This window comes from Saccopteryx bilineata, chromosome 1, assembly GCF_036850765.1.
Source record: "Saccopteryx bilineata isolate mSacBil1 chromosome 1, mSacBil1_pri_phased_curated, whole genome shotgun sequence".
NCBI lineage: Eukaryota > Metazoa > Chordata > Mammalia > Chiroptera > Emballonuridae > Saccopteryx > Saccopteryx bilineata.
Window position 1 is genome coordinate 267,680,990 of NC_089490.1, and position 288,358 is coordinate 267,969,347.

The window sequence follows — 288,358 nt, forward strand, 5'->3', positions numbered from 1 at the left end:
ACATAGATCCTTTGGCCTGAACCATCTTCAGAAGAGGTCTTTACCCTTCTCTATACTCTCAAATAACATAAAATATGAGACAATGTCCACAGATATTTTTTAAAAAACATTCAAGTATCATTTCCTGGTCATCTCTAGAGAAAAACTAAATGAAGGAATTTGTGCTCCAGGAACTAGTTCTTGGGACATAAATTTAACAGATTTATTTCTGGATTTCCCACTCCATTATTTTGTTGTTGTTGTTGTTGTTTAGACAGAGAGAGAGAGAGAGAGAGAAACAAGGACAGATAAGGACAGACAGGCAGGAAGGGAGAGAGATGAGAAGCATCAATTCTTCATTTTCTGCACCTTAGTTGTTCATTTATTGCTTTCTCATATGTGCCTTGACTGGGGAGGGAGTGGCTACAGCAGAGCGAGTGACCCCTTGCTCAAGCCAGTGACCTTGGGTTCAAGCCAGGGACCATGGGGTCATGTTTATGATTCCACAATCAGCCATCAACCCTGTGCTCAAGCTGGTGACCCTGCGCTCCATGCTCAAGCCAGCGACCTCCGGATTTTGAACCTGGGTCCTCTGTGTCCCAGTCCAATGTTCTATCCACTGTGCCACCTCCTGGTCAGGCTCCATTAGTGTTTGAAGTTGGGTTCTTGTTACCTGTCCCTCCATTTCCTCAAAGAGTCACTGCAAACAGAATACAGTACACACACATGCTGCCTCACAAACCTGATGGCACCAACAGCACCTCTTCACACAGCCACCAGGGGGTAAAGCCTGTGTCCTTATTTGTCCCATGACATTCTGGCCATCTGGGTTCTTTTCTACATCACAGGGGCCGGAGGCCGGCAAACTATACTTCCCAGGTCAATTCCCATACCAGCTGACTTCCCATTAGGTTCTGCCAATGGTAGGAGAGTGAAGGAGAGAAGAAGGAAGAAGGTGTTTGCTCTTTTGCTACTGGTATCATCAGTGCAGTAACAGCAAGGGAGCACTCATCCCTGGGTTCCTGGGCAACACTGGCAGCAGCTTCGGCAGCTAAGTGCTCATGGGTTCAGGCCCTGCAACAACACGGGCAGGGTGATGGTATTTAGGTTCCTAGGCTCCTGAAGTGTCAATAAGAACACAGGCTAGGCCCCGGCCGGTTGGCTCAGCGGTAGAGCATCGGCCTGGCGTGCGGGGGACCCGGGTTCGATTCCTGGCCAGGGCACATAGGAGAAGCGCCCATTTGCTTCTCCACCACCCACCCTCCTTCCTCTCTGTCTCTCTCTTCCCCTCCCGCAGCCAAGGCTCCATTGGAGCAAAGATGGCCCAGGTGCTGGGGATGGCTCCTTGGCCCCTGCCCCAGGCACTAAAGTGGCTCTGGTTGCGGCAGAGCAACGCCCCCTGGTGGGCAGAGCGTCGCCCCTGGTGGGCGTGCCGGGTGGATCCCTGTCAGGCGCATGCGGGAGTCTGTCTGACTGTCTCTCCCCGTTTCCAGCTTCAGAAAAAAAAAAAAAAAAAAAAGAACACAGGCTTCAGGCTTCCTGCAAGGTGGCAGCAGCAGGTATACCCGTAGTCCAGAAGCCCACAACCCTGAGTGTGGAATAACATCATATTCTTCTTTGCAGCTATAGCTGAGGGTGGTAATTACTTCCTACTGTTCTTCTTGCCTGATTAACCTTATTTTCTCCTTTTTCTCACTTGGCCCTTCTGATCCTTCTTGTCCAACAACCAAATCCCTCCATTAAATTCTCTCTGTTTGACATACCTGGAGTGGTTTTTACTTTCCTTACTAGAGTCTGCTGCTATTCAGAAGTCTAAGCACCTACAGAAGACATTGGTCATTGTCTACTCGCTGTCCATTTCTCTGGTCTTTCCTCTAAATGGAACTCAGTTTTTATCAGATCAGCAAGGTTCCTAGATAAACACCCACTTTTCCAGTCTCTTTTGGAGCTAGGGGTGACCATGTGACCATTTGGCCAATGTAACATGAGTAGTTTTCTGAGGTTTTTGCTTTCCTGATAAGATGAAATAGACAGAGCCCTGGCTCGGTAGTTCAGATGGTTAGAGTGTCATCCCCATACACCAAGGTTATGGGTTTGAACCCTCGTCAGGGCACACATGAATCAACCAATGGACGCATAAATATGTGGCACAACAAATCAAGGTCTCTCCGTCTCTCTCATATCTATAAATAAACCATTTATTTATTTATTTATTTATTTATATTTAGAAATTAAATTTAATGAGGTGGCATTGACCAATAAGAGTACCTAGGTTTCAGGTAACAAATCTTTTTTTAAAAGTCGAAACAGACAGGACCATGTCACCTCTCCACCCTTCCTTCTGCTGCAAGTGTCGAGGTGATGGTCCAGCTGCCACAGCCCTCCTGCATGCAGGAGTCAGCACACGTGAGGATGAAGCCACGCTCTAGGGACGGTGCAGTGGGAAGACAGGGCGCCCGAGCCCCTGGTGGCTTTGTGAGCAACTGAACCAGCCTTCCCCTTAGGGCCCATGCTTTAGTCCCATCCTGAGTTCTGCTACTTTCCTTGTGACTTCCAGACCTTTTCTGTAACTTCTGCCTTCATTTGACAACATAGGAACATTAGAAAATAGTTTCAAGCTTCTGTTTAGTTTCTGTTTAGCTCAGTTTACATATATACTTTTATGGGCTTTTTCAAAGAGGGAATAAGGGGCAAATTCAGAAAATGGGGGGAAGGGGGGAGCATTCCTACAAATGGGCGCAGGCGAGAGGGTGTGTCTGGGCAGAAATCTGGCCAGAGCAGTCCACACACTGTTTGACCTCCCTGTTCTCATTTTCAATAGCCTTTTATGAAGCTCACCACACAATTCTCATTAGACCCTGTGAGATAAGCTGGAGTAGTTCAGAGGTAGATTATCTGGGTCATGGCCAAGAATACAATATCACAAATCCTTTCCTCTCACCCTACTTTCCTTTTCTTTTTTACCCAAATTGGCTTTGGAGCCCCGCCCTCCCGGAGAGGCAAGCTGGTGATCCCTGCTGACCACAGTTTCTCTTGGCGGCAGGTCTAGTTTGATCAGTACCCAGTATTGCTGAGTCTCTCTCCCTGGGAGACACCCGCTGCTTGGCCATGCTTTAATTAAGTGCACATCTCATTCCTGCAGAGGTTGTGCAGCTGCTCTGTTTTGCTGGTATTGTGAAGCCAAATTAGAAAATTTTTTTTAATCTTTAGCTCTTCTTTTCTTTCTCTGGCAATGGCATCCCTTGTCTTGTACCCCATTTCACCTTTCCACCAGCCATAGGGAGTTAGGAAGGGTGGCCAAGGGACAAAGGGGGGCCTCCCTTGAACTGGTCACTAGTCACATGCATGTGTCATGTTAATGAGTGAAGAAAGGGAGGGAATGAGGAGAAATCTTATTTCTCTCTTTCGATTTGTTTTTTAATCAAATCAAATTCTTAATTACATTTGGCTGGAATGAAATTATGCCTCTGAAGAGCTTCCAGATGGAACTAGGAAAGTGACTTCAGCTGAACTCTGCAGCCATTTTGGTCAGTGTAAATTATTCGCTACTGAGGGGGCTGCCAGCCCAGCGGATTTGCTCCGAGTGACAAAGGGCACTTCTGCCCCATCCCTCCCTCCAAGTGTTGCTTAGGGATCTTCCCTTGCTGGGCTAAGAGACTTCTAAGTTTGGGATTTTCCTAACAAGCCAGCAAGATGGGGACTCTGAAACACTATCCAGTGAAGAGTTTGCGGGATTTACCGTCAGACAGGTGGGGACCAAATACTAGCCTGCCCCTCCCTGGCTGTGTGATGCTGGACATGTGTCACTTCTCCCCCCCCCCCCCCCCCCAAAGCTGGAAACGGGGAGAGACAGACAGACTCCCGCATGCGCCCGACCGGGATCCACCCAGCACGCCCACCAGGGGGCGACGTTCTGCCCACCAGGGGGCGATGCTCCGCCCCTCTGGGGCATAGCTCTGCCGCGACCAGAGCCACTCCAGCGCCTGGGGCAGAGGCCAAGGATCCATCCCCAGGGCCGGGGCCATCTTTGCTCCAATGGAGCCTCGCTGTGGGAGGGGAAAAGAGAGACAGAGAGGAAGGAGAGGGGGAGGGGTGGAGAGGCAGATGGGCGCTTCTCCTGTGTGCCTTGGCCGGGAATCAAACCCTGGACTTCCACACGCCAGGCCCACGCTCTACCACTGAGCCAACCGGCCAGGGCCTGGACGTGTGTCACTTCTCCAAGCCTCAGTTTCCTGAATAAGTTTTTCTTACATCACAAGACTATTGTGAAGATTAGACTCTATGGTTTGTGCTTAGCATTTAATTCCTTCTCTTTCCTTATTCTTCATCTGTTTCCTCAGAGACCAGCTGCCCAACACAATTGAAACAGAATCCGAGATGCCGGCTTACATAAAGAACCTCTGGGTTACAAAGCATCGTTTTCAGGACTTCATGAAGTAGGCGGGCAGACAAGGGTGCAGTTATCCTGGATCCAGCTCTTCGTCTCCAGCCTGGCCCCGTGCCCCAACCCCTGAAGTTTTGTTCCCTCAGCCATGAGCTGGGGCGTGCACTGCCTGCGCGTTCTCTCCTCTCTCTGGTTGCCTATCGAACACCATCTCTTAGAATTTCGGTATTTTAATTTAGCAAACCCAATCCAGCTAAAGGAAGACAACCGATACTGTAGCCTTTCAGAGTACAGGAATGATATCCAGGAATTCCTCCTGGCTTCGTACTGAGCCCACGAGGCAGGTGGAAGGGAGAGAAGTCAGGAGGAGTGCCAACCTGATCATGTAGGGCACAGGAAACCCGTATTTTAGCCATTTGTTCCCTGGATGTGACGAATTAACCACTGAATCCCAAGTGGAGGCTGTCCTGTCTAATCACACAGTCAGGTACACCCTAGTACGTACTGGCAGGCGAGGAGGAAGGCTGGGCACCTGTTGCTAAAACCTTCAAAGCAGAGCAAATGCTTTAGCACTCAGATTAGTCATTCTGTTTCCATGGCACATGTCAGCGTGAGCACGGGTGGACCTCCCACAGCGGATCTGCATTGGAATAAACCTTTATGACAGACCGTTTTAGGTTATTTATAAGAGCTTGTGCCAGACCACCCTGAAGTGGCTCCCCCAATTCTCTCACAGTCTGGGGTCATCACCAGGAGGAGCTGAAGTCAAAAGTAGCTCCATTATCTCAGGGGAAAAAAAAAAAGACATTTTTCTCTTTTACTTTTCCCATCTTCGCTCTCTAGCTCTGAGTCAAACTGAGGCATTACAAAATATGCTTCTTAATCAAACATTATGGAAATTCCTGTTGAGATGCCATTGTATGCAGAGCACAGCTGCTCATGGGCCAGCTATTCACTTATGGGTTTAATTCACTGGCTTATTAAAAATGGTGTCTGTATCTGAGTTCTTTTCCTTCCCAAACTCTGAAATGGTTTGCAGAGCGTGGTACCAGCAGGGACTGTAGAACAGCTGACCTATTCCCAGGGAAACCACCCTTTCCTCACCTTTCTCTAACTTAGAGGCTGAAAGTGAACACTCCACTCTCCCAGCCACCTTCCAGCCAGGAGCAGCCCTGTTCCGGCTGGCCGAGGAGAAATACGTGGAAGCCCCAGGGAAGCACTTCCCTTTCCAAGTGAAAAGGCAAACCTCTCCAGGAGACAGCTTCTGGCATTCCCCCTACTTCCTGCCTGGAAACAGTCTCAAAAACAGGAAGCACAGAGCCACCTGCTAAGAATGAGGAGACCAAAAGATACAAAGGAACCAACAACACCCCAGGACAGCTGTCCCTGGCCTGGGCCTCCCAACTCCAGATCCCTCGTTATATAAGGAAAACCAGGTCCAGCTCAGTGGTTTAAGACTCTTCTAGTTGAGTTTTCCGTTATTGGTAATAAAACTGACTCCTCCATTATGCAAGTATGATCCCACAGAGATAACAGAAGATTCTGCATATTTCTCTCCTTCTGACCCTAAGTAATCACAAGTTAAAGCACTGACACTTGTTTGGATGAGATGGGAGAAGGAGCAGAGAGCAAATGTTCAAAATGACCCACATTCTCCAGAGCTGCACTCAGAGCTGCTGGTGCCATGGCGTTGGAATTACAGACATCCTGTTCCTTTGCATCGGGGGTTTTGAAAATCTGATATTTAAAAGGCTGCATGAGACTCACGTCTCATGACATCAAACATGAATGGTTTCATTTCTCAAACATTTCAGTTGAATGTTTGCCAAAGTTTTTATCTCAGGGAAACTATTTGCTGAGGTTCTAATATTATGTAAAATACTGAAGCAGCCCCCCCCCCCGGGGATTATACTGCTATTTAGTTTTATATTTCTTCTGATGCCTCCAATAAATCATGAACATCTTCAGAGATGTCAGAGGGCAGCCTGTCTCTCTGACCGCAAATGACAAGCCATGAATAATGCACATAAGTCTTGCAGAGAGGCTCCCCACCCACCGCCTTTGGGTTTTGGCCTGCCATCAGACAACCATGTCAGTAGGGCCCGATTTCTGCCCAGTGTCAGGTGATCTCTGTGCTGGCCAGTCACTAGGACTCCCCAGCCGTAGTCTCAGTTCAGAGAATGTGATTCCTGGTGTCAGGCACACTCCTGGGAATCTAGAGGACGAAGAGGAGGCTGCAACTCCTATAAAAATAAAACTAGAAAACTCCAGAGCAGACAGCCAGTGTGTTCCAATCCTCTCAACCAGGCTAACAATGAGGGCAGTCCTTGGTTCCCTACAATTCCTAAAGTAGCGTCTGGACCTTAATGGTGGCCCAGTAAGTATTTGTAGTTTGGAAGGATAGACATATGGATGTATGGAAGGACAGGTGGGTAGATGGATGATAGATAGATGGACTTCCATAGAAAAATTGGCAGAAACAAGACAAGCACATAAAATCATAAATATCAATAGTATAGGTAATGATGACTAAAAATGTGTTTTTTAAGTACCAGGTCTGGAGAAGCTTCATTCAGTAGAATCCCTGAGCCAGCAAGTCCTGGTTCCAGTACACCACCGGGCACCTCCAGCCTTCCTGCCTCTCAGTGGGTCCTAGAATTGAGAGCTTCAATTCACACAGATCAGAAGCCCCTGAAATGATAAGGCCCCCACACCAGCTAAACTGACCCTGGGGTCTTTCTGTCTGTTAAAAAAAACACCCTGTTTCAAGATCAAACACTCCTCTAATCTTGCCATAAATCAATTTGTAATCTCGTATACATGATAAGAAATGTACGAGACAGACTTGAAAAAGACTTGCCAAGAGTGGTGGAAAGGCAATCCCTACCGGCACGAAAGAGGGAATTTTATCTGAATTTGGTAGGCAGAGAGTACAAGAGGAAAAGATGCGATTCTAGGCAGCAGGACAGGATTGAGACCATGACGTTGGGAGGGGTGGTGTGTTTGGGAGCAGTACAGTCAAGTGTCAGGAGTGTAGGCAGGTGTGGGAGGGTAGAAGGGTGGGCTCAAAGAGACTCAGCAGGGCCTGCCTGGAGTGGGCCATCCATTCTTTTGAGGCCTTCTCTAGCTACAAAGGGACTTTATCAGAGCTGCACGTGATGGAAATGACTCTGGAAGCAGTGTAGTCTTTGGATGGGGTGGCAGGGCCGTGTGTGCAAGTGTGTGCATGCTCCATGTGTTGGGGTCAGTAAGGGTGAAACTGAGAACATTGGTGCCCTGGCCGGTTGGCTCAGTGGTAGAGAGTGGGCTCAGCATATGGATATATTGGTTCGATTCTGGTCAGGGCACACAGGAGAAGCGACCATCTGCTTCTCTAGCCCTCTGTCTCTCCCTTCTCTCTATCTCTCTCTTCCCCTCCCACAGCCATGGCTCAGTTAGAGCAAGCTGGCCCTGGGCACTGAGAATGGCTCAATGGCCTCTCCTCAGGTGCTAAAAGAAATAGCTCGATTGTTGAGCAACGGAGCAATGGCCCCAGATGGGCAGAGCATTGCCCAGTAGGGGACTTGCTGGGTGGATCCAGGGTGGGACACATGAAGAAATCTATCTCTCTGCCTTCCCACTTCTCACTTAAGAAGAAGGAAAAAAAAGAGAATGTTGGCAAAGATGCAATAAAGAAACACGAGACTTTGGATTTAGCCATGGCTCTATTAAGGTGAGTTGGCCCCAGGTGCTGAGGATGGCTCTGTGGCCTCCACCTCAGGCACTAGAATGGCTCTGGTTGCAATGGAGCAAATGCCCCAGATGGACAGAGCATCACTCCCTAGTGGGCTTGCTGGGTGGATCCTGGTTGGGGTGTATGAAGGAGTCTGTCTCTCTGCCTTCCCTCCTTTCACTAAAAAATAACAAAAATAAAATAATTTTTTTTTAAACAGAGATGTCAGTCAAATAAAGAGATAACTGATCAGGATTATAGTAGTGGTGGGGGTAGGGGTTGTCACTTGGTTCAGCGGTAGAGCGTTAGCCCAGTGTGTGGAAGTCCTGGGTTTGATTCCCAGTCGGGGCACACAGGATAAGCAACCATCTGCTTCTTCCCCCTTCCCCCTTCCCCCTTGTGGGAAAATGGCTTGGAATTAGGCTGTGGTTCTGAGACAAGTCTTTTGTGCAGACTCTGGAACGCCAAGTCCTGTGGGGGCAGAACGCTGCCCTTGCAAGCACTGGTAAGATTATTTAAAGGAAACAGCTGATCGCTATGGCCGTTTCCTTACATACATGAAAGATATTAGTTAATTGCCCTTCTCTGCACCTGAACCCAGGCTCTGCTAATTTGCTTAATAAGCAAAGAGACCAATAAATACAATGAGGCTGCAGTGATCTGAGCTCTCAGTCCTAGAGGCTGGGAGTCCCCTGTATGTTGTGTCTTGTGTATGTTTTTTCTTAAGTCCTGCAGCACCTTCCTTTTGTGCATGCCCATGACTGAGCTGGTATCGGCACCCCTCCTCCTTCTCTCTTTCTCTCTCTCTTCTCCTCCCACAGCCATGGCTCAAATGGTTCGAGCAAGTTGGCCCTGGGCACTGAGGATGGCTCCATGGCCTCGTGTCAGGAGCTGAGATGGTTCAGTTGCCAAGCAACAGAGCAGCACCCCTCCAAGCAAAAAAAAAGATTATAGCTGAGGGGGAGGGGATAAAAAAATCTCTGCAAACATTTATAGAACATGATTATCTGTGTGGGGTACAGGTAGAAACTCCAGGTAAGAGGTGGGAGTGAAATATTTATCACATCATTTTTCATGTTACTGGATTTTGAACAACAGAAATCTATGTCTAATTTTAAAAATTGAACTAGAAATTTTAAAATAAATGTATAGAGCATGAGCAAAAATATCTCATCAAGTTTCTGTGTTGGTACAAAAGAGCTCAAGATGTATCTGAAATATACCCAGAGGTAAAGTCTCCCCACACTGGAGTCATCAAGGCCCAGCTGGCCTCTATACACGGGTTGCAATGACTACAACACGTGTGTGCGGAGGTTAGGGAAGGGTCAGGGGAAGAGCACTGTGGGTGTGCATCTGTGAGTGACACGTCTCAATTCATCTATTGAAAATCAGAATTCAGTGTCCAAGGATACTTACTCCTTAGCCCTTCCCTCAAAGGTCTTGCCTCTGTAGAATTACATTTAGCTCTTTAGTGAAGCATAGTCTCTTGAGTCCAATGCTTCCTTCTAACTCTCCCTGACACCTCCCTCAAATCCTCAGTCTCACTGTGATTATTTTTTTTATCTGACTAAGTCCCTTTGTAGCTAGAGAAGGCTACAAAGCATGAGTGGCCTGCCCCGGACTGGCCTGGCTGATTCTCTTTGAGCTTACCCCTCTACCTGTCCACACTTAACTACACTCCTGCCACTTGACTCTACTGCTCCCAAACACTCCATCCCTCCTACCTCAGGGCCTCAATCGAGTCCTGCTGCCCGAAATTGCCTGTCCACCTGAAGTCCAACTGTTCCCTGCCGGTAGGGATTTCTTTTCCTCTGTTCTCTTTAGTCTTCATTTTAACGTCTGCTTTACACTTCTCATAAAGTATACCAGATTGTAAGGTCTTTAAATTAAACGTATCTACTGTGAGTGGCCCCTGTCCTGCTTCTCCTGATGCAGCATCTTGAACACGTAGCGTGTAAGACAAACTGCTGACTGTCCCCTACCATCCAATCTCTGCTTCTGTCTTCCAGTAATGGAAGGGCTGCTTTTTAATTGTGCACATGTCCACCTAGAATAAAGATTACATTTTCTAGCCTCCCCTGTGTTAGCTGTGACCCTGTATTCAAGTGCTGGCCAAAGAGAAGTGCGCCAAAGGCATTCAGTTTCCAGGGTTTGCCCTTAAAAGGAATGAGTGCCCTCCTCTTCCTCTGCCCTGCTTCTCCAGAGCTGGAACACAGAGTGCTAGCCAGCAATGTTGGCCTAAGCAGATGGGAGCAAAGCACCCAGTAACAGAAGCAAAGAAAGAAGGAGCTCAAATTGGATCATATGGGGCCACCTCCCTAGCTACCAGAGGGGTTTGTGCACAGACGTTTACACAAGAGAAAAACACTTTCGCCTGACCTGTGGTGGCGCAGTGGATAAAGTGTCGACCTGGGAACGCTGAGGTCTCCGGTTCAAAACCCTGGGCTTGCCTGGCCAAGGCACATATGAGAGTTGATGATTTCTGCTCTCCTCTCTCTCTCTCTCTCTCTCTCTCTCTCTCTCTCTCTCTCTCTCTCTAAAAAAAAAAAAGAGAGAGAGAGAAAAACACTTTCCACCGCATTTAAGCCACTGTTATTTTAGGTTTGCCTGAAAACAGCCTCATTCGTAATCTATGCAAGGTGCTTAATACCCGTCGACAGACTTAGATCATTGAATGATGGGTTCTAGGTTTGTACAGGAAATAAGAAAATTGAGGGGCTTTTGCTTCATGTGTCCAGACTGAAGTTTCAAGCAACCAGCCTTCTAAGACCCACCCCACAATGTCTCTGTCAACCAGAACCCTCATTAGAAACTGAACGAACCCTGTACTTGCTTTATGAATTACAGGCAGTTTCTCAAGATCGAACACATTCCGATCGTGCCAGGAATCATCTTGCTGTGAGTCCTGGCTGAGCATGGCCATTCTCTTTGCCTGGGAGGCTTTGCCACATTGAGAAAGTCAAAGTAAACAGCAGACGGTCACCAGAACAATGTGACCCAGTGCGGCTGGATCCCAGCAATAGTCTTGCCAAAACTGCTAAGACGCAGAGTGCCCTTTGACTGTCTTCTGTGTTCGATCTTCCAGTTTTCTCAAATGACAGTACCCCGAGGAGTCAGTGCATCACACTGACGAAGAGACATCTCCTCGTCTATTAATCCTGCCACTGTTCACCCACCCCGAGCTGGAGCCGAGCCTCCCAGATCCTCACAAATGAACTCCCACCCAAGGCTGCTCCTGGGCGTGGGGCGAGGCGCCACGGGATGCCATGTGTCCGGTCATGTAATGGAAGTCACCTAGGGCTCCCTGCACTGCCACCTCCCCTCACCACTAGGCTTGCATCATGCTACTTACAGGAATTGTGCACCACATGTCGAGTGAAATAGGAATACAGGAAATGAGCCGGATTCCTGGGCTTGAGGGAGGGCTCATTGTTAACCAGAAGGGGACAGAACAAGAGCAGCCACACATGGCATTCCAAGTCCTTGGCACACTGCACAAAGGAAGGCTGTATCCGCCCATTCTAAAGACAGTTCAGGGCTCGGAATCTGAAGAGCTAACTTTTTTTCTTTTTCCCTAGGCAAGAAACATCGAAAATTCAAAGTTGTTTCTGTGTGTGTGTGTGTGTGTGTGTGTGTGTGTGTATGCGCTCGTGCGTGCATTTTAAACACGGCTGTGGATCAAACAGATTGGAGTTTCTGTAGACATTTAAGAGACAAAGTGGGCTCCCAGCAGACAAAGCCAATTCTAGAAAGAAGTCCAAACGTGAGATCTGGGAAGTGCCCTTGACTCAGCAATTCAAACCACGTACCCAGCCCAGCCCTTTCAGAGCCTTATTTGTGGCTTTTAAAATGGGGGCAACAGGATCCCCAAGGAGTCTGAGCATCCAGGTTGGGGGTTTCCCACATAACCTCATCCTCTCCTTCCTCCTCCTCAGACCTGAATCACTGCCCCCCGGGGTCCAATTGGCTTAACATCTCTTATTTTCTCCAGTGGTTTCTTTATGGCTCTCCGTGATCTTTCATCCTCCTTTTCCCAAAACACGTGCGTGCAGAGTCTCAGCTCCTCCAACAGGCGGAAGTCGCCCGGAAACAGGGCCTTTGCCATCTCTCTTTCCCCCTCTGTGCTCTGTCACATGAGGCCTAACCTGGGCACTCAAATATTTGATCAGGTGGTTTTCTGTGAATATCCCTTTTCTCTGCACTTCACGAGGCAAGGTAATAATAGCATCCAGTCACCCCACTGTCAGACCCAGAAGGCACTGGCTGAGTCTTGGCTCCTTGTCCTCAGTCATGGGACCACAAGGCAGAATAGCAGCCACACTGAGGTCCCCTCCGTGTGGCCCAAAGCAAATTGCCTTCTCCTCCTTCTCTCCAAATCCCCTGCTGCTGCTGCTGGGAAAAAGCCAGGGAACAACCCAGTGAGTATTATAGAGTATTGTAACAATTAGAAGGGAAACGAAATGATAAAAATTGCTTCTTCCCTGTTACTGTTGGAGACTCAGAGACCAGAACACGGTCATGACCCATGTGCAACAGACAGAGACCGATTCCTGGAGTGGACTGAGCCAGGCCTGCTGGTTCGCCCCCACCCCCACCCCTAGGCTACCAGTGAGCCAGAGCCCCAGTCAGCTTCCCTGGGCAGGTTGGAGGGGGACCCCGTGGGGACAGGGAGGGAGTGGATTCCGATCAGAGCTGGAAGTCTAGGAGCCTTCTGCCTGGTGACACCCAAGTAACACTGACCTTTTTGTTTTCCCCAGCAGACAGAGAATCAATCATTAAGCCCCAAATATCTTCAGAAAGTCTAGCCACACATCCAGCATGTGAGAGGTGAGCAGCCTGCTCCCTCAGCACAGTTTTCAGCTGGCTATTGTGGGAAAGGGGAGACCAGGGCTCCTGTAGACGGGGAACACATATTCCCATCACCTCCCTCTACCTTCTCACTTGCTCACTCCACTGCACTCACTCCAGGCCTCATGGGTCCTCAAATATGCCAGGCTTGTCCCAGCCTCAGGACCTTTGCACTGCCTATCTGCCAGACAGCTCTTTGACTGGATGTTCCCACAATACTTCTTCTCCTCATTCAGTTTTGCTTAAATATCACCTCAGAGAGCTCCTTCCTGCAGATTACTCCACGGCCCCTCCAGCAATCCTTGCTACTCTTTCTAGTTTTATTTCTCCCTGCGACACTTGCCATTGCCCGATGTACTGTCACTCACACATGTTTGCTGCCTCCTTTCCACCTTGGGAGCATAGTTCCATGAGGGCTGTTTTGGTCTCTGTTTTATCCTCAGCACCTGGAACAGTGCCAGGTAAATAGTGGATGCTCAAAGTACTTTAAAAATATTTATTAAATAAATGAAGGAATTATCATCACTGTAATTGTTACTAGTTCGGGGTACAAGTCACTGACCTCTGCGCAGGAGCTCACTTTGTAGAGAGGAGTGCTGTGTAAGACCCCCCAAGGCTGAGCAGTGTGACACACTGGGTCACTTAGTTAGCACAGTAGGGCTGCCATGACATAGGACAACACACCAGGTGGCTCTGACAACAGACATTTCTTGTCCCACAGTTCTGAGAGCTTAGAACCTAAAATGGCCTGACCAGGTGGTGGTGCAGTGGATAGAGCATCGGACTGGGATGCGGAGGACCCAGGTTCTAGACCCTGAGGTCGCCAGCTTGAGCACAGGCTCATCTGGTTTGAGCAAAAGCTCGCCAGCTTGGATCCAAGGTCACTGGCTTGAGCAAGGGGTTACTCGGTCTGCTGAAGGCCTACGGTCAAGGCACATATGAGAAAGCAATCAATGAACAACTAAGGTGTTGCAACGAAAAACTGATGATTGATGCTTCTCATCTCTCTCCATTCCTGTCTGTCTGTCCCCATCTGTCCCTCTCTCTGACTCTGTATCTAAAAAAAAAAAAAAAAAAAAAAAAAAGAACCTAAAATGGACATGCAGCAGAGTGGGCTCCTCGTGAGGCTGTGAGGGAGCATGCTCTGTGCCCGCCCCGGCTTTGGTGGTCCAATGGCCACCTCAGGGCTCCTTGGCCTCTAGAAGAAGCACCTGGATCTCTGCCTTCATCTTGACATGGCCTCTCTCAGTCTGCATGTCTGCATCCAAAGTTCAGTTGCTTATAAGGACACCTGTTGTTTTGAACTAGAGCCCACCCTAATGACTCATCTTAACTAATGACATCTGCAATGACACTATTTCCAAAGAAGACCCCGTACTGGAGTCCTGGGAGTTAGGGTGTTAATATTTATATATGAATTTGGAGGGGGACACCACAATTCAATTCGTAACATTCTCCATCTTGTTGGAAGACAGAAAGTTTGCCTTCTGGGCAACATCCTGTCTTCATGCCCCTCTCATTGCTTTTCAAGGGAAGGACTATGGGTGTCGGACAGGGCCGGCTCAAGACCAGCCTGAAGCCTGTGTCCCCCTTCCTCAGGTTTTCCCTTAAGATGACCATTGTCCAGGCAGGGTAGGCCTCCTGGGCCTGCACTTCCTGCAGCCTAGAGAGAGGCCCTCCGGCATCCTGAAGGCCTAGTGACTGTTCAGCCCTCAGCTGGACCTGAACCGATTCACCAAGAAAAACAAATGGAGTCCTCTTTATGTCCAGCCCCAGCCCCGCCACGGTGGGGACATGGCGCGGCCCACTGTAGATTTAGCTTACACCAGGGGTAGTCAACCTTTTTATACCTACCGCCCACTTTCGTATCTCTGTTAGTAGAAAAAATTTTTAACCGTCCACCAGTTCCACAGCAATGGTGCTTTATAAAGTAGGGAAGTAACTTTATAAAATTTATAAAGCAGAGTTACAGCAAGTTAAAGCATATAATAATAATTACCAAGTACTTTATGTCGTATTTTCGCTAAGTTTGGCAGAATAAATCTTTAGAAAACAACTTACTATAGTTAAATCTATCTTTTTATTTATACTTTGGTTGCTCTGCTACCGCCCACCATGAAAGCTGGAACGCCCACTAGTGGGTGGTAGGCACCAGATTGACTACCACTGGCTTACACAGTGCTTCTTAGTGAAAGCATCCACCCTGAAAAGACAGATGTAGGAAATGAACTCAGATTAATCCCTCCAGTCAGCAGGGGCTTGCTAAGGTGGGTTCAAATAGCACAGTCCTACCCACAGCTGGGGATGGGTGAGGGGAGGTTCCCAGATCCCATGGTAAGTAAAGCTGCCAGGGCTTAACCAGGGCCCCGTGCACCCAGGGCCTGACACAAATGCTTTGAGAAACAAAAATGACAAGATTTAGCCCAAGCACCAACCAAACAGCAGACAGATCTTTGAAAGCTGTGGGTCAAATAAGTTTGCAAATATGATGTATATGTTTGCTCGCTTATAGTTTGCATTGGGTGCAGGGAACAGGCTGTAAGCAGACCGGGTCCTTATAGCCTAAGGCAGGGGTCCCCAAACTACCGCCTGTGGGCCGCATATGGCCCGCTAAGGCCATTTATCCAGCCCCCGCCGCACTTCCGGAAGGGGCACCTCTTTCATTGGTGATCAGTGAGAAAAGCACATTGGCCATCTCATTAACAAAAAGCAGGCCCATAGTTCCCATTGAAATACTGGTCAGTTTGTTAATTTAAATTTACTTTTTCTTTATTTTAAATATTGTATTTGTTCCCGTTTTGTTTTTTTACTTTCAAATATGTGCAGTGTGCATAGGGATTTGTTCATAGTTTTCTTTATAGTCCGGCCCTCCAATGGTGTGAGGGACAGTGAACTGGCCCCCTGTGTAAAAAGTTTGGGTACCCCTGGCCTAAGACTTAGTTTTAAGACTAAGCCTTTCCCACCCTTTAATCCTAAAATCTTCTCAACACTAAGCTTTTCCCCACACCCTTGACTGTTGCATGATGTGGGGTGGTGCACTCTTATGAAGAATCCCATTTATGTCTTAGATAAGTGGCTTTGTATCTGAGACTTTCTTATTTGTATATTAGATTAAAGGTTTGATTTCTATGCTATAAAATGGGGCAGACTAGCCCATGCTAGAGGAGAGCAGAGAAAGGCCACATGGAGGAGAGGAGAAGCAGCCAAGATGGCTCAGTGCTGAAGGGGAAGCCAGTTTATGCAGAGAGAAGGAGATGGGGAACAGAGGTTGTTGGGCAGATAAAATATATTATGCTCACTTTGTTAAAGATGGTAATGCCCATGTGGAAGCCTGTTGCCCAGGTGATGATATTAGTTGCCCTCTTTGCTTGGGATAAGCATGATTATATTAATGTGTGTTGGGGGCTGGCTGTGGGCAGGCAGGATCCCTGTAGCCTGGGGCTTGGTTTTAGGACTAAGCCTTTCCCACTCTTTTTGATGTTGGGTGGTGCAATCCCATCATGCCTCAGATAAGTGACTTTGTATCAGAGACTTCCTTGTTTGTATACTGGATTAAAGGTTTTGATTTTTACACTATAAAGTAAGACTGGGAGCTTGCTCTCTCTCAGTTCCTGAGATTAGCATTAGAAGAGAGAGCAGAGAGGAGAGCGGAGAGAGGCCACATGGAGGAGGCCAAGAGAAGCAGCGAAGATTGTGGAGTGCTAAAGAAGAAGCCAGTTTGTGCAGAGAGAAAGAGATGGGGAACAGAGGTGAATAAGGCTAGTGAGCTAGAAACCTTTGATTCTAGGAAACTCAGATAAGTCAGTAGCTTTGTGAGCACTGAATGAATGAGTTTTGGAGCCCAGTGTGTGTTTTTACTTGCCCGCCAGGTGCAAACTAGGACTAAAGATAATGGCCCACCAGTTCTTGGCTCCGTTGTTTCATTACTGTCTGCCCGAATCTAATGTGAACCTGCATTGGCCAGGCTGCTGTGATGGTGGCCGTGGATCCTGGCCTTACATTTAGTGTAGTCTGTGGCAGGATTCGGAGATAGGTATGGAGCTGCCACCCTTGATGTGCAAGGTAGAGGACTGGCTGCTGTTATGGTTCCCCATGGCGGTCCTTTTGGGGACCATAGGCTGGCTGACGTTTACAGCCACGCATGAGGAAACTGAGAGCTCTGTGAAAGAGGCTGCCCGGGACCGGCAAACAGAGCAGTGGAAGGAGCTGGAGCAAACGTTGGAGAAAGAGATGCTGACCCTGGAGCTGAAGCAAGCACTGGAGGAGGCTGACCAGGTTCACAAGATTCGTTTGGAAATGGAGCAGACACTGGAGAAGGAATCACAAGTTCGTGAGTTGCAGCCTGCCCTGGACATTGTGGAGAGCCAGCAGCAGCAGGACACCAGAGCTGAGGCTAAGGCAGAGGCTGAGGAGCTACAAGGTCTGCGTAGCAGAAGGCAGCGGCAGGCCGGGGCTCGGCAGCAGGAGCTGGTGTTTTCAGTTCCTCTTTGGAGGATGAGGAGAATCGGTCTGGAGTTGTGATCTGCAGTCTTCAGAGGTGAGAGCCCAGCAGCAAGGAGTTCTTACTATGTCCCTGGTAGGTCTGTAAGGGATTTTGGGACATAGGAGTGAATGCCATCATGCTCTCCAGAGCAGATATGGAAATGCTGACTGCCATTGCCACGTGCTCCTGCTTGGGACAGTGTAAGACCTGCCAGGATGGCAGGGATGAGGGGGGTGGCTGAGGCCCCATATGCATGGACTGATTTCCTGGACTACGACTGGAGTGGGAACTGGCTTCTTTGTTGGATGGACTTACGGATTTTGGACAATGTGAAATACCCTGATGGAGGTGAGGGGTGGCTTTACTGGAAGCACTCCCCTGCCCAGGAAGTTTTTCCCATGGCTAGAAAGAAGGCCGAGGACATTTTGCACTTTTGGCGAAGTGCTCAGAGACTGGTGAAATGTACCTTTGTAATTGTTGAAACTGTATGATTTGTCATGTTGTTGTGATTTGTACAATGTGCCTAATTTCCTTGCACAGAGATGCCGGTGGTGTAGATTGTGGGTAGTAAAGTGAGCATAGGGGTGAATTGCTGGGCAGATAAAATATATTATGCTCACTTTGTTATAGATGGTGCTGCCCACATAGAAGCCCGTCACCCAGGTGATGATATTAGTTGCCCTCCTTGCTTGGGATGGGCATGATTATATTAATGTATGTTGGGGGCTGGCTGTGGGCAGGCAAGATCCTTGTAGCCTGGGGCTTGGGTTTAAGACTAAGCCTTTCCCACCCTTTTTGATCTTGGGTGGTGCACTCTCATGAGGAATCCCATTATGCCTCAGATAAGTGACTTTGTATCAGAGACTTCCTTGTTTGGACATTGGATTAAAGGTTTTGATTTCTACACTATAAAGTGGGGGCAGAAGGGGAGCTTGCTCTCTCTCGGTTCCTGAGATTAGCATTAGAGGAGAGAGCAGAGAGGAGAGAAAAGAGAGGCCACATGGAGGAGGCCAAGAGAAGCAGCCAAGATTGTGGAGTGCTAAAGGAGAAGCCAGTTTGCGCAGAGAGAAGGAGATGGGGAACAGAGGTGAATAAGGCTAGTGAGCTAGAAACCTTTGATTCTAGGAAACTCAGATAAGTCAGTAGCTTTGTGAGCACTGAATGAGTGGGTTTTGGAGCCCAGTGTGTGTTTTTACTTGCCTGCCGGGTGCAAGCTAGGATTAAAGGTAATGGCCCACCAGTTCTTGGCTCTGTTGTTTCATTACCATCTGTCCGAATCTAATGTGAACCTGCATTGACCAGGCAGCTATGATGGTGCCTTGGCTACTGGATTTACAGAGGTGAATAAAGCTGGTGAGGTAGAAATCTTTGATTCTAGGAAACTCGGATAAGTCAGTGGCTTTGGGAGCCCTGAATGGAAAGGGAAGTGTTTTCCCACTGTGTGTATTTCTTGCCTACCAGGTGCAAGCTAGGATTAAAGCTAATGGCCCACCAGTTCTTGGCTCCATTGTTTCATTACTGTCTGTCTGAATCAAATGCAAAGCTGCATGGGCCAGGCAGCTGTGATGGTGGCCGTGGCTACTGGCTCTACAAAAGCCCTGGCGGGGTTCTTCCGGAGCTGCTCCTCAGCATTATCAGTACATGGAAGCTGGAGTCTGTGTCCCCTGCACAGCCAGGACTTTGGTGTTTTACGACCAGCAGTCTGCCAGTGGGACGGGCCCTCTGAGAGCCTCACCCAGGTTTTAATTCATGTGTGTTTGCCCCTAGAAAGGGTGCTAAAGAACACAAGGGAGCTTTAGTTTTTACAGCCCATAACATTCTGATTTACCAAAACAAGAATGTTATAATTACAACACAACGACCTGAGCCTGGATGTGTGTGACCTCAATAAAGCCCCAGACCCCGTTTCTAAATCATGCTTTCTTCACTGCTGTGGCCAGGATTAGGTGAGCTCACTTCTGTGCCATGAATGTAGTAGATACTAAAGGCAAAGAGAGTCTTTGCTGAAGAAGAAAAATCTTCCAGCTTGTGCAGAAGCAGCAAAAAGCTGGAGTGCTGGGGGCTGTTTCCCTCCCATCTGAGGATTCCTTCTGCAGCCAGAGGCAAGAGACCGGAAGAGTCAGGGAGCGTCAGGGGCTTGAGCATTCCCAGGTGACCTGGTGCTGCTGCGTACCTTTCTCCTGCCCATATTTAAATTAAAGTACAAAATTTGCATTCAGTCCCCCCCAGGGCCTGGCTCAGTGACCTAAGCCTCAGGTTTGCAACACTTTTGCTCCAGGGACCTGCAAGTTCAAATCCCAAGAGGGTTTCTGCTTGGCCTGGCATCCTTCTGGGACAGATCATTTGAATAAATGCAATTTAGTGAAGGTGCACCTTTCAGAGCCGGCCTCTGGGAAGTGGAGATGAGGGCCCTGTGGGAGGGTATGGAGGGTCAGAGTTTTATCGGGGTTTCCCCATGTCCTTGCCAGATGTCAGGCGTGTACTTAAGACTTGGGGAAACCAGAAAAAGTTCACAGAGTCCCTGTGCCAGAGCCTCACCCCTAATTGTCTTGACTGTGGGTCCTCTCCGTTCCGTTTCCCTCCCACTTCTCTCTACCCTGCATGTGGGTGTTATTTAGAAAAGGAGTGCTTCTGCCTACACTCTTCCCCCAGTCTGGAGATAGGGCTGTCTCCCTCCAAGCCACAGCCGGTAGGATGGACGGTTTTGAAAGCTCACTCATACCTCATGTTGGGCAAATAAGTTCATAAAATATGATTTTTATGTTTGCTCGCTTGTAGTTCGCATTGGGGGCTGGGCAGTGCCAGGTATATGTGGTCTGTGAAATTGCAAATTACCATCCTGCTTGGGAAGGGTCATTGTCTTGCTAATGTTTGCTGGAGGAGAGGTTTTCAAGCCAGAAAATTTTGCAGAGAAAAGAAGGAGAAGAGGGAAAAAGAAGCCAGTTGGCAGAGGGAGAGCAGAGAGAATGCAGGGTGCTGAAGAAGAAGCCAGTTTGGGCAGAGAAGGGAGAAGGTCTGCAGATGGGGAACCAGAGCTGAGGGGCTTTTGCGAGCTCTGCTGAGACTGGTGGGGCCTTTGATTCTAGAAGAAACCAGAGAAGATTCTCCTGGTTATGGAACTGGAGAATGTGTCAGTGACTTGAGAGCCCTGTGTGTCTGCTCGTAGGCCGGTGCGAGACTTTAATAAAGGAATGGCCCACCATTTTTTGGCTCCAATGTTTCTTTACTGTCTGCCCGGATCCAATGAGAACCTGCATGTGCATGGCCTCATCGACGCAGCGGCCTCTGGCCATACACCTCACAAGATAAATCCCTCATTCATAGATCATCCTTCAGCTATTTGAACACAAATGTTCTGTTTCTTTCCACAGGCACTGTTGGTCAAATAAGTTTGTAAATATATGTTTGCTCGCTTATAGTTTGCACTGGGTGTGGGGGACAGGCTGTAAGCAGGCAGGGTCCTTATAGTCTAAGGCTTAGTTTTTTTTTTTTTGTTTTGTTTTGTTTTTTTTGTTGTTTTTTTTTTGTTTTTTTTTTGAGTTTTTAGTTGTTTATTTTTTTATTGCCCTTTATTTTTCTCTATCAATTAATGTAGTCTTTAGGGTTTCTTCAGATATATATCCAGAAGTGGAATTGCTGAGTCATAAACCACTTTCATTTTTAATATTTTGAGGACTTTCTGTACAGTTTTCCACAGTAGCTGCACCAATCTGCATATCAGCCAAAAGTGTGTGAGGGTCTCTTTTTTAAACATGCTTGCCAACACTTCTTGTTTGTGGATTTATTGATGACAGTAAGGCTTAGTTTTAAGACTAAGCCTTTCCCCACCATTCTAATACTAAGATCTTCTCAATACTAAGCTTTTCCCCACACCCTTGACTGTTGCATGATGTGGGGTGGTGCACTCGTACAAGAAATTCCATTTATGCCTCAGATAAGAGGCTTTGTATCAGAGACTTCCTTATTTGTATATTGGTGTAAAGGTTTGTATTTCTACACTATAGAATGGGGCAGACCAGGGGCTTGCTCTTGATGGGTTCCTGAAATTAGCATTGCAAGGAGAGGCAACCAAAATGGCAGAGTACTAAAGAAAAGTCAATTTATGCAGAGAGAAGGACATGGGGAACAGAGGTAAATAAGGCTGGTAAGGTAGAAACCTTTGATTCTAAGAAACTCAGGGAAGTCAGTGGCTTTGGGACCTGTAAAGCCAGTATCCACAGCCATCATCACAGCCGACTGGCCCATGCAGGTTCGCATTGGATTTGAACAGATGGTAATGAAACAACAAAGCCATGAACTGGTGGGCCATCATCTTTAATCCTAGCTTGCACCCGGTGGGCAAGTAAAAGCACACACTGGGCTCCAAAACCCACTCATTCAGTGCTCACAAAGCCACTGACTTATCCGAGTTCCTAGAATCAAAGGTTTCTAGCTCACTAGACTTATTCACCTCTGTTCCCCATCTCCTTCCTTCTCCCTGCACAAACTCTGCACAAACTGGCTTCTCCTTTAGCACTCCACCATCTTGGCTGCTTCTCCTGGCCTTCTCCACATGGCCCTTCTCTGCTCTCCTCTCTGCTCTCTTCTCTAATGCTAATCTCAGGAACCGAGAGAGAGCAAGCTCCCCTTCTGCCCCCATTTTATAGTGTAGAAATCAAAACCTTTAATCCAATATACAAAATAGGGAAGTCTCTAATACAAAGTCACCTATCTGAAGCATGATGAGATTGCACCACCCCACATCAAAAAGGATGGGAAAGGCTTAGTCCCAAAACCAAGCCCCAGGCTACAAGGATCCTGCCTGCCCATAGCCTGCCCTCAACACATATTAATATAATCACGCCCATCCCAAGCAATCACCTGGGTGACGGGCTTCCATGTGGGCAGCACCATCTTTAACAAAGTGAGCATAATATATTTTATCTGCTCAACAGTAGCCCTGAATGAAAAGGGAAGTGTCTTCCCACCGTATATATTTCTTGCCCACCGAGTACGAGCTAGGATTAAATGTAATGGCCCACCAGATCTTGGCTCCGTTGTTTCATTACCATCTGCCTGAATTCAAATTTGAACCTGCACGGCCAGGCAGCTGTGATGGTGGCTACGGCTACTGACTTTACAGGCACCCACCACAAGCCAGCGGAGCATTTTTTCCTGGACTTGACACTCGTTGCTTTGGTGCTGTCTGCCAAGCCCTTTGCTGGACATTGAGTTATTTCATCTTTATATGAGTCTCACAAGAGTAACAGTGGTTGAGTCACTATCCTTGGGCCTTACCATGGGAAATTAGGGAAGGTTGCACAGGAAAAAGAGGCATGTGCTGGATCTGGAGACTTCTTATCCTGGGGGCATAGAATTCCAGGCTGGGGGAGTAGGACTTATGAAGACTTGGGTCATCAGAGAGCTTGGTGTATTTGGGGAAAGCTGGTCATATGGTTAGAGCACTGATTCTTCACTGAGGACAGCTGCCCCCCCCAGGGGACATTTGCTAATGTCTAAAGACATTTTGTCACAAATAGCAGTAGGTACTACCAGCATCTAGTGGTTTAAAGTCAGTAATGCTAGTAAACATTTCACAATGCACAAGACAGCTCCCACAACAAAAAATGATCTGGTCAAAATTTCAACAGTACTAAGGTTGAGACAACTCGGGGGAGGGTTTACGGTGGGGGTGGGGAGTGAGCAAACTGGAACTGGAGGCTGGGGGGCCAGGCTAACAGGCATCATGTCTACCTATTGCCTACAGGATTTCATAGCCTAGATTCGGTAAGAAAATTAAAGAATGATCTAGAGTGAGCAGAGTCTAAGATCTGGAAGCTGTTAGGGGTGCCCATTCACTCGTTCTTTTACTCATTGTTTATTAAAGATGTAATATATGTATTATATACTATGTATTATATACTAGGCTCTGTATTAGTCACTGGGATGTAATTATGAGTAAAACAAACCCAGCCCCTAACCTTGGGGTTTCACGGTCTAAGGGAAGGAAAGAGATGCTATTTGAATAATCCCAGAAATATGGAAGTACACACTAGCTGGTATGATGAAGCAACTGTAAAGGAGTTAGAGTATATGACAATGAGGACCAGTCAAGGACAGTTCCAGAAAGATGAAGAATACAGGCAAGAGATGACGTACGTCTTTTCTGGGCAAATCAAAAGAGAAGATGAGCAGATTCAAGATAAGTTTTGGAGGCAGTTCCCATTGATCTTTGTAGGACTTGATGTCCTGGGGGAGCTGGGAGGAGTCAGGGGTCCTGCAGGATTGTGGGGCCAGGCACTGCAGCGGTGATGAGGGCCACAGCCACTAGGAGGAATGCTGGAGGAAGAGCAAACGGGGCTCATTGGTGCCATCAGACTGGTGAGAGACAACCTTTGGGCCCTTGACATGCTGAAGTAATCCAGTGACAAGCTGTATTGCCCACCCGTCCTGTCGATCTTGTTTCTGGAGGGGCTCTTAGAGGTGAGGCCCAAATCCATTTTACAGCTGAAGCCCCTAAGGCCAGAGGCCCTCAGTGATTTTACCAAGGTGCCCCAGCTGGTTAGTGGTTCAGCCAAAGATAATCTCAAAGCTCCCAAATGCAAGAGAGTGAAAGCAGGGCTCTACCTCCACCCCCCACCCCACCCCCAAATTTCACATTCTGAAACTGAATGCCCTTGACCAGTCCTCAGCCAGCTGGGCAGGTGGGGCTGAATTGATTTGGAAGCCTTTCAGCCCCGCTTTACACCCCACCCCCAACGCTCACCCCGCAGCAAGGTCTCTCAGGGTGGCTGACATCTATCCAGGAAGCAAAGACCAGCTTACAATGAGGCCGGGAATTCTGCCTGCCCATCCGAGAGAGGCTCAGCTAGCCTGCCAGCCCTTTGCACGGGGCAGGAAGGCTGACAATGCAGGTGACACAGAGTCTCCCTGGGCGTTTGCTTGTTTAACCAGTTGTTAAACAGGACTCTTCCTGTCTCTGAGTATTGCCTGAGGCACCTCAACCATGCTCAGACCCCACCCTCTGCGTGAGGTGTTGGGTCATCTATAGCCTTCTCTTTTTTATAGCCTGGAGGTGGGGATGGGTAGAAAGCCGGGAGAACCGGTTTAGAAATCAGGAAGTTGAAGAGGTTGGTAGGAAAAATTTCTCTAGAGAAAGTGATCAGACTGTTTGACTGTCAGAGGCTTTCCATTGGTGAGTGGGAGGTGAGTAAGGAGGCAAGTGGGGGTCCTCAAAGAAACCACTCTTTAGGGGGGCTTGATTCATGTCTCCTGGAATTAAGGTGGATGTAGAGACTGACTCCTGACTCAAAGCTGGAAGGTAGCTGAGCCAGGGGCGACACTGTGACTGGGAAAGGAGATGTCTACACCCACACCGGCCCTAGGAACAGCACCAGTTTGAGGAGTAGGCGAGAAAGGAGGAGGGGGAAGAGCCCCCCAGGAAGGGAGAAAGGGAAGCCAACAGAGAGATGGTAAACCAGTGTTGGTTAAATAAGTCTGTAAATATGATATATATGTTTGCTCGCTTATAGTCCGTATTGGGTGTGGGGGACAGGCTGTAAGCAGGCCTGGTTGTTAGAGCCTAAGTCTTACTTTTAAGACTAAGCTTTTCCCCACACTCTTGACTGTTGCATGATGTGGTGCACTCTCATGAGGAATCCCATTTATGCCTCAGATAAATGACTTTGTCTCAGAGACTTCCTTATTTGTATACTGGATTAAAGGTTTTGATTTCTACACTATAAAATGGGGGCAGACCAGGAGCTTGCTCTCTCTCTGTTCCTAAGATTAGTATTAGAAGAGAGAGAGGAAAGAGAGGAGAGCAGAGAAAGGCCAAGTGGAGGAGAGGAGAGGCAGCCAAGATGATGGAGTGCTGAAGAAGAAGCCAGTTAGTGATAGATATGTGTATTCCAAACTGCCTTCTTGATGTTCCACTTATCTGTCAGACCTCACCCTTACTGGACTATCGCCCCTGAGGCAGAGGAATTCAAAAAAGCTGACAAGCCATCCTAAGGAGGGGCTCCGGAAATACCAGGACTTTTGATTCAACACCCACATGCTCTAAGCCCCCCAAGGAGGAGCATTCCAGACATACCAGGACTTTTGCCTCAGTATCCCCTCAGGCTCTCCCAAACACTATATAACTCGCCCATAGTCTGTAACCAGCGCTTTTCTCCCGGAGAAGTGCCCGGCAGGGTTCCTTTCTTCGTTTCAATAAAGCCCATTACTCTGGTCTTTTGGACTCCCATGGATTCCAACAGTTAGTGCAAAGTTTGTGCAGAGAGAAGGAGATGAGGAACAGAGGTGAATAAGGCTAGTGAGCTAGAAACCTTTGATTCTAGGAAACTCGGATAAATCAGTGGCTTTGGGAGCACTGAATGCATGGGTTTTGGAGTGTTTTTATTTGCCTGCTGGGTGCAAGCTAGGATTAAAGGTAATGGCCCACCAGTTCTTGGCTCCGTTGTTTCATTACCGTCTGTCTGAATCTAATGCGAACCTGCATGGGCCAGGCAGCTGTGATGGTGGCTGAGGCTACTGGCTTTACAACGAGGAGCTGGAAGGAAGCATACCAGAGGAGGCATCCCCTGTGGCCAGTTGCTACAAATGGGAGACCCCTAAGGATGGGGTGAGTCTCCAGGAATCTGTAAAGACAACCTCACATTTGAGGTGAGTCCAGAGTACCCAGACTCAGACTGTGAGCTCATCATCCCGATTCTGTGTACTTTTTCTTGGGTTCCCCTTTTCCCTAGGCTACAGCCCAAAAGGGCAGAGAATAGCACAGGGTGAGTAAGAGGCAGAAGAAGGAAGATAGACCTTCCCCACTGCAGACTTCTAAGACCAAACCAGGCCAAGAAGATGTGTGTGTGTGTGTGTGTGTGTGTGTGTGTGTGTGTGTGTGTGTGTGTTTATGGGGCCAGTCCGGGGCAAATACATGAAATGTCTGAGTGAGTTGTGCTTTAATTTAGATGGACTAGTGTAAAGCCAGTAGCCACAGCCACCATCATAGCCACCTGGCCCATGCAGGTTTGCATTTGATTCAGACAGCCGGTAATGAAACAACAGAGCCAAAAACTGGTGGGCCATCATCTTTATCCTAGCTTGTACCTGGCGGGCAAGAAATACACACAGTGGGAAAACACTTCCCTTTCCATTCAGGGTTCCCAAAGCCACTAACTCATCCAGTTTTCCTAGAATCAAAGGTATCTACCTCACCAGCCTTATTCACCTCTGTTCCCCATCTCCTTCTCTTTGCACAAACTGCACAAACTGGCTTCTCCTTCAGCACTCCACCATCTTGACTGCTTCTCTCCTCTACATGGTCTTTCTCTGCTCTTCTCCAGCATGGGTTCCTCTGCCCTATTTCAGAGTGTAGAAATCAAAACCTTTAATCCAATATACAAGGAAATCTCTGATACAAAGTCACTTATCTGAGGCATAATGGGATTTCTCATGAGAGTGCACCACCCCACATCATGCAACTGTCAAGGATGTGGGGAAAAGCTTAGTCTTAAAACTAAGCCTTAGGCTATAAAGACCCTGCCTGCTTACAGCCTGTCCCCCACACCCAATGCAAACTATAAGCGAGCAAACATATATCATATTAACAAACTTATTCGACCAACAGAGGTGAATAGGGCTGGTGAGGTAGGACCTTTGATTCTAGGAAACTTGGATAAGTCAATGGCTTTGGGAGCCCTGAATGGAAAGGGAAGTGTTTTTCCACTGTGTGTATTTCTTGCCCACCAGGTGCAAGCTAGGATTAAATGTAATGGCCCACCAGTTCTTGGCTCTGTTGTTTCATTACCATCTGTCCGAATCAGGTATGAACCTGCACGGGCCAGGCGGCTGTGATGGTGGCCGTGGCTACTGGCTTTACAGGCCCCATGTCCTGGACAAATTGCGACCCCTGAGTGCCAGGGAGCCTGGCCAGAAACCAGCTCACTTGACCTTTTGTTGAAAGTTGAGACCTCCAGAAAGAAAACCAGGCCTCAGAATGGAGCCTAAGGTCCTACAGCCATAGCCCAGCACAGCCCACCAGGAGACCCACTCTCAGATCTCTCCCTGGCCAAGATGTTTGCCTTTCCTCCCTTCCCACGTGGATATCTGAGTGGAAATGGCCTTTCTTCCCCCTCTGCTCATTAGAGTTTGTTGGCAGGGAGCCTTTTCTGCGTGCATTTCCTTCCCAGGGAAGCTGATGCCTTCACAAATGAACCCCTTGCCTTGACACGGGGAATAGCTGCTTCAGGTCTCTCCTCATTGAAGCCTCTCCACCCTGGGTCCTGTGAGAACAATGCCTGGGTCCGCTTTTGTCCGAACTAAGCAGGAACTGGCCAGCCTAGTGCTCAGGGAATCTCCTCTGTGCCCTCAGGGCCAGGCTGCCCGACTCCAGGCCAGGGCTTGGATGGGGGGGGGGGGGCGGAGGTCATGGGCATGGAGGGGTGGGGGGAGGGAACAGCAATCCGATTCCGATTCATCCAGGCCATCTGCTGTGGCCTCCACTGAAAGTCAGAACTGAGTCTGATCTGACCAGCAGTGTGACTGTGAGTGACCTCACATCTGAATCTCAGGCTCCTCATCCCTATAGAATAAGGATGAGAAACCCTGGGAGTGGTTGGGATGATTAAATTAAAGAGGCATGGCAGTGACTGAGAGCAGAGCAGGCACACAGGAGGGGCGCGGGAGGTGCTGCTGCTTGGAAACCAAACCCCACACGCGTCAGGCAGCCTGGCCTCGTTGCCCCAGTTCATGTGATATGCCTGTCAGCTTATCATCCCACTGGCCATTCTTCCAAGGCCAGGTGGGAGCTAGAAGGACAGCCTGCAGCCAGGCAAAGGGTGTTTTCAGGGCAAGCCACTGGCTGCCTAGTCACCACAGTTCGAGGGCTGGACAATGTCCTTCCAGCTTTATAATCAATCTTCTCTTGTATCCTGCAATATATCTCCTATCTCAGTGATGATGACTTAAACCAAGTACAGGACCATGTGGCCCATGGATAAGCCAGGCTGCCGATGTGGGCGAGGAAGAGGCGGTCCCTTTCCAGTGTCCGAGTGCTCACCGCGCCCTGTCCAAGATGCGGATGCCCCTCTGGTCGGGGGAACTGCATGCCCCCTCTTCCGTAGGGTATGTATTTTTCTGAGTTCTCTCGCAGATTAGTCCCCCATGCCTTCATCAGATGTGTTAATATTACTGATCATGTCACTATGACGAGGAGGCTGCTTCAGGCCTGCGGAGACCTCAGCATCCTCTCATTAGGTGTTGATTTAATTAGCATGGCTTCCTCAACCTTCAGCTTACTGAGTGAAGAGGAACACTGGACATGGTCCCCGTCACCTGAGGCTTCAGATCATCCCCGGTCAGCCCCTCACCCTCAGGAAGCCGCTGTGCAGGGAGGACCTGCAGCCCACGAGAAGGAGCAGTTCTGGCCTTGGAGTCAGAATGACTATAGCCCCATATCAATGTCTGAAGAAAGACATGGTCTCAGCCATGATTCCACAAGCGCCATGGCCAAGGGCACAGCTCAGAGCAAGAGCTTGGGGACAGGGAGCTCTTCCACATGAGAAGATTAGGCTGTGAGTGCAGAGCAGAAGCTGTCCAAGTAGGAGTTTGGTGCGGGTTGTCTGGCCAAACTCTGCTGCTGGACATGGAGTAGGCATCTTGCCAAATGGCAGCAATGGTCCAGTTCTGTGCCATGAGTCATTTTCATGGTTACATTTTGGGTCTGAGGGCAGGGATCCCGACAGGCAGACCTCGCTCCCCTATGCTCCCTCACGAGGCTGCAGGCTCCGGCGCAGGGCCTGGAGGCAGCACAGGTCCGGTTGCTGCTTCCCAGCAGAACTTGGCGGGCGTGGTTCTTCAGACCCAGTGGTGACAGAAGTGACTGTGGTGATGTACAGCATTGCCAGGCAGCTCAAGAGCTCTAGAATGGGCTCCCACCCATCCCCAGCGAGTAAACTGAACCCACTCAGGATGCACGCACTGGGCCCATGCAGAGTCTCAGGAAAGGAGAAGATAGAAGAAGCCCATGCGCCTTATTTGAGAGAAAAAAAAGTGGTCTATGAACTTCCTCAAGATCTGACACCTCTGGGTCCAGTCTGGATGGACCCCCCCAAATATATACATCTCTTCTGAGGCAAATAAGGCGTCTCTGTTCCTTGACATGGTGGGAAGGAGCCCTCCTTAAACCCTCTTCAGCCAAAGAAATAGCAGAAGACTGAGAACTTAAACTCACAATAGCTTCTTAAGGCTGTTGCAGTATGAGCTGCTGCTCTTTGTCCAGAACAGGCAAATCTATAAAGACAAGAAGTAGATTAGCAGTTATCTAGCCAGAGAACGGGGAGGATTGGGAGTGACTGTTGATGGGTATGAGGTTTCTTTTCGGAGTGATGAAAATGTTCTAAATTAAAATTATATTGCTGGTTGCAGAACTGTGTAAAATATACTAAAATCATTGAATTTTACACGCTAAATGGATGAATTTTATGGCATGTAAATTACATCTCAATAAAACTGTTTAAAAAATCACATGGCTGGTTGAAACCTAATGGATATCTGTGCCTACAAAGTAACATTTGAATTTCATGTTTAGGACTGCTTTTTCAAGAGAGGAAACCAGGTTTACTGATGTGTTACGGTAGAAAGCACAGAGCTCTGATAACAGGTAGATCTGGACTTGCATGACCTTGAACAAGCTACTTAGTTCTTATGTGCCGATTTCTAAGAGTTTTATGGAGATCAAATGGGATACTATCTATCACAAGCTATTGTACAGACTTGTGGTTGCATATATATTAATTATATCCTCCCATTTCCTAGTAGGGGGACTCAAAAGAGCAAGCCAGGGTCTTAGCCTTGAACAGTAATGAGGATGTGAGTCTTGAGACCCTTAGAAACAGGAATAAAACCTGTCATCTCTTCTGTGGCCCAGTGTGAGAACTCAGGCTCAGTAACCACTCTAAATTTCAAGCTTTGGGACCAACTAACAACCAAATGGTGTCACTGAGCCTTAGGATAAGGAACCTGGAAATACTGGACACCTCTTTGTCCTAGTCGTCAGAGGCAGATTAAGGTCGGTTGAGGCCACGGCAACAGAAGAAAATACTGGGCCCCTTACTTTAAAAAAAAAGTGTAAAGTTGGGGTTTTGCAGGGCCCTTCAGAAGTCGGGGCCCAGGGCACGCATCTGGTGCATCCCCCGTTAAATCCTGCTGGTCACGCTCGGTTCTGCTGTTTACGGGCGGCCTGATAAGGCTGGGGAGGCTCCAGCTCCAGGTAATGAGGGACTTTAGAAACAGTGCCCCTTTTTGCCCATCCTTAACCCTGGAACAAATAAAATATAAAGGGCTCTGCCCACTTAATATTCTCTACTTAACAATATATCTTGGAAAGTATTCAATAGTTCTAATTATTTACAATTAAATACATTTATATTATTGTCACTTACTGCGTAAAATGGGTCATTTGACCTTCAGCTCCTAAATGTTTGAAAATCAGTGTGTTTGCTTTCTTTTCTTTCTTTTCCAGAACCTGGATGACTGATGTCCCTATTTATTATTTTCATGTTATTCTGGTCAGCTTCTCTTTATGTCCAATTTATTTTGCTTGCTCTTTATGTTCTTATGTTTTCACCTGTGTTTATTCTCTTTTGTTCTTATTCCAACGTGGGTTTCATTCCTCTGTTTCCTCCCTCAACTCTCCACTGGGCTGTACAGTACAGTGGTCAAAAGTGAGGGCTCGGAAGCCAGGGTTTGATTTCCCTTATGAGAACATAGCTCTGGCTGAGTTCTTTTGGTACTTTATCTTAAAATCCAGTAAAATGAAATCTAATGGAGGAAAATTGATCAGGGCTGCTCTTAATTCCAGCACTTGGAGAAGCCTGGACTATGGGATTATGCAGAGTTGGTGCAGAATCTCTCTCAGTTACACCACTTCCTAATCTTGGGCACGGTCTTTATTCTCTTCAAGGGGATGTGGTTTCTCTTTTGATTAGAAAGGAAACTAGTGAAGTTTTGTTTAAATATCCTCTTTAGGGATGTTTAGGGAGAAATGTTGTTCTAGTGTTCTTTTAAACTCGAAAATTCCTCTTTTTTATTATTAATTTTAATGGGGTGATATTAATTCCTGTCTTAAAATGCCTTCTGCTCTCAAATAGCCCTATTCCAGTTCTATTCTAGATCATTAAGGTTGCCTTCACTTTGGTGTTCATCTGATTAAAATGGAATTTTAATCAAAAAAATTTTCAGTAAAATAAGAGCATCCACCTCATAGGGCTGTTGTAAGCATTGATGAGTTAACACATAAAAGCACCCTGGACCATGATGGATACATTTTAAAGTCTGTTTGCAAATTTGAAAAAAGAAATGATCCTGGCCAGATAGCTTGATTGGTTAGCATCATCTTGAGACACAAAGGTTGAGGGTTCGATCCCCAGTCAGGGCACATACAGGAACAGATCGATGTTTCTCTCTCTCTCTCTCTCTCTCAAATCAATAAATATATATTTTTAAAAAAAGAAAAAGGAGATGATGACAATAACAATAACGATAATAGTAATCTTAGCTGTTTTTTTTCCCAAGCTATCACGATTCTGCTTTGATGTCTTAGATCAACTTTGCATTTTGTTTTTGCATTCAAGGTGATATGGTATAATTTTCTGCTGTTTAATGGCCACATTTTTTTGGTGCCTGTTATTTATTTATTTATTTATTTTATAGAGACAGAGAGTCAGAGAGAGGGAGAGACAGGGACAAACAAGAAGGGAGAGAGATGAGAAGCATCAATTCTTCATTGTGACACTTTAATTCTTTTTTGATTGCTTTCTCATATTTCTCATATGTGCCTTGACTGGGGGGGTGGGGCTCCAGTAGAGCAAGTGACCCCTTGCTCAAGCCAGTGACCTTGGGCCTCAAGCCAGTGACCTTTGGGCTCAAGCCAGCAACCATGGGGTCACGTCTGTGTTCCCACGCTCAAGCCAGGGACCCCAAACTCAAGCTGGTGAGCCAGTGCTCAAGCCAGATGAGCCCACACTCAAGCCAGCAACCTTGGGGTTTCCAACCTGGGTCCTTCGTGTCCCCGTTCAATGCTCTGTCCACTGCACCACTGTCTGGTCAGGCTGCCTGTTATTTATCATTTGTTTTTCTTACTCCATTTGTCATGCTTTTCTTGTAACCTGTTTGTATAGATCCTGAACTGATTCTTTTTATCTTATTATTTGAGAGAGAGAGAGAAGCATCAACTCGTAGCTCCACTTACTTGTGCATTTATTGCTTCCTGTACGTGCCTTAACTGAGGATCATATCCATGACCTCGGGTGCAAGTTGAGCCAGTGACACCTTGCTCAAGCCAACAATCTTGGGCTCAAGCCAGTGACCTTGGGATTGTGTCGATGACCAGGTGAGCCCACAGTCAAGATAGTGACCTTGGGTTTAGAACTGGTGACCTCATTGTCCTGGGTCAACACTCTATCCACTGTGCCATCACGGGTCAGGCTTATATTGATTCTTTTTTAAATTATTACTTATCTTTTGACGAGGCTAGTTCTTCTGGGACCAACCTTTGCTGGGGATTCCATGTGTAGGCCAGCCTGGGTTTCAGACCAGCTGAAATAGTCCACATGGTCACAGAGTTGTGTGAGCGAGAGCTTGTCTGGTTTCCTCTTTACTGTACTTGAACAGGGTCAGACAGGGACTCCAAGTCACTAAGTCTGCAAGGGCACCTACCTGGTGTGAGAAATGGCTGATTAGAAACGCTTTGCAAACACAGGAAGCCACTTTCTCTACAGAGGTTCTTATGTGCAGTGAGACCAAGACCCACCAGAAAGGTCAAAAGGGAACAAACCGCAGCCTCAACACCAGTGCCTTCATAAAGTGTGTGGTGGACCGTGGGGGGCAGTCAGGCCCACTGTGCAGTGAGAGGCGTTTGAGAAGGTCACCAAGATTAAGAGGGTGCACAGCTCTCACTTCAATTTCACCCGACCACGACCACGGGCAGGATATTCATGAACACCCAGTGGGACCCAAAGGGCAAGGGGACCTCAAGTGTGAATTCTCTGCCTAGCAATTTAAAGAAGTGTTTTTTTACACATCATCATCAGTTTTGAGTCCCCCAAATCTCCTAGAGTGACAGCAATCAAAATTGACTTAAGGAATTTCATCCACAAATTAAATTTACTGGTTCCCAATATGAAAGCTCGATGGCTTTGTCTCACCGCCATGAGGGGACCTGAGGGGTTGAGGCATGCCGTGTAAATGACAAGAAGCACTTGATCATCTGGCACAAGTGAATGGTTTCAGAGTGGACACAGGTGCAGTTTCTGCTCGGGGAGCCAGAGTTGGCAGGGCCTGAACTGGACCACTTAGTGTGATTTTAGGAAAGCTCATGTCTTACTAGTTTACTGTTAACCTCACTTTCTCCAGGCTCACTTGAGGTTTTTTTGGTGCTGTGTATATGGGCTAATAAGATTGATTGCCATTGGAAGCCATCCCTAAAATTTTGTTCCAAGAGAGCTCCTGAGGAATGTTGTCTGGCCTGATGATTTTCACCTGGAGAGAGCTCAGCCAGCATCTACCAGGGGTCTCCAAACTTTTTACACAAGGGGCCAGTTCATTGTCCCTCAGACTGTTGGAGGGCTGCCACATACAGTGCTCCTCTCACTGACCACCAATGAAAGAGGTGCCCCTTCCGGAAGTCCGGTGGGGGGCTGGATAAATGGCCTCAGGGGGGTCACATGCGGCCCGCGGGCCGTAGTTTGGGGACGCCTGAAGCCCATAGGTGTTCTCTTGCTATCTGTCCCATCGCTGTGCGCAGCACTCCCTGGCCATGATGACAAACACTGTTTCTCTGGGTGACATGTGGGAACCACCGTGAGAGTGGTCCTCTGTGTGGAGCTGGGGCAGAGAAGAGCGCCAGGCTCCAATGCCAGGGGGCGGCCCGGTGGGGCCACGGCACACCTTCCAAGCCACTCTTCTGGGTCATCTGGTCTCAGAGTCCACCCTGTATGTAGACCTGGGAATGCTGGGTGTGAGGGCAAAAAATGTTTAAAGATGACCTTCCTTATAGAGTCCTGTGTTCCCTATTAAGAAGGTCAAAATCACTCTGTGGGTTGGAGTCCAGGAGTTAGCATGTCTGACAGCCCCTCTGGGTTGGCTCCTAAGGTAGGCGTCCAGGAACCACGCTGTGATAAACACTGCTATACAAGGTGACTCATAGATTAAGGAGAGTGAAATGTATTTATTGTGAAAAAAATGATTGGGTTTATATTCCCCTTCCACTATCTGCTTCTAACCTCTGGTAACAGGATTGCCATGTGTAGGCCAGCCTGGGTTTCAGACCAGCTGAAATAGTCCACATGGTCACAGAGTTGTGTGAGCGAGAGCTTGTCTGGTTTCCTCTTTACTGTACTTGAACAGGGTCAGACAGGGACTCCAAGTCACTAAGTCTGCAAGGGCACCTACCTGGTGTGAGAAGCCACGTGGCCCATGAACACAGGATCACGATTAGTCAAGTTGGACCCAGAGATGGAAAATGAGGACTGTTGGGTGAGCTAATAGTCTTGTTTTCAAGCCCCCTCCCCCCAGCACACACACATCACATATGCACATAAAATTGCATTTCCTTGGCTCAAATGAAGACAAAATTGATCATGTCATTTGCTCTACTGAGTGGAAATTCAAGATAGTTGTTGAAGAGTTCCACCTCCTTGCTTCATCTATTTTAAGATTCTTGGTGGCATTTTTTTCTTGAGGGTCAGAACTACGTCATGTATTTATTTCTTTGGGCCCTCTAGCCCTGCTGAGAATGCGGCCCGTGCTCAGTAAGCAGAACAGTGAATTCCACTGGAGCATGACAGCCCATGAGTGGGACCCTGGAGCCGCTGTCCCGGCACACAGCGCACTCTTCGAAAATGGAAGCAACGTTCGAACTGTTCAGAGGTATAGTGCATCTTTGCTACATTTTATTTTACTTAAAGAAACATTTACAAGGCCAGCGGCCCATTTAAACATCCATGGAGGAAAAACAAAATTCCCTTGTACAAGCTGATGTCATAAGGCCCCACATCCTTCTATTTAATCAGTAGAGCTAAACATTTTTTTAAATTGTTAATACATACAGTGAAATAAAGCAGTTTCTATTGTAAGGGAGATTTTTTTCCTCCTTCCCCACACTTCTCCCTACCTGAGGGAGGAATTGGTTTCCAGTTGGGCACTGATGCAACACGAAGCGGAGAGAGGCTGTTTTCTTTGTTTTCGGAGTGGGGTCCCCGAGGAGGAGCGATGCAATCATGTCGCCCTGAGCCACGCGGCCCATGAACACGAAGGGCCCAAACATACCCCGTTTTACAGCTCACGTGGACATTTAGGAAGTAACATTTCCCACGACTGTTTCAACGATTTTCATATGCTTGAAATTTGCAGAATAAGTAGTTGGTGTAAGAAAACAAAGAGAAATAAAAACAAAAGTACAGAGGAAGAGAGGCCATTATTCCCTTCGCTGAATTTGAAGCAATCCAAGGGTCTCCAAAACATGAAAAGTATTAAACTTTTGCCAAAAGTCAGCACAGGGTAGGCAAGTCAAAATATTCACGAGGCAGTTAGTATATATTTGTAAGGCTGTGTATATAATATTTATAAGGCTGTCCATCAGTAGGCTATTATTGTTCCCAGCATAGAAAACAGCAAAAATGGTGATAGCACAGTTTAAATCTCTCTTCCCTGGAATCCCACACCCCAAGAAATAGGACCCCCTGCTTAGTCATGTCTGTATTCTCTGACTCTCCCCTTTACATCAGGGAACATGCCATGATGGGGTCTTCCTTGGGGGTCTTTCTCTGGTAGAGGACTAAGGAGCGGAAGCTTATTTTCTATCTGTGGCAAAACAGTTTTAAGAGAATAAAGCACCCAGAGGACCACGTGCTAGAAGCAGCCACCATGTCGAGGTCACAAAGATGAGGAAGACTGGCCAAGATCTCTGTCACAGTAACAATTCAATCAGGGAAATGATCATTTGCAGGACTCTATTTTGGGTCAAATTATCTTCATTTCCTCCTTGTTTCATAGTTACAGCTAACATTTTAAAACTAAAGATCCCAGATTTTTATGTCAAGCCCTGTTCTTTCTCCGGAACTAATTCCTACTTGAAAACTCCACCTGGGTATCTTAGAGGCATCTCAAATTAGATGTTTTTAAAACTGAACTCCTAAACTTCCTCCAAAAAACTTGTTCCCTGGCATCTCCTCCATTTTGGTTGCTGACAATTTCTTCTTTCCAGTTACTCAAGTGTAAAAATTTGAAGTCTTTTGATGCCTCTCTCTCACGTCCATATAACATCAGAAAATGCCTCAACCTCGCCAGGTATGCAGTTTCTTTTTTTTTCTTTTTTTTTTTTTTTTGTATTTTTCTGAAGCTGGAAACGGGGAGAGACAGTCAGACAGACTCCTGCATGCGCCCGACCAGGATCCACCCGGCACACCCACCAGGGGCGCCGCTCTGCCCACCAGGGGGCGATGCTCTGCCCCTCCGGGGCGTCGCTCTGCCGCGACCAGAGCCACTCTAGTGCCTGGGGCAGAGGCCAAGGAGCCATCCCCAGCGCCCAGGCCATCTTTGCTCCAATGGAGCCTCAGCTGCGGGAGGGGAAGAGAGAGACAAGAGAGGAAGGAGGGGGTGAGGGTGGAGAAGCAAATGGGCACTTCTCCTATGTGCCCTGGCTGGGAATCAAACCCGGGTCCCCCGCACGCCAGGCCGATGCTCTACCGCTGAGCCAACCAGCCAGGGCCCAGGCATGCAGTTTCTAACCACTTGTCACCGTCTCCACTGACTCTCCGGGATCCGAACTCCATTGTTTCTTGGCCTAGATTATCCTAATAGCCATTTGTCTCCTGGCTTCCCTCTTGCCCTCTTAACTACAGAGTAGCCAGTGAATGGCTTCTCATCTCATTGAACAGGTCAAACCGTGACTCTTCTATTTTGGCGTCCTTCAAATACAGAATAAAAATCTTTACCATTCTCTATAGAAATGATGAAGTAGTCCCCCCGTCTATAGCCGTACCTCCTCCTAACTCTCCATCCTCCCACCCCTCTCCACCCTTGCCACATTCCCTTTCCTTTGCTGATCCGAGACAAGGCACCATATGCCCATACTTCTACCTCTGGGTCTTTGCACTTGCTCTTCCTTCTGCCTCAAACACACATTGCCAAACAGCAGCATGGCCAGCTTCCTCGTTCACTTCCTTCAGGCATCTGTTAGTATTTCCCATCAGAGGAGTCTTCCCTAACCGTTCTACTTAAAATGGCACCCTTATCCCTGCTCTTCCTTATAACACATTATTTATGTTTTCTTGCCACTTAGAATATATGCTCCATGAGAATAGGCATTTTGTTCATTACTTGTCTTCTTAGCACCTAGAATCATACCTACTATGTGGTAGGCACACAAAAGATGTTTGCTGAAAAACCATTCAGAATCCTCTTTCACCGACACTGGCTTGAATCGGTCCTCATACTGGCCCAAAACATTTTAAGTTTTATCTCAGTCCCATTTCTTAATGTATCAGATTACTTAATTACATTTCTTTCTACAACTCCTTGTCTTCTCACTGACCATTTATTAATTCCCAAAACAGCTGCCATTTGACAATTTCTTCAGCATTTAGAAAAAGCCCAGTTCTCCTTAGATACTGTATTGTATTATAATATTGTGACTATAGTAACTTGAGTTAATTTTTATTCAACTGACTTAATATTTGAAAGTCATGAAACATTCATTTCCACCCTGAAACTATAGCCTTTTATTCTCCAATGAAATCACAAATCAGAAGCAATAAAATGCAGAATTCTACAGTCCAGTTCCCAATTAGGAATAATTTCTCTTGCCTTTGAATTATCCACGTTTGTCTCTTCTTCCTAGTCTCCTTCCTGCTGTTCAAATTTTATCGATCACAGGATTTTTTCTAGTATTGGTTCATTGGGAGGTAAGAAAACATGAACACATCAAATTAGTTTATGTACTTGACCACAGTCATAACCAAAAAGCAGATCATGGTGGTCCAAGAATGCTGGCTACCACGGGGACGGTAAAGTAATGAGTTTACTCGTCTGTTATCCTTGGTCTCCTCTATTCTGAAGGTCCACAGTAACTGCAAGATCTCTCTGCAGACACAGTCAATGAAAAAGGAACAATTTTCCATCAGGGAAGATCTCAAACTCTTGGCTACAAGTCACCTTTGTTCTTCCTTTGATGCCGCCCCCACCCCCGACTTTTTAGCTGTCTACTTCATTGAGAAAATGTCCCAGTGGCTTTAACAAATCCACATGAATTTATATTTACCCATAGGAAGCACCGTCTTTCAAAAAACAACAAACTTGCAAAAAAGAATCAATCTTCATACCATTTTATAATAAAGTTTTGATTTTTATTTCTACTTGGCATTAATGGATTTTAAAATGTCACCATGGACTCATTTATTACAAATTCTACCTATTGACTTAACTTGACATCTGTACCATTAAGACTGGATGTCAAAGATAATTTTAAAAATATTTCAAGTGATTAAACATTCTGAAAATTGTAGCTTTAAAAATTGTTTTTAGAACATTTGGCAATATTACTCCTGGGTAAATATCTACAAGAACGGAAAGAAGGATATCAGCGAGAGATCTGCACGTCCCTGTTCACAGCAGCACTATTCACAAGAGACAGGGATGGAAGCCAAGCCGCCCAGATGTCCATGGACGGATGAACAGACAAAATGTCATACATACAATGGAATACTATGCAGCTTTGAAAAGAAAGGAAATCCTGTCATGTGCTACAACATGAAAGAACTTTGAGGACACAATGCTAAGTGAAATAAGTCAGTTACAAAAGGACAGATATTATGTCTCTAAACTAAGTCACAGAAGAAATTCAAATTTAAATCAAATTTATAAAAATAATGGTGGTTTCCATGGCTTGGAGAAAGGGCATAAGGCAGTTGTTCAATGGACACTGCATTTAGTTCCGCAAAATGAGGAAGTGTTGAAGCCCTGTTTCATAACAACGTAAGTAACTTAACACGATTGAACTGTACACTTAAAAATGGGTAAGATGGTAAATTTTATGGTGTTCTTACCACACACAAAAGGCAAAACACATTTGCTTTGATTGCATATAGATTTTGATGGAGATGGGATAGGAGAGATGCTTATAACGTCTATGTAACATTTGTCCCTATAATGCAATTTCCTTTCAAACCACATACCAAAAAACCTGTCATAAACTTAGTATTTGTTAAATATTCCAAGTACAGAGCATCCTAAATTATAGCTCATTAATTAAGGAGGAATGACTAATGTACAGACTAGTGATTATCGAACTCATGTCTGTCTCCTTCGCTAAGCAGACGGCAAGCTCCAGGATTTGGTTCTGTTCACCATTATACTGCCAGGGACTAGAAAATGGGGCATATTTATTGAATGAATATGGTGTTCAATGCTTGGAGATGCAGTAAAATTCAGGTCTGTAATCACCAAGTTCAGGTGTAGTAAGAGATATACCATAAAGGAGGCAGAATCAACTTTCAAAAAACTAATTTTAATCAAAACAAAAATTGTTGATCATTAACAAGTTTATAAAACAGTGATTTAGTTACATAAATAAATTGATATCAGTGTATCAAATCTTAATTACTTTCAACTTCATGAGCATGTTTACATGGGTGATGAAGTACAACCTTTTTTTTTTCTTTTTACCTATTATAATAAATAAAATGGAGCGCATGAAATAGTTCTAAACAAAAATACCTACAAACATACCTCTAGCATGTTCTCTAATGAAGGAACAAGAGACACTGGACAACTTTTGCACCAAAACATAAAAATTGCTTTAAAAAGCACAAGGTTACAGAACCATCAGCTAAAGACACTATACTGTAACCAAAGTTGGTATTTAATAATATAATGAACAGTTTGGTAGTTAGATCTCCAGTTTGGTTATTTTAAAGCATTAAGACAAGGCAAGATAGAAGGCTGCTTTTGTTTTGAGTAATTCTAGAGAAAATAAAATATATTTTAAAAAAAGGAAAGAAAACTGAAAAGTAGAACAGTCATACCTACACAACTTTCTGTCCTGCACAAAGTCAAAATACCTATGCAGAATAGACATATAATATATATAATGTTATTTGTGCACAAAGGTTAGCTTATTAGCTCACTGCAAAGGCGTTATGTATCATATGTCAATTGTTTTGGAAAACATTTTGCGTTTGCATCAAAAAGATATCCCTTGTAAGTTTCCTAGGCGAGGAGGCACGAACCCCAACTCCGGCAACTGTGTATTCTTAATGCTAAGGCTTGCTGCTCTGGCTGTGTGTTTGTTGTCCCTCTTTCTTTAGTGCCTGTTACAAGCATGTGTTGTGTAGTGGTTGTTGTTGGTGGTATGTGTGTGTCTTGTCTCTGCGTGTATACATATATATGTATACATAAGTTGTATAAATATATATACATATATAATTTCTCCCAATAGATCTCAGTCCAACCATGCAATCCAAAAGGTGGCTCTGCATAGATGCCCAGCATGAAGTTCACCGCCTGAGCCAACCCTGAAGCAAGGCGCACTTTTAGTCCTTCTGATAGTTTTTCTCTCAGTTTTTGTTTTTGTTTAAAACCAAGCTACTGCAGCTTCAAGTATTTTGCATTACATAGAATATTTTTTATAAATTAGTTAATGTTATATTTTCAATATTCAGACATATACTATAATATATATACAGTACAATAAATGCTCTCATTCTTTTTTTAATTTTTTTGATAAATCCCTGAGAATGTATGTTGACAGTCGCTAAGTTTCCACATGCACAAGCGTCATGTGCCATGCTTCTGGACGAACAGCACTGCAAAGCCACGTGGGTCAGCCTTTTAACTATTAGATTTCGCTTTGTTGGTTTGTTTAAATATGCTGAAAATGTAAAGATGAGTTACAAAGAAGTAAAGCTGAATCCATTCGAGGTACTTATCACAGGATGGAGGTGTTTTGTTTGGTTTTTAAAGCCATTTCAATTATTTTTTTGAGGCTGTGAACGTATACAGAAAACAGGAGAGCTATGTGGACTTTTGCCACTTGACAACATATACTCAGTGTAAACCAAACTTTTTTAACCTCTCTCTCATACAAAATTAAAAAAAAAATTAAAAAAATATAATAAAATAAAAGGAAAGAAACAAGGAGAAAGGGAAGAAAATTAAGAACACACAAACTTTCACAACATGACAATTTAGTTTGAAAACACAACATAACTATACACATATAACACCGGTGTGGCTCTGTTCTTTAAGTTAAAAAGGGTACAAAGGCAGGCTCAAGTAAAAACAAACCGTCCCTCCCATCCCCACCCCCAACCCCATTCATACAAGTTCTATCAACCAAACCTCTCCCGAACCAACATCATCAGTTTCTTTTTGCCTTTGTAGATTTGTTTCAGGTTGTCAATAAACTGTGTAAACTGAATGTGTCCGTCATGCGCCATTAAGAAGGTCTCTCGGGCCTTGCTGAGGAACTCTATAAACTCACTATAGTGCCGAGGACTGATGTGTGTGAGTCGTGAGTGCGTTGTGTTGATGTAGGCCCCGATCGTGGCATCCAAGAGTTGCCTCAAGGGAGCTTTGTCCAGTGACATGAGCTTCCCAGAGTTCCTCCTCCCATGCAGTCCCACCATGCCAGGAGTGGTCAGCGTGCACCTGCGCAGAATGTCCGACAGTACCGTTGCACACTTGACGCTCTTGACCACCAGAGGTATTATCGCTGCAAGCTCATTCTTACCAAGGGAGTGGCTGAGTGCACAGGCCCACAAAACGTCATTGATGGCGGGGTGCGTGTCCTGATTGTAGCTCAGGTTGAGATGGGTCATGGCCAGGGTGGCCAGCTTGTAGGCCCTCATGGGGTACCCGCGGTGCTCCATGTACCGTGCTATCGTGAAGAGCTGGCTGTAGCTCATGCCGGTCGTAGCAGCGTCCAGAACAATTTGGTATGCCGTCTCAAAAGCTATGTGATCCTTTTCACACAGGGTCAGCGCAGAGAGGGCACAGTTCTGAGGGTCCTTCATGGCACACTGCAATGCGAGTGTCCGGGCACTGCTGGCCAGCTTTTCCTGCTGATGGCAGTCCAGGTGGAGGCGGACGATGGTGCTATTGGACATCACGGTGGTTGCAACTATACTTGTGGCCTCAGTGGGAGTAAAAAGTGTAAACCAGCTCTGCATGATGCTATCCAGGGCGTAAACACCTGCAAGGAACACAGAGAAGCCCTATTAAGGACAAGGACGCTTCCTAAAGGTCTAGTCTTATTTCCCTTTATAATCAATGCTTACATTGTTAACCATCACAGAACATGAGCCAGGCCAGAAAATCCTGTAAGGTAAGGTGCCTGGGAGCAACCTTCTAGAATAAGGTTATTATAGATTGCGATTCAGTGACATGCCTGAAAGGAACATGAACTTCCTGTAACACAGAACTAATCCTGCGGGTAGCTGGGATCTGCATTGTGCTGCTTGGCATTTCAGACAACGGCTTTTGCTAATGAGTTCTAGTTCACTGGGGCCTCCTGTCAAGTTACCCATTATAGAATCTAAGTCAGAAAAACCACAACCCTCACCAAAATAGACAGTTTTTATGTGGCATGTGCGTGTTTGTGTGTAAATTTAAAGTATACATGATACAAAATGATTAAGACACAAAAAGAAGCAGGAAAATGTGACCCATAATCAAGAGGAAAAAGTCAACAGAAGCAGACCTACAGATGACTCAGATGTTGGAAATGGCTGAAAAGGACTTTAAAATAAACACTATAAGTACACCAACATGCCTCAACTGTAGAAAAATCCTAAAGGTGAGTGATTCAAAGAGAAGGTGCTAAGTTGCAGACAGAAATCAGGTCTATATCTTGGTGCAGGGGAAGGGAAGCTGTGTGGCAGTTCTTCAATTGGTATTACCTTTGTATTGTTTCACTAAAGCACCACATCAATTATCTAAGTATAATTTTTATATTGAGACCAATTCCCCTTTTTCCAAAATTAAAACCATTACAGATTCATAAAAGAAAAATAACAAGGATGATTTTACAGAATATGCTGTGTCAGTATGTTAAGATCAAGGTAGCAGTTTCTTCTCAGCAAGAGGTAGGTATCCTTTTTCTTATGCAAACAGGAAGAAAGTCCCTTTAACCAACATTAATTTTCCACAGCCACCATTTCTCGTGTTGGCCATCCTGCAGGAAGGCAGTCTTCATTAGTGCTGATTTACCACGCAGAGGGGAAGCAGGCGGCGAAAGGTCTCACAAATTGCAGTCTATAGGCAAGCAGGGGACCTTCTTACAGCTAGCTACAATTTCTCACACCTCTGAAAGATCACCGTCCTAAACCATACCCAGTGGCCATTTCTCTGCTGGACACTATGACATATGCCCTAAGATGATGAAGAAACCACTTAGAGCAACTAGGTAACTATATTATTTTCATTGAAATGGAAAGAACCACTAATCCAGTCTCAAGTTAGCTTCAAAGGTGGGCTCCAATCTACCAAGGATTCACTCTAATAGCCTTTAGTATAAAATGGTGACCTTGATTATCACAGAAGTTTCTAAAAGCACCTTAAAAGTGACAGAACACCTGGATAAAAAGTGTTTGCTTGCTGACTTATTCCATTTTCAATAAGAGTCTGGGGCCCACTCCTTGTCAGTCTGGAAAAGGAGCAACAGAGTGGGTACGACCTTAGGATAGAAGGAAGGGAGCCCCGGCAGGTTACTGGAAGGGCGGGAGCCCTGGAGAAGTCAGTAAAAGGAAGAGTGGCAACGCCCTGTGTCTGTGACTGAGTGGCACTGGCCCCGCAGTCCTGGGGAAGCTCTGCCTGCAGCGTCCACCTACCCACTTCAGTGGCACAGGTCACCAGCCATCTGACCATTTCCCGCCGCCGCCAATTTAAGGTTGACAGTGTCATCCGCATAACCTGTGAGGAAAGACAGGATAACAAAATGGTTTGAAGATTATCTCAAGTCAGTGGAAATACAAAACAAATCATTCCAAAGTATATACTACAAGGCACGTGCCCTATGAACAGGAGGATGGAGAGCCAGAGCCATATTTAGAGCAAAGCTCTGCACATGATTTTGGATTTGTCCTCAGCTCCCCTAGCTGGCCTTGTCGCAGCCGGAGAGGCCAGAGAGCCACAGTCTACTTCTGGTGGGAGACTGACCAGATGTGGCATCCTGGGCAAGTCCTCATTTCAGTCATGTTTCTCTTCCACAAAATCAGAGGCCAGGCCTGAGGCATCAGCACAGTCCTGGCCCTCTCCTCCTCCCCAGCTCTAACAGCCCATGGCTTCAGATTTCTGGAGCTCCTATGAACTAATTCTGATCAGAAGCCCTCGGATGGCAAAGAAGTGTTTTAAAATAATTGTTCTAGTCGATCTTTCCATCTCTGGTTACTTTGTTGGGCTATTATGAAGATGACTCAGGTCTGTGGAAAGAAATCAGCTTAGTGATATGATTTTGTTTTTCACTTTCTAATAAGGGATCCCCAGATAAACTATCCCTCTGTTCCTGCTTCCCCCATTCCTTAAGATTCAGAACATCTAGGGACGTAGCTCCTACAGCCCTGGAGAGGCCCCGTGGAATTTCTTCCTGGACCCTAAAGGAAAAAGGCAGGGAGCACACTTTCAGTAATCTGGCACTGAACCAAAAACACTGCCAGGGTTCCAAATAACCAAAACTTGTATTAACATTCATTTTTTCCTGTATCATACCTTTAGAAGGCAAAAGAAACAAAAATAAGCCAATAAACAGAATTTACTTTTAAAAAGAAACATCTAAAATGTCATTTTATTGCATAAATGCAATCAATCTCTGATACCCTCTGTTTTACAGTATTATATACAGTAAGAGCATTTTCTTACAATCCAGTTCTTTATACTTCATTGATCACTATTAGGAGACTCCATACCTAGAACCAGATTAATCATCTAATCAGGGCATTCAATTCCCCATAGGTAACCAGAGGATAACAATATATTTCATTGCTTTTTATGGGACAGGGGGCGACAAATGAAATTGAGATTCTCTGATAAAAGTAGAAACAAACCTTTCAGTTCCTGGTTTAACACAGTAATCTTTTCAGAAACTATCAGGAAGCAGATACCTATCTGCGTAACTAACTGAAAAGGTCCTGGTCCCATGTCCACACAGGCCTGCTGAATGCTGAAACTGGACCCTGGCTCACTTACTCCTCCTTTACCTAATTTTATCATGGTTATAAAAAAGAGGCAAAGCTGCCCATTTACTAGGAAAATGCAAAACAATAAAATTCATATTTGATCTAAAAATTTACCCCTAACAACTGAATCTTTATTATACATGATAGTTTTATTGAAGTCTCATTGGAGCAATCATTCTCCTCCATTCATTAAAGAAGAAAAGGTGATGTTAAGACTGTCATTAAGAAAATGAGTGTTTTATCTGAAAGACACAGACTGGCTTCTAAGTGTAAATACAGTCCCTGCACCTCCAGCAGCAGCTGGTTCAGCTGGGAATGACTTCAGCTCTGAATTATAGTGCTCTCCTGGAAGTCTAACCGATTTTGTCACCAAACTCATTTACCTGGCACTAAAAAAATCCACAAAACCAAAAGAAACAGCCTTAGCCAGTGACTCTGTTTAGCAATCCCCTGTACCCCAGCAAAGACCACCGGTCACATACCTGCAGGCCCAGCTCCAGGGACACTTTCAAAAGAGTGATGTCAGGCAAACTGTCCATGAGAGTTGCTATTTTAAATGCATCTTGGGCAAGCTTGAAGATGTGGGATGAGGAGTGAATGTTTTTCTGGATGGATTCTAATACTGTTTCCAGCCTCCGAACATCGCCTGCGATGAACGAGAAAAAAGCAAACCAAATCAAATCAAAGAAAATAAAAAAATTCATACCCCCCCACAGAAATAAAAAAGAAAACAAAGTAAGACATAAAGCACAAGTTAATATACCTGAAACGTTCAGAGAGGTTACAACTAAGCGTTCCAGAGTGACTGCAATGTCCGTGAACCTTGGCTTCACAAACAGCAGCACGGAGACACACCCTCAGTGACTACCAGCACATGTGACCCAGAACCCGCTGAGATAACAAATGGCACTCCTGGTTTCTACTTATGTATTTCTGGTGAATATTTCGGGGGGGGGGGCCCACAAAACATAACCTAACTTTTTAATCTGCTTCTGAATCTCAACCACCACTTCCGCATGATAACTAAACCTCAGCTCTGCCGCAAGCAAGTTCAGTGATGCAGGTAAATGAGGAAAATGCCAGGCTCAAACGTGTAACACCTGTTTTGCCTCATAAGCTAAGATCTAACGCAAAGCTATCCCCTACAACCCGAGATAAGCACCACTATTGAGAATTTGATAGCAAACATGAACCTTAAAAAAAAAGGCAAACTAACAAAATAACCATGAGGCCTCAGGACAACCATACCTTTGGCTGCAGTTAGCATGGTGGATGCCAGCTCACACTGCTGGGACTCGATGTGGCTTAGCGTGAACCAGCGGGGATATCGGTTGGGAACAACTGACGCAATGTGGTGTGGGCGGGTGAAGTCTCCTGTTGGAGCAGCAGATTCCAATACTAGCAACCTGTAATGAGAAGAGACAGAGCAGGTGGCTTCTAGTTATTACTTGTCTATCACCTTGGCCACAGGGACTGGCCAGTAGCCAGAGTGTGGGGCGATGGTGGGAGAAATGTTCGGGTCCTTGGTGCAGGAAGAACTGGGACAGCTACACTCCGCTGTCTGGATGCTAAAGTCACCTCACCGACTGCTCACTACCCAAACCTAAGAGATTTCTTTAACATTATTCAGGAAATTGCAAAATTCAAGGAAATTAAGATACGTAACAATAAAGACGTTTGAAACTCAGTCTTGATGTTTACCTATTTTAAAATATTTGAATCTTACTACTCATTAAAAAATAAAAACCACCAGAAGCCTGAGTGCAGTGAATATATTAAGACTGGGACGGCAACTGTCAGGGATCAGTGGGTAGTGAAGATGCATCAGCTTAACTTCTTACAATGCAAAACAAGAGAGGAAGTAAAACCAGAATAACTTCCTTTCCACTATTCATACTTAAAAAAAATCAGTTCCTTATTACTTCAGAATTTGTAGTTAGGATATGTTCTTTCAATTATATCAGAAGATGATGAATGCAAATGATTCCAGTATTTGTCCCTTGACAGTCTATAAATTCAGTGTGATTTCCTATTTCAACTGATCTTTGATTAAGAATATATTGACAAATAATGAATAATTATTAAAAACAAAGCACATGCTTAGTTACTGCCTCCAAACATAAGTTACAAAGAAGTCGGGACAGTAGCTACAGCTGCAATAATTTCTTTACAATCATCAAAACACGAACATTCACTCAAGGACATCATTGTTAGAAACTGTGGATTAAGAGCTGGGGATCAAGGGCGTTAGTAGGGTCAGGGTATGGGGCTGGCCTTGGGCCCCTCCCAAGAGCAGTTACTGCCCTGGTAAGACAAATGCCTCATTCTCTTTCCCTCTTATCTAGGAACAAAGGATGTTAATGTAAAGGGTGGCAAGGTAGGCAATTAAGTAATAAGAATTTTAGTGGGGCTGCTATTTAGCTTTTCTTAAAAAAACTCAGAAGGTCCCTGGGATTCACAGGCAGACCTTTCCAGAGCTATTCTAGAAGAAACCAGTCAATATGAGAAAATGAACGCTGAAAACATCCTTTCCAGCCCACCACCCTAACTTCCAGAAGAAGTAAGAAGTAAGCTCCATGTCTCCTTTCCTTCCTGTCCCCCTGGCTTCCCTGAGGTGCTCTACGAGGTCACACTCCCTGCCACAACAGTACCCTGGCTGGGGGAGCAGTAGCAGGCAGAAGAGGTGGGCAAGCAGTTCCCACACCCTGCTAGCACACCATGAACAAGCTGCCTGAGCAGCACCAAGGGCAATCACAGATCAGTTTCTGAGGGTTAGAAAAGTAAGCCTTTCCACCTGACAGAGAACTTCAGAAATGCCAGACCCACAGAAAAACATGCTACTTTACTCTTAAACTTTACAGTGGTCATAGCAATAGCATCTGGTGGCGTCATAACGTTAGCATCCTTCCCTTTACACAGGAGCAGGATTCTTCCATTTGCACGAGTACAGAACTGAGTGAGCATCTGTCTTCATCTGACAACTTCCATTTCAGCTTTGAAAGGTGGAAATAGGAACTTACTTATAATTGTGCTTTAAAATACAAACCAAGTAGTATAAAATAACTTGGTCATTTTAGTTTTTAATTTATTTTTTGGTATTTTAAAAATAGACACGAAAATTTAAATGTCTCTCTGTTAGGTGAATGAGATTTTAGGTTACCAAGGAAAGCACGTCAAATTAAAGGATATCATGCTCAAAACATACTGACACTCAGGTGTACATACACACACACACACACACACACTCCACTGTCACTGCATAAAAAAGAGGCCTTCTGAAAGAGACAAGCCACACACAGAGAGGCAAGGGTTCGTTTCTGAGTCCACCACACTGGATGCTGGATGCGGACACAGTCTTTGGTGAAAAGATTCTATGGGATCAAGCTCTTCTCCAGCACCTCAAAGCTTTCAGTTTTGTTCATGGCTTATCTTTAGGTGACTGTAATGAGATCTAATCTGCACTTTAATATAAAAGTATTGTAATTTTTTTTAAAGGAAAAAGCTCATATTTTAAGAAAGGTGAATACTCCTTTCAGGCCCTCAAAATTTAACAGATTACAAATAAGACTGACAAATACAACCTTGTATTCACTAAAAAATATTCACCAAGAACACATTTGTGATGAAAATGATTATGTACTTGGTAGAATTGACTTTTAAAAGGAAAGTGAAAGCAGGTCAGTGACAGAGAGCAACCTGTTCAAACTGCTGATGCTGACGGGGGGGGGGGGGGGGGTCTGAAGAGCCATGGCAGCAGGCAGAGCTGAGGGCAGCCCCGCAGCTCCGACGTCCTCCAGGGGGCACGAGGGACCTGGGAGACACACGCATCCTGCACTACTGATGGAACATGAATTTACAGCAGGTGGGGAGGGCTCCCTTTATTGTTATAGGTGGTCAGTATACTTATTTACCACTGTTTCAAAAATCTAAATTTCTCAAAGCAATTCTTTATTTAAATAGCAAAACTTCAACTGTTGCTCTCATGTGGTTAAACCTGGCCTGAAATCGTTCTCTATTCCCAAATGCTAGCTTCAAAGTACAAAATACCACCATGAGCATGAATATGACAGCTGTTAAGAATACCATTCTTAAAAAAAAAAAAATACCATTCTTCCTTTACTTTAAAACAGAAGCCAAACAGCCGACGAATCAACCACTACACAATCCAAGAAGCATATAAATAGGTTCTTTAGATTTCCTGCTGCCTAAGAAACATGAATGAATGAGAAGTCAGGTAACAGCCATTTCTCCCAGCGAGGAACCTGGACTGCGCTGCCCGGCGGGCTGTGCATACGTACCGCATCGCTCTCAGTGCAATTTTGTATGCCAGCTCAGCATCGTGAGGTAGGAGAGAGGTGAAGAGATGCTTGGCAAATGTGTGCATTGGAACGCTCTCCCGGTGGATAATTTCGCCTAAACCACTATATGGTCCGGCTGTGGGAAGAGAGTATACACATTTTACATTCCTAAAACAGGAACTAAGACTTGTAAAGTATACCTTAAAATTGTTATGTAAAATTATAACATAAACAAGCTGATCTAGTTAAGAATGTTCTCTAGGTGACACAGTAGAAAGGAATACAAATCTTAGTGAAAAATGATTCTTCAGGATACAGTATCCAATATCTAAATTTACTTCAGGAACATTCCCCACCACTAAAATGAGGATCACAGAACTAAGGGCAGAGCTTTTCCACATTATTACTGCTTCAGAGAAAGAAACCTTCTGAATTCAAGAAACATCCTCTGCCAACGTGCTTATCTGGGCATCCAGATTTTCAATTGCACACGACTGCAGCTTAATGTTGGAACCCTCACCTGGACCCCATCAGTCTTGGCGGCACAGACAAGCTGGGTCTCCAGAAAAGCAAGCTCTGATGGGATGGGGTGGGGGGATTCTGAACCACTTATTCAGGGACAAAGACTTTAAACATTGTTGATTTTAATAAGCAGGAATAAATACTGACTCTCAGAAACTGGTTAATAATAAAAGAATAAGTTACCCAGTTTGATACTATAGGCAAAAGAAAAAATTAAAGTAAATGGAAATTTACCATTTTTAAGACTCCAAAAGACAATTTTAAAAGCAAAATTATATTTAAGTTGTCAAAGTTAATTTCTTAGTCAGTTTTAGTAAGTTAGGACAGGGATGGTGGCAGAGCTGACTCCCCCTCTGCTCTCTGAATGCTGCTCTAAGAAGAGCAACACAGACTTGATTACGATAAAGTTTAAAAGGAAACCACCGTGGTTAGCTCAACTACTTTCTACTTAGCTACCTTGAGGCTCAGTTACTGTCAAGTGTTTAATAAATTTGTTTCCATGTCATCTTTGGGTGAAATCTGTTTCATGGTTTCTAGAATTATGAACCATGACACTACTGCTCAAAGGAAATAATGCATTTGTTTCCATGAGAAAAATCAGTCTGGTGAAAAGTTTAGAATCCAAGAACTGCAGTCCAAAAGAAATAGTGAGAGAAGTCACTAAACTGAGTATGGGGCAGGAGCATTATATAGTACAGATCATTTTAATAGGATATTTTCAAATTTCATTGTTTTATTTTTGGTTTGTATTTTTGAATTATTCATTATTTAAGTACTTGGAAAGCTATCTAGGAAACAGTTTACTTTTTTACCTAGACAAACTAAAATCCATCCTAGAATTCTAGGTTTATCAAACCTATTAATCTTTTTCTTATCTTTAAGGTATTTATAAAATGTTTTAGTGATCTGTCATTCTTCAAAAGTTGGTATAGCACTATTGTTCCACCTTTAGTTCAAATAAGGCCAAATTATTTAGGTTATTATTATGAACTGAATGTTTGTTATCTCCCACCCCCCAACTCAATATGTTGAAGCCCCAACTCCCAATGTAACTGTATTTGGAGAAAGGGCCTCCATGAAGGTAATGAAGGTTTAAAGAGGTTGGAGGGTGGGGCCCAGATCCAACAGGATTAGTTGTCCTTATAGGAAGAGACATCAGAGAGCTAATGCTCTCACACAGGTGCTCTCTCTTGTTCTCTCTCTCTCTCTCAGCTCTCTACAAGTTAGAAAGAAGGACCTCACCAGAAACTAAATTGGCCAGCACCTGACCTTAGACTTTTCAGCATCCAGAACAGTGAGGAATAAAAATTTATTGTCTAAGCCACCCAGTCTGTGGTATTTTGTTATGGCAGCCTCAGCAGACTAAGACTAACTCTATTTTTTAATTCTTAACTCTTAAGAATTAGATACAGCACATTTATAGATTATCTTCTTCATTTATCTTTCATTTCAATTCACTGTTTCCCTTAAATCATCAAGCTATCACTTTTTTTACTATGCAGAGAAAGCCATAATGCATAGCCAACATTTTGTTATGATACCTCCCAACAAGCAAAACATTCAGTCAGGTATCACAGAATTACCTGTGGACTAATGAATGTAAGCTCTGACCTCAGAGTACTGAATGATGAAAGACTGAAATTTGGTACTAAGTTCCTCAGAAGTACTTTTCCAATATGCCAATTGATCCCATTTGCCAAGACTGTGGCTAGAAGTGATTAACACTCAGCAACAATACAGGGTTATTGCTTCCTCTTTTTGAGATTCCTGAAGCTACTTCACCCCTGAAATTCCCAGAGTTTAAGTGCATGAAGAGCTTGGTGCCCCAGTGCAGTCAACTCAACCATGAAGTGCTTATCTCCTGGAGGTTACAGAAATGGTGCCTTGGTGTGGCTTCCCCCTGGACGGTCCCGTCCTGCACCACCTACTCTTTGTGGGCCAGGCAGGGTCAGGTAAGGGGAGAAAGCTGGGGGGAGTCAACAACATTCTTATCAGATATAGCTTTTATACAAAGGTCTAGTGTAAAGGTATGAACTAAGTAAAGACTAAGATAGTTAAAAATTATTCATAAGTAATGAACATGGAGAATATTTAAAAAGGTAAATGATAAACACATATCAGATAACCATCAACACTGAAAAGCACACACCCTTTTCCTATCCTTCAATATAATGGAAACTAAAAGTCAGACTAAGAGCCAATGACAACATAAAAAAGCTTGTAGCGAATTAGTTTTGCTTATCTCAAAACAATTATGAGAGGAAAGTAAAACAGTTACGAAAGAATCAAGATCACCTGAAATTAGCCAACACAGGCTTTTATGTTTAGAGGAAGAAGAAAAAAAAAAACTTTAGGAGTGTGCTTCAAAAGATTAGTATTAGAAATTTTTACTAAAATTTAAAAATAGTTTCCTTTTTAAATGTTTTTGGTTTTTTTTGTTTTTGTTTTGTTTTTTTTGTATTTTTCCGAAGTAAGGGGGGGAGGGAAGGGAGGCAGGGGCAGACAGACAGACTCCCGCATGTGCCCAACCGGGATCTACCCGGCATGCCCACCAGGGGTCGATGCTTGGCCCCTCTGGTGCATTGCTCCACTGCAGTCAGAGTCATTCTAGCGCCTGAGGCAGAGGCCATGGAGCCATCCTCAGTGCCCGGGCAAATTTGCTCCAATGGAGCCTTGGCTGCGGGAGGGGAAAAGAAAGAGAAAAAGGAGAGGGGGAAGGGTGGAGAAGCAGATGAGCACTTCTCCTGTGTGCCCTGGCCGGTAATAAAAACCCAGAACTTCTACACGCTGGGCTGACGCTATACCACTGAGTCAACTGGCCAGGGCACCCTTTCAAATGTATTTCTAAACACATATAATATAAATGTATAATGTATTTGTTGAAAATGTTTTCTTTCAAATAGATCTTCAGACAAATAAAAGGTTTTGAAATGCTCTATTCTCTAATTTTCTTTCCCATATGTAACAGTTCTGAACATGAGTTGAAGATACTACACTTTTTGAGCCCATCCATCACAGAGAATCCCACAGTAACAACAGGTACTTCAGAGATAGAAGTAATTTTACCAGTTAGACATCACCTAAATTTACACAAAAGATTACATTACCATACTAATTTTACTAAAAAAATTTTTTTTAACTCTTAACCTTATAAAAAGAAGAAAAATAGGCTGTGCCTTAAAGAGTCCATGCAACCTTACCTTGCTCAATCTACACCTAACAAATTCTCTGAAATAATTAGTGCCATGGAAACTCGCTCCTGCAGCTTTCAGTCCTTTGTCAGCATGGGTAAACGACAGACTCAAAATCCAGATGTTGTGGAACAGCCAGTAATTCAGAGGAATGCCAACCAGTTTCCCTTTTATTATTTAACTGATCAAGCAAAGAGGAACATGGCTACCAATAATAGCTCACTACATCGCAACCTTGCATTTATCTTAGGAACAGCACAACCAAAATTAAAACAGTCCTTTTCAGAGCATGTGGCATTAAAGGGGGCTCATTTCCAATAGGCTACACTATGTGACCTAAATCAAATGATATCAATGAACATCTGTATTTTTTTAAATACTAGATTTGGATAATAAATATGCCTATGACACTCACTGACCATATACCAACCAGGACAACTATCACATTGAATAATTCAAACAGTACCCCCAACATAAGACAGCTTAGTGCCCAAATAACATTGGCTACACAAGTGGAAAATCTCTTTATTACAATACCTTCTAATAGGAAGACTGCTTGCTTGCGAAAAATTTTCACCAGTGTGTCATCCAATTCAATTTCCTGAAGCTTGGAAATGAGCTGCTCCTCATTCCGGCAAACCTTCTCCTGTGTGTACAGCCCATCAGGCATGATCCGCTGCTGCCCCAGCCCTATCAGGGCCACCTCCACCGCCAGTGTTAAATAGGATTCCCCTTCTTCTAAAAACTTGTGGGCAGGTAGATGCTGGTATTCCAGAGATTTGCCCTGTCCCATAGTCTCTGTAAAATGTCACAAAAGAAATCAGAAATCTGTATTTTTTTCAGGTACAGATATTAGTTTTACCCAGTACTCCTAAATGAACAATTGGTTTAATGCCAAGAAGGCCAGAAAACAAGCACACAGTTTTCCAGTATCTTTTTAAAAATGCCCAAAAATGATTAAATGTATACATTTTGGGGGGTAGAATATTATAAATATTTTTCTCCCATTGAAAATCAATGACCAAAAAAAGTATAAATCTAAGAAAAGATACTAAGAATACATAAGTGGAGAAAATCTTTAATTAAACAAAGTATAAAATTATATGACTGTAATAGTCACCAATTCTTAAAAGTCTGGCATTAAAAAAGTTTGCATACTTTTATCAAAATGTTAAAATTTATAATGAAAACAGTAGAGAACATATGTAACCCAATTTCAAGATCCATTTTTGCCATTAGTTATCACAAAAGTAATGATTCTTTGAGCGTTCTCTTATTTTGGTTGTTTCTATTAGAAATATTAACAAACTTCAACCACTGAACTCCCAAGGAAAGTATGTTCATTGGCTTTCACCTTCCACCCTCCTGGTGGTTTAGGGTCACCCATAATCCATGAGGGAACCCACCACAGGGGAAAATATGGAGGGGAAGATAATTACCCCCCTGAGCTCACCCAGCCACGGGAGCAGCAAAGGGACAATCCTTCCTCCCTCCCATATGATGCATATCCTTATTCTATATCTTCACGCTGGAAAATATGTCACAAATGCAGTTAAATTCTTAAATGCACAATCACTGACTGGAAGAGAATATGCTTAAGGTTCTTACACAGGCTTCCACTGTCAAATCTGCGCCTGCCAGAAAAGTGCTGAGAAGGTCTATTTCCTTGCTGTCTTGTAGGTATTATTAATTGTATGTATTCATAAAACAAACTGTGAAGAAAAATAATGACCAATGCCATTCAGAGTTTAGGAAAAAAAGGCAACATGAGACACATATCAATGGTTGTACCTGTGAAATTTGAGAATCCAGGAAAGCTTTCATCGTCCATGCGGCAGGCTTCCATAAGACTGCTGAAGAGGGTGCCCACAGGGTCCAGAGGGTGCCCAACCCAGCCCTCCAGGTTGGTTATCGAGGTTATGCTTTTATGGGGCAGCTCTGTGTAAGAAAGGGGAATTGAGAGATGGAGAGAAGTAAGAGAGGCTTTACCATTTAATAATAGCATCCTAACAAATTAATACTGAATTTCACTAAAAACAAAGGTACATATAATCCTCAACTTGTGAACTATTTTGAATTCTAAAGATTCATCCCTAAGTCAATATCAATGGTACTAACCTTCTAGAACAGCTCCCAAACATCTATTTAATTCATGCATCCAGGGGACTGGGTTAACATTACAACTTACATTATTAAATTATGCTGTGTGAGGGAAAGTCAATTCCAGATTTTCACCTGAGAAGCTAGGGACAATTCCCCAAACTTCCTAGGAGTGACATTATACAGGACTAAAAAGTACTCCCAGAATTACCACTGGGTAACTCTCCAACCCTATTACGATACTCTCAGAGTCAGTGCTCACTGATCATCTAAGTTGGAGACTAGAGGGCAGCTGTAGCCTGGGTCAGACTTGGACTCCCCCATGAATATTATTAAATTACTTTCATATCACCTCTTAAAAGTGTTCCTTATCATGGATCAGTAAGCCATTCAAGGGAGGACCTTTGCCACAAAGAGAAACTGTAGCAGAAGATAACATATAATTTGTATGAAACACATCCTTTTCATTTTTTTCACAGAATGTTAGCACTTTCAAGTTCTTAGTTAAATTACAGAGTACTGAAAGAAAGCTGCAAATATTTTAAGGCATATTTCAATGGTGTAAATAATGCAATATTTTATATCTAGTGTTTACTAAAGTTGTAAATAGTAGCTCCTTTATTTGTTTATTTTTTAAAATTTACTCATTTTAGAGAGGAGAGAGGGAGAGAGACAGAGAGAGAGAGAGAGGAGAGAGAGAGAGAGAGGGGGGAAGAGCTGGAAGCATCAACTCCCATATGTGCCTTGACCAGGCAAGCCCAGGGTTTTGAACCAGCGACCTCAGCATTTCCAGGTCAACGCTTTATCCACTGCGCCACCACAGGTCAGCCCGCGCACAAGTAGCTCCTTCTTTAAAAAATATAATAAAGTCTATATACAATATAAAATATACAAGAAAAAGACTGACTTGTAAATTGCTAACGAGCCATTCCATGAACCCAGTATTCCTTTAGAAGTTTTCTGGTTTTGGACTATCAACTATCAGTACATAAAAACAAAGCATGGCCTGGTACAACATATTACCGTTATAAAAGCTGGGGCCTACATTCCTTGGAAAGGCCTTTCCCTTTGCTTTCTGTCACTGGCTTTCATATATATCATCATGTGAAAATCAAAATATGAGCATTACTCTTGGGAACAACCAAATATATGTATTTGACAGGAAAATATATATGTATATGGTGAAGTGTTGTGCTTATGCAAATGAATCTACTGTCAAGTGATGGAAACTGAAGATAAAATTTTAGGAAGTATTATTTCTTTGTAAAGTGTTTCCTCTATGTCATCTTTCTTCTCACATAAAAATTAGTGAAAAAACACAGAGATAGGAGAAATAAATTTTAAAAATACCTTTTTTTAAAATCGAGAAGTTGAACTAAGTGAAATAAGCCAGACAGACAGACAAATACCATATGATCTCACTTATATGTGAAGTATTTTTAAAAACTGGGCTCCCAAACACAGAGAACAGATTGGCAGTTGCCAGAGGGGGATGGGCAAAATAGGTGGAGGTGGTCAAAAGGTACAAAATTTCAGTTATAAAATATGTAAGTAATGAGGATATAATGTACAGTATGGTGACTGTAGTTAACAGTACTGTATTGCATATCTGAAAGTTGATAAGAGAGAATAGATCTTAAAATTTCCTCATCACAAGAAAATAATTTTGTAATTATATGTAGTGATGGGTGATAACTAGAATTACTGTGGTGATCATTTTGAAATATATAAATATCGACTCAGTATGTTGTACGACGTGACTGACCAATGCTAGCACAGTGGATAGAGCATCGTCCTGGGATGCTAAGGTCCCAGGTTTGAAACCCCAAGGTCATTGGCTTGGGTATACACTCATCTGCTTGAACATAGGCTCACTAGTTTGAGTGTGGGGTCACTGGCTTGACCGTGGGATCATCAATATGACCCCATGGTCTCTGGCTTGAGCCCAAGGTTGTTGGCTTGAGCAAGGGGTCATTGGCTCGGCTTGAACCCCCAGGTCAAGGCACATATGAGAAGCAATCAATGAACAACTAAAGTGATGCAACCACGAGCTGATGCTTCTCATCTCTCTCCCTTCCCCATCCCATTTCTTACTAAAAAAAAACAAGTAAAATTGTTCAAGGTAATTCATTGACCAATCTTGTCCACATAACAAATAACTGGTACAAAAATGTGGAATTGTAATAGCTATGAAAAAATAGTTTTCAAATATGAACAGACAAAAAAAGTGGAAAGATATAGGTATAGATATATAATACCAGTAATACTTTAAAACAGTCTGAAATAAGTTTTCATTGCTCCCAGGATACAAGTGTCTACAAGTATCCTCAAAGATATAACCAAAAGCGTTGAATTTAACATGTATTCTAACTTACCCTAAATGAACAATACTTTTACACTTTGAGTTTTTTAGATATTGCAACATTTTTATTAAGCTCATTTTAAAAACGTTTCTTAGTAAAGGTTATGATTTTTAAAGATCTGATAATCATAAACTAGCCCTCTTTTTGTAGTATAAAACTTGCTTATACTTTTCAGAATTAAATACCTTTGGCCACATATTATGTGTATTTAGGGGAAGGAGATTTTAGAAAAATTTCTCTAAGGGCCAAGCAGCGTATTTTGCAAACACATCTGGTAACTACTGTAGTGATACCGTGAAGAACATGAAAAACTGAAGGAAGTCAGGCTTATTAGGGATGTTATAATCCAATCCTTTCTTTAAGTCTTCCTTTCTAAAGTACTCAACCAGGAAAAAAAATAGTTAAAATTTCTCACAGATCAGCTATTAAGTATTTCAAATGAGTGGAAGATACAGTCACGTCCATCACTCCAATTTTAAAAAACCACCTCTCCAAGAGAGCATAAAACCTTGTAATGTCATCACCAAGAATCCCACTCCAACGGACACAATCTCCTTCACATTCACCTTTTTTTTGAGTTCGGAACATTTCCAGCTGTTTCTGTTGCTGTCGTCTTAATGTGTTAACAACAGCTATGGCCAGTCTCAGCGCTTCATTGGGGTACCCGTGAGAACGAAGCGCATCCACTCTTGCGCAGGCTGTAGGAACGTGTTCTAACACAGAAAGTTAAAGGGGAGAGTGGCCATTGTCAGATATGTCCATAAAAATAGGATTTAGTACTAAGATGTTTTCCCCCAAAATACTACTAAAAGGACACAAGAAACCATTTCTGAACTTGGATTTGAATGAAAAACTCAGTTCTTACTGCCAAGCATTCATCCGTCTCCCATTGAATCCCTCCGCTCTCCTCCTCCCACTCCAATAATGCTATAGAAACTGAACAAAGACGGAAGTCATGGAAATGTCTTTCCAATTTGGCCACTTACCATGCCAGAGGGGCCACCCTCGGGAGTCAAAAAGGGAGTTTTCAGTGTCGTCATGGTAACAGTAGTTGGTGTACAGGTCACTGCTGATAATGTGCTGCAAGTGGCTATCCTGCCAGTGGAGATCACATGCCTCGATGGCTCGGGTGAACACTGTCCGATGGGGCCTGTTCGATGAATCTGTTTTTCCACAATTCAGAAAGCCATGTCAGCTATTATTCACATGTGAATAAATCAGTCATACCACTCTGTGGCCAGATGTTCATGAGCACACCCACACACACTGTCCTGCACCCCCAAAGCAGAAGGATGGAGGGTGCACTCTCATGTCCTAAGTACGAGGAGGCAAGTCAGCCCAAAGAGCCACCATTCACTCGTTTTATCAAACACAAACACTCTGCAGCCATCAAAGCTAAAGTTAAAGGCATCCTGCAAAAAGAATTGTCAAGTCTAGTTTCCATGCCAAATACACTCAAAGGAGGCACCGGGCACAAAAATAACAGGAACACTCACTGCTCCCCACTTTGGAGGTACTGTGGTGGGCTGCCCTGATGGGATCAACAGCTCTCACAAACACTATGCAAGAGATGTGACACCAGCCATGGAACCTTTCAGGAAGGTGCAATCAGCCTTTAAAGATACACATAAGGGTTGTGCTTTTGGTTGTATTTTTTAACTATATTGTGCGGTTTTGCACAATTAAAACTATTATGCTTCTTGGGATATAATGATTAAATCCCACTTTATATCCCAAAGGGCATAAGCGTATATATTTAACATTTCACAAAGCCACACAACATAGCTACAAAACAAACCAGCGCACTCACCTTGCCCCTACAGGCTGCCTCCTGACTCCTGTGCAGGTTCCATGACTGGTGTGAAGACCCCAGCAGAGTGTGTGCCGGGGCATCACAACAGAGCAGAAGCATACACTCCGAAGAGGGTTCAAGTTTCAGGACCTGACGGAGAAAAGAAATGTTTGGGGAATAAAGGATATTCTCACCCAGCTCCTGGGAATACTCAGTTCTTCTGGAAAACACGGATTGAGTTTGAACTGCATGCCCACCCTTTGTGTCCCCACTCAGACTTACCTTCATCTATGGCACACACCTTCATGAGCCTCAACTGAAATCAGGGAAACAAGCTATTTCTATTTACGTGTACTTAGCTCAAGCACCACTCTTGCTGTTGAGGCTTAATGAAATGAGAAGTACAATCTGGAGTCTCCTTAGTTGACAATGTCTCATCTCCCTGTCACTGGAGCTTTGGCTAAGCACAGACATAAAGCAAATCACAGAAACCAGAAAGAACTGAATCGAGAAGAGTCCCAAGAACTCTGGTCCAACACCTCTATTCTGCTAATGAAACTGAAATTCAAGAGGAGTTGAGGTGACTTGTCAAGGTCACACAGCCAGGCAATGGCAATCAAGATGAAAATACAGATTCCCTCACTCCAAATTCACTTAGTTCAGCTGTGCTGAAAGGCTTCCAACTGGCCTTTAACAGAGAAAGACACTCCTTCAGCTTGGTTTCAGGTCAACCCAGATATCTGTATTTACATGATAGACATATCAAAATGCACAAATGACATACTAATATATGTGCTATGGCCCTAGCCAAGACTCCTTGCTGTAGTTTTAACTGTACACCTTCCAAATGAGAAGAGTAGGCTTTACTTTTAAGGGCCTTCTGAGCTTATCAGGGCTTTTGCTGAGTAGAATAAATATCTCCTATCCAATAAGGAAGTGGTTCCGTCACCTCTTACAGTAAATCGGTCAAATATTCCAAAGTCAAAATCTCACAAACTTTTTAAGTGGCTGTTATTTCATTTATTTTGTTTAGCTCAAATCAAAGAAAGACTTTAAAACTAAAAGGAAACTTTAAAAGAGCAACTTAATGTTATGCAAGTATTAAAAGAATGAGAGTTCTATCTGTTGATGTGGCTCACTGTCATTATCAATAATAAAAGCAAATTGTAGAGCCTGACTGGTGGGTGGCAAAGTGAATAGTGTTGACCTGGAATGCTGAGGTCCCAGCTTCAAAATACCGAGGCCTCTAGCTTGAGCACCAGCTCATCTGGCTTGAGCACATGCTCACCAGCTTGAGTGTGGGGTTACCAGCTTGAGCACAGGGTCCCCAGCTTGAGTATGGGGTTATAGACATGATCCAATGGTCACTAGCTTGAAGCCCAAAGTTGCTGGCTTGAGCAAGGGGACCCTGGATCGGCTTGAGCCCCTCAGTCAAGGCACTTATGAGAAACAATCAATGAACTATTAAAATGACACAACTATGAATTAATGCTTCTCATTTCCCTCCCTTCCTGTCACTTTTCTCTCTCTAGAAAAAAATGAAAAAAAAAAAAAAGAAAAAAAAGAAGCAAGCTATAGAATAGGATTCCATTTAAGAATAAAAGCCTTAACTTTCCACATGTTCATACTTACTGTATGAACACAGAGAGAGGTATAGGGCATACACCAGGCTTTTAACAGTTGTTAGCTAGGAGAACAATAAAAACAAGTGCAACAAAAAAAGCCTAAATAGTAATAAAATAATATTTAAATGAAAATGTAGGACAGAAAGTTCTATAATAACATGTGAAACAAAAATAATATGTATGTAAGACAATGACGAAAAAATATACAAACAACAAAATGTTGGTTTGATTAGGTATCAAAATGATGGTCAATTTTTATCTCAGATGTCCATGGTTCTTTGACTTTTGCAATTAAGATGGAAAAAAGAGAAAGAGACTATCTTAACCAAATTTTTAAAATGATAAGTAGACTTGTAAAAAATTTTAATAAAGTGTATAAATATTAATACATGCTGATTAAAGAAAACTTGAGAAATTCAGCAATGTAAAAAGGGAGAAATGAGTTCATCAAAAAATTTAAAATAAAAAATCAGCTAACAGGTACATTTTAAAAAGTCAAAGAAACTACTCCTTTCAAAGGGCATGGATTTTAATGGTATTTCTGTTGTTGTCAATTAATTCTAACAATTTCAGCAAATAAAGGGGCTGATTTGCCCTCCACCTTCATTTTAATGTGCCAATACATGCCACTCTGCCCACTGTCTGTACCAAGGACAAACTCCACACCCAGCTGCTGGGCTCTGCTGGCTATGGCAGGTTCTCCCCTGGCAACCTGTACACTCTCTTGTGACAGCCCCTCTGGAGGATTGAGTATTATGCTAAAAGCCTGGTGCCTTTAGGCACAACAGCTATAAATATTGCCCACAGAAACTAGGTCCCAACTTCATACCCCCAGGCCAAACCATAAATAAAATAACTGTTTCATCTAGAGGCTGGACCACTGTTTAAGGGTAGTCTAATGCCAATGGAACATTCCTATTTAACCAAGAGGAAAGTAACCAAACGGAAACTAAAAGTAAAGTGTAAAATGTTAGGATGGTGCTTCCAAGTAGCAGGTAGGGAGTCAAACACAGAAAAACCTCCAAATATAAAAAATAAAAAGATTAAAGATACTGCCAATGTAGATGTGGGCTCTCCCTTTCCTAGCAATGAAAGAGAAGAAATGTTGAATTACTGAATTTTAAAATTCTGAACTTTTGGAAAAGAATTTGGAGTTTAAGTGGCACATTTACTTCCTTCAAAGTTATTATATAAAATCATCATGGGCAACAAAGATATGACAGATTTCAAATTCTGAACTCCCAAGGCAAATACCTCTAGACAAAGCAGAGCCAGACAGTCATCCTTCCCACTCCTGAAACTCGCTTTTCACTGGGCACGTCCCTTTGGAGTAACAGTTTTCTTCCTTTAGAGAGACGGAGAACACTACGCTAGCTCACACTCAGCACGCGGTGCGGCTCTTTGCACAAGTGCCAGCCCCACATGGGCAGCGCATACCAAATGACAGGCTTGATTCTGGATCCTTCTGATACCATTTACCTCTCACCTGCATCTATCATAACTTTAAAATCTTTCAAGTTTTCTCAAAAACAAAATAAAAGGCAGCAACAGCACAAAATCACACAAAAATAGTGACAAAAATTGATGAATACAAGTTTTATTTGCAAGCATTGACTACTTTAAAGATCTGGTTCTGAAAGAGAGAAGAAAATGCTGTAGTAGCCAGGGGAAAAAGTGAGGCCAAGGAAAGATTTCTTTAAAAAAGATGAGAGGAACTTGAGCTAAATAGGTGGATCCAACAGAGAAGCTGAAAAAAGCAGGATGGAAATGAGAGACAGTTTCTTCAGAGGACATCTGGAAACGTCTGTGTGCATTGCTTAGTTGTCCCAAAGACCAGAAGGCACTATCAGCCTCCAGTAGGTAGGAACAGGTATGCTAGACAATCTTCACAATAAAGACTTTTCCTAGTCCAAATGCCAACAGCACCCCATGCCCTTCCAGCTCAGTCATAAAATGTGTACTTGCTACATTCTAAAACTAAGACTTTTTAACTGATTGAATTACACAGTAGTTTAAATATGAACTGACCGAAAGCAAGAAAAACACACAGCTGCTCAAGCCTCTTAACATAGTTTCACAAAACATTATCACCATATTATATGATTAAATTAAAAAATACTCAAATTAAATAATTAATTAGCAATTTTATATACCATATAATTTTACATAATTGTAAATAACCTGGTATATCCATCTGTAGTCCAAGGAAATGAAAAAGGCACACAATGGTCTCAGGTAAAAATTAAAACACATACATACACATTCACAGTCAAGACATTAAAATCCTTGAGTTATGGTACGTACTTCAGTGGAGAAAATTATTTTCCCACATGTATTATAAGTACGGTTATAAGCATATGTGCACAACTAGGTGGATACAAAGTGGGCAGACTATTACTGTGGACTCACCTTGGCTGGCATTTGCACCCTGAGGCAGAGTGTTGGTTAAGTTGGGTAATTCGTTGCCATGATTTCCATCTTCCCATGGACAGACGTCAACACTGTTCCACTTTTTCAGCTGTTTCAGCCAACTGGCCTTCTGCTCCAACTTGCAGTGGGGATTTAAAACTATACACATCCACAGAGCACCTAATTTAAGGAGAAATGGGAAGTAAACTTTAAAAATCATAAAAATGCCCAAAGTCTAATAATGATAAATTTTAAACCATTTCAAAAAGGATCCAAATCTGCCATTTTTATAACACAATTCTCTCTTTAATCCAAGCCACAAATTTCATTTAGAGTAAATGGAAAGAGGAGCCTGAATTTGAACCGAAGATCCAAACACTGTTACACGTAAAGATGAAAGATATTTCAAATGTTTATTGTTAATTACCTTCCGGCTTCGGAGACATTTTGGACAAGTCAATAAATAATACAATACTAAGGTCCAATTTGCCACTTTAATTTACAGATTTTATACATGGATACTGCAACAAACCATTCTAAATTGGTTCTTCAGTGCAAAAAATAAATTTCCTTCTAAGATTATTCTTATAAAATAAAATCATAGAGGCATACAATGAACACAATTTCCTAGTTTCCTTATGTGTTTCAAACTTTATTATGTTTATTAATTAGTATGCATATCTATTATAGCAATATTTTAAAAACAAAATTTGCTTAAACATACTTCTTTATAATATTTAACAAAGAACTGATCTTTATATAATGAGATTAGAAAACTTAGATCTTTATGTGAATGAAATCAGTAAACATCAATAAAAATTTCACTTGTTTTACAAAGTAAAAGCCAAAATGAATTTATAAGACATACTGTATTTTTCGCTCCATAAGATGCATCCCCCCCCAAGTGGAGGGGAAAATGCCCATGCATGTTATGGAGCAAAAAATACGGTATTTTATTAAGTATTTTAACACACCATTTGGTTCAAAGTATTTTTTTTCTTATTTTCCTCCTTAAAACCCTAAGTGTGTCTTATGGTCAGGTGTGTCTTATGGTGAGAAAAATACGGGACTCATAATTTGAATTAAGGTACTGATAAACTCATTCCTTTCTACATTCTTCAGAAAAGAGGTGGCTAATTCAAGCAAATATTTCACAAGTTTTAAAAGTTCCAGTTTTTTTTTTACTAATTTCAAAACAAGATAGATACTAATACTTCAAAACTATTCACAACACCTTTTTCTTTAAAAAGGTATGTTATATGCATGTCTAAGTGTATTTTAGTCAGTTGTGTTAAGTGAGAAATAAAATAGGAATGATCATGTTTTGTTTCTCCAAAAGAGATACTTTATATTCTTCCACATTTAAAATTAGCAAGTTTCTCCAATTAGAAAATCTGATATTTTAAATATCAAATAAGTTTACCATCAGCAAAATAAAAGTGGCCACTATCTAGCTAAGCCACAGATATTTACAATGAACATTTCTGTATTTCTACTGCCAACTGAAAACAAAATGTTGTCAAACTAGAGTGAATTCACTACAGCTTTACTCTCCCCACTATTACAACCAAAAACTCTGACAAAATACAAAACACAACAATATTAGGGAAACAAAAATTGAAGAAGCAAGCCACATGGGGGTGATTTTCCTGCTATTTTTTCCCTTTTTTCTCTCCTGGCTTGGATATAAGATTAGCTCCATTAGAAGAATTCTGTACAGGGCATATTCAGCAAAAACTTGAGAGAAATGTCATCTAGCTGGCAAGATGACTAGAAAAAGGGGACCCTGCCCTACACTTAGGAACTGGAGCAAGGGGATCCTGGATACTGTGTACAAAGAGGCACAAGTCCTGGCAACATTTCATGTGCATGAAATAGACCCCAGGAAGCACAGCCAAGGGCTTGAACACTTTACTGGTATCACCACCCTAAGAAGGTGAAACAGACCTTATGTACTGAATCTACCCTGGTTGATTGTATGCTCTAAAGAAAACAAAAAGTTATCCAGAGGGTTTTAATAGGACCCAGACTTTCACAACACAATATTCAAGATGTCCAGGATCCAAAATTATTTGGCTAACAAAAAAAAAAACAAACCAAACAGGAAAATGTGATCAATTCTCAAGAGAAAAAACAATCAACAGATGCCAACCAAAATGAACCAGATGTTAGAACTATCAGAGACTTTACAGCAACTATTATAACTGTGCTCCATGAGATGAGGGTAAATACTACTGAAAGAAGTGAAATACAAACTATATCTGAAATAAAAAATTCACTGGCTGGGATCAAGAGCAGAATATATGACTGAAGGAAAAGTCAGTGAACTTGGAGATAGAAATTATATCATATAAAGAAAAGAAAAAAAATCAGAAAATGAACACAGCCTTAAAGACAGGTGGGAAAATAGTAAAAGATCTAACATTAATGTCACAGTAGTCCCAGAAGAAGAGACATACATACAAAAAGGCTTTAAAACATAATGACTCAAAACTTTACTATTTTGGAGAAAGATTTATTTATAGATCTAAGAGTCTTAGCTAACCACACAAAAAGGGTAAACTTAGGAAAACCATGATCAAACATATCATAATAAAATAAAAACCAAAGAAAAAGAAAACATCTTGAAAGCAGAGAAAAATGAAATACCGTTATACAAGAATGACTCAAATAATTAGAGATTTCTCATCAGAAATCATAAAAGAAAGAAGACAGTGCAACATTATCTTTAAAGTGTTAAAATGAAGTATCAATCCAGAATTCTATATCCAGCAAAAATATCCTTCAGAAATGTTAAATTATAGACATTCTCTGATCAGGAAAAACTAACAGCATTTGTTGCCAGAAGACCTGGTCTAGAAGAAATGCCAAAAAAATTTCTTCAGGCTGACCAGAAATAATACCAGAGGAAAACTTGGAACTACAGGAATAAAGAAAGAGCTATAGAAATAAACACCTGATTAAATATAACAGACTATTTTTGTCCTTTTAAGTTCTTTAAAGTAAGTACAACTACTGAAAGTAAAAATTTGAACACTGCTTTGTGGCATTTTAAATATGTATACATGTTGATGAGATACATATGAAAACCATAAAATAAAGGATGTAGAACAAAGTGACCTATATAGCTGATAGGACTCTATGAAAGTGGTAAAATATTGCCTGGCCTGTGGTGGTACAGTGGACAGAGAGAGCATCAACCTGGAACGCTGAGGTTGCTGGTTCGAAACTTTGGGCTTGTCCAGTTAATGCACATACAACAAGCAATCAATAAACAATAAAAATGAAGCAACCATGAGTTCCTTCTTGTTCTTCTCATTCCCTCTGTAAAATCAATAAATAAAATCTTAAAAAAAAAAGAGAGAGAGAGGGAGGAGAAAGCAGAGAAGCATCAACTCATAGTTGCATCACTTTAGTTGTTCAGATTGCTTCTTACATGTGCCTTGATGGGGAGGGGCTCAAGCCAAGCCAGTGACCCCTTGCTCAAGCCAGTGTCCTCGGGCTTTGAATCTGGGACCTCAGCATCCTAGGCTGACACTCTATCCAATGCACTACCACCAGTCGGGCTGTTCCCATGATTTGTGAGACAAAACTTTGTAAGATTATAAAGTTATTATAATTACTGTAACTTTATAATTTATAAATTATAGTAAACAAGACAGTGCACAAGTGGGGAAATAATAGGCACATAGATCAATGGAATAGATTAAAGAGCTCAGAAATAAACCTTCACAAATAAGGTCTATTCAAGGTTCAAAGCCAATTCAAAGAAGAAAAGATGAATCTTCTTAATAACTAGTGCTGGAACAATTAGAAATTCATGTGAAACAAAATGAACTTAAATGCACATCACACACTTTATTAAATAAATAAATAAATGTATTAAAAACTAAGTCAATGGATCATAGACCTAAATGTAAAACATAAAATTTCAAGAATAAAAATCTTTGTAATGTTGGGTTAGGCAAAGATCAGATATAATATCAAAAGTAAAATCCATAAAAGATAGAATTGATAACATGAACTTTATCAAAATTAAAAACTTTTGCTTGACAAAAGACCCAATTGAGAGAATTAAAGTCTGGGACAAAATATGTGCAAACCTTACACCTGACAGGAATATGTAAATCCTTCTCAAAACTTATTAAGAGGCCCTGGCCGGTTGGCTCAGTGGTGGAGCGCCGGCCTGGCGTGCGGAAGTCCCAGGTTCAATTCCCGGCCAGGGCACACAGGAGAAGCGCCCATTTACTTCTCCACCCCTCCCCCTCTCCTTCCTCTCTGTCTCTCTCTTCCCCTCCGGCAGTGAGGCTCCATTGGAGCAAAGATGGCCCAGGCACTGGGGATGGCTCCTCGGCCTCTGCCCCAGGCGCTAGAGTGGCTCTGGTCACAACAGAGCGATGCCCCGGAGGGGCAGAGCATCGCCCCCTGGTGGGCAGAGCGTCGCCCCCTGGTGGGCGTGCTGGGTGGATCCCGGATGGGCGCATGCGGGAGTCTGTCTGACTGTCTCTCCCGTTTCCAGCTTCAGAAAAAAAAAAAAACTCATTAAGAAAATGAACAACCCTATTTTAAAAATGGGCAAAAAATTTGTAAAGACATTACCAAAGAAGATACACAAATGGCAATATGCAGACGAAAACATGCTTGGCATCATTAATCACGAGGAAAACGCAAATTAAAACCAACACAAGATACCAGTATACACCCATTTGAATGGTTAGCATTAGAAAAAGAAATTTAAAACTTGACAATACCAAATGCTGCAGAGGATGGAGAGCAACTGGAATGCTCATAACTGCTGCTGAGAGTGCAAAATAATATAGCTGCCTGGGGAAGTAGTTCAGCAGTTTCTAATGAGATAAGCAGGTACTTCTCTTATGACCCAGCAATCCCACCTGGAGGGATTTGCCCAAGAAAAATGAAAAGTGATGTTCACATAAACACTTGAACAAAAATGTTTATAGCATCTTTATTCACAATACAAAAAACTGGAAATAATCTGAATGTCTTTCAACTGGTGAATGGATAAACAAACAGTGGTGCATCATAAAACAGAATAGCATCTACTCAGCAATAAATAACAAATTTATATTGACAAATAATGTAGATTTATTTTCAATGTGTCCATTTCAAAATTCAGAAATCTGTATTTCAGTCCATACCTGTGTGAATTTCAAATTTTATTTCAAAAATTAGATAAAAAGCACCACCATGCCAAGTACATTGACAGCTGGCGCAGAGCTAACTTTAAATGGAGACATTATATACCCCAAAACAGGGGTCGGGAACCTTTTTGGCTGAGAGAGCCATGAACTCCACATATTTTAAAATGTAATTCCTTGAAAGCCATACAATAAGTTTAACACAAAATACAAGTAAATGTGTGCATTTTATGTAAGACCAACATTTTTAAAGTACAAGTCTCTGAATTCTTTTTAATAACGTTGTTATGCTGTTGCTAACCAATGATGAATAAAGTACTTCTTACCATTAATGCGACTTCTGGTGCTGCATGGTTTTGCTGATGGCTTTGTAGTCTGGTTGATACGTGGTGAGGTTAAGCTTCATGCAGACGTTGAGACTTCCATCCGTTAAATGTGATTGTAGGTTGGTCTTAATGTTCTTTAGATGTGAGAAAGACTGCTCACACGCATACACAGAGCCAAACATTGTCACTACAGCAATACTCACATGCTGCAGTGTGTGGTATGTGACGGGAAGCGCATTCCAAGTTTTGACAATCAGGTGGTCCCCAGGTTGAAGTTTTTTCATTTCTCCCCACTTGTGTTTGCTCACCAACTCTGCTTGCTGTCATGCAAGTCTTTCCAAATCTTTATTCAGTGACTTGAACTTATTCACCCACATGTTTGAGGCCTTCAGGTCAGTAGCTTGTAGCTCAAACTCTCTGATGGAGACACCGAGGATGTAACTCAGGTCAGCACTGTCCACTGCACACTCGGGTGGATGGATGATGAACTTAAAAAGATGAGTGTGCTCATGAAATTCTCCAAAGCATGATTTGAATGACTGCAGGAGATTAGATATGAAGCCCGCTAGCTGCTGGAGATCAAGATGTTGAGCAGGGTCACTTGCTGTGCATGCATCTTTAAACTCTCCTAGTTTTTCAGAGTGTAGTAAACGACCTGTTTCAATGTCGGAGATGAAGAGTTCCAGCTTGTTTTCAAATGCAAACACTGCTTGTTGAAGGGATGAGACTGTATTTACAATGCGTTGCATTTTCACATTGAGCTGGTTCAGATGTTCAGTCATGTCCACGAGATAGTAGAACTTCAAGAGCAACTCAGTGTTAGCTAACTCTGGATGCTCGACGATTTTCATTTCAAGAAAAGTCTGGATTTTGCTCAGACAAGCCACGAAATGGCTGAGCACCCTCCCTATTGATAACCAACGCACATTGCTGGGCAGAAGCAGACCAGGATAATCATTGCCAACTTCACCCAGCAGTGTTTTAAACTGGCGATCATTTAAAGCTCGGACAACAATAAAGTTGACCACCCGAATGACCAGCGACATCACCTCACCAAGCTGCTCGCCACACATCTGAGCACAAAGCGCCTCCTGATGTAGGATGCAGTGAAAACTTAGGATGGGTCTCTTTTCACGTTCACGAAGAAGTGCTACGAATCCTCTATTTTTCCCCACCATGCATGGAGCACCATCAGTACACACCGAAATAAGTTTATTCATCAGTAGATTTTTTTCTTTAGCAAACTCAGTGAAAGACTTGAATAAATCCTCCCCTCTTGTCTCTTTCATAGGCAAAACAGCAAGACTTTCCGTACATACTGTGTCACCGACAGCATACCTTGCAGTCACGCTGAACTGGATAAATGGCTTACGTCTGTTGACTCATCCAAAGCGAGAGAAAAGAATGGTGCTGCATTTATGTCCTTCACTTGTGTTGTCTCAATTTGATTTGCCATCATGATGGTATGATCGTGAACAGTTCTTGCCGACAGAGGCATGTCTTTTATTCGTTTGATTTTCTTGTCTTTATCTGAAAAGTCGTCAAAAAGTTCATTGGCAACATCAAGCATGAATGTTTTGGCATACTCCCCATCTGTGAATGGCTTTCTGTTTCTCACAATTGCTAAAGCACCAGCAAAGCTAGCCGAATTCCAGTCGCCTTGTTGGGTCCAAACACAGAGTTGCTGCTGACTAGCTTGCACTCTGCACAGTAGCTCTTGACATGCTTTCTTCCTGCTGTCCCCCGCTAGATATTTCGATGCAAATGTAGTATGGCGTGTGTCGAAGTGCTGCTTTATATTTGACTGTTTCGTCGATGCAATTTTATCATTGCATATTAGACACACTGCAGAACCTGCTCTCTTCACAAAGGCAAATTCCTCTGTCCATTCCTGCTGAAAAATACGATACTCCTCATCTTTTTTTCTTTTAGCCATCTTCTTCGTCAAAAGGGTTTCTGCAATTAGCTAGCTGACTGCTTGATTAAAAGGAGGAAAGTTTACTTCCTGACCTCACAATGACCCATGTACCACGAACATGAGCAGTAGGAAACAAATAGATTGTAATACATGAGAATGTTTTAGATTTTTAACATTTTTTTTATTATTAAATATTTGTCTGCAAGCCAGATGCAGCCATCGAAAGAGCCACATCTGGCCCGCGAGCCATAGGTTCCCAACCCCTGCCCTAAAATATATCACAAATCTACTGTTTTCACATTCAATTTCTCTGAAAGATGTAAGCACACAACACAAAGTTTTCAAAATAGAATAGCCAAATTTATACGAAGCACTAGTTCTACTGAAGTCACTCAATGACAAAATTAACAAAATATTTAATCAATGTATATAGTGCTAAGGACTGACTGATTTGCCTATGAAGGAACTGATGGTGAACCAGATAGTTTCACCTTTACCTGGGAAAACTCAAGAGTCTTCAAGAAGTTAAAATAATATTGACAAGAGAATATAAGTCTTCTTTTTAAAAAAGTTCTTTTGAGGAAATAGAGAAACTCTAAAAAAACTTTAAGTAATCATTACTATCAATAGTCACTATTTCTTGGGTGCCTACTATATTCTATAAGCATTATAATTAGTTTCACAAACATTTTCTCATTAACTCATCACAATAATCCTCCATGGTCAGAATTAATACTTCCACTTTAATGATGAGAAAACTAAATCTCAAAGAGATTATGGTACTTAAAAACAAGATCCTAATAATTCTTGGAAACTTTAAACAATGATTTCTATGACTTGAAAAAAAATTCATAAAACTCATCTTAGATTTTCATGTTTATGTTTTTCTAATTAGAAAAATTCACATTTCTCAGAATGGAAAAATACTTAAAAACCCAAGCCTTTATTAAATGGCCTATAAATTCTTTACTGCTAATCTTCCTGAAAGAGAGGTTTCATCCTCAAAGTATGTTCTTAACGTCAGACTCAAGTTCACAGGTATAACTGATATGGTCTTTTATCTTAACAGTTACCAAAACAAAAGCTAAAAACCATGTTAACCAAACTGAGGTCATTCTCCAAATTTTATTAATTCAGAGTCCTACCTTTGGGCATTGATTTCCTTCTCCTCCAACCCATGCATGAAACATTTGCAGCTTTAAAAATAAAACTCTTTGTTGATAAAAAACTTCAGTCTGCTGTCCCTTGGAAATATTAACCCTTTTAAAGGACTCAACCAAATTAAGAGAACTTTGTATTTCCAGCACCTAGCCAAGACCTGGCATCTAAAAGGTATTGGTAGTTCTTTCACAAAGAACGCTTAATTATTTACCATGAGTAACAATGAAAACAAATTCGATACTTTTAAATTGCTTTCCTAGTTCAATGCCTCAAAGAATATAAAGGCAATTATCAAATCACTGGTGTGTGCATCATTCAGTTTCTGAATTATCCATGGCACATTTCAGCTCTTATCTAGCTGTGCATGCTTTCCTCTTCTTGCCACTACTCCACCTAATCTGCACTCAGTGATTTTAGCAAACAGATGCACTGCAACATACAAGGCAAAGGAAAAGCAGACAACCACCTGCACTCCTGGCAAATGTAGGTAACAGAAATTAATGAACTGCACATGCCCTGAAGGCAGTCTTTATCCTGACCACCATTTTGGCCCATATCATGTACCCACTGTCCTACATTTCTAACTAGAAAAAAATGTTTGATCAACAAGCTCTGATTTGGAAAGGACAAGGTATGGGTTACCAGACACAAGACCTTGGGCAAGCCCACTTAGTCTCTGTTGCAGCAGTTCCCTGCTTAAACAATAGGGATAATAATTCCTACCCACTTCACAGGCTGTATAGACTTAAGAAAGTGTTTCGGCCTGACCAGGCCGTGGTGCAGAGAATAGAGCATCAGACTGGGATGTAAAGGACCCAGGTTTGAAATCCCGAGGTCACTGGCTTGCGCACGGGCTCATCTGGCTTGAGTCCAAAGGTCGCTGGCTTGAGCAAGGGGATCACTTGCTTTGCTGGAGCTCCCCAGTCAAGGCACACATGAAAAGCAATCAATGAACTAAGAAGCCGCAACAAAGAACTGATGCTTCTCACCTGTCTCCCTTCCTGTCTGTCTGTCCCTATCTGTCCCTCTGTCTCTGTCAACAACAACAAAAAAGTGTTTTGAAAATGGCAGAGTTCACCCAACTCCAAAAGGTGCACTCCTGCAAGCCCGTGTTAGAAGACGTCTATTTTAAGGAAATTGAGATTCAAAGGTTAAAACAGGTTTAGAGGGCTCAGATCACAAGCAATTCTCTTGATTTTAACTAGAAACATCTGCATCTTTTTAGTCTCTACTTTCCTTCGATTTCATTGATAAACTTTTAAATATGTTTTATTTTCCATCATTGTTCTCTCTAGCGTCCCAGGCCCTCACACGGAGGAGGCATTTCTTCAGCTCATCTCCAACCCTATAGGGTTATATAACATTTTCCCTGCCCATGCAAAAGGATGGACAAAGAGTGCAGTGCTGAAGTCTGTGCAGACTCTGCCTTCTGCCTCCTCCCCACTCCCTTAGCATTTCTGTTAAACGTTCTGGTCAACCATTCACCTTGCCTCCCTTTTTAGAAGCAATGTCCAGGGTCCCACAGTCTTCTATAGAAACTCACAAGTTATCAGAACCCAATTTCTTACTATTGGAGGGGAAATAAAACAGAAGTCAATCAAGTGAAATTTGGTATAAGAAAAATATGAAGGTGAGGAAGAACCACAGTTGAACAAAAGTTATTAAAAATGGAGATGCTGACTACTGTAGGACTATGCTGCACTACTTCCTAATAATACAGATTCAATTCTGACAACTTACCCCTTTGTCCAACATAAGGGGTAAAGATAACCAGAGTAACAGAACTTCATTTTCACATATTACTGTTTTCTACACTGCTAGGGACGTTTGGCATTTGGAAAATAACCATTAGAAGAAGCATGAAGTATTGTCAAGAGTCATAACCACTGTCCTGGTTATCCATTACTATGTGTAAAACTACTCTTGACTTATTGGCCTACTGCAACAATGCACCATTGTATCTCATGATACTGAAGCTCAAAAATTCTTTTTCCTCCTTACTCTCTACTTGCCCTAAAATGGCCTCTCCATGTAGACAGCATGGGCTTTCTCACAGCCTGTCTTTTAAAGCTAGAAACAATCGTTTCGTCTGCCTCAGGATAGCTAGCCTTCTGACCTGAAAATTTAGTTTCCCAGGATGGAACCCTTTAAAAGACAGACTTGTGCCCAGAAACTGGTCCAGCCTTTTACTCTGCCCTATTTTGTTGGTCAAACATCTATAAAAATTGCCCAGATACAAGAGGAGAGAACACATCTCAATGAGCAGCAAAGAATCTGTGGCCATTTTATATCTATCAAATTACTAGAAAAAAATTATAAACTGTTATAAAGTTTAGAATCTTCAGAAAAGATGGATCAGAAAATGTTTGTTAAATTTCAAAATAGAAAACTGACGTATTTACCAATGATTTTGAGAATGTTAAAATAATAAAATCTAAATAAACCACTCAATATGTGAGAAGAGCTGCAAATCAAGGAAAAAACAAGTCATTATAAAAACTTCACAGCATAATATGAAGTGCATGGGATGTGGATGACCCAGGTTCGAGACCCTGAGGTCACCAGCTTGAGCACGGGCTCATCTGGTTTGAGCAAAGCTCACCAGCTTGGACCCAAGGTCACTGGCTCAAGCAAGGGGTTACTCGATCTGCTGTAGCCCCACAGTCAAGGCACATATGAGAAAGCAATCAATGAACAACTAAGGTGTCGCAACGAAAAACTGATGATTGATGCGTCTCATCTCTCTCCATTCCTGTCTGTCCCTATCTATCCCTCTCTCTGACTCTGTAAAAAAAAAAAAAAAAAATATATATATATATATATATATATATAGAGAGAGAGAGAGAGAGAGAGAGAGAGTGTGTGTGTGTGTGTGTGTGCGCGCTGGTTTGTATGCTGAGTTTTCATCCCTTCTAGGAAAAATCCTAACAATATCAGGTTATACACATGTTAGGTTTCTAATTAGAGTCTATATTTAAAGTTTTAAAATATGTGTCTTTAGGGCACAAAGATCATTCCATCCAGTTCAACTAACATTTTAAAAGTGAATGGCATCTTTATCTACCCACATGACAATAATAGCTGTCATTTATTGAATATTTTCTTTCTTTTTTTTTTACACAGAGAGAGAGTCAGAAGAGTCAGAGAGAGGGATAGATAGGGACAGTCAGGAACGGAGAAAGATGAGAAGCATCAATCATCAGTTCCTTATTGCGACACCTCAGTTGTTCATTGACTGCTTTCTCTTATGTGCCTTGACCATGGGCCCTCTGCAGACCAAGTAACCCCTTGCTCGAGCCAGCGACCCTGGGTCCAAGCTGGTGAGCTTCGCTCAAACCAGATGAGCCCGCGCTCAAGCTGGCGACCTCAGGGTCTCGAACCTGGGTCCTCCGCATCCCAGTCCGATGCTCTAACCACTGCGCAACCGCCTGGTCAGGCCATTTATTGAATAATTAGATCACACTAACCCTGTACAAAGTATGTTACATACATTATTGTATTTAACACTCACCTTACAGATAAGGGGGTTCAGAGAAGTGGAGAGGTTGTGCTGCTATGAAAAGATGGGAGCCAGGTTTTGTTACCACATTTACGTTCCCCCAAAACCAATACTCTTTTAAAAGGTTATGGTGTTTAGCCTTTTGCCAAGCTATGTGGTCAGAAAGTACTTCTGTAAATTGGGATTTGTATGTGCAGTTATACATATATGATTTCCAAGATTAATCTTTTGACAGAATCATCAATCCCTTCCTCATATTTTAGTGGTATAATACAAATAATATATTACTGTCTAAATTTATGAAGTAGCCTTAAATGTACAACTAATAAATCCTGTGCATCAACTATGTATTCTTATGTATTTAAAACATGTCTCTCACATGCACAGAAAACATATCCAACTAAAATCAACATAGGTCCATCTACGAAGAGTCTAATTAAACAAAAGAAAACTGTATTTTTTCAGCACTGACAGGCATAGTAAATAAGTAATTTCACTGCAGATTAAAACAGCAGATAAACAATCCAAAGGCTCAACTTACAATTCAAGATTGATTATTCAAGTCAGAAGAAATCTGTTTTGTCTGAAAATATGATAATGTCCTCTGAGGTCTGTGGGAGCAGAGCAGCGTCAGCATTTCTGGGATAACGTTAGCACTGGTGTGTGACTGAGTGCTCTCTGCGGGCTGGGCGGGGCAGCATGGTCTGAGCCTCAATGAAAGAGCGAGCTGGCAGGTCTCTATCTATTGCTACCCCCCAGTCAATAAACCTGTTTGTAAAGTTCCTTCTACTCCAAGCGTTTTTGTTCATATGCAAATCAAGACAGTGTTTAAAATAAAGACTACACATTTTCTATAAAAAACGCTTTGGAATTTTTGATAAATATTGCTCTTTCCCCATTTTCCAGAAGATACAATGTGTACACGGTGCTCCTGAAGACAGCACGGGAAGCGGCGGCGGAGGTGGGGGGGGGGGGTCGGGGGGGGGTGCCGAGCAGAGGAACAGGGCAACCAACATCACCTTGTTTATTTTTTATTTATTTAAAAATTTTTTCAATTACAATTTACATTCAATATTATTCTGTATTAGTTTCAGATGTACAGCATAGTGGCTAGACAATCGTGAACTTTCCGTTTCTTTAAGGGTGAGACTAAGAAAGGTCAGTGAGTCCCCTTCCTGTTTCAAAGATGGAAAACGAAGACTGTCATATGTGTGCAAAGTTTAATGCCTAGTTTTTTTGTTTTTTTTTTACAGAGGCAGAGATAGACAGGGACAGACAGACAGGAACAGAGAGAGATGAGAAGCATCAATCATCAGTTTCTCGTTGCGCATTGCGACTTCTTAGTTGTTCATTGATTGCCCCCCCACACGCGCCCTGACCGTGGGCCTTCAGCAGACCGAGCAACCCCTTGCTGGAGCCAGCGACCTTGGGTCCAAGCTGGCGAGCTCTTTGCTCAAGCCAGCTGAGCCCGCGCGCGACCTCAGAGTCTCGAACCTGGGTACTTCCGCATCCCAGTCCGACGCTCTATCTACTGCGCCACCGCCTGGTCAGGCAAATGCCTAGTTTTTAATCATGTTTATTTTTATGAAAAAGCAGCAGGCAAAGTAAAACAATCACTTTTGGTATTTCCCAGGGTTCCACAGTTATAAAACAATTCATAATATTTAGCATATTTATTTTTGTTCTCAGAGGCTATTATAAGAGGCTAGAATTTCATGCATGATCCAATTAACTAATTATACTTATTTAGAGGCCATGAAATGCCTAATTGCAGTCACAAATAGGAGATCACTGGCATAATTAGTTTTGCTAGCAAAACTGTAGTTACAAAATTTCTTGGGTCAGACTGCACAAAAACTGTGACCCTAATTACAGAATTGTTCTCAGTACAATTCAGTCTTAATATGTTAGTTATCTATGTTTGGAAAATAAGCTTAACTGGTAAACACATTCTTCTTACTTTAAATTTGATATGCTAGCTTCTAGTTTGCTAAAACATCTCTGGAAAATTTTCAAAATAAAAATCTCAGGGATACTGTAAAGAGAGAGTTCTAAGATCACTTAGGTCAAGGTCAAGCAGGGCTAACCCCTCAGCAAAAGGGCGTACAATTAGTTATTTAACAAGGCTCTGAGAAAAGACGCAAGTAAAATAATCACCTTTTTGTTGTCTAGAAAGAAAATAAACTATGTATATTCCAAAGCAATTCACTGGTATCCTGGATAATGTTCCTTTTGGGCAAACCTGTGGCCTTCATCCAATACAGTCTTCTAATGCCATCTGATTTGTCAGTGCTGTGGGGTCAACAAGCAAAAACAGCCTGTCCTTACATTAGGAACCTGGCTCTATAGGAAATGACCAGAGCCAGCTTCTCCACCACACACCACCCATCTCATTTTCGAAGGAGGGAGGAGAGGAAAGACAGAAAAAGATACAGTGACAATGTCTTATTCTGAATACAAAAAAGGCAGTCAACAGTGCAGAGAAGGAAGGTGAACTGCAGTAATCTCCAAAACCATTTTCATATGCTCTACACTGGCTGCTAAACTAAGCTGTCTTCATAAACAGTTCCATGATTCATCCAACAGTACCACCTCCAACTCTATACACTATACATAAATCTATGCCTGCAAATGCTCTTTAGGTCTTCAGGATGCTTCTTCTCTTCCAATGGATCCACTACACCAATACAGACAAAAGACTCTTAGAATGAGAAAGTGGAGTGTATTACCTTATTTTAGGCCTCAAGAACCAGTACCATGCTAAGATAAGGAAACTGAGGTTCTATCTAAGCTACGGGACCTGTCAAGGGCTACAGAGTACATTTGAAAAACAGAATCTATACTTTAAAAAGACTGTCTGGCTCCAACAACCCTGTTCTTTATATTCCAATTGAAGGCTTTGAAAATGAAATAGTCCTGGTGAGCTTATATCCATTTGCCCTTTGGAAAAAAAAATATGCTTGGTTAAGTGTGATAAAGAATTACTTTTGAATATATATTACAAAATGATACAGAAAAGTGACTTATGAGACGTATTAAATCTATTCTCAAAAATTTCTAAAACACATCCTACCTTATATAACCTCACTTCTTCAGGCATTTTCACCTGCCTTGGGCTGCTTTTTATTTTTCACCTACTCATTGTTTTCTAACTAGACCATGAGCTCCCCAGTGGCAGTGCCGACCATAGGCACTATAAACAACAGGTTCTTGTTAACCCACCTGCCGCTCTGGTAAGGCACTCTGCTGTCCACCAACCACATTTATGGGCAAGTGCTTCCCTGAGCCACCAGTCCAACAACCTTCCTTTCATTTTCCATGGAGAACCAATGTAGGACAAAAATTAATCAGGAGCCTTACCAAAAATAATCAAATTACTAGTGGTTATGACTATAGAACAGGGGTCCCCAAATTTTTTACACAGGGGGCCAGTTCACTGTCCCTCAGACCATTGGAGGGCCAGACTATAAAAATAACTATGAACAAATCCCTATGCACACTGCACATATCTTATTTTAAAGTAAAAAAACAAAACGGGAACAAATACAATATTTAAAATAAAGAATAATTTAAATCAACAAACTGACCAGTATTTCAATGGGAACTGTGGGCCTGCTTTTGGCTAATGAGATGGTCAATGTCCGGTTCCATATTTGTCACTGCTAGTCGTAACAAGTGATATGACGCGCTTCCGGAGCCGTGACGTGTGCGTCCCGCGTCACTGGAAGTAGTACTGTACGTGAGCGACGCTGCACTTTGTGGACACATCTTGTGCTCCTCTCACTAACCACCAATGAAAGAGGTGCCCCTTCTGGAAGTGCAGCGAGGGCCAGATAAATGGCCTCAGGGGGTTGCATGCGGCCCGCGGGCTGTAGTTTGGGGACCCCTGCTATAGAATATTTTAGCACTATAGTTATATAATAATAGCAAGGAAAAGGGTTCCTGTCATATTGGAACTACAATTTTACTCGTAAAAACAACTTCTAATGCACTGACTTTCCTATGGAGTTCAGAAAGAACCTGTAATGGGTGCTGAGTTTCTGGAGAACAGAATGTTTCATTTTGCTCTAATTCATTCTATTACTAAATTAAACTTTGATGTATTGGTCTTGACAACTGCTTCATGCTGATTGTATTGTGTATGATAGTATAATCACTCCCCATGCATTTCCAACACTGCCTGGCTGATTAATGCAACAGATTACCTGCAGCACTGATGGCAAGAGGGAATCAATGCCCTTTTGTACTCTAAACTGTTTGTATTTCAGTGTGCGTGCATGCGTGTGTGTGTTTTCACACGTACACAGGCACCCATGAATCCACCTATGCACAGGTGGGATAGGTGGAGAAGGCGGGATAAATCAGAAGAACAGTGGGAAAAGAAAACTGGGGACACAGTGAAAATTAATGCCTTTCAATCACTGTTTCCAGTACAGCAAAAATACTTTGCTTCTTAATGCTTCCAAATTGGTGTCTAGCTTACACCTCAATTATTCATTCAGTTTTCTATTCACAAATATTTACTGAGCACTAACTCTAGCCAGGCATATTTTTTCCTCACCTTTACAGAAAAACTAACTTTTAAAAAATATGTCACAGGCCCTGGCCGGTTGGCTCATTGGTAGAGCGTCGGCCTGGCATGCAGAAGTCCCGGGTTCGATTCCCGGCCAGGGCACACAGGAGAAGCGCCCATCTGCTTCTCCACTCCTCCCCCTCTCCTATCTCTCTGTCTCTCTCTTCCCCTCCTGCAGCGAGGCTCCATTGGAGCAAAGATGGCCCGGGCCTCTGCCCCAGGCGCTAGAGTGGCTCTGGTCGCAACAGAGCGACTCCCGGGAGGGTGTGCCGGGTGGATCCCTGTCGGGCGCATGCGGGAGTCTGTCTGACTGTCTCTCCCCGTTTCCAGCTTCAGAAAAATACAAAAAAAAAAAAAAAATTGTCACAGACTGATCTGTGGTGGCGCAGTGGATAAAAGCAACCACCTGGAATGTGGAGATCGCCAGTTTGAAACCCTGGGCTTGCCTGGCCAAAGCACATATGGGAGTTGATGCTTCCTGCTCCTTTCCCACTTCTTTCTCTTCCTCTTTCTTTCTCTCCCCCTCCCCACTAAAATTAATAAATAAAATCTTTAAAAAAATTTTTTTTTAATGTATCACATTCAGTGTTCTAATTAGTGGGCAAGAAGTGGAAAAGGGGGAGGGACTATCAAATGGATACTAATTAAGGGATAAAGAAACTATGGCTATAAAGTTAGTTTAAATTCCCCAATAAAGACAAAGTATACAGTGAATAGTGGTTTAAAAAACAAAAATCTCTAAGATTATTTGGTCCTGGAGATCAGACTTTTGTGCTCTTGGCAGCATTTTAAAAGCATTCCTCCTAATAGGATTTTCTTCCCAGTTCCAAGCTTATATTTGACCCAATGCCCTGGTAGGCTCCTCCCATCCAAACCGCTTGGCCCTTGTTCATCCACAAAGGCAGGCTGCAGCTTCCAATCTAAGACATTTCAAGCCTGCTGATTGCTTGAGCCTAATTTATAAATGATTCTCACCCTCTCTTCCAGGTTTGCTGAAGCAAATTCTGAAATTTACTAGAGTAACCCAAAATGAAAAGGGCAGGGAAGCATGGCCTAGAGTTTACAAGGTCCAGCTGCGTAGCTCAGTATCACAGGAATTTGGGTTTCTACCTCAAAGGTTGTCTCTGCAACAGAAAGCATGGAGCTGCATGAGCCCCAGTTTGGACTACTCCTATCACTACTCCTGGCTGTTTACCTTTAGATCAGAGTCTGAGAAAATGGCCCTAAGACCAGTTACTAACTCACCCAAGCAATTTAAAGGCAGAAGATCCTCCTCTTATTTCAATTGGGAATCTTAAAATAAAATACTAAAACAATGTTATACAATCACTAGACAAACTTACAGCAGCCTCACAAAAATTCATCTGCTGCAAATCACTTACCAGCCTGCTTTCCACCTAAAGTATGTAAGAGGAAATTACTTACATGAATAAAAAAATCACTCTTTAGTATACTTCTAAGAACAGCTATTTAAAAGGCTATGAAGACTAATATTAAGCAGGTAATTTTAATTTAAGAATCCTTTGTTCTAAAGAAATCTTAATGGCAAGCACCAGCATGTAAAGTGGTGAAAGTTACTTTGCTGGAATTAAGAAGGACCTGTCCCCTCTTCCTTCCTCTCCCACCCCAGGAGCTGTGTGAGCAGTGTCAGAATCCCCGCCTAAGGGGAAACCGTTGTTAATCACTTGCCTGGGTTCTCCCTGCTCAGCACCCGACCTGAGCTCTAGCTAACTGTGATAACACGTGTGGAGCACTTTGCTTGGTGCTGGCACACAGAGAAAGCATATGTGTGACTGGTTCCGTCCTAGGCTTCCATTTCTTTCATTCTAGCTCCTGGCATCCTGATTCCCTGTTTAGCCCCTGGGAATCTGAGATGGCTTAAAATGAGGCCTCTCAGATCTTGTTCATTTTTGTATGCTGCCACTTCAGGGTAAGAAATGGGGCGAAAACTTATTCCCAGCCTGTCTTTCTTCATTTTCACTCTCACGCTCCCCTACATTCTATATACCATGACGGTACCCTCTTGAGATCTACAATCTAGCAAGGAGACTCCCCCAGCCAGATTTCCCTTTGGTGGCAGTTTCTTGAGAACAAGTACAATATTAACTCTTAGGAAGTGGGACAAGTAAGGAGAGAACTTTTCTGAAACTGTTGTGAAGGAGAGCATTTTACTCATGCTCCAACATTGCTATTAACCAGGAATGTGAGAACAGTACTTACTACCAATGGATTCATGCTATCAATAGAAAGATAGCATAAAAAGTTACTGGAACCCATTCTTGGTACAAATATTGCTACCAGCAAACTACATTTGTAATATAGAACACTAAAGTATACAATGAATCATAAAGCATCTTAACTCCTAATTAAATCTCTATGGTATTTAGAATAGAGTTTTATAAAAATATATAAGTAGGTGACTTCAAGTGTTGTTATAAATTATCCAAATGTATACCCAAATACCTTAGGTGACGATCATTAAAAATCTCTTAACTAGTTAGATAACAGAATCAAATGATCTGTAAGGATATCTTTTAATCCTGAGAATTTATTATTTCCTATTAATATGCATTTAAATTGTTTTCTCTTCATTTCCACTCTTTCCCATATAGGATACCAAGCAGATATTAAACCTTAGCAGCTGCAGTCAAGAGAAGTAATGTTGATGGCATTACACAGGAAGTATTTATCAAAGGGTTGCTCACTGTACAGAAATTTCCATTCTCTTTTGGTTAACAAGTGACCCAAACCAGAATTACTCTGCCTACTTAAAAAAGTGGAGAATAAACCTCTCCTTCCCATCCCCATAGAAGAGCAGAATACAGAGGCCTCTGACCCAAGAACACAGAGGTCTCAGTTTTAAGAAACAGAAAGCAGTAAGACCATACAGACAGAAAGAAACCAGGCCCCAGTAATGAGGACCTAGCAACAGACAGGCGTTCTGAGAACAGTGCTGGAGGGAAGCAAAGCCTCCTGGGCAATACAATTGACAAAGCCTCTGTATTTAGAGGGAGCTCTGAATAATAAGGGGAAAAGCAGAGACTGAGACAGGAACCACAACCCCATTTCAGAGCGGGATAGCCCAGCCCATGTGCAGCAGGGGTCTGCAGAGCCTACAGACCACATCGGGTAAACAAGTGCTGACAACCATGTTATCATTAGGGCTTCTTACAGGCTGAGACAAAGACATTGACATAGGAGCCTTCACTGGCTCCTTAGCAAAGGAGACTGAAAAATGAGATCAAAACTTCACTGTACTACATAGTATCTGTATTTTACTATAGTTTAGGTTTACTATATAATACAATTCTCAATCACTAGCATATATTTGGCTATTCTACATTATGTGTTTGTTTATTCAGAGTGTGAAGTTAGAGAGTCTGGAAACACGGGCACCTACACTAGGTGAGCTCTGTGGGTCACTGCAATCAGGATGCGGGCCGAGGACGTGGGCCGTGCCTAGGCAGGCCAGGGCTGGCCAAGCAGTTTTACACGTGGTTGAAGGCCGTCTAGGTGAGCTTCAGTGGACCCTGCTCTGCACTTAGCAGAGAGACTGACTCACAGGCATTTCAGTCTTTTAAAATAAGCTAGGGACAGTATTATCTAGATTGGTGGATGAGTCTTTGAAGTCACTGACACCTGGGGTTAAAGTCCTGTTTTGCTGCTGTGACCTCAGGCAAATTATGCAGTCCTTTTAAGCTTTAGGTTTCTCAACTATAAAATTAGGGCTAATAACTGTATAAAAATTAAAAATAATTCATGAGTTAAGTGCTTAGCATTGTGCATGATAAGTGCTGGAATCTGTGTTATCTTTAGCAATTGGAACAAAATGAGAAATAAAACAAAGCAAAAATCTATATCCTCTCTCTTTCTCTTTTCCCTTTGAAGTTAACAGGGAAGAACAAGGTTGGACTGAGGGCCCCACTTTTGATAATGAAGATGAAGCCTTCATACCTTCCTTCAGTAAAGCTCATCCCTATCTTTGTTCATGTTATACCTTCTTTCTGGTGTGTTCTCACTACTTCTTGCCACCAACTCATCTCCAGGAACATCTTGTAAAACCATGCTAAGTTCAATCTGTACACATATTTGTACTAATATGTGAATAATTATCCTATCAAAGTGCCTCTCAGTCCATTCATGCCTGTTCTAATTTCTCATCTCCTGATGGCTGCAACTCTCTAATGTCACCTCACTACCTGTGCTATTGTCACAATAAAAGCCACATTCTCCTTGTAACAAGACAAACTGGAAGGTGACAAGCAATCCCTGATAATGTGGTTCATTCAAGTTATATTCTGCACTTGCAGCTCCATGGAAGTTTCCAAGTCTGTGCTGACATCTTTTTTGCTGCACTGAGAATTGCTGTTTTCTCCATGGCACTAGCAAGGAGGTAATACTCTAAGGCAAGCCACGTCGGAATGTTTTCTAGATCTCAATGAGAAGCAGTTACTCCTTAGCCATCCACTAACCACCATCAACTTCAAAATGTGGAAAGCTTGAGTTTGAATTTACCACAGAAACTAAGGGGCTCAAACAGTGTGTGTGTGTGTGTGGGGGGGATTACTAAGTCTATAAGACAGCATTTCCCAGAAATTTCTCCACAATTACCACCAAAGTAGAGCCTTCAGAATCTGATTTCTGGCTGTGCACAAAGGATCTCTAAATTACTTAGTACATCTTATTGAATGTGTGACTTAAATATATGTTTTCTTCTTTACTCAAGAACAATGTGGCCCTGGCCAGTTGGCTCAGTGGTAGTGTCAGCCTGGTATGTGGCAGTTCGAGTTTGATTCCTGATCAGGGCACACAGGAGAAGCAACCATTTGCTTCTCCTCCCCTCTCTCTCCCATCTCTTCTCCTCCCGCAGTCATGGCTCAATTGATTCAAGCGTGTTGGCCCCGGGAGCTTAGGATGGCTCCATGGAGCTAAAATTAGCTCAGTTGTGAGCATGGCCCCAGATGGGGGTTGCCAGGTGGATCCTGGTTGGGGTGCATGCATGCAGGAATCTGTCTATCTACCCTCCTCTCACTTAAAAAAGAATAATAATGATGATGATGATGACGATGGTGGTGGTGGTGGTGGTGGGTACAGAATAGGCCCAGAGATGACTGGGAACGTAGAAGGAACAGTGTTTTCTATGGAGTAGGGCATTTTTAGAATTTTAAATAAAAGTGTTCCTAATGGGTAAACTAAGTTCTCTACTGCTAAACAGATTTATGCTGATTCCAAGTGCTCTGAATCTATAACTCATTCAATCTATCCAGCAATATTCTAGCTGTTGCTTAATAACAGTTGTCAAACTAACCTTACAATGAAAATCAAACTAGAACTATGGCTATTTCTGCTCGCAGCTAGGCATCCAGATAAAAAGCTTTGAAAAGAACTCAGGGCTACCATCTTGTTCATGTGAACCCAGTGAGCACAGCTCAGCCGCAAGGCTCTTGCAATGACATCTCCCTAAGAAACAAAGTTGACATGCTAAAAAGCAAACAAACACATGACTCAGCTCAGAGAGAAAGTTGTGTTTAAAATTTGGGGAGAGGGGTGTTATGTAATACTTGAAAATTTAAGAATTTTTCTCCCATGATAAAACTGTAATTAAATTTTATTTAACTGTTTCCTCTAATGACATCCATTTTAATTAGCTTTTAATAGACTAGCAGCCACAACCTATAGTTTTAAGAAGCAAAGTAAAATTACAGTTTAGGAAGACATTTAAGGAAAAGGGACTCATCAACACAGATGAGAGGTTGCAATATACCCCCTCATTCCTAAAGATCCCCACGGTAATTAAGTGTGCTGAACAGACAGACATTGGGGCTAACAGTAGGTGTGCTCGCCACCAAACTGCACTGGCTTGTTCTTTGAAATCCAAGCTGTATAGGTGATCTGTTTTCCAGAAAATTTGCATGTCACAAAGTAACAAATGCAGCTGAAGAGCTGTGTGTTCTACAGATGTACTAAATGTGTAACCTCCATCAAACCTGCAGCCTCCAACACTACAGTGGGCTTTCTGTTTTAAGATTTTAATATACACATTTTCTTATAGCTGAGCATGACACAGCACTCATCTTGAGAAGACTGCTGTATGTTTAAGAAACCAAGCATCATGTAGAGAAAGTAAAATTAATATATGAAAAACTGATTCACATACAAGATCCATGTATCTGCAAATGCTTAATAGTATACACCATATTTATTTCATACTACAGTATGAAAATCAGGGAGTAAATTACAAAAATTAACTCAAACCAAATGAATACCATAGGCACTTATTTTAGAAAAGAAGAACTGAGCATACTTAGTTCCTTTGTTAGCCAGCAGATGGGGAAAGAAATTAGGCCTGTGCTACCTCAAAATAAGTTAACATACATTTATTTGAAAGAGAGAAAAAGTTAAATGAATGTTAGTTGTACAACTAATTTTGAATCAGCAACACTTAAATTTTAATAAATCACATAGACTCAGCGTATTATAAATCTTGGGAAAGGGGATATTTGATCCTATGAAAAAATAAAATTTTGTCACCTGGCCAACAATCTGATGCCTCCAAACCCCTCTGCCAAGAAGCACAGTTACTTAGGCAAGATACTCTGTACATGTTCATCAGACTAAAGCTCTCACACCAGGAATCTTTCTTTTCCTGGTGTACTGGCCATTGCCAAAGTGGACCACCGAACCCCCAGTGCTAAGGAGTTAAGCATCTGAGGTTTAATTTAACAGTTTCGGCTTTATTAAGCTGTCACAGAGCGGCCCGACTTTGATAACAGTAGCTGCTCCAATTATGGCTTGGTTTAGGGTTGACAAGTATAATGATTCATTCGTGGCACATGAGAAGCAATAAAAGGTTGTTTTGCATTACAGCTTTAAAAATGTGGGCACTTTTTTCATTTAATTTGTCACTTAGCTTTTGCTAAGAGGACATTTAAATTGCAGTAAAAGGCAAATGGGGCTTTTAGTTTAAATGTAATCCCCATATTTAAATGATCTGTAATGGCGCAGTGTTGGAGTGGGAACACTATTGTCTCACAGTGGGTCCTGATGGTGACATGTGACATTTGTATTCAGGTCCTGTATTATCCATGTGGCTAAAGGGCTTCCAATTTCATTTCACAGCCAGAAGCCTGCAGAAAACACCAATTAACTTGCAGATCCCATTTGCCGACAAAACTCAGCCTCTTCTCAATGTCTGGCATCTGGCAGTGCTCAGCATTTAATTCCAAAGCAGAGCCTTGAAGCAATGTGAGCCCCGTGCAGGGGCACAAAGTCACATTCCCCCATTTTATTAAGAACCAAAATCCTTTCCTTTTGTAGTCCAGAAGCAACTTTTAGTTAATTTTTTGGTGAATGATTATTAAGATGTGATAGCTATGTTACTTCTATGTTGGATTATTCGCAGAACTTAGACCCTGTTAAAATGACAAGTGACCTCTGCTCGCCATCAGAATACATAGGAGAATTTATAGCAGTCTAGTAATTATTTAGGGAAGAGTGTGAAAAAGAAATAGGGAGATGTATTTTTCATATTGGACTGAAATGAAACTTGAATAGAGCTTGGTCCATAATTAGAGAGTCATCAGAGGGTATTCCTAGAATCAGAAATTTCCACGTAACAATTTATACTTTTTATTAAGGGTCAAGGTACATAATTTTCAAAACCAACTTGGAAAAGTAGAACGTGACTAATGTAATAAAAGTGAACTATACAAATTTTGACTATCATTTGTATTTTTTTGATAACCAAAAATTTAGTTGGTATTTTCCTTCTAATTATTTGTAATTCTAAGCTTCTCTAAATACCAAAGTTCTTTAAATTTTATTCATTTAATATTAATCCAATAATATTTCCTTAAATCATTCCCTTCATTATGTATTTTTTAATGCTAGTCTTTCTTTTTACCAACTACTCAATTCTACATTTACTGTAACAAAATTGAGGATGGTTTACTTGGAAAAGTAGAACACTCAGTATTATATAAAAATAGTTGTTTAAACCACGCATATGTTTTCAAACCACTGCAGCATGCCCTCAAACATTCTTCCAATATACTGAAACTATCTTCTCAAGTTACAGATTAATTTGGGGGAAAGGCCATCGCCATTATTATTTCAGGTGACCCCAAGAAAATACCAACATTAAACTGGCATACACACACACACACACACACACACACACACACACACACACACGAGTTGCCACCCATAGCCAAGTTCCTGAACATACATCTTATTAATGGAAAAAAGAAACCTGGTGTCTAATTCTTTACCAACTTGCTGCATAACCTTATGTCATACAATGTTATCTTGTGGAAGTCTCATAACCTTTTCCGTAAAAAAGGTAATCTCAGAGGTCCCTTTCAATCATTATGATCATGTGGTATCTTCACGAGCAATTGTTTACTTGGTCTAGAACAAACGTGGGATAAATTAGCATAATGTGTTCCATCATTAGCCAAGAGGAAGACAGGTATGAAGGTATAAAGAATTCAACTACTCAATTGCACTGAGTCTAGGTTCTTCTAGCAAAGATATCCAGAACATAAAATTAATACAAGCACTGGTAAAAGTATTTGTTAAAAATTCCATTTGTCACATAAATTTCTTAACGGAAGACAAAATAACAAGTATAGTATTGATTTCCTAGCCGTGAGCATTAAGTTACAAGAGTCATCCCTCAAAATATCCCAGTGAACATGACTAGTCAATTTCTCATTTTTTTCAACCACCTGCTGCATTAACATCTTTACCACTAAGGATTTGGAAAGCAACAAAATTAGAGTGTGCTATATTATTTTCCATTCTTATGATCAACAGTTCATCTAAATCTATAACAGTAAAAATATAAAATGTTCCAACTCTTTTGATACCTTTAATGCTGACAAAAGGAGAAAACAGCCAATTTTTATATGAACTGATCACAACATTACTCTAGAAATAAGTAACCACCTCTTTTATACAAAATACCTATTTAAAAATAATACAGCTTTTCCCCCAAAATATTTAAAGGCAGATTCCTGTGCTTGCTTTCCCTAAACTCAGACAGTTCCCATCAAACCCTGCCAAGACTGTTTCCTACAAAGTCCTTGTTCTTCCTATTCTTCTAACCAGTGCATAATGGCAACAAGTTCACATATGAGCAGCTCTCTCTTCAGCAATACTCCGACCATGCTCTTTAAACATTCAACATGGTCTTTATCCACATAACTCAATGGCAATCTGTCAGGAAACTTATATTTACCCAGCTCATCCCAGAGCTGCCTATATTTGTCAGTCATCGCAGTGCCTTGTTGCCTCCAAAGTGACAGCCGAGGGTCAGCCATGAACTGCTCTGTTATCAAGGTCAACATGCGAGCCCCATTAGAGTCCCTCATCTTCAACATCTCCCGAACCTGGTGGGGAAAAAACAGACCTTTAGGAAAATGTTCAAAAACAAACAGCAAAACAGAGATAGGCCACTTTACTTTTTTCTTGGGAGGGGGTCAGTTAAGTCTTAATACCAGTTCTCTTAAGCAAACAAAAGTTAAAACTGGTTTTTACCCTAAATGATAATTGAATCAAAGAACCGATTGTTAGGTTTTTTAACTTATGTTTTAGAATCCACATCAGGAAAGAAATGTGGCTAAATTCCCAATTCAAAAATAAATAAATCTGCCAACCTCCAGAAAAACAGTATCAAAACAAACAAGATAATCATCTGGCACCTTCCTGACTCTCCAACCAACTGCATATACCACCGGAAGGGCGGAGCCTACAAAGCAGTCTACTGAGAACACTTTAGGGATCTTCTAAAATGATCTGATGATATTTACAACAACATCTGTTCTTTAGTTTTTAAAAAACAGCCTTATTGAAAAAAAATTCACATATCATACAATTCACCAATTTAAACTGTACAATTCAATGGTTTTTAGTATATTCAGAAAGTTGTGCAGGTCCTCAGTTTTTGCGGTAAATTATGTAGTAATTTCAGTAAGTTCTCTCTCACTGAAGTTTTTTTTGACATAAAGAGCAGTATCATATTCACTACAAAGGGACTGTTTTTGCAATGTTAAAAAGAAATAAACAGGGTGTAGAGTTCAAGAACTCTCTTGGTTCTAAATGAACAACCCAGGAAGAAGAATTATGACCAGTGGCCTAGGAAGCTAACTCAGCCTTTCTTGCTAGAACCTCAAGCTCTGTCCATTATTCTTGTGCTACATTTCCCAAATAAAAGAAAGGAAGAAAAGAGACACCAAGCTAACAGAAAACCTAAATAAATCTATCCATTCCAGAAGTGTATAGCTATGTGCCCAATAAATAAGAATCCCAGCTGAACACCAGTTCTCCCTAAAGGAAATTATTGGAGCACGGGCATGAACAGTGGAAAATGAGAGGCTGATCCTTTAATTCAAGATTCTCTCTTTGTGAAAGGCAAATGGAGGAAATGGCAGATCTTCAATAAAGCAACCCAAACCTGCAGTTCATCAGATCCTGTCTCAAGCTTGTACCCTGACAAGGGATGGAATCCCTCATAAGCTTTAGAAGTTGAGCCTTGTAAAGAACTCAGAAGCACTTCTCCAGTAAATCACAGACGTTGTGCTTCCAGGAAGGTTATTTTATAATCCTAAAAAGGAATTTATTACCAATATGGAAGCATTAAAAAGTCATGAAAAGATGAAACCTGGGAAAAAGAGAGGGACTTGCCATTTATTGAACATGGTGCTTAAGAATTTTACATTTACACTTACCATTTAATCTTTATAACAACCATATGAAGTAGGCCAGCTTATAATTCCCATTTTAAAATTATAAAACCATACTTCAGAGAAGTAACTTGCCTAAAGGACAAGAGTAGTAAAGAATAAAGGGGGTCAAATACATGGTGACAAAAGAAGACTTGAAGGGTTCAGAACTCAGGTCTGTCTTAATCTTACTTAACTCTAAAAGTTATGCTATTTCCAAAATTAAAAGTTTGATGTTACTTCATATGGCATAATGTATACATCATGTAGAGATACAAAAATTGCAAATGTGCCAGTCTAATATCTCTTTCACATTGCTTCTATTAGGCCACAGCGTACTCTGCTGACGTGAGACTATAAAAAACTTGCACTGTGTCTAAATATACTAAATGTTTAATAGTTACCACTATACCAAATTTGCTTTGATGTTTACTTTCCTGATAAACTTCTAACCTGTTACTCAGGTAGAAATAGCAATAAAAATAAATACTATTAAGCATGTAAACCAGAACTATTAACAAACACTCAAGTACTATGCCTATACCCTAATGGTAATTAATTTTCAGGCTGTTTACTATGGGACACTACATGAGTTTGAAATGCCTTTCAGTTACTAAAGAATGATTAAATCATGTGTGCAACAGTTTTAGAGTTAAATGTACTTTATTATAAATCAAATTATCAGAAAATTGGCAATCAAATCTTTATTAAGAGAGTATATGAATCAGAATATACTATTTTCTGGCCATAACCATTAATAGAGTTCACTCTAATTCTTTTGAAGTAAAAACAAAAACAAAAAAAAATTTTGATTATTATGAATACTGTATTAGAAAAGTTATTTAACAAAAGTATTAATGAACACATTTTCTGTTCCCTTAAAACCAATCTGAATATACTACCCATGATGGCTCTAGCACCAATGAAAAGATGTTTATTTAATATTATTAAAAAAAACCCCATTTTATCCAGTATTTATTGTAGATTTGTGTTTACAGTACTAAAGTTCTGTATAAAGCTTCTTCTCAAATGGAACTTATAACTAAAATAACTTTGTTTCTTAGGTTAATCAAATTTTGGTGATGAAAATGACAATTTACCAAGGCTCAACTACATGTTAGACATCATTATCATTTAACACCATGATCACAATTTGAGGAGATATGTTATTTATAGCTAATTTTATAGATGAGGAAAACTGACTTAATAACTTTCCAAGGTTCATACACTTAGTAAGATTTAGAACTTATATTTAAACCCTTGTCTATATGACTCCAAAACCTATGCTTTTAAAACAAATTTAGCCCTGGCTGGTTGGCTCAGCGGTAGAGTGTCAGCCCGGTGTGCGGAAGTCCCAGGTTTGATTCCCGGCCAGGGCACACAGGAGAAGTGCCCATCTGCTTCTCCACCCTTCGCCCTCTCCTTTCTCTCTCTCTCTTCCCCTCCTGCAGTCAACGCTCCATTAAAGCAAAGTTGGCCTGGGCACTGAGGATGGCTCCATGGCCTCCGCCTCAGGCACTAGAATGACTCCAGCCACAATGGAACAATGCCCCAGATGGGCAGAGCATCGCCCCCTGGTGGGCATGCTGGGTGGATCCCAGTTGGGCGCATGCAGGAATCTGTCTGACTGCCTCCCCGCTTCTAACTTTGGAAAAAATACAAAAAAATAAATAAAAAAATTAAAGATAGTGGTATTATTCATCTAAACATACACAGCACCTTTTTATGAGTGTATTCAAGTTACTGGAGAAATTAATTAGGAAAAGAAAAAAACTTGAAAAGATGGCATTTTTAATAACATTGAGACAGTTATTCTGATTTTAGTATTGGAAGGTTTTCCAAAATTGTAAAAATTGTCATCATTTTATTAATAGGAACTGAGAGAGAAAAAAGGTTCCATGTCTTGTCAAAGAACACCTAAGCAAATTATTAACTTGCATTATTACACAGAAGTTTCTAACTGATTAACTTAGACTCTATTCTTCAAAAAATTTAATTAAAAAGAGAAGTCTTTACCCTATTGTAAACATGATCATATAAAGACACTTTCTGTATAGGTATATGTTTAGAATATTTCTTTAAAAATAAACAATCATACCTTTGCAAAGAGCAAATTAAGCTGCTTCCCTGATCCGTGGTACCCGCCCTGGGAAAGGAACAGTTTAACCTGTTCTTGAACCTGCTCTTCATCTAAGTGCCAGCAGTTTTCATCATCTATACTAGCACCTGCTGTTGGATCAGGAGCACCTAGAAATAAAAAGAAAACATAACACATATGCTAGATAAAAAACTCTGTGCTAAAAGGGCTCTATAATAAACTTGAATTAAGATTATGTACTTTTTGCTTAGTACCTCAATCTCAATTCAATTATACATACAAAGTTATGACTGAAAATAAATACCAGAGGCATTCTTGTATTTTCAGGATTTTCCTGATTTATGTTGTTGAAATGCTGATTACTTTAGAACTGAAATATACCCATTTTTTTTTAAGATCAGAGACTACCTTTAGAGATGAGTTTACAAGTTCTTTAAAGAATAAAGTCACGAAAGTGTTTCACTTTAAATATGTGATGTTTTATAAAACTCTACTGTGTGTAGGACATGCTAAGAAAATGTTTTTCAACGACTTTAGAAAAATACAAAACCAAGTAAATTCAGCAGAGTATTTCTCTCTTTACTATGTTAATTCAAGAAGCCTTCACCATTATCTGCTGCTGTATAAACTACATGCTGACAAAACTAAAGATTAAAAAAGGAAATCAAGCCACATGGGAACAGGCAGTGCAGCTGTTGTACTAAACCAGGCTGTAGTATCACCTTGCCAAACTGCATAAATATTTTATGGATGAAGTACACACAAAAGGTAACAGCTATGTAATAAATCCTGTGTGTAGACTGCCTTGAGAAATTAAAAATTACCCAGATATTTAGGTAGGTAAAATTTGTTTCATTATTTATTAATAAAATAAAATATTCAAGGCCTAAGATTCATAAGTAACACAAACATTTTTAATCTAAAAACCTTTCATCAATAATGTTTCATCCCTTAAAAAGAGAGATTTGTAGATATTGTTTCATATTACTTTTCCTTTCTTCTAATGTTCTAAAGCAGACTCAATTGGCGAAGGAAATAATCACCAACATCTGCTTAGAACCAGGGTCCGTTAGCCCCGATAAGTGAGTGGACAGTAGGTCTGCGAATATCCCTGTAAAGGCATCCTTCCATTCGTTCCTTCAGCCAGCACATTTCCTGAGTGCCTTCTGCTAGATTTGGGGATGGAATGCTTTACAAAATATACAGAATTCCTATCCTCACAGAATTTACCATCTAGTTCAATGGCTTTCAAACTTCTTTTGACTAAGACCCATAGTAAGAAATACAATTTACATCATGCCCAATACACCTATGTATCTGGATGCTTATGTGATCATATCTATTAATTTGAAGCACAGTATGGTGAAAAAATACCCTTATTATAATTTAAAGAGTTCTGATAATTTCTATTACAGTTCCCTTTTTTTGAAGGGTGTGTCATACTTTTTAAAAGTGATTTTGTAAGCCATAATGGGGTACAATCCACTATATAAGAAACACTTCTACTTCAGGAGGATGCTCCAACCAACCAAGCTATTCAGGCAGGACTAGAAACACTTCTTATAGTAATCCCACATACAAATATATGACAAGTGGTAATAATTGCTCAAAGGAAGAGGTCAAGGGGAGACTACACAGCTCTGACCTAGCCTGGCAGTGCCAGGGTAAGCAAATCTTGAGAATTTGGAATTCGAGCTGAGATCTGCCTTAACTAGATTAGAAGTTAACTAAAGGCAGGAAAAGAAAGGACTGGGTCTGCATGTGAGACTCAGAGCTTGCAAAGAGATCTCGGTTGGGAAGGGACATGGTATGTGGATAAAATAAAAGATAGTTATGTCCATTCAACCACAAAGAAGAGGATCAGTAGAAAAGCAATACAAGACAACGTTGAAGAAGAAAAGACTGGTCAGACCCTGAGAACCCTGGCAAGTAAGCTTAGTAATGAATGGGAATTCATGACAAGGTTACCTGAAGTGGAATAAAGGAATACTCTAGACAGAAAAAGATGTTTTGTTCTACTGTATATCAGTTTCAACATTCCTACCATGAACTATTGAGCAGTCATAAAATAAATGTGAAGATTCTCTATGTACAATGGAAAAATATCCAAAATATACTGTTGATTGAAAAAAAAAGAAAAAGGCCCTGGCTAGTTGGCTCAGTGGTAGAGGGCGGCCTGGCATGTGGAAGTCCCAGGTTCAATTCCCAGTCAGGGCACATAGGAGAAGCACCCATCTCCTTCTCCGTCCCACCTGCCCCTTTTTTTCTCCCCCCTCCTTCCTTCTGCAGCCTCAGATCATTCGAGTAAGTTGGCTCTGGCTGCAGAGGATGGATGGCATCATGGCCTTGCCTTGGGTGCTAAAATAGCTCAATTGCCAAGAAACAGAGCAATGGCCCCAGATGGGCATAACATCACCCCATAGGGGGCTTGCCAAGTGGATCATGGTCAGGATGCATGTGGGGGAATCTGTCTCTCTGCCTCCCTCCCTCTTACTTAATAATAATAAAAACAAAACAAAAAAACCAAGTTGGGCCCTGGCTGGTTGGCTCAGTGGTAGGGTGTCTGCCCAGCATGTGGATGTCCCAGGTTCGATTCCCAGTCAGGGCACACAGGAGAAGCGCCTATCTGCTTCTCCAACCCTCCTCCTCTCACTTCTCTCTTTCTCTATATCACTTCTCTCTTTCTCTATACTCCTCCTCGCCTGCAGCCATGGCTCGATTAGAGCACATTGGCCCTGGGCACCGGAATGGCTCAATGGCTTCTGCCTCAGGTGCTAAAAAATGGCTCTGGCTGCAACGGAGCAAGAGTACCAAATGGGCAGAGCATTGCCTCCTAGTGGGCTTGCCAGGAAGATCTCAGTTAGGGCGCATGCAGGAGTCTGTCTCTGCTTCCTCCACTCAGTAAATAAAAAAATAAAAAAAAATAAACCAAGGTGAAGAAAAGTATACATAGTGCTAATGTGTTAGTATTTTATTACATATATACAAAATATCTCGAACAGTGTTTAGAATGACTAACCTAGTTACATGAGGGAAGGAGACTCTTCCCTAAATAACTTTTCAAATTCTAGAACCATGTGAATATGCCACATTTCCCCATGTATAAGACGTTCCCATGTATAGACACACCTTAATTTTGGGGCCCAAAATTTGAAGGAAAAAAAATGTACTAAAGTTATTGAACTCAAGTTTTAGTCAACATAAAATTCATACAACTCATCACTGTCAAAACTCCAATCCATTAGCTTGTCCTCATCTGTGTCTGATGACGAAACACTGTCTTCAACAATGAGCACAAAAACAAGCGCAAAAAAGCAGGAAATACAAGTAAAAAAAAATCTACAACCACTATGAGACATTCACCATTTTTAGACCCCAAGTTTTTCAAAAAGGTGCATCTTATACATGGGGGAAAAATGGTATTTACGTATCTAAAAAAGTCTCTAAAGTGTGGATGATGGATTGGGGAGCAAAAATATATGAGAACAGTGAGGATGACATTTTGATGATCTGTACAAAAAATGACAGTGGTGGCTTGAAAAGCAGCAGTGAGAACAGAAACGGAGAACATGACAGTAATTTAGGACATAAATCAACAAGACTTGAAGAAGTGGGTATGTGAGGTACATGAGATCCAGAGTTGAGAGACACATAGGTTTCTAGAGTAAATAACTGGACAAGATACTGGAAACTCACTGACACAAAGACCAGCAGATAGAGTCAGGTTTGGGGGTAGGAGGAGCAGTGTATGGGTCAAGTTCACTATTAGATGTGAATATGAAGTACCTTTGAGAAGCTGAGAGAGGACAGGATATCAAGCAGTGAGCTAGATATACTGTTGTAGAGGGTATGGTGTAAAAAAAAGCATCTAAGATGAAGCCCTAAGGAAAGCCAACATTAAAGACTTGGAAAAAGAACAAGCAAGGATGGCAATGGGAACTCGTGGCCTATTGAGAAGAGAAGGAGAGACTGGCTCTTTTGGAAGTAAGGCAGAGAAAGCTGTTATAAATAGGGACTACACAAGTACATAGATATTTAAGCTCCCAGAAAGCAAGGATTTTACCTGCTCGACTCACCACTGCTTCCTAATACTTAGCCAGTGCTTGCCACCATCAGGCAATCAAGTGTGGGAAGAAGGGGGGGGGGGCCAGCATGCATATAGCCCCCAGCCCCAAAAAAGATTCCCATCAAAAGGAACCACTGCTAAAGCGTTCTCACACACATTATCTCATTTCCTCAATTTCTCCTCACAATGTGCCCTGGAGGTGAGCACAGATCATGATATCTACTCTACTGAAGGAGAAATGGGTTCAGAGTCTGACCCATCCACAGCCACACTGCCAAATCCAGTCTCCTGGAATATAGCCCAGACCTCAGCAATAACATTTGAATCCTGCAGGCATCAAGGCAAGGGTTATGAACCCTAAATCAAAGATAAATTTAAGGAACAACACTGAGATGTTTGTGGGCATTTGTTAACATGGTTCTCTTGTACAGGAAGATTCACACAATAATGATGTAAAGAGTTTACTGAGGCTACATCTGTATCCCACAAAGATTTCGAGTCCCTAATCTAGTCAATTGCCTTGATTCTAGGAAGAGACAGACACACTGAGAGACAGATGAACAGACACATGCATGCAAACAGACAACTGATTCTTTACCTAAATGCATCAGAAGAGACTTCCCAAACTACAGGGTCTCAACTTCTACTAATTTTTTTTTTTGTATTTTTCTGAAGCTGGAAACGGGGAGAGACAGTCAGACTCCCGCATGTGCCCGACCGGGATCCACCTGGCACGCCCACCAGGGGCGGGACGCTCTGTCCACCAGGTGGCAATGCTCTGCCCATCCTGGGCGTTGCTATGTTGCGACCAGAGCCACTCTAGCGCCTGAGGCAGAGGCCACAGAGCCATCCCCAGCGCCCGGGCCATCTTTGCTCCAATGGAGCCTTAGCTGCGGAAGGAGAAGAGAGAGACAGAGAGGAAGGAGAGGGGGAGGGGTGGAGAAGCAGATGGGCGCCTCTCCTGTGTGCCCCGGCCGGGAATCGAACCCGGGACCTCTGCACGCCAGGCCGACACTCTACCACTGAGCCAACTGGCCAGGGCCTCAACTTCTACTATTTTAGTTCCTCCAAGTATCTTCCTTTTTAAAAAAACCTTCCAGGAAATTGGACATGTCCTCCTTATTCTCTTCTTAGGAAATGCTCTGACAAGGCACTGATTCTGCACTCCTCACTACTCCCCTGATGAACTGAGTTAAATCTGATTTCTGTCCTCAAATGGTTATTTCCCCCAATTTTTATGACTGTTAAGTTACTTTCTATTGGGTACTGAAGGCCAAGACCTACAAGGAGTCCTGCCCCAGAAGGACATGGACAGGGGGCTGTCCTGTGGAATGGCCGAAGCACACTACCCTTCACTGCTTGGGTCAGAGCCCTGTGAGGGTTGGAGGGTCCATCTGGCACAAAAATATCCAGATATTTCAAGTAGACTTGAATCTGGTTTGGAGAACATCCCAGTCTTCTCTTTGGCTTTATGTGGCAGAGGGGTTGACATTCAGATCCTCTTCCCAAATTTTAGGATATTTCCAACTCTTGTATTTTTCATACTGAGAGAGAAAGGTACTAGGAAGAAAAATCAGAAACCACTTTTATTTTACTTGAATTACACACTGAATTTTTCCTTAAATCTAATAAATTTTCATAGAAACAGCCAAAGTGTCCTTTGATAGAGGACTGGATAAAGAAAATGTGGGCCCTGGCCAGTTAGTTCAGTGGTAGAGCGTCGGCCTGGCATGCAGGAGTCTCAGGTTCGATTCCCAGCCAGGGCACACAGGAGAAGTGCCCATCTGCTTCTCCACCCCTCCCCCTCTCCTTCCTCTCTGTCTCTCTCTTCTCTTCCTGCAGCCATGGCTCCATTGGAGCAAAGTTTGCCCGGGCGCTGAGGATGGCTCTGTGGCCTCTGCCTCAGGCGCTAGAATGGCTCTGATTACGGCAGAGTGACGCCCCCTGGTGGGCGTGCTGGGTGGATCCCAGTTGGGCACATGCGGGAGTCTGTCTGACTGCCTCCCCGTTTCCAACTTCAGAAAAATACAAAAAAAAAAAAAGAAAATGTGGACATATATACAATGAAATACTACTCAGCCATATGAAATGATGACATTGCCATTTACGACAACATAAATGGACCTTGAGAACATTATACTGAGTGAAATAAGCAAATCATAAAAAACTAAGAACTATATGATTTCATACACAGGGTGGGATATAAAAATGAGACTCATGGACATAGATAAAAGTAAAGTGGTTACCAGGGGGAGTAGGTTATGGAGCAGGGGGAGGAGAGGAGAGGAAATGAGAGGGACAAATATATGGTGACGGAAAATGATCTGACTTTGGGTGATGGGCACACAACACAATCAACAGTTCAAATGCTATCAAAATATTCACCTGAAATTTTGTACTCTCAAAAATTTTCACTTTTGTACTCTCACTGATTACTATCACCCCATTAAATTTAAATTTCTAAATAAAAAAAAAAGCCAAGTAGATTTTAAAACACTATTATGTTTTTAAAATACATGACAGATTTAAAATGTCTTTAATGGATCATTCAATTTACATACAGACAGCCTTTTATTCCTGTCTAATTTGAAGATACCTCATAGCAAATGTTTAAATACACGGGTTATGTTTCACAAGTTTTTAAGAAAATCAAGTTATGTTTTTTATTTGGGGATGGGGGACAAACTAGTATTAGAATTAACTTATTTCTTGAGCATACAGGGAACGGAAGAGGCAATGCAGAGGGAAAATGTCCCATAAATAAAATTTTACTGCAAATAAGCTAATAAAGTATCTACAGAAGCTGAGAGGGTGTATGGGGTTCCTAATCCTGGATTAGAATTCAGAAAATTTCAGATCTAGGCAGTTTAGAAAAACTGTGTCCTCCACTGAATCACTTAAGCTCCTAGGTCTCTATACTTCCTCAACCCTAAAATTCTATAATGTAGGAATAAAAAAATTAACTAGATAATAAAAATTAGAACTCTCACATGGTTCTACAGAAAACATCCTCAGTCATAGCAATGCAAGCAAAGATAATTTAGTTGATAAACTTACTCTAAACACAACCAATATTTTAGGAATAAGACATGTATATTATAGACCAGAAAATTAAAAGTCTACAATGATAATCCCCCTAAAATAGCAAATTCAGTTATTAAACTTTAAGGCTAGAGTTTAATCAAATCCTAATGTCTTGATTATATACATTAGTGTTGCCTAAGCCTTGTATAAAATGAAGATTTGAAAAATTTATTTCTACTTGTTAAAGGCTGTCTATAATCAAAGACAAACCTCTCAGCATCTAGCTTTGAGAAAGGTATGCAGAGAGAAACACCATTCACTAATTTATATATTTGCTATTAGATATTCCCCCAGTTGGACAGGAACCAAAATCTGTTTCTGTAAATTAAATGGTCCATTTAAAGTATTTTAAAACCTATCATATTTTAACATTTATAATCATAAATGCTGTAACTTTTATAACTGTATAATTAATCTTTGTGAGCATTTTATTAGCAAAGCTTGATTCTTCAACGTTTCAAGTGTTCAGGAAAAGTGAAATCACCTGTTGAAAGAAGTGAAACAGTTTCGCTGTCTCTCATTTCCAGCTAGGGAGTATGACTCTGAGTTTCCCTTCTAGCTTGGTTATGTAATACCATAGGAGGAAAGCAAAGGAGAGTTCATGGGTATGAAGAACCATCATCAAATTTTTTGCTTCCCCTGTTTGCTACTTGATTAAGTTTGATTTATCCCAACATTGAAACTCCCTTACCCCGGTGGTTTTCAAAGTTAAGAGAGTATCAGAATTCCTGAGGCACAATGTGAAAAATAAATGCTTAGTACCACTCGAGACCGACTGATTCAGAATCTTTGCAGGATAAAAATAAGAGGTAGGAGCAAAGGGACAATTCTGTACTTGGAGAGAATGTTAAACACAGTGGCAGAGTCTAGATCTTCATATTGAAAAGCATTTGGGGTCCTAAGGCATCAGCGGCCTCTCCAGGGTACTAAATGGAGCACAGTTAGCTTAGTTAAGGTATACTGAATGAGGTACCAGTCTCATGTCAGTTAGCATACTGAATGAGGTACCTATCTCATGTAAGGGAAATAGGTGATCCTAAGCATTAGGGAACACCAAAATCATGGTGCAAACTTGAAAACTGAGATAGTAAGATATGTTTACAACTGGCTCATGCTATGTTTGGCACGTGGAATTATCCACAGCTTTGGGTTCTAATGGGGAACTAATGATTTCTCCTCTCTACTCTGTTGGGGAACAAATTCAAAGAAAGAAGTGAAAGGCTTTTGCTTTACATCTTCATCTTAACTGTGACTTAACTGCTTTAGTGATTGTTGTCCAAATAATGCTTTAACTATGCAAATTTATGTAGCAGTGTTCTTTTATGTTAACATTAAATTGTCAAATTAAGTCTATGTAGACAGAAGATAGGTAGCAGATGTCTACACTGCAGAGAGGATTAATTAAGCCTCTTTTGGGGGAACCTATAGAAGAAGAATGCCATTTCCTACAGTTTTAGTGCCTGCTGTTAAAACTAGGACACATAGAAGTCTGTGGTTTACAAAGGCACTGGTACATCTGCCTTCCAAGCTGAAGACAAAATGTTAACATCAACCACTGGCTCCAAAAGGAAGGCAAGGCAGCAAACTTCAATAATTCATACTCAAAAGAAGTCTTTCTTTAGAGACGACAGAGCTAGAAGACTACTGAAAAATAACATACACTGGAAAACAAAAACATTTGAGAAAAGATTTCAATTTTATTCTTAATTAAATCCTCATTTCAAAGTAGTGACTAATGCCTTCACTTCAATTTACAAGTCTGTGGTAGCTGAAACAGACATCCTTCTCCGCCCTCTATCCTCACGGTCAGTCCCTGTAACCCTACTGCCAGGACTCAGTGTGGTATCTTCTCCAGGAGCTGTTAGAGCACCACCTGCTTTCTTTTCAGAGGGCTAATGACAGAGGGAACCCTGACATGCGCCAGACGCTGCCCCCTACACAAACCACCTACCCTTTAGCTAAATGCCAAGGAAGTAAGGAAATAGCATGGTGATCAGAATATATCTCAGGGAACTCACAGGCATGTCAGGGTGCACAGCCACTCCTCTGTTATCTTTCCCTCACCTGACTTGATTACTCCCCTCTCTTGTTATCACTTAATTTACTTCAGATGTTTAATAATGTACCTGCTGACATATAAAAATAATCATGTATTTTAGATTTAAAGCAAAAAAAAAAATTGTATATTCTCCAGAGCTCATTAAAAATTCAGAGTATAAACACAGAGTGCATAACAGGTAAGTCATTTCCCATTAATTAGCTAATAAATGTATTAGTAATTATTTGGTACACAAATAATTAAAAGGAATGTTCTCAAGAAAGTCTCAATTTTACATAATACAACTCTTCAAATTTATTAAAGGAGATCTGCAATGTTTCTAACCTTCAAGAATGATTTTCTCAAATTATTTTAAAAGCTTTTAAAAAAATAGGCTAACAAATATTTTCTTCAACTATCAGTGCCTATGGAGACACATACCGACTGCAACATCATAGTGATGGCGGCAAAGGCTATTCACATTGACGCCTTTATCCCTCTGAGCTTGTGAAGTAGGCACTCTTTATTGTCCTCATTGTACAAAGAAGAACACGGAGGCCTAAAGAGATTTAGTGACTTGCCCCGAAACACAGCTAGAAAGGGAACCAGTAGTCTAACTTATGCTGACTTCTAAAGTTCTTCAACACTCTGAAGAGTCTGAGAGTAGGAGGTCTAAGAAATCCACGTGTGGGAAGACAGGAATAATAATGGGCTCATCTAGCCAACACAGAGATTTAGGGTCAGTGAAGAGAAGAGAGATATGAGGAAACTGATCGTAGCTGGTAGCAATACTTTGTAAATTATCAAAGTTGGGCCAGTGTCAGAGATGGCGATAGGGGGTAAGGAGAGGAAAAACTTTGGAGAAGAAAAAAAGAAATAGTACTGGGCTAAAACAATTTTGGCTGTCTCTGTGTTACCCTCGCAAATTTCTCGAGTTAGAAATAAGATTCCTCCAAATTAAGAGACATAAATTCTAAGGTTACTTCTCTTTTGGTAAATAAAAAATATTTTTTTCATGTAAAGGGGGAAAAAAACAGCTGTACATGATCATATACACTGATTAAAAAACACATTAATTCATATTATGAAAACATCAAGTTTTAGTTAAAAGTTATGAGCAAAACTGATCATTTTTGGAAGAAATCTAGGCAGTAATTACAAATCTCAAAATGCATATACCACTTTGGCATTTCTACTACTAAGGAATTTCTACTACTACTATTACTCAGAATGACTTGCAAACACACACACACACAAAGGACGGTCTCAGCAGCACTACATATAGTAGAAAAAAATGAAACCAACTTCAAAACCATCCAGAGTAGGTTAATGATTAAATATATCCATATTATGGAATGTTATACAATTTAAAACAGAATGGACTTATCTGCACTAACTATTCACAATATGTAGAGAGAAAAGGCAAACTGCAGAAAAATGTATTTTAAGCTTTTTAAAAATTACATACAAGTGTGCATGAAGAAAACTGCCTCAAGGAATACAAACCACACTGTCAACAGTGGTTGCCTTGGGGGGGCAGCAGGTGCTAATGGAAACTAAGGGAGGAAGTTCTTGGGAGTGGGGAACCAATGAAGACTTGGATTTTCATGGTCACAAAGTTCTACACTACTATATGTTTTTCCAACATGCAGTTTTATTTTTAAAAATTCTAAGTTTCACACTACTGTGCTTTGAGATAACATATATAGTCTACCGGAAAGTTCTGTCCGTTTCTATCACAAGTTTCGACACGTAAGCACATGTTTATTTGGCGCATGTGTGCCTCTCTATTTTTATCACTTAATGTATACATACTGACGTAGCAAATTAACTAAAACAAAGTTGATTCATGTTAGTCTTATGTGTGAAACGATAGTGTACCCATGGCTACTGATAAAAGTTCATTTACGCCACTGTAATTTTTACGAATTTCAACAAGGAAGAAATGCTACAGAAGCATGTCTGTCGCATCCACCATATTCCCCGGACTTAGCACCCTCCGAATATCACTTGTTTTTGTCCTTACAAAATTTTTTGAAGGGCAAAAAATTCAAAACTGAAGAAGATATCAAACTAGCATTGGTTCAATTTTTCGCATCAAAAGATAAAACATTTTTCAAAAATGGGATATACAAATTGCCCTCATGCTGGCAAGAAATCATTAATAATAACGGCAATTATATTATTTAATAAAGTTTATTGACGGTAAGAAAAATTTGTATTTTGTTTTATCCCAAAAACGGACAGAACTTTCCGGTAGACCTTATATTTAAAGCAACTTTATTCTCTCATATCTACTATATTTGCTAATTATATGAACCATCAGTTGATTATACCTTTGCTTCATCAACTGTCAATGCCAGAATGTTCTACATTGAAAAGTATATGCTTGTAATAATCAAATTATCTCCTAGAATACCTGCAAATGTAAGCCCAACTACAATGAACATGACCATCCACAGGGAAACAAAGAAGACAGATGTGCCATGAGGCCTCCATCAAACACCAACTGGCACTCACTGCTAGATATGAAACATGTATGTATATAAAAATAAATCTCCAAGTTCCTACTAAAATAAAATGAAATGAAAATATAACAGTGTTACTTTTTAACAAACTGTGCCTATTACTGCTTAAGTATTGTCCTTAGGGAGGCTACCAAGATACACAGCTCATAGTTTTAGCCACGATGGTGCTTACAATCAAATACACATAAGCTACATAATGAACATGGAACTTCTGAGGAGGTTTGCTTGTTTGTTTCGGTAATATCTGGGGGAGCCTGAATGGACTGATATATAAGACACAGAGCGACACACAGGCATTCAGAGGCTAAGTTTAGTGGGACAGGAAGTCATGAATGAAATTCACTGTGTTGGTTTAATAAGAACTATGCTCAAACAAATGGAAATGTCTGATCAAAGAAAAATATATAAGCACACCTGGGTAGAAGTACACCTTTGCAGTATGGATCCTACATGCCTCCTGAGTTTCTACAGAAATACCACCACCAAACAGTCACAGAATCAGAGGTGGAAAAGATCTTAGATGTAATGTGTCAACCCTCATGGACATGAGAATACATCCCTTCTACATCTGGCTGACTGATGGTATCTCTGGGCACATGGCAGTGAGTGAGAGAGGAATGAGTTTAGCCTACTTGGGATTAGCCAGGCCCTGGAAGTAAAAGGGCCACTGAAATGACACCCCTTTCCCAGTTTGATGTTGGGACCAATGTCACATCTTCCCCTAAATCTGTCCCTCTTTGTCATAGTCTGCCCAGTACAGATTAGCCCATAAAGAGGTGGCTAAAAGAAGAGCACAAGAGAGAAAGCAGAAGAGGAGGAAAGAGTGCCATAGAGTATGAGAAAAGCAAGCTGGCCTCCAACTATAATATCTTCCATCCTCCAACTGGTCCCTTCTCTCTTCTTAACTATGCATACTTACAGAAATCCCAACAAGAGATGAACTCAAGTATCTCATTATTATACATGTGTATGTTACAACATTAAAATTCTTCCAACACTGCTAGAGAAGATAATGAACATTTTGAATATGAGGAAAAAATTAGTCTCATCAAAGGTCACATACTTAATAAATAGTTAAGAGACTATTGGACTCTGGGCCTCTAGATTTCAAGTTTAATGTTCTATCCCTATACCACAATTTACCAATCTATAATGTATCTCCTTTAATAGGCAGCATCAAGGACTAGAAAAGCCTGGGTTGGATGAACACAAGAGAGTGGGTTAGCACTTAAAAATTTGTAAATTTTGCCTAACCAGTGGTGGTGCAGTAGATAGAGTATCGACCTGGGACAGTGAAGATCCAGATTTGAAACAATGAGTTAACCAGTTTGAGCATGGGTTTGCCAGCTTGAGCGTGGGCTCACCAACATGATCCCATGGTTGCTGGCTTGAGCCCAAGGTCACTGTTTGCCTTGAGCCTCCTGGGTCAAGGCACATATGAGAAGCAATTAATGAACAACTAAAGTGACACAACTACGAGTTGATGCTTCTCATCTCCCTTCTTATCTCTTCCTTCTCAGGAAGAAGGGAGGGGAGGGGAGGGGAGGAAGGGGGAAAGATGCGGGGAAGAAGGGGGGAAGAAGAGGGGGGGGAGGGAGGAAGGGAGGAAGGGAGGAAGGAAGGAAGGAAAATTTCAAAGTAAGCGCTTAGCAAAGATACCAGCCTCTTTCTTTAAGAGTATGGAGGCTGGAATGCTTTTACTAGAATATAAAACCAAGAACAAATAATTTTAACATTATCTTAAAGCCACTATTTAGCATATAGTGGTTAATTCCATAATCTAATCAAAGTTGCCTGGAAAATTGTGTTAAGACACATACAATTTAAAAAATTCTCCCTGGCCAGTTGGCTCAGTGGTAGAGTGTCGGCCTGGTGTGCAGGAGTCCCGGGTTTGATTCCCGGCCAGGGCACACAGGAGAAGCGCCCATCTGCTTCTCCACCCCTCCCCCCTCCTTCCCCCCTCTCTCTCTCTCTTCCCCTCCCGCAGCCAAGGCTCCATTGGAGCAAAGTTGGCTTGGGCACTGAGGATGGCTCCGTGGCCTCTGCCTCAGGCGCTAGAAACGGCCCTGGTTGCAACAGAGCAACGCCCCAGATGGGCATGCTGGGTGGATCCCAGTCAGGCGCATGCGGGAGTCTGTCTGACTGCCTCCCCGTTTCCAACTTCAGAAAAATACATACACACACACACAAAATTCTACTGACAAGGACTAAACTCTTATGGTGCCTAAATGTATATTCCAACTACCTTTGCCGAATCTGTTACTTTGGATAAGTCACTAGCCCACTCTCCTTAGTTTCTTCATGTAGAAACTACTGCAATTATAAATTCCCAGTGTTTAGCTTACAGGGAAATTGTAAAGAACAATGTGCCTGAAATAGACTTCAAGAAGCTTTTAAATCCTCAGGATAAAATTATTTTAAAAATAAAACATTCAAAATATTGAAAAGCAACTAATAGAATTTTAAGAGGCACTCAGGTAAGTTCACTAGGAAAAGAAAAAACATACTATCAACATAGTTTGTATTTACTAATAAATTATGACTTTTTCTAAGAAATATTTAGATAAGCTACACCTTGTCGTCTTGAAGATACCTAGTAAGACAATCAAATCTTAATCCTATCCTAACGATATTTATCTAGCAAAGTAAAACGTTCATATTCAAGACATCTTTCTTAAAGAAAAAATACACTCACAAAACCACACAAAAATATACTTTTTCAAAACAGGTTAAAAAATGCTTTACATACAGATGTTTGGAGGCACGTGAGACCATGTAGTCAAATAACTGGAAAACATTTTTAATCCCACCCACTACTAAGTCATTAATCTAACAGTTAAAATAAGACTCTCCAGGGAGCGGATTTCCCATTTCATCACTTAAGGTCATGGCCTGCTTCCTACCTCTTCTTTTTTACCACTTGTCACTAGAATGGAAGGCAGAAAGGAAGGCAGCTCGTGTAATTGGCCCAATTCCAGGCTGGGAGCAAATCTGATGATAAATTAAGTGAAGTGAAAGCTGGCGGGATAAACTGCTCAAGTTCACTGCTCTCGTGAAGCTGTTATACAAAAGTTATTTGAAAATCACATTGAGTCTAAAGCTAACCTGCATTCTGTCCTTGATATTTCCTTTGATATATTTTTTCCAATTTTAGGAACTCTGAAATAAAATGATCACATTCTGTACCCAACTTTAGTTCACATGGTTTCATTAGTCCCACTATTACAACATAGAAACACATTTTAAAAGCTTTAAGATAAGAACCTTTGGGGGCTGCTATCCTTCAAAACGAGGAAGAGAAATATAGAACAAACAACTGACTGCTGATGTAGACCATCTATCAGGTTAAACTAAAACTCAGAGAACAAAGTGCCCCTAACGAATAAACAGGGGAGGGGATGCATAAATTTGAAGAAATGCTATCTCCTGTTCCTCTGCCTCCACTGAACAATTTAGTAAGAAGCCACGAAAGGGCTCGTGAGAATCTCTGAAGTGACTGTTAGCTGGCCTGGATTTTCACAAGGCAGTAAGATTAGACAGATGATATACCAGAGCAGAGCCTACTTGTAAAAATTCTTGAGTGCATGTGCTTTGGGTGGGTCCAAGGTACTCCTGTGGCAGAGTTGTTTACAATCCTGTTCTTCAACACTGGCAGACTCTACCAAGTAAAACGCTTTCACACCTTAAGATAGCTACTTTAATAAAGCTGAGCCTGAGATGGCGAGCACTAGCAGAAATATGGCTGTGTGGATTTTCCTGACATAAAAACCATGTTAAAAATATCTTACAGCAGGCACCAGGAGACTTGTAAAAGTATGTTCACAGCAGCTCTATTCAAAACAAGGTCCATTAACAGTGGAATGGACAAATAAATAGTACTTTTCTCATACCTAGAATACTCTACAGACTTGTGCTGTCCAATAAAGTAGTCAGTCACTAGCCACATGTGGCTATTGAGAACTTGCAATGTGGCTCTAGTATGATTTGAGATGTGCTGTAAGAACGGGACACCAGATGTGTGTAAAACGGGACACCAGATTTCAAAGACTTAATATGAAAAAGAGTAAAGTATATCAATATTTATAAATATATTGAACCAATACTTTGGGTATATAGAAATAAATGAAACCCGTATTAAAATTAATTTTCCTTTTTTATTTTAAATGAGGCTACTAGAGCAGTTTAAATGATAAATGTGGCTCTTACTACTGTTGAGTAGTCTACTGGATAGTGCTGAGAGTGGTCTATTTACGTCTGCCTGGGTATTGGTTTGTTTTGTTAATCTGCACATTTATATTTTATGCACTTTTTTGTGTGTTATATCTCACAATTTAAAACGTTTTTCAGAAATGATCTCCATCTGCTTACCTCAAACATCTATATTTGCTGTCTCAAGTAATGACTTTGAAGAAAACCTAAAACAACAGGGTTGAGTAAGTGACTGGCCCTGTATCTCAAATCAATGGCACTAAAGAAATTTTCGGCTCCTAAGCTGCTTAGTCAAGTCTGTCACATTCTTCAACATATTTTTAAAAATATGTCTAAATGTTTTTAAAGCACAGAAACCTATAATTTCACAATATTAATTATCCTGTACTAACGTACTATATTAAATAGGTTTCTGAAAAGTTTGACATATATTCTCATGAGTCAACATATTTGCAATGCACAAAATAGTTGATAAATGTTTACAAATAAATGAGATAACATGCTCAATGACAAAGATTTAAAAGAAAACCTTCTAATAATCCTAATCTCTCTCTAAACAAGTTGTAATATTTTTCTACAAATAATTTATTTTCTTAATTTGAGGCATCCTGCCACAAACTTCCTGCCTTAAAAAATAGTTTTCAAGAAAACAGAACAAAAATTCTGAATATACAAGTCAGTTTACTGATAACAGCTGACATGAGTGAATTAAATAACTAAATAAGTGTTTCTCCACAACTAATATCTAGTATTTAATTAAACTTTACCAAACAACTTTAAGAACAAGCTATGACAAATGAGAAACTTTTCTAAGTATGAAAGGTGTGGTAGCTAGCAGAACACATGAAACACTTCAAAAGAAATGTTCATAAGGCAAAATAAAACTTAAAATTCTCTCAGCTACCTAAGAGCAATGCTGATGACATAAATCATATTTAATTCACTTTTATGAAGAGCTGAACTTATAAATAAAAAGAATCCGAAGAAATCTATAGAACAAATATCTATACTCACCATGAACTTGGTTAATTTCTGAATTCTGGGATAGAATTTCATCTGCTAATTTTTGAGCAGTTGGCAAAACTTCTGTGTGGTGCACTGTGATCAAATACTGTACAAACTTTTGTAGTTGGTCTCTGTTCATTTGAAAGAGAGTCTCTGAAATAGGAAGATGCAATTTGACCTGATCTGGCTTGCGGATGCGGTATAAAGACAGTGCCACAACATGGGCACAATAAAATATGTCCTTGTTTCCACAGCTGCAGGTCACTGAGGTAATCTTGCAACGATCAAAGCTGATGGCCACGTTGCAAACAGTTTCTGGCTCCGACTGAACTGCAGGTTCTGTCACTGTGCCGCTCAGATGAAAACCTAAACAACAGAAAGGGAAGGCAGCGTTTACTTCTGCATTCAGATGCTACGAAATCTCGAATTCTCTGAAATGTGCAGTACTTGACAGCAGCAAGAAAAAACATAACAGCTGTTATTTTCAAGTAAAAACAGGCCGCTCAAACCCCACCCCACACCCATTCCCACATCTTACATGTAAAAAAATACCGTATTTTTCGCTCCATAAGATGCACCTGACCATAAGACACACTTAGGGTTTTAAGGAGGAAAATAAGAAAAAAAATATTCTGAACCAAATGGTGTGTTAAAATATTTAATAAAACACCATATTTTTTGCTCCATAAGATGCATGGGCATTTTCCCCTCCACTTTTTTTTGGGGGGGGGTGCGTCTTATTGAGCGAAAAATATGGTAAATGAGATTCAACAGACATAAAGTATGTTACACGACCATATGAAAACACTTACTGCATATACCACCACCATTTGTATAGGAAATTAATAAGCCTTCATTACTCTACACCAGGGGTCTCAAACTCAACTCAGCATGTGGGCCGCAGAGCAAGATCACAGCCATTCGGTGGGCCGCACTAGGTCTACAAAAGACAACTGTTACGCAACACTTTTCTCACTGCAGTTGAAAACAAAAAAAAATCAGTACAACAAGCACAATCGTACATGCAGTTTACTCAGTATCACAAAACGACCAGAAACTGTAGTTCGCATCACAACTGCTGTTAACTAAGCTAATATCTAGCTAGGATGCTAGAGAAATGAAAAATACAAGTAGGCCCCTAGGCTTACTTAATTTTATCCAAAATATTTTGAACTTCATGGATTAGTCTGCGGGCCGCACAAAATTGTTCGGCGGGCCGCGAGTTTGAGACCCCTGCTCCACACTGAATCAGTAGTATACCTGATAAAAATCCCCAGATCAGTGGTTTTCTTCCTTTTTTTAAAGTACCACAGGCCAGCTCAGCTTTCTTCTCAGCAAACTCCTCCCTTTCTTCCATCTTTATTCCAGGTAGCCACTAGTCTCCTTCAACCGTTACTAAGGAGGCTCCCTTTCATAAACACTGACCAGAAAAGAAGTTTTAATTAATAATCCTTTCTGTAGCATGCAGAGCATCTTTCCGACACAGCCATGTGTATGAGTAATGGCTGCTGATGGAACTACAAAGCCCACCAAAACTCACATATACCACATCTGAGTAGGGAGCAATCACTATTTTCCTTCATATTATACAGAGTTACAGCTGATACAGATGTAAGTTGTTACATACACACATAAGCGCATGCTCGCGCGCGCGCACACACACACACAGGTACACAAAATCACCAAGTGCCAAGGGATCTTGGAGGCCTTATATTGTAGTTTAAGAACCACACAGGAATCCTCCACAATCTCCCTGACCAATGACCATGTTGGCACTACTAATAATGGTCCAGAGATGAGACATTCACCCCACACAGGCAAAAATTCTCCTTTGGGAAGTCCTAGTACAACCAAATGAAAACTGCCCTCCACTGACACTGTCACCAGTCAGTCCTGGCCTGTTTGGCTAAGGGACAGATTCTCCTCCCACCTCTTCCCTCAATGTGTTTGGAAGGTTACTCTGAACTCTTTTTGGCATACCCATTCAGTCCCATCTTCCCTCCCTGAATGCCACATTCAGAGGTCAGGAACAAACCGAAAGGAGATCCCTTTGGGAACCTCCAGGACACATCACCCAAGGACTTCAAATGTGAAGCTACAAAATATAGCCTGTGGCTCCCCCTCAGCCTTCCACCATATACCACCTGGGTAAAATTCATCGAGCCGGCCCCTATCTCCTCAGATTCCCCTTCATTCCCAAAGGATCTTCACAATGTGGAGACACAGGGAAGCTGCAGAGATGTGAGGAGAACAATGGCCAGATGACACCAAGAGTTCAAATGTGGGGCATCTGCACTCCACTATGTCTTCTTCAAGGGAGGATAAAATCTTTCAGTGTAATATACTTTGATCTTGATAACTCATATTCAGCAACAATTAGTAGAAAAAGTGCTACAGTAATTTTTACCAAATTAATCCATTTTAAAAGTATTTCCTAAAACCAAGTTATATTATTGCTTCCCAACAAACTATTCTGAGCATTGCAGAATGACAGACAACCTTTGGTTTTCTCCCCGAGTTTCAGAATGTGCATTCCAGTCTCCTTTATCTTTTAGTCAAGACGTTTTTTGGAAAACCACAATTAAAAAAAAGACACATAGTAAAAGTAATCATATTTAAAATATTGTTAAATGTATTTTCCCTTGAGAAAAAAAGTCACTAATAAGTAAATACCCACTATTTCAAAATTAAAGAATAAGGGCAGTCTTGCCTTATTATATACCAGATGCACTGTAAGGCTACAATAACAAAACCCATGAGGCAGGCAGTGGATCCTAAGAAAGAAAACAAAGTTCCCAAGGATGTGCGGTACATTTAGTGCAAGGAACTCGTTTCCCACTTGTCACATATATATGTGTACAAAGAAACCAGTTATTACTATAGGACAATAGTTATCATAAACTGCCCATTTGTAAAAATGATCACTCCCAGGTTAAGATTATCATGTCTCTTCTTGACTCCCAAGTCATTATCTCTGTCTTTGTCTCTCCATCAAAGTGGTATTAGAGAACTTCTCCAATCACACACAGGCAAAGCCAAGATAACTGAGGATCCAAGAGTTAAGACTAGTTAGTCTTTAAATAGTCATTAAAGCTATAACTTAACAGGTACTTCTAGAGACTGATTTAACTATCAAAGAGGCCCCCAGGAAAACTAATAAAGCCCTCAAAAAGTTTTGCAAAAATAACTTCTTCATTTATGTGATCTGTACAAGTCAGAAGGAAGTATACTGAATCCTGATATCACATACAATTTATTATCCTATTTCATATTAAACATTAACTACTCTCAAAGTTTTTTAAAAAGCAAACTATAAAATATTATGACTGCCAAACAATTTATGGAATGTGAGGACACAAACATATATATATCTTACAGAGTAACACTTCATTAATTTGATATCAAAGATTAAGGAGTTCTATGAATATTCATTTTCCAAGTAATTCTAGATGATCTTTCATGTACCCAAATTCCTTTAAGAATTCCAACCTTTTTTTGGGAAATATTTCTGTGTTGTCAGTTCTACCCTGTTGCCCCATTCAGCTGACAGTGCAGGGTGTTACCAAGAGAGTGGGGCAGCGCTTCCCAGAACAGACAACTGCAGGTGGCAGTACTCTGTATGTGGGCCTTTTTGTTACTTTTCTCCATTATCAGCTATCATGACTCCTATCCTATACTGCTAGCCTTTTTCATAGAAAAATTTTTGCCCCTATGTCAGCTGTACCTCTACTGTGGCTAGCTTTGTGGCAGGGATTTAATACTTAGAGGCCTATTTGTTTTTTTGGGGGAAGGAAGGGCATCCCCCTTACTTTTAGGTTGGGATGGTTGATGTTGCTAGAGGTGAGAACCTTTACTTTAAATAAGGGGAAAATAACATACACACAGGTAAAGGACAGCTAGTATATTACCTTCTAAGACTATGCAATACTGAATCAATAAATAGAAATCCCATTAAGCCTTACTTTAGGATGGTACAGTTGTGTATTTTGGCTTCTCCAAATTGAGAAACCTTCTTTGAAATTCCACCAATTTACTCTCTTTGGGTTCTAAATCATACCAGAGTATGCACAGAAGCAAGAATCTCTTCTGCCTGGCCAGTAGTGGTGCAGTGGATAGAGCATCAACCTGGAATGCTGAAGTTGCTGGTTCGAAACCCTAGGCTTGCCCAGTGAAGGCATATACAACCAGCAACAAGCAAGTAATGAACCACTAAAGTGAAGCAACTTTATTTTTTGCTTCTCCCCAACACTGTCTTCCTCTCTGTAAAATCAATAAATAAAATCTTAAAAATCTTCCTCCGTCAGCAATTGTTAGCGGGCTGGAAGACGTCTTTCCCCCACGCACTCCTCTACAACCACCCAGTCTTATCTCTTAGGTGCAGGGTGATCTGAAACATGTCCTGAGCATGGATTTTGCCTTTCTGGAGTTCTGACAAACTCAGATAACCAGCTGTTTTAGGCAAAATCTCTTCTGGGATAGTTAACTGTTCTGTAGGACAGAACTAAGGACACAAAAAGAACCAATTTCTACTTTATGATAAAACATGGATAATTAACTGTTTTCAAAGAACTAAACTGAAAAAATGAACTAAACCTTTTCTTATACATGTATTTCTTAGATTTACAAAATATAATCTGTCAAATATAGTTAATCCCATGACAGTAAACCTCACTGGGCAACTGTTTTATCATCATGTCACTACAGAGCCCAATAAAACGTTAACAGTCACATCATCAAAATGCAGGATCTGAAGGAAAACCAAGCAGAGACCAAGGCACTGTACTGTACAGGCCTTGGTAACACAGATTCCAACTCCATTCGCTGCTGTCCCTTAAATGCTGAGTGCTCTGGACATGCTAGTTAACATCTCCAAGTCTTGCTCTATCTGTGCACAGAATGTGGCTAGAAATACCTCCTAGGGTTGTTTTGGGATTAAAATGAAATAACATATGTAAAGCACCTGGCACATAGTAAAAGTGCTCATTAAATTTTATTTCCCTTCCCTTCTCTTCCCAGCTGGAGAAGCAAGGGAGGGGTTCTGAATATATTCCCTTCATCCATAACACTTTATTTTTCTATGCTACTGGAATTGGGGGCAGGGAGATTCTCATTCATGAGGTAGCTTGAAAACTAAGCGTGACCACTGAGAATGTTTGAGGTGAGTAGGGTGACACTAGAAGGATAATTGTCGTTTGAAGACAAAAACCAAAAACTTCAGTCAGTTACACCTTTGCTCGATTCAGCTTTCGTTCCCCGTTTTCCTATTAAGTTCTGCCAACACACAAATAGTTAATTTTGTTAAAGTGTTACTTTCCCACGCAGATAAACCAGAAAATATAAAAATGATTTTTTTTTTTTTTAGTAACCGTATATTATTTCTAAAGTGTTATACTATAATGATTCTCAAAGTGTGGTCCAGGGACACCAAGAATTCTCTGAGACCCTTTAAGGGTGTCCACCAGATCAAACTTTATTTTATACCTAGATATTACTGACCTTTTAAACTCTCTCTCATGATTGTCCTTTTAGTAAGCAAAAGGACTATGGGGTCCCCAGTAATTAAGAGTGAGATCAGAAAGAGGAAGAACTGCTACTCATAATGCACTGCTAAGAAAGGGAAGAAATAACTCCTCGCCAATCATCTTTGAAATGACGTTATCTGCACTCGAACCTTACAGGTCAGTAGTTAATAAGACTCGGCAGAGAAACACTGAAGGACCAGGTTTCTCACACATGAGCACATATTCAAATCATATATATTAACTTTACATTCATGAGGGTTAATTAAGGTTTCTGGAGAGCATTCACTGATATTCTAAAGTAAGTTTTCCTTGAAAGTTGATTTTCTGATCTAAGGTTAGGTTTTAGTTGCCTTTTAAAAGAGATCCACATCAGACTGGAAAGACAACTTTAAAAATACATAGTTCCTAAAGGTTGGTCATTTTGTGCATATGTGTATATGTGCTAGGTTAACTGAAGAAAGGTTACAAACTCAACGCATTAGAAATTTTTTAAGCTAAAATAAACTGGTAGACATAAAATACACACTAAAAACTACTGCTTTCAGGGCACATTCTTGTCAGAAAAAATATTCACCGTGTGCATGAACCACTCAAGTAGCATATTCTTTGTTGAAAAGAATTTAACAGAAGCACTGGTGTAGTACCTACACAAATACATCTTTTACCCCTTTCCTAAATAAAAAGAACCCCCGGGGAAATTAAAGGCAGAAACCAAGGCAATGTAATGTTATGGCTGAAAGGGTGGTAAGGGTTGTGAGAGGTTTCTTGTATTTTTTTCAAGCTAAGTCTAAAAAATGCAAAAGTGTTAACATTTAACACTCTCATAACAAAGTACACTCATTGGTTAACACTGGCTAAATAAATGTACAATAACTAATACCTGATTGTGTGACCCTGGTGACATAGATGAGTTAATAATAAGTGCCGCCTAAAACCTCGCCTAAAACCTAACTGTTACCTTTTCTAACTCAAAACTATAGCATACAAAATCCAACTCACCATAATGCAATCATCAATTTAAAAAACAAAATGTTTTAATTAAAACTGTGCTAATTTCCAGATCAGCAGTACTGACACAATAAGAACCCAAGATGGAGGCAATAAACTCAACTCAAAAGCCAACTTGCCTAAAATATGATATTTCTTCTCAACTACATAATTTTCTCAAAGGGAAATCCTAAATTAAAGAAACTGCATCCTGTGAGCTAGTTAATTAAATCTCCTAGCCCTAATTTCTAATACTAAGCTTAAACGGCTTATAGAAAGACATTAGGAGATTTTGCTGGCAATCACTAACTGAAGTAGCTTCTGTCTTTCAGAAAATTATTTTTTAAAGGAAAAGCTTTATTTTTAAGTCTACCTTAAAAAATGCCTGTTTGGGAGAGAATCACTCTTACACTTCATTAATATTTGAGAGAAAGACAATGGCAAATTAATGCAAAGACCAGACTGTAAACCACAGCACGCCATATAAACAACATAAAAATTTATGGACCATGCACCGGATGGGCCCAGTCAAGAGTTCCCAGCGGCATTCTGCTCAGTATCGGTTTTGTTCTCGTTAATGTAGATTCTTGCAGCATTTCATAAAAGGACCCGTATGATCAGAGTTACTGTCAGATATGAATGGGATTAGTTATTTAAAATTATTTCCAAAAAATGATACATCCACTAATTTAGCTACTTGCAGTGGGCACCGTGAAGAAGCACCAGTATAAGGGGGATATGCTACATTTTGTTTCTAATCATATCACTCCATTTCATCCCAAATTCTGAAGTACTAAGGGTTCCCCACCACCACCAATGCCATCAATTTTCCAGAACTGAGGGAAACCACCATTGCCCAGTCTCAGATTCTGGATGGGTAGACAGGGAGGTAATAAACAAGTTAGGTAGAATTTGAGTTACTTTAACAACTATATAGCCACAAGGTTCTTAAGAATTTAAATTATTTGCCCCAATCTTTTACATTTCACTCTACTCCACTTTATCTGATGCCAACATTTTCTAATGCAAGCAAAAAGGCTCCAGCCTTCTGCCATCCTTAAAAAGCCTGACAACCCAGGCTCCCTCGCCATCTTAACAGTCCCCAGAGCTGTCCCCTTCAGCTCACTGCTCCCTCTTATTACCTTCCCTGACTTGGCCTTTAACTTGGGTCCTTAACTTCCTTGAAGTGCCGGTTAAGTTTATTAGAGCCCTATGGTGCACGAACACCAACTCTTAACACCTCCACACACCTTCTAAATGGGAGAGGGGACAGAAAATCCTTTTCCTAGCTTACTTCCTGTTGTTGCTTATAGCAAAACAACCTTCAGAAGTGCTTGGCCGTTTGCTTTTAGGAATGGAAGGAGACACATGTGCTCAGATTGGGGCTCCCACAGTCAAATTCTGCCACCCACACCCTGGAGCTCCACAGCCTGACCCTTCAACCTCAACAGGCGCCCCACATTTTGGCCATAACCTATTCCTAATGTCTTACCTCATTCCCAAATTCTAATAGACTTAATCCTGCAAAGTACACCATCACTCTCTGCTTTTTACAGGCGTTCTCAGATAGGTGGTAGAACACAGTTTGGATTAAGCAGGCCTCTGAAGCACTGGTAGGAACATGAGTTTTCTAAAATCCAAATGATAAACTTGTACAAATACATCTTTCCACACCAACACATAAATGATTTAAAAGGCTGATAGAAATGAACAGATACAGACACTTGAGTATAAACATTTCTAAGAAAGATGGAGCCCTGGCCGGTTGGCACAGCGGTAGAGCGTCGGCCTGGCGTGCGGGAGACCCGGGTTTGATTCCCGGCCAGGGCACATAGGAGAAGCGCCCATTTGCTTCTCCACCCCCCTCCCCTCCTTTCTCTCTGTCTCTCTCTTCCCCTTCCACAGCCAAGGCTCCAATGGAGCAAAGATGGCCCGGGCGGGCGCTGGGGATGGCTCCTTGGCCTCTGCCCCAGGCGCCAGAGTGGCTCTGGTGGTGGCAGAACGACACCCTGGAGGGGCAGAGCGGCGCCCCTTGGTGGGCAGAGCGGCGCCCCTGGTGGGCGTGCCGGGTGGATCCCAGTCGGGTGCATGCGGGAGTCTGTCTGACTGTCTCTCCCCATTTCCAGCTTCAGAAAAATACACACACACACACACACACACACACACATACACACACACAAAAGATGGACATAGGGCACCATCTTTTATCTCTGTAACCCTTGGAATGCTAGGCCAGCCCTTGAAACTATGTCAAATGAAGGAATTCATGGGTTCTTCCAAGCAATACCACCCTAAACTATGTAAACCACAAGTAACTAAATGCTTTGGCTCCAAGCCCAAGATATTTTATACTTAACTAAAGACTATTTCTAAGAGTCCACTCCTCTTTCATGAGTTAAGCTGGAAACAGAGGTCTGTGACATCACAGGAGATAGCAGAGACCTGTGACACCATGGTCACAGAGGACTGTCCTGAAGAAAACACTCAAGAAGCATTTGTTAGTTGACAGAACATACAAAACCTTTTAAATAACCCTTGATGTGTGTATGTGGAACATGAAGACTGGAGCTTCTCAAACTGCAGTGTGCACCAGAACCACCTGGAGAGACTGTTACAACACAGACTGCTGGGCCCTGTGCCATCATCCCAGGTAATACTGTGCTGCTGGTCCACTGACCTAGATGATTCAAGTTACGGCTGAAACAAAGTTTTTCTAGTCAGAATATACGCAATTAAACATAGTCAACAGAACAGTAAAGCACATACAACTTGTGATATAAAGAATGTATACAATTTCTAGTTCATTCTGTAACCTAAATTCTCCCCATTCTAAGAAGTCAGAAATGTTGTTAAACTGGTCAGAGCATTAATTAATTAAGAGAAATTTATAGTAACAAAAATGTATTACTATTAAGTAAAACTTTCATTAAAAATCTAAATTAAAACACAAAAATTAAAAAATGACTAATTATAGTATTTACCTTTACAAAGAGATTGGTTTACAAACCCTATATGATTCTGCATAATTTAGAATTCTTTGTATATTCATTCAAAACAATTCCATTAGTGAAAAATATATATAAGCCAACAGTTTCGGTAATATGTTTTTTGCCCGAGGCAAACTGTATCATATATGAGAAAGGCAGAGGCAACAGAATATGCAGGATAACAGAAGGACAGGTTGCATTTCAGAGAGAATTAAAACCTTCTAAAAAAAGATCAATTTTCCATTTAGCAACACCTCAGTTAAATGACCTTAGGCAAGTAACTTAGCCTTAATTTTCACATCAAAAAAAAGGAATTAATAATATCTATGTTGCAGGACATGTAAGGATTAGAAATAACAATGTATATAAACCACAGGATTTCCTCTATGGGCTGCCTAATATCACCTTTGTTGTATGAGAAAGCAGCATGCTCTTGGAAGCCCAGCATTTCCAACAAGTGCACTAAAACCCTAGCCATTAGCATGAGTGCGCACGCTGCTGGAAATGCCAAGCTCCCAAGAGCACACTAGCATTTCTATTACAATAATGGACAAGGGTTTGTTTTTGTTGTTGTGATTATATACTAATATATTCATACTTCCAAATTAATGGAACTACTATCATTTTTTTTTTCATTTGCTCCCAATTTACATAGCACTTTCTAAAATGTGATTTGATTTGAAACAGAAAAGACTAGCTCTTAGAAGACTTAATTCTGTCTCAAAATAACTTCTGGTTTCAGTAAGTAATGACTTTTCACTCCTAGCTTTGATGATCTGTCTACTAAAATATAAAACACCTTTCTTATCCCTGATGTTTGCCTTCCATGATAAGGTATATAGAATTATTTTTAAAGCCCAAGTCCATCTTGTTGCTGGGCTGGAGATCAATTGAAAGCTGGGTGTTAACAGTAAGCAAACTTGCAGTTCTTGCAAAAGAAGAAGTGCCCACAGATTTTCGTTTTCAGTATTTCATGGCCTGACAGGCAGAGTGGGGTTAGAATTCCTGCCCTCCTCGAAGAATGCCCAGGATGCCAAAGAATGCTAGCTGTAGGGCTGTAGGATCACTATTTCCTGTCTGATGTCCAGCTGAAAAGAAATCCTCCCAGCTCTGTGTGTTTTAAGAACAGTGAGGAAGATGTATACACTGACTATGTGGTTCATTTTTTTTCCCGTAAGTACCTGGTGATAAAGAAGCATACAGGTAACGTGTTCAAAATATAGATGAAACTTACTAAGACATTCTGACCAGTATCTTGGAGCAGAGTGTGGTTTACAAGCGACTTTTTATTTTCCTTGTTTTGTGTGGGAGAAGTGTTTTTTCTAAAATTTCTACAATGAACACAAATTGCTTAAAGGAAAAAAGTGCTTTTGCTAAAATTTAAAAAGTGCTCAAAGTCTTACTGAGTAAAGAATTTGCCACATGTTCTGGGAGCCTGGTAATGACCACAAGCCAAATGCAAACACTGACATCAATGTCATCAATGTACTGACTGGCCCTGCCTACTCTGGCAGGAGGACACCTCCAGGCTCTCCTTATCCTATGGACGTGCTGAACCCTCCCCTTCAGGTTCAGCCATACTCCCGAGAAAAAGATGGCACACAGCAGGGGTCGGGAACCTTTTTGGCTGAAAGAGCCATGAACACCACATATTTTAAAATGTAATTCTGTGAGAGTCATACAACGACCCGTGTACGTTACACATTATCCAATAAAAATTTGGTGTTGTCCCGGAGGACAGCTGTGATTGGCTCCAGCCACCCGCAACCATGAACATGAGTGGTAGGAAATGAATGGATTGTAATACATGAGAATGTTTTGTATTTTTAACGTTATTATTATTTTTATTAAAGATGTCTGCAAGCCAGATGCAGCCATCAAAAAAGCCACATCTGGCTCATGAGCCATAGGTTCCCGACCCCTGGCATACAGCATTCAAGGTAAGTCAAGGCAGAGAGAGAATGGATAACTTGTTCTCATTTCAGCCATTAGTACCTATTTCTTGTTTCCTTTTCTTTTCTCGTGTATTAAATACAGGGAATAGACTATATTAAATAATTTCTTAAAAATTACAGAGATAGGCAGCAGTAATGATGAGTTACCCAGGACAAAGTGAAGGATGGTAGCTGCCACACTCACTCACATAAGACCTTTGACTGCCATCGCCAGTACAAAGTTGAAGCAATGGTCATTTCATGGTCTTGGAAGCTGTGGCTCAGGGAAGGGAGAGGAAACGGACAAACACTGCTGGAGCTGCAGTCATGTATGTATGTATATGCCCCCAGCACATGGGAAGAATTTCTTAAAGCTCTCGAATTCAATATAAAAGTAAACATTTAATTTTTATCTACATAATTTTTAACCATGTGTCTATAACTGAGATTCCTATTGTATATTTTTTGTGTTCTAAATCTAATAATCTCAGATTGCATAAATATAGGTGAAGTTTATCTATGCAAAATGTATAATACAAGAATAACATCCTCTTTCCCTTACTGTTCATTAAGTATTATAAACATGACTTTATACTACTCAACAACCTCTGCCCTAATCATCTAACTTGGAGACAGGCAATATAGAAGCATCATGAATAACACAAGGTTCCAATGCTGAGAGGTCTGGTTGGATTATTGGATAATTAGCATAGCTAAGAAGTCAGATCAGAGCTAGATCAGAAATAAATAAGAGAAACAGTGCAGACCCCATTTCCCAAAATTGTGTTCTATGTATGTTAACAGATATTCATGAAAGGGGGGGAGGTCCCCTAAGGTCATATAAGCTTGGATTAAGTTGCATCCAGCACCACCCTTTTGGATATTCAGAATGCACATCAGAATGATACATACAGAACTCTAAGAACTAATATAGTGGAACTTTATTTACTATAAATTTAAAGAATGGTAGTAAAAGGTAAAGGGTCTGAACAGTTACAGAAAATGGAAAACATAGTTCAAGATAAGAAGCAGGGTTGCTACACAGAACTAAAAACTCAACGTTCAACTGAGTGTTTAGAAATCGTAAATTGGCATGAGCCAATTGACAGGTTTTATGACTTTTCTCCAAGAGTCAAAGCCTGCCTGGACATGTGTGGCTAAAAGGCTGGAGATACCTCATTATCAGTATCCCACATTTGCAGCTAAAGAATCAATTATTAATTGGGAAAGTAAGTCTGCTGTTGAAGATCAATCTTCTTATAATGCAATCCAAAAGAAAAAGCACAATGTTTTTTATACCACAATTATAATTAAAAGTACATCTAGCATTCTCTTAAGATTAAAACTTTATTAATGAGTCACCAGATGCTCTTTTCCTCAATGGTCAAAAAAAGGTGTTTACAATATTTCACCTCCAAATCCTCAAAACATGAGTGGCAAAGCTCAAATACCTCTTTGAAAGTCTAACACATGCAAATTATGCATAAAAGTTTATTCCATAACATAAAGAGAGAGGTGGCCTGCTGTCCTATGAAGGAAGGACTATTAAAGTCCTAATAGCACTTATAAGTACAAAGAACAGTTCCTGGCATGTGATACATTGAATGAATTTAAAAAATGAATGAATAAAAAAGTAAAATATGTAGTAGAAAGAGGTTAAATATAATCCAAACATCAAAAATTACTCTAATTTGAGAAGCTGCAAGATAGCAAATACTGCAAACGAATGATCTGTGTCACCTCCCTCTCCGGAAGCATATGTGAAGGCATAGTTAGTGAGGAACTCTTACTGTCAGTAATAACCTTGTTTAAGTACGACTCTTTCAAATTCTCATGAAAGTAACATAAAAAATAAATATACACTGCTTTAAATGACAATTTGGTTTTATTTATTTCTCCTGAAAGCAAAGTGTTTATAATATAAATGATCAGATATATTCCATTTAACCTAGGAGAGCATTTCTGTTGGATGTGGTGATGGAAACATTATAGAAAGAATCAGAAAAATGCAGGTACTGATGCAGGGCTCTGACCACAGTTTTTCTTTCAATACCAAATAAATTGCTAAATAAAGCTGTTTACTGATAATAATGATCAACCATAGAATTTTTAAAAAGTTTTTAATAATGTAAAATGAGAGAACTCTTGTGCCAAATTTCTGACTGTTCAAAAAGAAACTTAACCGAAATGGCTTCACGTGTGAGAGTGCTAATGAGAAGCAATTCCGTGCACAGCGGCTCACTGTGTGCTTCGTTTTTCGGAATCAGAATCTGTGTCTGATGGTCGCCAGAATAATGAAATGAGAACTGACCTGGGAAAGAGACTTGTTTTAATCCCAGCTCTGCTACTAATTAGCTGCTTGACCTTGAGTCTTTGGCCTCATTTTCATCTTTTCTTTCTTTTTTGGGGGGTGGAGCATCATAGGTCCCTTGAGATCCTGGAAAAGGGCACTCACCCAAACATACATAAAATTATGCAGAGCATCTCAGCGTTCAGGATCTGTTACCTATTTACTTATTTAGGTTAAAGATTTCCTTAACGATTTCTTCATAGATCCTCAAACTGAACTTTTTAGATGCTAAAGACGTCAAAAATAACAAGTATTTTAGTCAAAACACATGATGAAAAAACCTAGACCTTTGCCTCATATTATTTTTTCCTTTGGTTTGTAATGAACTTTCACAGATTTTTTAGAAAGAGTTTATTTAATTGTAATTAAAATGTATATTTGGTTTATTTCTAAGACATTTAGAGGCAACTGAATACTCATCCACATATGCCCAAGCATGAGGAAGCCACACTTATCCAAGCTCAAGCGACTCTACTACCCATTCTTAAGAATAGAGAACTTACATACATACAGCCCACATAATTCTGTGCATCAAATGAAACAAAAATAATTCTAGAATAGGTTTTTTAATGGAAATTAAAAGAGAAAAATGATAAATAACTGGCATCATATATATGATCCAACGACTGATTACTACTCTACTTCATCATAAAACTAAAATAATGTACATATTAAGTGCAGACAGAAATACAACACTTCAATAACAAAAGAAATCAGTCAAAATATATGTGGTTTGTGTCTTTAATCACTCAGAATTGTTGTTTATAAAAGCTGCTTTAACTGACTAAAATATAAAAATATTCTATGTATCGTCAAGGAAAATTCCACCGTTTAAAACAAAAACAAAAAACTTAAATACATTATGCAGCTAGTTTTCAGGCTTTGGAATTTTGAGGAAAGGCAAATAGCCATACGTTTATAAATCAAGCATATTAGCTTAACAAATGTTTCATTATAGTTCAAACTAATTTCTCTGGCAGAGTATGAACCCTGCTACTTGAGGTTGAAATAAATTTGCTTTTACACAGAAAGGTGGTCAGAAATTGGAAAAGTTCTCATCTTCAACACAAATTTATTTCCCTGCTTTAGAAACCTATAAATGTTAGGATTGTAAAATACAGCAGAGAGAAATAAGGACATGATAAATGACAGCCATAACAGTCTTTTTTACTGGTCTAACTGGTTCTTCTCTTTCATTTCTCTCCCTCTAACATTTGTTCTTTACAAATTCCAGCCCCCAATTTCAACCTTTGCTAAACACATTTGTACCCCTCATCATTCCCTTATCCTTCACTTCATTTTGGAAAGCTAAGAGAATCTTTTCTTTGGCAGCTATATTCCCCAGCAAGCCCATACACCACCTGGATCGTCAATAAACTGAGGGCATCTGCAGTTACTCTGAGCCAAGAATAAAGCTTTTCCCTTGGGGGGAGGTCCTACACGTCTACTAGGATCACAAGTGTAAGTTCAAAAAAAATTCATGAGCATATTTTTTTAAGTGAGAGTGGGGAGGGGGGTAGACAAGGACAGATAGGAAGGGAGAGAGATGAGAAGCATCAACTCATAGTTGCAGGACCTTAGTTGTTTGCTGATTGCTTTCATATTCATATGTGCCTTGATGGCAGGAGACACTCCAGCTGAGCCAGTGACACCTTGCTCAAGCCAGCGACCTTTAGGTTTAAGCCAACCATAGGGTCATGTCTATGATCCCACGCTCAAGCCGGCAACTCCACGCTCAAGCAGGCAACCTCATGGTTTTGAACCTGGGTCCTCAGTGTCCTAGGCCAACACTCGATCCACTGCGTCACCGCCTGGTTAGGCCAGAGAAATATAAGCCTTAAAATATTTTCTAAAAAGCTAAGGAGCCCCCACTTCAGTCACTTTGATGATTCTCCCTCAAACAAATTTTAGCTTTTTAAAAATAAATATATAAAAATTATATTTACAATTTCATTTTGAGAAGGCCTCTGATATATTAAATCTTTCTGTGAAATTGAATTCTGCTAGGGTATTACAATGACATCTACACTAATGATATAATTTTAAAGGAGGATATCAGAAATAAAAGGTTGATACCTTAAGGGAAAACTAAGCTAGCAATAATCATATTAAATAAGGATCTGATTTTCATGATCATGACCTTACTAGAACAGTAGTACTGCACTTTCAACAACTCTGTCTCTTAGTAACTCTTAAAAACAAAGGGCTCTACCTGAAAAACTTCAGAAAGATTTATTCCTGAAACCAGCATATTCACTTTACCAGGTTTATGAAAAGCTTTAAAAAATGTATCAAAACTTCCCTACTTTCCTCTACATCATCAAAAAATTTCATTTAACACTTGCTTGATAGTTCAAGGCTATCAATATGAGCAACGTTTACTGCATATGTCCTCCCAGGGATGCCCTCACGGCATCCCTCACCTGGGTACTGGCCCTATTAACTGAACAGTTCATGCACGGCTCTGCTGGCCCAGGGCCAGTCTGCTTTCTTTTCTCCCTTCTTTCTTGCAGAAGTCAGATGCTTCCTTGTCAGGCTGATTATTTTGCTTTAGTTGCATCTCCTATACTTCTTCTAAAATGCTAGTTTATATCTTCTAGGACTTTGGAAACTCAATAGCCATTGTTCTTATGGCTGTGTGTGTAAAAAGAAGAAATGAGGTCTGAGTTAAGGCTTGACGTTTTCTTCCAAGAACTAAGTGCTCAAGCTCGAGTCTGGGGACACTGGTGGATTTAACTTGGCAGCTTCAATGGCCCTTCTTTTGTCCTCACTCCATTATTCTCAATTATATACCAGATAGCAAATAATAATTTGAGAAAACAAATATATTACTCTTCAAGTTTTTCACAAAAGTGCCATGAACTTGGAAAGATAAATTCTGAAATTACTTATTACTAGAAATACATATGTAAAGTAGTAACGGGTCTGATTACTTTAATCACTACTGCTAATATTAACAAGAAAGTTAACTTTTCTACTTGTTACCATATGAAACTCACTTTTCTCTCAGAAAAAAAGGCTTTCAGAATAAACATGTAAATCCAACATAAAAAGGTGCTCAGGTTTTTCAAGACAAATAACTGTGTTAAAAAACAAAAACAAAAAAACCCCAAAAACAAACAAACAAAAAAAAAAACAAGATAAGCCTGACCAGGTGGTGGCACAGTGGATATAAACCGTTGGACTGGGACACAGAGGACCCAGGTTCGAAAATCCGAGGTCCCCAGCTTGAGTGCGGGCTCATTTGGTTTCAGCACAGCTCACCAACTTGAACCCAAGGTCGCTGGCTTGAGCAAGGAAGGGGTCACTAGATCTGCTGTAGCCGCTCCCCCTACCCCCCGCTGATCAAGGCACATATAAGAAAGCAATTAATGAACTAAGGTGCTGCAACAAAAAATTGATGTTTCTCATCTCTCTCCCTTCCTGTCTGTCCCTCTGTCTGTCTGTCACAAAACAACAACAAGGCACATCTAGATCTTGTTTTCTAAATACCAGTCTCTAATTTAAAAACCCCAACATTCTGCATAAATGGCTGATTCTAGGTTGGGATAAAGAAAATACTTCTAGTGCCAGAAAGGAAGTACTTTAAAAAATTTGAGGGAACTGTTGCATCCTCTAAGAGTCCTCTGGCTAGGGTACAACTACTTGAGCAACAAAATAAATAATATTAGTATTGAATTATAACTCAAAAGAATAAAATAAATATCTATGAGCCTATACTTAAATAAATAAATGGAATAGAGAAGGGCCACATTTCTTACAGAAGAATGTCAATTAATAAGTGCTAAAGCAATGTCATCATGAGAACCACCACAGTAATATTTGCTGCAGGCAAGCTATACTGACAAATGATAAAAATAAGTGAAGCTCTAAAGAAAAACAATATTGGCCCTGGCCAGTGGTTCAGTGGATAGAGTGTTGGCCCAGCATATGCACATCCAGGGTTAGATCCCAGACAGGGCACACAGAAGAAGTGACCAACTGCTTCTCTTCCCTTCCCTAGTCCCTTTCTTTCCCTCCTCCCTTCCTGCAGCCAGTGGCTCAATTGGTTTGAGCATGGTGAGAATAGTTCCATTGGTCCAAGTGTCAGCCTCAGGCACTAGCTCAGATGATTCGCACATTGGCCCTACACAGGGGTTGCCTGGTAGATCCCAGTCAGGGTGCATGCGGGAGTCTGTTTCACTATCTCCCCTCCTCTCACTTAAAATCATCATCATCATTATAATGATATTTACACAAGACTCAAAGACTCTCCCCTCCAGGTATATAACTGTGGTAGTTTTAGCATCTGTCCACAAAGTCTTTGATATTCCTCCCTCTAGGAGATGGAACTTAATTTTCCTCCCCTTGAGTATGCGCTGGACTTTAGTGAATCCCCTCTAATGAAAAGCAAAAAACAGTAGTGGAGATACTTGTCAGATATCACCTTAAGCAAGTGATCAAGGTTAGCATAGCTGATTATAAGTCAGGTTGATGTCATGTATTCCTGCCCGTCCCCCCCCCCCCCCCCGCCCTCAGTTCCAAAACAATGTAAGAAGTGCACAACAGAATTACTTTAAGGCCATTCTTGCAAAAATGTACCACGTCAATCTAATCATGAGAGAACACTGCACAAGTTGAGGAGCATCTACAAATAACTTGCCCAGTATTCTTATCAAATGTCAAGGTCATGAAAGGCAAGGAAAGACCAATAAACTGCCAAAAATCAGTGGACAATAAAGGAATGTGATGATTAACCGTAATTGTAGCCTCAACTGGACCCTCAAAGAGAAAAAGAATATCAGTAGAAACACTGGAGATATCCAAATAAAGTCTATAGTTTAGTTAACAGTAGTGTACCAATATTAATTTCTTAGTTCTGATAAGTTTAGGAGAGGCTGGGTAAAGGCATATTTTCTGTAATTCTAAAATTATTTCAAAATAAAATTTAGAAAATAGAACCAGATATGGTTTTTTAGTTAATACTTAGGGTGGTTACTTAGACCTTAGAAGAGGACATAAATATCTAAGCACAAAGATTCTCTGGGCCACATTAAGGTAAATTACTCATATTTCAATTTAAAGATTAAGAGGATTTTTCATGACAACAGGAAAGGTAGGAGGATTCTAGAGAAATACTTGCACGTATGCAGTATCAGACCCATGAAATAACGTTCATAGCAGCTTTGTAATATATACTGCTCACAAAAAATAGGGGATATTTTATCGCTTCATATGAACCGATTTAAACTGGCAACCCAAATATCCATCAGCAGCAAACTGAGTAAAAGTTGTGGCATACTCATATGGCAGAATACTTATAACTGTGAAAATGGACAACCATCACATCTTTTTTTCTTTTTTAAAAAATTGATATATATTGGCCCTGGCCGGTTGGCTCAGTGGTAGAGCATCAGCCTGGCGTGCAGGAGTCCTGGGTTCGATTCCTGGCCAGGGCACACAGGAGAAGCACCCATTTGCTTCTCCACCCCTCCCCCTCTCTTTCCTCTCTGTCTCTCTCTTCCCCTCCCGCAGCCAAGGCTCCAGTGGAGCTAAGTTGGCCCAGGCACTGGGGATGGCTCTATGGCCTCTGCCTCAGGCACTAGGGTGGCTCTGGTTGCAGCAGAGCAACGCCCCAGATGGGCAGAGCATCGCCCCCTGGTGGGCATGCCAGGTGGATCCTGGTCGGACACATGCGGGAATCTGACTGCTTCTCCGTTTCCAACTTCAGAAAAATACAAAAAATAAAAATAAATAAATAAAATACCATTTGTTAAAAAAAAATTGATGTATAATAGATATGTAACAGTATAATAGGTTCAGGTGTACAACATGATTTGATGTTTGTATACATTGTGAAATAATCTCCAAAAATAAGTCTAGTTAATATCTGTCACCATACATAGTTGACAAATTTTGCTTTATGAACTCTTAAGAATCACTCTTCTAGAAAGTCTCCAATATGCTATACAGTATTACTAATCATAGTCACCATGCTGTGCATTAATAATCCCTATTACTCATTTATTTTTTAAGTGGAAGTTTGTAACTTTGACCCGTCTCCCCCTTTCACCCATTTTACCTACTCCCACCTCCCCACCTCTGGCAAATAGCAATGTGTATCTACTAGCTTGGCTTTTGTTTGATTGTTTTGTTGTTGTTGTTTATAGATTTCACATATAAATAAGATTACACAATATTTGTCTTTCTCTGACTTATTTCACTTATCATAATGCCTTCAAAGTTCATCCATGTTGCTGCAAATGGCAGGATTCCAAATTTTTTGGCTGAGTAATAGTTCATTGCACGTGCGTATGTGCAATCTGTATGTCTGTGTGGCTAACTGTATGTCTTCTTTGGGAAAAATGTTCAGATCTTCTGCCCATTTCTAAAATGTGCTGTTACTATTGGGTTGAATGACTCCTTTATATAACTTAATATTAACCCCTTATTAGGTACATGCTATGCAAATATTTGGATTGCCTTTTCATTTTGTTGATAATTTCCTTTACTTTGTGCAGGAGCTTTCATTTCACTTTGATAGTAATCCCACTGGTTTATTTTTGCTTTTGTTGCCTTTTCTTTTGGTGTCAGATCCAATACTCATTGCAAGAACCAATGTCAAGGAGCTTACCACCTATGTTTTCCTCTAGATATGTTATAGTTGGAGTTCTTACCTTCAAGGCTTTGACTAACTTTGAGTTAATTTTTATATACAGCGTAAGATAGTGGTCCAGTTTCATTTTTCTGCATGTGGCTATCCAGTTTTCCCAACACCATTTATTGAAGAGACTGTCCTTCCCCCACTGCACATTTTGGCTCCTTTGTCATAAATTAATTGACCATATATGCCTGAGTTTATTTCTATTCTGTTCCTTGTTTTGTGTGTCTGTGTGTATGCCAATGCCACAATGTTAAAGCAAGTTTAGTTAATGATTAATGAAGTTCAATGTTATGCTGACAAATCTACCTTCTTCCCTTTAAAAGGAAAGAAACTTTCCCATATCTCTAGCACCCATTCTGGGATTAAGTATTTTACTTCCACAAAAACAAGAATTTTATGTGTGCTAAGATAATAAGGAGAAACCCACTTAAGCTCCGGTCACAAAATTTTGAATACTGTACATCAGGGGTCCCCAAACTTTTTACAGAGGGGGCCAGTTCTCTGTCCCTCAGACCATTGGAGGACCGGAGTATAAAAAAAACTATGAACAAATCACTATGCACACTGCACATATCTTATTTTTAAGTAAAAAAACAAAACGGGAACAAATACAATATTTAAAATAAAGAACAAGTAAATTTAAATCAACAAACTGACCAGTATTTCAATGGGAACTATGCTCCTCTCACTGACCACCAATGAAAGAGGTGCCCCTTCCAGAAGTGCGGTGGGGGCCGGATAAATGGCCTCAGGGGGCCGCATGTGGCCCGCGGGTCGTAGTTTAGGGACCCCTGCTGTACATGTTGCTGTCTTCCTTACAACCAGAACAAAGGTAACTAAGTACTCTGATTAAAATGTGTTAATTTTGAAGTATTTTATTGCATCTCAGTTTTCAAAAGCCACAAGTTATGCATAAAACACTCAAACATCAGGAATGTTTTGTTTTTAGATCCCTAGACTGTCACAGGTTAGTTATCACAATTGGGTATAAAACAGTATTTTAAAAATTCAAGGTAAACATACTGGCTTACGCTTTTAATTATCTCCATAATTCATAGTAATAAAAAAAGCTAGTTTTTTTCTAAATACAACACTAAATGGCCCTAGGCTCAACACCAACCCCTAAAAACAGTATTCACAAGAGAGACTGGCCCAAACCCATCATTTATGACAAGACTGAGATACAGAATATCAAAAGTATGCTCATCAACGGCTCAGTTTGGTCAGCATTAAACTATTCTTTTTCATTTAAGTTAACTCACCCTAAATTTACAATATCTCTCTCAGTGAGAAATACTTAAATGCACATGTAATCATTTACTTATGATGCTTTCTAGTCAAATTCTGATTTCAAGAGAAAATATTCCTCAACAACCAGAGGGTACAAAAGTAACCAAGGTACAGCTTAAAAGATCACATTTCCTTTTAGGGGGTATTTACTGCAATGCAAAATTTCTGCTTTTGAAAAGTGTAACACTGAGAAATTAAGGTCACTGGAGAAAGCAAAGAAAATAAAAACAATTTATAAAAGGTTTCACTTCCTACTGGTCTCTTCAGTAATGTATTTAATAGTATAATTTAAAGCACAGTTTGGATATTTAAAAAGTAAAACTAATTATCTAGTTAATCTGTCAATCTAAATTACTCTGCGTACCCTGACTTCTTGAATCTAACTAAAACATTCCTGCCACAACGCCAGCTTCCTAGTCAGGATTTCTGAAAAGACTAAGGAAGCTCAAGTTTCCCCAGCTGAACAGGCGCCAAAACATGAACTGCTGCCTCTTCTGTGCAGTGGTAAGCAGTCAACCCTCAGGATAAATCACACCAAAGCCAGCCTTTATTGATCACAATGACAACAATCACACTAGCCATATGGTCAGTCTTCAGGAGTCGGGACATACTTTTAAGGTAAAGGAGCTTCAAACTGTAGTCCCTGGAAACAGACTTCTTGGAACCACATTATCCTTAAATAAATAAACCTCAATTGAATGAAGTAAAATTACAAATAGACCTAAGAAACACAATTGACTACTTAAGTGTTCCCAAAATGACCAATGACAAATGTTCCTGGTGCTCCTCCTCCTCGCCCTCATTTATTACTCCCTTCAGTGCAGACTTATCCCTGCCCCAAGCTTCACCTTCATGAATCATTTGACTCAGTTAGTGGAATAAGGGCAGTATTTCCTTTGTATACTATTTACTACTTTGAAGTCCTGTAAATACTTAGTAACAACAGTAATCAACTGAATATGCAGGTCAAGAATTCATACTTAGAGAAGTATGACCACTAGAATACCAGGAAGTGATAAAATCTCCAACAGTGGACTGTAACTGCCAGAGGACTATATTAACCCACTTTAGGGAAAATGTGTTAAAGGTGGCAGTTCTGTAGAGCAGTGGTCCTCAACCCCTGGGCCGCAGACTGGTCCGTGGGTCATTTGGTACCGGTCCACAGAGAAAGAATAAATAACTTATATTATTTCCATTTTATTTATATTTAAGTCTGAATGATGTTTTATTTTTTAAAAATGACCAGGTTCCCTTGTTACATCAGTCTAAGACTCACTCTTGAAGCTTGTCTCGGTCACGTGATACATTTATCCGTCCCACCCTAAATGCTGGTTGGTGAAAATACCTTCTGACATTAAACCAGTCTGTGGCCCAAAAAATGTTGGGGACAACTGCTGTAGAGTACATACTCTTTTAGCAGTCCTTACTTGAGGGAAATACTTATTTTTTTAATAAATCATACAAATGAGAACTCATTTAAAGCAAGAGTATATGAGTCTCTGGGATGCATTCCTATTTAGTCCCACCCCTTTCCTTCCCAGCAGAATGGAAAGACTGATGGGTCCAAGTCAAACCATCAAGAGCATCTGTTTTCACTGCCTTCAGCAATACCCTTTTCACATGTGGGCAAAGAATTTGAATAAATCACCATTCTTCCACATTTCCCTGCTACTACCAGACTGACTGATAGGGAAAATGAGTAGAAAAGATATTTTAGGAAGAGAGGCCAAAAGAAAGGGGAAAAGAAGGAGCTGAGGATATCAGAAGACAAGAGGCCCTCAGTGGCTGCCGAGCTCCAAGTTTATAAGAGGCAGTAGGGGAGTATCAATTTGGAACACGTTTCTAAAAAGGAAGCTGTTACTTCATTGCATTGAAGAATTTAGCAGAGTCAGTCCAAACTGTTCTGCACCCCAGGCCATTTCTGTGTGCCTTTCTGGTTAAGCTGGCAGTGAGGTGACTGGCTATTCATGTTTTCAGTCAACTTCCTTCTTAGTTATTGCCTGAATCACACCTGGAGATCAATCAGGAGACAGGTGTTTTACTGAGACTGCCCTCTCATCTGCTTCACACCTGTTCCTGTCCTAAAATAGCCACATTAACAAGTAGAGTGGGGGAAAGTATGAAAGAGATGGAGTGATCTTGCTCAGAGCTTTGTACAGTCAGCATCACTGTCCACCCCAGCTATGCTGGGAATGTAACTATTGGAACTATGACAACCAAATCCCAGTACAGCTAATAAATACCTTTTGAGACACAGACTAGTATAATTTAATTAGAGGAGAATCCTGAGATAGTATTCTCAAATCTAGACTATTAAAAACAATCAAATACAGCACAGCTAAAGACACTCAAAAGGAGAAGGCACTTTGTTTACAAGGATGGACTGCCAGGGTGACAGTGTTAGTGTTTTATGAAGTTTCCTAGCATATTCTGCTTGTAGGTGACATTTCAAGTAGATAATACCAAAATATTCTGTCTATACCTATTTATTACCTTCTATTCCTATTAGCACTGTGATTTTCTGAGACTACTTCAATATCTCTAGTCAAAGGTAGCCTAACTTCTACTCCTAACTATGGCTGTATCCTTTCTCTTTATTCCTAAAATATGCTTACTTTTGACTTCCACGTGATAAATAAATCTTCTCACCCATATCCCATATACTTCTTGGTTCAGTGTTTTTATTTTACTGCCTCTAAGTGCACCAGATCAGAGCCAGTATGTCTGAGGTTGCAAATTTCTCGACTGCCTACCAACACCTCTACTATCTTTCCTCCCCCAACAAGACATACACTATCTCATTCACTACAGAACCATGGGCTTTAGCAAAACAAATATTAAGTTCTCTAACCACTTTAACAAAGTAATACTGCCATTCAACTAGTTATGGAGGAGAGAATGAAATGGTGAACAGAAGGAAACAAATTTAATTGACATGTTCATTTGTATATAATGTAAAACTTTCAAAAGTGATTTCTATTTTATGATCTCATTTGATTCACATATATTAAAAAAAAGAAAGAACATTGGTGGCAATTTAGAGCCAAACATTGTTAGGATATTTTATACTTTAAAATTTTAACACAGAGAGAAAGAAGAAAACTCACTGAAGGAAGCTATAATCCATGATGTCACTAATTGTGCTACTACTAAGTGGCAGTTCATCTGATTCTGGCCATACTATGTTGTTGCCTTCAATCTAGCTTAATCAGAGTAAGCATTCTAAACTCTAACTGCCGCAAGTATGAGAAGAATGGCCTATGACATACTCAGTCTTTGGGCATACAGAAACTGTGAGTCTTAACGACATGAAAAAGCCCGGGCCCAGGCAATCAGAGATCCTGATCCTTACACACCCCCATCTCTTCATCCAGCCCGTCTACAATGGCCCATAGCCTTGGACAGGTCATTTAACCAAGCAGGCCCTTAGTTTCCTACATATAAAATGTGAGAGATCATTTTTAAGGTTATGTCCACCACTATTTTATTTCTCTGATAATAATATTAAACCTTACAGAATTTTTTAAAACAAATGTGTGAAACATAGAAAGAGGGTTGAAAATCACACCCCTATAAAGCAAGGAGTAAGTTTATCAAGCTTTCTTTATACACTCCCAAGCAGATGAGTTGCATTTAAGCATTTAATAAGTAGCTCTGAATAATGAATGATAAAGTGACTAAAGTCTACCCATAAACTATCTTTACATCTGAGTCCAAGATAAATTTGTCTAATTTCTAAACTCTGGTTGAGAGAATGTTATGAGTTATGTGTATTTTAGTGATAAAAAATAGAATAGGCTAACAATTTCAAACTTGAAATCACTGCCTATATTGCTGTGAAATTTTAACTTTTACTCATAATATAATATCATGTAGATTATCCATAGTCTAGATTAACCCTCATTAGCTCACGGAATTTCCTCTGCTAAATAGACCCTTTTTCTCCTCTCCCTAGTCATCTGTATGACCTATTTTATTTTATTTTTTATGTGCAGAAATGTTTGTTAGATTACTATTCATACTACCAGGATTTGAAAATAATGTAAATAGCCAATTGTGTTATGAGTGTTTCGTATGTATGACCTATTTTAAATCCATTCATCTACAGAGTGAAAGACCACAATTACCTAGAACCTCACCATCCATCTAGCCACCAATATCTCTCTCTCTCTCTCTCTCTCTCTCTCTCTCTCTCACACACACACACACACACACACACACACACACAGTTTTTGTTCTTTTATGTACCAAAGTATTTTCTGCAGATTGTTATTAGAGTCCTTTAGTACACAACACTGGTGAATTGTTTATATGCCTGTCTCTCCCAGTGCACTGTAAGCTTTTATTCATCTTTGTGTCCCCAGTACCTACCAGAACCAGGCACATGGTTGGCATTCATTAAATGTTCACTGAATTGAACAGAACAGAAAATTTCCCATTCACTCAACCAACATGGTTTTGGGCCTGAATATCCCAAACATTTGTGCTAGGACATCCTGCTGTACTGGATGTTAATTAAAGCAGTGTCCAAGTCCCCTGTAAATTCAGTTCTCAGAGAGGACCTGTGGGGATAAGGTATTTCACAAAACAATTTTTAAAAGTTTTCATACCCGTGGAGCATAAGGGCAAAAGCTCTCTTGATCTTGATGTTCAGTGTGAAAGCAGACCTCACAATTAAGGAAGAGGAAAAAGTCTTCATATTTCTTACAGATTTGGAGGCCAAGAAAAGTAGGTGGAATATTCCCAGTACCTTTTAAGTAATGCTCTGCTAACTGTTCTTTTATTCATGATATTCTTTCTCCTTTCTGGGAAGGTAAGAGGAGTTGATTATGTGAAATATCCACTATCTCTTGTAATTACTCTCCTACTACATGAAGAGGTAGCATCCTCCTTCTCTACTCCCTCCATAAATAGTACCTAAGAGACTGCCATTTTTCTATTTCACACAAAATTGGAAGAGAGATCTGGGCCTCGTGCCAAAGAATTGTTAATTTTTAAACAAGACTACCCTACCAAATCAGTCATCTTTCTTCTTCCATTAGAAAAGAGATTAAAATAGAATTATCCTTCAAAATGTGAGCTCAAAATTATAAAATCACTAAACTGTCTTGTATTCTTAACATATTCTATTTCCTCCCCCCATCTTTTCTCCATAACATTAAACAAAACTGTGGCATGTTTTCCAGTTTCAAAGATCTGATCCATCTTCCCCAATTTGTCACAGACTATTCCAATCAGCAGAGTAAAATACTAAGTCATTATTTGGCATTTCAAGCATATTCCTGCAATAAAGGTTAAGTAGAAAGGACAAGTGAACTACATCTGAACTACATATATGTTAGGTATATATAACTATCTCCACTACATTCTTATGAGAAAGCCAAATTCTATGAGAAAATATCTTTTCTCATCAATTTCAAAAGTCCTTTGAACGTTTTTTACACTGGAACAAATCATTTAGAAATTATAGTTTGTCTTTAGTAAGGTTAAAACTATACATACTAAATAAGTGTGTAAACAAATATATCAAAATATAAAATGCAGAACACTCAGCATCACTGTTAATGATACCCCGAAACCGGAAGTAACCCAATGTCCAACAGTAGAATGGATAAACAAAGTATGGTGGAGCTAAAGAAATATATTACTACACAGCAATGAGAATGTTACAAGTAACCACACAGATGAAGTACAGAATGTTGAATAAAAGTAGCAAGCACAAATACATGAAATGCAATTCTATAACTATCTGCTCAACTGCAGGCACATGTTTTACATACTGGCAAATATATGTTTTATACTTCACAATAAAAAGCAGTCTTTTAGCTTAAAAACTCTAGTGTTCACACATAAAATCCTTATTTTCATTTCAGTTATAGCGTTTATAAGCCTGTTTTTTCCACCAGACTATAAACTGCTTGAGGGTAGAGATTGATTTTATTCATTTTGGGGATCCCAGAACATCTCAGTACACAGCAGATGCTCAGCAAATATTGACTGGATGTATGAATGAATGAATTATGAATATAGGGAAACCTCATATGGCAAGGAAATCTCCACGAGGCAGAATAATAAGTGACTTTGCTGTATACAGGCAAAGACCATTTTTTAAAAGTCAGCCCCAAATTTCAACTACTTAAATACATTATCAAATGCCTAGTTCTAATAAACAGCTCCATTTGGATGCAGGCTGGTTTTAGTATGTATTTTATCGAAAGTGCAATATATTCCTGAGCTCACAATTCAGTCGCCAAATTTTGATTGTCCCTTTTGCAGTACAACTGCCAGATTCCTGGTTGTCTAACTGTATTAATAATTCCTTAATTTAAATACAAAACACATGCACAACCCTCTTTATGAATTTACCCCCAAGAGTTCTAAAATGTTTCTCCATTAAAAAGCACATCTCAGCACATCCTGCTGTTCTTAAAGTTGGAATGCGTTCCTCTTCCCAGTTCCCCAGTCAGTCTCCCATGGACTATGGGCCTGGAATTAGCTATTCATTATACGTGCAGGAGTGCTGGCTGGAGTGGAGCCCTGCAGAGAAAGACTGCTATTTCACATGTCAATTTCTGAACCAAAGCATCTGCTACCTTACTAATATGTATATTTAATGTCTCTGCATAATGTGCAGAATTATATGCTGTTCATTGCCTGTTTGTTCTGATATTAGGTACTCTTTAAGTAGCATTATTCTAAATTGTTCTCTTTGAAAAGCATGGAACTTTTTATTAGGTCTCTTCCCTGGTGTTTGCAACAGAGGACTCAAATGAGCAGCACACAGTATTAAAGACTAAAAACTCATGACTCAGAGTAGGGTAACCAAATATGACAGGTTTTTGGCCTATAATACTAATTCTTTACTTTGTATCCTAGGCCCCTTACTCCTAGATATGCAATTGATTTACATTAGGTTGCCATGATGGGGATGGGGGGGGGCAACACAAGGAGGAGGGGAGGAAGTATTAGATCTTTAATAGCTATTGGTAAACCCAAAATATTGGAATTGTTCCTTTCTGGAAAGTCCATACACTTATGTTAAAAGTCATATTTCTAGCATGTCTCTCTCATCAACAATTTGCTCCCAAAAGAGACCATTTTTTTCTGTAAACTGTGGTGATATATATCCACAAATAAGATTCAGAATGGGTGGGAGTGGAAGGAGTAGATTAAGTTCTACAATCCTGATCTATAGATTATAATAGCTTTTGTTTATTAAACCTTCATACTCAACAGGGAGCTGAGAACGTTCAGTATTTAAGAACCACTCTGAATATCAGTATTACACCAGTCAAACCTAAGCAGTACTAGATGTACAATAAAGAATTAATGCATGTGTTAGAAGAATTTGAAAGTGTATACTAGCACAATGGTCTAGATTGCTTTACCATAGTATTGATGTGGTTAATAATCAAGATTATTCTAGCTTTTATAAATCAATCACATGTGTTAGTGAACCCTTCGGTTTCAGAAGACAAGAGTCTTAGTTTTATATGTAGTTGAATTTTAGATACAGGCTTATGGGTTTGGCCTAAAAATTTGGTAATAAACTTCAAAATATTAATCTATTTTTCTCTTAGACAACAAAGTTTCGATTCTAGTATGCCAAGAAAAAAGACCTGCAAGTGCATGTCCATTGCTATCCCCCACCCCCCACACACATACACACACTATCTTTTTTACAAGCTGCTAAGCAGTCCTGTGGCTACTGAAGCAACCCTGGTGCCTGCCTTCCTCTTTCCTATTATGGTGCAGTGTCTTTTCTGCTTGGTCTTAGTGGGACTTTACACCAGCTAAAGTAATTGGGATAGTGCATTTTGAGGCAGATGTTCATACTCTCAGCTGGAGGAGGTAGGCAGGTCAAGACATAAAGAGTGGTTACTGGCAAAACACATGTCAGAAGATGGGCAGTGGAAATGAGAGCAGGCTGCTACAAATAAAACCATCCGGAATATTTCAGGCTGGAAAGCATTGTGAGATGGGAAGAGGAACTAGTTACACTGTTTCTATATAGATGAACAGAACTAGCTTTATTTCTGAGGAGCATGACCATTAATTAAGGTAACTCTCCTTTCTGGCACTTTATCACAACTGCAATTTTATATCTGTTATATATTTAACAGTTATCCTCCCACTAGAAGGCATGCTCCAAAGAACTAGAATCATCTAATTGTCCCGGTACAAGGCCTAACACTTAGTAATGATGACTCGATAAATATCTGATGTAAATGCATGTGAGCATGAATGCTAGAAAAAAGTAATCTGAGAATTAGTAAGAACTATCATAAAAACCCACTGAATAGACAGAATCTACTACCAAACCAGAAGAGTAGGTAGTGACCAGGGCTTCCAGGATTAAGCAATTCACAGTCTAATGTCAGGATCTGAGGCTACAGAAGCTTTACAGATTTAATGAATAGTATGGCACTGATCTAGCAAAGATTTTTAACAAATAAGCCATAACAACAACATACATGTAAGGAGGAAAAACTAAAACTGGAAGAAATATTCTCCAATACTATTAACCTGTAAAATTTAAAGTTAAGATCACTACTGCCGTATTTAGTTAAAGCATGGGTCAGCTCATGTCCAAATTGCTACCAACATCTCGTCTGGTGATAATTAAACAATGACTAAAGTTTGTTTAAATAAAATATATAAATGCTCAGCTTAGCTATACATTCTGGACAAACCAGAAAATAAATTTAACTGATGATATCCCATATTTAATCAGAATTTCAAAAAAACAAAATTATGTTACTTGTCATCTAAAACAAATACCACAAACCAACAACCCTAGAAAATAAATAAATCAGCTTCTTATTTAATCAATGATTTTAAAATGTAATCCTTAACAGTTCTTTAAAATATGCATGATTAGATCTGCAATGTTATCCTGATTCAAAGCAAAGCACATCTGTTTATGAGTAAGTAAATAAAGTCTGACAGCAATTTGGAACATCTATCAGAAGGAATCAACTGAAAGCTTAATAAGCACTATCTGTATTCCACATAATACTCTACTTGTTCTTTCTAGCCACTGCAGTAATAAAACACACTCAAACTCATTTAGTGCGTACTAAATCCAATGTACCTAGGCAAAACACTGAAAATTCCATTCGAATGGTTCCCAGCCCATACAGCCCGACTTTTTAAAGTATTACTACCATCTGGTTACTAGTCTGTGTTTACCAAAACAGTAGCTGTGCACACATTTCTGTAGCAGCTGTGGTCAAAAACTTTAAATTGATCCATTTGGCTAAATGAAAACTCTTCAATGGAAAAATAAATACAGTACTTTGAATATATACTTAAAATACATTCCATTATATTTAATACCATTCCCCCAAAATGAAAAACAGTTAAGATTTTAAGTGGTATTTGAGACATTTATATTTCCAATCATTTATTAAATGACAGAAAGTCCACAGAAGTGAAATGCCCAAGGTCAAACAACTATAATAGTTAGTAGCTTGACTCTGTCCAGAATATCAGTATCTCCTGGTTCCCTGTACAAGGGTCTTTCCACAAAATTGTTCGAACCAAATACTGGGGCCCTAGGAATAGAACTGTGTCGAGAGAATATATCACTTAATAAAAGCAGGTTAAAATTATTTTAAGTGCACAGCATTTTCATAAAATATAACAGCTCATTATTAATTAGAAAACTTGACTTGTATTTGTTTCATAACTGTGGTAAGATCTTAAAGTATCCCATGAAATTTATAAAATTTTAATTTTACAAACTTTTCCCTTTCTTTTTCACATCCTCTTCCCAACTCCTCCCATAAAAATTAAGTCTACAAACCAATCCTATTACCCTGGTCAAGAAGCTAAGCTGTTTAGATTCAAAGATAATTTCTTAGCTCCTACACACATCCCAATGTTCCCCCCTTCCTACTATAACTATGTGCCACTTGTAAACAGACTGTCTTTTTCTAATTAAAACTACCAAACTTCAAAAGATCCCTTCCCCCTAAGAAACAAACCCAAACCCCAAATATTTAATATAAAAAATTTTCTACTTATGCCTTCGTTAGAGGGGAAATTAAAGGTAATAAGCCAAATGTATTCTAAATCTTCTATTGTTAAGAGTACTAACAACTTCTCTAATAAAATTGAAGAAAAACAAATTTTCAGGGCATACTGAGGCTTATTTTAAGCTTATTTTGGTTAATGAATGAGCCCTAACCTTGCTTCACAAAAATTCTTTTTCTTTCTTTCTTTCTTTCTTTCTTTCTTTCTTTCTTTCTTTCTTTCTTTCTTTCTTTCTTTCTTATTACACTTAAGAAGAAAAAAATAAACTAACATCCCACCAGAACAAAGCATGTGTTCCAATTTTGTATGTGTAGTGTTAAACTGTTAAAGGAAATATCTGGACATTAAATTATTTGGGGATAAGGGTATATATAGGGAGCATGGTTTATATTTGTAGGTGGACTGTTTTCTGTTTTGTTGGCTTCTTGATTCCTAGACATTTATTTAGAAGAACATGAGAACCCAATGAAAAACCCAAACTAAAAACTTTAATCACTTCCTTACATTATATCATGTGCAAGAGAAGAGCTGGTGTCAGTGCACAACATCTAGAACAGGCTGGGGATAATCATGATTACTAAGACAAAGGTTCACCATCATATTGTAGGTACCTTTAATTAAATATTCTAATACATACTGTCAATGAAACAGGACAAGCAGTAGTATTCCCATTTGACAGATAAAGCAGTGTTATTTACAATAGCCAAGATTTGGAAGCAGTTCAAGTAAGTGTCTATCAGTACATGAGTAAATAAAAAAAGCTGAGGTACATTTACACATTAGAATACTTACTTCCTGGTTGTTAAAAAAAAATTGAAGGAAAGAAGAAGGGAAATCTTCCGACAGCATGGATGGACCTGGAGAGCATTATGCTAAGTGAAATAAGCCAGTCAGAGAAAGACAAGTACCATATTATTCTATTTGTATGTGGAATCAAATGAACAAGATGAAGTAACAAGCAAAATAGAGACAGACTCATAAATAGAGATCAGGCTGACAGCTGTTAGAGGGGGAGAGATTAAGGGGCTGGGTAATGAAGGTGAAAGGATTAAGCAAAAACAAAAATAAAAACCCATAAACGCAGACAGTATGGTGATTACCAGAGGAAATGGGAGGTACAGGGATGTAGAAGAGGGTGTAGGGGTGATAAATGCTGATGGAAGAAAACGACTTGGCGTGGTGAACACAATATACAGATGATTACTACAGCACTGTGTACCTGAAACTTACATAGTTTTATTAACCAATGTCACCTCAATAGATTCAATTAAAAAAAAAACTTATGGAGATTAGATGATCTAATGAACTCATGAGGGTCCAAGGCTAGTAAGTTAGCTGTGAAACTGATGAAAACCAAGTCCTGTAATGCAGTGGTCCCCAACCTTTTTCGGGCCACGGATCGGCCTTTAGGGTGGGACGGATAAATGTATCATGTGACCGAGACAAGCTTCAAGAGTGAGTCTTAGACAAATGTAACAGAGGAAATCTGATCAGTTTTTTAAAATAAAACATCGTTCAGACTTAAGTATAAATAAAACGGAAATAATGTAAGTTATTTATTCTTTCTCTGCGGACCAGTACCAAATGGCCCACAACAGGTAATGGTACGCAGCCCGGGGATTGGGGACCACTACTGTAATGCCAAGAATAGCAGTCATTCCACAATACTGCCTCAGTCCATTCACTAGTTTCAATTAATTTGCAACAAGAATACAAAGCTATGCACAATGCCTCACTCTGCTCACCTATTGTTCTTTGGTTTTACATTCTCTTTTTCAACAATCTGTGAACTCAGCTCAGCTTTGTGCCCAATGTCAGGAGGAGAAACCGGGCATGGACTTCCTACACACATTGCAGATTCCACAAGCTGACGCTAGGTTCATTTTGCACAGGTGGTCAGTATTTCACTTAACGACTGTGTGTACACAATTCTTTCTAAATTCAAACCCAGCACAGGCTGAAGTTTAATGTTTTGGAGAAGAGGGAAGCAAATTGTTTTGAAATTCACTGTGAAAAACAGGCTGTTGTATTAGAACAAAAAGCAGCTTGTTCCCATCATTCCTTTGTTTGACAAGTCTGGGCTGGCTAGAAAGGTCATTTATGCCTCAAAGCATCAAATTAACATTTGAAGACATGAATTTTAAAAATGGCTATTTGCTTCTGTTCTGTGAAAGGCTAATGTGTAGTTCAAAAAAAACGGGAAAAACCTACTACAATCTTAGCCAAGTTCCAAAAAAGACTAAAACAATAACAAAAACAGAAAAAGGAAACCCCAAACTTTCCTTGGGCAAACTGAGCAATGATTTTATGTTCATGAGAACATACTCTATGTCTAACTAAGTCTCATTCTTTAACAGAAAAAAATTTAAAATTAGCTGAAACGGTCAAACTTTTAAGAAATACAGGGAGAAAACCACTAATAAGATGACTTTTTTTGTGTGTGTGTGTCTTTCCAAAGCTAGAAACGGGGAGGCAGTCAGAAAGACTCCTGCATGTGCCCGACCGGGATCCACCCGGCATTCCCACCAGGAGGCGATGCTCTGCCCCTCTGGGGCTTCGCTGTGTTGCATCCAGAGCCATTCTAGCGCCTGAAGCAGAGGCCACAGAGCTATCCTCAGCGCCCTGGCCAACTTTGCTCCAATGGAGCCTTGGCTTCCGGAGGAAAAGAGAGAGACAGAGAGGAAGTAGAGGGGGAAGGGTGGAGAAGCAGATGGCGCTTCTCCTGTACGCCCTGGCCGGAAATCGAACCCAGGACTCCCGCACGCCAGGCCAACACTCTACCACTGAGCCAACCAGCCAGGGCTTAAGATGACTTTTTGACAAATCCTCTCATCCATAACCCTCTGTTTCAACACCTGTAATGACTGAATGGAATAAAATGCCACTGAGTGCTGTTGTGATTCAAATGCAGTTATCTTTTTCCTTAAGTGCCTACATTATTTTCTGAACGTAAGTCTATGTTCCTATATACTATTTGAAATATAAGCGATCACTAACTAAAACCTTTATAACTATTCATTCAAGATCAGGAAACAATTTGGTTTCACTGAAAGGATAAGGGACACCATATTTGAAATTCACTTTGTACAGGCTTATGAAAGTACATAGTTCATCATTATAGCTCATTTACTACAAATATATAATGAGAATACAACAACCCAGCTTCTATAATATTCTGAGAAATATATTTAATATATTTTAAATTAATGATTAAGTGAGATAACATTACTGGAAATAAAATTTTAGAATCTTATTAATTTCCCAAAATATTATAGAAAATTGAGAAAAAATTTACAATATGGAGAAAATTAAAAACACTACAATTCAAAATAATCTCTAAAATGCAAGATTAGGCCTGACCTGTGGTGGCGCAGTGGATAAAGTGTCAACCTGGAAATGCTGAGGTTGCCGGTTCAAAACCCTGGGCTTGCCTGGTCAAGGCACATATGGGAGTTGATGCTTCCTGCTCCTCCCCCCTTCTCTCTCTCTCTCTCTCTCTCTCTCTCTCTCTCTCTCTCCTCTCTATAATGAATAAATAAAATTTAAAAAAACAAAACAAAAAAAACACAGTTTAAAAAAATAAATAAAATGCAAGATTACTCTTAAATAATTACCTCAACTATAAATATTATGTTATAAAGGTAGTTCATAAAATCATGATGCTGCTCCTGACCAGGCGGTGGCGCAATGGATGGTGTGTCGTACTGGGATGCGGAGGACTCAGGTTTGAGACCTCAAGGTCGTCAGCTTGAGTGCAGGTTCATCTGGTTTGAGCAAAGCTCACCAGCTTGGACTCAAGGTCGCTGGCTTGAGCAAGGGGTTACTCGGTCTGTTGTAGCTCCACGGTCAAGGCACATATGAGAAAGCAATCAATGAACAACTAAGGTGTCGCAACAAAAAACTGATGATTGATGCTTTTCATCTCTCTCCATTCCTGTCTGTCTGTCCCTATCTAACCCTCTCTCTGTCTCTGTAAAAAAAAAAGAAAATCATGATGCTGCTTCCTCAAGCCATATCCCACCTCTCCTCTTCTCACTTGCTTAACCTATTACAATCTGGCTTCCACCGCAAATATCCCATGGTCAAGGTTCTCTTGGGAGTAATTAATGATTTCATAAATGCAAAGCACAAAGGTCTCCTTGCAGGCCTCATGCTCGAGACCTCTCTACAAAATCTGACACTGCTCCGTGAAAACCTTTTGACTTGTTTTCTGTAACACTGCACTATCATGATTCTCCATCAGCCTCTCAAAGCCCTTCACAGTAGCTTTCACGTACTGCTCAGGGTCTAAATGACCCTAAATTTGAGTGCCCTCTGTACAGATCTGCCCACTGCACAAATCCTGGGGATCCATTTATACAAATGACAGTATGATTGATACCCACTGGAGCTGAGCAACAGAGTGGTCCTGTCCTTGGATTGTCCTTGGGGTTTACCACAAAGCATAGTCTTCTGGACAACAGCATCCATTTCCACACCTTTCCTCTGCAAAATATATACAAGACCACACAACACACACACACACACACACACACACACACACACACACACACGGCTCCCAAACCTGTATCTTCAGATTCTCTGTTTTCTTCTGATGACCAGTTCTCCCTGCCCAAATGTTTGCTAACTATCTCCATGTGGACAAAACAATGACATCTACCAGTATCTCACTCAACTTATCTCCTAGCAAACCAGCCCCACCTCCAGGCCTTGTCAGAATCCTCATTTCCCTCATCTTGGCCACAGCAGATCTTGCCAAGGTGTTCGTCTGTAATTCTCTCATATCTATTGCCTCACCTTCATTCTCGATGCCCTTCTCTGCATCAAGCTTCACTTTCACCTTAACAGATGAGCCCTACCTCCCCACATCTTGACATTCCAATATAGATAAAAGGACAGCTGGACGCTATGTCAGAACTGTTCCTATAATCGATAGGTAAAAGAAGGGCTTTGGAACTGTAGCTCCTCCTCTCTTCCACTCCCTTTCCTCTGTACATTTTCCACCTCAAGTTCTACTTCCTCCCATTTTGTGAATGTTGTCAATATAATAAAGCTAGAAAACTCAAATTTTCCTCGATTTAATTCCCACATAAAAAATTATTATAACATGGTCATGTGAAACAGGTCAACTCTGATGTACATGATTAACCACGTCAACACAGTCAGTGTACACATTCCCAATCAAAATCAACTGATTAGTTCAACTGCTTATTTCTCGGTTTGTCTTTACTCTTTTTTTTTTTTTTTTTTAAGCAAGAGACAGACAGAAAGGGAGAGAGATGAGAATTATCAATTCTTTGTTGTGGAACCTTAGTTGTTCATTGCTTTCTTATATGTGCCTTGACCAGGGGGCTCCAGCTGAGCCAGTGACTTTGAGTTTTGAGCCAGTGGCTTTGAGTTTTAAGCCAGTGACCTTTGGGCTCAAGTCAGCAACCATGGGGTCACCTCCATGATCCCACGCTCAAACCTGCAACTCTGCACTCAAGCTGGGTGAGCCCACACTCAAGTCAGCAACCTCAAGGTTTTGAACCTGGGTCCTCAACATCCTAGGTCGACGCTCCATCCACTGCACCACCACCTACCTGGTCAGACTATAGGCTTGCTGTTTAAAAGTAAATTTCAATTAAAAAAAAAAAGCAAATAATCATGTCATCTGATTAAGGCTAGTATCTCATCAATCTTTTTGTAACAAACTCTACTCCTTTGCATGTAGGCACTCAATAAATGTCTCAGAATCTGAACTTCAAATTAGTAGCAACACCTGACTCTTTCACACACAAAGTTGTTTGTAACTGAGGTTTCCTGCCCATCTCAAAAACATAAAATGATAAAAATGTAACAAAACCAAGAAATGAAGTAACTTTTTTCCTTCAAATTTCTGAGAATTGGTTTTATAATGGTAGCAATGGACCTGTAGTAAATCATTCAATGTTTCTTCTTCCCCTCCTCATGACTTAAGAGTGCTATAGTCAGCCAAAGTGAGAGGCACAGGTCAAAGTCATTAAAAAACACAAAGCTACCCAGAAAGCAAGCATGTGAAGACCATCACTGAGAGCAGATCAAAAAGAAAGAAAAAAATTTTTAAGCAGAAAGCTAAAAGCTGGAGCAAGAGGTTTCAACAACATGAAGACATCTAATGAAATATGACCATGTTCTCCACCCCTTCAAGTATTTCTGGCATCCCTGTAATTTTGAAAAATAAAATAGCCTAAGAGAATCACCAAAATAGCTTTTACAAGTCAGGAAAATGACTACGCTAATTTCAGTTCGGTAATCAAACTAGGTCAAGTGCTTTAGTTCACTGTAGCATCCATGCTTATGTTTTACTCCTTTATAAGTGCCTTGCCAGAATCTAAAAGATTAAGAAAGTTCTAGAATCTGGCCAGTCGGTTCAGTGTTAGAGTGTCAGCCTGGAATGTGGATGTCCCAGGTTCGGCTGCCAATCAGGACAGAGAGAAGAAGCGCCCATCTGCTTCTCCACCTTTCCCCCTTTCACTTCTCTTTCTCTCCCTCTCCTGCAGCCATGGCTCAATTGGAGTGAACTGGCCCTGGGCACTGAGGATGGCTCCATGGCCTCCACCTCAGGCTCTAAGAAGAGCTCAGTTACTGAGCAACAGAGCAACACTTCAGATGGGCAGAGCATCGCCTCCTAGTGGGCTTGCTGGGTGGATCCTGGTGAGGGAACATGCAGAAGTCTGTCTTTCTGCTTCCCCTCCTTTCACTGAATTAAAGTCAGAATTCTCTTAGATACTGTCCTTTAGCTGTACAGTCTCCTGTGGTCCCCTCCACTAATACTATTAATTTCTACCAGGCTCATACCTAACCTACTCAGAAAACACTGTCAAGAACAATAGAACTAAGAAAGCCATCTTCAGCAGGTGAGAGAGTCCCATTATGCAGAGGTGGTATGAACAATTAAGATCTCATTTTTTGTGAACTGAGTCAGAAAAAAATTATTAGATGGAGAGGTGATCACAAGTAATATCACCAAGGAGTGGCGGATGGATTTCATGTGCTTCTAGATGTGATACCCTGAGGAGACACTACTTTTGTAGCATTCTGGTAGGGAATACATAATCCAAATATAATCATCAGAAAACTCCATTTAAGAACGGCTCCATTAGAGAAAGAGGAAGACTATTCTTTAGAAATGTTTTTCATAAAAGATAATCTTTGGAAATATTCCAAATTAAAGGAAGCTAAAAAGACATGAGAACTGAATGGATGCTGGAATACTACACAGACATAAAAAAAAACAATGAAATTTTGCCATTTGCAACATGGTGGATCTTGAAGGTATGGCATGAGGCTAAGTAAAATTAGAGAAAACAAACACCTGAAGATGACTACTACGTTTTCCTAAGAGAACATCTCCATAGAACTCACTCTAAAATGGTTCAGGAAAACATTAGATGCATTCATGCATGTATGCGAGGAATGAAAAGAGAGGGGCAAAAAGAGGGGAGGAGAAAGAAAGAGGGAGGGAGGGAGAGAGAGAGAGAGAGAGAGAGAGAAGGGGGAGGGAGAGAGAGTGTGCTTAATGATAAAACAAATAGGCTAAAATGTTAACAAGTGAATAAAGGTCCAAAATTTATATTATTTGGTTATTATTATTTGCACAATTTTTCTGTAAGTTAAAAATTACTAACAAAATTTTAAATATAAAAAGTTTATGTGCATCATTCCAGTACTTTGGACACTTACCTTGGTAAACATAGTGTATGTATTTAAATAGTATTTCAAAAACAGGACTTCATCTTATTAGCTTACAATCTTACAAATCACACAACAGTCTGAACAGACTGTGCCAAAGACAAAAATACCAGTGTCAAAGGTTTTCAAAGCTGCCTCCATGCTTTCCCATAACTGAGTATAAATGGGCAGATTCTGCTTCTACAAGGCATAGCTGTCTAATAACAAAACAGAAAGAAGAGCTACTCTGCTCACATCCCCAACGGTTTAAAACCTCCAGGTGTCTGCCCATTTCTTCCTGGACAGAATGTAAAGTTCAGAATCCCTAGCTGGACATAGAAGACCTTTCACAATCTGGGGAAGCTTACCTTTTTTGATTTATCTGCTGCCACCAACCCAATCCTACCACACACACTCTCTCCACAGTTCAGCCATGCTGATGATAAGCCCTGTGCCTTTGAACACACTTTTCCCTCTCCCTGGAACATCCTTCTCTAATGGCCCTCTGTTTCTGGTGAGATCCTTTCCTATGCTTCTTAATTAAGCTGAAATGCCACTGCCTCTGTCAAGCCTTTTCTGACCGTACCAACAAAAATTAGTCTCATTCCTTATACCCGTGATGGCGAACCTATGACATACGTGTCAGCACTGACACGCATAGCCATTTTCGATGACACATGGCTGCATGGGGCCGCATGCCAAGAAGGACGTTTCATCCTCGGCTCCTGCACGGCCAGGTACAATAGCCGAGGATAAAACATTTACTGTAGTACAGACACTCTGTCGGAGGTCTGTAGGCCAAAACAACATTCCGGCACAGAGTATCTAGTTCTGGGACTTCCGGGGCCATTAGGGGATCTTTGACCTCACTTCCGGCCAGCAGAGCAGGGAGCAGCAGAATGCCGCGGAGGACTCATCTCTGGGGGCCCTGTGATCGCCATTAGCAGCAACCACATAACCACAGCAACCATCATCCAATCTACTGTTCTGGGGTGTCGTGGCTTTCTAATTGACCATCATTACTGAGATCAGTGAGGGGAGGCTGGGAGAAGCAAGGGCCTGTGCTATGGGTGCCGTTTCCTGCCATTAGAAATAGTGGCAGCCGTCTTAATTTACATAAGATGCAACTTGCAGAATTTCAAGACAGCATCTGGGCCCAGGTGTTTCTCGACTTGAGGTCAAAGCTTGAGAATCTGAAAAGCTGCCACTTGGAGAATCAAGAGGAGTGCCACTACGAACAGGAAATTTGGAGTGCCTGGAACCAATTACCAGACACTTTTAGCACCCTGAAAAATATAGCAATGGCTTTACTCACAATTTTTCCCTCTATGTACTTTTGTGAGACCTTATTCTCAGCGTTAAATAATATCAAAACCAACAAAAGAAACAGAAAGATGAAGTTAGTAATACTTGCTTGGGCTTGAAGTGTAAAAAATACCGACCTTCAATTGAAGATTTAGCCAATGAAATTCAGCAACTAAAAAGTCACTAATAGGCAGGTTAGTTAAAGAATTCCCCCTCTCCCTACTTATCTTAGTTCAAGGCACCCCACACAAGTTAAATAATATCAAGACCAACAAAAAAAAAACTGACTGACAGATGAACAAAGAAGTCACTAAGCAGGTAAAATAAATAGTTAGTTTTTGGTTTATTAAATACAGTTTTATATTACAATTACACGTTTTTGTTATTTAAACTATAAATATTGCAAAATTATGGCTTTTTTTCTCAAAGTGACATACCACCTGAGTTATGCTCGGTTTTTTGGAGAATTTTGACACACCAAGCTCAAAAGATTGCCCATCACTGCCTTATACTCTTCTCTCAAAGAATTATGTCCCTATTTCTGGGTTATATGAGCATTTCCCTATTTCTGTGTGTTTCTCCATAACTAGAACATGAGATCTATCAAAGCAGGAATTATGGTCTGGAACTGCAGTGTCTTCTAAGCAGGGTGCTTTATAAATACTGACTAGATGACTAAATTAACTATCTAGGACAGATTCAATAATAAACAATAGCTAACAGCAAGAATGCTTATTTTATAGCTGATACTAGTATAAGTGCTTTTCAAATATCAACTTGCAGTTGTCTCTTGATACCTGCAGGGGATTGATTTCAAGACCCCCTGAGATACCAAAATCCAAGGATGCTGATGTCCCTTATGTGAAATGGCAGAATATTTGCATAACCTACACACATCTTCCCAATACTTTAAATCATTTCTACATTATTTACAATACCAAATTCAATGTAAACGCTATATAAATTGTTCTTATACCATGTTGTTTAGGGAATGACAAGAAAAAAGTCTGAACATGTTCACTACAGATGCAACCATGGTAAGCCTAACTACATAGGTACACATCAGCAGCAACACTTTTTCTTTTTTCAAATACTTTCAATCCACAGTTGGTTGAATCCTTGGACACAGAACCCACATATATATTATAGAAGGCCAACTCCATAATAATAGTGTACTCACAATAATCCCAAGAGGCAGGTTTTCCTCTATGTTAAGCTCCCTGAAACTGGAATATATTAATAATACAATGTACCTTAGTTAAACAGTATATTTTTATTTCTTAGTATTAGTAAAGCAGTGGTGTTTCTTACAGTCAATGGCCTTAGTTTTGGTAAAATACAGTAACTATCCCCAGGTAGTATTCATTCACATTTACAGATAAAAAGAGAATTTAATTCACTTGCTGAAAGTTGTACTGAAGAATCAAGATTCACTCCCAGACGGGATAACCACAAAATCCATGATGTTATTTCTACTGTCTCCCCAACAACGGTGATCCCAAAGCATAACTGGGCTATTGGCACCAGAGCTGGGACAAATCCAATGGCAAGCTCTGCTCTTGGAGGTTACCGAGATCCTGGGAAACGGCAGGATAAAGCTCTATTCTAGAAGCCTGAATGAAAATGGACCTTCCAGTCCCTGAGGAGACTTAGAGCCCCTGGCAGCATCTGCTCTTTCTGGGAGAGCCTGGGCCTTCTCCATCCCCACTCCTGAAGCCATTCTCCACATCTTTACTTTCTCCTTAGCTCTTCCATGAAGTTCCCAATAAATATAATTATAATTCTCTCAGAGCTAGTAATTACCAAAAATGACCTAATCAAGATTTCTGCCTTATACCTTAATCCCTGTAACATCATCTCTGGTAAGTAGTTATCTAGCCTCAACTCCAAACACTTAAGCATTTCCTTTTATTTTTAGAAAGATGAAGAAAGTCCTTATATTAAAGTCCACTTCTTTCTAATTTCCACCCCCAGTCCTATGTCTTCCCTCAGAGCCTGCAGAGCAAATTTTAATTTCTGTTCCCTCATAACCTTGCTCTTCTCTGAAAATTGTATTCTTGAGATAACATACGTACCCTGCTAGCTTCAAAAACTTGCCATCTCAGGGGCAGCAAGAGCTAGCAGTAACAAAGGTACAAGCAAAGTGCTAAGAAAACACAGACGAAAGGCAGCTCATTCGAGGGGAGAGTTGGGGGCAGGGAGAGAATAAAGGTTTGTGGCTCTTGAGGGACAACATGTTGTCAGCCGGTGTCAAAATTCAGTATTACACTGGGAGGGGAATTTTTATGAAAACTAAAAGTTAAACTTTTAAGTATATGAAATGTTTCTGGTTTCTAACATTCTTGCTTTCATTTTATGATTCTGGGAAGAAGGCTCATTGGTTTGAACAGTTTGTACAGTGGCGAATGCTGAGATAACCATCCTACGAACAGAGGAATGAGGGCTGGAATAAACAACATGAAACTTATGATGCCACTGAATTCGTAGCAGTATCACTTGCTAAAGATTTTACTTGTATTCTTCACTAACAAAAGGCTACCTGCAGTACTTCTTTCTAATTATAAGGTAAGAAACTAGCACAAATGCAATCTGTAGCTTCTTAATAATCAGTGACCAAGTCAGACTGCTCCAATACACACTCCCCTCACACAACCCACCCTATTACCAGTAGCTTCTGTTCTACTGCAACTTACAACATGAGTAATGTCTAATGATGTGCCCCAAATTCTCTGTGAGACCAGACAGAATTATGTATTTTACTGAAAACACTAGAAAGTTCTGTATAGAAAACACTTTAAAACTTAATTCTAAGTGATTCTTCTTTTCACCTGATGTTAAATGAGTCACTTGTCCCAGAGCAAATGGGAAATGTCTATAATATTGTCAGAACTTTTAGATACTCAGTATGAAGCTAAGGAACTAGTACTATTTTGTTTTTAACATGACCTATAATTTAATATTATATTGTCACTAAACAATCTGCTAATCTCTAAAGCATATGTTGGCTTTTTTGTATGGTCATTGTCTAGAAAGATCTTCAACAATCAGTTCAGCGTGATGCCTTCCAAGCAAAGATGGCAAAATTTAAAGATTACTACTGCAAATTAACACTACAGGTGTATGAAGTTCCTATATACCATAAAAATAATTGTATAGACTTTACAACTTATATAGTACTTTCCAATTCATTTGACACAACCCATTATCTGTTGTACATCCTCTTCTGTGATGAAAGCAACCACACTATACTACCATTGTCCTGAGGGGCTTTCAGGAAGACTTATACTGGGTAGAGATGCAGAATGAAACTCGACGCCAGAGCCATAAAACAGAATTTTCTACAGTGATGGAAACTTTCTATACCTAAGCTGTTCAATACAGTAGCCACTAATCAAACTCTGTTACGAGCACCTGAAATGCATAACTGAGGGGCTGAACTTCTAATGTTATTTAATTTTAATTAATTAAAATTTATATAGCTACATGTTGTAGCCTTTAGTGAGCCCAGAGAACAGCACTGGTTCACCAGAACTAGAATGGATATGATACCATTGAAAATAATGCAAATAAAAGATAATTGTAGAATAATCTTTCAACCTGACCTGCAGTGGTGCAGTGGATAAAGTGTCAACCTGGAATGATGAGGTTGCCAATTCAAAACCCTGAGATTGCCTGGTCAAAACACATATGGGAGTTGCTACTTTCTGCTCAGCTCCCTTCTTTCTCTCTCCTCTATAAAATGAATAAATAAAATCTTTAATAAAAAGAATAATCTTTGACTCTTTGCAAACTCTCTGGTCACTTAAATCTAGTAATTAATTGCAGACTTCCAGGCCCAGGGATATATAATATCAACTATGAAGGTCAAGGAATGCAACTCTATTTTATGGGCCACACTGGTTTTCATGGTGTGGGGGGAGTTTATCACTCTGCTTGGAAAATAAGCCAACTAAATTATGAACAGGAGCTGATAGATGTGAAAAGCAAAGTGTCTTGGTAAACCAAGCACTACTTCTCTAATAACAACACTATATCCATGCACTGAAGAATTCAGAGAAATATCTCAAAGGCCATCCCCGCCTGTCCTTACAGAATCACGTTCATACTATTTCCCTCATTTACCAAGCTAGACACTAGGTTTCATTTACATAAAAATCACACACTAGTCTAGCACCAAATCTTTCTTTGTATTAAAATTACTGAGAATTTCAAAAGCCCTTAGATAGGTTATATGAATCCCATGAACAAAATAGTTGTTCTTATTCCTTTAGTTTCAATCATGTTCAAGGCACCTTAGTAGTAGTGCTGATAACAACTGAACTGCAAGCCAAGAGCCTGGGGTCTCAGGTCTGATTCTTTGAATATGAGGTATGTAGCCTTCTGCAAAGCACTTAATTTCTCACTGCCTCTGTTTTCTTATGTGTAAATTAATAGTAGATCACCTCTAAAGTAATTTTCAATTGTAAAAAAAAAACTCTACCTTTCTATAATATCTTAAATGGTTTTTAGTTGGGTTCAAATGTCTTAGTGCCTGCTCTAAGGAGGATAATTTTAAGGGGAAAAATCACATATTGATAATTTGCTTATGTAGAAAAACTGATATATACTATCTGCTTCAAAATTTCACAGATCAACAATCTACACATCCTCCAAAATTCTAAGTATACCAGTTTTTTAAGTACAGAAAAGACATTCATTTCTAGTATTTCAAGACACAAATTCTTACTAATTGTACAAATTAAAAAATACATGCTTAAGAAGTAAGGATCTAATTACTTACACTGTTAACAACCTAAAGCACTAGTAAAAGTCTGTGCTACCATGGACCTTTTTTGGTTAGTTTTTGCTTTTATCTTCAAACTCTACTCACACACTAGTCACAGCCTCTTTGGACAACCTTTCCAGCTCATTCATATTCCACAATTCTGAACTTGTGTGTTCTAACAATATCTGGAAAAGATATTCTTAAGAAAGAACAAATGCCTCTTCTAGTTATGTGAAGGCTTCTTTGGGAACTTGGATCTATTTACACTCAATAAATGCACTTTTAAAACTGAACTTGAGTAACTAGTTAGTATTTAGTGAGGCAGAATCTCCAGCAGAGACAGGCAGTGTGCACCTTGCAAACTGAGTCCTTTTCATTTCTACAACTACAGTTCAGACCTAGTTTCACTTAATCCACAAGCAGATGCTGATTATCAGGTATTAAGGTATAAACTATCTTTCTGTCCATCCTTCTTCTCATTCATTCTCTTCACATGCATTCACTTCCCTCAACTTGTTTCTTCACAGGGGCTTTGTGCTTTTCAAGTCTTAGTAATTCATTTTTGTTGATTCATCTTTTCAAGTAATTGTCCTGCAATCCAAAGGTTATAGCTGGCAAGTTAGCAGGCTAGAGCTAGTGGACTACTTGAAGTCAAAGGAAGTGGCATAGCTAAACTAAATCACTGCCTGAGGGATGGACTACAGGGATCAAACCCTTGATTAATGTCACTGGCATGAAGTCCTAATCACCTGGCTAAAAGGTTTACCTGCTGGTCACTCATCACTTCTGAGACATTCTAGAAGCAGGATGCTATACAAACTCCCAGGAGATCAAAGACGTTTAAGCTCTGACAGGTATATAATCAGCTGGGAGGAAGAGCAAAAGAAGGATGTTACCAGAGGCTGAGGCTCCCAGAAATTACTATTGGAGTATCTAAAATTCTCATTAAAATTTTCAATAGTTTCACAATTTCTAGGTGAGGGGTCAAATAAGTTTCACTAGTAGGGAAATCCCAAAGGTAACTAACCATAACTGACTCATCTTACGAAGGCCTCCATGAGGCACCACAGAACAGCTCTGTGAGAACAGAACCTTTCTGCTTCTTTTCTCTCTGCTCCTTCCCAGCATTTGAACTCACTGCTAGCAACAAAAGAATGCCTTTTGTCCTACAAGCTCATGTGTAGAGCGCCTACTTCCATCTGCCCTTTTTGGTCCCAGTGATTCCTAAGATCTGCACGCTTCTCTACCCAACCCACATGTAAGGCAGGACTTAAGATTATGATCTTTGCTTTTGGTTTTACAGTAAAATCAAACTGCTGATATTCCAAGACTCGATTAGCTTATCTTGAATAACTTAAGATCCTATTACCTTTCATTGGTAAATTTTTTATAAAGGCTTTTTGCCCTTAAAGTTCTCAGATGTAGAGAATGGAGCTCAGAACCTTTATGTGGCCAATCCTAGTTCTCATCTTATATCCACCCCAACACACAAACATATTCTTAATTAAAAATAAGTATTTCTATGCTAAATGTTCCTGTACCACACATTTAAATAGCACTCCTTTCACAACATACCAAGTACCTCTAAAATACCTTGCAGACTACAGCTTCATACATTTCAGCTTCTAAACAAATAAGCAAAAGCCTATTTGAGCTCCACCACATTCCAGTCACAATAAACAGTGACTGAGAGAACTGGCTTTGAAGCCAGTCAAACCTGGGTTCAAGCCCCAACACAAACATTTGTTAATTCTATATCCTGGAGCAAGTAATAACCTCCCACAACCGAGTTTCGCCATGTATATAAAGTGAGAATTCAAACACCATCTACTTCATAGCCTTCTTTGTAAGGATTAAAGTTTGAATAAAATAATCAGAGAAAGGAATAGCCTAGTATAAGGCACATAATGTTCAACTTTTGCTGTACTATCACTTGAGTCACTCTGTCTCCATTACTAGAGGTCTTTGGTTCCATTATCCTATGACCCTACCTGGCATATACCCAGCATCGAGAACGTCTTAACTTGGACTAAACCCAGCATTTCCTATCCAATGTAGTCAAATCAGGTATCTCAGCTTCTTCAAAAAGTGCCAAATAAAACATTGTGTTCCACAGCCATAAATTTATAAGTAACTCTATTATAAATGTATAACTAGTTTTAAGGCTAATCACTTGATAATGTCTAGACATATCAGTAGGAGTAAAACAAGTCAAGGCAGGTCCTTGATACCATCTGCTGAAATTAAAAATTACATCATAAAACATCTACTTTCCAACCTTATGACCAATACAGAAATGTATCGAGTTTAGAACAATGCCCTGATTTAAACACTTCTAAAAACACAATTTCTAATTTTCATAAACTAACATCTGATAGGAAAATATCTATACCCTCTATTTTCTACTTTTATTTTATTATTTTATTGTATTATGTCCTTTTCCTTAAGCCACCTAAGATCATGAACGGAAAAGAATCCAAAAAGTAGGCAAAGAAATACTTAAAAATCAACTAATCAAAAGAATGCTCACTCCTCTGAAATACATATATAGTCTTATTTAAGTTACTTCCCAATCATATTTAATGAGTATAGCAGAGTTCTCTCATGCTGAGTTCCTCAGTCTGGGGGCTGTCTGTTGTTTCTAAGTACAGCAAGATACTTCTGCTTCCACAAGGAAACAAGTCTCCTACTATAAAGTAGTAATTCAGTCTGAGTTACTAAGAAACCCAACAAATAGAGGAGTTAAAATGCTATATATTCCAATTGTAATAGCATAAGTAATTCTACAGAACAGAAGAAAATAAAAGATTCCAGACACTCTACCTACCTTGACTTCTCTGCTGAATTGCTAAAACTCAGGTCCAAAACCAAAGTCTTGGTTTGTCACACTCCAAAATCCCTCCAGCAAACAGGCACCACCCAGCTGTTTAAAGCAGAAACCTTGGGTCACTTTTGATTCTTGCCTCCTCTTCACCCACATCCCATCCAATCTTATCCCTAACCCTGCTGATTTGTCCACTTCTCTCCATCTCCACTGCCCCACATTAGTCCAAGTTAACACTGCCTGAACAACTGCAACCGCCTTCCTTACTGGATGCCCTTGTTTCCACGTGTGTCCTCACCAACCTGTTCTCCACACAGCAGCTGGAGAGGGGCTTGCCGCTACACTCAGAATAAAAACCAATTCCTAAGCATGCTGTAGAAATGCCCTACACAATCTTGCCCATTTCTCATACCCCACCTGGCATTACTCTAACCTGACTGTCTAGTTCACCACCCATGCCGAGTTCCTTACAGTTCCTCATATATATGAGGCCCTTCTCCCCTCAGGAACTTTCTTCACACATACTTTGTCATCTCTATTTCCACTAGACTGTAAGCTCTATAGAGCAGGGGCTGTTTTATTCAGCAAAATGTACCCAGCACCTGACATTTTAACGTTTGGCACATAGAACGTGTTCAAAAAATACCTAAGAAAAGAATAAATGAATGGAAAGAGAAAATAAATTTTAACGATAAATGCCTTCAACCATAAAATGGAAAGCAATACAAGAATTCAGCTTCCATGAATGGAAGTTCACAATACACCATTTCAAATTAATATTCAAGATGGACAGTCCTAAGAAAACACAGATTCTTCAGCAATGCTCTTAGGAACCAACAGAGAGATTAACAGAAGAGTTTGAAAACTATAAAATTTGCCTCTTTTCTGGTTTTGACAGTTTTCACTGCTGAACTTGCTCAACTCTTCAATTTCATCACAATAGAAGCCAAGAAGTAGCCCACAAAAGGAATATGCAAATAGTTAAAACACTACCAGAACTATGACATATAGTTGCTGCCAGCTGTTCCAAATAACATAAACAATAAATGCTTTCACATAACTAATTCCTGACATGCAAGAAAACAGAAGGAGAAAGAGTCTAAATCAAAACTCTGAAATATACTAAAATGATGCATTATTATGCCTATGCCTGAGCTGTCAACCTTCATAGGATGGAACCAAGGACACTGCTTTACCTCTCACCCATTCAAAACAACCATTCAAAATAAACAAGATGTCAGACCTAAAGTATGACTTGCTGTAATTCTGACCTACCCAAGAGTTCTATCAGGGCATGATAAGTAGCTCAACTTTCGTGTGGTTTTTCTTTTTAAATAATGAGGTCTCAGAATAGGGGCCCCAATCTCAAACTACCCTGTGGTTCACTGGAGATATAAAGTATCTAGTTTTACTCAAAATTTCAAACCATCTAATAGAAATTAAAGATGTGTTAGGGCTAACAAACATGCATTTCTTTCTTTTGAGCTGGAATTCTATCAATTCAGTGTTATTTGAGTTTGTTCAGTACTGCCTGCATGTCTTTGGTTATTTTGAATATACAATAATTATAAATGGAGATGTACTTGTAGATAGTATCTTTTAAAAGATGGATTCATTAAAGCCTGACCAGGCAGTGGCGCAGCAGATAGTGTCGGACTGGGACACGGAGGATGCAGGTTCAAAACCCAAGGTCCCCGGCTTGAGCACAGGCTCAAACAGCTTGAGCGATGGCTCATCCAGCTTGAGCATGGGCTCACTGGCTTGAGCGCGGGGTCGCTGGCTTGAGCGTGAGATCATAGACATGACCCAATTGTCGCTAGCTTGAAGTCCAAGGTCATTGGCTTGAGCTCAAGGTCACTGGCTTGAGCAAGGGGTCACTTGCTCTGCTGTAGCCCCCGCCCCCCAGTCAAGACACATATGAGAAAGCAATCACTTAACAACTAAGGAGCTGCAACAAAGAATTGATGCTCCTCATCTCTCTCCCTTCCTGTCTGTCTGTCCCTATCTGTCCCTCTCTGTCATAAATAAAATAAGTAAATAAATAAGTAAATAAATAAATAAAATCATGGATTAACTAGATACAACAAAATTTTAAAGGGTTCTTATCAAAGACAAGGTTGAAAATTCCTGAAATATATAACAGTATATTTGGACAGCAAAAACACTGCAGTTTTGGGCAAAAGTTTTCAATTAAAGAGTCCCTTTTTCACTAACATCAAGAACCGTTAGTAGGCAATTTTTGCCAAGTTCCCATACTTTATAATCCAAACTGTGCTCACCTTAGTAGGTAGTAAATAAACTTTTAAAGCAGTTGATTAGCATAGTAATACTTTTTTTCTACAAAGTCCAAATATATGCTCATTCCAAAAAAAAAAAAAAGGAGTTACTCTGTATTTTAAAGGGGTTCTTTATTAGAAGAAATGATCATTATTTTTGCAAAAACAAAGAAGAAAGGAAATTCTACTCTATATCCACACTCAAAGCACTTGCAACCCCCCTTCCAGAACACAGGGTAACCCAATGAGGACTACATAACAAAAGTGGTAGGGTGCTTTAGACAGTAGGAGGATGGGGAGACCAGTAAGCCTTCATGCAGGTCTTCATTTCTTCTGCTGCCTTATTCTAAGGGAGCCCAACTGTTACTGTGCTACTGCTCAAAATATTCTTGTGTTTTGATAATGGCCTTTCTTTCCTTGAGTCCTATTATGGGGGAACTATAATTAAAAGCATTCCCTCTGGAGAAATCAAGATACTGAGAGATCAAAAGTAATTGGACAGTCACATAATTGATGATTAAGCAAAAACTGATAACCTCTTTCCTAAGTCAATGTTCAATATACCAAACATTCCTGTTGGATATTCCATGTGTTAAATGAAATAACCTTAATATTTGTATCCAATATAACAAAATAGTTTATAGTTCTTTATGCTGTTAATATTATTCTGCAAGTAGTATATTATCATCAAAAGTCTCTAAGTAAAAAGCACAAGTTTAAAGGCTAGCCAGATGCTTTAAAAATATGTAAATCAATTATGATACTATTCACAAACTCAGAACACTCTTCAATTCTGTGAAATTGTCCATTTCGGGCTGAGTACTTGAGCATTTGAGTAATTTAGGGCTGAGCACGTTGCCTTTTACCCAAGAAGATCTTGGTTTTTTGCTTGTTCTCCCTGGCCTGACTTCACCTTAGCTGGGCTGATGCGCCCATGTAAAGCTACAGTGACTGACTCCACAACATGAATGCCATCAGTGCCTGAAAAAAGCAATCAAGATCATGCAGAGGCAGGTTCTCGATGAGAAGGACAAAGCAACATAAGTTTTCCTTTCAGGAAAGGTTAAAACTTCCTCTATCCAAAGTCACAATAACAGACTTTGATAAATTTGGGGTCCCTGAAACAGTTACTCAAAGGGAGTCAATTAAATTAACTACATCAGATAATTTCAGTAACTGGAAAAGGTCTTCATTTATTGGGCCAATCAAGTAACAAAGTTTTCCATGAAGTTTAATGGCTCCTTTTAGATCCTTCTTTATAAACTTTTTTGCACTCCATGCTAACCACTCACACCTCTCACAGCTCCACATATCCTCCTCCACAAAAAAGCTAATAAACTCGCATTCCTGACTCATATTAACTGAGAAGCAGAAAATTAGCAAAATCTTGGATATGATCAAGCAAACTGACCTAATTAATAGTTAAGAAACCAAATGTTTTTAAAAGTAAAATTGACCACATGAAAACAAGATATAAGGGGGTGAGGGTATAGGTCTAATCATGATCTTTAAAAGGTGCTCCAGAAAAAACAAACAAGTATATTTTTCTTTAAGGACTGAAGAATCAGCAGCAATAACCCAAAGTTATTATAACCAAAAGTTTTTTAATAGTTGCATAAATTTTGGCAGTTTTCCATATAATATTCCTTTTTTTTGATCTTTTGTTTTACAAAACTGCATCTGAGAGTGTTTACTATTTCTTTCTGGTACCAATTCTGAAATGAAATAGGCTTTAAGTAAAAAAAAATTAAGAATGTCCTTATCCAGCATACATATCTCTCCAGCCTCTCCACCCTCAAAAATCACCATAGTTTTTACTGTTTCTCCCTTCTCAGAAAGAAAAGCAAATAATAAAATGGTCCAGGAAATTTGACAATTGATATGTAAGTCATAAATGTTTAATTTTATTCTTATACTTACAATTTAAACTGAAGCATACAGAGCCCTGGCTTTTGAAAAAGGGGGGTAAAAAAGGCTTTCGCCTTACTGCAAGGAAAATCTGTAATCATAATTTAGCATTCATTAAGAAACCTCAAACCCACGTGCCGCCCTGCCTCACCTCCGAGGAGCAGCGCGTACAAGACACCCCGCCCCCCCCACGCTGTCAGTCACACGCAGGCCCCGCCCTGCCTCCCCGCGCTGTCAGTTGTGTCTCTGGCCCGTGGCTGAACTGGCGGCGCTGACGTCAGCTGGCGACCGCGGCCGCATTCCTAAACAGTTCAGACAAACCCACTGGTGGGAAGCTTCGAAAGCCCTCAGCTGTAGTGAAGAAGCAAAGGCTTGGCTGGCAGCCAGACTCCTGAGCTCAGCATTTTGTAATGCACTTCCTTTTTACTTAACAGCTTGCATAATGCCCTTAACCCCTCCTTTACCTGAACCACACCTTTAACCCCTTCTTTTCCTGGTGGAACTTCAAAGCAACCTTGGAACCCAGTCTCCCATAGGGTTTTAATATATTCCACACCGAATCACAACTGACTGATTTTTAATATTGCTGAAGAGGCAATTTAATTAAACACACATGGCTCCCCTTAAACGGCCCACTTTTTCCCCCTTAAAGCAATGCTGTTTTTCAAGCAAGGAAACTAAAACGTTTTATTAAAACAATATATTTTAATGTTCAATTTTTTCAAGACCCTGCCTTCATAATTTATCTCTTAGAACATTTTTTTTCAAGAGCTAGTACATTCAAAAGATCCAAGCACAGAAAAAATAAAAGGCTATACAATGACAAAAATCTCCCACCAACCCTGTGCCCCAATCACCCAGTTCTCGCTCTATGAAAACCAATGTGATTTATTTTCCTTGTATTCACCCAGAAGTTTAGTGTTTTATATATAACAAATATAGTCTATTTTCTCCCCCCTTTTTTTAACACCACACATGCTTTTTTCCTCCTTTGTTTCCTTCTTTTTTAGAACTACATGAAATTCTACAATTTATTTACCAGTACCCTGTTCATGAGCATTTAAGTCATTTCCAATCTTGGCTATTACAAATAATACTGCAGTGAAAAACCTTGTATAACTACACATCTCTAGAATAAATTCCTAGATGAAGATTGCTGGGGAGGGGGGGTGCTAGATCAAAACAAACATGTAATTGGAATTTTAGAGGTGCCTGCAAACTGCCCACCACTGAGGCTATACCTCATACCCACCACACCAGCAGTGCCGCGAGGGTTTCAGCCTGCAGCTCAGCCTGCAACTCAGACTGTCTGCTGAGTTAAGCGTCTCTCCTCTATCTTAATGTCTCAGATCCTTTGCCAGTTTATTGTAACCAAACATTTTTTTACAACAGATCTGTGAAAAAATGGTATCTCAGTGTACTTTTAATTTACATTTCTCATATAATGAAGTTGAGTCTCTTTTTATACATTTAAAAGACATTTATTTGTATTTCCCCCTGTGAAATTATGATTTAGCATCATTGCTTTTGCTCATTTTCTCTATTGGATTGTTCATCACTTTCTTACTGCTTTGGAGGAGCTTCTTATATTTTGCCTTTTGTCTGTGATGAGAGCAAAGAAACTTTCTACATAGTAAGGATATTAATTAACCCTTTGTGATATAAGTTGCAAATATTATTTTCCAGTTTGGTGAATTATTTTGGTGGTTTCTGCCATACAGAAATTTAGGGATTTTATATAGCTGAACTGTTATAAAATCTATTATTTCATGGTTTCTGATTATTTTGTCAGACATCAACTATCATTCCCCATGAAGTCTATACAAGAATTCACCTGTGGTTTCTTCTTCTATTATGTTTTCAGTTTCACATTTCAATCTTTGGAGTTTACACTTTGTTTTTTCCTAGATGGATTCCACCATTCCCAATATAATCTATTGAATAATCTCTTTCCTCACTGATTTGAAATGCTACCTTTACTATATCTACTGAATTCTTATAGGTAAGTAGGGTTCATAGAATTTTAATGCTGTGTTTATCATCAGTGACTATTTTTAAATCTAGTAGAAAGTAAGATACATTTTCCAGAAACAACAAGATCTACTTTCAATAAACACATTTCAGATTTGGACCGTTTTATTTATTCCTAAACCAAACTAAATCCTTTTCAGGAATCCTGGGGTAAATTAAAACACAGTATCATTAGGCTACATTTAAAGACTTATACTGAAATAGTGTCTAATGTGACTTCAAAGTAACTAGCTTTTTGAAAATAAATTTCCATTCAGAAACATTATTCCTACCAATTATGGCAAGTACTTTTTAGTTTTCAGTTTAAAGATTTCAGAAAACTACAAGATTTTAAATGCTAAAGACATTGTTAAAGCAAAATTTTGATACAACTTTGTCTTTTAATATATCCTTTAAAGAACATTCTTTAAAGAAAAATGAGTAACAAATGAGGAAGAACTAGTCCTTTCAACTAGTTGGAAACTCTTCTTTCCTATGTTAGCGATCATTATACCAGGTCTCTATGAAATTTGTAGGTTTTACATAGTATACCATCATAGTGATAAATAAGTATTTATTCTATTAAGTATACCAAGTATTACGCATGCAAATGGTTTCAACTAAGGAGATGTTAAAAAATAAAAAGAATATACAATATACATTCATCAGTTGCTAAAAACAGCAGAATCCACTGTTTTATTCAGGACGTCATAAGGTTAGGCAGGCAGTTCCCTAAAGGGACAGCAGGATGACAGACCTTAAGACATAAGTACCAATACGTTAATGTAGTGGAGAGGACAGGGGCAGGGAGAAGGAGAATACAGAACTGCCAAAGGGAGAAGCCCAACCCTGAAAGGCAGGACTTCCAGTGCAGCTCAGGCTGTCCTCTTCAGCATGAGGCTATCCGTTATTGTCACAGTGTCCCAAGTCCTACGCCTCTCAGGACAGGCACGCCACACTCACAGGACCACAAACTGTGTGTCCAAAAAAGCCTTTAAAGGTGTATTTTCCTTGTGATACAGATATGTGCATGTATACAGCTTTTCAAGTTCTGACTATAACTCAAATTTAAGACTTTATATTTCTAAGATGTGGTGCTACAATTATATTTATGCAGTCACTATTTTAAATTCTGATCCCATTTCCCTATAAAAACTATGGCACAGAGAATCAGGTCCGAAGAGAAATTGATTTAAAGCTCCTGCCACTCTGCCCCTGATTTACTTGTCTCCTCTTTTCTTTCAAGGAGCCTCCACTTCGGCCCCATGGGAGCAGGGCCTGCTGTTTCTCAGACATGCCTGTTGAGCTTGATCACATTTTTCTGTATCTGGAATATCCAATCCAACAACAAAGAATACCAATCTCCATTTAAAGCTAAATTCAAATGCCACCTCCTCCATAATTTCTTTCCCCTCTGAGAAGTCAGCCCCTCATAAACTCCAATAGTCTCTAATGATGATAACGGTGATGAAGACTGTTAAAGAGAAATGTCATCAAAATAAGTGTTTAAAATTCTTATGTTAATATAGAAATGAAAGAAATTAAGTAAATACTGTTTTAACAGAAAAGATGCACTGTTATGCAGAACTGTTATGCAGAAAACCTATATAGGTCCTAGCAATAAAAAATCTACTTAAATATTCCATTTTTGTGTATATAGAATATACATTTTTTTACTAGCCCTATCTTTTTTTTGGGTAGGAGTTGTCGTTCCATCAACTTACAAATTAAAAGGAATATAAAAGTAGACAAAACTAATGTATTTAAATAAGGTACTATAGAAACCAACCCCCACAACAAGATGATTACTGATAAGTTCAGCTGTAAAAAACAAACAAAACTCTCTAGGTGACTGTCTGATCTATCAACAAGTATTTAGTTTGGAAAATGAGATGAAACAGAGCTAGGAAGGGAGCAAGGGGTCTAGATGAAGGAGTGAAAATCCCTCACCACTCTTGGATTAACTTCTCTCTCCCATCCCACCCTGCTCTACCCAAAAAAGAAGTAGCTACTGAGAGACAAGAACAGCAGCAAGAGTTGCAGGGAAAGTGGCTATAGAAGTCTTCTCCTTAAAACCCATCAGCCCTTGTCTACTTTAAGGTCCACTGCCCAACAACAAATATGAACCAAAGAGGACAAAACAGAGACAGGAGTTCCCCTTGTGGGAGGTAGCCAAGGCTCAGAGGAGGTCGAGACAACATGAGTTTCAGGAGGGTGAGGGAAACTCTTTGAAGTTTTCTATCTGCCTTAATTTATGCTATTCTTTGCCTGAAGACTGGGCAGTAAAAAAAATTTTTTTAGTCATCAGAAACAAGAACAAAAGCAATCGTTTTAAAAATTCAACTGATAAATGAGAAAACTGTGGGGGAGGGGTAGTTTCCTGTGGTATAAAAAAAGTATTTCTCCCAGGATGGTTATTAAAAAAACTTTATGAGGTTTCTTAATCTATCTCTTAGCAGACAAGACTACAGCTTATACTATCCAGGAAAAGACACTGGAAAATACACTTCAGCAGTTGAATTGCACAGAATTTAATTGTTCTGTTAAAAATACTACTTAAATACCAAGAAACTCACAAGATTAGAAACTAAGAACTGAGCATTAAAACCTGTTTCCTTTTATGACAAAAATACATCTACACTGGCCAAAAAACCTGCTCAACTCCAGCAAAGAGTCTGACTACATTATTTTGTACAATTACAGAATCTTGTTTGCATGTGTTTTCCCTACTGATTTTTCTCAGAAGATAGTTTTTTCTTTTCCAAGTATAATTTCTAAGTCTAGAGACAAAGTGCTTCTTCTGCCTGGCTCCTCCTCCCCGGCCCGACGTGACCAAGCACCCATGTGAGAGCTGAAGGAGCTGTCGGCTCATGGTGGTCTTAGGTCTCCCTCGTTCGTTAATCTGTGGGTGTCTGAAGCTGCCAACTGCACTTGAGTTAGAGTGGTCCTGTTTACAATGCTTCCCTGTTCTATGACAACAGAAACAGGACCAACCATGTGTCACATGTTTAGAAAACCTAGACCATTATTTTTTGTTTTATTTTTCTAAATAGTAACATAGTTTTAACAGCCTAAAAGAAAGTCTGAACCCAAAAGACTTTGTATTTTTGGTAATATGAAAACTATACTCCAGTGAATAGTCACTCAATCTTAAATTACTGCCTAAATGAAAGGTTTTTAAGTAAGTCCTGCTGATGGTTTCAAGGACTAGAAAGAGCTGCCTCAAGAAAGATACCAAAACATGTGTCCTCAATTAAAGTTTGACATCTTTGATTTTTTTTTTGCTAAATCAGATGTTTAAACTTGGCAGGTGACCTCTTTCTAAACAGGACATCATTTCTAGAGCAATATACACCTACTCTGTTAATTTTATCATGGGATCAGAGACTTTCCCACGATATCCCAGATATCCCATTTCCATATCTTCAGAGTCTATCACACAGTACATGTTCAAATCATTATTGAGTGCTGCCCAATTAAAATATATATTAAAAAACAGTTAATTTCTCTCATTCATTTGGATGTAAGACTCAAATATGCATGTAAAAGTTAGACATTATGCTCAACAACACAAATTATAAGTTTGTCCATGGGGACAAGGTAACTTATTGTGGAAAAAAAAACAACTCTGAATTTACAAAGTTGGGTGTAATTAGATACTTAACCTATAACGTGTAAAAACTTATGTATTTAATAAAATTGAATCCAATTAGAGTTCCAATTTCCACATGTACTCCTAGAGCTCTGTACTTTAGAAACCATACAGTATCTTGTTCTCTTCAGAAAATTATTCATTAAAAATATATACCTTCACTTGGAGAGCTTCTGGATACAATATAAGCTACATTTAAAAAATGGAGCCCAGGCAGGATAGCTCAGTTGGTTAGAGTGTCGTCCAGATACACCAAGGTTGTGGGTTCTATCACCAGTCAGGGCACAGACAAGAACAGATCAATGTTTCTCTCTCTCTCTCAAATCAATAAACTTTTTTTTTTTAAGCAGAGTCACTGGAGACTTCATCTATATGCTGCTCCTAGAATCCATGATGCAAAAGTTTTAAATTTATACCTCAGGTGATTAAGACTTTATATAGTTTGGCAGCCAAATCTAACTAAAGCAAAATTCCAATTAATAATGAGTAATATAATGGCAAAAGTCCACTGTAGTTTTAAAAGTTCTATTGTGAGTAATGATTATATTAAAACTTCAGACATTTATAGATACATCTCCAAAATCAATCTCACCAGTGTATTCTCCATTCCCCCAAAAGTACTTATAATTGTTATAGTCACCTTTTCTATTCCTCACAAATAATGGCCTTTAAATCTACAGAATGAGTGCTCTTTTACTGCTTAATACTTTACACCCCAACACAGAAATACCTAACTGCCACCATAACGTATCTACATGTTTCATAAATGATAACTTATAAGTGACATTGAATTATGTACCATCCATCTTTCAAAGACTTCTGGGATGTTTTTTCCAATTTTTACCCATTAAGCTGGGCTAAAAAGGCAAGTAGGAAAAAATGTCAGTACTTGCTTAACCATACAGATATGCATTTAAGTTGGTAAAGGAGGAAGGAAGCGGACAAAAAAATTGAGAGCAGGCCTGACCAGGCTGTGGCGCAGTGAATAGAGCATCGGACTGGGATGCATTGGACCCAAGTTCAAAACCCTGAGGTTGCAGGCTTGAGTGCAGGCTCACTGGCTTGAGCATGGGATCATAGACATGACCCTATGGTCACTGGCTTGAACACAAGGCTGTTGGCTTGAAGAAGGCGTCACTTGGTCTGCTGGAGCCCGCCCCCCTCCCCCCCCCTCAAGGCACATGTGAGAAAGCAATCAGTGAACAACAACTAAGGTGCCACACGAAGAATTGATGCTTCTCATCTCTCTCCCTTCCTTCCTGCCTGTCTGTCCCTATCTGTCTGTCTCTCTCTCTCTCACTTAAAAAAAAAAAATTGGCAGTAGGCACAGATGGGACTGGTCTTGCTGATTCATGAAATGCTTGGCTTAGTGGGATATTTGGGCAGTGATATTATTTTGGAAACATCTATGCTAAAACTTCTTTTGTCCAACTAAGAAAAGGTCATATAAAATGATGCAACTAAGAAAATTCTATTACCAAGTTTGTTACAAAATTTAAATAAATATATGCAGATGTGTCCTACTCTCATTACATACTCATACTAATGTTTTTACCAGATACTTGCCAGGTAAATTTCATTCTTATTTTTTACCTATTTCATCATTATTTACACATGCTTTATTTTCTACAAAGTACTTTTAAACATACAGCATCGCTCAAAATATCTGGAATAAGATTTTAGTATATTTATTCTTTATGAATTGTATTTTAAACTTTCTCCATAGAATATACACAGTGAGGCAAAAATAGGTTACATTCAAAACGCACACAAACGTTTATTTCTGTATTATTATTTATTAATTATTGTATTTTTTCCATATGAACAACTGTTAACCTACTTTGGAACTGTCTAAAGTTCCAGTTTTTTTAAAAAAACTTTGGCGTGTACTTTTCATAGTAACTCTGGAAGAAGACTGGAAACCTTCTTAAAGTAAGAGATCTCCTCCTCCTGCTGTTCCATGAGCTTCCCCCCACCCCACCCCATTTTATTCAGCATGCAGTACCCAGCACTCCAAAGGTCAGGAAGCCATAAGAGCCTGAAAGTCAAATGTACAGAGAGTGAAAGACCCTAGCAGTCTGCCTCAAAAGAACCTCAATTTGACTGCCCTGGTCAACTTTTTTTTCAACCACTCAGAATGGCCTCAGAGGCAGGGTGAGAGAGAATGGGGAGACAACAATCTGTGGGTATCCCTAAGACTCAGGGCAGACAGAGATTCAAAGGGACTCAGCAGTCCAGAACAAGCAATAGATATAAAATAACTCACAAAAAGAAAGGTAAATATAAAGTGCTGCCCTGGAGCTAAAAATATAAGCTGCTCATTCATAACATAAGTCCTTATGAGTAATTCATGTGAAAGACAACACCAAAGATGACAGTAATTGTTTAACTACGCATGGCTGTCTACAAAAAAAATAAAATAAAATAAAAAATAACAAAAACATCAACTTGTGCAATACTATAATAATGAAATTACAGTTTTTTAACCTCCTTAGAATGCCCTGTACTAGTCAAATCTTAAGTATGATATGCTTTTCTAAGGACATTATGAAAAGCAGCAATAAAAAAATGGAACGTTTCAGGAAAGGTAGGACAACTACGAAGGGTCTGAAGCTACAACAAAATAGAGTAGACAAAGATTCGGCAGTGTAACCTGAGGGGAAAAAACGACTTAACTCTTGTTCAATGTCTGAAGCTCTGTCAAGTGAAAGATGGAAAAGGCAGAACTGGAACTTTTGGGCTAGGAATCCACACAACGTGAAAAGCTACCTAATATTAAGTTATTCAAAACTACCTTGAAAACCAAGAGTTCCCCATCTCTAAAAGGGAAGCCAAGCCAAGGCTGAAAGAAATCGCCAGAGATGAATGACCTGCCAAGGATAGTTCAAGGATGACTATCTATGCTCTTAAAGGTTGCACAGAGCTACTTTCCAACACTGATCCCAGATCATCTACAGCCCCCGACTATACATGTAATACCTTGCTCAGGTTATCACAAGAATAACAAAGCCAGGGCCAGACAACAGCTTTCTGGACTCCCAAATCTGTGTTCTTCATTCTGTTCCACCTTCTGGCTCCAAGTACCAGGCCACATTGACCCTCACCCACAGAGGAAGCAGTCTCTTCCTAAGAGTTCGTTGAAACTTGGGAAGGAGGGGTTGGAAGAACCAAACACCTTGTTCTAGACAAGTGATTTTGTCTGTTTTTCTGAGAGCTTTGCGAGGATTCATGTGCTTCAGCTCACAAAGAAGAAGGCCTCACTGCTCAAACCTTTCACCCAATTCAATAAGTAATGACAGATTTTGGAAAAAGCAAAAGAGGATCTTATGTTTTACTTCAGTCAAAAGACAGATGTTATGTACACTGGAAATGAAAAAGTAGATTTCAGTGTTTAAGGGAAACTGGAGTGCCAGTGTCAATAATTTTCTCAATTCGGTCACATAGAAGAATTTAAGTCACAATCAGACAGACCCAATGTTTTTAATCAAAATACATTTTCAAGTAATAGAAGCTGTCTTTTTTGAAAACCATACTACTCGCTCTCTGTCAGCCTCCTAAACTGCGATTTGGCCATACAACCCAAGTTCATCCTTCCTTTTCTCACTAACAAGCAAAGCTCCCTAATGATACCAGTCTACAAGTTCAGTTTGCTCCCTAACTCAGACAAAACTATTCTCAGAATTTAAGTCATGCAGTGCCTGGTTTAATCATAAAAATTCACAATCTTAACACACCTCTGCTGGGGCTGTCTAGGTGCCAGATGTTGTGCTAAGTACTTTATAGTATGTTGATGAAGTAGATATATTTATCCCTGTATTATAAATGAAGAAAACAAAGCTTTAAGAGACTAAGTTACTTGACCAAAGTTAATAGCTACATGACCAGGCTTCAAATTCCAAACTCGAGGTCCACACAGTCTCAACCAGCACACAGTGTTGCCTGCCTCCCTGCTCAAGGATAGTGGTGTTTTGGTAAAACAAGGTAAGGGGGTGGGGCCCAAGTTCATTCAAGAGTTTCACAGGTACCAGATGGCATAATGTGCCATTCTCTGAAACACTTTTGAGATGCTATTTTGCAATCAGAGGCTTAAATGGCAGCAGGAGAGACTAAATGAACTAAACTCCTTTTGGTTTGAAGGTAAACTGAAAAGCCTCTAAAGTTACATTAATAATAGTTAAACATTTATTGTTTTCTGTGCTAGGCACTGGGATCTCACTCTTCCTTTCCCTCTCAACATAGATTAAGTAAATTTGGACCATACAACCCATTCTCCACACTTGTAGTTAGTAGGCTAAACAGGCAGTAAGAATTCTGTACCCTTCAGAAATCACCTCACAAAAGCTTGGCTGTCACTAATGGGCTGGTGTGCCACAGTCCCTGGAGGGTCCGCTGGAGGACTGCGGATTCACAGAACATTGAAATCAACAAAACAAACTGCCATATTTCTTCTGAAATGTGGATTTAGTTGCCACTCGAGCACTTCGCTGATCACCTTGATAACATTCAAGGTGAATTAGATTAAGATCAAGCTTGTTAGTGGTAAATCCAATACATTAGATTTTTTAGTTAAAAAAAACTCAATGAGTATTATTCTATACAAACCCATTTTTGTAGGATATTTTAAGATATATACACACATTACATACAATTAGGACAATGTTTGACTTTGAGAGGGAAGAATACACTCAGAACTAACTTAATTTCTTATAGACTGAGTCTAAATCAATGTCCAAAACTAAATAACCTGCTCATTTTGTATCACAAACAAACTCAGGAAGATTTTGACAATAATGCAAGAAGTCAAAATCTGGGTTTTAATTCCAAGTCTCCTCAAACTCTCTGAGAAGCAGTTCCCTAATCTAGGAACAGTAACTTTTTAAACTATAAAGGATAAACCTGACCACTGGTGGCGCAGTGGACAGTGCATCAACCTGGGACACTAAAGTCCCAGGTTCGAAACCCCAATGTCACTAACTTGAGTGCGGGCTCATTCAGCTTGAGCATGGGTTCAGCAACATGATCCCAAAGTCACTGGCTTGAGCCCAAGGTTGCTGCTTGAGCAAACGACCACTGACTTGGCTTGAGCCTCCCAGGTCAAGGCACATATGAGAAAGCAATCAATGAACAACTAAAGCGATGCAACTATGAGTGAGTGCTTCTCATCTCTCTCCCTTCTTGTCTCACTTTCTCCCTTAAAAAAAAAACTATAAAGGATAAATAAACTTATGGATATTATATTTATAATGCTCCTAAGAAATTGACTTATCTATAGTTCAAAAATTTAATAAGGAATATTCAGAAGACATTAGAAGGATAACATTTAAACCCTCCCCCTTCAAATAAAATGTTTTCTCTGAGTATTTTTATTAAGCAACAAGTAAAAATTAAATTTAAAAAGTCTCATTAGTTTACTTGTCTGTGGAGATTCCCCACCTACTTTTCTTTAAACTATTTAAAACAGCCTAATTTAACTGGTTAAAACAGGGGTCGAGAACCTTTTTGGCTGAGAGAGCCATGAATACCACATATTTTAAAATGCAATTTCATGAGAGCCATACAATGACCCGTGTACATTATGCATTATCCAATAAAAATTTAGTGTTGTCCCAGAGGACAGCTGTGATTGGCTCCAGCCACTCGCAACCATGAACATGAGCGGTAGGAAATGAATGGATTGTAATACATGAGAATGTTTTATATTTTTAATGTTATTTTTTTTATTAAATATTTGTCTGTGAGCCAGATGCAGCCATTAAAAGAGCCACATCTGGCTCACGAGCCATAGGTTCCCAACCCCTGGATTAAAATATGCTATAACCACTAAACACACACACACACACACACACACACAAAAACACCTGAACACCCAACCCTGACACAAGGCCATCTTACATTGGTATAGCACTTTGCAAGCTAAATAAAATGCTTTGTTCAAATTTGAATGAAAACATTCAACTCTCACAAAAACCTATAGGTCAGGAAGGTTAAGTGTTAAGTGTTATGTGAGAATTGTGCAAAAGAAGATGAAAGTGGCAGATAAGGCCCTGGGCAGTGGGCTTAATGGTAGAGTGCTGGCCCGGTGTGTGGAAGTTCCAGGTTTGATTTCCAGCCAGGGCACACAGGAGAAGCCCCCATCTGCTTCTCCACCTCTCCTTTCTCTCTTTCTCTTACCCTCCTGCAGCCAAGGCTCCATTGGAGCAAAGTATGCCCAGGCGCTGAGGATGGCTTCATGGCCTCTGCCTCAGGCACTAGAACAGCTCCAGTCACAACGAAGCAATGCCCTAGATGGGCAGAGCATCGCCCCCTAGTGGGCATACCAGGTGGGTCCCAGTTGGACTCATGTGGGAGTCTGTCTCCCTGCTTCTCACTTCAGAAAAATACAAAAAAAAAAAAAAAAAAAGTTAGCAGATAAACAAGACATCAAGGTGGGATGAAAGCCCAAGTAGAAGCTCAGCCCTTGGGTCCACCATGTACAAGATCCTGTCCACCTCCAAATACCAGACCAGGGGTCCCCAAACTTTTTATACAGGGGCTCAATTCACTGTCCCTCAGACCGTTGGAGGGCCGGACTATAAAAATAACTATGAACAAATCCCTATGCACACTGCACATATCTTATTTTAAAGTAAAAACACAAAATGGGAACAAATACAATATTTAAAATAAAGAAGTAAATTTAAATCAACAAACTGACTGGTATTTCAATGGGAACTATGGGCCTGCTTTTGGCTAGTGAGATGGTCAATGTCCGGTTCCATATTTGTCACTGCTAGCCATAACAAGTGATATGATGTGCTGCCGGAGCCCTGACACATGCACCCCGTGTCACCAGAAGTAGTACTGTACGTGAGCGACGCCACGCTTTGCAAAAGCATCCTGTGCTCCTCTCACTGACCATCAATGAAAGAAGTGCCCCTTCCGGAAGTGCAGCAGGGGCCGGATAAATGACCTCAGGGGGCCGTGTGCGGCCCGTAATTTGGGGACCCTAGTACCAGACTGTATTTTCTCATCTCAGTGTATGCAATAGACTTGTAAGGAAGCACAAATATTCCACATTTTTTTGTTTCCAAGAGACACACTGATTTAGAATGCTTTAAACCAACACCCCTGCAAAAAAGAAATTATGTAAAGTTTAATAAGACATTTAAGCAGACAACCCACTGACCCCCACTGAGTAAAGCTATTTTCTTTATCTAAATTATTTATAGAGAAATAAATTCTCATAGAACACTTATTCTAAATCTTAAGCTTTCTGTATACATTTTAAAAATCCAGAATTAACCCATTTTCTATTTTTGAAATCTATTTTGTTTTAAAGTCAAAGCTTTTTTAAGTCAGTTAAATATTTACTGAATTATTACCATGTGTCTAGCCGTGTGATCATTTAATCAATTAAACGATTATTATCTTAACTCTGATACTGCTTGACTCAGCATTCAAAGATGACGCCCTGACAGATCCGTATCTGTGGGCAGGTAGGAATGGGGAGAAAGGAATCAATGCACAGCACATGGGTTTTTCTTGCCCTGTACTATGCTCTTACTTTCCTCTAGCCTGCCATCTGTCCTGTGTTGCACTGTCAAATAAGACCGCAAGGACACAAACATCCTGTGTCACTTCCTACACCTGCATCCCTTCACCAGGTTGGATTGCCTGCACAAAAGTTTTCTCAGTACTAAGCAGTTATACCACCTGTCTGAAATAATATCCCCATTACAAATGGGAGCCTTTCTGCTCATCTGACAGGCCATGAGAGCCTTGGTGAAGGGATGAGTCACATTATAAATGTACTCCCTCTGACACTAATGTATGGCACATCCCTAACTCGTAAATGGGATTTTATTCCTCTATGAAATAAGCACAATTGGTTTTCATTTGATCTTCATGACTGTGCCCCTAAAGCAAAACACAAGGCTAATTAAAGCCTTACGATGATGCCTCACTATCACTGGAAGATTAAGCTCAGCTCCTCATCAAGGCACACAAGGCCCACTATGGTCGCCTGCCTCTACCCTTTCCTCTCTTACCACCACCTCCTCCATTACTCGGTGCCACAGTGCCAGCCATGGAAGCTGTGAAGAATCTGAATCACAAAAGGAGTAACTGTTTCCTATCTTCACACTTTCCTAGGAGCTTTATGCTGCCTAGAGTGTATTTCCACACCCCGCCTCTCATCAACCACCTCTCCCCCTCCTAACAGTAATGGCCTGGCCAACTCCTATCATTTCCCACTACTGCTTCCAAGTTTCCCCTTCTCTTCTGGAAGCCTTCACAGAACCCCAGAAAAAAACGGATAACTCCCCCTCATACTAAGTATCAGAGGATACTGTCAGTCAAGTTATATGCCTTGAGGCCCTCTTTCTTTTCCATCAGTGAGCTCCTTTGCATACCCAGTATTTAGCCAGTGCTGGCACAAATCAAATAGTCAATAATGGAGGGAGGGCCAGCAGTGCTCAGCAGGCCAGATGTTATCCCAGGTAATCCATCCCAGAGACCTGCCAGGGCACAGGCAGTCAGACGCTGGCTGATTCCTTTAGTGATTGGCCGTGGAGAAGATAGAGTTTGCTGGCAATCCATAGAGCATGCCCAGAGACAAGGACACATTTCCTCAAGAAAGAACACTACACATGGGCTATACCAGGCAGAGAAGGGGTGGAGAGGCAGGCACTTCACAGGCAATTCCACCAACCTGAAGAAGGGGAATTTTTTAATCAGAAAAACTTGCCTTTTATCTCAATTTACATAAACTTGTCTACTACATTTAGCAGTAAACTGCTTCTTTGTAGCAGAAATAATTTAATACAGCAGAACATGGACATAAAAGAACAGCTCTCAAACTAAAACAAAATGTCCTTACCTATTCTAAATTCAACCAGCTAACAACTTCTCCATTCTACCCCTATAACTAAAACACTCCACAAATTTTGACTCAGAGGCTGCTTGCTTTTATTTTATACATCATATAACAAGAATGGTTATTTTGTTTCCCAGCTCCCTACAGATTAAAAGCAACATGTCTGAGAAAAGAGTTTTATAGGGAAGACAAAAAGGATACTAAAAAATGACCCTAAGAACCCCAAAATCCAGCAATCTGGACCATATCTGCCCTATATATCTGAATGTTCAATTTAAAAGAGCATAGCAAAGATTCTTTTGTGTGTGTGTGACAGAGACCGAGAGAGACAGATAGAGACAGACAGACAGGAAGGGATAGAGATGAGAAGCATTAATTCTTTGTTGTGGCTCCTTAGTCTCCTTAGTTGTTCATTGATTGCTTTCTCATATGTGCCTTGACCTAGGAGCTGCAGCAGAGTGAGTGACCCCTTGCTCAAGCTGGCGACCTCAGGGTTTCGACCCTGGGTCCTCTGCATCCCAGACCAACATTCTATCCACTGTGCCACCACCTGGTCAGGTGCATAGTAAAGATTCTTAAAAGGGCAAATCTCATAAGCTTTCTGGAACTGCTGACAATACAAAATTATACATTTCTTAACATATTATCATAGCCAAAATATAATTGTTTAAAATAAAATTGTATTAGCTATTCCAACCTATTATATTAGCTTGTCCCCAAAATATAGGTGAGCAACATGATTATGTGAAAGTTTAATGTAGCATTGTTCATTAAAACTGTGAAACAGTAAAAATGAAATACCTATTAAAAAGGAAACAGACTGCGATATATACATAAAATAGAACATAACTCAGCCATTTTAAAAGATCATATTCATTAATACGGGAAGATAGCCAAAACAAAGTATCAAGTAAAAAATACAGGTTGAGAAAGGCATGTATTATATAACTTTACAACCAGAGTGCACGCATATGTATGCTCCTGCTATGTGTACTAAGGTGTGCACGCATGTGTGTTACCAAGCTTTTGGCAGTGATCATTCTAAACTACTAAAATGTTAACATTGATTTCTGCTTCTTCAGTTTTCTGTATTGTCTGAATTCCCTATAGAAGCATAGATTTTTCATATGAGAAAAATTTTTTTTTGAAAAATACACTCCAGTATAGGCACATACATCTTAAACACCATTTCAGATGAAAGAAAAAGGCACGTGTGTTTATGTAGCCTGAATGCAACCATCATGTGTTGTTTTCCATATATCTGTTACATAGAGAAACAGGCAAAGGTTATATATTTATCAGTACAAATTTGTTAATACAACTAGAAAACACAATTTGAGAGCTAGAATACTTATACATAAGGATATCACATAAATAGCTCTATTCAGCCTATTAATTTCAAATAGTTTCTTAGATCTAGAGGAAGTATTTTATCAAATTTTCAATGTTCAAATACAGTGGCATGTCAACAAATTTTAAAAAATACAATCTTGAGGAAAATACATGCAAAATGAAGGTAGCCCTATAAAAGCCCACTGGACTGCAAAAGTAGTCTTGGTCCAAGTAGTTTCGAAAATATAGTTTCTGAGATTGCTATCCAATCTCATTCTGACAATGCACATTCATAAAAATGTTATGTGTGGGCTCCCAAAGCAAGGGACAAAGACAAAGAAGGGGTAAGATAAAGCACAAGGGAATCAGAATTCACATTTTCACTCAGAAAAACGTTTTGAAAAACAAAAAATGCTAACTTTATTATAAGCACAGGTTAATAAAAGGGGTAAAATAAAGTATGGGAAGGTATTCGAGCTACAAAAAATTGTGATTTGGGTACAACGCTAGTAACATTATTTCTGAATTCTACTAATTTCTTCTAAGATATAAAAGGATATAAAATGTATGTTAATTATATATAGTAACATTCTTAGTCACAACGAATAGCCCTATTTTTAAAAAGAACTTTGAAAAATAAATATGGTAAAAATAAAATTCTAAAATGCTATACTATCTTCATTATGGCAGACTAGCTGCCCTTGAATTCTATTGAGAAGGCAGGATTGGCCAACAGTCAAGGAAAGGGAATAAGAAAAGAAGAAGGGAGGCTAGATAACAAAGAAGGAAGGAAGAAAGAAAGGCAGACAGGCCAGGAGAGAGGAAGGGAGGGAGGCAGGGAGGGTGGGAGGGAGGATGGATTTCTGTCTGTGCCACAGATGCCCATAAGAAATGTCATTAATGGCATGATCTTATTACAGAAATTCCCCAGACTGGTTTCCAGATCAAAAACTACAGGCACCTTTAGTACATCAAGATTAGTGCATATATGACACATGGCTAAGAAACTATTGTCAGCCCAGCATGTCCTCATCAAGATATATCGGTGGCCTGCTATAACCTCTGACAGTTCCACAGAAGAACACAAACACAGAGTAGACAGAAACAGAAGAGATTTAAATCTGTCAAAACTGTATTGAGACTGTTAAAATGGTTTTTTCCTCTTCATGAGAGTTTCCCAATGCACTTAGTCTTTGAATCACCACAAACTTTTTCATTTCCCTATCTTCTTCTCCGTTAAGTCGGAGAGTTCTTCAAGCTGTAAGAAAAGTCTACTTTTACTTCAGGGTACAAGTGTGGTACCACGACAAGTTCCAGGTGAGAGGGCCTTCCTAAAGGGACAAGCTCCACTAGGTGGGAAGAGCTCTCCAGAGCAGGACCAGAGAGTGCCTCCAGGGCAGGGGGACAAGTGTCCCAGGATGCCAAAATGTATTTACGAATCTTTAAGAAACACTGATCTAAATGATTGGAAAGACAGGTTAAAGCCAGTCTTTCTGCTGAGTAAAGATACAAATTCAGAATTTCCCAACTTCAACTGGGAAATTGTCAATTTTACAATTATTCCTACTTCTATGTAAATAGTATAGATTTACCTCTTAAGATTTCTCAGTAACAAAATACCCAAAGTCATAGTTCTAACCCAATAAAACTTAAACCCTCTTCGCCACTACTACATAGTGAATGGTGATAAGCATAGATTTTTTTTTTTTTTTTTGCAACCACCGTGTGGCCTCAAATTCCAGTTTTACCATTTACCAGCTGTGTGACTATGGGCAAGTTACTTAACATCTATAACTAAGTTCCTTATGTATCTCTTAATTTAAATTAATATACGTAAATCTCTTAGAACAGTAGGTAACACATAGTGTTAACAGTAATGACTATTGCTATTATTATGTCATCATCATCTAGCATGTCTGCCATGAGCATTTCAACTGACCCTCTCCTAGAACAGCAGTGTCACCTCCAGAGCATTCTAAATTATTGCCCGATTTGAAAAGAGCTATTCAGTTAAGAGGTTTTTCAAGAAGTTATACTCACCAAGCAAAGTTTTGAAATGTAAATTATTACCTCTTCCATTATTCAAGAGGAAAAGGAAAAGGAAGAGATAATTTGAGGGTATTTTTGTTTTGTTTTTCAGAGTAGCTCTGACAGGCCAGTAACTCAAACTAACACTCAGTAGAGTGTTCAACCTGGGAACTGTTTCTGCCTTCCAGTTCTCCAGTATAGACTGTTACAAGACCCAATTAATTAAAAAGCACTTTTCTCTTATGTAACCTCCACATTTGACTCTCAAGCGTTGCTTTTTCTCTATTTCCTACATTTAAAATATTACATTACTTTTTAATAGCTCAAGGATATTAATTAAAATAATTAGAAGTTTCTCCAGCATGAGGCACAGAGAATATGGAATGGACATTCCTGGTTTTCAGACAACTTGTGTAAACATACTACTTTTTGGAGAGAGCAGATTTACTGTACCTTATTACGGATATTACCCATTTGTTGATTTGGGGAAAGTGTATATTTCTCCCAAAAGCAGATGGCCAATCTACTGTAGAAAGCTGTTTTCAGACACAAGCAACTACCAGCAGAGAAGTAAATTCTCAATAGTTAGAACAAGCCCCTTTGAACTCATGTAGTACTCATTATCGATGTCATAAATAAAACAATAAAAGCAAATGATCCCTTGAAAAGAGTCTTAGCAACTAAAGATAAAGGGATGTGCCATAATAACTGAGTTGGATAGAGGACATCTGGCAAGAGCAAATGGGTAAAGAGCCTCAAAAGTAAATCATTTTGTTGGGATGCAAAAATATAAGAAAATGAGAGTTAGTAATGTTCTTTGAGAAAGTAAGATAGTCAAAGATATGAAAAACATTTTTAAATCCGAAGGGATTTTAAAACAGGAAAATCTATTAACCCACAAATTGTTGGATTATTTTAAGTACACAAGTTTTGGAAACCTCAGACTCACGAAGTATATTCCTGATTAGCAACACTCAAGTTTCCAGCTGCCTTTACATTTGTTCACTTTGTCAAAGCCCTAATTCTATACCAAAGCCCTTTGTACTGCTCCAACACCAGCTCAGCTCACCTTACTGGAAAGGCTCTGCTGGTTTTGTCAGCTGTGTCCATGATAAGCAGCTGGGAAGTATGGAAAAACCATTAACAATTGACTAAAAACAGTATGGACATGGAGTTTCACATTTGTTGTAGAAGAGGTTACAAAAAATGTAAATCAAAAAATGAAATTAAAAAGACTATTCATCGCTCCACACCTGTTGAGAAAAAGCTTTACAATCACCAGTCCATGTAAAAGAGCAATGGCTCAGCTGAAGAAAGTACTAATCCCTGTTTAAACAAAGAGCAAACAAAAAAACTTGCCAAGACAGAAAGGCACACTCAGAAGCAAGAAGAGAAATGTCCACTGATGCACTGGGGACAAACCAAAGTTCTCTAAGACGTCTATGTTTCCATGATGTAGTGCTTCAAACAAATGGCAATCTCAGGGCAGATAAAGACATCAATCTGGAATGTAGGCAGGAGAGCTGTTCACAACTTCAAAGCAGAAAAATGTGTTCTCAATTAGTATGCAATTTCTAGAAGCCAAATGCAGACTTGGCTGCAAATATTTCCCATTTTTAACTTGAGACTGCCCCATCTTCAGCAGCATTCAATTGCTGGGCAACAGCGCCACTGTTCCCATTATGTCCTGTGCCTACCATGCCGATCACTCCAAGTAGTGGGGCTATCAGGAGTGTGACCCTCTTTCTGTCTCTCTCCTGAACATGTATGCAAATCCTCATCTCTGGAACTGGCAATAAGTTACAGCTGATGAGACACCAGCAATCTGGGGTATATGCTACTGTTCAAAAGACAGAAAGCCAGGTTAGCAGCTCTGTAAAACCCTGGTAACTGGACAATGGCTAGCAGGGTTAGATACAGTCCCCTGACCTTGGAGCACAGGGGCTCCCAAAAGAACTGAAATGAGATAGACTGGTGGAGCCAAGTAAACTACTCTGCCTAATTATGTGAGACAGTTTATGCTGTACAGAATACGTACATTCTACCCTGAAAAAAATAAAAGAGAAAAAGAGATTTACATCAATAAAGTGCTCTATGCACTGGCTTAGATCCTAGACATAAATGATCTCAATCAATGCAACTGAGGCCCATAGAAATGAAATAACTTGTCCAGGTCACAAAGGGAGTAAGAACCAGAATTCAAACCCAAGTCTAACAACAAGGCAGGTGTCCTTTCTATTGAAGCATGATGGCTTTTACTATTTTTCTCATCACCGTGCTGTCCTGAAGTGAAGCAGTTAAGCTTCCACTGTGGGTATCTATAAAGGTGGTTTAAAACTCAAAGAGAAATTTCCCTGACAATCCAGCAAAACACACATCTGGCCTGGGAGAGCTCCTTTAAATACTAAAATGTTTCTATTTTTACTACTTTTGATGAAAATCTTTCTCAAAATATTTAACTGCCTTCTTAAACAGACTGTACCAAACACCACTAACCAACAGATGGGTTGTGTCATGTCCATGGAGTTCCACCATTTGGGATGGAGACTGCTCTCATCTTAGAGGTAGAGGGGCTGCACAGACCACCTAATCAAACTCTACAACTGCAGGATCTTTCTCATGAGATTTATCCAAAGTAAAGGGTTAAAGTATTAAAAATATGAAAAGAAAACATTTACATGTGGCTCAATGGATCTAACATTCATTTAAGCAGCTTTGGGGACACAAGTTTCCAACATCCCACCTAAATTCAATCACTCCAGCAAACTGGGCTGCCAAACTGGCCACCTGTTAACCTTATTGTCTAAACTCTCATCTCGTTAACTCAGATTCAAATGTAAAATATTAAAGGAACTAACTCATAAGGTTTTGTGAGGGAGTGCGATCCTTTTACCCTTTATGAACCTTCGTTCCTCCCAGCCCAGACTCACAAAGCTATGTACACTTTTCACTACTAGACTTGTTCTAAAAAATGTTTCATCAGTCTGGAAGATATCAGTCAAGATCAGAGATCCTCCGTTTTAGCAAGGAGAGCAGCATTTTAACACGTAAACCTGATCCTTACTTGGCAAATATATTTAAGTGTCATTCATTAACGTAGTTATCCTCAGAATTATTACTGACCAGGTGGTGGCGCAGTGGATAGAACGTTGGATTGGGACACAGACGACCCAGGTTCGAAACCCTGAGGTCGCTGACTTGATGCCCAAGGTCACTGGCTTGAGCAAGGGGTCACTAGCTCTGCTGGAGCCCCCCAGTCAAGGCACATATGAGAAAGCAATCAATGAACTAAGGTGCCACAATGAAGAATTGATGCTTCTCATCTCTGGGAGGGAGGGAGGAAAGATTACTGACTCTAGCATCAGTTTTTCATTTTTCTAACTAACATGATGCATCTTAAAGCAATCCCAAATGGTATTAGCATGCATGAAAAGAAATTATACATCATTAGTTGCCAGATTAAAATAAGAACTGTTAAGCCCCGGCCGGATAGCTCAGTTGGTTAAAGAATCATCCCGAAGTAAAGAGGTTGCCAGTACGAACCCTAGTCTGGACACAATTCTGTCCTTCCCTCTTTCTCTCCCTTCCTCTCTTGCTAAAATCAATAAATAAAAATAAATTTTAAAAAGAACTATTAAAATAATACTGCTATGCTAGAGTAATCAACCTTTCCAGGTCTTCACTCACTCAAGATCAAGATTTCAATTATGACTCTAGCCACCCGCTTAAGTGAAAAGAAAGCCAGCCACCCAGCCCCACCATCCTCCCCTTCCATCCTCTGCCTTTCATACTTCTTCCACCTCCCTATGTCAAGGAGTAGCTCCAAGCTGCCCAGATCTTTGACCTAGTGGAGAAGGCACGGCTTGTCAGCTGCCTAGTCTTTCTGTTGACTGTAGCTATTTTAGCACTATGCCTAAAACTGAAATATAAAAATATCCTAAATAGAAACAAAACACAGGGTGTCTGAAACTTTTTAAAAAATAGGATAAACTTATTTTTAAATAGTATATAAGATGCATTTACAAATAATAAGGTCAATCAACAGGGAATTATTTTCTAGTGCCCAAACATTTTGGATACACTGTATTTACTGTACTTCCTTCAGATGAAGAACTAGATTCATTGCTTTGAATTTAGAGTAATTTCATCTGGAATGATGTTTAGAGGTTTGTTTTAAGAAAATTATATTGAGCAATTTATTTTAAAGGAAAACTAACATGTTGCTTAAAAATAAGTCTATCTTATATCTTATATTTTTTGACTTTTCAATTATCCTGTCTTTGAATTCACTGCAAATCAGTTCCCTTAATTTCCTACCCACCTCCTCTTCCACCTCAAACACCAAATTTCTTTCTACAAAGAAGGCATCACGACTTTCTTGCTTATTATGGTGTAGCAACTTTGGGAAACAAAAAACTGCTAAAGAAGAGAGAATTGGCTCCATCAGAGTCAAGTTAATTTTGTCACTTACTGCTGTGTAACTACAGGCAAATTACTTACTCAGAAATGCACCTCTAGAAATTATGGGGTATTGGTGGGAGTGCCAAAAGCAAGGGCAGAGGGTACTCACATAATTCCTTTGCAAAATTATCAGAGAAAAGGTGAATCGGAAAGGATTATCTCTTTCTGCTCCAAAATAGAAAAGAAGTATATTCTAGCTATTTTATCACCAAATGACTGACAGGTATGTGTAGAGAGAGGGACAATGTACATAGCACAAAGGACCAGCCACCAGCAGTCACACTTGTCTGTCAGATGAACATGATGCTACTTAGTCTTGGCTGCATTCATCTGGAACAGACCAGCTTTTGGCCTGCATTCCAATTCTCATTTTCCTAGCATATCCATATCACTCTACTTTCTATCTCTCAACAAAGAACAAGAAGTTTAGCAGGTGGACCTTTACCAGTACAACACATGTTAGCTACAACCAACTTTGTCTGTTGTATCAAGAAAGTTATCTACATTCCACTTCTACATGAAAAGCACTATTAAATGTTACATTTGTTTTGAATGGATTGTATTACATTTATTCACACAACAAATATATGATACACTGTAATGGAGAGATCTATGCACTCCACACTGCAGACATGTCTCAATTACTTAAGAGAAAAAAACAGCCCTTCTCATGGTATTCTAAAGCTGGCTACATACAACTGCAGCTGAACAACAGGGGAAAATCTATCACTCCAATGATCAAAGGTAATACACTACATGCTAGTTTTTCACAGGAAAGAGGCCACTTGTCACAGACTAAAACAAAACAAACTGCAGACAAGTGCTCACTATTGAGGCATGTGTATGACTTCCTTCATACTTTAAGATGAAGCCATGACATACAGCACAATGTTAGTTATTTTGGGACACATATACCTTACTTTAAGTAAATTCAATTCTGTCATATGTAAAAGAAAAATTTGAAGACAATTTTCACTTTAAAAAAATTGTAATGATATTTCTTTAAAAATAAGTCCTAGAATGATTCATTCTACAAGAGTATCATGTAATCATGCTGTAAGGAACAGTAAGTGTTTATGAATACATGAAGGAGTTACACTTGCAATGACAATTCAAGACTAGGGGTTGCTAAGTCGCTTGCACAAAAACCAGAAAGCGAAAGTCATCGTTTAAGACTTCATGGTCAGTGCACAGAGTATTATAATCACCCCAGTCAACATTTTCCAATAAACAGGAAAACAGGTTTGAAAGAAAAATAGTAAGTCTGAGGCACAAGTGTGACAAGCAAGTAAGGATGTTCAGTGAACTACAGGGGTCTGAAGCTTAGGAGAAGGAAAGATTTGAAACTTGATTGTGGAGTTTTGAGAGTAGATTAAAGGACCCAAAAAAGTGGGTAGAAGATGACCCCACAAAGAAGACTGGAGTTACCACAGAGCTCGGATTTATAAAAGTCAAGTGAAGCCCAAGTTCCAAGGAAGAACAGCCAGCTGCGCTGAGCGCTGTCGAGCTGTCATGTAGGATGAGGCATAAGAAGGGCCTGCTGCAGGTAGTAACACTGGGCCCTCCACAGGGAGGGCTTCAGAGGACTGATGGGGCGGAGCAAGAGCACAGGGGGCTGAAGGGTGAAATGAGAGGTGGAAAAAATACCATATAATCACTCTCTCAAGAAATCTGGTATGCAAAAGAAAAAAAAAGGTCACTGAGAGAAGGAACGGACTGGGAAGGCTCAGTGTCAATGAGGATATTTTTAAGGTGGAAAATATTTCCTCATGTTTAAATAGTATTTATGCAGAATAGCAGTAAGGAAAAATAAAATTCCTTCCTTTCAATAGTACCCCAAAATTAATACAGGAAACACCCCAAATGCTGCTCATTTCTGATAGTCTAATTATGGCAGTGAGAAATCCCTGCTTCCATTAATGGAATTTATTTGCTCCTCATCTCTAATGAAGCAATACAAAAATCAATAATAAATCTTTTTTTAAAAATATTTTATGCAGAAGATGTTTACATTTAAATCATAACAAAACTTCAGGATGCTCACATCAAAATGGAAAGTGAAATTCAAAGTTCATAGGCCTTATGTTCAACCAGTAATTAGTAAATTCTGAAATATGCTTTCTCAAAATAATCAGGTTAGGAGAATAATCTGTGGATCCAATAGGTTGACTTCCTCTGATTCTTTCACAGATTAAAGGTTTTACAGATGCCTTAAAATGAAAGGAAATTGATGATTACAAGAACAGTTTGGTTATTTACAACCCTTGAGGCTAATACACAGCACACCTAAAGGTTTTGCCTTGAGGCAAAAGATTTAACAAACTGCCCTCCTAATTGCTCCCTAGACACACTGTACACAGGGCCACGTGATTCTGAGGTACAGATTCCTATAGAAAAATCACCTTTAGGAAAAAAAATCAAAAACAAGTATCTCACCAACTACTTTTGAACAAATAAAATTGTTTATACTATCCAAAGCCTAACAAGTCATCATGCCAAACACTCACTGCTATACCTAATAAATTCTGACCCAATTCTAAAATAAAAGCAATTTAGATAAAGGTATTAACAAATTATTTAAACATCATTATCCCAATAAACTTCAGAACATTTACTTGTATGACCAATAACAGTGCCAATTAAAATTTTTCAAATGTCAGAAATTTCATACCTAAGAAATATGTTATGCCTTCTTCATAGTAAGTACAGACAACAGGAAAAGTCATCAGTTTTAAAAGATCCTTATTAAAATTCTTATTTTATTTATTTTTTTAATTTTTTTATTTTTTTGTATTTTTCTGAAGCTAGAAACGGGGAGAGACAGACAGACTTCCGCATGCGCCCGACCGGGATCCACCCGGCACGCCCACCAGGGGGCGATGCTCTGCCCCTCCGGGGCGTCGCTCTGTTGCGACCAGAGCCACTCTAGCGCCTGGGGCAGAGACCAAGGAGCCATCCCCAGCACCCGGGCCATCTTTGCTCCAATGGAGCCTCGGCTGTGGGAGGGGAAGAAAGAGACAGAGAGGAAGGAGATGGGGAGGGGTGGAGAAGCAGATGGGCGCTTCTCCTGTGTGCCCTGGCCGGGAATCGAACCCGGGACTTCTGCACACCAGGCCGACGCTCTACCACTGAGCCAACTGGCCAGGGCCTATTTATTTTTTTTTAGAAAGAGGAAGGAAGAGAGTGAGAGAGAGACAGGAACATAGATCTGGTTCCTGTATGTGCCCTGACTGGGGATTGAACCAGAAACCTCTGTGCTTCAGGACAATGCTCCAACCAACTGCGCTATTCAACCTGGGCTTTAAAAGATCTTAAAATATAAAATAAAATTAAAAAAAAAAAAAGAATTGTAAAATAAAATCTAATAGAGTAAGGAGATAAAATAATTTTTAAACCAGAAGAAATATAGAGTTAAGTATTAAACCTCTGAAAAGATAAGGAAAGTTCTCTAAATTTAGAAATCACCATGGAAAAAAGTTTGAATTCCTAAAAATAAAGTCTTCCAAATGTCCCAAACTGGCAACTAAAATCTTAACAAGGTGACAGCACCTGCCCACACTCCCCATTCCTGGAGGCAGATGTGCGGTGGACCGGCTCCGGCTCTCTACCACTGTCCCTTCCTTTTTTTACCAACAGGTAAAGAGGAGGATAGGAATAAAATTCATGAAGCAGAAAAGGTGACAAATAAGTAAACATATGGGAAAATATTTAACTTCCGAGTAACCCAAAATTTTCACATTAAAACAAGGTAACTTGTTTTTTGCAAACTTTTGGTAACTAGTTAAATTGGCAAAAATATATATAAAACCATGGTAATATCTAGAGCTGGTAACTGGTGTGTGAAACTGGTAGGCAATTTGGCAGTATGTATAAAGAGCCATAAAAACATCCTCTGGCCCCCAGTTTCCTCTCCAGGACGTCTACTCTAAGGAGGAAGTATTAAATATGGGCAGAATAGAGGGGAATACTCAACTGACAAATCATTATATATAAAAACTTGGAAACCTCTATGTCAAAACAAGAGAATGGTCATGTGAAATACAATAAATCCACTGGTTTATATACTGTACACAGTAATCAAAAATAATCCTAAAATGTATCTAACATGAAAATGCCTTTCAAACAAAGACAAACCAGAAAGAGCTAGATATAAGAATGTGCAGATGATGGAAACCCCTTTTAATGCACAGGAAATACAAAAAGGAAAAACACTAGAATTGTGACTATGGTTGGTTAACATAATGGTATAAAATTATTTTTCCCCACTTTCCTGCAAATGTTTCATAATGTGGTTTAATTACTTATATTACTTTAATAAAGCTTTGAAAATAGATGGTTCATGGAGCATTTGCAAATTTAAAATATAAGAACAGAACTTTAAGTGTTCTGATTATTTTTTCTCAATAGTGATATTAATAGTACAACAATACAGATGCCTCAGATAATTTGTGCTATATGATTCAAGTTCTACAGTACAAAGACAAAGGTTGCGAAACAAAATCGTCAGCTCACTTGGAGCCTTAGAAGTTATTTCCTTAGTATTTTATTTTAAATGCAACTGGAAAGCCATTTGACTTTTACTATGGGGTGTTTTGTTATCTGATTTATTCTGCAGCCTCCATTTCCTAGTTTGTTTTTTGGTATACTCTAGCATTTTAAATGCTTAGCAAAATCTTTGCTTTGAAAGGAAGAACCACTTACACCAACTGACTCCTACTTAATCTAAAAAACTTACTTCATTAGATATAAATCATATTTAACACTATCCTAAATCTTAATAATGTCTCCCCTACTAGACTGACAGGCCCTCAGAGAAGACAGGAATTATGTTATTTAGCATGGTGGTTGGTTCTTGAACAAACATACACAGTTGTGCTTGAGGAGAAATAAAGAGGGGAAAACTAATGTCCCATAAGTCACGATAATCACAAACTACCAATTAAGCAGACATAGGCTCTTAGATATTTAAATATTTCTGGAAAAAATCAAATGAGCTACCCAAAGGGTCAAACCAACAAACTCCAGTCAAACCACCAAGTCACGCCAAGCATGACACTAGGAAGACTCAATTCTGGCCAACAATTAAACACACATTACAGCAAACTTGGAGAAATTTTTTTCCCTTTTAGTTATTATATAAATGCTTAACACAGAATGATCACTCCTGAGCACATGCTAAAAGAGTGTACTTCAGTTTAATCCAATGATGAAAATATTTCATTCTGCACTAGTAACTTGGGCTTTCACTTACTGTATTTTTTTTTTACAGAGGCAGAGATAGACAGGGACAGACAGACAGGAACGGAGAGAGATGAGAAGCATCAATCATCAGTTTCTCGTTGCGCGTTGCGACTTCTTAGTTGTTCATTGATTGCTTTCTCACATGTGCCTTGACCGTGGGCCTTCAGCAGACCGAGTAACCCCCTGCTGGAGCCAGCGACCTTGGGTCCAAGCTGGTGAGCTCTTTGCTCAAGCCAGATGAACCCACGCTCAAGCTAGCGACCTCGAGGTCTCGAACCTGGGTCCTTCCGCATCCCAGTCCGACGCTCTATCCACTGCGCCACCACCTGGTTAGGGCCACTTACTGTATTTTTTGCTCCATAAGTATTCCCCCCACCACCACCAAAAGTGGAGAGGAAAATGCCCGTACATCTTATGGAGCAAAAAATATGGTACTTTATTAAATATTTTAACACACCATTTGGTTCGGAATATTTTTATTCTTATTTTCCTCCTTAAAACTCGAAGGTGTGTCTTATGGTCAGGTGCGTCTTATGGAGTGAAAAATACAGTACATATGCTCTAAGACCTTTGTGACTGAAGCTTTTTTGATTGTTATATGAAATAAATTCTCCATTAGGGAATGATATATTTACAGCCAATCTGTTACTAAAACCAGCAAATGGGTCTTCAGGTCTTAAAACAATATAAGAATCTATATCCAGTCCCCAAGAAAATACTGTCACATCATTTAAATCACCAACAAACAACTGTATAGCATTGTTGTTTTAAAAGGGCATCGTATATAAAATATTATTTGCTAATTGAAATGCATCTAGACCTTTCTTTAGAGGTCTCAAGGTGCTTCCTGCACACACCATATGCCACCTCACATTCAAATCAGCCTTTTAAGTTAAGCAAGGCAGGTGTTATTATGCAATGACAGATGATGAAACTGAGGCTCAGAAATCTTAAATGATTTAACTAAGTTCACACAGCTGTTAAACAGCAAAGCAGAACCTACCCTCTGGGGTGAAGGACACTCTCGCAGGCCTCTCCTCCCCCTGCAAGATCTCCATCAGAGAGCTGACTTGCATCTTGTGCAGGCAAAGTAATCAAAGGAAAATTATAAAATGACATAGCCAACATATGTCCTTTTTTGGGAGCTAGCCAGCAGTAAGAGTTGTTTCATCTACAGATACCCATAATAGAAAGCCCACAGTTCTTTACCCAAAAAGCAAACTGATAATTAAAAAGGTGTACTTTCGCCTGACCAGACGGTGGCGCAGTAGATAAAGCGTCAGACTGGGATGCGAAGGACCCAGGTTTGAGACCCTGAGCTTGCCAGCTTGAGTGCGGGCTCATCTGGTTTGAGCAAGGCTCACCAGCTTGAGCCCAAGGTTGCTGGCTCAAGCAAGGGGTCACTCGGTCTGCTGTAGCCCTCCCCCCCCCCCACCCCTGGCAAGGCACATGTGAGAAATCAATCAATGAACAATTAAGGAGCCACAATGAAGAATTGATGTTTCTCATCTCTCTCCCTTCCTGTCTATCTGTCCCTCTCCCTGGGGGGAAAAAATACTTCCTATTGAGTCAAAGCCCAGATTTTCTGGACCTTATTTAAAAGTTCAGGGGCAGCCCTGGCCAGTTGGCTCAGTGGTAGAGCATTGGCCTGGTGTGTGGAAGTCCTGGGCTCGATTCCCAGCCAGGGCACACAGGAGAAGCACCCATCTACTTCTCCACCCTTCCCCCTCTCCTTTCTCTCTATCTCTCTCTTCACCTCCCGCAGCCAAGGTTCCACTGGAGCAAAGTTGGCCCAGGCATGAGGATGGCTCCATGGCCTCCACCTTAGGTGTTATTATGGCTCAGAGGGGCCTAGTATCACCCCATAGTGGGCATGCCAGATGGATTCCGGCCAGGCGCATACAGGAGTCTGTCAACCTCCCCACTTCTCACTTTGGAAAAATACAAAAAATAAAAATAAAATAAAAAAATAAGAGTTCAGGGGCAAATGCCATAAAGGAAATCAAAGACAGACCTCTAAACACTTTTGTTTCCATTTTTTTTCTACTGTTTGCATGGAACAGGATAATTATCACAATATCTAAAATTACAATGACAATTATCCTATTTTAATGAATGACCCCCTTTTTTTTTTTTAATAAATTTTTATTAATGGTAATGGGATGACATTAATAAATCAGGGTACATATATTCAAAGAAAACATGTCTAGGTTATTTTGTCATCAAATTATGTTGCAAACCCCTCGCCCAAAGTCAGATTGTCCTCCGTCACCCTCTATCTAGTTCTCTGTGCCCCTCCCCCTCCCCCTAACTCTCTCCCTCCCTCCCTCCCATGTCCTCCCTCCCCCCCCACCCTTGGTAACCACCACACTCTTGTCCATGTCTCTTAGTCTCATTTTTATGTTCCACCAATGTATGGAATCATGTAGTTCTTGTTTTTTTCTGATTTGCTTATTTCACTCCTTATAATGTTATCAAGATCCCACCATCTTGCTGTAAATGATCTGATGTCATCATTTCTTATGGCTGAGTAGTATTCCATAGTGTATATGTGCCACATCTTCTTTATCCAGGAATGACCCCTTTTAAAAAATAATCCTTTTTAAATACTTCAACTGAGTAAAATGTTGCTGGAAAATAATAATCATCTATCTTCTTTAAATATACAGACTTGCTGGTGTGTCTACTATGCATCATTCCTAATCATCTTTTATATAAAACATAGTAGCTAACCTGCCTTGAGCTCTTAACCACGTGCTGTGCACTGGGCTATTTATGTCAAAGTCTCACTGAATCCTCCTAACAACCTTATGATGGAAATACAAACAACTTTAAGATGTTTTATAAGTGTGGAAATGGAGGCACTAAACATTAGTAAACAAATCAGAATGTAACAGAACTGGGATCTGAAGCTAGAAAGACTAACCACTACATCGTATTGCCTCCCTGCGCTCAGCCCATTTTCTTACAGGGGTCGGAGATGATGGAAAAGGCTTGACCTCTGGAATCTGGCTACCTAGGTTCGAATGCTCGCTCCCAATCTTACTGACGAATCTTGGAAAAACAAGAGAAAAATCTCTCTCTCTCACTTTTCTCAACTATAAAATCAATGTAAGAACTGGTATCATGGAACTGTCATGAGAAGACAACATTATGCTTAGTAAACAGTAAGGTGGTTCACACTGAGGACTCAAAAATGTCAGTGAGCAGTAACACAGCAATCCTGCAAGGACAGGGAGGTGTTCGGGGCTTCAGCCCCACACCAAATGTTCTTGTTGAGTTCTTATATCCTTTTTACCTTTCTTTTCTTTTTTAGATTATAATTTTCTCAAGTCTGCTCTCTTGGCAGCTAAGGTGCCTGTATGGGGCATCCTTTCCCTCTTCTATGCCTCTTTCATATAAGTTTAAGAGCCAGACTTCCAAAAATGATTTCTAAGTATGAAAATCCAGGTTCTGAAAAAGGATTCAGGGTCTTCCTAGTTAGTTAAGGAAAAAAAAAAAAGAGCTTTGTGACATCTAGTTTTGGCTTTTCAGGATTTTTTTCCTTATCTGGAGTCGTTGTGGGTTTTCAAGAGTGTTGAGGATACCACGCATCTTCAACACAGATAAGTGTGGTCTTGCCAGAGCACAAAGGAATGTGGCACTGTTACTATTCTGTACATCAGATACACAAAGATAAAATGAGGGAAGGCAGCTGCAGGCGACTACAATGAACTGCTCAAGTTATCCACAAAAACATAAACAACCCTTTTTCCTCTGGCTCATCAAGTGCCAATGGAGGTTAGAAGTGACAGCTAATACAAGATAGGGTTTGGGGTTTGAAGCGCTGTACGGAAGAGGAACTAAATATTGTGCAGACGTCCTCATTTTAGACATGTTTGCCCAACTTACAGCCAAATATGGTGGTTTGAGAACTTTTCTCCACATTATGCCAGCCCAGTACTATCTGCACATGCTCTCTAGCAAAGCAGCCAAGAACTGACTCCAACTTTCAGTCATGAGCCCATTAGACAAATGAAAGTACTAAAACCACTAAGTGTTAGAAAAGAACATAATTACACTGTTTACGGTGAGAAAAGTCTTCTTTGGAATAAAATAAAAGCACACAAGGGAGGGCAAAATGGAGGTGATTGCACAAAATGTGAGATACCTCAAAAAGAGAAGAAAAATTGTCAAGTCTGAAACAAAGTTTAAAATGTTCCTCTCTTATTCCAGCAACGCTACCAAGCATGGCTCTCTGTGTCACACCACTGTAACTGCCATTTTCAAACATTTTCCAAACTTCAGCAAGCCATTCATTTCCCTATTCAAGAGGCTGGGCTACAACTAGGTACATAGGAACAAATTCATGTTTTTAACCCTCAAACCCTTATTACCTATGTTTATGAACATGGTATTTTACATTGAGACTTCAATGACTAACTTCACTGATGTAATTAATAAAATGTTCCATTCCAAAGGCTATAAAACATATAGGCCTTATTAACAAATGTTGCCTCAAAAAAACTTAAAGAAAAAACATCTAGGCCAGGATGAGTCAAGTTTTCTCTGGAAAGAGCTTTTTCTACTTTAGGCTTTAAAGACCATGAAGTCTACACAGCTACTCAGCTCTGCCACTGCAGCATGACTGCAGCCACAGACAGAGTGTGAACTAATAAGCCTAAGTGTATTCCAGCAAAATTATATTTATGAACTCTGAAATGTAAATATCATACAATTCCACGTCACAAAACATCATTCTGCTTTTAGTTTTCTTCCCAAACATTAAAATGTTAAAACTATTCTTCATTTACAGGATATACAAAAACTGGTAACAGGCCAGACATGGCCTAATGGACTATAATTTACCAATCCCTGGTATGTTACTCTAGTATTCAAAAAGGAAAATTTAAAAAAAAACGCATTATTGAGATCATGTTCCATTCAAATCTGTTATAGTACACAGATTAAATAATGTACTATTATGTTTTTGAAATAGAAAATATGCTATGCAAACTACTTTCAAACCCTGGCCTCTAAGGTTAATGCCAAAATGTTAAATAAGAGAATGTGTCTTTTTACTAACCTTTAAAGACCTTTTAGCTTCCCTCAGGAATGACTTAGAACTCTGTAGTGTTCATATTATTAGCATAGTATTTTTAGGTCCATCCTAGCATAGCTAGGGTTCCCCCAACCCCCACAAGTCAACCAACCATTAACTCATTGTGACAATTCTAAACTTCTATAGCATGATAAAAGCTATATTTCCTGAAGCTTCATGAGAATAAATGTTGTGTTGGATCTAAAGTATGAGAACACACTGGGATTAAGAAGAGGCTTTTGAGAACACTGAATTACTCAGCCTTCTGTGAGTTTAGCGGAAGTGTACAAGGTAAGTACCTATGAAATTTTATTATAGAGTTCTGCTACAGATATATTCAAACCTGGTATTCTACAATCTGACAATTTCCATGTGTCAACTGATAACTGAGAGTACCCCTACCAATTCTAAATAATAAATAATTCTGAATAACTAAAAGCTTGCTGCTCTGATTCCATAGTCACACTTACATGGGATAGATAGCCTTTCAAACTCTTGTTGCTGCCTACAAGGCATCTCTTCCATGTGCTCACCCTCGGTGGGCTCTGAGCCACTGCAACCCTGCATATGCAGTGCCCCCAGTGGGGTGAGGAGAAGAGGAGACAGTACAACTAAAGGAAATAAGTTTCTTCATTTTAGCAACTTTGCTCAAGCAAGTGACGGAGATCTGCTAACTAAACAGGTGACAAAGATATTATAGGTTTTTGTCTTAAACCTCAAGGGGGAAAGAGACAAACTGAAAACAGAGTAACTTACCTCAGGTTTTTGAAAATCAGTGATTCACTTGGAAAATACATAATTTGTTTTGAGAGACCAAAATATCTTAAGTCTGACTCATTTGGAGGGGGGAATACACACACACACACACACACACACACACACACACACACACACACATTTATGGGCCAGACATTTGTTTGGACCTGGGATTTCTGATTGGTTTAATTTCACAAATTTTTAAAATTATCAGTAATTCCATTTATCTAAATCTTGCTCAGGGAAAAGGCAAAAATACAATTTCTTAGGAGAGTGGTCCAGCTAGTGGTTAGATGTTCAATGACCTAGATAAGAGCATTTACACTCCAAGAAATTTTGGCTTCCTAATCCAGGAAAAAGCAAAAAATCTGTCCATGCCTTCTTTCATTTTATAATTATTTACTGTACTCTAAAATATTTATAGTCTCAAATACATGAACACACAATCTAAAATATCTTTTGAACACCTACAATGGCTCAAGAACAGTGTTTTTCAAATAAAGGGTCACAATCCACTAACAACAGGGCAGCGACCAATATTGTGTGTGGGTAACAAAGACCATTTTTTAATTAAACCAAACAGAGTATTTCTGAAAACATCAGCAAGCATGGCATACCTGTTTTAGGAGTAATTATTGTCTTGTGAAACTTTTGTATTATTTATGGTAATGTGTGTTTATACTGGGTTGTGATGTAAAGTTTTTACTTTGAAGAATGGGTGACAATCTATAAATGGCTTGAAATACCTGTCAGATCTAAGTAAATATAAGAAATAAGTAATCATGACAGGCCTGGAAACAAAAATTGGGGAGCCATCATTACTTAATGGCGTAGAAAGCTTTGGGGGTAGTTGGCATCAAAGGGCATGAGAAAAGAGAAAAAGAGCCCAGCCTCAAACCCTAAGGGCATCATCACTGATGGGCTAGAGAGAGGAGGGTTTACCAAAACCAAATGAAGAGAGGTAGTAGGAAAACCAGGGGAGCCCTGTTCCAAGTGCAGGCTGTTCCCTGTGCTGGCTTCCTCTAATACAGAGAAAGCTAATAAGACAGAAAGTTAAAAAAGAGGCATGTCCTTTTCAATTCTCCATTAAAAAAAAATAAGGCGTGAATGAGGAAGGTCTAGAGGATATTTATGAGTAAAGAAGGTAAAACAGATGCTACAGAGCTCAGAAACATACTTACTCTGCTGAAGTATGCATATCTAGGAATGCTCGGATATTTTATGCTGGGTGTTTTATATCAAAAGAGGATGTTAGTACCCACTTAAACCATCTATTTGCATGTCTGAAGACAACATGTGGGTGAATCACATGGTAGTTAATCATTTTAGGATTGTCCGTTAGCTTTCTAAAGATGTCAAAACACATTACAGTGAATCTGTCCTTAAAATGTATTTTATACAATAGTCTTGTAAATCTCACACTAAATTCCTTACAAAGAAAAAGGAGATTCTTAATAATCAGGAAGCAAATGCTCTTAACAGAAAGTATCATATAATGGAATAATAGGGTTGCCCTTTGTTGAGCATGGAGTTGTTCCAAAGTTATTAACCTGAGCCCCTGTCAATAAAAGCCTCTAATGTTCTGGGCAGCAGCCTCATTTGAAGGTAATGGGGCTCTCTGGAAACATATGAAGATCTGTCATTGTGACCATTTTAAATGCCAAATAATGTGTTGGTACTCTTGGTCTTAATAAAACAAGGACGTTTCCTAGAGTGGGATAGCAACTTCCTTTTTCAATATTAGATGCAACTACGTACTGTTCAAGACAACCAACACATGACAGAATCATAAGAATGTTACTGAAATGGGACTTAAATATTACCTTGCCCAGGTCTCCTTCATTTAACAGATAAGAAAGTGGGGGCTTTTGAGTCAGTGTTTTGTTTTGTTTTGGTTTGGTTGTTGTTGGTTTTGTTTTTTTTTGTTTTTTTGTCTTTTTCTGAAGCTGGAAACGGGGAGGAGGTCAGACAGACTCCCGCATGCGCCCGACCGGGATCCACCCGGCACGCCCACCAGGGGGCGATGCTCTGCCCATCTGGGGCGTTGCTCTGTCACGACCAGAGCCACTCTAGCGCCTGGGGCAGAGGCCAAGGAGCCATCCCCAGTGCCCGGGCCATCTTTTTGCTCCAATGGAGCCTCGCTGCAGAAGGGGAAGAGAGAGACAGAGAGGAAGGAGGGGTAGGGGTGGAGCAGATGGGCGCTTCTCCTGTGTGCCCTGGCCGGGAATCGAACCCGGGACTTCCGCACGCCAGGCCAACACTCTACCACTGAGCCAACCGGCCAGGGCCTGAGTCAGTTTTTTTTTAAGTGTAAAATAAAGGTAACAACAACGAATCCCACAGGAGAAATTGAAATGAAACAGTGCATTTAAAGCACTTAGCACTGGCACATAACAGGTACCCACTGTGAGTCTCTCTCCTTCAGAACCCTTCTCTTTTCCTTCCTGCCCAGGACAGAGCACAAACTGAGAATCTGCTGACCCCTCTGTCACTTCACAAAACACAAAGGAAAACGCCACATGAACTGTGTACTTGATATTTTTACTGGTCCTGACTTAAACATGAAATTAACATTAAGGATGTTTTTATATAACTCATTGAAATCCAAACTCAGGCCAAAAGATGACAACAGGAAGAGAATAAAGGAAACCAAGGAGGCTCAATGAGGTAAGGAGAAAATAAAACAAGTCAGCATCATAGAAGTCAAGGTTGGAATTCCATATAAATGAGTATCAGCATCAAAAGCTAGAAGTTGATCAAGTAGAAATAGAAACTGAAATATCCCATTGTACTGGCTTCAAATCAGTGTTAACCATGAAGAGAGCGATTCCAAGGGTGGAGGTGAAAGCAGAAGCCAATAAGAGATAGTAAAAGAAAAATAAGTGCAGGATAAGGAAAAGCAATGCAAACAGCTGTTCATCTTAAGTACTCAGCAATAAGGGGAAAATATCATACAATAACCATGTATGGAATCAAGAGCAAAGTGTAGAAGCTAAGAGCACAGACTATGAAATCAGACTACCTAGATTCACATCCCAACTGTGCCAAGTTGTAGCTGTGTGACCTTAAGAATTACCTTAGTGTGTGCCTCACTTTAGACATCTGTAAAGTAAGGACAAAAATAGAACTCACTATCTGATTATTTTTTGTTGGTTCTGATCTCTTTTCTGTATCACAAAGGGCTAGAAGACTATAAACTACATTTTCCAAACTCCCTTGCCAACTAGCCTCCAGCTGGGTACTGCCTATGGGAAACCATGGCAGGAGATTGCAAGATAAAAGAAAAATGTGTTTTCTTTTAAATTCCTATTCTGATGATAGCTCCAAAAGCAGCACCTGATAACCGCAGGCTCCAGGAGCATCAGTCGTGGTTCCTAAGCAGCAGATTCAATGAAAACCTCCCCAATAGATCTACAAAGCATACAATTTATGCAGAAGCGTTCTGAGTAACATTCCCTTCTTCTTTTTGCTCTTTCAAAACATACAAACACATACACACAAACGCATGCGCACGCACATTTTCTCCTTTTTGCTCCAACATCTACTACCCAACACACTTTTTCCTTTTATTCCTCTAGCCCTTCCAATGCTGCTATAACAAATTCTCCACATTAAATCCTTCTGTGTTTAAAATATCTAGTGCTTTTTATTTTACTGGTTGGACAACTAGCTGATCACATCTACTTCTTATGGTTGTTGTGAGAATAAAATGAGTTTTAAAAATTAAAGTGGATCAGTACCTAGTTCCTAGAAGGCACTTTATAGATGTTAGCAGCTATTACTCTATAAACATCTTAAAATCCATGTGTCTACAATCAAGCTCTTTATCCCTAATACAGACTGTAATTATGACAAGGGTCTCATCCTTCTTTTCTTCACCTAGGATCCAAATGAGTCACCTTTCTTCACATCAATAAGCAAAATCTGTGTGTTTCCACTTCAGACAGCCTTCCCAATCTCCATTCACCCGGTACCAGCCTTCAATATTCCTTATCTAACCAGGACCAGTGTCTTCCCTTCCCCAGGGATTTATCTATTTTCAGGCTCCAGTTCATTCTACCTTGCCACAGGAGGATTTTTCTAAAACGAAGAGGAGAGGTTGTCTGATCTTATCACTAGGAGTGGTGGCTAAGGTCATGAGCCCACTGAATAACATAAAGGCCTTCCTGAAGTCAACTCCTGCCACTTTCTTAACAGTAGCTCCCACTATACTGCTTCCAGTTGGCATTCCCAAATCTTACATCCCAACCACATCAGAAATCCTTGGCATTCCCCAAACTCTCTCTGTCCTTTGGTCCCTCTATACCTCTGCACAAGGATATCCCTCTAGATCAAATGCCTTCTCTGCCCTACACCCTCTACAGAGCCTTTGCTCGATCCATTCCACCTCCAACAGAGCTAACCCACCCCCCTATTCCTCCTTAGTATTTGTACTATTATGACACAGTGTTGTGCTGAGTTTCTCAGGAGACTAAAATTCATCACCCCTTGAATGCCCTCCATACAACAGAGCTTCCCATATGAGAGCTAAAAGCTGGAAGATAATTGATACCTCAGCTCTCTGAGCAGGCAGGCAGGTGGGGCTGCCAGCCTCTATACCAGTGATCTTTACCCATGAGCCCACTGGCAGCTTTTCTTTTAAAAAAAATTCACTGAATTTATCAGGGTGACATTGGTTAATAAAATTACACAAGTTTCAGGTGTACAATTCTATAATATACCCATCTATATATTGCACTGTGTGTTTACCACTCCAAGTCAAGTCTCCCTCCATCACCATCCACCCCCCTCTCCCCGCCCCTCCGCCTCTCCTCGCCCTCCTCTTTCCCCCTGCAGTCCCCACACTGTTCTCTGTGTCTATGAGGTTTTTTTTTTCTTTGCTTGCTTATTCTCTTCACCCTCACTGGCAGCTTTTCTACAGTTAGAAACCTCCCACCCCAGTATACCATGTGTTATTTTCTGTGCTTTATGAAGTAAAGGATTCTGGAGTAACTACTCTACAGCATCCAGCTCAGCACCCTGCATACAGAACAGTGACTGTGCCTTCTACCAGCTCCACTTCCAAGCCTCTACTGGCAGCATCTCCTCCTATTATAAAAACTTACAAATGAAAACCATACCAATTTCTCACTTATCTACAACCTTTTTAACTTTTGGAGTGTGAGTACAAAAAAGTTAGTGAATGAAAGCACAAACCTTTCAAATGTAAGAATATATATTACAGACTTACTTGCTTTCATTAATATTAGATTTTACTTTGGACCATTAAACACATTATTGGCTTCTGAGACAGTCAATTCAGAACACAGTCCCCTTCAAGGAGGAAAATTGTGGTCAGCTTCTTAAGCTTCATTTATTATAAATAGTATAAAACAATTCTGTTTTAAATAATAGCAGTTAAATATTGGTGTCTGGAAAAAAAATTTAAAGGTTAAGAAAATGCATGAGTTTTTGCAGAGGAGATCTTTATTAACCCTTCAAGGGCTTTAAAGGTTCAAGATACTATTTCTAACTTCACTTTGAAAATTCACAACTTGTATTTTCCTTGTTACAAGCCTATTATTGTAATTACTCTTCTCCTATCAGCCATACATAGTTTAACCACAACTGAAACAACAAAGGAGAAAGGGGGAGAACACTGGAAAACATAAATACCGAAGGCAAAGAGTACACACAGAGAGGCAAAACTAAGATTTAAGCAATGAAAGTTGCAATATGGAGGGGAAATCCAGGTTGTTTCAGGGAAGATGTCAGAGAAATTTAAAAAGCAAGTTTTCCATATCTACCATCATAAGGTGGTGCTAACAACCCAGAACAGCTTGGGAAAGCCTCAACTAGAAAGCCTCAACTTGAAATAGGTCCTGGAGTAGACAGGAAATAGTCTTTCAAATGTGTAAGGTAAGTTTCTCAAACTCACATGCCAATCCCTGAAATGATTTCCCTGGCCCACAGTGAAATTATAAAAGGATAGTTTAGTTTTTATAAAACCAAATTCATTATATTAAGAAGGTTGTAGCCTGACCAGGTGACAGCGCAGTGGATAAAGCATCAGCCTGGCACGCTGAGGACCCAGGTTCTAAACCCCAAGGTCACTGGTTTTGAGTGTGGGCTCATCTGGCTTGAGCGCAGGGTCGCTGGCTTGAGTGTGGGATCATTGACATGACCCCATAGTCACTGCCTTGAAGCCCAAGGTTGCTGACTTGGGCAAGGGCTCAATGGCTCGGCTGCAGTCCCCCCCACCCCCTGCCAAGGCACATAGGAGAAAGCAATCAATGACGCCACAACAAAGAACTGATGCTTCTCATCTCTCCCTTCCTGCCTGTCTTATCTATCTGTCCCTCTTTTTCTCGCTAAAAATAAAAAAATAAATAAAAAATAAAGGATTGTATTCAATTCTGAGATTATTCTGGAGTATTAAAATGCCTCTTAAATTTTTAAATTATATCACAATATTGTTTAGTTTTAAAGCGTAAATACTAGATGTGCCAATCCTGAGACTACTCCCACATATATATTCTTTGAGAGCTCTTTTTCTTAGGAGAGTTGACCACTGCAGACATTCCTCAGGCTCCTAAGTTACATGTGCTGGTTGTTCTCTGGCTTCCGTCTATGGAAAGCACTGGAGAATTGGAAGAAAGAGAGGAGCCAGGATATTTCTCCCCCTTCTCTCTACCTCAGACAACATTCCCAGCATTGACTGGATTTCTCCCATGACTCCAACACCTACCAGGAGATTCCCATCTCCTCAGAGCAGCCTGGCTCCTGAGCTCCTATAAGCCCACCAATAGTAGTACTGTACTCTACTCTTCATGTGCTGCTAGGTTGCCTCACCATCCTATCTTGCTTTCTTATCTCCTCCATCACCTGTGTAATCACTCCCCTGCACTGAAATCCTATTTTAAAAACTTAAGAGTCTTCGCTATTGTAAACAATGCTGCCATAAACATGGGCGAAGATTTGGAAACAGCCCAAGTGTCCGTCAGTGGACAAGTGGATTAAAAAACTGTAGTACATATATACACAATGGAATACTATGGGGACATGAAAAAGAAGGAAATATTACCTTTTGCAACAACATGGATGGACCTGGAAACTATTACGTTAAGTGAAATAAGCCAGGCAGAGAAAGAAAATATCTTATGACCTCACTCATTTGAGGAATCCAAGGAACAATGTGTACTGAGGAATGGAATTAAACCTGAAGGGAAAAGGGGAGGGAGTTATTGGGAGGGGGTGAAAGGTTATGTTGAGGGGAATATGGGGGAGGGGCGATGCAATTGGGGCAACACTAGAATCTATGTAAACAATAAATTAAACAATAATAAATAAAACTTAAGAGTGGTTTCTCCCTTTTCCCTGGTGGACCCTAAGGAGTATATTAAGCCAGTGTCTGTGTGTATTAGAATCACTTGGGGGGGGTGTTAAAACCCAGATATTGGGTCCCACCTCCAGAGTTTTCTAGTTGGAATATCTGGAGTGAATCCCAAGAATGTACATTTCTAAGAAATTCCCAGGTAACGCTGACACTACTAAATCAGGCACCACATTTTGAAAACTACTACAATTGACAAAACCAAGAATTGGCCAGTATATGTTGCTCCACCCCCCTTCTTTTTTCATTGGACAATAAAATTCAAAAAACACTCTGAAACTCAAGGAAAAGCCACCCTTCTGTTGTCAATGAAAAAAAATCAAATCTTTAAGAATTTCCTTACATTATTACATAGACCAATAGGTTTCTAAGAAACGATTTAAGTAAATAAAGTTTTAGCACTCACTGTATACCCTACCTAAAAGTAAAATACCAATTTTAAGTGTCATACCCAATCCACTGAACTTTTCTATAAAGAGCAAATGGACTTAGAGTTAAATTATTAAAGAGAACCTATCCAATGAAGTCTCAAAGCTAGAAAATAATCAGTTGGCAGATGGTTTGTCATCTTAGAACTTTAAGATTGAAAAAAAAACAGTCCAAAATAATTTAAAGGGCAATTAAAGATGTGTCTTGGAACCAAGGTTTAAGAATCACTACAGGATGTTTAGATTTATGTTAGCAAAAAGTTAAAAATCAAATCATAGCTGAACCATGTATATAAACAAAAAGAACTTATTATGTGACCAAAGGTATATCTATACACCAGTACTAACAGAAAAATGTCAGACACATAATTTTAAATTTTCTAGTAGCCATATTTAAAAACAGGTGAAATTTATTGCATTAATATATTTTATTTAACCCATAATACCCCAAATACTATCACCTTAACAAATTATTATTATTATTATTATTATTGTATTTTTCTGAAGCTGGAAATGGGGAGAGACAGTCAGACAGACTCCCACATGCGCCTGACCGGGATCCACCCAGCACGTCCACCAGGGGGCGATGATCTGCCCCTCCGGGGCGTCGCTCTGTCGCAACCAGAACCACTGTAGCGCCTGGGGCAGAGGCCAAGGAGCCATCCCCAGCGCCTGGGCCATCTTTGCTCCAATGGAGCCTCCCCGCGGGAGGGGAAGAGAGAGACAAGAGAGGAAGGAGAGGGGGAGGGGTGGAGAAGCAGATGGGCGCTTCTCCTGTGTGCCCTGGCCGGGAATCGAACCCGGGACTTCTGCACGTCAGGCCGACGCTCTACCACTGAGACAACCAGCCAGGGCCTACCTTAACAAATTATTAATGGCATAATTCACATTCTTTTTATTGCACTAAGTCTATAAACTCTAACATGTGTTACGCTTCCAGCACATCTCAATTCAGGCTAGCGACATTTCCTCGAATCACATAGGGCTGGTGGCTACCACATCAGACAGCAAAAACACAGACAAAATCACAGGCTCTTTATTGAACATATTAGTAACAAGTGTAGAAGTATTGTCCTAATTGTGCTGTTTTCACAAGTTACTTGTAACTGACATTTTTAAGAATTTTAAACCTTTGGCCTGATCTGTGGTGACACAGTAGATAAAGTATTGACCTGGAACGCTGAGGTCGCCAGTTCAGAACCCTGGGCTTGCCTGGTCAAGGCACATATAAAAGTTGATGCTTCCTGCTCCTCCCACTGTTATCTCTCTCTCTCTCTTTCCTCTCTCTCTCTCTCTCCCCCCCCTCTCTCTCCTATAAAAATAAATTTTTTTAAAAAAAGGAATTTTGAACTTTAAATGTTTGTACTGTTCTCAGACACTGTTACAAAGCTAAGTTTAACATTTGGCTCCTGCTACCTAATATTGTGTTGAAATACATATATAAGTCTCACAAGAGAATCACATTGTAAATAGGTTAGCTACCATTAATGCTATTTTGCGGAGTCCTAAAGCCAGTGGTATGTCAACTCCCCTTTCTCTGGCCCAAGGGAAGACCTAGCAACCACTCTGGGCCTCCACTGGTCCCCAGACTAAAGAATTCTCATCTTGTGAACAGAAAGCTAAGTCATAACTACAAACCAAAACCAAACCAAAGTATCTAATACTTTGACAGGGGAAACTAATGTAACCTGATCGCTTTATAGTATTCAGTAGCAACACATTTAACTCACATAATACGAATGGTAGAATTGAGATGAAAATATCAGTCACATTTTTAATGTGACTAAAATATTATTTTAATACTGAATTAAAAAATAAAAAGGACAAATGAGCTTGAGGTACACTTTAGTTCTTCATTATCTGGGTAGAACGAGACCCGACAGATAACCTGTATACAAAATCAAAAACTTAAGTAGACTACAAGAGTTTTTATTTACAGGAGGAAGCCAGAGTGTATTTACTGCCTTTATCAATACAACTGATGATCAAAATAAAGTCCAAGAATAGTGTACTGAGTACAGGGGCAGATTATAAAGCATAAACATGGTACTTTGAGAAACTCCACAAATTATCCTTAATATTTGAAAGGCAGAGTTTGGGTGATTTACTCTAAAATCCAGTGATGTATGAATTTAAATGATACCCAGGAGAAATGCACAGGGATTGAAATGATGCCTCTAATACCAAATGACTTCTGAGCCCCTCAAAAATAATGGACTAGCCTGACCAGGCAGTGGCGCAGTGGATAGAGCATCGGACTGGGATGCTGAGGACCCAGGTTCGAGACCCCGAGGTCGCCAGCTTGAGCACAGGCTCATCTGGTTTGAGCAAAAAGCTCACCAGCTTGGACCCAAGGTCGCTAGCTCAAGCAAGGGGTTACTCGGTCTGCTAAGAGCCCGTGGTCAAGGCACATATGAGAAAGCAATCAATGAACAAAGGTGTCACAATGCGCAACGAAAAACTAATGATTGATGCTTCTCATCTCTCTGTTCCTGTCTGTCTGTCCCTGTCTATCCCTCTCTCTCTCTGTCTCTGTAAAAAAAAAAAGGACTATTCTTCACTTATCAGAAAGTGGGTTTTCTTTTGCACATAAAACTCCTGCCATAAGACACATAATGTACTTGTGTGTATGTGCAATAGCAGTGAGATAATTACATACCTTTGGGGCTTAAATACATCTGGAGTCACGTCACACCTTAGGTATATAGTTATTTCATTTTGAACCATTCACTCTAGAGAGTAATTACTCATCCCATAACTTGGTCATAAAAAGCAGAGCTTACTCAGTATATCAGCAATTATACAGCATAGGTAGATTTTTATACGGCGTGTTTGTAAATCAGATCACCAAAACATGCACCTTAATAAGTTAAAGTGTTAAAATTATGAGAAGTTATATAGACTTCCTAAGCTTTTAACTTTTGACAAGTCTACATAGTAAATATGCTGCAACCACAGCAGACAGACCCAGTTATAAAATAAAAATTGAACCCATAGGCAGCTTAGAGGAGAGGGTATGGTGGCAGCAGGAATGAGGTCACAAGAAGGCAAATCTAACAGTACACATCTTTCAAGGAAAGACAAGTGTTCTGACCATTTACTATTTTATATTAGCCAGTCAAACTGCATACCCCCAAATGAAAAAAAAAATGAGTATCTTGGTATTTTAAACTAGTGGATTAAACAACTTCCTGAAATGTTCCTTTATATAGTCTCATAGCTGCACACAGGAGAGAATAAGGAGACAGAAAAGGCCCTGAATGTTGCCTTGAACCATATCTAATCTTTTCTCACCTGCAAACAGAGGAGTTTCCTAAAAACAAAATAGGTAAAGAAAATGTTAAGGCTTGTTCTAACAATTAGAAAGGTCTTTAGGCTCTAATTCACTTTCTAATAAGAGAATGTCCATAGCACTTTAGCAAACTACTGCATCTCTCCATCAACCGGGCTGCTCCCGCAGCGGCCCAGCACCCACAGCTGCCTTCCAGTGACAGTGGCATAGGCACCGCAGCTGCCCCAGAGCCTCTATTATTCTCATCTGCTCCTTCAAGTATCTGCCACATACATCACCCCAAGTCTCCCACTAAAATTAAGGAACTGATAAAAGAGAAAACGGTAATTCTTTCAAGTCAAACTACTATTGTCATCAAATATGGTGAATTAAACTACTTTTTTAAAAGCTCAGCAAAGAGCCCTGGTGGAATACTTCAGTTGGTTAGTTATCCCAATACACAGAGGTTGCGAGTTCGATCCCCTGTCAGGGCACGTACAGGAACAAACTGATGTTTCGATCTCTCCCCACTCCTCTTTCTAAAATGCAATAAATTTTTTTAAAAATTAAATGTTGCTAAATAAATCAAAGTCTGTGGTAATTCAATGTGAAATAAAGATTAAGACAGATCCAAAAGTGTATTGTTTTAAATTTTTTTTAAAAAGCACAGCAAAGAAAAAAAATCATATTCAACAGAATATAGTATCAGCTCTGAAACAAGAAGGCACTATGAGTCATATATCCATTACTACTATCATGGAAAAAAAACTAAAACATTCATTCCAGAAATTGTGGAACTTCGTTCCAAGGTCAGGATGCTGACTCTGAGTGGTGGCAGAGACCAAGAAGGTCTCTGAATGGTTTCCTTCATGCAGGTACAAGAAGACAAGCAATGCTTAGAAAAGAAGGTGATACAGTAAAAATGACCCCACCTGAGAGCTCAGGGGCCTGGGTGCTACTCAACAAATGACTCAGCATCTCATGTCTCAGTTTCCTCAACCAGAGAATGAAGAGAATACCTTCATCCTAAAGTTGTTATGAGTGGAGATCAAGCTTGTTAAAGCACAGAACTAGTACTAAAAAAAGTGGTAGCTATTATGAGCTGCTACTATATAAAGTAAATAAATGCAAGGATCAAATTACAGTTGACCCCCACCCCACCACCCCAAACAAGATACTGAAAAAAGTTCAATTTTATCCAAGATAGTTTTAATGGGCTAGAAATAACTTTTATGTGGCAGATACTTAATTAGTACACATCTCTCACATGCATCATCCTATCCTGCTACTTTTGAGTTCAATTAGCATAAGGAGTCAAAGGTGAACATGATAAAAGATTGAAAAAGAAAAGCTCACACAGAGACAAAACCACACACAGTAACAAAGAGAAAAAATGTTGCACACAGGCCTGCTGTGTGACCTACAATGTCCTTGCAAACAAGCTCTGCTCAAGGCTAGTGCCCTGCCCACAGTCATGGAACACAACTGCTCATCCAAGAGAAATGAGAAAAAGGAAAGAAGAGAACCTACCCACACAAGTGAGTTCGAGTCTCTTGTCCTAACTACACATGCTACCATCTTCTCAAAACCTTTAGCTATTTTGATTTCCCCAGGTAATACATAACAAAACTAAATTTCTCAGACTGTCATATAAACCCACATACCAATACAACTGATCTTGATAAGGGAGCTTTCTCAAACCCTTCTAAGAAAGTCCCTCTAACAGCAAAGATGCAAGAAAATGTACCTTTGAGGAATCTGGGAGTGGCCCAAAGCAGCCACAAACACAAAACTGGGCTGTTTTTCAAACGGACACATTCTTTCTGGGATAGGGGGTAGAAGAAACCATTGCGTAAAGCAGTACCTCTTCCTGGAGTTAGGAAAATATTCCCAAAGTGAAAATAACCATGTCCTTCACCTATTTGTTCACAAGCTTTTTCTGAGAGTCAATTATGTGCAAAGGGTTGTTTATAACTAGGAGCTGTGGATACAGAGGCACTTACACAGACACACACACACACAATCTAATAGAAGAGACAATCAAAAAGTCACACAGGAAACTATGATTAGAGTTACAAAGCAGAGAATTCTGCCAGATTTCTCTGAGCCAAGTTGATAATTAAGTCATGAACTAGGCAAAGAAGATCATTCCAAGCAGAAAAAAGAACATGGGCACAGGCAGCCAGCAGGGCAGCTTGGAGGGAGTTAAAAAGGCAAAGGAGAAAATGTACAAGAGGAAGATGGGAGCCCAGGCCTGACCACCCAGGCCTTGCACACCCCATGATGACTTCAGTTCTCTAAGTAAAGAGGAAGCCAAAGGGTTCTTCTGCACAGGGAGAATATGAGTAACATCATCCTGATCGCAATATGAATTTTAAGAGCTATTCCCTCCCTGTCTGCCCCAAATTTACAAAATTATTATACTTTTACAAATACATGAAAGTGCACTCTTACTAACACATGTATGTACATACACAGAAAGAGGGAATATATAATAAAAAGCAAACCTCAATGGTACATATTGGAAGTGCAGAAAGGCTGTTAACAGGCCTTGAACTGAACAGCCAGAAAAGAGTATGGGGTTGGGGAGTCGACTTGTGTCACCACAGCTTCCAAGGCCAAAGACTTAAGGGAGCACTCAAAAATAGAATTGAAAAAATATATAAACCGAGATTTCAGTTCATAGTAGCCTACAAATTTCACTTGACACTGTTTCTCTGAATATTTTATTTGTAAATCTTCAAATCAGGCAAAAGAGGTTAGCTGACTCTTGTTATTGACTCAAGTCCTCAAAAGAAGGAAATGTAGATCTTAGTAAACAGTAATGACTTGAAAACTTTAGAGCAGGGGTTCCCAAACTTTTTACACAGGGGGCCAGTTCACTGTCCCTTAGATCATTTGAGGGCCGGACTATAAAAAAAACTATGAACAATCCCTATGCACACTGCACATATCTTATTTTAAAGTAAAAAAACAAAACGGGAACAAATACAATATTTAAAATAAAGAACAAGTAAATTTAAACCAACAAACTGACCAGTATTTCAATGGGAACTATGGGCCTGCTTTTGGTTAATGTGCTCCTCTCACTGACCACCAATGAAAGAGGTGCCCCTTCCAGAAGTACAGCAGGGCCGGATAAATGGCCTCAGGGGGCCGCAGTTTGGGGACCCCTGCTTTAGAAAATGTATCTGCAACTGAGTGTTTTAAATCTTCTTCCATCCTCTGTTTGCTCAGGATAAATATTCAGGGAACCCCAGAAACTAAACCCCAAGTGACAAGGTTAATTCACAAACTGTCCATTCTATTCCTCAATGTAAATGAATTGATCTTACTCAGGCCCCTTTGCACTGGGCCCCTTTCTACTTTAAGGAGAATCCTACAGTTCCAAGAAAAGACAAATTCATCAATCATTAGGGTCAAAACAAAGGGTAGCATTAAGACTTTAAGACCATAACAAATTTTGTTAAATATCTATTCTGTTTAGTTGCACTAGATCAGGAAATAATTATAATCATAATAAAATATTAACAGATTAATGTGTAGGTAGGGAAATTCAATGTTTTAATGATGAGTGTATTTGAAATAATGTTTCCCTTCTGACACCAAAATCAATACATGATGGTTGCAAGATTTTAGGAAAATAGAGAAAATTATAAAAAATAATAATTAAAGAAATTTAGGTAAAACTGGACTGCATAATGATAAATATATTTCCACTTTGTGTAACTATTTAGAATTCAAGTACTTTCATGTATTTCCACAAGAATCTCTTAACAGCCTCATGTTAGAGGTGACAGAGGTATATTTATTCCCATTTTATAAGGACTCAGGCATCCCAGAGCCAGTGTAGCTACATGTACACATATAGTAGACCAGACCCAAAGAAATGCTAATCTCCTGATGGGTCAGGCATCTTCTCCAAACTTATGGCCATGTGATTGGTAAATAATACACTCACCAAAGTCGCTAACCCCAAGTACCTAAAGTGAGCAGTGCCTATGAACATCAATCTAAGGTAAAAATGTACAAATAGATTTGTACCATTAATGCAAACATATGCTAAAAATATTAACATTAAATACAAATTTTAAAAATTACATGTCTTTTGGGGGGGGGGGAAGGAGAGGGAGGGGTGGGGGGAGGGGAGAGGCACAAAGAAAACCAGATAGAAGGTGACAGAAGACAATTTGACTTTGGGTGATGGGTATGCAACAAAGTCAAATGTCAAAATAACTTGGAGATGTTTTCTCTGAACATATGTACCCTGATTTATCAATGTCACTCCATTAAAATTAATAATAAAAATAAAATTAAATAAATAAATAATAACTAAATAAATTTGGTCAGCCTGTAAAAAAAAAAAATTACATGTCTTTAAATTGTAAAAAAAAAAGGGGGGGAGAGTGGAGAGATGTGATGGGACAGATCCCAATCAAACCGATGAATATTGAGAATCTTGAACTAACTGCTTCCTTTTGGTGTGAATGAGAATCCAGACGGAAGCCATCTATTATTTCCTAGCTGAGAGAGACTGCGCAGAGCCAGCTGATGAAGCCCAGAGATAATAAGCCTAAGGTCTCCTTTCAGTCTCAAACAACTCCTCCTTCCCTCCCTACACACAGGCTGGACAGAGTATAATTTTAAATGACTGATTAATTGCCTCCTTTCTGAAAAAACAAGTTATAAACAATATAGGTTATCATTTGAACTGGAATACTTATAAAAGAGGTGACTGTTCATAATTATGTCAGGAAAAAAGGCATAAAATAAGATTGGGCAGAAGGGAACAACAGGTGGGCACCAAATACCTGAATAACCCATCCTCCCAAGAACCAATCACTGGGAGTACACCTATTGTTAAATTACTGTTCAGAAAAACTGGTCGGTATATCCCATTTTATGCAAAACTCAGTCTTAAGCAAAGTCTACCTCAAGGGAGAGACATCAGTATTTTGTAGACCAGTTTAATAAATCATTCCTATTAATTAGCCAATGTCTTTTCACAATGTGTAAGATCTTATAGGATATTTTAAAATTATATATGCTTTGCAAGGCATCAAGGAAAAAATTCAAAGTTATTTTCTTGGGTAACCCCAAAAGTACTGTTCTACAAGTGAATGCTCATATTATTTTTTTAGAAGTTGGAATTACCAAAATTAAAAAAAAACTGTTTTCAGAACAGCTTTTGGCTGATGTTGTTAGCAAGTTAACAAGCTTAAAGAAAAAGTTCCCTCAAACATGTTATAAAGAAACTTAACATGGTATCTGGAGCAGTGTACTGATAATAAACCAAGTCCTAAAAACCAACCTGCCTATGTTGTGGTCATTTCCAGTTCAAAGTACCTCTTAAGAGGCTAAGTTAGACAACTCAGATTCAGAAAATCAACTAGAACTTGGAGCTACTATTTTCAACTAACAAGAATTTCATCCCCACAGCCACAAAGACTGTCATATAATCATAGTCTATCATTCATTCAAGTGACATTTCAAAGTCTACTATATACACACTAACAATTACTACAGTGTGTCCATAAAGTCATGGTGCACTTTTGACTGGTCACAGGAAAGCAACAAAAGACGACTGAAATGTGAAACCACCAAATAAAAGGAAAACCCTCCCAGTTTCTGTAGGATGATGTGGGAGCATGTGTGCATGCACAGATGACGATGTAACACCGTGTATACAGCGGAGCAGCCCACAGCCATGCCAGTCGAGATGTGGACGGTACAGAGGAAAGTTCAGTGTGTTCTGTGGCTCATTAAATTCAAATCCGTGACTAAAGTGCAACGGGAATATCGGCGTGTTTATAAAGAAGCGCCACCACATAGGAATAACATTACTTGGTGGGATAAGCAGTTGAAGGAAACCGGCAGTTTGGTGGAGAAACCCCGTTCTGGTAGGCCATCAGTCAGTGACGAGTCTGTAGAGGCTATCCGGGATAGCTACCTAAGGAGCCCTAAAAAATCTGTGCCTGAGCCCACATCGAACTGCACTGAATAGGTATGAAACTGGGAGAGTTTTCCTTTTATTTGGTGCAGATTTCACATTTCTATCCTATTGTCTTTTGTTGCTTTCCTGTGACTGGTCAAAAGTGCATCATGACTTTACGGACACACTGTATTATTATAGTTGGCTGGCCTGGATTTTTTTCAATCCAGCAGATTCATTTTTCACTCCAAAAGGGACTTTATACTTAATTTAAATACTCTGACTCTCATCCCAAAACACAAGACTAGACATTTGGGAGACTCAAAATGCCTCTATAACAGTGTATAGCAGAATGTTTTTAAAATTATTTGTTAGCACTTCATGTTTTGAATTGTTTTAAAGCCAACTGTTGCTCCTTTTATCAAAGATGCTTAGAAACCTGCAATCCTACAAAGGATTTGATTTTCTGATGTCTCATAAGAAACTGTCCCTCATTTCCTCCAATTTTTACATTAAAGATGAGTTTCACATTTGTGTTCTCAAGTTTAGAAAAGGCTAAGAATCAGACAAGCCAGTGAGTCTGTAACAGCCTCTCATAGAATATCTGAAGGTCTATCTATTTTCACTGGGGAAGAAAAAGATTATCTAAATGTACCTACTACATCATTTTTAAACAAAGTATGATGGTCTAGATTTCTCAAGTAAGACTTCTTAAATCAAGATACAGATTTTTTTAGATTTATTTAATAAGGTTTCTTGAAAGAGTTGGGTTCAAAGCTCAATTCTAAATTATTAAAAAGGCAAACCAAAAAGGAGAAAACTAGTTGCTTCATAATTATAAAGGATCAAAGGTGAAAACAGCAATTGAAGGAGTTAATTTTTTAAAATAGCCTTTTAATACCCAATACATCCCCAAAACCACTGTAAGATATACTATCATACAGTGAATTTTCACAGACTACATTTGAAACTGTCACTATCTTTAACAGGAAGAATGCAGGGGAGGGGAATAAGTAAAAAATAAGTTTTGACATAACATTAAATAAGCAGCCCAATGAACTATAAATTCCTGAACTGTATAACAGAGAGGAAAGAAACTCTTTATATTTAAACACGGCTACATGCATTTGTGGTTTTATGAGTTTAATCCACCACTAGCTTAGTCCACCACTACCACCATTCCTTCCCAAAACCCCAAAACACACACACACACGATATAAAAAATACAAACCATATGACTACGTGTCAAAAAATAAATTCCATAGAAGAGCACATAAGTGTCACGATTTATTCAAAATGGACAAGCCACTCACTGCTAAGCTATGAGCTATGAATACCAATTCAGACCTAATACACTAAATTTCAAATACTCAGTCACTGGTTCTACTAACACCAAGTTTTTTCTTAAACACCTAGTATTATAAACTCTATAAACAAATTATGAAAAATAAATAAGCATGAAAATCATGGGTGAAACAATTACTATTGAAACAAGAATTTTTTTAAAAATCTGTCCATTTTAAAGTAAAAGTACTATACTTTGCCAAAAACTGTTAAAAGTTTTTTTTGTTTGTTTGTTTGTTTTTTTAATTTCTTTAAGCTGGAAACGGGGCGAGACAGTCAGACAGACTCCCGCATGCGCCCGACCGGGATCCACCCGGCACGCCCACAAGGGGCGATGCTCTGCCCACCAGTGGGCGATGCTCTGCCCCTCCGGGGCGTCGCTCTGCCACAACCAGAGCCACTCTAGCGCCTGGGGCAGAGGCCAAGGAGCCATCCCCAGCGCCCGGGCCATCCTTGCTCCAATGGAGCCTCGGCTGCGGGAGGGGAAGAGAGAGACAGAGAGGAAGGAGGGGGGGCGGGGGTGGAGAAGCAAATGGGCGCTTCTCCTATGTGCCCTGGCCGGGAATCGAACCCGAGTCCCCCGCACGCCAGGCCGACGCTCTACCGCTGAGCCAACTGGCCAGGGCTGTTAAAAGTTTTTAAAAACTCTTTTCCCCACCAAAATAGTCCTTTTTGAAAGCAAAAATGCAATATTATCCAGTACTTTGGAATTTTCTGCTATTTATGAAATAGCTTAAACAAGATGCCTTTTTATAAGTTACTAAGAGAGATCCATGAAAACTGCAAAGAAATTGCTCTGACAAGTTTTTTTTAATAAGGAGCATTAATTGAGCATTTTGCTTATAAAGACTTTAAAACAGCACTAGTCAAACTACCTTCTGAGCTTGTTAGTTAAGCTGGAGCTGACATCTTTTATATGGCTCACCTAAATAAAATCTAAATTAAATATGATCCCAAAGATAGTCATTTATCTACTACCATCTAGTTTATCAGAACGTTCTAATGCATCATATTAAACTTCTCACACACACACACACACACCCATCTGCACAAACATACATACATAGATCAATGGATCTATCTCCGAGCCACTTTTGGAATACCTACCACAACCTCTCACTGCAGAAAGAACCATATGGTATAATTTCTACACCGTTCAATACACTTGACTATTAATAGTCTTCCCCCAAGAATTCTGATTATATTTCCTAATGAAATTTTTGTTTTCAACCCTAAGTAAAGAAATAAAATATTCTTGGATCATTAACAGCAAGCTGCCCAACTTGCTCTTATCTGCAATTGTAAGCATCTCATTTTAAGTTGTAAAAATTTAAATAACTCTGTAACATCTGCCTTCTATAAGCTATTAGACCAGCAATTCACTTTTCACTAATCCCTCACCTTACACTTTTTTTACATTTTCTTTTCAATTACAGTTGACATTCAATATTATACTAGGTTCAGGTGTTAGCATAATGGTTAGACATTTACATAACTTACAGAGTGATCCCTCTGATAAGTCTAGTACCCACCTGACACCATATATAATTATTACAATATTACCGACTATAGTCCCTATGTTGTACTTTTTATCTTTGTGACTACTTTGTAACTGCTCATTTGTACTTCTTAATAACTTCACCTTTTTTACCCAGCCTCCCAACCCCTCTCCCATCTGGCAGCCATCAAAATGTTCTCTGTATTTATGAGTTTGTTTTGTCCTTTAGAAGCCACTTATAAGTGAAATCATATGGTATTTGTCTTTCTCTGACTTATTTCACTGAGCCTAATACCGTCTAGGTCCACCAATGCTGCAAATGGTAAGACTTCATTCTTTTTTTTATGATTGAGCAATATTACACTGTATACATGTATTACACTGTATACATGTACCACATCTTTATCCGATCATCTGTCAATGAACACTTAGGTTGCTTCCTATCTTGGCTACTATAAATAATGCTGCAGTAAACAGAGGGGTACATATATCTTTTCAAATTAATGTTTTATTATGGGATAAATACCCAGAAGTGGGCCTACTGGGTCATATGGCAATTCTATTTTTAATTATTTGAGGAACCTCCATACTATTTTTCATAGTGGCTGTACCAATTTGCAATCCCACCAACAGAGCACAAAGGTTACCTTTTCTCCACATCCTCACCAACACTTAATTGTTAATTTATTGATGGTAGCCATTCTGACAGGTGTAAGGTAGTATCTCACTGCGGTTTTAATTTGCATTTTTCTGATTCATAACACCAAGCATCTTTTCATATATTTATCGGTTATATGTCCTCTTTGGAGAAACGTCTATATGGGTCTTCTTCACATTTTTTAATTGGATTGTTTTTTTGTTTTTCACCTTATGCTTTCTTACTTCACAAAAGTGAATTCAGCAGAATTCACCTAATAACTACCTTAAAGATAAAGTGAGCCTGACCTGTGCTGGCACAGTGTATAGAGAGCACTGACCTGGAATTCTCAGGTCGCTAGTTCAAAACCCTGGGCTTGCCCCAGTAAGGCACACACAAGAAGCAACAACTATGAGCTGATGTTTCTCACTCCTCCCCCACTGCCTTTCTCTCTCTCCTCTCACTAAAATCAATAAATAAAATCTTTTTTAGAAAAAGGACAAAGTGAGAGAAAAAAATCAATTAGATTCTATTTCTAGTTATTTTGGCCAATTATTTTGTGCTATCTTAAGAAGGGCATCAGATCAATGCACTAACTAAATGTTATCCTATCATCCAACAGATCTAAGTATACTACACCACTATTCATTGAATAAGCAAATAATTAATTATGTTCCCTATTTCTATTCATATTTAGTATAGTCCATGGTACACCAAAAATTTTCCCTAACCTATCCTCAGTGTTTCTGTGTATCACTATGTAAAGACTATAAATACTGTTATTCTTACTAAAATCCTTCCAAAGATACAAATTCACCATGCCACATTCTTTTTACTTTTTCCCAAAATTATTCAAGAATACAACGTATTTTTCCTTATGAATACAAGTGATAATCAAGCAAGTCCTTAAGTTGACACAGGCATACAAAAGTTTGAAACAGTTTGCAAATACAATCCACATAGTACTGGCTCTAGAGTGTACATAATCTAGACCCAGATACTGATATTTCAATGAAAACCTAGCTGCTTCATACAAAAATAATTGGTTTTAAATTTGTTAAACATATCCCTACAGCAGTAAATAAACCTAAACACACACAACTTTGTTAGCAAAGGGAACATCGACAACTGTAGAAAAATCAGTACATGTGTTTTTTTTAATGTCTGATGACACCTATAATTATATAAACCAATTCAAACACCACACCTCAATAGCAATGGCAATTTTAAAAATGTCCAAGCCTGGCCTGTGGTAGCACAGTGGATAAAGTGTCAACCTGGAACGCTGAGGTTGCCGGTTCAAAACCCTGGGCTTGTCTGGTTCAAGGTACATATGGGAGTTGATACTTCCTGCTCATCTTCCCTTCTCTCTCTTTCTCTCTCTCTCTTTTTCTCTCTCTCTCTCCTCTCTAAAAAAAAAGAAAAAGAAATGAATAAAGACTTAAAAAATAATTTAAAAAATGCCCAAAGCATATTAAATTAATCAGGTACAATTCACACTTCTTGCTGCCACCACAAAACCAAAATTATTGAGCTGGATATGTCTGACCTGACAAGGCAAGTCTTAAATCTTTCTCCCATCTAAACTAGTTACAGTAGTAAAACTACTATCAAAAATGAATCCTTCCGTCTGACCAGGCGGTGGCGCAGTGCATAGAGCATAGGGTTGGGATGTGGAGGACCCAGTTCGAGACCCCGAGGTTGCCAGCTTGAGCCTAAGGTCGCTGGCTCCAGCAAGGGGCCACTCGGTCTGCTGTAGTCCCTCCCCCCTAGTCAAGGCACATATGAGAAATCAATCAATGAATAACTAAGGAACCGCAATGAAGAATTGCTGGTTCATCTCTCTCCCTTCCTTTCCTGTCTGTCCCTATCTGTCCCTCTCTCTGACTCTTTCTGTCTTTGCCACAAAAAAAAAAAAAAAAAAAAAAAGAATCCTTCCTAGGCCTTGGCCAAGTAGCTCAGTTGGTTAGAGGGTCGTCCCAATACACCAAGGTTGCAGGTTTGACCTCTGGTCAGTGAACATACAAGAATCAACCAATGAATGCAAAACAACAATCAATATTTCAACAATATAACAAATCGATGTGTCACTCAACCCTCCCTTCCTTTCTCTAAAATCAATAAATAAAAAATTACAGGGGATAAATGGTGATGAGTGGACACTTAACTTGGGGAGAAAACACACAATACAGTGTATAGATGTGTTGTAAAATTGTGCACTTAAAGTCTGCATAGTTTTGTTAACCAGTGTCACCCCAGTAGATTCAATTTTTTTAAAAATGCACATCCTATTTTGAAAAAGTAGAGGTAAGGAGAATATCACAGCACAGAATATATCTGAAAATTAGTTTAGTTTGATACCTGAAAAGTTAGGTTTTTGACATTTGCCAGCAGTCCCAAAACGTGCTGGCCCTGTACCATCATGGCCTGGTGCCAGACTGATGTAGAGCCAGGCTAAAAATAGCAGCCAAGCAGCAACTGGAACACATAGGTCCTTGTGACCTCAGCTTTATTTCCCTCAATCAACGAAGGTTGGAGGGGAGGGGACAACTGCAGGGAAAGAAACCGAATATATTTTCTTCACTGGTACTTCCTACCTCTTCCAATTTCTTGCCTTTTTTCCTACCACTGCCTTCTACTTCTCTCATCCCCAACTCCATTCCCCATGTTCAAAAAAAGAAGCGAGAGAGAAGGGCATTAAGGGAAGGGAGAAAGGAGGGAAGCTGGGAGGAAAGAAGGAGGGAAGGGGAGGAAAGGGAGGGTGGGAAGGAACTGGAGCTCTCAGGCATGTTGGATTCAGAGGCTACTCTACCTCCTGCCTTCAAGTATCACTTGATTCCACCATCATCACAAAGCAGCCATTGGTCATTCCTCAGCTTTCGTGGGTCTAGAGAAATTATAGAAAGTATGACAAAAGTTACACAGCTGATAAGTAGGGGAAGGAAGGAAAAGAACTAGTAAATAATGCCAAGAGTACAAAACCGTAAATGCTAAGGAAGCTTAAAGAATGCAAAAGAGAGGGAGGGAAGGAAGGAAGAAATTAAGAAAATAAGGAAGAAATTAAGAAAAAAAGAAAAGAAAGAAGGGAGAGAGAGAAAGGAAGAGAGGGAAAGAAAGAGAAGGGAGGGAGGGAGGGAGGGAAAGGAAGGGAGAGAGAGAAAGAGAGAGAAAGGGGGGAGGGAGGGAGGAAAAGAAAGAGGGCAAACATTAAAAAATGTTCTTACATAGAACAATCAGATAAACTTCTTGTATTTGGGTTGTAAAGGTTTATTTTATGACAAAGACATGAAATTCATAACCACATTCTCTGCAGAAATGAGTTAATATAAAGCAGTAGCAGGATGCAAAGGTTTGGCAATAGCAAATACAATGTGCTACCTTTCCACTTCAGCAGGCCTTTACCAAGAATGGCCAATAGCAACACCAGAGGAGTTTCCAGGCTCTGCCCTCTACACTGAAATTATAAAATACCTATACTTCCCGTATAAAAATGCTCATCACTGTCAGCAAATATTTAACACATACAACATGGCACATATAGCATTCTAAAGTATATTGGTGTAATTAAATTCACTACAAAAATTTAAACCTTGCTTCTGTAAACTAGTTCTATGCATCTTCTTATGCATATTTTCTGTATAATACCTTCCAATATTATGGATCTGACACCAATTAACAATGAAAAAATGCTTTAAGTAAACAGACTGTTAAATAAGCCAGGACCAGGCAGTGAGTCACCTGAATTTTAAGCACATTAATTCGTTAAATGAGCTTTCAACTTATCTGATCAGCTTATTTGCTTAGTAAGAGTTTCGGTGTACTGGCAGGTTTTACTGCATCCTTCCAATTAACATCCTTTCAATCAATGATCTCTTTCAAAGACTAAATCTTTTTACCAGCGATAAAAAATAGTATAATTTTTAATCATAACATTTAAAAAGGACCTTAAAGAGGTAAATACATAATTTCTTAAATATACTTTGAGAAATTACCTTCACTATATACTATATATGCCACAATTAGATCTAGCCTAGAAAGATCTATTCCTCTTTCAAAAGTTAAAAATGTCTGATGGAAAGTGATCAAAATCATCATCCCACACAACCATCCTCCAAAGCTGAAATTCATTCATAAAAGGCATTTTTAAAATACAGGTTTTTAATTCCAATTTTAAAAACACATGTTAAAAATCATTGCTATGAATACAATTTAAAATTCTGGCCACTGTAAAAGTAAGAGACTATAAACCTGAAGATGAACCTAGGTGCACCTTCTTTAACGTTGATGCGTCACAGGCAGTATCAGTTAGAGCAGGAGTCCCCAAACTTTTTACACAGGGGGCCAGTTCACTGTCCCTCAGACCATTGGAGGGCCAGACTATAAAAAAAACTATAAACAAATCCCTATGCACACTGCACAGATCTTATTTTAAAGTAAAAAAAACAAAACGGGAACAAACACAATATTTAAAATAAAGAACAAGTAAATTTAAATCAACAAACTGACCAGTATTTCAATGGGAACTATGCTCCTCTCACTGACCACCAATGAAAGAGGTGCCCCTTCCGGAAGTGCGGCAGGGGGCCGGATAAATGGCCTCAGGGGGCCGCATGTGGCCTGCGGGCTAAGGTTGGGGACCCCTGAGTTAGAGAGTAGGAGTTAGGAGTACCAGTCAGACAGGCTGTGTGTAGCTCCATAATATACCAGCCTGCGTGACCTTGAGCAGAAGTTACTACTTGCTCTTGTCTCCTGTGCTTCAGCTTCTTCATCAGTAAGATGAGAATAAAAGTACCTCACTGGACTGGGTAATAAATATAAAGTGCTTAGAACAGCATCTGGCACATGGTTAAGTATGATTAGAGTGTTAACTCTTATTATTACTATCAATAGTAAATGTTGTTGCAGTGGTACTTGGAGGTACACTGTACATCATTTTAAAGTCAATGAAGAAAAGCCCCAAATCAAAGAGGCCTTTAAAATTACAAAGGGTACTAAGTTTTGATGCCACATTAGTTACATGAATGAAGTGTATCTGGGGGTTAGATGTATACCATTCACTGGTGATGAAAGTGGTGGGATACTACAACACTGAAAAATGTACAAAATAGGTCAAATACAGACACTACTGGATAAGTTTTCATCAAAATACTAAATTCAGAGCAAATTTCTTACTGAGTGTTCACTTCTATTGTTCTGCATAAGCACTTTAAACTCTCAGTAAATTCTTTATGACATGGGTGCAGACATACTTTCACGTATGTATCATATATTCACATAGCTATAATAATATAGTTTCATGCAGTAAGCAATCGTAAGTAACTTCTCCTGAACTTTAATCTCATTTTGGAACATCACTATAACTGCCAAACAGGTCTACAAATGTCTTACACTACTATGTATTTAGTATAAACTGAAGCCATTAGAATGTGGCCTAAAGTTAAAATGCTGTCTAAAAATACCATTGTAACATTCAAAAAAATGTTAGCCAACTAATCTCTCCAATATTCCTGTCAGTTTACATTGAAGAACATTGCTCTGTATTCTGAGATTTTCTGAGACTGATCAAACATTCCCAGAAAAGTAACAGGCAGCTGAGTAGTAGAGAAAGAGACATAAAATTTAACTACACAAATTACGCCTGTCTGTGCCTCAATTTTCTCATCAGCAAAACGGAAGAAACTAGAATTGTTATCATTTCATCTCTAAAACTTACATAGTCTACAAGTCAATAATAGTTATCATGCAAGTTATTTTATAAAAACAGCTTCCCTCATCTGGTAGTATATTTTGTTTGAAGCAATGCAACTGCATCTATACACAGAGGTCACTGGAATATGCTTGACGTAACCATACTCAAATGACACCTGAGTTCATTTGAGTCTCCTTTACTTGTGATCATCAAATTAGTTTCAAAAACATAAATAAATAATGTAAATACATATGTTAGCTGACACAAAACTAGTTACTTGTGAATTCCACAAATATAAAATAGCATACCCTTAGCTACCAGCTGAAAGTTCACTTACTACCAGCTGAAAGTAAATCTTTAAGTTCAAAATGAAAAGTAGACTATGCATTGCATTTTCTCCAAAGCTTGCTTTTAGCTACCTTTTTTAGATGAAAAAATAAAGGAATCATCCTATTTTTACAGAATTGAAAACCATGTACAAAACATATTCTAAGCAGAACACAAAGCACTGAAAGCAAAAACTGAAAAAGTACTCAGATTTTTTTAAACAAATATGACCAACACATTTATTTTTGAGACTTTAGCTAGGATTGAGAAACAAGAGTCACTTTTCATGGGACAAGATTATGTAACATATTTCTCCAAATTATCATTCGATACTGATTTCTCAGAAAGAGATGGAAAAACTTCCCATCCATTTAAAGGATGAAAGAGCTCATGTTTCCTAATTTACAGTAATCCCTAAACATTTAGTTAGATATGTCAAGAAATTAATAAGCCAAGAAAATTAAATTAGGGTTTTTTGTTGTGAGAAATCATGGTTCTTAAATTGTATCACAATTATTTAAAAGGTAACTAAAAATGGTTTTGTTGGTTCCATGTAGTTTATTACCATTTAAAAAATAGTCATCTATAACCTGCTTTGTTTCAAAGATGTTTATACTTACCTATAATCTTTCTTTTCTAGGATGTCTGTCCTCTTAAATATAACAGTTGAAGGTCAACAGCAGTTCAAGTTTAATTTTAGCCCTATAAAAACTTCTAGCACAACATCAGTCTGTTCTATTATATGTATATGTAAGTTTCTTAAAGGTAATACATTCATTTTGCATCACGGAAAAAAATTAATTTTCTAACACAAAAATATATAGCATGTATGTGGAATTAGTATAGATCCAATCATGTAATTTTAAAAAACAAATAGCTTTCTTAAAAGAAAGCATCAGTCATTCCTCCACTGCTATCCTGTTCACTGAACATATTACAACCCAAAATCAAGCATTCTTAACTCTTATTATGAATGCAAGCATAAAAAATATACTGGTCTTTGTCTCTCCAAATGAAACATTGGGAGTTAGAATTGCTAGTAATTGATTACCCACTGTGAAAAGAAAAGAGGCCTAAAATTAACATCATAAAAAGTGAGCCAGGACACACTTCAGACAATAATCACTTGAATTATTCAATTAATTGGAGTAATTCTTCTATTAAAGTAGATGTTCCACGGGCATCCTGAAGTTTTTAAAATGAAACGCATCAAACGCATCTGCAAAAGGAATGAAATTCAATGCAAAGCTCAAATAAAACAAAGGGAATGGCCTTTCCGTTTTTTGATCCAAGGGTGTATTCAAAATACAACTCTGTGGCAAGAAATTCAGAAGAGATCGGGCACGTTCAGGGTGGTATGGCCATAGACGTGGCAAGAAATTCAAGACTGAAGAAGAGTAGAAATGTTTGCTTAGTCCAAATCTGCAATTCCACCTTCCAATATTTTGAAATCTTTTAAATACAGAGAGCATTGCCTCCTGAATCCTTTAGACTTGGACCAATACTATCAGAGAACAAAGTATATATTATAAAACCGAACTACCCTCAGAATAGCACTGAGAACATATAAGGCAGTGGTCCCCAACCCCCAGGCCGTGGACCGGTACCGGTCTGCAGAGAAAGAATAAATAACTTACATTATTTCCGTTTTATTTATATTTAAGTCTGAATGATGTTTTATTTTTAAAAAATGAACAGATTCCCTCTGTTACATCCATCTAAGACTCACTCTTGACGCTTGTCTCGGTCACGAGATACATTTATCCGTCCCACCCTAAAGGCCACCGATCTGTGAAAATATTTTCTGACATTAAACCGGTCCGTGGCCCAAAAAAGGTTGGGGACCACTGATACAAGGAATTCACTTTCAAAACCCAATGTGTAAGCAAATCACATCTCAATTCACATAGAACAGCAACAATTAAATGCCCATGCACCTAGTTTCAAATTTTCTTTTGTGTACTTTTTCATTAATTCAAAGGCAAAAAAAGTGAAAGATCTGATTCAAAACTGTTCTATATTAATTATTTTAGTCTTGAAAATGTATTCAGCATGTATTATCATAAACAAAACTTTCAATTCTGAAACTTAGAATCAAATCTTTATATAATAATCTCTGATCTGGAAGAAAAATTAAAATACTTAAGAAAGGCCAATAAATTAACCTTAAATAAATTAGCTGATTAAAATTTTTATTCTAAAAATGACCACCTTTTACTACCTTGCCACCACTAAAACACAAAATTTTAAACTATGAATCTTAAAAGACCATAAGAATGTGTTTACCAAAGTGTTAATAGAATTCTGGGCAATGTTCTTTTCTTCAAAAACTAACCAGTGCCTGACCCTGTGGTGGCGTAGTGGATATAGCATTGGATCTGGAATGCTGAGGTCGCCAGTTCGAATCTCTGGGCTTGCCTGGCAAAGCACATGTGAGAAGCAACTAGTATGAATTGATGCTTCCCAATCCTCCCCTCCTCTCTAAAAATCAATTTTTAAAACGATCTTTAAAAAAAACTAACCAGGAAAAAAAAAAGCAACTTTCTCCTTTCAAAACGTATCTATTTCCTTCTAATGTAAAACCCTAGTTTTGTTTAGAGATTTCTTGCTTTTAAAATGATTTAGTCACAAATAAAGAAACTGTGTTTTAAAGACAAAAAAAAAATTGAGTGAACACCTGGTCTTCAGAAAGGGGACACACACACAAAATATAAATGAACTATAAGTACAAGAATAATTTTTCTAAGGTTTTTATTGCAAAATAGATATGCTTCTAGATTTAAGAAAAATCTGACCATAAAACAGGCATAAAATGAAAAGTAAAACTGCCCAAAAAAATCTTGCCTATTCAGTTAACTGCCCTTCTCCAAAGATATTCATTATTCAATAATTGCTTGGGTAGACTTTAGACATTTTAATGCATCTATATGCAAGTCTATCTTTTTTGTTTTAAACAAATTGTAGCATACTATATGAACAACTGGCTTGTTTTTAAATAAACTATTTGGGTCACCTTTTCTTGTCGATATATATATATAAATCTACTTCACTTTTTCATGGTTGCATAGTATTCCACAAGTACTTCTTTATCAGTTCCCTTCTGCTAGAAGTGTAGACTGATTGCAGCTTTTCAATATTGCAAACCATACAGCAATGAGTAAATGTACAAAACATCTTTGAGCACTAATATTAATATATCTACAGGGTAAATTCCTAGAAATTACACAAAAATATTGCACCAAGCAGCAGAGAAGCAGTATCCTCCTCCTCTCCCAACCCCACAACCCATTCTAAGTACTGCCTATCCGCTTTGTTAGTATTCCTCGATGTGATAGATGAAAATAGCATTTTATTTTCACTTGTGTCTCTTTGTAAGAGAGTAAAGATTTAAGTTTAGTCATGTGCACTTCTTTGTGAAATGTGTTACCCACTTTTCTACTGGATTATTCATCTCTTTAACCAATTTTTTGGAGTTTTCTGTCAGCCTTTGGTCAAATATGCTAAAAATATTTGCTCCAGTTAGCTGTTTAACTTGGTTTTCTCATGTTTTCAGACCTACAGAAACTTTTAGATATTTTTACGCAATTGCATTTATGTATTTTCCTTTATAATTCAAACTTTACACCTTATTAAGTTCTTTCCCAAATAAAATTTTGGGAAAATTTTATGTGACCTGTAAATCATAACTTAAATGATATCACTAATATTTACATATAAGCCCCTTCAATGATAGTTCCAATATATCATTATTTAACAAAAAGAAATTAACTATACTTTCTCTAAAACTTTCTATAATCAACTGATGAAAAGCTCTTTACCAATTAAATACTGCTTACAACTACCATACCAAGAGTTTAATTTTTTTCAACTGAATGTCTTCTTAAAATCCAGGAGCTGAAAACTAACTAGTCTGTTCAATTTCTGGGAAGTCTCAATTCTCAATCTTTAAATAATCTTCAACAGTGTAAACGTAAAATAAAGTCCATAACTGGATTTTCCCTATTGTAGCTATAATTTAGTCAACTCTACAAAAGTCAATGAATACTCCCTATACAAACAAACCTATAATTTTGCAATACCAGAAAATTGCTTATGATACTATCAACACTGTACTGTTCCATTTCAGGTTCTGAAGCGAAAAAGAATTCTACCTCAAATCACAAATTATAAAATAAGCCTCTTTAGTATACCAATTCAAACCACCACTTAGAGCTAAATTAGATGGTTAATCTAGCCATTCTCTCCATTCTCCATCAAAAAATAAATAAATCTGGTCATAAGTTTTCTATCTCACAGTGCCAGCTGCCAGGCATTTAACAGCTCTAAGCTGACTGGCACAACAAGTAATACAACTTGGAAGTTAAGAAAATTGGCAGAACTCAGAGAGGGGAAAAAAGAATATTTTCCACAATTCCTGCAGAACTTCTTTAACATGTATATGTTTCCAAAGGGGTGGTCAACTCTTCAAAACTCTAAGAAGCATCATAAACCAATGCCAACTCCATTCAGTGGTCTCCTTCCCCTTTGGGGACTACTCAAAAGTTACTATTTTCTTTTGCAACTCACCCAGGCCTCTTCACTGATGAAAGCCGGCAAAGCCCACGCTGTGTGACTGTCTCCTAGAGAAGATTGCATCTTTTATTTATCACTCCTTGGCTTTATTTTCACAGTGAATTCCTGGCTTAAATGCAATCAGCCAAGAAACCCTCCCTATGTGCTCTCCTGTCATTCCTCATTGCTTGCAAGCAGAATCAAGCACAGAAGGGGGGAAGAAACACCTCAACGTTGCCAGCCTAGCCATAAAAATTCGCAAACTCTAGTTTGTTGTACAGAGAACCCCATAGATGCCTTCAATCCATTCCAACACGGCAGGGAAAGAAAGGGGAAAAAAGAACTTGAAAGTGTTGATTAGTTTAAAAAAACCCAAAAAGGATGGATAGATAACCTCAAAAGTTGAACCCCCGTTAAGACAGAAGGAAAGGGTGCTGAACCTAGAAAGGCAACACTAGGGGATGCCTTTGGAAATAAATGACCATGCAAAAAACCACGTTTGCAGATTACACTAGAATTCAAATTAAACAGACGGGATTAAAACAGATCTGAATTCTCTCTTGGGGACGCTATCCAGACCTCTACCCAACTCCCAAAAATAAAGATAAAAGGAGCCGACAACGGAAAGATTAAAAATCAGAGACAGTGATGCTTCCAAATCTCTCCCCATTCATTAACTACCCCGTCCACTACAATTTAAAGTGCAAAACAACATGGAAGGGAGTAAAAAATATGCCATTTGCGACCAGTAGAAAAATATGGGGAGGGAAGTTTCACTTATAGCATTGTTCTTTTCAGTCAGCTCAAACATTTCCATCGCTATGGCTAAAAAAGGTATCAGGCCAGGGGAAAACACACACACACACACACACACACACACACACACGCGCGCGAGCGCACTGGGGTGGGCTGGGGGAAGACAAGGAAAGCTTTCAAACTTAGTATTTGGGGAAACTCTCATGGTCTGTCAGAGAAAGGAAAGCTATACAGCTTTAAATCACAAGTCCTTCTCTCGCCTTTGTCAAATACCTTCTACTTTACAAGCTCTGAAAAGAAATAGAGACTCTTTTGTTTGATTTCCCCTTTTCGGAGAGTGACAGAAAACTGAAAGAGGCACAAATAAACCTGAAAATGAGAACAAAGTGCAGGGTCGTGCCCCGCTGCCAGGCGGCCGCGCCAGGAGGGACGCGGGAGCGGCGCGGAGCCCCTTGGCCTCGCGCTCCTACTGCCGCGGGCTGAGAGCGCAGAGTCCGTAACTGCGCCCCGGCTCCCACCGAGGACGACCACAGGGCCACCCTGCACAAACCAAACTCAGGCGGCAAGAGCCCCCGGGCACCGCCGCGGCCGCAAAGAAAAGGGAAGCGTGAGCCGCTCATTCCCGGACTCGCGCCATTTAATTCGGGGTGTCCGGTCGGTGAGAGATTCCCCCAGGAGTCCAGCCCGCCGCCTCCTCCCTCCTGCGCTGCTCCGACACAGGAGAGACACGAAGGGAAAAAAGACATTTAAATCCCCGGGCAGCCAGCGGAGGTCGCCTGGGCCAGACCAGACGCCGCAGCGACCCCGGAGCGTCGCTGCCACCAACCCGTCGAAGCCCTAAGAGGAGCGGCCACCAAGTGGCATTAAAATGTACTCCCCTCCCCTCAAAACGAAGGGGCGGGGAGGGTAAAGAGGAGAAAGAAAGGAGCGGATGTCAGACAAGGGAACAGAGGAAGGAGAGCGCAGAGCGCGGCCCGGCCGCCGGCTCGGCCCCTGCCGGCATTGTCTGTGTGGCCCGCGCCCCCTCCCCCGCCCCGCACGGCCCCGCCACACACCGTCCGCCGGAGCCCGGCCGTCGGCCAGCGCCTTTGTCCACATCCACACACACCCCCCAAAAAAAGGGAGCAGCCCTCCAGGACATGCTCCCCAGGAGGAGGGATTAGAATGAAACGAGTCCCAAGCACCCGACCCCGCCGCGGGGCGCGTCCTGCTGATTCATTTCCCACTCGCGCTGGCCCGTCCGGGGAGACAGGGGCGGGGAGGGGCGGGGAGGAAATGGGCGCTCCGCTCGGAGAACCGTCCGGGCCAGCGAGGGCATCGGGCAGGGCTGCGGGCGCACGCCGGGGTGAGAGGCTACCAGAGGAGAGGGAGCAGGCGCCCCGCCCCCGAGGGACTGACGGACGGACAGACGGACAGACAGCCCCGCCGCTGCCCCGTGACTCACCGACTTGCAGAACGTTGTCGACGCAGCCGCTCTCCAACAGCGCGATGCCTCGGCGGAAGGGCAGCCGTGTCTCGTCGCCGGCGTCCGCCGCCCCGGCGGCACCCACCGACGGGGCCCCAGTCCCGGCGGCGGCGCCGGCGGCGACGGAGGTGGCGGCCGGCGAAGACGAGGAGCTGCCGGTGCCCGCGCCGCCAGCACCGCCGCCCGCGCCGCCGGGGCCGCCGCTGTCGTCTCCGGGGCCGCCCGCGGCGCCGCTGCCGGTGTTGAAGGACGAGTACATGCAGATCTCCCGCTCGCTGCGGGGAAAGGACCAGTAGACGATGCGGCGCTGCACCGGCTCCGGGATGCGCTCAAAGCGCTCCTCCACGCGCTGAAACGGCCACTTCTCCGCCACCTTGCGCGCCGCGATGTCCAGCAGCGACTCCGGGCTTTGGGTCTTGCCCGGCGGCAGCAAAACCAGCGCTGCGCCGCCCCCGCTCGCCACCGCAGCCGCACCGCCCGCCCGCGGGCCCGGTCGACAAGCAGAGCTATAGCCGCCACCCGCTCCTCCGCCGCCGCTGCTGCCTCCGCCGCCGCCGCCGCCGCCGCCCGGCCGGCAGCACAGCCGTTTCGCGGGAGGAGGCTGCTGTCCGCGCTCCGCCATGACCGCGCCGCTTCTAACCCGACAGCGGAAGTGCCGGGACCCTATAAACGGCACAAGGAAGCGCGACACGCACACGCCGCCGCGACGCCACGCTGCCATCTAGGGCCCGCCGCTCCTTGTACGGGCACTAAGGGTGGGGCCTGTTCCGTGACGTCAGAGATGAGGCGGGGTACCGATAGGGGAACCTAAGGCTGGGGGTGTGGCTTATGCAAATCGATGGGCTGAAACATAAATAGAGCACTCTGCGGACATAGTGGGTAGGGGGCGGTGGAGTTGGATACCGGGTGGGCTGTGAGAATGTCAGGCTGCTGTGACGTGAGAGGCGGGGCTCAGGTGGGGTTCCCGCGGGAGGACGCGGGCCGCCAGACTTGGCCCAAGGTGGGTGGGTACCTGCACCCCATGCTCCTCAACTTCCCGTTCCAATACCCTACCTCCTTTTAACGTTCGGCAAGTGAGGACGCACCTCGTGGGTCGCAACGGGGAGGGAAAGAGAAATTAGGAGTAGACTGAGGAGGGGGTCTGGGCAAAGTGGGGGGTGGGGCTTCAGCCCTCGGGCCCCGCCCCCCACCAGAACCAACCCGCGGGGGGAAAAGCCTCTGGGCGGAGGAGGTGCTTTCAAAACAAAGAAATGCGGCGTGGAGCCCAGGGGACGGGGGTGGAGAGGAAGGCGGAGGAGGTGCAGCTGTAGCCGCCCGGCTGCCCGCTTCCCCTCCAGCTAGTCCGGGGGAACCCTCCCCCCCACTCTCAGCCCGGGCTGCAGCGGCGCCGGGGAAGTGGGAGGAGGCTGCGCTCAGCGGCTGTTTTCCAGTTCACTTTTGCAGACCTGGGTGGGGAAGGAAAGTGCCCACTCCGCTGCCCCGCGTGGATGCAGCGCACGCATCCTTGAGCGTGACTCACGTTCGCTCTGTCACGGCTGGGCTTGGGGTTCAAGCCGGCCGAGGTGTCCGAAAATGCACAGAGCGCTCGGAACCTACCCGGCAGCTGGGCAGCACGCGTTCCAAGCGGGCCGCGGCCGCCCCGCCCTCGCGCTCCCTCGTCCCAGAGCGGAGCTGGAGAACTAGAACCGGTCTTCATCGCTCCCACATCCGCGCCGCCGAGACCCCGCTCCAGGTCTGGGGTGTTACCATTCGCGGTGGAGAGTACACCCGGACAGTGGATTTAGCAAACACACCTTTGTGAGTACACACGCTTCGGAAGCGCGCGCACACACCCCACGAGCGCGCGCGCATAGCCCAGCCCGTTGCAGACAGAGCTCCCCGGACTCTCGTCTGTGGACGGTGGCTGCGAGCGCGCTCAGTGCGCACTTGGATCTGCGGCTCGGCTCCGCGCGGAGTGCCGGGCTGCGGGAAGCCAGGGCGCTCGGGATGCGCGCCGCGCTCTCCGCCGCCCTGGCGGCGCCCAAATGGCCCATCCTCCCCGGGATAAGCAGCTTGGGGAACAGGCGATCGAGAGAGTGAAGAGCGCAGCTCGCTAGTGCGAGGGCGCCGGGGAAGTAAAGCTAGTACCGGGCTGAACCAGGAATCCTGCGGACATTGTTCTCACTCCGCAGAGCTTGGTCAAGTCTGGGTCGACGCCACGGGCTTAATTAGCACATTAGAGACGTCTTTACTCTTTGCTCCACCTTCTGTTTTTACTGTAAACTATGTTACTGATACTATCGCTATTGTAGCAGATAAACTGTGTCTCCTTTGGCACTTTCTCATCTTTTAAGGTTATTGGCTAACACCTGCCTGCCTCGTTCCCTGAACTTAAAGGGATAGAGCGCTTCCGAGTTTCAAAGAAAATCGCCCATTCAGGGACGAAGCCTGGGAGATCTCGAGCTCCAGCTCTTGGCTCTTCCCCTTGTTAGGCCTTAGCAAGCCTCTGGCTGCAGGTCCCAGAGGGATGGGACACTGGCAGACTTTCCATAGTTGCCTTACTTATTAGGAAAATTTTGGTGACATTATGTTTTTGTATATCCCTCTGATGTTTTTCTGGGCACCTCCTCAATGCTTAGGAAAAGGCCTGGGCAGAACCCTGAAAAAATATCTATAACAAATGGGAGAGGGAAGACTCTTTATTCCAGTTGTTCCATTCTGGACTTCTTAAAAATAAAAATGTTTTAAATTATATATATAGTATATAATATAAATTTGTGTAATATAAATATATATAAGTCATATATATATATGATAGGAATACAAAGTAAGTCAAAAAGTAAAATACAATTTGGGCTTTATAGTCGCCAAATACAGTCATAGTAGGATATAGGTTTGTATACTATTGTGTGGATTTCCCAGCATTTTCATATATATACATACATATGTAGAATCATTGAACTGGAAAATTAGAGATGACAAAACTGGTGCCCCAGGACAGGGTAAGTGACTCATTCGGGGTCAAAGAAGGTGTTAGTGGAAGAAATTAATTCGTACTAAATAGGAAAATAGACACCTTTGAAGGTGCCTAACGGTGAGAGATCTCGACTCTGTAATGAACCAAAAAGACTGGCTGTAAGGCATTGTCTTACATTGGAGGGATTTAGTTTAATATGAAGACAAATCCAGAGCCACCATCTTAGCCTGACCTGTTTTTCCCTCTGCAGCCTCTTACACTAAGACCACTCTCTTCCTCTTGAACTGTATTCTTCCCTTGCTTCCCTGAAACTCTCCTATCCCTCCAACATCTCCAACTCATCATCTTCTGTTTGTTTTGGGGTTTTCTTTCCTTCAAACTGTTTAATATTCACCTTGCACTATAACCTATCATTGTCCTCTTCTCCATTCTTGGTGACCCGCCCGTTGGAGAGTTTCCCCCATTTTCAACTCCTATTCATAGTCTCTGTTTCACCTCACTTATTTTTTCCTAATGGCCAGCTTCCTTTTCTTTTGCCATGAGGGTGCTCATGGCTACCTCAAACCTGAAATTCCACCTTTTCCTGGAAACGAGATTCTCTTTCTTTTCCTTTGATTGTTATTACTGTTGCCACCTGCTCATAAGCACAGAAGCTTTATTTCTCTCTGCGTCTGCCTTCAACTCCTATATAGGTTTATTTGCCATGTTGTCTATTCCAGCCCTTCTCACTGCTCTGCTATTCCTCCACCTCACTCTACAGAGCCTCCTCACTAGTATGTCTGTGTAACCTTTCTTCCTCCACATCCTCCACCCAGCTGCTGTGCTGCTTCAAATGTGATGGTGTCACCCTTTTGCTCAAGTGCCTTTAGATAGCTTCCTGCTGCCTACTGGAACAAAGTCCAAACTCAGATATGATCTTGACCAGACCCCAACTTTTGAGCCTCATTTCCCACTAAAGCCCAACAGAACTTCCAGTTCCCTAACAGATAATTTTGTTAGTCCCAACAGGACTTCTCCCAGTACCACAAAAGTCATCCCCATTTTCCACTCTGCACATTTGCTCAGGATATTCCTGCTGCCTAGAATATCTCTTCCCTTGCAACTTGTCAAATTCCTACCCTTGTCAAATTCCAAGGACTAGCTCAAATGCCACTTCCTCAGAGGAAACCAACCTGGATGTGTGATCTCTCTCTCCTCAAGCCCCTCCGATGCTTTGGATCTCTCTTGTGACATTTATACCATTCTGCCTAGCATCACAGTTATGTTTACACTGGCTTAAGCCATTCGTTTTCTCTCTCTCCACTAGTTACTCTCTGAGGGTCGGGATTATGCCTGAGCTATCTTTGCAGTCCCAAGTGCCCCACATTGCACTACTAAGTTTCTGTCTTCTCAGAGGTCAGCTACACCATGAGCCAAGGGAGAAGTGAGTGACAGTATGTCATTCTTGGCTGGTACTGTGCTACCCCTCAATTTTGGGGTATTTATAGTGTTTTTCTGGTGTTCATAGAAATCATTACTAAATTACTTATAATTTCTCTTTTCAAACAGGCACCTACCCCAGGGACCAAATCAGGGCTAAAGGCTTCTGGTTATGTTTCCATATTTACCATTAGGCAATGGTAGAAAATCAAAGTACAGAAAGTCGACAGCTGCAGTGATGCATCATCTCACAACACACCACTACTTTGGCCAGTGTGGTTAAGAGCAAAGATCTCAGGCAGACTTCATAAACAGGACTTCCAGGACTCCATACACATGGCTGCAAGGAAGAGAGGCCCTGTCCCCTAGCACCTGGACTGTTGCAGTTGGATGCATGAATGTACAGATGGATGGATGGCAAAGGAATTTATTTGAGGGTGGCAGTGTAGTCCTATTCAGAGATCTATCATGGCTCCTCTACCCGCCTTTAATTTAAAAATGAAAATTTTGAATTAAATTCATCAGATATCAAATTTGTGGAGCAGTAATTTTCCATGAGAAATCTTTAGAGTCCCCAGAGCATAATGCACACAGTTCTGGAACTGGGAACAGAAATTTACAGTCACTCCCCAAATGAATCTTCTTTACACTCAAACTTGAAAAGTACACTTTGGTGGCAAGAACTTTATACAGTACAAGCCTTCTAAGGAGGAAGCCTGCAGAGAGAAAAAAGTGGCATTGCCTCATCATTATTGCTAGTCATCTCAGCTAATTAAGAGTATAATTTGCCATTAGAAGATTTCAAGACACATGAATTGATTAGGTCCAAGGAACCTCAAGTTATTTGAAGATGGACACAGTTATGCATATTTCCATGCTCTTCCTCATACTCAGACACTTTGACTATTATAACCAAAGCCAGTTATGTTCCGCATACTATATTTAACTGTTTAGATGTGAAGAAAAGCCTTAAACAGCATAGTTAGCCTATTAAGGAGGCATTATTCTCCCCTCCAGTGGAAGGACAGAGAATTCTACTCTATGTGGCAAAAAACAAGTGAAAATTACAGATGACACTTCATCAGGACAAAATGTCCAATAAAAGGGAAAAGTGCCATGAGCATTTTTGTGGGCAATCATTTCTATCAACTAGGTTTTTGGGCAAAATAAGAAGTGGACAGGGGATGATTGACCTGAAGTTAATCAATTTAAAACAACTGCTCCATCTTTGAAGTGGGGAAAATTTTTGATCCACCTCAACTTTGTTAAATTCTGGAGAGTCAAACCACTAATACTTTGCTATTAATATTTTTTTAGAGAGTGGGTGCAGACAAATTTTTAAGTCCTTTACAGTCAGTCACTCATTCGGTGCCCCAGTAACCCCCCACAGAAACTAATGAGTCTGGGAGCAATTCGCCAGAAGTTTTTTGGCTCTAGTCTGGCCAAGTAGGATTTTAAATTTAGTCTGTCTGACAATAAAGGCAGAATTTTCTCCATTATCCATCATTTCCCAAACTTTCCAGATCAAAAAAATTGCTCTGTGTACTTGATAAAACAGAGATTTCCTTTATCTCTCATCTGCAGAGGGCTTCAGAATAGGCAAAATTTGGAAACATCAAATTCAATGCCACATTATCAGTAACCCACTGGGGTTTTTTTTGTTTGTTTTGGTTTTTTGTTTGTTTTTGTATTTTTCTGAAGCCGGAAACGGGGAGAGACAGACAGACTCCCGCATGCATCCGACCAGGATCCACCCGGCACACCCACCAGGGGCTGACGCTCTGCCCATCCGGGGCGTCGCTCCGTTGCAACTAGAGCCACTCTAGCACCTGGGGCAGAGGCCAAGGAGCCATCTTTTGCTCCAATGGAGCTTCAGCTGCAGGAGGGGAAGAGAGATACAGAGAGGAAGGAGAGGGGGAGGGGTGGAGAAGCAGATGGGCGCTTCTCCTGTGTGCCCTGGCCAGGAATCGAACCCGGGACTTCCGCACGCCAGGCCGACGCTCTACCACTGAGCCAACCGGCCAGGGCCAGTAACCCACTGTTTTATTCCCTAAGACATACCCTTTAAAATTGGCTGTAATTATAAGAAATATGTTTAGCTACTGATCAACAAAGCACTCTTGTCCATCCTACTTCTAAGAACAGGATATTCTGTTAAGATGGAAACCTTTAAAGTTACAATCTAGAATTTTGAAAAATAAATCATTATATCTCAATATAAAAAAAATCAGGCTGGCAATTTGCTTTCCAAATAAAATCACTTCAAATTTTTTAATTTGGAGAAGTAAAAGGTGTTTGCTTTTGTAAACAGAGAGCCTACTCATTAATTTTTAGCAAAAATTGTGTAAATATAGTCTGTGTACAATATCAGTATTGTGATAACTAACCAGACTATTATCATTCTGCTGTTTGTTTCAATCCAAAGTGCAGTAATGAAAGTCTCATCAAATGAAAACCATCTCAGAAACTGTGTTTAACAGGCCTCCAAACCAGCTTAGAATCTAGGAATGCTGAAAAGAAATAGGAAATGCCACATTTAATTATAGCTTTTAGTCTTTCCACTTTTTAATATCTAACTTCTAAGTATTTTGATATATTTGCCACAAAATAGACACAAAAGTACTATTTATTTGGATAAAATGAAAATATTTACTTCCATATTATTTACCTCTGACGAGTGGGATTAAAAAAACCACTCTAAAACACTCAAATAGCATCACTTTTTTGTAGATATCTCTGATAAATGAGATGGCGCATGAAAAATAAGACACTGAATATTACAAAATGAACATATTCTCTAGGGAGACAAAAGATGCTCTGACGTATGGAGGATGTATTTTCAGAAAGTGTCACCCCCAAGTCATTTCATAAAAATATAGCCTGAGGATTTTCCATCATGATCAAACAATATTTTGTTTATTCTCATCCCCATCTGGCGAAAGTAAAGAAGTACAAGATAGACAACCACATAACTTTAGGGGGCACCTTACCCTAAATAAAGATGACTTGAGTTTTAGAGGCAAACATGAAAATTAAAGTTAAAATGTGAAAGCAAACTCTAAAATGTGTTTATTAAGGGCATTTTATCACCTACTGTATTTTTAAATATTCAAGAACTCATTCCTTATCAAGATGGTATGACAATTCAGATATGAAAATGTCACTTCCAATGACTTCATTCAAACCCAGAATTAGATAACTTGCGAAAATGAAGCAGTCTCAGCAAAATCTGGTGTGTCGGGTGTTTTTTCAACCTGAAAATCTATATTAACACCTCCACAGAACCATGCCACAATAAAACTATGGTTATGCAGAAACTTTGTAAGAACCATCCTGAATAGATCATTTTCCCAGGGGGGGGGGACCCCTGAAGATCTACTCTTTAACTACCAAGCCTTTAAAAAAAGCTTAATCCTGTAGGCTAGAAATCTTTCTAAAACATGACACACTCCCTTAACTTCCTAAGCATAAGGTCTCATTATGGAGAAAATGATGCCCTCAAGATGTATTAAGACATGCAAGATGGTTGTTCATAACTAAAAGCCCCAGCTTGTTTTCATTCTTCCTTTCTTTTTTATTTAGTTTTTTGTTTCTATGTCTTTTTTTTCTTAGTTCCTTTTCTTTAGTCTCTTCTACAGTTATGTCTGGCCCCTGTTTTCATTATTGTCCTGTACCACCCTCCCTTTCTGAAGTATTGCACCCCAATTTCTGTGGCCTTGGAACCCAGAAAACCCACTTGTTAAAATTGTAACATAAAAAATCAGCTAAGTTCTTAATGAGGACCTCCCATCTGTCTAAAGTTTGCATAGTCCTTGTCACATTTATTTTGACTTCTTGCAAGCTTTCTGTGTCCCAGCCAGGTTGCATATAAAGGAAAGATTATTAAATAGCCAACCTCTGGTTCGGGGGGGTTTAATAAAGGACGATAATTGAAATTCATCATGATGACTCTGAGGTGCCTACTGAGTCATCATACCTGAAATAATAAATCTTGAATATAATTTAGATTTAAAGTATTCCATACAATTATAATCCTTTGGAAGTTGGTAATTTACTTCTGTACTCTATGGCAATATTCTGATGAACTTTGGATAAATCTGAAGCTGCCATTCCCAGGTCAGACACAAGAAGAGTTTGTTATGCATTCCTATTATAGCTTGAGTTCACCTTGGAGTGACGAGGTATAGAAACCAAAATCCTTCACAAACCAACCCAGTAGAACTCAAGGTCATGCATTGGGACTAGCCTAGCTTCTGCCTACCTCCCCAGCTGGTCTTTCCCGAGTTCATTCCCCCCCCCCCCCCATTCTCTGGGGTTAGACAAATGCAGGCTGCTTGGGCTTGCTTTCGGTTCCTTGAACATTTGAACACTTCCTCCAGAAGGTCTTTGGTCTAAGAGTTTCCACTGCCTGAAATGCTCTGCCTCCCCGGGCCTTCAGTCACTGCTGATTTCTTCCTTTTCAGCTTAAACATACTTCCTTAGCAAGGACTGGCTGCTCTGACGGTCAGCTCTGCCTCTTACACACTCGAGTAGGTTATATATATGTCTCCTAGGAGTCCTTATCAGAGTTGTAATTTTTCATTTAGTTGTGCATAGGACAGTTTACCTAGAAAATAGTAGGTGCTCGATAAATATTTGTTCACTTCATGGAAAGGAAGGAGCAGGGGCACTTCAGCCAGACTGGCCTCTTCATTGCTGTAACGTCAAGGCTTGCCAGGAGAGCAATTTCCAACATCTCACCTTCACCTTTTGGCTTCCAAGAGCCAGGGATCGCCCCTTTCCTTTCCAGAAAAGAATAAAATCTACTTAGTGAACATCAGTATTGTGGTTTGAAGCTGTTATTGCTGTATTCTGGAAATCATTGCATTATTCCAAGCAGAGAAATGAGAAAATCTCCCCAAATTTCAAAAATGTTGCCACACTGTTATACGTATTGCCTGTAACATTTGTCTTATGTTAATTGTTTGTTTTCTGGTTTTCATCTCAAGGGTCTCCTAAATTTTGGCAAATTGAGTCTTGTCATTACCATGGAAATAGGGAGCAATGATATCTTACAGATTAAGAGGGGGGGGAATATCCATTATATTAGGGTTCTAGAGTTTTCCTCTTTCAATAGTATTTGTGAATTCTGTGTCAGTAAATATTTGTTTTTGTGCCTATAATGTGTCAGGTATTGTTCTATGCCAGGAATGTCTCTACCTCAAATTGCTACATTAAAGATAAACGTACCCCCTTCCTGATGCAGGCTTTCAGGCTTCTTCTTAAATCAAGTTCAAGTTCAAATTGTTAAGCATAAACTATTAGCTCTAAGTGAGAACCTTCACCTTTTCCCTCTAGGCACCTTCACAACACTTTGGGTGTGTTATACAGCTCTTCCTGATCCATTGGAAGCCTGGGTTACAGGCAACCCTATTATCTGTACTATCAAGGGTATTTTTCCTTTCTCTATTTCACAGGTAGATAAAAATTTCTTAACTGCAGAGCAAGAAATAAACATAGTCTTAATAGTTGATTGTTGCCCATACGCACAGAAAACATGTCCAATAATAACTGACAATTTTGAAAAAAAACTGGGAAAGGAAGAAAAGAGTTTACTTGTCTCCTTAATAAGCAAATGTCCACAATTTTAGAACTTATGTGCTTTTGTATAGTTATATAAGACTTGGTTTTTAACACATTATATAATATCCTGAATTGTAATTTTCCACATCTCATATCACCAGAAAGTTGCCAAGTTCCCTGAAGGACAGATATGGAAGAGTCTAACGCCAACTGCTAGTTTATTCCAGCGTGGAAGTCCGGCTTGCCATCTCTCCCTCTATGTTTAAGGCACCAAAGATACTGATGGAATGCTCCCCACTGCACTACCCCACCCCAGCTCAACTACTTTTTCTTGCCTGTGATTCTGACTTTGGGAAGGTTCAGAGGAGGCTTCTGCATTAAAAGTGTGTTTGAGCAAGGCCAGGTCTCTAGACTATAGATACTACTCTCAATTGATAATTCAACCATTATTGATTTAGTTCCTTGGGACCTTCTTGAGCCCCCTTTGAAAAACTATCAATATCCCCTGAAGGGCTAAAACTTGAAGTCACTATCAATTTATAATCTCACGGTATTAGACTAAGTGCCAACTGCCCCCTATCCCCCATGGAAAGTTAAATTCAGGACAGACCCTGCAGGGTGGTGCTAACAGGGAACCATATGCTGGGCTGGCTGGCGGTGGGCAGGCACTGAATGAACTTCACTAATTTCACAATGTTACCTGGGTTTTACTCTCCAATTCACATGGCTGTCCATGAAGCTCTCTCTTCTTTTCCCCATGTGTTCCACCTTTGTTTCTCTTGCTTAGATTTATCTGTGTTTGTGGCTATGTGTGCATTATATTGGTGTGTGCAAATATCTGCATATATCCCCAAGTCTTTCTTTGTGGTGAGGCTAACTTGGCTAGCAGTATAAAAAATTAATTCAGACGACTGGCTCTATGATTTAGGGTATTTTCAGCTTCATTAACAGCTCGTCACCACACAATGGATTACTCAACCAGGGTTTGAAATATAACTTCAAGGTGGCTAGACTACCTGGAATGATCAAGTAAGGGGACTTCAGGAGGGTATCATATCCACACAATTATTACGTCCTTTTGGCAACATGTGTTTGCCTATGAATTGTCTGTGCATGCTTTTGGCAGGTCCCCTTTCTCGTTCTCCATGCCCTACCCCACCTCTACCCCAGGTCTGCCCACAGATCCCTCAGTCATGAAACCTCCCAGAGAGAGGTGAAAGCTCCTTTAATTCTAGCAGCACCCTGAGAGGAAAGTCCCAAGGTGAGGCACAATGGTCAGCTGTACCCCAGGGTTCAGAATCGGGCTGGGAGGTTAATGTATAGCCAGAAGGCTTGGAAAGGTACCACTGAGGACACAGCCAGCTATTTTTGCCACCCTCAGAAAATACTCTTCTTGCCCTGGCTCAAGGAACAAATTAGCATCAGAGACAGTATTATGACCCTGGAGGCAAAGTTTAATGGGGACTCCTCTAATCACTGGGTCTGGAGGTTTGGTTGGTGTGAAGTTTTGGTCAGTGTGGGAGAATATGAGACCTCTATCCCCCACCGCACAGATCCCCAGCTCCAACACTGATTTAGACTAACAAAAGTCAGATTAGCCAAAGTGGCAGTAGATTGGGGTAGTGTGCTGGGAGCGAGCCTAGGCATTCACTTGCAGGGTCAGTTTTTTGCAGGTCTGGCAAAAACTACTAACTCCTCTGGCCACACATAGTGCTCTGTGGGCAGGACTAGCCCCGTTTGTACTTTTCAGGGACCATTTTCATAGCTGATTGAATTTGTCAGGGGTTTTCTCTTAACAATTGTCAATTACCATTGTCAGGTGTTGCTAGGGTGGCAAGAGAAAGGTTTCACTTGATTGGCTGAGCAACTGTATTCTGTAACCAACCCGAATGCTGTGCCTGGGGGAGGGGTACTCAACATGATAGAACAATATCAAGCACAAGCAGACACATTCTGGGTACTAATAAGGCGTCTGGAAAAAATGGAATTATAGCGTGCAGGAATCCCATGCCCTTCTCCAGCTCCAGCTATGGAATGGTTGCTGTTCAAAGTTAAAGCCATTCCCACTGATTGGAGGATATCAAGATTTCAAAACACAGGAGTAGCAATTGTAAGGAGGAAGTAAAACTCCTTGCTCATTGTGTTTTACAGCCTTCCTTAGTAAAACTGCTGAATTGTAATTTAAAATATTCCACCCTTTCAAATAAATTAAGTGCAGTCCTTAAAAACAGGAAATGAGAGAGGCACACATGTATTGTCAACTAAACAGTCACAGACCTTGTACCACAAAGCAAAGTTGAAAATCCTGGAACAGTGCTATGAATTCACTTTAGAAGGATGACGAAGAGGGTCACCACCAAGGGAGTTGTTATGCCTCTGGCAGTGCACACTTGGAATGCTAATTAGGAAACACATGAAAGACAAACATTAGCTCAAAGGGAAATTTGGATCTTGCAAGATCATAGATATTCTGAGATTCAGATAAACCTTATGGCTCTGAGGAAAGTTAGAGCAAACTTGACTGTAGCAATGGCTGAATGCTCCCTTCAGAGAACATAACTGCCAGTCGGCCAGATGTTCCTATGAAACTCTGGTAATAGATCACAAGCAAACAGCATTATCTTGCCTAAAAGATAAGTTAAACTTCTGTACAGTACTGATTTCCCATTTAGTTATCAACATAATCACCAAACTTGAGCATTTTTATTGTCAGTTTTTATTCAGTTACAAGAAAAGTTTCTTTAGTCTTCTTGCCACGTCTCTCTCTTTACTCTCAGACCTGCTCCTTAGAAGATGGAGCTGGCCACTGTTCACAGTGGCCAAGACATGGAAACAACCAAAAAGCCCTTCAATAGAAGACTGGATAAAGAAGATGTGGCACATATACACTATGGAATACTACTCAGCCATAAGAAATGATGACATCAGATCATTTACAGCAAAATGGTGGGATCTTGATAACATTATAAGGAGTGAAATAAGCAAATCAGAAAAAAACAAGAACTACATGATTCCATACATTGGTGGAACATAAAAATGAGACTAAGAGACATGGACAAGAGTGTGGTGGTTACCAAGGGTGGGAGGGGGAGGGAGGACATGGGAGGGAGGGAGGGAGAGAGTTAGGGGGAGGGGGAGGGGCACAGAGAACTAGATGGAGGGTGACGGAGGACAATCTGACTTTGGGCGAGGGGTTTGCAACATAATTTGATGACAAAATAACCTGGACATGTTTTCTTTGAATATATGTACCCTGATTTATTAATGTCATCCCATTACCATTAATAAAAATTTATTAAAAAAAAAAAAAAAAAAAAGAAGATGGAGCTGCCATCCAAAAATACTAGTGGAAGAAAGGAAGGGGGGAAGGAGGGAGGGAAGAAGGAAGATACATCAATGCTTGTTTCTCATGGGTCCCCACCTCTATTATCCATTCCCCCTATCCCAGCCAGCCTCTTCTGTTCCTGAAGGACGCCACAGTTAAGCCAAGTTGCTTGAGCTGAGTTTCAGGCTGAACTGAGGTTTCAGGGTTTTGTGTTTAATTTATATATATTTTGAAGTAGCTCAAACTGGGGAAAAAAGAATAAAAGATTCCAAAACTGAATTTAAAAGTCATAAGTGATATTAGGTATTTAGGACATATTTTTATTTCAGAGGGCCTGAAGTCCTACTTGGCTTTTCTAACTCAGAACCTAGCCGTCTCTCATCCTGACCTTATCTGCTCTCTTCAGGAACTGATCCAGGAAGCTAGAAAAACTTGCCACCCACATCTAATCTTTGTACTCAAGCAATTGGATGAGGACTGGTGGGTTAAGAAACTCATCGTTATCCTAGATCCTTCCCAAGCCCAACAGGCACACCCACATAGTCATTGGTGAGTATTCTCAGGCTGAGAACGGCCCAGTTCTGCAAATTAGTGCTCTCTCTCCATAGTTCATATTTCAAGGTCATTCCCAATGAGAGTCATATAGTCAGTAACCAAAATAGTAGGTTATAAAAACCTACTGAATCAATGAAAAAACAAAAATTCAACTGCTAATTTCAACCTGTAATCAAACAGGAAAGATCACCCACTTAAGTTTTACCCTTTTTCTTTCCTGAATCACAGTCTCTAATAAAGGAGGAAGAAAATCTGATGATAAAAAGTAAAGAACTGAAGAAGCAAAAGGCCTGGGATAACCCACAACTAAATTAGCAGTTGCAGAACATGAATGATCACAGGAAATGGAATCAGAGAGGGAAAGACACTCAAGGGAGTTTGCATGAAAGTTTGAAAGACCACATTCAGTCTGCACCCTCAAGAAAGTGTCTAAGAGAAAGTAGGACAGAATAACAATGAAGTTAGGATAAAAAAGATGGGAGTTTAGTTTTCAAAATGTCATGTCCGTATTGAGTGTCTCTTTGGTCCAAACAAGAAACAAAGGAAGAAATCGAACAGCTTCACTGACAAACGGAACAGTTGGCAAAGAGTGTGGGGTAAAATCTTGGGGAAGTTTCAATGTGCAGCCTAAGAACAGGTTGGAAGAAGCACTACGTCCCTTTAGCTGGTCTCTGTTTCTTCAGGTCCTGCTTTTCTCACGGCTAACTATCCCCTTTTTCAGTGTGCTTTTAAATTTGGCCCCATGGCATCACTGACACCCGGAGTTCTCTGTGAACTGTTTTAGTTTAATTTTTTAAAGGCTTTATGGGGAAGATTTTTCATTCATTCACATCAAATCATTTAAAATACGATTTCTCAATAACATATGATTGGTTTCTAAAAACCTACTTATAATACTTATAAGAAGGACTGACTTGATTCCCTAAGAAGACCATGACCAGGTGGTTTTATTGGTGGTGACTCTTTCCACAAATAAAACAGAAGGCTTGTTATTATAAATCAAAGTGGAAAGGGAGGGCTAGAACTTTCTTCGTTCTCTGGGATGCTCTTCAGAGTGAGCGTTTACTGGTTGCCAGGTTTTCCTCAGTTGCTGCCAATTTGCACGTACATGGATGTTTCTTTAGACAAACACATCTATCACAATGAACCCAGTGAGGCTTTGAGTTTTCCTGAACCCACAGTATTGGGAACACCATTTATTAAGATCAGTATGCCTTGTTTAGGTCACTGGAAGCAATAACCATAAAAGAAAAAAATCGATAAATCAGACTTTATCAAAATAAAAAACTGCTCATCAAAAGAGAGACCATTAACAAAATAAATTGGCAAGACATGGACTGGGAGAAAATATTTGTAAAACATAAACTCAACAGAGAACTGATGTCTAAAGATGTATGAAGAATTCTTACTCGATAATAAGACAAGAGATTTTTTTGAATGGACAGAAGATTTAAACAGACACTTCATAAAAGAAGATATATAAAATGCAAATAACCACATGACAACATGTTCAATGTCCTTAGTCACCGGAAAAATGCAAATTAAAACCACAGAAATATCACTGCACACTCATCAGGATGGTTTAAAATAAAAGGACTGACTTTGATAAAATGGCATCAAGGATGTGGAGCTACTGGAACTCTTATACATCGTCGGTGGGAATATAAAATGGTACATCCATGTTAGTAAAAGTACTATCAGTTTCTTAAAAACTAAACACACACCTATCCTGTGCTTTAGCAATTACACAAGTAGGTCTTTTCCCAAGGGAAATGATAACATTTATTTATAAAAAGACTTGTATAGGAATGTTCCCAACAGCTTTATTCATAATTGCCAAAACTGGATGCAGCCTGGATGGCCATAAACAGGTGAATGGCCATACAGAACTGTGATACAGCCAGACAACGGAGTCCTAGTCAGCAATACAAAGGAAGGAACCACTGTCACACACACTGGCATTACTAAGCCTCAAAAACTGTATCTTGCATGAAAGAAGTCTTACATAAAAGAGTTCTATTTGATTCCATTTTTATGGAATACTAGAATAGGCAAAACTAATCTGTGAAAATAAAAACAGTGGTTGTCTTTGGAAAGAGAAGTAGGGGCAAGAATTGACAAGAAAGTGGCATGGAGGAACTTTCTGGGGTGATGGTAATGTTTTGTATCTTTACAGGCGTTAGGGTACACAGGAAAACTCAAAAATATGCACTGAAGATTGTTCATTTCATTGTATATAAATTTTACATTTTTAAAAAAGGAAGTCTCGAACTGAAGTTTTTAGGTGGAAATTGGTTGATGCCTACAATTTAATTTTAAAGACATGAAAAAGAAAAGACAGATTAATGAAGGAGGGATGGATAGTTATGTGAGACAGCAATAATCGTAAAGTGTTAATGGTAGAATCTACAAGATGGTGGGTATAGGGATGTTCACAGTAAAATTCTTTCAACTTTGTGTATATTTGGAAACACTCAGAATAAAGTACCAGGGGGGAAAGATCAATGTGCTAGTGGGACCTGTAGACCCTTTTCAGTTGTTAGATCTGAATGCTCTCCCTTTTAATATTCATATTAGATTATAAATAGAAAAAATGAAGGCTTGGATTTGGAAGCATCTCATATCTGACTTCCTTTTCTTTTCATATCTAGTCTTCTGTACCTTTTAATTTCAGCAGACAAAAGAAGGCAGGAAATGGTTATTATGAGAGGAAGGGAGGGAAAGAGACCTGTGACCCTAAAAACAAAACAAAACAAAAATCCTACTGTAAAATATTAAATATCAAGAGCAGGCAGACACTCCAGTCTTGTAGAATCAAGAAATGAATGAAAACAGGCTGCATCATCCTCAGAACCACTGAGGAATGATAATTACAAACAGTATTTCTGTAGCAGACACATGACCTTGATTCCCAGGATACTTCCTAACACGCTCTAATAATATGCTATTTGTGGAAGGTTTTTCCACCTTTAATAACAGAGAAATAATGTTAGAGAGAAAGAAATCCCTTATTTAGCCACTGGAGCGTCATTAGAAAGCCCCAGTGAAGGCCCCTTTAAAAACGTCCATATGGTAAAAGAACATGTTTCCCCACGAAATCAAAATTGAGTCCATTTGAGACTTCTGAACATCTTTTTCCTTGGATCATAAAATGGATTTGTGCATATTTGTGAAAAAAATTTTACGATGTGCGATCTTCCAAAGTGAATGGTTATTTATAATTCATAAAAGACCTGAGCACAGGAAAATTCTTCCCTTTTATTAGCCCTGTAAAGTTAGACCAGCTGATCTTTTAGACCATATTACAGACATCAAGTTCTTTGTGTGGTTGAAGTTTCTCTCCCCGAACTAGATGCAGAGGCAGTGCTACTGACGCTGTTGCTCAAAAGCCGATGGAGCCTGCATCTCTTTTGATTAAATGTTAAATAAACAACAACAACAAAAAGAAATCACTCTCAGAGCCAGCCCCTAAAGATACAGAAGGGAAAATACTTGGAATGCTAAGCACACTTTTGAAATCTTCCATGTCCTTTTGTAGAATACAACGGCATACTGTATTTTTTAACGAATTTTCTTTTCTATTTCCAATGTTTAACCATCGTCTTCAGACACAGTTGCCACACCATTTCCTCTCAGCTGCTGCTGGCTGCTCGTGAATCACAGCACAGGTCCATGAGAGTTTCCATGTGCCCACAGGAGAGAGTTTCTATGTGCCATAAGAGCGTTTCACAGAATTATGAGAGATCTAAGTTCAATCTGAAAATAACATGTGGTTTTGCTTTCTTTAATGTTCCCTGCCTTCTAATATTCCAGATGAACCCTTTGAGCTCTGTTATAGAACTCTCTGGAGATAGAAACTCTTTCTGTACTCTGACTTTTAAAAATATAGATTGCAAATTGCTAAACACAAAAAGCCCAGAGACCTATGGAACAAGATCCCTGGTCAGAGGATTGCCTCACCTGTCAGGGATAAAGGCTGAATGATTCAAATACTTCTTGAGCAAGTTCTTTACCATCTTCTGCTGCCTGCCTAAGAAGGTAAGAATGAGGAAATCTCAGCCTCTCGAGGACATGCCAGCTGCGCTGTGCAGAACCCTCACTGGTTCTACATTCCCATCAGCGGGAATGGAAAAGGGCAATATTTATTCTGGGGGCCCTGACAACATCATCAAGTCATTCGCCCATTCCTAAGTGGTTTGCATTTTACAAGATCCAGAGAGAGAGAGGCCTACGAGCTGTAATTAAAGGCATTTTTTCCCTTTCCACCCTCACTCTTATTCAGTTTTTCTAAGCATGGTTTGGAAAAAGCTAGATAGATGACAAAACCAAAAATACTATATTTGTTTTAGTTTTAACACTTTCAGAATGTATTTCCTTATCACATAAATGAAATCTTTTACCCCCTTCCTCTTCATCATCTACCACCCAAAATATTAAATCATTACATAATACAAATGTTAATTATCTCTGTGTCATTCATATTCATCCATCCATCCATCCATCCATCCATCCATCCATCCATCCATCCTACAAATATTCCTTGAGTATTCACTATGCGCCAGGCCCTAATGTAGAGATATAGACATGAATAATTTATATAATCCTTACCCTCCAAGAGCTACTAGTCACACAGATGATGTACTCATCTGTGTCTCCTGTGCCTTCAATGAACATAATTCACTTTGTGTTGTTGCTTCGTCAGGGCAAGCAAGCAGGAGTGCTTCCTTTGCCCAGACAATACCTCTAGGTTCATGAACTGTACCTACTCCGTTACTTTGCTTGCCACCCATCCTATTCACTGAACCCTGATACACAGACTTGAGAAAATCTAATGTTCACTGCAGTGGGTGCAAATATCAGGACCTAGCTCGGACAAGACACAGAATGCTGTCAAATACTCACTGCCAAGCACAGTGTATTTAATTTTCTCTCACCTCTTTAAGCTACTTGACCCCTCCTCCACAACTAAGCATTTGGGGTTACAAATCATCTGGCTAATTCACCCCAATCCACCCTTAAGTCCAATCTTTCTGGTCCCCAGAGACGAGTCACAGGGTCTTATCCTTTGGGAAGCCCTAAGTAGAGCTGCTTCATCCAACAACCACTGAGCTGAGGCCAACATACTATTGTGCTTTTTTGGGAATTGGTGGGGAACTGAACAGGAAAGAAGTCTGGGTTGGAGAGAAGATGTTAAGGAGACACTCAAGGCTTCCCTTTGGGCTGCATCCTACAAAGCCTCTAACACTAGGTTTTGTTTGGTATTTCATACACAGACCAGACCAGCTCCCTTGACCAGAAGCTGTCATTCTCCAGGACAAGGCCAGAGCTCCCTGATTGGCCTGCTGCAGCCTCCCAAGGCTGGGTTCCAGGCATGTAGAAGTGTTACAGGTGGGTCAGGATGTGGATCATCTCAACCCTAGAAGTAGCAGGTCAGTGCTGGAAGCAGCTGGGGCAGCCCCCTTGAAAGGCAGGTCAGCTCTGCTCATGGCAGGGCTGATCAGAGTCTTCTGGAGAGATGACCAAGACAGAACCCCCTGCTTGTCTAGGAGCCAGAAATTCTGGTCTGCCTTCAGTCCCATGTGCTGGTACTTGGCGCGGGTGGAGGCCTGCCCTGGCCCCGGATTTTTGCCCTTACCCTGCAAACCCAGCCTTCCAGCCCAGGGTCTCCCTCGCCCCTCATCCTTCTTGCCCCGCACCGAAGGTCAGCATCGCTGGCTGTTCTCCAGCCCCGAGTCTACGACCTTCACTTTGGATACCAGCTAGCTCCTCTACACCAGTCCCCTTAGCCCAGCAGGTTCACAGAATAGAATTTATGAAATTTAAAATTTCCTAGTGGCCACATTTTAAAAAGTTTAAAATAAATAGATTAAATTATTTTTATATTAACTGTATTTCTTTTAAACAGCTTTATTAAAACATAAGCCACACATCATCCCATCCACCCATTTAAAGTGTACAATGAAATATATTCAGAGAGTTGTGTAACCAGCACCACAATGAATTTTAAAACATTTTCATCACCCCATAAAAGAAACTCCATACCCATTAGCACTCACTTTCTTTTCCCTCCGAACTCCCCAGCCCTAAGCAACTACTTACTCACCTACCTTCTGTCTCTATGGCTTTGCCTCTTGGCTATTTCATAAAGTGGACTCATATAATGTGTGGCCTTTTGTGTCTGGCTTCTTTCACTTAATGTAGAGTTTTCAAGGTTCATCTACATTTATTTTAACAGTGTCTTTTATTTAGCCCTATCCATCCAAAATATTATCATTTCAACCGTAGTCAATCTTAAGAATGATTAATAATATTTTCTTCTTGCATTCTTTTTGTCATACTAACTCTGTGACCTTTGGTGTGTATTTTATGCTTACAGCACATCTCCATTGAACCAGCCACCTTGCAAGGGCTCAGGAGCCGCGTGTGGCTAGTGGCCATTGTGTTGGACAGCAGAGCCCCAGCCAGAGTCCTTTATGTTAGTCTTTAAAAACAAATAGCTCTCTCCGCTCACCCCCACACCTGCACTGCTCTGCACCCCCTCACACCTGCAACCTGGTTCACAGGTGGCTTTAGGATTTTAAGGCACATACTGTGTAGTGTGCTTCTCCTTAGAGAGCACCAGGAGCCATGCTCCCACCTGGGCAGGGGCCTGAGATCAGAGCCTGCTCGAAGATGACCAGGGCCCACACTGCCTGTTCCCTTTCCTGGCCCAAGCGCCATGGCTGGATGAAGCAACTTGCTAAAGTGAAACTTTCTGCTTGCAAAAACTTGACAAAAGAAGCTTTTCTCTTAGTTTGAAAAAAAACAAGTCTGTCATTTCTTAATTTTCTCCCTGGTACATTTTCCAGCCATTGTTTTTGCTAATAATAGCTCCAAGCACACAAAGCTCACTGGTACTAGTAGATTGGGGAAATTGCTACAAGCTTCCTCGCAGCTTTATCCTGCTCCTGTCAGCCGCCCCTTCCCCCCATGGGCATTTAATCAGTACAAAGCTTCATTAGTCTAGCTCATCAGCTAACCCCTCCTTCCAGGCTCGGGAGAGGAGATAGAAACCTAGAGCGCTGCCACCCGCTGCCCGGAACACAGGGGTTTCAGCAGGAAGCAGCACCTTTATGAACTAAGCACATCATTTCTCTCAGCGTGGCTGTGTCTATATGCTAGCAATGTAAGTTATTTCTGAACATCTGTGATTCCTAAATTGGGCACATGGAATGTTTGTGAAATTACCTTTTTGAAGGAAAAGCTTACACAGTTGGCATTTAGTCCACAAAATGGAAGACTGAGGGCAAGTTTAGTACATACAAACTGAATTGAGATGTCAAGACAGCAACATCAGCTTCTTTCCTATTTCCTTTCAGAGCAGGGAGGGAGAGGATGAGCTAATGGTGCTGGAGAAGGGATTTGGGGTTGACTATAGGAAGAACTTCCTGTTTAGAACACTAGTGTGAAGGAGAAGCTCCCAGAAGAAGCTTCAGGGTTTTGGTCAACACTGATTCTACCCACATTTACTGAGCACCTTCTGGGGATTTCTTTGTCTGTGTCTAAGTCTATCCCAGAGCTAACTCAGGAAGATTTCACCCAAATGCTTTTCTGGATTCTGGTTTTCCTAACTTAAAGTAGTGTGCTCTCTCTCTCTTTCCCAACTTTTCATCTTTTTCTCAGCTATCTATAAAGATTCACAGGGCCCACACCACAGTAGTCTTGGAGCCTGCCTCCAACCTCCTCCCACACACACAAAGAAAGACCTTTAAACATTAAGAATTATTCTGGCCTGATCTGTGGTGGCGTAGTGGATAAAGTGTCGACCTGGAATGCTGAGGTCGCTGGTTCGAAACCCTGGGCTTGCCTGGTCAAGGCACATATGGGAGTTGATGCTTCCTGCTCCTCCCTCTTCTCTCTCTCTCTCTCCTTCTCTCTCTCTCTCTCTCCAATAAAAAAGGAATAAATAAAAATCTAAAAAAAAAATTATTCTAAAAGTAGGAAATCTGACCCACTATACCAGTCAAGACAGTGGCCTCTTGACCAAACAGGTACTCACAAGGCAATGGCACTCTGGGAAAATCAAGCAGCAATGGTAGACAGCTCTGAGGTCTAGGGACTTGCTGTGAGCTTGTTTATATTACCTACCTTGTTTTACTCTACTGAAACTTTCTCTTGTACAGAAAATGGCAGCATCACTACCATTCTAGGATTCCCTGTATTAGGTCTCACTCAACAACTGCTTGGCTGTCTCTCCAAAACAGTTAAAACACCCAGTGCCCCAGGGAATGCCATAAAATTTCACCATATTCATTGATGCCTGTTCAATGAATTGCAGAGAACCACCAAATCTTCTTGTGAGCACCTGGCTATGAGTCACTGACTCAGGGACCTCCATTTGGAATCTGCTTTCCCTTGAAATTAACTTATCCTTCATGAAATGGAGGTGCCTGACCTTTCTTAGGGATGCATGCCTAATTCCACATAACTCTGAAATGACTTCAGTTGTTTACATGGCAATTTTGTGTGATCCCAGCAACTCTACTAGTACTGCTGTCATTTTAAGACCATTTGAAACACGTTAATAGTCCCCTCCCTTTTTCTTTCTTTTTTTTTCCTTTTCCTCTTGCTCATTTCTAAATGGAAGGAATTCTTATGAGGGAACAGGGTGATAGGGAGACAGTTTGCTTGAGCTCCTGCTAGTTATTTCAAGTGATGCTTCAGTGGGTTACTTGCTTCTGGTCCCTGTTTGTTAACATCAATGAGCTATATTTGCAATAACTAGATCAAATTATAAAAGGACTTCCATTTTGAATAGCTAACTCACACCAAAAATTTAATTAAAAAAACAAACCCTCTAATCTAGAGATGCCAGCCTTGGGGAACCTGTGCTGGAGAGGGGGAAAGAAAGAATCTCTTAGAGTTCATCACAAAGTCTTTCTGGTTTCAATTTCCCCTCTCCTTTTGAAATAAGATCCAGTGCCCCCAGCCCTCCACCTAGAATAGCTGGGACTTGGCAGGAAGTGGAGTGGTAGACCACCCAAGACTGAGGGGTATCTAATGTATGGTCAAAGTTAAGTGAAAATCTGAAGATGATGTCAAGTGGGTAAGAATGAGCCGTCGATACTCAGGCTCCCATCTCTCTCCAGCAGAGATCCTTGTGCTGGAGCGTTCAGTTAATCACCAGCTAGAAGGGCTGGGCTAAGTCACTTTCCAGTTCATAACTTAGCCTCCAGGCAGGGCACAACATACCCTTTTGAAATGCTTTCAATTTTTTGTTCTCTGCTTTCAAGTTTCTGTTCTCTGAACTCCTCAGGCTGTCCTCTGTCACCACATGTCTTTTTCTCTTTTACTCACCAACGTTTTCACCATCTGCTGTATTTTGTCCCTCAATGAACTGAAGTTCTTGAAGCCAAACAATGGGTTTGTTCCACCTGAGTGTGCCCTGTTCCTCCATGCCAATACCTGAGACAGGGAGTTACTCAGGCCGTATTGCTGGGCTTGAATTACCCAACCTGTTTTCTTATCGCTCTGGATCGAAGTTCCCTCTTTTAGACTGCACGATCTGGGAGGGCAGTACCTCAATTAGTGAAGTACAAGTGACTTCCTTGCCAGAGTCAGAGTCACCAGTAGAGGAGTGACGCGGCCTCGCCTGGGCTGTGATGTGAGGGTTTTAGGCACATCTTTTCACCCTCACCTTCTGCAGTTCCACTAAGTCACACCTTTTCATGTATGGTTTGGATCCTTGTTAAAATACAAATTGCCCTGGAAGCAGTCAGCTCTCTTCTCTGTGGTTTAGAACAGGTAAAGGAAATCCATTGAGCCTAGGGAAAGGAGGAGGCGATGTCATGGAAAATGTGGGAGGAGAAGCTTGTGTGTCCATTGGCCGGATACACAACACACTCTTTCCAAGAATGTGTGAAGGAGGTGTTGATGATTCTTCCAAAGGCCCAGCCCAGACTCCTTATGCATCAACTAGAATATTAATTAAGAGTGGGGACATAGAGAGAGCACTATGTGCCAGACAGTGCTCTAAACGCTTAACAAATAGAAATCCATTATACCTCATAATTTGCAGAATTTGGCCCTATTATTATCCTAATTTTACAGCTGTGGAAACAGAGACACAGAGGGTCCAAATGTTACATCACAGAAAGTGGCAGCCCCAGAAAAAGAGTAAGAATTATTGACACTTTTACACAATTAAGCTTCCTCATCCCTTTGCCACACGCATCTCGTGATATTCGTCCTCCTCTCACCTTTGTCAAATGACTCCCTGTAGATAATCCTGATGAATACCAGATGTGAGAAGAAACAAATAGGCATCTCAGAAAGCAGAAGCAATGTTCTAAGCACACATGACTGGTTTCAAGAAATGGCAACCAATATGCTGTCATTGATAACACTTAAAAAAATGTACCCTGTGATCCAATGCTTTGAAAATACCCAGGGATCCCTCTAAATTGCAATAGGCCCATTTGGGATGCTTTTCGATGAAATAGAGATGATAACCGTGGCAACCTTTATGTCACTTGACACCCATCCACAGAGCATAGCGTTCCTGAGAAGGGGACACTGCACCTATGTATGTATATGTGGTTTGTAAACTTACAGACGGGACTCAGCCAACAACTTATTTTCCTTCAGGAGGATGAGTTGAGAAAGTTCATCTTGTGCATCGGACTACAGAAAATAAACTCCTTTATTAATCTTTAGATTGGACAAATAAAATCAGTTTTGGCTTCTGGAACTGAAGGTGATTGCCCAATAATTAGAAAGGAACCAAGTAAAGAAGCAAGCAGATAAATAGTAGAGGGGCATCATGCTCCGGACTCCCGACAGGTGCTCACGGTTCGGAGGGCGTTATTAAATGGAAGGGCATGGAATTGGAAATTGAACAGCTTTGAGGAAGCCATCACAGTGCTGCTCACAGGGCAACATGACTGGGAGGTGACCTTGGGCACCCGTCTCCCTGCCTACTTCAGAAGAGGACCTCCAAGAACAGCCCTGCCTGTAGGGATAGCCAGCACTTCTGCCAGGTGCTGCTCTATCCTTAAGGGCCTACAGGGCAGCATTGCTCCCAGTTTGGCTGCGCCTTTCCTGGGAACGGCTCCAACCCACCAGCATCAGAAACCGGCAGCCAAGGCCAAATATCTGAGCTTTCACACTAAACTCCCTTCTTACAGATTGTGTGATTTTAAAACTTTTAAATGATCTTCACATAGTTCATAGTAAAGAAATAGCTCTTTGAAGAACATCTCTTAAACCTTCAAAAATTATCTTTATTATTTGAAGTCTTTGGGCTGATTAATTTCTATGATGAACTATGCAGAGAATTTCCAAATGTATTCTTTCCTTTCCTTATTACTGCTGGAGGCCACATTTTATGTTTTTGAACATAGGTAGTGTAGGTTCAACTTGTTGAAATTTGGGGAGACTTCTAAATGCCAATATAGCATTAATAACTATTGTGCTTTACTCCTGCATTGTAAAAGACAAGTAGTACATTTTTTACTTTGAAAGAAATTTTACTTTTATATTAACCTTGGCTTATAGGTATATATCTAGTGCAACAAAAAGGAGTAACAGCTGCTTAGGCAGGGCATCTCCTGCTTTTTATCATCCACAGTTAAAATAAGAGACACAGTAAGGATTCAACCCAGCCTCAGTACACTGACAGTTAACAACAGTTAGTGGGGTTCTCTTTCATTCTTGAAGGGAAAGACAATCCCACACTTGGTAATGAGCACATTTAAAATGGGTTCAGATGTCAACCTTCAGTTTCTTCGTATTAAGATGTACAGATTCCCTGACCAGGAAGTGGTGCAATGGATGGAACATCGGACTGGGATACAAAGGACCCAGATTCAAAACCCTGAGGTTGCAGGCTTGATTATAGGCTCACCAGCTTCAGCGCAAGGTCCATGGCTTGCTCATGGGACCACAGACATGAACCCATGGTCACTGGCTGCAGTCCAAAGGTTGCTGGCTTGAGCAAGGGGTCACTCAGTCTGCTGTAGCCCCCCGGCACATATGAGAGAGCAATCAATGAACAACTAAGGTGCCACAACGAAGAACTGATGTTTCTCATCTCTTTCCCTTCCTGTCTGTCTGTCCCTATCTGTCCCTCTCTCTATCTAGCTCTCTGTCTCTGTCTTACACACACGCACACGCACACGCACATACGCACACACACACGAGATGTACAGATGCCAGTTATAGAAGTAGTCATGGGATGTAAACTACAGCGTAGGGAATATAGTCAACAATATTGTATTTATGTATGGTGTCAGATTGGCACTAGACTTACTGGGGTGATCATTTCATAAGTTATAGTAATGTCTAATCACTATTTTGTACACCTGAAACTAATATAATATTGTTTGTCAACTGTAACTGAAAAATTTAAAAATAATAAAATATTATAACAACATAAATTGGAAAAATAAAGGAAAAAAAAGAGCTGGTGGGGCAAGGGAAAGCTAGTTGTTGACACCAATTCTGGAGAACTGTTTAACATCCCATGAAGTTTTATTTTCAGGTCTGTGTTGGCATGTCAACTTTTTTCTTCAGGATCTTTAATTACTGATTTTTTTTAAAAGACTATTTCATTTTTCTTTCAGAAAGGAGAGAGAGAGAGAGAAAGAGAAGGGGAAAGGGGGGGGGAGCAGGAAGCATCAACTCCCATATATTCCTTGACCAGGCAAGCCCAGGGTTTCGAACTGGTGACCTCAGTGTTCCAGGTCGCTGCTTTATCCCACTGCGCCACCACAGGTCAGGCGAATTACTGATTAATTTCTTATTGTAAAGTACTGTGTTTAAACACTGAGTCTTTATCAACTTATTCCTGGGGAAGGCTTCGGCCTCTAATGGAGGCTTTGCTGAGTGATTGTAGCTCTCAGTATCTCTAATGCAGGCACTGGGCACTGTGTTGGCAACCACATTCCCCGGGAGCGACCAGAGCTCTCAGAGCCCTGTGGCAAGCTCAGGGGCACTTTAAAAGACCTACCTCAGGGGAACAATTTCTTCTCACTTGGAGTTTGAATATAAATGGCTCCTTTATTGGAAGCATTATGAATACAATCATTGATTAGCCTTTGTCTCTCACCCAAAGTATTCCTGTTTGAACACCTCATGTTCAATATCACCTTGAGTACACAAACACCCAGGGCCTGGGGGAAACTGGCATACACTGAAGCAGCACTGATGAGGTGGGTGGGCCAGCAAGGTCATCTGGCCCTGGCCTCTGGCTTAAGGGAACTCAGACAGTGGCTACAATGCCATGGCAAACTTGTGTGAGAAAGCAGATCACATCATGTGGATCCTAAATTAAACCCATCACACTCTCAGTTCTCACGATATCTGCAGGAGAAGGACCAGATTCCGAAGTAAGAGACCTTCATATTTGCAAGCTTCTCTGCTTTCTGAGGCTCCCGGACAGCCCACACATCTGCTGGTGCAGAAATACTTTGCCAATTACTACAGCCAGGACTGGATAGAATTTTGTTATATCAGCCGTTGTCAGTCAACAAACCTCTCTCTTGTTGTTGGTAGGGTACATCAAAAATCATAACAATATCAAGAATGACTATTTAAATGTCCCAACAGCAAAGGAGGCATTCGTCACCCACATTGCTGGCCTACTGGTAAGAAACAGGGCGTCTGGAGAAGTAGTGCTGGCCGGAACGGGGAGTGCAGACAGATAAGACAGCTGAGCCCTGGCAGGGTTCTGCGTTACCTCAGGGGAGAGCCAAGCTCCGGCTCTTGAAAGAACTGCTCTCTCCACTTGCAAGCAGAGACAGGGCACACAGGAGGGGCACTGGGAAGCTGGGACTAGGCTCAGGCAAACATGAAACTCAAGCTCTAAAAAGCTAAGCCCCAAATCCAAATATGCAGTTACGCAAAGCGGTCGCAGATTGGCCCGCGTTTGATTACCGTATGAGGTTACTTGTTGGCATGTGCTGAGTAATTCCCTGGCATGCCCGTCGCTCGTCAGTGGCATTCCTTCCTGAGTCACCACCACTGGACCAACAGCCTGGCTCAGGGAGCAGGGGCCAACACAGTCCAAGAGGCTAGCTTTTTGATGAAACCTAAAGCCCACAGTCCTGGTTTGCTGATGTCACCAAGCACGCTTTTCCATCTTCAAAGATGAGCTGGTAGGCATTTTCAATGAGTGTTTGACAGTCTGGGGGAAACAGTTTTTGGGCTGCACATAACTGTTGAAGTGAAGAATATTTATCTGTCATCAGCTGGATGAGAAAAGTTAAACTCCCTGCCAGAACTCTGAAGGCCAAGGGAGATGGCATCTCTCACGGGAGCAACATTAGGCCAATTACAATGCTCAGCATTTTCCCAACACTCTCCGTTTAGAGCTCTTTGCGATCAGTTTGTTTCTTTAGCTGAGTTTCTTAAACACACACCACCCCTTGTGGAGCTCTCTGGGCCTCCACCCAAAAGCTAAAGGATACAAAGAGGACGAAGAAAAGACAGCAACCGGCTCTACCCAAAGAGAGAAACCAAGCCAAGCATTTCAGCCTTTCATTATTCTCCAAAAGCCTGTCAATGGGGGGAAACCATGAACAGCCCAAATGTGCAGCAATAGAAGGTTGGCTGCATACAATATGGAAAAATAAGCAGTCATTAAAATCATGCTAGATAGTGGAAGAAACTTTAACGACATAGAAACATGGAACAATATATTGTTTAACCAGGCTAAATATGAGACAGCATGGACAGCATGATTACATTTTGTAAATAAATAAGTGTATTTCTCTGTGATATACACATGAAGAAAAAAGGTTGAATGAATATAAATTAAAATATTAATAGCAATATTTTTAGTTTGGGCTAGGTAATGAGTGAATTTCTTTTTTTTTCTTCTAAACTCTCTACAGTGAACATGTTTGAATTTTCTTCACATCTTTACTATTATTATTTTCATTATCAAATAAAACATGCTCACAGTATAAGGTTCAAACAATACAGAAATTTGTAAAGTTTAAAGTGAAATTTTTCTTAATCCTGCCCAAGAGACAATCCTTGCAATATACAAGTCTTTATTTTTAGAATTATTCTAGATTGCTTATGCAATAAAATGACATACAGTTTGCATTTTTCACTTAAAGTACCTGGGACATCTTCCCTATTATGTGTGTGTGCTTTTTTTTTTTCTTATTTAAGCCGGTCAACCAGGGCCCTGACAGACCAACTGGGAATGGGAGTTACAGCCACAAATCCCACCAGTGAAGGTCTCCACCTTCCTGCTGCAGATAAGCAGGAGAATGAACAGGCACTGGAGTCCTAGACTATCAGAGCTAAAAGAGATGTTAAGAAGGGCTTAGCCTGACCTGTGGTGGCACAGTGGATAAAGCGTTGACCTGGAAATGCTGAGGTCACCGGTTCAAAACCCTGGGCTTGCCTGTTCAAGGCACATATGGGAGTTGATGCTTCCAGCTCCTCCCCCTTCTCTCTCTCTTCTCTCTCCCTCTGTCTCTCTCTCTCCCTTTCTCTCTCCTCTCTAAAAATGAATAAATAAAAAATTAAAAAATTAAAAAAAAAATAAGGGCTTAATTAGTTCACCAGTGAAGGGATGAACAGATAGATGAAGGTCCACAGACCAGAATATGAGTCTTCTAACTCTATGTCCAATATTGGTTTTACTATACCATGTTGCATAGTAATAAAATTGATAAGTACTAATGTGCCAGGTTCTCATCTAAGCTATTCGCCTACATCATCTCATATAGTGCTCACATGTACTCTGAAGTTGGTTCTATTATTATGCCCATTGTACATATGAAAACCATTAAGGCTCAGAAAGATTGAATAACTTGTCAAGGTCCCACAGCTAAGACATAATGGAGCCAAGGCTTGAACCTATCTATGTCTAGTCCCAGAGTCCCTTCTTCTCTTTTATATATTTTATTTTTTGAGAGAGATGAGAAGCATCAACTCATAGTTACATCAATTTAGTTGTTCATTGATTGCTTTTCATGTGTGCCTTGACCGGGGCAGGGGGAGGCTCAAACCAAGCCAGTGACCCATTGCTCAAGCCAGCAACCTTGGGATCAAGTTGATTATCTTGTCTCAAGCTGGTGAGCCTACACTCAAGCCTGAGACCTTGGGGTTTTGAACCTGGGACCTCAGAGTCCCAGGTGAACACTCTATCCACTGAGTTACCATCAGTCACTCTATGTACTGTATTTCCCCATGTACAAGATGAACCCTTTTTTGAAAAATTTGGGGTCTAAAAACTGGGTGCGTCTTATCCAGTGGTTGTGGCATTTCAAATGCCATAAATGGAACTGAAAATGAGGCAATATATGAAGACAGTGATTTGTCATCAGATACAGATGAGGACAAGCTAATGGATAGGAGTTTTGACAGTGATGAGGAGTCGTATGAATTTCATGATGAATAAAACTTGAGTTCAAAAACTTTCTGTAATACATATTTTTTTTCATTTTGGGCCCCAAAATTAAGATGTGTCTTATACATGGCAGTATCTTATACATGGGGAAATACGGTATTAAACGTACTTTATTTTCTTGCAGGCTTAGCACAAAAAGTTTTTGCATAAAGTAAATTTTAATTACTCTTTCCCTTTCCCCTTTGTTGTTACCCAGTCCTTTCCAAAGTAAAATAGAAATGACATTAGAGAATGCAATTTGGTGTCAGGCAGGGTTCAGGGGCCCCGCTCAGTGTTCAGGACTCTGTGCCAAACACTGGGGTGAAAACAAAACAAAACAAAACACCCAGTCCAACCACAGCTATTCTCACAATTGGCAAAGGAGTCACTTGGCACTTCTTCTCGCAGGATTTTGCATGTCCCATGCAAGGTGATAAACTGCTTGCTCCCCAGGTATTTTTATTTCTTATGTAATTGTGCACTCATTTCAACTCGGCCAACACGTTAGCACTTGCAGGTAAAGCTAAACTTTCTATCAGATGTACAGTACACACTGAGTATATGTTTAAGGCCCATACGATGTTCTATTGTGAATGAAGCCCGAGGGCCTTGTCTTACAATCCTCACGTGTGTGTCACCAATGGAGCAAGCCGGCCTGATGTCGCAGCATGTGGCCATCTGCACAGAGCAGCAGGAGGCTGTCACTTCACCCACCCATTGCTGGCCCTCCATAAGCTGGCGGGTCCCAACTTCCCTACACCTCCACTACAGCCTTCTCTATGATCTGCTCACCTCATCTTCCCGTACACTTTTAGTGCCCTCTTTCTCTGCACTCCTCACCCTCAGAGGCGGATTAAGGTTGGCTGATGCCCCGGGAGCAGGAGAAAATATTGGGCCCCTTAAAAAAAGAGAGAGGGAGAGACAGGGAAAATAAAAATACATGTTGACCATATTTCTAAATAAATAAAAAATATTATGTACTACTAATGTTAAAATTGCACATATGAAACCAAACTTGTTGTCATTAGAAAAAAGTATAAAGTTGGGGTTTTGCGGGGCCCTCCAGAAGCCATTCAATCTGCCTCTGCTCACCCTGTGCTTCCATGAACTCTCTCTGCCTTGTCCATTTTCTGATTAGTTTCCTCTCCTTGGGTCCTGAAAGGCTGTACTAGTTCCATGATTGCTCTGTGAAGCACAGAGCTGGTTCCCTTTCTCTTTCTTCCATACGCCCCAGAACCTCTTCTGTGCCCCTTCCCCAGCCTCCTTTTTCTGCTCACCAGCCTCTCTTGATATCATATCCACTGTCATATCCGCTGTCAATCAACCAGCTGGAGCGCCATCCTGAGTGTGGACACTGCATGTGCTGAAACGATTTCAGTGTGTTGGCTCTGGAGCCAGGCTTGCTTGGTAAACTTCTCGTCACTGCTATTTACTAACTAGGTAAGCTTGAGGAAGTCACCTGGCCTTTCTAAATCTCCTGTTCTTGGCAAGTTAAGTGAGGATAATGAAAGTCCTTACTTCTCAGAATTGTTTTGAGCCTTATTTTAGGCTCTGTAGCTTCAAGTTCGGGTTCCAAGCCCATATCGCTTACCGGCTGGGTGATCTTGCCAGTGAGCTTTCTCTGCCTCAGTGTCCTTGCCTGTAACATGGCAGTGATGATACTAATAGGGCCTGACCTACCGATGTGTCGGGAAGGTTATTTAATAAACGCAAAAACACTGAACTAGTGCTTGGTACACAGGAGGTTTCTCTCACATTGTTCATCATGAGACATTTGTTCATGGATGTAAGATGCCTAGAATGGCTGCCTAGGGCAGCTGGAGACACTCAGGAGGTGGTAGGTATCCAGTTATTAGGCATCCTTGTTCTGTTTTCTCTCTGCTCTTTGGCTGCCCATCTCCTGGGAGGCTTGATCATGACCATTTTTCCCAGAGTCTGTTCTTATAAAAACCCTTCTCTGCCCTCCTCACCAAGTCAAAACCAAACCAAGCCATGGGAAGCCCAGCCTATGAACATACAACTAAAGAATTGGACAGGAAGAAAATACTCTGATAGCTTTTTAAATTATAGTTTACTTTGCTTTTGTGCTGATTTTCTAGGTGAAACAAAGCCTTTCAATAATTCTGCAAAATGACTTTTGCAGATCAGACCATATTTAACTTCTTTCCTTGAATGAAAAAAAAAAAAAAGAAAATGTGTACAAAGAGCTTAGGGCAGGGCTTGGGCTTCATAAATTGTAATTCTTGTTTGTTTTATTCTTGTAAGACTAATGCAGCTGCATTATAAAAAACTTGAAAAGAAAATGAAAAAATAAAAACCTTTCCTTAGGTTTACTGCCTACGGTCATTTTATACTCTCATATTTTAATATTCTATGAGAACGTATATATTTATTATTTTTTATTTTATTATTTTTTTAAGTGAGAGGAGCGGAGATAGTGAAACAGGCTCCCACATGTGCCCCAGCTGGGATCCAACCAGGAACCCCTATAGGGGGCTGATGCTAGAATCAACCAAGCTATCCTTAGCACCCGCCTGGGGCCAACACTTGGGCCAATGCTTGGACCAACTGAGTCACTGGCTGCAGGAGGAGAAGAGGGAGAGAAGGGGGAGAGGGAGGGGGAGAGAAGCAGATGGTCGCTTCTCTCATGTGCCCTGATCAGGAATCATACCCGGGACGTCCATACACCAGACCGACCACTCTATCCGCTGAGCCAAACAGCTAGGGCTACAAAGCTTTTATTTCATAGGAAGAAAGAATATAAATATGACCAAAAAAGCTTTCAATTTGAGAACTGCACAACAGCAATAAAATTGTCAGCTTTTAATAATAAGCCACATTTTCATGGCACTATGTCATTTGAAAAGCATTTTTTAATAGTCATTACATATTTACTCACTTGTTTATTTTTTCTTTCAACACCAGGACCACAGTATGACCTTTGTGGGCCCTAAATACTTTTATCTTTTTAGGCCCCTTCCTCCATTAAATAAATAAATAAATAAACAAACAATTGAATAGATTTTAGGGCCCTACAAATTTCTTTTTATTTTCCCCCTGAGGAAAAATTAAAACATTTTTTTACTCTAACAGTTTTTGGAGTTTTTTTCTTCTGATTTTAAAATAAATTTAAAATTTTTCATGGACTGCTAAAAAATATTATAAGCCCTGGGCATAGCACACATGATGCCTACTAGATAAATCAGGCCTGCTCCCTGCCCTGTGCCAGTGATGGTCTGGGGGCTAGTGATACCAGGACGAATATGCATCGCTCTGCCCTGAGGACTTCAGCGGAAACAGACCTGCCAACAAGCCGTGTGATGCTCTGCGGGCTGGAGGCTGAGGGCTGTCAGCAGTCCGGCAGGAGCAGGGAGGGGCCGGCTCCTCACTCAGGCAGCGCGGCGGGATGGTCTTGTGGAGGAAGCACAACTTGAGTGACTATTTAAGCCAGTATTTTTCAGCAATTTTGTGTTTGAAGCACAGTTTCAAATTGTAGAATTTCTGGCAGGTCATTTGAGGAACTGAGAAGTGAACACTGAGGCAGAGAAACAAGTTTCAGAGAACTGAAAAAGCTTACTATTAATCTTGGTACATGGAGAGATACACAGTTTTCTATGCTGATCCATTTGCTGATTTATTTCTGCTACAACCACGAGTACATCTAGTTACCTTGGTGTCAGCCGAGTGGGTCATGTGGGATTGGCTGGAGGGGGATATAACCAGCTGAGAGTACGGGGTGGGACGCTCAGGGCATCGGCTGGTTCCACAGGAAGACCACGGTTCAATGGGGCACGGCAAACCTTTCCCTCCTGCTTCTATAAAAGATCATACTCAAGGCAGATAACAATTCTTCTCAACGCTATGGAACAACCAAATGAACCAGGTGATGATAACATTTAGCTTCATTTATGGGAAAAAAATCTATTTTGGACATTGATCAAAATCTGGCAACACACTTAGCTGCAAGGTATTCAAGCTCTTCCAGCTTCCCAGCTACAGTGGTTGAAACCTACCACTTTCCGGATCACAGCAAATACTTAGGATGTCCCAAGGACTGTTCTAAGAACTTTATATTTGTTTTTAATCTTCACAGCAGGCTTATTATTATTGGCAGTAGTAATAGGAGTATGAGTATCACCTTTTTAAAATGAGGAAAACTAGACACGAAAACTTTACATAACCTGCTTAGTAGTGGCAGAACTGAGATTTGAACATAGGCCTCTTGCTCCAAGATTTGTGCTCTCGGTCACTACCCTTCACCATCTGTATGGACACCCCCTGCACACCATTCACTGTCACATATCCAGCCACTGCTGCCTCTCTGGTCAGCCTCACACGGGACCAACATGACAGCCCCTCACCTTAGGCTTCTGACCTGACACTGCAGAGTGTAGCAGGAACATACTCAGCCCCACGTGAATAACAAGGAAGAGTTTCAAGAAGTTACGGCCCATGGGGAACATTAACTTTGACTGATGGGGGTGGGGCCGACTGGCTCAATCTGAGACAGATTTCAGATGATTACTCCGTCCCAGAGGACCAAGCATCTAGTGGCAGAAAAAATACAGGATTCCCAGTTAACTTTGAATTGCAGATAAACAACAAAGAACTTATTTTTTTACTGTAAGTATGTCCCAAATATTACATACATGGAATGCACTTATAGTAAGAAATTCCTTGTTGTTTATTTGAAATTCAAAGTTAACTGGATATTGTGTAACTTGATTTGCTAAAAATGACCACCTTAAGCGGCAGCCACCTTGCCGATGCCAGCCTCTTTCCCGGCACGGCTCCTCCATCTCTCCTCCACCTCCCTGGAGTCACATGCACCATAAAGAACTCGAACAGAAGCCTCTGTCTCTGCCCCTGCTTTCTGGGAACCCAGACTGCAACCTCGCTAGGCAAGCATTTTGCCAGGCAGATGTGGTAGCCATAATGCTCACAGCCATCCATGAGACAGGCACTGCTGTCGTCATCATGATACTCATTACGAATAAGGAAACTGAGGCTGGGGGAGGTCCATCCATGAGCTGAGAGTGGGCTCACACTCAGCTGCTCTAGCCCCACCAGTCTCTTACTAGAGAAAACTTCAGCAGGCTGTTCTTAAGAGACATTGAAACATTATTAGAACAGCATTAATTGGTTTAGATAATCACTAATTCATTTAGCAATAACCCCCATTTGTTGAAAGAAACTCTCTCGTCTTCACATCGTCAAAGGAACATAAAGACATGTGCACCGAGAGAATCAGCCTCAAAGCAGCCTGAACATCAAGATGCCCAGGGTCTCCTGTTTCACACCAGTTGGAATGATCAAAGATAAAACGTGAAGTTTTTGTCCTCAGCTCTTCACAGTAAAACCAACAACACATTATAATTTCTTTATATAAGTACTTATAAAGTGTTCATTCTAAAAGTGATGACTGTTGCAAAGAGATACATTCAGAAAGCCTTGAAATTATATTTGTTTTTGCCCTGCATCAGAAACTTGGTTCCCTCTCCCATTACCATTTTCCTGTAGGTTAACCTCCTAAAAAGCTAATAAATACACACATCAGTTGAGACAACAGCAAACATGAGCAAAAACCCGTACCAAAACATTTGTACCCCGTAGGTTTTCACAGAAATGAAACCTCCTTGCAAACTTTTAGAAACAAGCCAAACCTTGGCAGCAAATAAGCCTAAAATGAGAAAGAACATCTTATGTATTTTTTTTTTCATCAACTCTGTGAAACAAAATCTCTTTTCTGTCCTCTTTGTCTGCTGGACTGTTTGTGCTGAAGGAGGGCTGCCACAAGGAATGAGCCCCCTTGGACAGGTGGGAAAATCTTCCTCTGTCGTATTGCTGGACATGCTCCTGGAGTCAGCCGCCTCTGCAGCTCTCTCTCCAATGACACTTTTTCTTACAGCAGCCCAGGAAAGCAGATGGATTGGATGGCTGGCTCCGGTTACCTATGGCTGCCTGCCCAGTCCCCTGGGCATTCCAAGGCCCCACCTTCCACCTGGCTCATGACCGCTGACCCTGGCCCTGTGGCCAACACCGGAGTGGGGGAAGTAGAAGGTGTAGGTATCAGGCTGCCTGGGCCCAGGCCACAGATGAAAGAGTCAGTTGTTTTTATTCCTCATGCTCACTTGTGAGGTCCTGGGAGCTGCAGAACTGGTATTTCTCCAAATCCTGGCTACTCATGTGGCTGTGTAGACAAGCTGTACTTACAGTTGAACATGTGTATGTGTGTTGCACGGGACGTAGCAGTCTGGCTTCCAGTCACAGCTCTGTCACGAACGCACTCTGGGGCTTCAGTGAGCCCCTTTGTCTCTCAGGAACCTCAGTTTTCTTACCTGTGAAACAGGACAGTTGGATCCCTGCAGGTGCTTGGGCAGGGAGGAGGAGTGAGGGGCAGGGCAGGGGGCTGCTGACCAGGCAGATCTTCGCCATCTTCTATACTGTAATCCTCACCACCATCCCACAGCCAACTAAAATAATTCCACTTTTATCTGTCCTTTACTGTGCATTCTCACAGGAGATTTTCTTTGAAAACAGGTTTCCGTTGCTTCTAAGAACCAAGGAAATAGGCTATCTCTAAGAGACCTTCCAAATTTATTATCCTATAATTTCATGATTACAAAACAAAAGTTAGACTTGGCCTAGTTTTTATAAAGGATTGCATGCTGTTTGGGAGGGTGAGAAAATTATGAGATATGTGATGATATGTTTCTGACACTGAAGGTTCTTTTATGTGGCCTCCCTTAGGGGACATATAAAGTTTCCAGAGCCCAAGCCCCCTTCTTTGTTACACCCGATAAAGGCTCACATGTTAATTATTTAGCCACTGTTGCTAACTGGAACATAGTCATATCATGAAACTGTCTTTATTTATTTATTTATTTATTTATTTTCTTTTTATATAGTATGTATTTTATTAGTTTGTACTAACACATTCTCATATTTCATGAAACTGCCTTTAAAACATTTCCATGAGAAACATAAGGCTCTTGCAATTTAAACATATCTTTCTGTCTTTCATATCAGCAGTTATTTTATGGACTGGGCTTAGACGGTTTAGCAACAAAGGGCATTAGATTGCTGAATTATTCATGTAATCTACATTTCCTGGTTGCTGCAGATAATTGACAGGTGTCATGTCACCTTTTACAAACGTTGTGCAATTAGGGACTATATATCAGTGTTTGACTTCAATGTAATGTTCCCTTTCTAAGCCAGTTTCATATTTTATTTACAGCTTGGTGGCGTTTTTGACTTGGCTGCCTATTTCTCTCACTTTTGATTCCAAGCCTTTTGCTCCACTTAATATAACCAGAAACATTTAAATAATAAGCCTCCCTCTCGGTTTGCTAAAGGCAGTCACTCATTGCTGCCGTGTTTTATTCATTCAGCCATTATGATAGTCAATTTCTTGATTTAAGGAACCCGGGATGAAATGCAGCTGTAAGGAAACCATGATCTAAATCTGTTTTTATGACTTGTTTGGTTCCCTGGGAAAAAACTGAAAGCAAATCTTCCCGGCTCTGACACAAGTTGTAAACTGTGGGGAAAGTTAGCTAGTTAAAGAGCATGACTGACTTAATAGGAGCAGTGGAACGCTTCAGATCTCCACGAGAGTTGGAAGGCTTCTAGCATTAGGAATAAAGCCAAGGTGAGGTCTACTTAACCCCTGTGAGAAAAAGCAAGTAAGGCAAATAAACTTGGAATTGATAACTCTGAAGACTAATGAGAAGACATAGCCATAACTTCAACACATGGGATGAAATGAAACCTTTGAAGTAACTCCAGTTCCACCTTCCCACTTTGCCTACGAGGAAACTGAGGCCTAAGGCATGCAAAGGCTTGCCCACCATCCCAACACTACTTAGTGGAACAACTAAAACCTGAGTCAGCTGATTCCTACTCCGGCCCTGTTAGTGCTCTACAATATTGCTGGTCATTCTTGTTACCTCTCCTGTATCCACTCACCTTTTCTGCTGCCAACCGTTAACTGTTGTTCCTTGGGAGAATTCATCCATCCTCTTTCTTAATTGCATGGTTTGTGTGGGATTATCTCATGCTTACTCTAGGTGTGAATGTGAATGACTAAGTCCATCAGTGAATCTATGTTCCCAAATGAATGCTTCAAAAATTTCTGTGTAAAAAAAAAAATTTCTGTGTGACGGAATTCAGACCAGTGAGAGACAGTGAGTCCCAGCACTTGTCTAGGTGCTGTTGGAAGTGATTTTCTGTCTCACTGGGTAAGAGCGGTGTCAGGGTGTGAGGTCTGCAGCCGCTCTAGATATTTTGCTACCCACACGGAAGAGGAGGGAGCTGCAGGGAGTGGGCGGGGACAATGTAGCAGGTGATATTGGAGGGTGAATCCTACAAAACAGAGAGACCAAGCCTTGATTAAGTAAACATATCATTTATCTTATAAACTGGGACAATTCAATTTTGCGAGTGAAACAGGGCATGATGAATGCCAAACCAGACAGGATGAATAAACTGGACTATCCTCAGTAAATGTGGAGATATGGTCATCTTGCTCTATGATGGCATCAACTGAGCTCTGAATTAAGTCTTGTCCCTGGATTAAGCTAGCTAAATTAAACTGAACCTCTCTTTGGCCTTTTTAATCTAGGTGAATATAAACTTATTTCGTTATTAAAACCAACTTGAGTTAGAGTTTTGTAACTTATAAATTATAGTTTTAACTGAGTCTAATATGGTGCTTCCTAAATTTGTGCTTTTTGAAATCTTGTCCTATAGCATATTTTAAGCCAAAAAAGGTGATATTACATGCTTTAATAAATGTTAAAACTTTATATTTAACATTTAACTTCAAATATATAATAAAAACTATCACTCATAAAGCCTTTTCAATTTACAGAGAATTTTCAAGTCAATTGTCTTATTTACCCCAATACCCCTGTGAAAAAGGTATCACTCAAAGTTTAGAGAAGTTACAAAATACATATCCGGGTTCAAACAGCTGATGTGGCAGATATGCAGTGGTGACTCTACTTTTTAAGTTTATCATATTTTTTTGTTTCAGGTGTTCGGTGTAAGACACTCCATTCTGGATAGTGCTCTCTTAAAAAAGGCAGATGGGCCCCAGGGCCAGTGGTGCTATAAGCCTTCAAAAGACAGTTCCCCAGTGCAAAGCCACAATAGCCAACCCAGGGCAGACCTTGTGTTTCCCACATCTGTTCGTTAGCATTTGCTCTGCTCCCCACTTGGATGTGGCGCTCCCCTGCCCCTCCTTTCCCCTGCTCTGCTTCTGCTCACCCTGCAGCTGGTTTAGGTGACTTGTCCAGGCCCTCTTGCTCTGTCTCCAGCGTCACTAGGTAGAACAGGGGAAGTAACATAGAAAGGTACTGTCTGTCTCCCTTTCCCCGGTGAGAAGCTGAAGCTTTGGAATGCCCTTCATCCTAGAGTCCAATGGGCTGGCTCAGTGACAACTGTCCATGCTATTCTCTGATCACTGCTATTAGACCTAAGCCCCCACAGGGAAGGGGACACTTACAAAGCCTGTTCACATTCATAATCTCACTTGATGATATTGACTGGATTGTGTGCTAAATGATTTGCTTCAGCAGAGAGAGTTTAGAGTGGAGTTGAGTCATGTGAAAACCTAATTTCCATTCCTAAGGCTTAGGGGAAATTAGCCAGGCTTTATAATACTTGCTTTCCAAGGTCAAACCTACTGATTCTAAGCAAATGCCAGAGTAATGTTCGCTGTCAAAACCCATGGAGCCATTAACGTGCATGGTCAAAGTGATTTTGTATCCTTGACATCCAGCATATGTAAAAATTGAGAATAAGAAGATCTTCTAGTAACAGTTCAACTCAAATATTTATAGACCCCCTTTGGGGGTCTGCTGTTTCCTCCCTATGACTCAGGGAGGAGGGGAGCAATGATGACACCGTGGCATTGACAATGGCTGATACTACTACAGTCAGTGTTCAATTGCCCACTCTCTGAAGGACAATTTAAACTATGAGTAAGGCTACATTTTTTAATAGGATTTTGTACTTATGCTTGAATATGGGCATGTTAGAGCATCTGAGCATTCCCTTAAAACAATTTAACAAAGCAAGATTATGAAGAAATGGGAAGGTGCACTCTCTCTCTAGCCTGCGCTGCAGCAGTGGCAGTTTCTGGGAAGACAAAAGTTTTTTTCCAGATTATTTCTAAAATTTGTGCCTTTCTTACTTTTCATGAAGAAGTGATGGTGACTATGCTTAATATTGCTTTCCACATGCAAAAGAAATAGAGTTAAAGCAGATCAACCAAATCATATCTTTCTGGTATCGGGATAAATGTTCAGGCAAGACACACGCAGCATAAAGTTGTAGTAGAGGCCATGGTCCCAGTTCCAATTCAGAGTTTGTGATTTGGTTCAGGGGCTGACTTGCTAAACAGCAGGAAGCAATCCCTTGCAGTTTGCACTAAAAAGTTAAGTTGGTACAAATGGCTAAGACTGTAAAGGTTCAGAAGAACTGGAGACAAGAGAGAACTAGAAAAGTCAGAGAAGAGTTTAGAAAAAAAAGAGGAGACTTAATTTAGGCCTTGAGAGCTGGATAGGAAGAGAAAGACCTTCTCATTCAGCTACCAGAATGGGAGCATTATGGGTCCCAGAGAAGTAGAAATGCTTGGGAGGGGAGAAGGCGTCTATGCACGAGTATTATTAAGCAGAGAGGGTTCTCCCATAGGAAGTGAGATGTTCACAAAGCAAGCTTCTCAATAGTGGTGACAAAAGTGCATAAAGTTAAGGAAAAGTAGCCCTGCCATGGAAGATAATGTGGCAAATCCAGTCACCATTATTAACTGGGAATCAACCACAATCAATATGTATCAGACCATGACTCAGAATTATCCTTCTTGGAACACCCAGCACCTGTGCATATTCAGATGGAATAGTCCTTCTGATATTTTCAACTGATGAGCAAACTGGATTATGCATACAACTGATTCAATTTTCTGTATAGTCAATGTCATTAAGATGACCACAAAAGAAACTAGACATTGAAAAATTCATGAATTATTTAAAGATATGGACAGTATGTGACAGGTATGCTAGGCCCAAAGAACATAAAAGTAATGAAAATGAAGAGCATTACATATTTCTAGGGGCTGAAATGTCTACATACTTCTTCAAATTTGAGGTGGCTCTGATAAATGGACAATGGCTATCATGGCAGAACCCCTACAGTATCAATGTTTCCATCAAGCTAATCACCAGTCTTCCTTCATAGGACAGGTAATAACCAAATGTTCTGGATCTTTCCATAGCACAGTATTTCAGTTTGGCCATGTATAAAGTTTGAAAAAGGTTCAGCTTCCCAACATACAGAAATAGGTGGATAGACCATTCCTGTTCCAGACAAACAGGCCTCTAGTGTAGGGAACCAGGCCCTGGAGAAGGCAACAACTCCCCCAAGAATGGATGTCTCAGAGAGAAGTCAAGTCAAGAAGTCAGATCCTCTACCCAGAGCAACTAGAAAAAGAGGAGAGAACTGCATTATGTGCAAATATCCAATAGTGGGGCCTCACAGCAGGTGAGTTCCATCAACTATTTGTGAGAAAATCAAGCAAACCATTGGAGGAAGTTAGGGAATCTTCTTCCATAAATATTTAGGATTTTTAAATATAGTATTTATTTGAAGACAAGCAAATGGGAATAATTAGTTCTTTCTGTTTGGTTTCTGTTGAAGTTCTGCTCTCAAATATCTTTCCATGAGACAATAATTTTTAAACCTTATTAGAAAAATGGAAAAACCCAAAGCAATCAAGTATAAACTTTGTCACTGAGTGAATATGCGAAGAAAAAAATTGCTCTGACACATGTTGAGACTGTTGGCTGCAAACAACCAAGTCTTTGTCAAGTTTCCTCGGAAAAATGGGAGGTTTACCAGGAGAATGCATGTGGACCGGAAGCAGATGCAGAAGCTTCTAGGAAGAGTGGCAGCTCTGGGTCTGGCGGTTCTCCCGACTGTGTCTGCAGGCCACCCTGACTCATCCTCTTCTCTCTCCTGACCAGTTTTTTTTTTTTTTTACTTCATCTCCTCCTCTGCAACTAGCATAGATATGGCACTGTGGCCTCTCACACTCCTCTCTAATCCAGACTCTTCAGTTCCTGCTTGCTCATACTAACTAGCGCATTCTAGCTACACTTTAACTTCTCTGGAGCCTGAATCGAATTGGCCCAGGTTACCTGTTGGTGCCAGGTCATATTATAGGCCATCATCTGTCTAGTGCAATGGTTGCCCTCAGGTCAGATGACCACCACTGCTCCAATTCCTTAGAGCTAATGAGGGGTGGGAGGTAAAAGGATGTGATCAGGGCATTTCTCGTCATACAGGTCCGGGACACAGGCAGGCTCTGCTATCTCTATTAAAATGTAATGATAACCAGCTGTTCTTCAGAACTAGCCAAAGTGCTCTTAAGCTATAGCTCAAGGGAATGCTTTATTATTTTATTTATTCAATCATTTATTCATTCTGACCTATCTCATCGCAAAACATTTGAGGTGACTTACAATCTATATCCAATATTCAAGAATCAAATAGTTGAGAAAAGCAGGGAGAAAGTTGTTACCATGTAGTGTATAATACTCAATGTTGGAAAATTGTTAAAGGTGGTCCTTGAATTTGTCTCTAAATCTGAAACCTGTGCTTAACTTAATAGCAAGTGACTAGATGCAAGGGAAAAATCCTGGCAGAAGACGTCATGTGTATTTGGATAGCTTACTAGCCAAATCTGTGGAAGCATATACCTCATAAACAAATTCTTTTCCTTTTTAAAATACTTCATGGGCCACCTTGCTCCCCCACCCATTTGCTCCAGAGCAGTGCTGGGCCTGCAGGTTTATAGCAGATGAGGACACGGGTCTCTCTTCCAGAGGATGGGGTTTGGTAATGTTATTGAGAATAAAATCTACCTCAGGAGATACCGAGTAAAATTTAGAAAATGATGAGAGGGTAAAACTGATTACTAGGCACAGAAACTCTTGGTAATCCAGGATGAAAATAACTACAACATACCCAAGTACAGGATAATAGTTTGTGTAACCAACAAAAATACCATTTGTCAGATTTGTTATGCTCATATAGAAGGAGATATAGTAGTTTGTGGAGCTTATGTTCACAAACTCCCAAAATATAATGTGAAGGTTGGCCTGACAAATTATGTTGCAGCATATTGTACTGGCCTGCTGCTGGCCTGCAGGCTTCTCAGTAGGTTTGTCATGGACAAGATCTATGAAGGCCAAGTGGAGGTGACTGAAGATGAATACAATACAGAAAGCATAGATGGTCAACTTGCTGCCTTCACCTGCTATCTGGAAACAAAGTTTTCAGGGCCCTAAAGGAAGCTGTGGACCAAGGGCTGTTTATCCCGCACAGTACCAAATGATTCCCTGATTATGATTCAGAAAGCAAGGAATTCAGTGTGGAAGGACATCGTGGTTCAGAACATTGCAGATCATGTGTGTTACTGTAAGATGATGCTTACAAGAAATAATTTTCCCAGTAAAGAACAATGCAACTCCAGACATGATGGAGGAGATGTGTGAGAAAGCTTGGGCTGCTATACAGGAGAATCCAGTCTATGAGAAGAAGCCTAAGAAAGAAGCTAAAAGAAAAAAGAGTCTGAACTGTCTCAAAATGTCTCTTGCCCAGAAGAAAAATTGGATAGCTCAGAAGAAAGCAAACTTTCTCGGAGCTCAGAAATGGGCTGCTGAGAGTTAGTAAACCAAAGCACATTTTTCTATGAAGACTTTTTATAAAAGGAAATAATAAACTTGACCAATCAGCTAAAAAAAAAATAACTTATGGGTTGCCTTGATGAAAAAAGGAGATTCCAGATTAGAACTCAAGGCTTCTTCTGGTCCTGATTTCATAACAGTAGTTGAGACTTCATTGATCAAGCAAGAAAAAGAATTAAGAAGGCAAGATTTTATATCGCTGAAACCAACCTCCACACAACTTCATTCACTGAAGCCTTAGCCCCCAGCCCCCTCCAAAATTGGAGACATAGTTTGGAAGCTGAGAGAACGAATCATAAGTTTCTCATTTTTTTTTCTTGTGCATTATAATGCAAGAAGCACATAGGAAGGCTGGCTCAGTGATGGTTCCACTTTCCAGTTGTTTTGCCTGTAGCATTTCTGACATTCTCAGATCTTCTAGAGCTCTTTTTTACTTTTATATTTTTAATTTTGATTATAGAATAGCAAAAAGTCCTAGAGAGCTTGGTCCTGGTGCATGACAATGGAAGAGCTTTACTCTAGACTAGCAGGCCTGCCATGTAGATGAGCTGCACTTGGGGAGCTCTGGAAGCAAAATAGGATGTTTCTTCTCAGAATGGAACTGGGAATCACTGTATTTAAAAGGACAGCTGTCGTTTAATATTCATTGAGCAGCCGCCATGTTCCAAGTGCCATATGGAGTATATATGTGATGTGACATTTAAAAAAGAAGGGACTAGTTTTAATAGGAACCAATTACTGCTGATACTTGATTTGATGACTGTATAGAAAAGGGTAGAAGGGAATCTTGACGCTTTTAACTTTTGCTGAGAAAAATGCTAGGTAAATTGCCAAGACAGTGATCCTGAGAAAGCATTTACAATATTCAATTAGCAATAATTAAGGCACTCAGTGGGAAGCTCCTCACTGACTTGCTAAATAGCAAAAATTGGTACTTGGGATTCCCAGTGGACCAGAGAAAAGATAATAAGTACCCAAAATATAAAGACAATCGAAATGAAACCAATTATGATCAAATTATATTACTCAAATAGAAACACAAGTGAATCAAGAATATTTAAGTTTTTGACAAGAAATATTAAAAAAAGATATAATAACATTTTAGCCATTAATTGATCATCTAATCTACTTTAGTACGAGGAAGAAAGCTGATTTATAAGTCTTCTAGTTTTATGTATGTTGATGAGGGACGAGTCTATTAAAACAATCTCATATTTTTAGGAGTGAGGAAAAGCTAATTTTCTGTTAATATAGGTAATAATGAACCATAATTGATTCTATTACCAATAGTCATGAAAAGACTGCTAGTCATTTAGTCCATCTTTTCACAATCACATACAAATATTAATGCTAATTTGATTTACTATATTCAACTTTAGTAATTTTATACTATTCTCCTCAACTAATTTTTCTAGGGCATTAAAACAAAGATTCTTTTTTTACTTCTTTATACAGTAGTCCCCCTTATCCTCTGAGGACACTTTCCAAGACTTTCAGTAGATGCCTGAAACCACAGATGGCACCAAACCTTAAAATATACTATGTTTTCCCCTACATATACATATATACTTATGATAAAGTTTAATTTATAAGTCAGGCACACTAAAAGATTAACAACAATAACTAATAATAAAATAGAACAATTATAACAATATTCTGTAATAAAAGGTGAGTGTGGGCTCTCTCTAAGAATCTTATTGCACTGTACTCATCCTTCTTGCAATGATGTGACATGATACAATGCCTATGTGATGAGATGAAGTGAGGTGAGTAATACAGACATTGTGACCTTGCGTAAGACTAATAATGACCTTTGGACAATAGGTAAGAAGCACTTGATAGTTTCTGTTTGAAATATCTGAATTGCCCACATCAGTATTCTAACACTTTGGGGCTTCTCTTAAGTAAAATAAGGATTCCTTGAACCAGAGCATGATAATACCGCAACAGTCAATCTGATAACAAAGATGGTTACTAAGAGACTAAGGGATGGGGAGTGCATCCAATGTGGAGACATGATTTACATCCTGGACAAAACAGAGCGGGACTTGTGAGATTTCATCATGCTACTCAGAATGGCATGCAATTCAAAACTAATGTATTGTTTATTTTTGGAATTTTCCATTTAATATTTTCAGACTGCAGTTGACTTTGGGTAACTGAAGCCAAGGAAAAGAAAACAGTGCATAAGGAGGTACTATTGCAATTTTATTCTCACTTACTGTTATTATCTACATCCCTATAAATTTCCCCTCTTCCATATATTTGAAATTGTACAATCAGTTTCAGACTTACAATAATTTTTTAATATGCAATGAAGTGTAAGTCAAGAGTTGCCTGTAAATGCTTATAATATACCTAAATCATGGACGACTTGCTAGATTCACTCTAATCCAATCTCCCCATTCCTGTGTGAATATGTATAATTCCATATTTTTAAATTTGTTATTATTTAAGTCTGAAAGCCTAACCCAGTCTGATCTCTGGCAAGAAGAAAACAATTAGTGCATTCATCATTAATCATGAAAGCATCAGTAAATATTCTCTTTAAAATCCTCTGGTTTACTACTCTTTTATATGTCCAAACCATTCAGCTCAATTAAACCTTTGCTTTTTAAAACTTTGTAAGTATACTGGAGCAAAGCCCTCATACTTATTATCAGAAAGGTAAGCTCAATGAATCTGTGAGGAAGGTATAAATCACAGCTATCATGCAGATGTAAACATATATGTTCATGTGTATGGATATATATATATAAAATAATATGTGTATACAGTATATATAAATATGTTTTTCAAACACTTAATCATGCTTTTCTGTGGCCTGCTTTTTTCTTAATATGTTGTAAATATCTTTGTATTCCAATTAATAGATATCAATTTTACCAATTTAATGGCAGCATAATACTATGGATGTAGTTTACCTCATTTGATTAATCCTCTATCCTCTATTATTCCACATTTAGGATATTCTGGTTTGTACCTACATCTTTTTTTAAAAAATTTATTCAGTGAGAAGAAGGGAGGCAGAGACAGACTCCCGCATGTGCCCCGACCAGGATCCACCCAGAAAGCCCACTAGGGGGGTGATGCTCTGCCCATCTGGGGCACTGCTCCATTGCTCAGGAACTAAGCTCCTCCTAGCACCTGAGGTGGAAGCCACAGAGCCATTCTCAGCGCCCAGGGCCAATTCACTCCAACTGAGCCATTAGTGCAGGAGGGGAAGAGAGAGAGAGAAGCGAGAGGGGGAGGGCGGAGAAGCATATGGATGCCTCTCCTGTGTGCCCTGACTGGGAATTGAACCCAGGACTTCCACATACAGGGCTAACACTCTACCAGTGAGCAAACTGGCCAGGGCCTTGTACTTAAATCTTTACACACTTGTTTGATTGTTTCTTTGGCGTGAATCCATGCAGGTCGTATATTTAAGCCTTTAACTATATATATTGACAATTTACCCACCAGAAAGGTGGTTTCAGTTTTCATTACCTTGGGCAGTGCATGAAAGTATCAAATAACCCTCACACAGGACAACTCTGGTTTTTCCTTCCCTCATAGAAGAAAAGCGGTATTTAGCTGCTATCTGTATTCTTCAGTTACCAGTAAGGTTGAAAATGCTTTTGTATGATAATTAGTCATTTCTCATTTGTAAGGTCCAGATTATGTTCTTTATCCACTTTTATTTAGTAAGGATATTGACCCTGTTGTCAGTTATAGCTACAGTCTTGCAAATGCTTTGCCCAGTCATTAAAATTTGTTTGAAGTATTTCTTTCTGGTTATTTTTGCATGCTTGGTTAAAAAAAAATTAAAATCAGTTTTTAACAAATTTCAAAAAATAAATCCATCTTGGAGACTGATAGGAATTTTGTCATTTTTAAAGACAGTTTATAAATGGGTATAATTTTCAGTGTGGAATATAGAAACTCTCCTGCAGTTCTTTCATTCGTTGCATGCCACCCTACGAAAGCACGAAGCCCTGGCCGGTTGGCTCAGCGGTAGGCCTAGCGTGTGGAGGACCCGGGTTCGATTCCCGGCCAGGGCATACAGGAGAAGCGCCCATTTGCTTCTCCACCCCTCCGCCGCGCTTTCCTCTCTGTCTCTCCCTTCCCCTCCCGCAGCCAAGGCTCTATTGGAGCAAAGATGGCCCGGGCGCTGGGGATGGCTCTGTGACCTCTGCCTCAGGCGCTAGAGTGGCTCTGGTCGCAACATGGCGACGCCCAGGATGGGCAGAGCATCGCCCCCTGGTGGGCAGAGCGTCGCCCCTGGTGGGCAGAGCGTCGCCCCTGGTGGGCGTGCCGGGTGGATCCCGGTCGGGCGCATGCGGGAGTCTGTCTGACTGTCTCTCCCTGTTTCCAGCTTAAGAAAAATGAAAAAAAAAAAAAAAAAAAAAGAAAGCACGAAGCCAGCCATTGTGGGGCTACTGGGATATTTATGCCTGACCCCTGTCTTCATAGCTATGCAAACCAAACCAAACAAACACACCCCGTTGACTCCAAGTGAACATGAGTGGATAGGAAAGTGGTAGCTTTGGGGTTCCTTGTTTGAAAATAATGTTTGTTGAGTGGAACTGGTGGGAAGATGTGCAGTTGTTGATGAGCGAGTTGGTTTGCTTCAGTGTCATGACGGCTTTAATTTGGAGATTAGCTAAATGTGCCACCTTCGGTTACATCCTGGTGTCTCCTTCAAGGTAGTTATCTAGTCTGATCCAGTAAGGAACTCTCATTTGGAGCAGAGTACTGACTTGGTCCTGTTAATTCTGGCCATCAAGATTTTTTTTTCATTCAAACAAAAGCAATACCTGATCTTATGTACTTTACTAGGGAAAACGTCTGCCGACTCGAAGATTTCCATCAAAATCATAGTTTGCCAAGGTGTAAGCTGACCACATCCTTCATAGGCGTGCGGACCAGCCAGCTGGCAAGCCCTGGCCACCACTCTCCCCAGGCAATCAGCCAGCAACCCAGCACTCCGAGCAAGATTCATTCCTACTGCAACATTTTTTTTTTTGAGGTGTTTGCCGCATTCTGTTAATTGGGAACTTTCGCACAGTCTTTTAGGCCCTTTGCAGTGCCTCTTCTCCCATCAATTTCTGGTGAAAATTTATAATTCTGTCACATGTGTCTTCAGCAGGAAATCTGTAAAGACTGAAGTCGATTTTTTAAAAATTTTACCTAACTCAATGTTGCAGAAATGAGGCAGAGGAACTGTCAGTCATTCCTAAGGATGACAATTTTTTACTGCTTGACAATCTTAAATATAAAATTCCAGCTATTTGATGGTGTGCCTATGTATAGCCCATCCCCCATATCCGATGATAAGTGTTGAACAGCAGGTTTAGGGCCCTTTGCTTAGGCATGATAATTTAGGGAAATAGTTAGCTCATCAAAATTGGCTGGGCGCCCTGTTTTCATATTATCCAGACAGAAGTCACTGAACCACAACTTTGCTGCTTAGAAACAGGCACTAAAAGGGAGGGAGAGAGGGGACTTTGAATAGTTAGCCAGTTACCGTATTTAATCTTGAAGTATAATTTACACTCAATGATAAACTGATACATGTTAAATTATGCCTGAAGAAAAGTCTGGAAGAACACTCAGGAGATCTGCTGGCTGAACTCTGGTATTCCCTCGCCAAGTGACCTTAAGCAAGACACTAAGACTCTGAGCCCGTGGTTCTCCACATGTGAAAGAGAGAGTCCAAATTGATGGCCTCTAAATTCTAAAGTTCTTTGTTTTAGGGACTTGATTGAAGAGCCATGTTAATCATTTCTATGTTTGGGTATACTCTACTTTTAAAACTAGAAACATACCATTCATTAAGCAATTACTATCTTTTACTACGCATACTTGGTGTAGCAGAGTATATCCTGTCTCATCTTAAGTTCACATGCTCAAAATGGGTGAATCAAGTCAAGGCACAAATACCCACTAGATAACGGAGGCCCAGAGTACTGTGGGGTTTGGAAAACCAGGTATGATTCTTTCTAGATCTTTTGTGCTAAAACTCTGACTTTATGATATCTGGTTGGAGCTGGGTTTCATGGAGCAATTGGCATTTGAGGAGAACCTTGAATGAATGCAAGATTGCCAAAGAGAGGGATGAAGTTGAAGAAACTCCACACAGGGAGAATAGTATAAACGCAGATGCAGGTACAAGATATTTCACACAATATTTAAAGAATTCCTGAATCCAGACACCTAGAGAAAACATCTCCAATTTGTTTACAATCTAAATTAAGGTATTAATTTATCCTTCCCACAAATACTTATTGAACAATCATTCTATAGGGGACGCCATTCTTGGTGCTATAGGACATTCAAAGATGATTCTGAAAGTTCAAATATAGGTTTAAACTAGTTTTTTTTTTAAAAAAAAATACAGAAAATATATGCATATTTTACACAAAATATGGGAGACAGAAGAGAAGAAAGAGCTAAATTAAAAATCACCTACCTTATTTAAGTTTATAGACTTTGAAGGTAATGTCTCATCTAACACAGAATCAAAGACATAAATTTGGATAAAAACAGAAGCAATCACTGATTAGCTCAAAGCAACAATTAAATTGATCTTTCCAGTGAAAAGACATTAGAAAAAGCAATCTAAAGAACACCTGTTTAGATGCACTAGAATCAACAATTAGGTTCTTCCAGGAATGAGGGGTTTTCAGCTGCCTTCACTCCAATGAGAAGCAATAGAGCTTAGCATTTTTATTACTGTAATCAAGAACATTTAAAGGGGTCAAAGGAAAATATTCACACCCACTTCTTAATCTTGAAGAGGAGGCAAGTCCCAAACGACTCACTTAATTAGCATGGAATAGGGCTGGAGGAGGGGATATTCTGTAGGAGTCCCTCCTTGACACTATTTCAGTTTCAAACATGTGACCCAAGAGGCCCAGGCAGTGAACCTGATTGGCTCAGAGCTGGAATAGGCAAGTTTGGTGCCTCCACATGGCCTCTATCCCAAAGTGGCTGGTGCTGTTTCCAAAGGATCAGTTTGAAGCCAATAAAGCTGTCTCTGCAGGACTCCAGGGAGCATCATCCGCAGAGACCATGATGGGGATGTCAAATGGGAAAGTTTGGCTTCACTCCTTGTTGCCCCCCCTTTTCAGCCACCTTCCTACTTAAAATAATAATAACAGTTAATATCTATCAAGTGCCTACTATTTGCCAGATGCCATGCATTTTATGTCCAAAATCCCATTGACCTTGCAACCACACCATGAGCAGGTAATAATACTAATATCCTCATTCTGTAGTTGGTAGAGTGACCTGCAATAAATGTATTACTCCAACCAGGGCACTTCTGAGAGAGAAAGAAGGTGTTATTACTAATGACACTGGGACAACAGGTATAAACCAAGAGTGACTCAGATGAACCAGCATGTGGCCGCCCTACAGATAAGAGGGCTCAGGTGCAGAGTGCTGGCTTGCACAAGATCAAGGATACTTTGCAGTGTCAGCCTCAGAATGTTTCCGTTACACAGCTTTCATTTTTGTGCCAGGCCTTCCTGAACCTCAGTGTTTTTACCTGTAAAATGGGGGTAATGAAACCTACTTAATAGAGTTAAGTAAGGATTTAATTTGGGCAAAGTACCTAAACTATGGGTAGAAGTTCAAAGTGTTAGTTGATCAACCTCAGTTCCTTGCTCTACAGTCCAGGCCTCTATATGACCTTAGTAAGCCCCTTCACTTCTCCGGCCCTCGGTTGTTGCCTCCTTCATAAAAGAATAGGAGTAAATGAAGGTCAAAACATCCCTTTGACAGTCTTTCTTCCCTAGTTCCTTGAGAATTCATTTACATTCACTCATATACAGCAAGAGGAATGCCCTTCTCCGCTGCTTATATATCTTCAGAGAAATGGCCCTTTAGGCTTACTTCCATGTGCTAGGTTGAAACTGGTGGTTGTGGGAAGACTTGACTACAGTCTTGCCATTGTCTTTTGCTTGTGCTGGCGCTTCTTATGTAGATCGCTCCTTGACAGGGGACATGAATACCGGGAAGCAAGCTGATGCACTGGGCACTGGGCACTGGGCCAGAAATCCATGTGGATCTGGCTGGAATTTTTTCCCTTGCAATATCACACCTATCATCTTGCCCTTTCTTGGGACCACAAAATGTCTGTACAAGGAAAAATATGCCACAAACTGCATTCAGAGGTCACACCGTAATACCATTGTAAGAACCGTTTTTGCTAAGAAGCAACACTGAGGCCCTGGCTGGCTGGCTCAGTGATAGAGCATCAGCCTGGCATGTGGAAGTCCTGGGTTCAATTCCCAGCCAGGGCACACAGGAGAAGCACCCATCTGCTTCTCCACCCTTCCCCCTTTCCTTCCTCTCTATCTCTCTCTTCCCCTCCTGCAGCCAAGGCTCCATTGGAGCAAAGTTGGCCTAGGTGCTGAGGATGGCTCCATGGCCTCCACCTCAGGTGCTAGAATGGCTCAGGTTGCAATGGAGCATCGCCCCCTGGTGGGCATACCAGGTAGATCCCGGTCAGGTGCATGTGGGAGTCTGTCTGACTGCCACCCCCCTCTAACTTTGGGGGGAAAAAAGAATCAACACTGGAATTGAGTTGAGAATTAAACACTGTAATGAATCACAGGCAGCAGGAGCTGGGAGAGCCACACAAAACTGTGGAGTGTGATGGTTCCTTGTGATCACAAATCCTCATGGCTATGTGGCCCCCAGAACAGGCTGGGACACTCTGGAACACTTTTTTCTTTCCTACCATCCTCCCTCTCTCCCTTCCTTATTTCAAAGATATTCATTGAGTACCAACCATGTTATATATCAGGAACCATGCTAGGCTCTAAAGGTGGGATGGGATAAATATACATGCATTTCTCTGCCTTCCTAGAGCTTCTCACTTCATGCAGAGGTGAGACGGATGTTAATCTCCGCACCAAGGAGATCAGGACTCTGAGCTGAACCATAGAGGAGAATGTGTGGTGCCATAGAGAGGTTTGACCTAGTTAGGGAGGCCGGGCGAGGTCTCCCTGAGGAAGTGATGAGGCTCGGGGCCCAGACGGAAAGAATGAGTCGGTGGCCTTCCGGGCAGAGGAAGCAGCTTGTGTAAAAGCCCTGAGGTGAGAGGAAGCTTGGTAGGTTTGAAGAACTGAAAAAAGGTCAGTGTGTCTGGAGCCCTGAGAACAAGGGGGGAGGGTGCAGGATGGGGCTGGAGAGGGAGGGAGAGCCCAGACCAAGCCTGGCCCTTTACATCTTTGTAAGCATTTAGTCTTCTCCTAAAAGCCATAGAGAACTTCTAGAAGTGTTTCAGCAAGAAGGGGAAGGATCCGAGTTTAATGAAAATGAACACTCCAGGGACATTCAAATGAAGCAAGCAAGAAAGGAAGGAAGGAAATAATAAGGAATAGTAGTACTATAGCTCATGTTTATGGAGTACATTACTGTAGACAACGTACTGTCCTGTGAACTTCAACTCATTCGATCCTTACACAGCCCTGTTGGCCAAAGTGCTATTGTCCTGATCTGCAGAGAAGAGGAGAATGAGATAGAATAGCTGGGGCAACACTGGTTGGCTAGTAAGAGCTGGAACCAGGCTGTGACCTGGACAGTCCATCTCTGGAGCCCTCGGCTTAATCACTACAGCACAGAGGGCCAGGCAGGAGAGGGGGTGGGGACTTGCTCCAGATTAGTGGCTGTGGACAGACCGTGGAGCTATTAAGTGGTAAAATCTGATAAGACTCAGACTAGCAGTTAGGTTCAGGGAGAGCCCAGGTTTCTACCGGGAGAGTTGCTGGGGGGCCAGGAGGAGCGAGGTTTGCGGTAGAAAGCATGTGTGGTGGAAGGTACTTCTCCATAGCTCTGGATCTAAAGAAAAGAAAACAGCTTTGATCATTCAGTGTGAGCACTAGTGGGGATTTTTTTTTGCTTTCTTTTCTTCTTTCTGAGAATTTTATGAAATCTGCTAAGAACTAACCACTTTAGTTCTCATCTTTTAAAAACTAGACCTATGACATTTCTTTTCCTGCTTTATTTATTTATACAACTTGATGTTAAAATCTTTTCGTTTCTTAAAGTTTTACTTTCGCCTGACCTGTGGTGGCACAGTGGATAAAGCGTCGACCTGGAAATGCTGAGGTCGCCAGTTCGAAACCCTGGGCATGCCTGGTCAAGGCACATATGGGAGTTGATGCTTCCAGCTCCTCCCCCCTGTCTCTCTCTCCTCTCTGTCTCTCTCTGTCCTCTCTAAAATGAATAAATAAAAAAAAAAAAAAGTAAAAAGTTTTACTTTCACTCTGACTGCATTCCTAGAAATTCTGTCTGAAGGTTGCTTGGACTCACATGCTTATTGATTCCCCCACCCCCACCCCATTCTCAGAGTTAATTTAAACAAATAGCCATGTTTTCCAGCTTCCAAACACTTTGTCTTCTGCCAACTGACATTCTTAATACTGACATTGGTCAGCTTTGAGCCCTGGAAAGTATATATTGCTTTATTTCAACAATGCACTTTAGGTATCTACAAGTTAAAATTTCTTAAGCAATACAGACTGTACTTGTCTATAGCTGCCACTAAAATACATTTTTAAATACACAGTTACTACATTCTTGCCTCAAGATAATTTTTGGAAATCTTGCTAAAGAACAGTCTTCTCATAAATTTCTGGTTCAAACCACTGCACTTCAAAGACTAATCTGGCAGAGCTATTCTCTGACACACACACAGAGTTTTTTAAAGGAAGATGAAGGCATGTACTACTGCAAAATTTATTTAAATTCTAAAATATATCATCAGAAGGACAGCTCTAACAAATTAGTCAGAATTATAACTCTAAATCCATAAAGTACCTTGGCTAAGCTATTTCCCCCTAATGACCCTACGAAAGCAGCAAAGACTCCATTTATGCTTCTTTGTCAAATGCATTTTGAAATGGGATTTGGTTATGCCTTCATCAATTTGTGCCACGATTATTTGGCCTTTATTCTGTGCCAGAGGCTGTAGTAGGGGGCACAGTAATGTTCTAGGAGGGCATAGTGCCATCTTAAAGTCAGTCTTGGGGAAGAAGCAGAATTAAAGAAGCAATTACATGACATAGTTTTTGGAGCAATAGAGCTTAAAGCTGGGACATGAGGATGAGTAGAAGTTATCCAGGAGAGAAGAAGGAAAGAGAGTTCCAGGCAAAGGTAGTAGGGTATTTAATGACTCAGTGGTGAGCAAGAACACAGAGCATTGAAAAAGTGCAGGTTCAGTCGGGCTGGATCTTAGAATGCAAGGGAGTGGCTGGTGCGTAGACAAGGTCATGAAGGGTCTTATAACCATGGTAAGGGATTTAAAACTTATCCTGAGGGTAGGGGGAAGCCATTGAAAAAGAGCAGGGAGTATGGAGAATTGTTTCGAGAAGCTGATCTAGTGACACAGAGAAAATGTTGACCTGAGCTAGGGTAATAGCTGAGGGGGCATACTAGATGGGTAACTGGAAGGTTAACCACAGGAGAGAAGGGAAAGAAAGATGACAGGATGACTTCCAAGTCTCTGGTTTGGTCAACTAGAGCAGTGGTCCCCAACCTTTTTTGGGCCACAGACCAGTTTAATGTCAGAAAATATTTTACGGACCGGCCTTTAGGGTGGGACGGATAAATGTATCACGTGACAGAGACAAGCATCAAGAATGAGTCTTAGACAGATATAACAGAGGGAATCTGGTCATTTTTAAAAAATAAAACATCGTTAAGACTTAAGTATAAATAAAACAGAAATAATCTAAGTTATTTATTCTTTCTCTGCGGACCGGTACCAAATGGCCCACGGACCGGTACCAGTCCATGGCCCGGGGGTTGGGGACCACTGAACTAGAGGGATGACAGAAACATCCATGAGAGAAAACATGAAGGGAGGCAGGTTTTAGCATTGTGAGGTTGATGTGTCTCTGAATATCCAGAGTAGATAGCTATTATTTAGTTGGCTACTTAGTTGAGAGATCGGGACTAAAGATATAGATATGGTAACTGAAGCTGGCTGAAGGATTGAATGAAGGCGCCTAAGAAGAAGTGTCCAGTGATTTTAGCAACATGGAGGTCACTTGTGACTTTGGAGGGGCAAGATTAAGAAGGTGGAGGCAGAAGCCAGTTTAGAGAATGAACACGGGAGAGCAGCAGGTAAAAAAGGCAGTGTAGACAATGCTTTCAAGAAGTTTAAGCATGAAAAGAAAAGAGGGTTGGAGGCAGTTGCTGGGGTGCGGTTCAAACTCTGGGAGACTTGAATAAATTTAAACCTCAGTGACAAAAACCTACGAGAATGAAAGGGGTGAGGGTTCAGTTCACAAAGGGAGGCAAGGCCCTTCAGGAGCCGTGGATGACATTTAGGGGCTGGGGAAGGAAAGAAAGTGGAAAGGATGGGTGTGGAGCAGAAGAGAGTATAGGCTTGGATTCGCAGATGAGTTAAAGATGTCCTCATTGAGGTTTTTATTTCTTTTTTAGTTGAAGGCAAGATACTCTGCTAAGTGTGAAGGGGTAGAAGAGAATGGAGTTTTGTTTTTTAATGTATTTTTAAAACAAAATATGCATACTATGATTTTTTTTTTAAGTGAAAGGAGGGGAGACAGTGAGACAGACTCCCGTATGCGCCCCAACCAGGATCCACCTGGCAATCCCGACTGGGTTTATGAGCTATCCTCAGTGCCTGGGGCCGACACTTGAACCAATCAAACCTCTGGCTACAAGAGGGGAAAAGAGAAAGATGGGGGAGAGGGTGGGGAAGAGAAGTAGGTGGTCGCTTTTTGTGTGTGCCCTGACCAGGGATCGAACCCGGAACGTCCACACATCGGGCTGGTGTTCTATCCACTGAGCCAACTGGCCAGGGCCTATGCCCAACAGAGTTAAACAGTGAAATGTAAGTCTGGGCTCCACCCCAGTGGTCCAGCCCTAGAGCCCTTCTCTCCAGAGAAAACCACAGTGGCTTGCCTCTTGGATCTCCTTTCAAAGATATCCTATGCCCTGTTCTGAACCTCACTTTTTCACTTAACATTGTGTCTTGAAGATGGTTCCACATCAGCACAAATAAATCCACCCCATTATGAAGCATAGTTTCCTTAACCAGTCCTTTTTTTTTTTTTTTTTCTCCAGCAGCCTTCAACTTCCTCAGCTTCAATCTCTGCTAGTTTTAACAGCTAGAAGTTATGAGGACTTCTCTTCCCGGCACAGGAACCCTGGGCTGAGGGGCCTGCTGTGGGTCTGGGACCCCTCACTCCTCAGGGAGGACCACCACAGCCGAGATATCACTCCCGGTTTCCATCTGCCACACGTGGGGTGTGGGACCAGCCCATTGCACCTCTCCACCCCTCCTACCAGTCTCCATGTGGCTTCTTCTTTAAATCCCTAGTTGTAGGACTTCCTTCCACTCAGCTACATTCCAGGCGTTCTGAATGATGGTTGTTCTGTAGTTTAGTTGTAATTTTGATGTGGTTGTGGGAGTAACCAGTTCTTGTGCATACCTTTTGGTTCACATGTAAGAGTGTTTATGTAGGGGAAAATGTGTGGCCATGGAATTGCCCTCTAAAGAGGTTTACACTGTGTTAGATCAATTTACACTGTGTTATACTCTGCCGGTCACTGACAATGTCATTTATTACTGAATATTTTTATTTTAGCCAATCTGATTGGCAAAAGACATAATCTTTTTATTTACTTTAAATTTTTCAAATTGTGAGGAATAGAATTATTTCCTATATTAAAAGCTAATTTAGTCTTTAGTCTCTTTTCCTGTGTACTGCCTGCTCATGTCTGTGGTGGTCTATTTTATGGGTGAACTTGACTGGCCACTGGTGCCTAGATTCGATATTATTCTGGGTGTGCCTGTGAGGGTGTTTTTAGATGAGAGTAGCATTTGAATTGGTAGGCTCAGTGAAGTGGATGGCTTCCCCCTAGAGGGTGGGCCTCACCTAATTTGTTGAGGGCTTGATAGAACAAAAAGCAGAGGAAGGAGGAATTCGCCTTTCTCCTGCTTCACTGCTTGGTCTGAGGCATCTCCCCTCCCCTCCTCCCGCCCCAGGGCTGAGCTGTTTGGACTGGATTCCGTCCCCAGCTCTCCTGCATCTGCAGTGGGACTTCCCAGTCTCCATGACCACGTCAGTCAGTCCCTCATAATACATCTCTTTCTAGATATCCTATAAATTCTGTTTCCCTGAGAAGCCACGACTGATACAATGTCCTTGTCCATTTCCTGTGGGGTTGTTGGTCTTTTTCTCATTGGTTGCTAAGCATGGAGAAGGTCTGAAGGAGGCTTCACGGGAGAAAGGAGGTGCCAGGCTTCTCTTTCTCTGCCGCAGGAGCTACGCACAGGGCTCTGTAGAGATTCCTTGAATTTGATTTTTCCTGAATTGTCTCTTTGCAATCCCCCCTGCCTGTGATTTCTCTTTCCAAAAGGTTTATAATTCCCTGAGGCCACTGCTGACCATCAGGCTTGGAGTCAGAGAAGGAAGGAAGGAAGGCCCCATTCTTTGAGTTCCCATTGTGGCCTGCGAGGGGGATGGGGGGGAAGCTGCCTGAATCCCTGAGTCAGCCCTGGGAAGGGCCGGAGGGACCTGCTTGCTGGGTCTTGGTATTTAATCTGGGCACCAGTTCCTGTACTTGAGCTAAAGGGTGTGGTCTTTCAGACCTGGCATGACCAACCTATGCCAGCTGTGCTGGACACCGTCCTTCTGGGGGCCTCTCGTGATGCTGGCCATCCCCAGCTAGGTGCCGTCACACAGACCGTCACCACAGCCGCCACCCGCTCTTCTGGTCCACACACCATCCTAAGCCCACAGGCCAGAGCACAGGGGGCTGAGGAGGCCGAAGACGCAGGGTGGGGCTGGGGCTTCCTTGTCCTCAGCAGGTAACTGGCTCTCTCCTTTTGCGTTTCCCCGAGTCCCAAAGATGAGGTACAGGGTCT

General features: G+C 40.6%; 2 protein-coding genes and 1 pseudogene across 3 annotated transcripts; 2 read left to right on the plus strand and 1 right to left on the minus strand.

The window, feature by feature from the left end:
• Window positions 1–39,925: 39,925 nt before the first annotated feature.
• On the minus strand, window positions 39,926–230,135 carry ZSWIM6 (zinc finger SWIM-type containing 6). Of its 2 annotated transcripts, XM_066242637.1 has the most exons (14): window positions 229,484–230,135; window positions 110,309–110,665; window positions 93,370–93,518; window positions 89,789–89,939; window positions 63,912–64,091; window positions 59,072–59,248; window positions 58,652–58,798; window positions 55,414–55,560; window positions 54,160–54,420; window positions 49,910–50,045; window positions 46,860–47,017; window positions 46,094–46,257; window positions 44,268–44,349; window positions 39,926–42,631 (listed from the first exon to the last, which is right to left on the minus strand). In XM_066242637.1, exons 1-14 carry the CDS (start codon window positions 230,124–230,126, stop codon window positions 41,769–41,771), a joined length of 3,615 nt encoding a protein of 1,204 aa, XP_066098734.1. In that variant the 5' UTR covers window positions 230,127–230,135; the 3' UTR covers window positions 39,926–41,768. The 2 variants fall into 2 exon arrangements, with proteins under 2 accessions (XP_066098734.1, XP_066098745.1); XM_066242648.1 differs by lacking the exon at window positions 110,309–110,665.
• A 288-nt stretch (window positions 230,136–230,423) lies between these two features.
• Window positions 230,424–237,203, plus strand: LOC136319509 (uncharacterized). The gene is made up of 3 exons (XM_066252744.1): window positions 230,424–230,508; window positions 230,641–231,301; window positions 234,009–237,203. Exons 1-3 carry the CDS (start codon window positions 230,424–230,426, stop codon window positions 234,037–234,039), a joined length of 777 nt encoding a protein of 258 aa, XP_066108841.1. The 3' UTR covers window positions 234,040–237,203.
• Window positions 237,204–272,601: 35,398 nt separating this feature from the next.
• Window positions 272,602–273,445, plus strand: LOC136320401 (large ribosomal subunit protein uL18 pseudogene; annotated as a pseudogene).
• Window positions 273,446–288,358: the final 14,913 nt, after the last annotated feature.

Excerpts from the sequence above, each read along its gene's own strand:
- ZSWIM6 (XM_066242637.1), bottom strand. The coding sequence starts at position 230,126 with ATGGCGGAGCGCGGACAGCAGCCTCCTCCCGCGAAACGGCTGTGCTGC. Across the intron at positions 110,666-229,483 it reads CGACAACGTTCTGCAAGTCG|GTTTTCATCTGAGCGGCACA; the intron begins GTGAGTCACGGG and ends TCTGTTGTTTAG. Across the intron at positions 59,249-63,911 it reads GGGTGCAAATGCCAGCCAAG|ATTCATCGAACAGGCCCCAT; the intron begins GTGAGTCCACAG and ends GTGGAAAAACAG.
- LOC136319509 (XM_066252744.1), top strand. The coding sequence starts at position 230,424 with ATGTCAGGCTGCTGTGACGTGAGAGGCGGGGCTCAGGTGGGGTTCCCG. Across the intron at positions 230,509-230,640 it reads CCAGACTTGGCCCAAGGTGG|GGGGTCTGGGCAAAGTGGGG; the intron begins GTGGGTACCTGC and ends TAGACTGAGGAG. Across the intron at positions 231,302-234,008 it reads GATTTAGCAAACACACCTTT|GCACCTACCCCAGGGACCAA; the intron begins GTGAGTACACAC and ends CTTTTCAAACAG.